Here is a 288,358-nt window from a genome sequence, read left to right as displayed (position 1 = left end):
AGAATAAAGTGCACCTTGAATTGTTGCACCTGTCTCCAGTTCTTCATTTTCCACACATCAAAAGTCGTTACACCACTGTGACAGTTCATATGAGTGGGAGGAGCACAGAAGGACGGCAGGCCAGGACTGAGTTCACAAAAAAATTTATTTAGCTTTTTAGCTTATCTAATTGTCTCCCGGGCACACACACACAGGTCGTCTGGCTGGGGAGAGAGCTCTCCTCCTCTGCTCTCTCTCTCTCTCTCTCTCTCTCTCTTTAAATAGGGTGCAGTCACTGGTGAAGACACACAAACACACATTAATAGACATCAGGTGCAGTGATTCTGCCACTTACCTTCCCTGACTCTGCCCTCCTGTCACAGACCAATGCTTGACCACACCCCCACTGCCACATACCCCCACCGCCCGACTCAGGCCGGGCGGCTGTCCAGCCTGCAGCCGACCCCCCCCCCCCCCCCCGATGGGAGAGGAAGTCCGCCACAACGATCTGCGCCCCTGGCCTGTGGATCACCTTGAAGTTTAAGGGCTGGAGTGCCAGATACCAACGGGTGATCTGCGCATTGGCATCCTTCATGCGGTGGAGCCACTGGAGGGGCGCGTGGTCCGAACAGAGGGTGAAAGGGCATCCCAGCAGGTAGTAGCAGAGGGTGAGGACCACCCACTTGATGGCTAGACACTCCTTCTCTATCGTGCTGTAGCGCCCCTCACGCACTGACAGTTTCCGGCTGATATACAGCACTGGACGGTCCTCCCCCTCCACCTCCTGGGACAAAACAGCCCCCAGCCCTCTGTCCGACGCATGTGTCTGTAATATAAAGGGGAGAGAAAAGTCAGGGGAGTGTAACAGTGGCCTCCCACACAGTGCAGCCTTCACCTCAGAGAAAGCACGCTAGCATTGCTCCGTCCACTGGACCGGATCTGGTGCCCCCTTTTTAGTGAGATCAGTCAGTGGGCTGGTGACGTCCGAATAATTAGGTATAAACCTACGATAGTAGCCAGCCAGCCCCAAGAACTGTCTCACCCCCTTTTTGGTCTTGGGCCTCGGGCAAGCTGCAGTTGCTGCTGTCTTGTTAATTCAGGGACGCACCTGCCCGTTGCCCAAGTGGAAGCCCAGATACCATACTTCCACCCGCCCAATCGCACACTTCTTTGGGTTGGCTGTGAGACCCGCTCGCCTCAGCGACCTAAGGACGGCCCTCAGATGTTGCAGGTGCCTCGGCCAGTCATTACTATAGATAATGATGTCATCAAGGTATGCGGCCGCATAGGTGGCGTGGGGGTGGAGGCCCCTATCCATCAGCCGCTGGAACGTAGCAGGTGCCCCAAACAGCCTAAAAGGAAGTGTGACAAACTGGTGTAAGCCAAACGGTGTGGAAAAGGCCATTTTTTCTCAGGATAATGGAGTCAAGGGGATCTGCCAATAACCCTTTGTCAAATCCAGTGTCTAGTAAAAGCGAGCCGTGCCTAGTCGATCGAACAACTCATCAATACGAGGCATTGGGTACGCGTCGAATTTAGACACCGTGTTGACTTTTCTATAGTCTACACAGAACTGGACCGACCCGTAGGCCTTGGGTACCAAGACCACTGGGCTGCTCCAGTCACTGTGTGACTCCTCGACGATGCCCATTTCGAGCATGGCCTCGAGTTCTTCCCGAACCACTTTTTAGTTGTGTTCGGGTAGCCTGTAAGGGCGGCTGCACACTACCACCCCTGGGGGCATCTTAATGTGGTGCTCTATGAGGTCGGTGCGGCCGGGCAGGGGCGTGAACACGTCCAAAAATTCTGTCTGCAACTGGGCAACCTCCGCGAGTTGGGTCGGGGAGAGGTGGTCTCCACAGGGGACTGGAGAGGCACGCGATGCCAATGTTCCCTTTTGAACCTCCGGCCCCAGCTCCGCCTTCTCCGGAACCACCGACATCAACGCCATAGGGACCTCCTCATTCCAGAGTTTGAGCAGATTGAGGTGGTAAATCTGTAGCGCCCCACCCCTGTCCGTTCGCCTCACCTCGTAGTCAACGTCCCCGATTCACCGTGTGACCTCAAAGGGTCCTTGCCACTTGGCAATCAGTTTGGAGCTCGATGTGGGCAACAGTACGAGTACTTTATCTCCCGGTGCGAACTCCCTAAGGCGCATACCCCTGTCGTACAGGTGGGTTTGCCGTTCTTGGGCCTGCTGCAAATTCTCCTGGGTTAGGTGTGTGAGTGTGTGGAGTTTTGCGTGCAGATCAATAACATATTGAATTTCATTTTTACTTGGTGAAGGTCCCTCCTCCCAATTTTCTCACAGCACATCTAGAATGCCGCGCTGCTTATGCCCATATAACAATTAGAATGGGGAGAACCCCGTGGAGGCTTGTGGGACCTCTTGCACTGCAAATAACAAGGGTTCAAGCCATTTATCCCAATTATGTGCGTCCTCGCTTACGAATTTTTTAATTATATTTTTGAGGGTGTGATTGAACCGTTCAACTAAACCGTCCGTTTGTGGGTGATAAACGCTGGTGCGGATCGGTTTAATTCCTAATAACCCGTACAGTTCGTTCAGTGTGCATGACATAAACGTTGTGCCTTGATCAGTCAGAATCTCTTTGGGGATTCCAACTCGGGAGATGACACGGAAGAGCGCTTCCGCAATACTGCGTGCTGAGATACTGCGAAGAGGCACTGCTTCCGGGTATCGCGTTGCATAGTCCACCAGAACTAAAATAAAGTGATACCCTCGTGTTGACCGATCTAATGGCCCGACGAGGTCCATCCCAATACTTTCGAACGGGGTCTCGATTAATGGGAGAGGACGCAAAGGTGCTTTTGGGAATGGTCGCTGGATTTACTAACTGGCATTCGCGGCACGCCGTACACCACCTACGGACATCACCGCAAATCCCTGGCCAATAGAACCGGGCCATTATTCGGGCTAGTGTCTTATCCTGCCCTAAGTGTCCAGCCATGGGATTAAAGTGAGCCGCCTGGAATACCAATTCCCGGCGGCTCTTTGGAATCAAAAGCTGCATGACTTGCTCTTTATTCTGAGTGTCCTGCATCACTCAGTATAATCTATTCTTCATAATAGAGAAATAGGGGAAGGACAGGGTGGCGTTTGGCTGGAGAGTTTGACCATCGATTACTCTCACTTGGTCAAACGCATGCCGCAGAGACTCGTCTCGTGACTGCTCTAATGGAAAATCCGTGAGGGATTCCCCAATAGAAGGAGGGGCCTGCTGCTCCTCACTCTGATGTGGAGATGACGTAGACGGCTCTGTGACAGCTGCTCCTGCCAATGAGACACCGGGCCCTCCCCCTGCTGAACTACGGCAGGACCCACTCTTCAATAAATGAGTCATTAACTCCCCAAATCCCGGCCAATCAGTCCCCAAAATTATCGAGTGGGTAAGGCGAGGATTAACCGCCGCCTTTACTCTAAATTTTTCCCCTCGAAAAAGAATGTGGACCAACACTAAAGGGTAGTTGTGAACATCCCCGTGCACATACAACACCTTCACCAATTGTGCTCTCCCCAATGCCTCGTCTTGCACCAGGCTTTGGTGAATTGAGGTCTGATTACAGCCAGAGTCCACCAACTCCTGATATGTATCCCCTTGGACACTCACAGGTATGCGATACGCTCCAGCCCGATCGAGGGCGGCTCCTGGCGCGTTGGGGATCCGAACCACCGTGCCCAGCTCCATTGCCGAGCACTGCTGTTGGAGGTGGCCCGGCTCCCCGCAGCGCCAGCAAACCGGCCCGGGCTTCCTCTCTGCACCGGCGCTCTGGGGCTCACTCACCTGAGGGGGGGAAGAGACAGACACAGAAGGGGGAAACGGGAGGGCACCGCGGGTGCGGCAGGTCGGCTGGGGTGGAGCCAGCCCCCGTCTCCACGGTGGGGGAACGGGGCGAGGACGGGACACAGAAGGGGGCAGAGAGAGAGGAGAGGGGAGAAGAGGATGTCCGCTGTCCTGCCTTCGGAACAGCCGCCAAATGGTCCTCCGCCAGCTCAATGGCCTGATCCAGCAACGCCGGGCAGTGGCACTGGACCCACTCTGCAGTCCCTTCAGGTAGACGGGCGATGAACTGCTCCAGTACCATCTGATCGATGATTCCCTCAGTGTCGCGGTTGTTGGCCCTCAACCACCAGCAGCAGGCATCCCAGAGTTGCTGACCAAACTTCCTCCAGGCCGGCCGACTTCCTCCAGGCGCAGAGTGCGGAAGCGTTGTCACTGCTGTTCGGGGGTGCGCCCCACATGCTGGAGGACGGCCCGGTGGAGGTCTGCGTAGACCAGCTGGTGGTCAGTAGGGAGCTGTAGCGCTGCCAGCTGCGCCTTGCCCGTTAGCAGGGGGAGGAGGCGTGCCGCGCGCTGTTCCACCGGCCAGTCCGAGGCCTATGCTGCCTGCTCGAAGAGCGTGAGGAAGGCCTCGGGGTCGTCATGCGGGCCCATCTTAGTTAGGGTGAGGGGGGAAGGGCCCGCGGCGGTGGAGGTGGTGGACCCTGCCGACGCGAGGAGGTGCTGGAATGCCTGTCGATCTTCCTGCTGCGCCAACACCAGGGCCTCGAACCGTTGTTCTTGCTCCTTCCGGAGGGCGACTAGCGCCTGGTGCTGGCTCTGCTGGGCCGTGGCGAGGGCATGGACCAGGTCCGCGAAGGGGGAGGACTCCATGGGGCTGTTTTTTTCTGTGCTCCGGTCCCAGGTTTCAGCACCACTGTGACAGTTTGTATGAGTGGGAGGAGCACAGAAGGACAGCAGGCCAGAACTGAGTTCACAAAAAATATTTATTTAGCTTTTCAGCTTATCTAATTGTCTCCCGGGCACACACACACAGGTCGTCTGGCTGGGGAGAGAGCTCTCCTCCTCTGCTCTCTCTCTCTTTAAATAGGGCGTGGTCACTGGGGAAGACACACAAACACATGTTAATAGACATCAGGTGCAGTGATTCTGCCACTTACCTTCCCTGACTCTGCCCTCCGGTCACAGACCAATGCTTGACCACGCCCCCGCTGCCACAACCACATAGTTCCATATATGTTCCATGTGTTAGTTCATAGTTTTGAAGTCTTCAGTATTGTTCCACAATGTAGAAAATAGTCAAAATACAGAAAAACCTATGAATGAGTTGGTGTGTCCAAATTATTATGTCAAGAACCACTCAACTTAATAGAAACAACAATCCATCATCACTTTAAGACATGAAGTGTCTTTGAATTAATAAAAATAAAGAAAAAACATTGCATTCAAAGGTGTGTCCAAACTTTTAACAGGCACTGTATATATTTTAATATAATTTAATTAATGAACCTATAACAAGTGAGCATTGTTATAAATTAGCACCACACTGCTAAGCCTGCATCTTGAAGATGTTTACATTAAATGGACTCATTATACTTGTTAGATGGCAGCCAAGTTTATTAGATCATCTTGAACTTCATGGCTCTGATATTGTTTTAATGCTAAGGTATACAATTTAAAATGGTTACAAATGAGTGAAAATTACTTGGAAAAACTATGTGATGGTATGCATGTATTTAGTATATGCACACACTTGTATTACCTATACTTTTGTCTACTTCTGTACAGAAATCAGTGAGTGTCTGGTTAATGATCCACATGCCTATAACGGTTAACTATAATGGTTTGAAGCTCACTCATTAAACTTCATTGGCTAAGCACGAATATTTCATTGCGTGGTTGCCATCTTTGTTCTGTGTTATCTATTCTGGTATCTGCATTTTATTACCCTTTATTATTGCCATGTTCAATGTCATAACTGAAATTACTTTTAAAAGAGAGCAGTATGATTGATAACAATTGAACAATGCTTTGGAAGTCTCGTCTCATTATCTCTAGCCGCTTTATCCTTCTACAGGGTCGCAGGCAAGCTGGAGCCTATCCCAGCTGACTACAGGCAAAAGGCGGGGTACATCCTGGACAAGTCGCCAGGTCATCACAGGGCTGACACATAGACAACCATTCACACTCACGGTCAATTTAGAGTCACCAGTTAACCTAACCTGCATGTCTTTGGACTGTGGGGGAAACCGGAGCACCCAGAGGAAACCCACGCGGACACGGGGAGAACATGCAAACTCCACACAGAAAGGCCCTCGCCGGCCACGGGGCTCGAACCCGGACCTTCTTATTGTGAGGCGACAGCGCTAACCACTACACCACCGTGCCGCCTGCTTTGGAAGTATTTGTATGATTTCTAATAAAAATCTAACTGCCCATTAAATCTTGGGAGTTTTTTGCATCTGCTATACTGCATGCCAATGTGACAGCTGTTCTTAATATTGCACAGATATGGATGGAAAAACAACATAGTGTGGAATTAAAAAACATCTTTATACAACCTCCCCCCAAGTCTCAGCATGTGCATTTAATCGAGAAGTAAGTCCTATGGATTGGGTGGAGTATTAAGCAACTCTTATTCAATTACCCGCAAAGCTGTTGCACTACTTACATCATGCAGGCATTTCTCTGTGCGAGAACAACGTTCTCACTAAAAACATCAGAAAGGTTCATATCTATTGTCTATGGTTGTGGAAGTGCTAGGCTGGAACCTGGTGTTAAATTTAAAGGAGAGAAGAGTTTGAGTTAATGAGGCGTTATATCTTTCTTCTGAGCAGGATGGTATTGTGACTTAAATTTTGGGAATGTCTGGTATGGAAATTATTAAAGTTGAATATGTCCGATGATATCATGGACAGAAAACAAATACGCACCCTTTCAAAATGTTTACATATTGTTGTATCAGGTTAAAGCTCCTGAATTTAAATGAGGCTTGTTTTCCCTTATCCAAACAATACAGCAAACCACATGAATGCAGTGAGTTCATTTTAATTTGGGGGAAAACAGAGCATTTAAATGATAGAACTGATTTTTTTTTTCATTTCTTAAGTATACAACCCCCACAGTCAATACGTGGAAGAGGCATCTTTGGTAGCTCTCCACAAGTTTGGCACAACTGGATTGGGAGAGCTTCCCCTTCTCCTCTTGGCAGAACTGTTCAAGCTGGAAAATATTAATTGTTTTTTTTGATTAATAGCAAACATCAAGTCATAACACATTTTAAATTTGATTTAGGTAATGGTTTTGACAAAACCACTCCAGAAATCCACCTTGTTCTGAGCAAGCTACTCCATGGTAGCTTTGATCTTGTGTTTGTCCTGTTGAAATATGAATTTCTGACCCATTTTCAGGCATGTTGCAGATTTCATCAGGTTCTTCCCCAGACTCTATCTGTACTTGGCTCCATCCATCCTACCCTCAATCTTGACATGTTCTCCAGTCACTGCAGATCCTCACAACATTATTTTTCCACTAGGATACTTCACATTTGGATGTTGTTGTTTTGGTGATGAGTCATGTTAGAATTCATGCCAAACAGTTCTACTTTGGTTTCATGTGACCACAAAACCTTTAGCAAATTTGATGCAGGATCCTTCGGTGCCTTTGTGCAAACTTCATACTGCACTCCATCTTGAACTTTTGAAAAATGTATTTCTTCTTGCTATCCTCCCATACAGGCCAGATGTGTGCAACATCTTTTCCTCTGTTGGCCATGAAATCCTGTAGGTTTTTCAATGTTGCCATTTTGAAACCAAAAGTTTTCTTTTTTTTTTTTTTTTGCAGACTGTGGGTGGTGCCTTGCACAATACTCCAGGGTACCTTCAAAGCCTGGGAAATCTTTTTACATCAAGCATCTGATGTGTAACTTTCCACAACATTGTCATAAAGTTGTTTTGTGAGGTCTTTGAAGCCCATGCTGATGTGGTTCTGCACTTGACAACTGAAGGGCCATAGTAAACAGTTGTTTTTATTCAAGCTATGGAGTCACATGCTGTGATTATACATAAGCATTGAAAAGAATGAAGTCACTTTGTGACCTTGAAAGCAGTTGATGCTCCTGACATCTCCTCTCTCTCTCTCTCTCTCTCTCTCTCTCTCTCTCTCTCTCTGTATGTGTTTACATCAGCTACACTTCACTTCTAGTGCCTGGCTGTCAGTGACTTGACATCACATCCTGGATGCCATATTGGTTGCCCATGTGCAATTAAGCTTGGACTTTTAAGCACTTAAAGTTCTTATGATAGCCGATCAGGTGGCTGCACTTGTGTGCATTATATTAATTAGGGCTTGTAATATTGACATTGATCATGTTTAAAAGCTGTATTGGTACCCTTTAAAAGATGTTTAGAGACTGAAGACACCAAGTAATGAAGCATTTCAGGTGTTATGTTGTCCCATTTTTGTTAGGACTGGGACTGTTTTGGCCTCTAGAGGCCGTTATGTTTATCTTGTCATGTTTGTTTTGGCCTCTAGAGGCCGCCACTGTGTTTTGTGTTTGTCTTGATTGCCTGTTTCCTGCCCCGCCCTGTTCCTTAATTGTTTTGTGTATAAATACCCCTCTGTTTGTTCCCTTGTCACGGAGTCTTTATGCTATGCTGTCTTGTGCTAGTTTCCTCTGTCTCACGTATCTTGCCTGTGCCCTTGTGTTTTTTATATTTTTTGCTTTCTTTGGACTTTGTACCTTTTTGATCTTCTGAGCGTTCAGCATTTTGCCTTTCCTTTTGTTTTTGGACATTTAACCTTTGGATATTTTTATTTTGGTTTATCTTCTGAGCTTTTGGATTTTCTTTTTGTTTTTTCCATTGGATTGTATATAGTGTAAATAAACTTTTTTTTTTTATACTCTACTTTCGCCTCACGCCTCTGCACTTGAGTCATCCCCCTGGTGGCCCAGTGGGGTTTGCTGGATTATCACACCAGCGACCTGGGTTCGAATCCCAGCAAAACCCTAACAGAAAGACTCCATCATGACCGACTCAGCAGAGGCGTCTTCAACGGTCTACCCGGCTAACCTTCAGGGAATTATGGCTTCTTTAACACACTTCGGAGCTATCATGGACGAACACTTACGAGCCAACGTGAGGCCCTTGCTCGCCATGAGGTACTGCTTCAGCAAATTGGGAAAACCCTGGCACAGCTGACTCCTCTGCCTGCATCTCCTCATCCTGATCTGGCTCCTGTTCCACCATCTGCTCCCGCTCCAGTGCCTCCCGCCACGCTGTCTCCTTCACCTCGTGAACCCAGCCTTCCTGCACCACAGAGGTATGAGGGCAAGCACGGTGAGTGCCGGGAGTTCCTTACCCAGTGCCAACTCACCTTTGAGCTTCAGCCTACCACCTACACTACGGATCGCCGCAAGATTGCCTTTGTGATAACCTTGTTAGCTGGTAAGGCACGAGCTTGGACAAAGGCCATTTGGCAGAGACAGGGACCCGAGTGCTCTGATTTCAAGTTGTTTATGGAGGAGATGCTTCGTGTCTTCGATCAGGCAGACACCAGTAAAGACGCAGCCAGGAAGCTCGTGTCCATCCGGCAAGAAGGAAGCGTTGCGGACTACGCCATCACGTTCCGGACGCTCGCAGCTGTCAGTGGATGGAACGAAGCAGCCCTGGTTTCATCCTTTCACCATGGTTTGTCTGACCCTATCAAAGACGGCCTGGCCTCTATCGGATGCCCAAGTGACCTCGAAACTCTGATCTCACATTCTACTCGTCTTGACAACAGGATTAGAGAGCGCCGCCGAGTCCTGAGCTTCCCCAGCCTCACTGCCTCGACCTGGAGCCTGTCTACCTCCTCCAGTGACTGTCCAGAGCCCATGCAAGTTGGCCGTACTCATCTCTCCGCAGCTGAGAGGGAGCGCGGAAGGAGGGACAAGTGCTGCATCTACTGTGGCAAGCCTGGCCATTTCCGAACATCATGTCCAGAGCTCTCCAGAAAAGGACCGCCCCGTCTAGCCGAGGGAGGGTTGTGACGGGGCCTACCCTCTCTCCTGAACTCCCTGGCCAAGGAGTCTACATCCCGGTCTCCATCTCCTGGGGTGAGTCTGTCCACTCTTGTCAGGCCTTGTTAGACTCCGGGGCGGCTGGAAACTTTATGGATGTTCACTTCGCCCAAAGTATCAATGTCCCGACTGCACCTCTTGAAGTCCCACTGTCTGTGTCTGCCCTGGATGGCCAAGCCTTAGGTGACGGAAGAGTCACCCAAGTAACTTCTCCAGTCTTCCTCCAGTCTCAAGGTCACAAGGAAGAAATATCCCTGCACCTGATTCCTTCACCAGAGTTCCCAGTGATTCAAGGCCTTCCTTGGCTTACCCGCCACAACCCTCGCATAAACTGGGTAACAAGCCAGGTTGTGGAATGGGGCCCTGCGTGCCATGCCTCTTGTCTGCTCTCTAGCTCTCCTGTGTCTCCTGCTGAGCCTCCTGATCTCACCGAGTTATCTCAAGTTCCCACAGAGTACTGGGATCTCAAGGAAGTTTTCAGCAAGAGCAGGGTCGCCGTTCTTCCTCCGCACCGTGCCTACGACTGTGCCATCGACTTGCTCCCTGGGACTACCCCTCCTTGTGGCAGACTGTTTTTCCTCTCTCAGCCAGAACGCAAGGCCATGGAAGAGTACATCAAGGACGCCTTGGCTTCTGGGTTCATTCAACCATCCACCTCACCCGCTGGTGCTGGCTTCTTCTTTGTCAGCAAGAAGGATGGGGGACTCCAGCCATGTATTGATTACAGGGGTCTGAACAAGATCACTGTACACAACCGCTATCCCCTTCCGCTGATGTCCACAGCATTCGATCTGCTACAAGGTGCCACTGTCTTCACCAAATTGGACTTACGGAACGCATACCACCTCATCCGTATCCGACAGGGAGACAAGTGGAAGACTGCCTTTAACACCCCGTCTGGGCACTACGAGTACCGGGTGATGCCCTTCGGACTCACCAGTGCACCAGCTGTTTTTCAGGCCCTAATCAACGACGTCTTAAAAGACATGATTACCCAGTACATTTTTGTCTACCTCGACGACATCCTAATCTTTTCCAAGACCATGCAGGAGCACCGCCACCATGTCTGCCAGGTTCTCCAGAGGCTGCTACAGAACAATCTGTTCGCTAAGGCCCAGAAATGTGAATTTCATGTTCCTGAGGTCTCCTTTCTGGGTTTTATTGTACGGACGGGCCAACTCCAGATGGATCCAGCCAAGACCCTGGCCGTCCGGGACTGGCCCACCCCCAAGTCTGTCAAAGAGGTTCAGCAGTTCTTAGGATTTGCTAACTTCTACCGCAAGTTTATCAGGAACTTCAGTTCTGTAGCAGCGCCCATATCGGACCTCACCAAAGGGACAGGTGGATCGTATGTCTGGTCTCCTCAGGCGGAAAAGGCGTTCAAAGACCTCAAGCACCGCTTCTGCACGGCACTCATTCTGGTCCTCCCGGACCCTTCGCAACCCTTCATCGTCGAGGTGGACGCCTCGGACAGCGGCGTCGGCGCGGTCCTCTCTCAACGCACGGAAGGAAGGTTGCACCCCTGCGCATACTTCTCCCACCGCCTGAGTTCTGCGGAGTCCCGGTATGATGTGGGGAATCGAGAACTACAAGCAGTTAAACTGGCCCTTGAGGAGTGGAGGCACTGGCTGGAGGGAGCGCAACATCAATTTTTGGTCTGGACGGACCACAAGAACCTGGAGTACCTCCAGCAAGCAAAGAGACTCAATCCACGACAGGCTAGGTGGGCCTTGTTTTTCAGTCGGTTCAACTTTATCCTATCATACCGCCCCGGCTCCAAAAACACCAAACCTGACGCGCTGTCCAGGCTGTTCGCTCCCACCAACAGGGAGAGTGAAGTTGGGCCTATTATCCCTGTGTCCCGGATTGTGGCCCCTGTCCGCTGGGGTATTGAGGAGACCGTCCGACGAGCCCAACGCCAGGACCCCGGTCCTGGGACGGGGCCACCGGGCCTCTTGTATGTCCCACATCAAGCCCGGGCCAAGGTTCTCCAGTGGGGTCACTCGTCCCCTCTCACCGCCCACCCGGGAGCTCGAAGGACCCTGGACTTCCTGAGAAGACGCTTCTGGTGGCCAAGCATGGAGAAGGAAGTGAGGTCATTCGTCTTTTCCTGCGAGGTGTGCACCAGAAGCAAGAACCCACGACAGCATCCCCAGGGCCTCCTGCATCCTCTGACCATTCCCCGGCGTCCCTGGTCCCACGTGGCAGTCGACTTCATCACGGGTCTCCCGGAGTCACAAGGTAAAACTGTCATTTTGGTCATAGTGGACAGATTCTCCAAGGCCTGCCGCTTTATACCACTGTGCAAGCTCCCTTCTGCCCTTGAAACTGCTAAACTAATGTTTAATCACATCTTCCGAGTCTTTGGTCTCCCTCAGGATATCGTCTCAGACCGGGGGTCCCAGTTCTCCTCCCAAGTGTGGCACGGGTTTTGCAAGCTCATCGGAGCCACTGCCAGCCTCTCCTCTGGGTTCCACCCACAGTCCAATGGCCAGACGGAGAGGCTCAACCAGGACCTGGAAACCACCCTGCGAGGCCTGGCTATGGATAACCCAACTTCGTGGAGCACCTGGCTGCCATGGGCAGAGTACGCCCACAACACCCTGCAGTCATCGGCTACCAAGTTGTCGCCGTTCCAGTGCCAATTCGGGTTCCAGCCACCTCTGTTCCCGGACCAGGAGGAGGACGCGGGGGTGCCCTCGGTCAACCAATATGCGAGACGGTGTCGCAAGACCTGGAGCAAGGTCAGGAGGACCCTCATCCAGACCTCCAGAACCAACCAGACTCAGGCCAACCTCCATAGAAGACCTGCCCACACTTTCTGCCCTGGGCAGCGGGTTTGGCTGTCCAACAAGGACCTTCCACTGTGGGTGGAGAAACGCAAGCTTGCTCCTCGCTACATTGGCCCCTTCAATGTGGTGCGCAGGGTGAACCCTGTCGCCTACCGGCTCCAGTTGCCCCGGACTCTGAGGATCAACCCCACATTCCATGTTTCCCTGTTGCAGCCCGTACTGACGTCCACGTATGCCCCTGCCCCTAGGAATCCCCCCCCCGCATCTTCCAGGGTCAGACTGTGTTCACTGTGCATCGCCTGCTTGACTCCCACTGGGTCCGCGGCGGGCTTCAATATCTGGTAGACTGGGAGGGCTATGGCCCTGAGGAACGCTGTTGGGTCCCCGCCTGGGACATTTTAGATAAAGGACTTTGTCGGGACTTCCATTCGGCCCATCTGGATTGCCCTGGGAACATCAGGAGACGCTCCTGGGGGGGGGGTCCTGTTAGGACTGGGACTGTTTTGGCCTCTAGAGGCCACTGTTATGTTTATCTTGTCATGTTTGTTTTGGCCTCTAGAGGCCGCCACTGTGTTTTGTGTTTATCTTGATTGCCTGTTTCCTGCCCCGCCCTGTTCCTTAATTGTTTTGTGTATAAATACCCCTCTGTTTGTTCCCTTGTCACGGAGTCTTTATGCTATGCTGTCTTGTGCTAGTTTCCTCTGTCTCACGTATCTTGCCTGTGCCCTTGTGTTTTTGATATTTTTTGCTTTCTTTGAACTTTGTACCTTTTTGATCTTCTGAGCGTTCAGCATTTTACCTTTCCTTTTGTTTTTGGACATTTAACCTTTGGATATTTTTATTTTGGTTTATCTTCTGAGCTTTTGGATTTTCTTTTTGTTTTTTCCATTGGATTGTATATAGTGTAAATAAACTGTTTTTTTGATACTCTACTTTCGCCTCACGCCTCTGCACTTGAGTCGTCCCCCTGGTGGCCTAGTGGGGTTTGCTGGATTATCCACCAGCGACCTGGATTCGAATCCCAGCAAAACCCTAACAATTTTACCTGTAAACAGGTCTTAAGGTGTGCAATAGTATGGGGTTGTTGTCATACTTTTCATTTAAAAATTCACCACACATTCTCCATTAGGGACAGAGAGGACAGGCACCTTCTCCTTCCACAGCCATGCCTTTTTAATTTAAAAATTTGTTTAAAATATTAAAACATTGTTTTTAAACATTTCAATATTTTTTTCATGCATTTGTTGATACACTGGAGAACCTCAGCCATGTTTACTCCTCAAAGACTAAGCTTTTCCTGGATACTGATTTTGTACCAAATCATGATTTATAGTCTCCTGTTTCAAATCACATCATTTAATCATTTTACCATATTACTTGCCCTAAATTACCCCTGTCCCAAATATTTTTGGGTTGTGTTGCAGGTTTGAAATGTAGGAATAGATGTATATTAACAAAAGAAATGAAGTTGACCAGACAAAACGTTAAAAAGTCCCAACTTTTTCTGATTTCAATGTTTTACAGTAGAAAATGAGGTAAATACAGAAATAGACATAATGGTATTTTATAATTATCTCCAAATGAGAAATATTAGATACCCTTTATTTTAGTCTACATATCTTCAATAAATTTTCAAGATATGAATAAATAAAAATGAGTAAATCACAGAGTGAACAACATAAATTTACAGAACATCTAAAATATATACAAATCAACAAACAAATAAATGCAATTAATGCAACTGAATTAAAGAGGACATTGTTGTTTTTTAAAGCTTGAAACTAAATTTCTTAAGACATTGCAAAGTACAGTGAAGTAACAAGTTTTCTGTGGCCGGCACAGTGGTGTAAGTGGTTAGCATGGTCGCTTCACAGCAAGAAGGTTCTGGGTTCGAGCCCAGTGGCCAGTGGGGGCCTTTCTGTGTGGAGTTTGCATGTTCTCCCTGTGTCTGTGTGGGTTTCCTCTGGGTGCTCCAGTTTCTCCCACAGTTCAAAGACATGTGGTTAAGTTAATATGGGATGGCCTTGGGCTGAGGTGCCCTTGAGCGAGGCACCTAACTCCCAACTGCTCCCTGGGTGCTGTTAGCATGGCTGCCCACTGCTCTGGGGGTGTGTGTGTGTGTGTGCACACTGCTTCAGATGGGTTAAATGCAGAGAGGAATTTTACAAGTGTGTGATGAATAAAGTTCTTCTTCTAAAGCACTCAGTGTTACAGAATACATAAAAATGTTACAATGACTTCTTTTTTTCTAAATTATTACACATTTAATGACAATCACTGGATATTAGATGCTGTTCTATTATTATTTGACTTCTTGCTTTCTATAACTTAAACTTAACAAAACAAATGGTCACCATTATATAAATTTTATAGTTATGACAGTGTCTCATGAAATACATCAGATGCTACTGAGTGCAAATTATATCTGTAATCCTCCAAACTACAAATAAAAAAGGGGGGTTGGCTCTGTTGTGCTGGCTAAGGCATTCTACCGGCATAGTTTGGCTCCACTTTTCCCCTTAGAGAAAATTATCACTGCAAATCAATACAAAGATATTCTGACTAAGCATCTTTTATCCTATGATGAAACATTTATCCTGATGGCAGTGGTCTCTTCTAAAATGACAGTGTCCCTTTCCACAGGACACAGGGGCTCGCTGAAGAGTTTGATGAGGATCAAAATGGTATAAATAATATACTATGACCTTCACAGTAACCAGAACATTTGTGGGAGATTTTGGACCATGTATTCTCCACCATCATCATCAAAATAGTAACTGAAGGAATATCTTTTGGAAGAATGGTGTTCATTCATCCTGTATAATGCCAATCTGTCTACCAAAGCTCATTGAAGCTGTTCCAGAGGTTGGTGGTTGCCTAACGACATAGACACTTTGTCTTGGATTTTCCTGAGATCCATCTGTATTTTTTCCATTTAACCCCAGGTTTCAAAAAATCATATGATAGAATATTCCAGTGTTTGTCTTGGGCACAATGAGACATGTAATCATTACAAAACAGCAACAAACTACTACTGCTCTAGCTCTTGATGAATATTAATCACACCATATCTCTTGAAGAATGGAAAACAGCAGTGTAACTTCTGATAATTCAATGAATCAATTTAATCATGGGTGCTTAATGCCCATTTAAAGTTTCTTTTTTGTTTGTTTGTTTTAACTGACACATGCTAACATGGTACACTATTGCATATTCATTGACCTATTTTTTTGAATCTCACAGCTGATGGTCTTAAGGCATTTGGTTTTATGCAAAACAGGAGATTGCATTAAACAATGCACATGGTCGTGCTGCTGTTAATCCTCAGTTAGTGAATCAGTATCTTGGCCTCCCAGAAGACCTGGAGTGACCTTTTTACTCACAAAATTTTACCACCTGTTAGAATCTAAGCATAATTGGTTGATTCCTTTGTCACTTCTTGATTATTTTGGTGGTTAATGAGACACATATTGCCTTCTACCAACTGCTTAATTCTGAACAGATGGATGAGATCACTTGGTTGTATGTACCAAGACACCAGAGAGAAAGGAAATTGGTTAGCGAATTATTCAACCTTAATTGGTAAACATTTTAACCATTTGTTTCCTGCCAAAATTTAAACAAAGAATGAAAGTAATACCACAATACTTTCTTTCACTCATCTTCATTAACCATTTATCCTGGTCAGGGTTCCAGTGGATCTGGAGCCTATCCTGCAAACACTGGGCAAGAGTGTTCTCCTATCACTTTATTACTACCTATGTCACTTTTCCTGCTATGTTCTTATCAGGTGCACAGCAGCATAAGTTAGTGTTTACACTACAAAAGATATGTGGTCAAATGTGTCCCAGACCACCTCAACAAGTGGTTTGAATTAATGTGTCTTAAATACAACTTGGTGGTTGTTTACACTTGTATTTAGCGCTGTCCACTTGTGATCCAATCTCCCAAGATGCATGTTAAAACCAAGTGTAAATGAGGTTACAGTGGCATGTTTTGGGGAGATGGGAGGTAACAAAGAACCAGAAGGAAACCCAGACAGACACATTGAGAACATGTGAAACTCCACACAGACAGTAACCAAATTCAGGAGAGAACCAGGAACCCTGGAGCTGTGAGGCATCAACGCTACCCACTGCACCACCATGCCACTTGTACTTGTTAGATTTTTATTTCTTATGCCATGTACACACGTAGCCGGGTATTTTTAAAACCGAACATTTTCCCCCCCTCCGTTTATAAAAATGTTTTATCCACACCACCTTGTCTTCGAAAAAAATCCCTTCCACACATAACCGAACATCTGCGTTTTCAATCACATTCATAAGCATTCCCAACCTGTAGATGGTTATTTCCCCAAATCCTACCCCCTAATCACATCGCCTGTGCTCTTGGAGCAGTAGTTGGGCTTCTAAAATTAAACATGTAAATAGCACCTGCACAATAATTAACGCTTTCAAGGCACTACTCCGATCCATTACTCTTTAGCTAGCCGCACACTACGCCGATTTTCAGCGTACCGAGCCAACTGAAGTCGCGAGTCAGGCGTAAAGACTAGTTTTCGATGGTACCGACTCATCTCACAGCCGATTCGAAAAACTAATCGGGAGCCAGACTGATCGGCGAGAGTCGCTAGCAATAGCCAATCATATCTTTCGCATATAACACGTGACATCATTAAACACAATTTCTAGCGCGAGAAATGCGTGTTGGTAGCACCTAATGCAGGTATATACTGTAATTCCATAGACTGAAGCTTTATCCATAGACACAGTGGGCTGGAAAGCCACTCTGCTCAAGTTGTGTGGCTGAATTCCAAATCGCTTTAATTCCCCTATATAAGTGCACTATTTAAGGTTGGGAATAATAGCTCATGCAGCCTAGATAGTGCGCTACATATTCCATGTTGTGTCATTTGTAATTCAGCCTGTAGCATCTTCAAGTGTTGGATTTAACAGTAACTATATCCAATTGCCAATCACAAAGCTATTGTCACGTGTCGCTTCAATCACGACTGCACTCGTCAACAGTCGGGGGATATGTGCGTGCCCTGTCGGGAGTCGGCTCTGAAATGGGTCGGTTCGGTACCGCGTGGATCTCCGTGGTGTGCGGCTAGCTTAAGTCCATGCTTAATCTGGCTTCTGCAGTAAACAAAGGTCGCACGTTTGACGTCAGGGCAGATTTGTTGTCATTTTTTTGGCGCAGATTGTGACGTTCTAAAACGCAAACCTCCGGTTATCTCTGTCTACACGAAAAGGCATACACGGAGTTTTCAAAAATCTTCACTTTGCCCGGAGTTTTTTTAAATATTCGTTTTTGATGTGTTTTCATGTGGATGACAGGCCAAAACGTAGAAAAATATCTTCGATTTAGCAGATACCCGGCTACGTGTGGACGGGGTCTTAGAAACTGTAGAAGGTTAACATATGGTGTAAATGTTTATTGAATACATTCATAGATGTACTGATAAACAAATAATGAGTAAACCATCAACATAAAAATGTACAGTTTGTGCCTTCATAGACCTAAAGAAGACCTAACATTACCAGCTGAATATGAATAAAGCTATGTTTTGTGGAACATATTTTGTAGCCAGGCTATGTAATACATACAGTGTGATGCCACACATGCTCAGAAATACCTTCCTTGACTTCAGCTAATACAAACCATCTGCATGTCACAAGGCACTGGGTTATCATTCAAACACCAGAGAGCAATGATGTGCAATACCAAATGTATTGCCTCATGTTTCTTCTCACTTGATTGATTGATTGTCTGGCTCTCAGTGGTTGCCCTCCTAGGAGGGGTTAGACTCTAAGCCCATTGGTCACAAAGCAGACTAATTAAATTCAATTAAAGGGGGATTTAGGGGTACTGTGTCCTTGCACTTTATGGTGAGTTGAGCCGCCTCCACGCTTCGCTGATCTCAGTCCTTAAAGGCAAATAGCTAAAGTTAATGTCAAAAAGCTTCTGCAACATGCTAACCAAGGTCCAATTTCACGTGATCTGCATCAAGTGTCCTTTATTAACCATGGGTCTTTGTGTTGATTTTGTGTTGAAAACCTGTGGGGTGAGCTGAAGAGGAGAGTGCACAAGAGAAGACTTTGGACCCTAAATGATCTGGAGAGATTCTGGAAAGAGGAATGGCCTTGGATGCATTGCTCTGTATTTGCCAACCTTATAAAATGTTATAGAAGAAGACACAGTGCTGTTTTACTAGCAAAGGCAGGTTGTACAAAGTCTTAAATGTGGATGTGCCAATAATAGCGGCACATGTGCTTTTGTTGAACATAATTTTTTCTTGATGAGTGATTTGCTTTTCTCTGAATAAATGTATTTCAATTAAAGGTTGGATTTTTCTCATTTTTTTAGTGTGAGATGAAGATACTTACTTACTTACTTACTTCAGCAAAAGATAGATTTTTTTTCTGCCCCTTTTTCCTAATATTTACAGGGGGTGCCAATAATCATGGAGGGCATGGGGGTGTGGTCAGTCATACAGTACCATTGTGGGGGCATAGTCATCCAGACAGTACCAGTCAATAGTTTGGACACACCTTCTTCTAATTCAATGGTTTTTCTTTATTTTTATTAATTAAAATACACTTCATGTATTAAAGTAATGATGGATGTTGTTTCTCTTTAGCTGAGTGGTTCTTGACATAATAAGGAGTACTGCAGTTGTAGAATAGGGCTATTTACTGGATTTTTATTATTTACTGTTTACTGTTTGATGGTTTCAAACACATTAAGAAGGCAAGAAATTGCACAAATGAACTTTTGATGAGGCACACCTGTCAACTGGAAAGCATTCCAGGTGACTACCTCATGAAGCTGGTTAAGATTTAAAAAAAAAAAATAGTATGCAAAGCTGTCATCAACATATTTGGTGTTTTTTTGAATACTTATTTCTTTATCCCATAATTCATTATATGTTCCATGTGTTATTTCATAGTTTTGATGTCTTCAGTCAAAATACAGAAAAACCTATGAATGAGTGGGTGTGTTCAAATATTTGTGTGTGTGTACATGTGTGTGTGTGTGTGTGTGCATGCACACACACATATAGTACTGTGCAAAAGTCTTAGGCGCATGTAAAGAAATGCTATAGACCAAAAATGGCTTAAAAATGATGAAATGAAATGTGTCAACATGAAAAAAGATAAACAGCAGTAAGCCATAATAAATTAAACAAATTGTGAATTTTTGGTTTGAGACAACCCTTTGCTTTAAAAAAAAAAAAGTAGTCTCAGGTACAGTGGTGCTTGAAAGTTTGTGAACCCTTTAGAATTTCCTATATTTCTGCATAAATATAACCTAAAACATCATCAGATCTTCACACAAGTCCTAAAAGTAGATAAAGAGAACCCAGTTAAACAAATGAGACAAAAATATTATACTTGGTCATTTATTTATCAAGGAAAATGATCCAATATTACCTATCTGTGAGTGGCAAAAGTATGTGAACCTCTAGGATTAGCAGTTAATTTGAAGGTGAAATTAGAGTCAGGTGTTTCCAATCAATGGGATGACAATCAGGTGTGAGTGGGCACCCTGTTTTATTTAAAGAACAGGGATCTATTAACGTCTGAGCTTCACAACACATGCTTGTGGAAGTGTATCATGGCACAAACAAAGGAGATTTCTGAGGACCTCAGAAAAAGCATTGTTGATGCTCATCAGGCTAGAAAAGGTTACAAAACCATCTCTAAAGAGTTTGAACTCCACCAATCCACAGTCAGACAGATTGTGTACAAATGGAGGAAATTCAAGACCATTATTACCCTCCCCAGCGGTGGTCGACCAACAAAGAGCAAGGCATGTAATAGTCGGCAAGGTCACAAAGGACCCCAGGGTAACTTCTAAGCAACTGAAGGCCTCTCTCACATTGGCCAATGTTAATGTTCATGAGTCCACCATCAGGAGAACACTGAACAGCAATGGTGTGCATGACAGTGTTGCAAGGAGAAAGCCACTGCTCTTCAAAGAGAACATTGCTGCTCATCTGCAGTTTGCTAAAGATCATGTGGACAAGCCAGAAGGCTATTGGAAAAATGTTTTGTGGATGGATGAGACCAGAATAGAACTTTTTGGTTTAAATGAGAAGCGTTATGTTTGGAGAAAGGAAAACACTGCATTCCAGCAGAAGAGCCTTATCCCATCTGTGAAACATGGTGGTGGTAGTATCATGGTTTGTGCCTGTTTTGCTGCATCTGGGCCAGGACGCAATGCTCTCAAGTCTCACACATTGGGCGTGAGACACACGCATTTCAAGCAGTTCACATGCTCGCACCCCACACCTTGTATCTCTCACTCACAGAAATGACTAGGACAACGCCCACCAAGGTGCACCACTATTTTTTAACTATGGAAAAAGAGCAGGCATCAAGCGGTTTCCCGCAGAGTTCAGAAATAGCTTGCCACACACCAGTCAATAAATTGAGAAATGTAGCTACCCAGCAGCTGATCAAAAAATAGCATTGTTGTATCCGGGTAAAATTTACGTGATCCTGCCTATAACTTTCCAAAGAAGACGATGTGGTGAAGTGCAGACCGACACACATTGGACGACACAGGAGCGCCATATTCGATGAGTAGCATACAGTACAGTCAGTCATCTCATCATATAAGTTTGTATTTCCTGAATGAAATTAGTACTTGCATCACAAAAATAATGAGAGCTGATGTTGGGGAATATTGTCTCCAGCTAATAATGTTAACTATCTGTTTGACCAGAGTCTGTGAGCTTGTCTAGCCACTTCAATCTTGAATCCTTTGACACCTGTTTTTTTTAGTCCGAGTGTTGCACACTTGAATGAAAACTCAATGTGATTTTTTTAATCTCTTCCTTTATTGGGTACTTGCCAAACTGCAAAATACACAGATATAGTAGTAGACCGTTACGCGCTTCTGTTTACATGGCCAGCAGTGTTGCACAATTTTATACTCCAGCAGCTTCTGTTGGAGGCATGAGTATACAAGAAGCCAAGATACATAGCACATGAAAACCAAAAGGCTGGTGACAGTGTTTGATGAATTGCATTTTCCTTCAAATTGTAGGTTATATCAATATAAAAACTTATGGAATGGAATGTTTATGATTGAGTTATTTAATCAATTGTTTCTGTCACAGATCAGGAGAGCCGAGGTGAAGGTGGCCGTTGCAATGGTGCAGCACAATGTGCCATTTGCAGTTGCAGACCATTTCAGTCCATTGTACAAGGAGTGTTTTAAAGATTCTCCCATGGATCAGAACTTCAAGAATGCCAGCACCAAGACAACATGCATCATCAACAAAGTAGTGGCACCACATTTTAGAAATGAATTGGTGGCGAAGATGAGGGAGAATCCCTTCACACTTGTCACAGATGGCTCAGATGATACAGGTATGCCTTTGACAGCTACTTTATATGTTTGTTTCCATTTCTACATGCACATGTCACATGCACTCACACAATTTCTGTATAATGTGTAGGATTAGTTATGCACCTTATTGTTGCAGGACTAGAGAAGATGAATCCCCTCACTGTAAGGATATTTGACACCACCAAAGTTGTTCACAGATTTCTGGATATGTGCACCACCAATGGACAAAGCTGTGGCACAGCTTTAGTTATAAAAAAAAAAAATCAATGACGTCTTGCAGGAAAATAACATACCTTGGAGAAATTGTGTTGGTCTCTCAATTGACAATGTACCTGTAAATACAGGTGCCAAAACTTCCATTGCAGCCAGAATGCTGAAGGAAAATGACAGTATTTACTGTTGGGATTCAACCTAGTCTGAAACGGTCAATCGGTCAACTTATTTCTCGGGACCCCTGCCCTCGTACCACCTGCAGAATTCTGGGACGGAACACCGCAAAAAACAGAGAACCAGAGATCGGTTTAACTACTGTTTATTCACAGTATTCTCGCCAAAGATGAAAGATTACAAACACCTTTTATAACAAATCATAATCTCTCCAAACGGCTATTGTGTCTGTCAAATGTGTGTGTGTTTGTATGTGACCTCAGAGAGGGGTGTGTGTGTGTGTGTGTGTGTCTATGGGAGGGTGTGAGTGAGTGACATCATTTTGATATCTGTGTCTATGTGTATGTGTGTGTGTGTGAGCAGGTCACATCTTAATTACATCACTGTTCTGATGGAGTGTTCAGATGTATGTGTGTGTGGTTGACTTGCGAGCAAGTGAGCAGCTTGATCTTGGCAGGTCAAATAATCATAACAAGGTCATTGCTTACGCACATACGAAATCTTTCAACAAAGATATAAGTAAATAAGAACAAATCTAAAAGACAGTCATACGAAAAATAAGAATATGTCTGGAAATGCTACTTCACCAGAGAAAGGTCAAACAGGATTCAGGATTAAACTCATGAAGTCTTAACATTAGAATCATAAGGTCTTAACAACCCTAAATTATATTCTGTAATTATAAAACTAACTTAAAACTATAAAACTAACTTAAATCATTGAATACATCTTAGATCTAACAATTAAATTTAAATCACTGCCATAGTATATGCAATAATCCAAAAATATAAAGTCTTAACTCTTTGTTCAGCAATAAGGCTACCATTACATCCAACATTAAAGTGTGTGGGGGTCGATCTGACATCAAAACAGACCTTGGCGTCGTTCAGACACATCTCTGATCAAAAATACACATTTCATATCAAAATAAACAAAATGTTCCCAAACAATGTCCAGCCGAGACAGAAGGTCATTTTTAACTGAACCTTAAGTTAATCCTTAATTTTGTCACCATTTTAATAAATTACTGCCTTCTTGGTCAAAAGTAATACTTATATAAACCTAACAATCCCCCCCTTTGATAATAGTATCACTATTATCAAATCCTAGGACCATATATTATCACCTCATGATCATATATGTGATTACATCGAGAATTAATCTTGAGTTAATCTTTGCCCTTCTTGACGTACTGTATATTGGTGCTCAGAGGGCGGGCATGCCCGATCAGCCCTCGTCCCACCTCACCGGAGCTTAGAGAAACTCAAAACCTCTTAATTCCCAAATACACGCTACTTCCTTCAGAGTAATTTGTTCTAAAACAGTGAGGAAAAATGAAATTAGAAGGGTACTATAAGGGAATTATAGGGCATATCGACCTATAGTGAGAACAGAGTCCTGTAAGAATACAGAGTTTCAGAGCATAGAGATGTGTAATAATAGTAGAAAACGGCATCAGATGAAAGACATAACACATTCGTGTGGTGTGCGCTTGTGCAGTCCAGTTAGCGAAGTTAGTCCAGAAGATGTTGTCTCAAAGTCCAGCTCGAGCGGGTAATCCTGCTCCGAGCAATGAAGTCCAGCTCGAGCGGGTAACCCTGCCCCGAGCAATGAAGTGGTCCAGAAGGCTCGGGCGGGTAACCCTGCCCCGAGCGAAGATGAAGCAGCCACGAAGGCTCGGGCGGGTAGCCCTGCCCCGAGCAACAATGAAGTCACGAAACCCATGATGAGGACTGTCATGGTTGTAGTGAGGATGATTGGTTCCAAATGGGGCGCAAGATCTCTTCCCCTCTTTGTTCACAACGTCTTGAGGATTCTCAGTCGAACCTGTGTAGAGCTCAGAAATAGAGAGACAGAGAGAGAGAGAACAGAGATTCTCGGGACACAGAGAAAACGTTAGTAGCAAACTTGTCATTGTAACACAACTTTGTTATGGAGCCTTCTTCAATCGCGTGGCATGGATCCACTGTGGAAAAAGATCAGTTAAAACAGCAGTAGAAGTAATGGCGACTATGTCTGCAGGCCCATTATATTGTTTTCCCAATTGTCCAAAGCATTACTTTAAAAAAATCACACCAGCACTTGTCTCCCACGTGAAAGGGGTGTGTGGTGGAGATAATATTGTATTATTGACCTTGGTACAAATTTTATGCAACTTATCTATAAGGGCTGCAGAATACTCATCCATATGCATTTTCAAATCAGAGGTACCCAGAGCCGGAGTTCCCTTCTTCCAGGGGAGAACTTTATTTCCAAAAATAATTTCTTGGTGTCACACAAATTTCAGCCAGAATGAATTATGGATTACAGAACCAAACCTGTGTCCTGCATGACCTTAATTAATTTGTCTTTCAATGTTCGATTAGTACGTTCTACGATACCAGAGGATTGAGGAATGTGAAAACACCAGTTTAGTTTAGAGATACTTACAAAGGTTTTGTGTGACTTTTGAGGTGAAAGGGGTACCCTTGTCTGAGTCTATGGCATTTGAAACCCCATAACTATAATAATAATTCTTATTATTGATTTCTTATTATTTTATTGTTGTTATTTTATTGTTCTGCTTTTATTGTTTGTTTTTCTTATATTTTACTGTCCAGTGTCCTTAGGTACCTTGAAAGGCACTTATAAATAAAATGTATCATTATTATTATTATAACTAGGTATTATTTCTTTTGCCAGAGTATGAGTGAACTACCTTCCCGTTCTCTCGAGAACAGGGAAAAACTTCTACCCATTTAGAGAATTTGTCCACAATCAAGATGACAAAAATCAAATGAGAAAGAGCGTATGTCTCATGCAGAATATCAGGCTGATATTGATTGAACACACAGAATAACCACAGAGGTGTGATAATATTATAAATTATAAAACAAGAACCATCTGAGGGTTTAGAACAAGAACCACCAACAAAGAGTACATCCCCCATCCCTAGAGGGCTGGAGGAGAGACCAGACCTGATACTAGTAGTATGTACGATTTTTAGACAGACAATATCAATGTCATCCCAAGTATCATCCCGAGAATTAAGGAGGCGTGCGAGAGCGCGACCTACATTATCAAAAGAGGATGTGACACGAACTTCGAGATTGTTAGTAAAACAGAGAATAAATAGTCATATGTTAATTTAATTATCTATTAAATTACTGATAAATTAATTTAATGGGTCTGTAAATCTTGCAACACCTGTTTAACTTGATGTGACGAGTGCAAAATCAGTGGGTGAGACAAAATCAATTTTTCCGCATCTAAAACCATCAAAGCACATGCGGAGACAGCCCCCAGACACGCAGGCAAGCCTTGAGCAACAATGTCTAATGTTTTGGTTTGGAAATGATGCATTTCCCCCCCCTCACGCTCCCCAGAGGCTGTGCCCCGGTGTCCACAGGCATAGAGGTGGAAGGGCTTGAAGTGAGCAGGTAACCCGGGGCGGAACAAAGGGTGCTTCTGAGGGAGTGATAAGCGACCATCATACCGTCAGTCCAGGTCAAAGGATGTTGCAGTGGATCGTGATGAGAGATTGCGGAACGGAGAAGCTTGTTATATAAAGAGCAGTCAGGGATCCATTTTCTGACCCAGAAAAGACATCAGTGCATGTTTAGTTGCAGGGCGTTTTGTGTCTAGAATGACAGCCTTGAGAAAGTTCAAAACTTCAAAAGTTCAAATACTTAAGTGTCCATGCAATATTGCAGCTTGGTTCTGGAAACCTTAAAGCCCTTATGCGCCAGATGTTGAAGCAGGCGCAAGTGTCAATGTCTTGGCAGATTTCTGGTGACTCAGCAGATACCAGAACACACAGACCACTGAGTCCTGAGGGAGGGAGAAGGTCACAGAGCGCGTTATGAATTACAGCTGAAAAAAAAAAAAACAGCAGGAGAGTCAAATGAAACCTTGAGTCCAAACGCTATCTCCTCATGTGCGTGAAAAAAAAGGCAGAACAGAGATCATTAATGGCAGAAACCTGTGATATTACAGAAGAAACAATCAATTCATTAATCTTACGTAAATCTTGTGTAAAGTGTCTCACCATGCCTTGCTCGAGAAGAGACTGTAGGATGACATCCAGAGAGAGAGGTACTGCTTATTAAATCATATTCTGTGTAGTTTCATGTCAATTTAAGTGCAACAAAATGCGGAAAGGTTCAAGGACAATGAATACTTATACAAGCCAATGTATCATAATCATGATAATCTTTGAGTTTTTTCTTAATGGTTAAACAAAGATAAACCCAAGTCTCCGATTTATAAACAAAAAGTTATTCAAGTAAACGTTTGTTAACTCTGTTTCTTGCTGAAAAAAATTATGGTTAACTAAATACATTAAAAGCCTATCCATTCCATATCCTCTGTGGTTTTTAAAGGCAAAAGTATGGAGGTTTAAAACTCAGCAAGCAGTTAATCAGAGCATTTCATATCAATAGTTCGAAATTAGGAGGAACATGTTTAAGCTTAGCCTCATAAGTAGCAATAAGTTTAAAGAAAGAAAAGGAGATAAAAAAACGGGGCAAATTGAAATGACAAACAATTTCACTGAATGTAATTTGAATAAAATTGAATAGCTGATAAGCACTCTTTGTTGGATTCGATATGTGACAGTGACTCAAAATACATTTTTAATTCAATTAACAGTATTAATGAGAATTGGTTGTCTGTCTTGGACATTTTGACTTTATGTATATGGAATTTACCTAATAATATAAAGAGATTACTTATTAAATTTATTATTGTGAGAAAGTGCCAAAAATAATGATTTTCTCTGCTCATTGCAAATATCTGTGGCTGTCCTTGCCTGCCATGCTTGCATGAGTTGTTTATATTATAGCTATCTGTAACAGTCTGGGAGCCCTTATCTCAATGCTGACTGAGAAAGAGACAGAGAGACTATAGAGACGGAACAATTATTCAAAATATTATTTATAATAGGACGAGGCGGCACGGTGGTGTAGTGGTTAGCGCTGTCGCCTCACAGCAAGAAGGTCCTGGGTTCGAGCCCCAGGGCCGGCGAGGGCCTTTCTGTGCGGAGTTTGCATGTTCTCCCCGTGTCCGCGTGGGTTTCCTCCGGGTACTCCGGTTTCCCCCACAGTCCAAAGACATGCAGGCTAGGTTAACTGGTGACTCTAAATTGACCGTAGGTGTGAATGTGAGTGTGAATGGTTGTCTGTGTCTATGTGTCAGCCCTGTGATGACCTGGCGACTTGTCCAGGGTGTACCCCGCCTTTCGCCCGTAGTCAGCTGGGATAGGCTCCAGCTTGCCTGCGACCCTGTAGAAGGATAAAGCGGCTAGAGATAATGAGATGAGATAATAGGACGACAATTATTCAAAAAATGTCAAAAATGAAGTAAAAAGCGGGTTAGCTCGCTGTTGAACTAATTGCATGCTTCCCAGACAAGACAAGTCCACATTTTGCTAAAACGCGTTAGAAACAGGAGTATATAGGATATTTAAAGGTTAGAATTACATATGATTAATAAAAATACCACTACACCAGCGGCGGTGAGAGCGCCGAATCCTAACCACTAGACCACTACACGATCAGTTTTAAAATGTTTTAGATCAACATTAAACATTAGGTTAAACAAAACTTTTCGGCATTTCCATTCACACGTAAGGTAAATATATTTGATGCCTCTTATTATGCCTTTAAACAGGAAGTGGTATAATACTCAATATTTTAAAAATGATTCCTGATAAATATCTTCAAATCTGAAAGTGATATTTGATTTGGCTGAATTAATCAAACTCTAAGCCTTAAATATATTTCTTCTGGTTTTTACCATGTCTGTTTAAGTGAATGTTTTAAAAATGTTTTTGTGTTGTATTTGCTTGTACAGTTATTTCATTATTTAAGGTCTGAACGCGGGCGGCACGGTGGTGTAGTGGTTAGCGCTGTCGCCTCACAGCAAGAAGGTCCTGGGTTCGAGCCCCGGGGCCGGCGAGGGCCTTTCTGTGGGGAGTTTGCATGTTCTCCCCGTGTCCGCGTGGGTTTCCTCCGGGTGCTCCGGTTTCCCCCACAGTCCAAAGACATGCAGGTTAGGTTAACTGGTGACTCTAAATTGACTGTAGGTGTGAGTGTGAATGGTTGTCTGTGTCTATGTGTCAGCCCTGTGATGACCTGGCGACTTGTCCAGGGTGTACCCCGCCTTTCGCCCATAGTCAGCTGGGATAGGCTCCAGCTTGCCTGCGACCCTGTAGAAGGATAAAGCGGCTAGAGATAATGAGATGAGGTCTGAACGCATAGAATTACTGCCCAAATCTGATGAGACGAGAGTTTTGCCCTAAAGAGCTGTTTTTTTTTTTCTTTTATCCAGTGCGCATGCCCAGTTCACAAGCATCATGGGAACTGGAGTTCTCATAATTTTGAAAACTTCGTATTCATCATTTATAAGATCTAGACATGAAACTGTATTAATAGCTGCACTATTAATTATTAAAACGCATTAATAGTCTTGTAGAATGCTCGCGGACCACTCGTGACTTTCCTGATAACCTTCCAGTTACAAGTTTCGGACTATCAACACACAATGAATATAAAATAAAATACAGATGATCTACTCACCAAACGCTGAAACTAATTGATTAAGAAGCAGATTTGTCCTCTGATGATGTTAAGGGAAGAGGATCTCTTCTCTTGGATTTCTAACAGTGACTACGTTTACATGCACGTCCAAATCGACCTACTGTTGGTAATCGAGCAAAGGGTCCCAGCAGGGGTGCCAGAGAAATCCAATCCTACATGCACAAGTGAAATTGGGCTATTGTGCAAGGTGCATTATGCACCCGAGCCACACGTGGCGCTACACGCCCCATCGTGTTGGTACACTTCCGGTTGTCGTCATGAAGAAGAGCTATAGTGTTGCCAGATACTCCTGACGTTTCCAGCTCAAAATATGTTCAAATCCGCTAAAATGCACTTAAAACCCCCAATCTGGCAACACTAGTTCCGTGTTCAAGCTGTTAGGCTTGCTCTAACAGACTATGGCTACAAACTGTCCGGCGCAGACCACTGTTTTGTAAGATAACTTATTTTGCACAATAATATTTTTCTAAAGTCCATTTTTTGCTTACAAAAAAATTTTTTTTTTTGCTTACAATTTAACTTATGTCTTAATAAACACACAAAAAGTTCAATTGTTTTGTTTTTATTGACATTCTTCAGATGTTGGACATATATATATATATATATATATATATATATATATATATATATATATATATATATATACACACACACACACACACACACACAAATACAATGACTTGTTTATGTACACAATTCACAGCTATGCAACAGCTGTACAGATGTATTTGGTGATACAGTAAGTGAGCTAAATTTTAACAGTGCAAACAATGCCACAAAAAGAAAAGATTCATGCCGTTGTCATGATTCGTTGTCATGCCGACCGAGGCTGTTGTGTTTCCCGCTTGTGGTCTCGTCACTCGTCACTTCCGGAAGTAGCTCGACAACTAGCTCGATAGGGTATACATGCACAAAGTAGCTCGGCAGAAATCGCATAAACTAGGTCGTGTAGCTCGATTCCGAGAAATCAAGTTCGGTTCAATTTCAGCCGAATTAAGGTGTATACATGGCATTTTGAACTTCGATTTCAGTCGAGCAACGGCAGAAATTCGATTCTCTCTATGTGCATGTAAACGTAGTGAGTGATGAGATTCACAAACGATTCGGATCTTCTTCGGGACGAAACATAAATGACTCGATCGAGCGAATCGATACAGACGCATGGACTGCATTTGTTGAGTTCATGCACACGTAATGGGTTGAGGAAAGTTCATACTTTAATTTCATGCAGCATGAGAGTGTGATTATTGTTTACAATTTGAAAACAGGAATACAAATAAGGTTTCCGTAGTTTCTGAGTCAAGAATCAAGAGTGAATCAAGTAAATTGATTCACACGCATATGAGTTTGTTCTAAAGAATCGATTCAGTGAAGATTTCGTTGAGATAATAATGCATGTCAACTTATACAGAATGTCCGTATTTTATACGGATTTGATTCAATAAACATAGTATACGGGCGTACAAATAAAGTTATACGGATTCTTTTTAACAAAAAAAACCCCTTCAATATTTATTTAGAGCTATAATCAATTCCCACGATGATAAAAGAGCACATAACATTTACACTTTGTGGTTTTTTTGTCAAACATTGAAGCTTTGTATTCATTCTTAAAGTTTATTGAATAAAAAGTACCTGGGATATATCATTGTTAATTATCATTCAAATTTTAGGTAAATCATTTTAATTTGCATCTTATAAGGATTTTATAAAGGAAATAAGGATTTTGGAAGTTGGTTATACAGGTTTGATTGGCCAAAGGTTTGACATTTATGCACACCAGGAACACAGTTCTGACTGGTCATGTCCAGAGTACTGATTTATTGTTTCATTATTTTGTGCATATCCAGTAATGCCTTATATAAATGCTAAAACAATTAAAGATACATTACACAGCTCCTAGAGATTGCAAATACCTAAATGAGAATAAATCAAAACTGAGCCGGCCAAATTGTCTAGAATCTGTGTAGAATGCTAAACCACATCCAATCCCGTGGGTTTTTTCTCGGGGTCCGGGTACCTTAATACAATAATACAATTAATCTAATCTCATCTCATCTCATTATCTCTAGCCGCTTTATCCTTCTACAGGGTCGCAGGCAAGCTGGAGCCTATCCCAGCTGACTACGGGCGAAAGGCGGGGTACACCCTGGACAAGTCGCCAGGTCATCACAGGGCTGACACACAGACACAGACAACCATTCACACTCACATTCACACCTACGGTCAATTTAGAGTCACCAGTTAACCTAACCTGCATGTCTTTGGACTGTGGGGGAAACCGGAGCACCCAGAGGAAACCCACCCGGACACGGGGAGAACATGCAAACTCCGCACAGAAAGGCCCTCGCCGGCCACGGGGCTCGAACCCGGACCTTCTTGCTGTGAGGCGACAGCGCTAACCACTACACCACCGTGCCGCCTAATACAATTAATATAATACAATATTTCCCCCCATGGTGGCACGAAGGAATCAGTCCCGAGATTAATCAGGGTAATTATTATGGGTTTAACATAAAAAGCGCGCTCTTCCCGTGACAGCTCCTTCACGTCACGAGGGTCACCTTAAACAAATTACGAGGATAGCCTTCCCGTGTTTTTACATGAGGTTTAACCAATCTTCCCGTGGCTCTTCCACGAGGGTCACCAAAAAACATCCCGTAAACAAAAGTCTACGATAAAAACGTCCCGTGCCTCTACACGAGGATTACCAATAACATAACCAAAATAATAAACAACTGTGGCGGCACGGTGGTGTAGTGGTTAGCGCTGTCGCCTCACAGCAAGAAGGTCCTGGGTTCGAGCCCCGGGGCTGGCGAGGGCCTTTCTGTGTGGAGTTTGCATGTTCTCCCCGTGTCTGCGTGGGTTTCCTCCGGGTACTCCGGTTTCCCCCACAGTCCAAAGACATGCAGGTTAGGTTAACTGGTGACTCTAAATTGACCGTAGGTGTGAATGTGAGTGTGAATGGTTGTCTGTGTCTATGTGTCAGCCCTGTGATGACCTGGCGACTTGTCCAGGGTGTACCCCGCCTTTCACCCGTAGTCAGCTGGGATAGGCTCCAGCTTGCCTGCGACCCTGTAGAAGGATAAAGCGGCTTGAGATAATGAGATGAGATAAACAACTGTTGTTGGTTTTTTTTTCTGAGACCTCCAACCAGGCGGAAGTCCAACCAATCAAACTAATCAATTAAAAGAGACCCCTTACCTGATTGCACAGCAAATTCCTCAGTGTTGAATTAACACTTTCAGAGTTAATTTGTGTCCAATTGGACCTATATAAACACAGTAGGGTGTTAAATCAATACTCTGGGTGTTAATTCAACACTGGGGATTTTGCTGTGGGAGGTCCCCGTACGGGCCACCAAATTGTTGGGATTCAACCCAGTCTGAAACGGTCAATCGGTCAACTTATTTCTCGGGACCCCCGCCCTCGTACCACCTGCAGAATTCTGGGACGGAACACCGCAAAAAAACAGAGAACCACACAGTAAAAATCATAGTGTCAATTTTTTTCTTTAAGAGTTGAATTTAACTCTCTGTCAGATAACATTTGGTCCCACTCAAAATCAGTGTAAAATTTACTCTATAGCCAGTGTAAGATTTTTAGAGTTAATTTTACTCTATTTTGTGTCAAAATTAACAATGAGGTGTGTAAAAATATTTAACACTATAGATAGTGTAAGATTTTCAGAGTTAATCTGACTCTATATTGTATTTTCGCGGGGAATCATCACCCTGCAGAGTAGATTTTGTCGTTGTGTGCAAGTGGGAATTAACTCTCTCTTTTGACACTACCATTTAGACGATTTTACTCTGCATAGTGTTATAACTACTCTATCCAGAGGAAAATACGTTTACACTGCAATATTGACACTCCATTTTTTACTGTGCAGAGATCGGTTTAACTACTGTTTATTCACAGTATTCTCGCCAAAGATGAAAGATTACAAACACCTTTTATAATAAATCATAATCTCTCCAAACGGCTATTGTGTCTGTCAAATGTGTGTGTGTTTGTATGTGACCTCAGAGAGGGGTGTGCGTGTGTGTCAGTGGGAGGGTGTGAGTGAGTGACATTATTTTGATATCGGTGTCTATGTGTATGTGTGTGAGCAGGTCACATCTTAATTACATCACTGTTCTGATGGAGTGTTCAGATGTATGTGTGTGTGGTTGACTTGCGAGCAAGTGAGCAGCTTGATCTTGGGGCAGGTCAAATAATCATAACAAGGTCATTGCTTACGCACATACGGAATCTTTCAACAAAGATATGTTATAAGTAAATAAGAACAAACCTAAAAGACAGTCATACGAAAAATAAGAATATGTCTGGAAATGCTACTTCACCAGAAAAAGGTCAAACAGGATTCAGGATTAAACTCATGAAGTCTTAACATTAGAATCATAAGGTCTTAACAACCCTAAATTATATTCTGTAATTATAAAACTAACTTAAAACTATAAAACTAACTTAAATCATTGAATACATCTTAGATCTAACAATTAAATTTAAATCACTGCCATAGTATATGCAATAATCCAAAAATATAAAGTCTCAACTCTTTGTTCAGCAATAAGGCTACCATTACATCCAACATTAAAGTGTGTGTGGGTCGATCTGACATCAAAACAGACCTGGCGTCATTCAGACACATCTCTGATCAAAAATACACATTTCATATCAAAATAAACAAAATGTTCCCAAACAATGTCCAGCCGAGACAGAAGGTCATTTTTAACTGAACCTTAAGTTAATCCTTAATTTTGTCACCATTTTAATAAATTACTGCCTTCTTGGTCAAGAATAATACTTATATAAATCTAACATTTATATACATGGATGCCCCTGCCATATCATTCACAATACTGCCAGACAGGCTGGGCAGAGGTTTCTGGAAGTAAGTTCAAACATGTATGCTTTCCATGACCTATCTGTTAAGCCTAACGCCAAGTAAAAAAGTTTGCTGTATAGTGGTGTAATAAATCTTTGAGTTCATGTCATGTATTGCAGATATCTGGATTTGATCCAGAGGATCTGACTGGGGGTGTTGGATACTGGTTTAAGGGAAGCACCAACCGTAAAGGTTACTTGTCAGGTTTGTGATTCAACCAGCTCTAGCGTTATAGTGTTATACAACAAAGTGCAAAAAATGTTTAATTGGTTTACTATTGATGTTATATATATATGTGTATAAATATTTTTTCCAGAATTTTGTGACTTCCATGGAAGCAAGTACATGGAAATGCTGCTGCACATTTCAGTGTGATGGTTAAACCTGGAGACCTGTGTTACACACATTCTGCGGCAGTATGGGCCACTTACCAGCTATTTCAAGTCTTTAAGTAGGTTGCATATTTCATTGACACTAAAACAAGATTGTTATACACTACAAAATATGTACTTTTAAACACAACCTGTTTTTATTTACAGATGAGAAACATTCAAGGTTTAGAAGGCTGGTGGATGCATTTTCCAACCCTTTGACCGAAGTCTACCTCATCTTCTTTCAAGTGACGCTGCCAGTGTTCTCTACATTGAACCTCCTCCTCCAGCAGGGGCGTATCACCCGCGGGGGATGCGTACGTTTCATCCCCCCCACTTTTGTTGAAACACAATTTCATCCCCCGCACTTTTGTCAGATTAAAATGACATCATTATGAAAATTATACAGCTACTATAAAATGTGTAACAAGGAAGTAAACTATTGCCATAACATTAGACAAAAAACAGCCACACAGCGGACTCAAAACAGTTTTTCTCACCCGACCAATCAGCAGTTGCGTGAATATAATAGCCAGTTTGCGTAGCGTGCCGAAAGCGCTCAATAATACAGTATCTGTCTGCAGAGCTGCAGAGCCAACACCAGTTTTACCGCTCCTGATTCACCGTTCCAGGTTTGACGTCGCATGCGGTGCTTACTGTGCCTGGCTCTGCGGCTCTGCACACAGACCCTTCTCAAAGCGCTTGCGATGACTGCGCAACAATTTGTTTCTTATAAGGAGCAAAGAAAAAACACATTTGGTTGTTTCAAACACAAATAGTGTGTCAGGGTAAAGTAAGGTTGTCAGGATTTGTTGACAGTGATGTTAAATAGTAGTAGTTACTAGTTGTAAAGTCAGTTGAGGCAAGTTTTTTATTACGAGTGTGTGTGTTTGTACCAAGTCTACTTTTCATGCATTATAACTGCTTATCACTTTTTAGAAGAGTTTTTCAATTGAGATTTAAAGGCATTTCAAATTGAATGAATGTTCAATAATTGTTGTACAGTAATGTTATTTGGCCATTAAGTGTTTGTTGTATGTGTAGTCTATTGCATCATTTTCAAATTTTATGCATTAAACCTGATGTAATGCATGATGGAAACAAGTTTTGTACACGAGTTTGAATAATTAAAGACATTAAAAGCAGGAACTGCCCCGTCTTATTTGAATGCTATACTAAAGAGGTCCTTCCAGGATGCTGCGCTTCTCCAACATGAACTGATTAGCCATGCCTCCTGCTCACACAAAGCGATCCCAGTCCAAACTGTTATGTATGATGGTGTATGATCTATACACTGTGTATGACTTCTTGGGCTATGTGAAGTTTTTGGTTTTGTTTATATCAGTGTATACCCGTGTAGGCAGCAATACTGACATCTCTGTTATAGAACAGTATCCTGTTACCTAGAATTATCACTCAATACATTTTGCCTTCACTTACTGAATAATTACATAGCCCTGGCAGTAACAACACCAAAACCCAACATGATAGATCTCTGCATGAAATGCAGAACTTGGCTGGAGTCAACTGGATTTATAGGCTTTCTGCTGTCCTCCCTTTCATTTGCATCCATGGACCATGGGTATGAAAAAGTTCCATATCGGTCATTGACAGTACATCACAGTGTACACGCCGGGCGTGTATATAGCCATAAACTGATTTCTAATGATATGGCTTCCCCATTCCAGAATACCCCCACTTTTGGAAAGCTTGATACGCCCCTGTCCTCCAGAGAGAAAAATCATCCATATTCCAGCTCCATGGAGAGGTAAAATGGAAGGGTTGGGCTATCTGTTTGGCTATTTTTTTCGTTAGCTAATATTTCCTTTTTACATGTAATACATGGAAATCTTTTATGAAATACAATTTTGTAGATGACAAAGTTCATCTTGAAGTTGTGTGCAAGGTTCATGAAGCCAGCAGCACTACAGAGCCGACAAGTCCATGACATCCACTACAAGGACCCACTGAACCAACTGCTGGGTAATGCTTTCAAGTCTCACATAAGGAGATAACCCTGTATGCTCACTGACCACAAATATACTGTTTGTGAAAGTTATTCTTATGAGTTGGGTGATATCACTGATGTGATGGAAAATGCATAAAATGGGTATTCAAGTTAGCAATTGTGGTTGTTCCTGATTGTTCATGAATCTGTAAGGAAACCCATATTATTTAAACTACATGTATTTGATTTGCTTTCTCTCTCTCTTTTCTCTCTCCGGTAGGAGAAAAGCTGAATGTTGGCTTTACCACCAGAGCTACCCTCAACAGGCTCCTTGAGGCTGGAGACGTCACACCTCAGGAGGTTCAGAAATTCCAGCAGGCATCACTGGCATTTCTGGTCAGGGCTGTGGAGTATGCAATCGACAAACTCCCCCTGAGAGAGGCCCTTCTTAAGCATGCAAAATTTGTTGATGTGCAGCAGAGGGCTGAGTGTGGGGTGGAAGATGCCCCATACAAAGTATAGATACTTTGTAGACAGGCAAGGGTTTCCATACTTTCTAGGGTTTCAACATATTGAATAGATTGTTAAGTTTGATGATGATGATGGCCACAAAACAAATCTTGTTCTTACTCCCACTGTATCTTAATCAGTTCTTTACACATCTCATCTCATCTCATTATCTCTAGCCGCTTTATCCTTCTACGGGGTCGCAGGCAAGCTGGAGCCTATCCCAGCTGACTACGGGCGAAAGGCGGGGTACACCCTGGACAAGTCGCCAGATCATCACAGGGCTGACACATAGACACAGACAACCATTCACACTCACACCTACAGTCAATTTAGAGTCACCAGTTAACCTAACCTGCATGTCTTTGGACTGTGGGGGAAACCGGAGCACCCGGAGGAAACCCACGCGGACACGGGGAGAACATGCAAACTCCACACAGAAAGGCCCTCGCCGGACCCGGGGTTCGAACCCAGGACCTTCTTGCTGTGAGGCGACAGTGCTAACCACTACACCACCGTGCCGCCCCTTCTTTACACATTATGCTCTTTTTAGATTTCATGAACTACTTCCATTCCATGGGCCACAGGAACATGATAAGGTGAGCAAGGAGTTCCTTGAGTATCAACTCATGGATATCCCCATGCCCGAAGATCCAACCACGTTTGATGTCGAGGAGTTTTGGGGGAGAATGTCCTCAACCAAGAACAAGGTAAGAAATATTTGGCACCACATGACATACACATTTAATTAATTGACATTATGAAAGCAAAACATTTGAGTAATGGAGGAACTCTGTTCCTTTTTTTTCAAAGGTCACTGGTTTGAGCCAGTTTGGGAGGCTATCCAAGATAGCAGAATTAGTTTTAGTGCTTCCTCACTTCAATGCCGATGCAGAGAGGGTTTTCTCCATGGTTAGATTAAATAAGACCAAAACCAGAAACAGCTTGGCCCTTGATGGAACTCTCTCCTCAATCATGGCTGTTAAAATGGCAGGCCTGGAACCACTGTGTTTCAAGTGTGAGACCCCAAACCCCAGACTGAAGGCCTCAAAATCTGCCACTAACACTTACAACACACAACACCAATCATAACCCCCCCCCGGCGTGGCTGACGACACCCCTCACCGTCACCACCCCTGCCCTTCCTGACAAAATCTGACTCTGAACTGACTTCAGAACTTGAGAGCCCTGAGGACAGCTTGTCATCATTGATGGAACAATGAATTCTGAATTATACCAGCAAATTCTAAAGGAAAATGTCAGGACATCTGTCCATGAACTGAATCTCAAGAGAAGGTGGGTCATGCAGCAAGACAACAACCCTAAGCACACAAGTCATTCTACCAAAGAATGGTTAAAGAAGAAAAAGTTAATGTTTTGGAATGGCCAAGTCAAAGTCCTGACCTTAATCCAATCGAAATGTTGTGGAAGGATTTGAAGCGAGCAGTTCATGTGAGGAAACCCACCAACATCCCAGAGTTGAAGCTGTTCTGTATGGAGGAATGGGCTAAAATTCCTCCAAGCCAGTGTGCAGGACTGATCAACAGTTACTGGAAACGTTTAGTTGCAGTTATTGCTGCACAAGGGGGTCACACCAGATACTGAAAGCAAAGGTTCACATACTTTTGCCCCTCACAAATATGTAATATTGGATCATTTTCCTCAATAAATAAATGACCAAGTATAATATTTTTGTCTCATTTGTTTAACTGGGTTTTCTTTATCTACTTTTAGGACTTGTGTGAAAATCTGATGATGTTTTAGGTCATATTTATGCAGAAATATAGAAACTTCTAAAGGGTTCACAAACTACCAAGCACCACTGCACAATTAGTGTGGTTTTATAAGGAAATGAGCTGTAGGTTTAGATAATTGTGCCCGGGTGGTAACAAGGAGAGGGAAGGCAGTCAGAACTGAGGAGGTGGTGCTACCAGATGGCATAATAGGAGACATGGAAGACAGCTACAAGGACCTTGGAATCTTGCAGACAAATGGCAACCATAAAGAAGCTGCTGGGAAAGCAGCAATAGCCAAATACCTATAGAGGGTAAGGCAGGTCCTCAGAAGTCAGCTGAATGGGAAGAACAAGGTCTCAGCCATCAACAACAATGCCCTGCCCGTCATTGAATTGGATTGGATTGGATTAAACTTTATTGATCCCTTTGGGAGGGTTCCCTCAGGGAAATTAAGATTCCAGCAGCATCATTACAGATAAACAGAGAAAAGAAATAGAGAGAAACTTCTAGATAAATTAAAATAAATTAAGTATTTACATATACAAATGTAAAAAGAATAAGATATGGGGAAGAGAGGAAGGGGGAGAGAGAGGAGAAAAAAAGGGAAAAGGGGGGGCAGAAGGAGAGATATTGCACTTTATATTGCACATTGTCCAGTATTGCTTATTGTTAGGCTAGGCTACTGCCCCTTCTGTCCTCTGTCCTCCTGTTACCCCTCCTCCCCCCCAGAGAGGAGTTGTACAGTCTGATGGCATGAGGGACAAAGGAGTTTTTGAGTCTGTTCATCCTGCACTTGGGAAGGAGCATTCTGTCACTGAACAGGCTCCTCTGGTTGCTGATGACGGTGTGCAGAGGGTGACTGGCATCATCCATGATGTTCAATAGTTTGTCCATAGACCTCTGCCACCATCACCAGAGAGTCCAGCTTCATGCCAACCACAAAGCCAGCCGGCCTGATCAGTTTGTCCAGCCTGGATGTGTCCTTCTTGGATGTGCTGCCCCCCAGCACACCACGGTGTAAAACAGGACACTGGCGACCACAAACTGATAGAACATCCACAGGAGTTTCCTGCAGATGTTAAAGGACCGCAGCCTCCTAAGGAAGTATAGCCTGCTCTGTCCCTTCCTGTATAAGTGATTGGTGTTGCAAGTCCAGTCCAACAACCCTGCTGGCATAATAAGCTGACCAAAGGGGGAGACAGAGGCCACTGACATCAGGACAAGAAAACTTCTGACAATTCACAGAGGGCTTCACCCCAAGTCCAGCACCCTGAGGTTGCAGTCCTGCTCACCATTATTGGCACCCCTTCATTTTTTGCATAACCTGTACAATATATTCAGAAATAAATGGAAATGTACCAAATTTATATCATCAGGATCTTTTAATTGGAGGTACAAAGTAATTTAACAAAGAAAATTGTTTGTTCAACTTTCATTTTGTAATTTCAAAGAAGAAACAGAAAAAACACCATGTGCAGCAATAACGGTGTGGCAGCGGGAGTGTGGTCAAGCGTCGGTCTGGGAACGGAGGGCAGAGTCAAGGAAGGTAAGTGGAAGAATCACTGCACCTGATGTCAGTTAACCTGTGTTTGTGTGTCTTCCCAGTGACCGCGCCCAATAAAAGGAGAGAGGGAGCAGAGGAATGGAGCTCTCTCCCCAACCAGACGACTTGTGTGCATGGGTGTCTGTGTGGCTGGGAGATTATAAGTCACTGAAAAGTGCTAAAATAAAGAGTTTTGGAAACTCAGTTCTGGCCTGCCGTACTTCTGTGCTCCACCCACCCACTCGAAGTTCTACAGTGGTGCTGAAACCCGGGATCGGAGCACAGAGGAGAACAGCCCCATGGAGTCCTCCCCCTTCGCGGACCTGATCCACGCCCTCGCCACGGCCCAACAGAGCCAGCACCAGGTGCTGGTCACCCTCCAAAAGGAGCAAGAGCAAAGGTTAGAGGCCCTGGTGCTGGCACAACAGGAACCTCGTCAGGCGTTCCGGCACCTCCTTGCATCAGCGGGGTCCACCACCTCCACTGTTGCGGGCCCTCCCCACCTCACTCTAACGAAGATGGGCCTGCACAACGACCCCGAGGCCTTCCTCGCGCTCTTTGAGCAAGCAGCAGAGGCCTGGGGCTGGCCGGTGGAACAGTGCGCGGCGCGCCTCCTCCCCCTCCTCACGGGCGAGGCGCAGCTGGCCACGCTACAGCTCCTTGCCGAAAGCCGGCTGGTCTATGCAGATCTGTGCTGGGCCGTCCTCCAGTGTGTGGGGCACACCCCAGAACAACAACGCCAGTGCTTCCGCGCTCTGCGCCTAGAGGAGCTAACCGGCCGTTCACTTTTGGCCAGCAACTCCGGGATGCCTGCCAGCGGTGGCTGAGGGCTGACAACCGCAACGCGACACCAAGGGAATTGTCGATCTGGTGGTACTGGAGCAGTTCATTGGCCGACTCCCCGAAGGGATCGCGGAGTGGGTCCAGTGCCATCGCCCGGCATTGCTGGATCAGGCCATCAAGCTGGCGGAGGACCATTTGGCGGCTGCTCCGATGGCAGGACAGCATATCTCCTCTTCTCCCCTCTCCTCTCTCTCCCCCTCCCCTTCTGTTCCTCATCCTCGCCCCATTCCCCCACTGCAAAGGTGGGGGCCGGCTCCACCCCAGCCAGCCCACCGCACCCGCGGTGCCCTCCCGTTTCCCACTTCCGTGTCTGTCTCTCCCTCCCTCAGGTGAGTGAGCCCCAGAACGCCGGTGCAGAGAGAGAGCTCGGGCCGGTTTGCTGGTGCTGCGGGGACCCGGGGCACCTCCAGCATCAGTGCTCGGTAACGGAGGTGGGCACGGTGGTCCAGATCCCCAACACGCCAGGGACCGCCCTCGATTAGGCTGGAGCGTATCGCATACTGGTGAGTATCCAAGGGGATACGTATCAGGCTTTGGTGGACTCCGGCTGTAATCAGACCTCAATCCACCAAAGCTTGGTGCAAGACGAGGCATTGGGGAGAGCACAATTGGTGAAGGTGTTGTGTGTGCACGGGGATGTTCACAACTACCCTTTAGTGTCGGTCCACATTTTATTTCGAGGGGAGAAATTTAGTGTAAAGGCGGCGGTTAATCCTCGCCTTACCCACTCGATAATTTTGGGGACTGATTGGCCGGGATTTCGTGAATTAATGACTCATTTAGTGAAGAGTGGGGCATGCCATAGTTCAGCAGGGGGAGGTCCCGGTGTGGCATTGGCGGAAGCAGCTGTCACAGAGCCGTCTACGTCATCACCGCATCAGAGTGAGGAGCAGCAGGCTCCTCCTCCCTCTCTTGGGGAATCCCTCGCGGATTTTCCATTAGAGCAGTCGCGAGACGAGACTCTGCGGCATGAGTTTGACCAAGTGAGAGTAATCAATGGTCAAACGCCACCCCATCCTTCCCCTATTTTTCCATTATGAAGGATAGATTATACCGAATGATGCAGGACACTCAGACTAAGGAGCAGATCACACAACTTTTGATCCCAAAGAGCCGCCGGGAATTGGTATTCCAGGCGGCTCACTTTAATCCCATGGCTGGACACTTGGGGCAGGATAAGACACTAGCCCAAATAATGGCCCGGTTCTATTGGCCAGGGATTCGTGGCAATGTCCGTAGGTGGTGTACGGCGTGCCGCGAATGCCAGTTAGTAAATTCAGCGGCCATTCCAAAAGCGCCTTTGTGCCCTCTGCCATTAATCGAGACCCCGTTCAAAAGAATTGGGATGGATCTCGTCGGGCCATTAGATCGGTCAACACGAGGGTATTGCTTTATTTTAGTTCTGGTAGACTATGCAATGCGATACCTGGAAGCAGTGCCTCTTCGCAATATCTCAGCACGTAGTATTGCGGAAGCACTCTTCCACGTCATCTCCCGAGTTGGAATCCCCAAAGAGATTCTAACTGATCAAGGCACTACGTTTATGTCACGCACACTGTGCGAACTGTATGGGTTACTGGGAATTAAACCGATCTGCACCAGCGTTTATCACCCACAAATGGACGGTTTAGTCGAATGGTTCAATCGCACCCTCAAGAACATAATTAAAAAGTTTGTACGTGAGGACGCACGCAATTGGGATAAATGGCTTGAACCCCTATTATTCACAGTGCGAGAGTTCCCACAAGCCTCCACGGGGTTCTCCCTGTTCTAATTATTATATGGGCATAAGCCGCGTGGCATTCTAGATGTACTATGAGAAAATTGGGAAGAGGGACCTTCAAAGAGCAAAAATGAAATTCAATACGTTATCGACCTGTGGGCAAAACTCCACACACTCACACACCTAACCCAAGAGAATTTGTGGCAGGCCCAAGAATGGCAAATCCGCCTGTACAACAGGGGTACGCACCTTAGGGAGTTCGCACCAGGAGATAAAGTACTTGTGCTGTTACCCATGTCGAGCTCCAAATTGATCGCCAAGTGGTAAGGACCATTTGAGGTCACACGGCGAGTCGGGGACATTGACTATGAGGTGAGGCAAACGGACAGGGGTGGGGTGCTACAGATTTACCACCTCAATCTGCTCAAACTTTGGAACGAGGAGGTCCCCGTGGTGTTGGTGTCATTGGTTCCGGAGAAGGCGGAGCTGGGGCCAGAGGTTCAAAAGGGAACATTGACATCGCTTACCTCTCCGGTCCTCTGTGGAGACCACCTCTCCCTGATCCAACTCACGGAGATTGCCCAGTTGCAGACCAAATTTTCGGACGTGTTCTCGCCCCTACCCAGCCGCACCTGCCTCATAGAACACCACATTGAGACGCCCCCAGGAGTGGTAGTGCGCAGCCACCCTTACAGGCTGCCCGAACACAAGAAAAAGGTGGTTCGGGAAGAACTCGAGGCCATGCTCGACATGGGCATCATCGAGGAGTCCCACAGTGACTGGAGCAGCCTGGTGGTCTTGGTTCCCAAGGCCGACAGGTCGGTCCAGTTCTGTGTGGACTATAGAAAAGTCAACATGGTGTCTAAATTCGATGCGTACCCAATGCCTCGTATTGACGAGTTGCTGGATCGACTAGGCACGGCTCGCTTTTATTCGACAATGGATTTGCCAAAGGGTTATTGGCAGATCTCCTTGACTCCATTATCCCGAGAAAAAATGGCCTTTTCCACACCGGTTGGCTTACACCAATTTGTCACACTTCCTTTTGGGCTGTTTGGGGCACCCGCTATGTTCCAGCGGCTTATGGAAAGGGTCCTCCGCCCCCACGCCACCTATGCGGCCACTTACTTAGACGATATTATAATCTATAGTAATGACTGACCGCGGCATCTGGAACACCTGAGGGCCATCCTTGGGTCACTGAGGTGAGCGGGTCTCACAGCCAACCCAAAGAAGTGTGTGATTGGGCGGGTGGAAGTACGGTATCTGGGCTTCCACTTGGGCAATGGGCAGGTGCGTCCTCAAATTAATAAGACAGCAGCGATTGCGGCCTGCCTGAGACCCAAGACCAAAAAGGGGGTGAGACAGTTCCTGGGGCTGGCTGGCTACTATCGTAGGTTTATACCTAATTATTCGGACGTCACCAGCCCACTGACTGATCTCACTAAAAAGGGGGCACCAGATCCGGTCCAGTGGACGGAGCAATGCCAGCGGGCTTTCTCTGAGGTGAAGGCTGCACTGTGTGGGGGGCCACTGTTACACTCCCCTGACTTTTCTCTCCCCTTTATGTTGCAGATGGACGTGTCGGACAGAGGGCTGGGGGCTGTTTTGTCCCAGGAGGTGGAGGGGGAGGATCGCCCAGTGCTGTACATCAGCAGAAAGCTGTCAGTGCATGAGGGACGCTACAGCATGATAGAGAAGGAGTGCCTAGCCATCAAGTGGGCGGTCCTCGCCCTGCATTACTACCTGCTGGGACGCCCTTTTCCCCTTTGTTCAGACTACACGCCCCTGCAGTGGCTCCACCGCATGAAGGATGCCAACGTGCAGATCACCCGTTTGTATCTGGCACTCCAGCCCTTTAACTTCAAGGTGGTCCACAGGCCAGGGGCGTAGATGGTCGTGGCGGACTTCCTCTCCCATCAAGGGGGGGGGGGGGGAGTCGGCTGCAGGCCGGATGGCTGCCCGGCCTGAGTCGGGCGGTGGGGGTATGTGGCAGCGGGGGCATGGTCAAGTGTTGGTCTGTGAATGGAGGGTGGAGTCAGGGAAGGTAAGTGGCAGAATCACTGCACCTGATGTCAGTTAACCTGTGTTTGTGTGTCTTCCCAGTGACCGCACCCTATAAAAGGAGAGAGAGAGCAGAGGAAGGGAGCTATCTCCCCAACCAGATGACTTATGTGTGTGTGCGCGTGTCTGTGTGGCTGGGAGATTATAAGTCACTGAAAAGTGCTAAAATAAAGAGTTTTGGAAACTCAATTCTGGCCTGCCGTACTTCTGTGCTCCACCCACCTGCTCGAAGTTCTACAAATGGTACCCCTCTTTAATATTTGGTTGCACACCCTTTGGCAGTGATGACAGCCTCCAAATGTTTCTTGTAGCCATCTATAAGCTTCTTGCACTTCTCAGCTGGTATTTTCTCCCACTCTTCCTTTGCAATTTGTTCAAGCTCTTGAATGTTTGCAGGGTTCTTTTCCCCAGTGGCAGATTTCAGCTCACCCCAAAGATTTTCGATTGGATTGAGATCAGGACTCATTGCTGGCCATTTTAAAACAGTCCATTTTTTCCTTTTCAACCATTCCTGCATGCTTTTGGATGTGTGCTTTGGGTCTTTGCCTTGCTGGAGGACCCATGATCTTTGACTCAAACCAAGTTTTCTTACACTGGGTAGGACATTTTGCTCTAAAAACTCTTGATAATTCTCTGATTTCATGATTCCTGTGATACAGTCAAGGCCTCCAGTACCAGATGCAGCAAAGCAGCCCCACAGCATTATGGATCCTCCACCATGCTTAACTGTTGGTAGGGTGTTCTTTTCCTTGAAGGCTTCATTGTGCCATCTGTAAACAAACTGTTGGTGTGCACTGCCAAAAAGCTCTATTTTTGTTTCATCTGTCCACAGAACATTTTCCCAGAAGGATTGTGGTTTGTCCAGGTACTCTTTGGCAAAAATCAGTCATTCCTTTTTATGTCTTTTCCTCAGCAATGGTGTCTTCCTTGGCCTTCGCCCATAAAGCCCTGTTTGGTTTAGTGTGCGGCGTATGGTACTTGTTGAAATCATGACCCCAGACTGTTCCAGGTTGGTCTTTGGATGTTTGATGATGTGTTTTTTCCACTATTCGCACCAACCTTCGAAGACTTCTCTCATCAATTTTTCTCTTCCCCCCATGTCCAGGGAGGTTCTTGACAGTTCCATGCTTGGCAAACTTCTTAATAACATTACGCACTGTTGAAACAGGGATACAAAGGTCTTTGGAGATGGCCTTATACCCTTTGGAGGTCTTGTGTATGCTAATAATAGCTCTTCTGATGTCCTCAGACACCTCCTTTTGTCTTCACCATTGTGACAAAGGAACAGGGAATAACAGGTGGCTTTTTAAAACACAGAAGTCATCATTCATTGGCTAATTCATGTCACATGCGCACAGACAGTTTATCACAGGTGATTCTCATTTGTGATTTACCACAGGTGAGTCATAATGTGTTTCCATACTGATTTACAGCAAAGGGTGCCAATATCAGTGACACAGCAAGTTTTTTTTTCTATTTTTCCCCCTCATTGTTTGTTTTAAATTGTTGTTTATTATTTGCTCTTTTGTATCAAACACAAGTTCTCTATAGAAAAAAGTTGTTTCACTTGATTCATTTTTTTCAGGAGATATTCCACATTATGTACTTAAACTTCATGGGTGCCAATAATGGTGAGGAATGTAGGAGGCTGAGGACTAGTGAGCATCAGAGCCACTATCCAGAATGAATCAACAAAGATCCATGATTACATCAGGAAAATGGCACTGAATGATGAAGTGCTTAGTGAATACCTCAGGCAGCAGAAACCTGAGAAGGAAGTACAAGAGGAACCATCATGGAAAGACAAACCACTGCATGGGATGTACCACCAGCAGGTAGAAGAAGTGGCTGATATTGAAAAAATCCTACCAGTGGCTGGATAAAGCTGGATTGAAAGACAGCACAGAAGCACTCATCATAGCTGCGCAGGAACAGGCCCAAAGCACAAGATCAATAAAGGCTGGGGTTGACCACATTGAGGCAGGACCCCAAGGTCAGACTGTGCAAAGATGCCCCTGAGACAATCCAGCATATAACAGCAGGGTGTAAGATGCTCGCAGGAAGAGCATACATGGAACACCATAACCAAGTGGCTGGCATAGTGTACAGAAACATCTGTGCCAAGTATGGACTGGAAGTCCCAAGGTCAAAGTGGGACACACCTCTGAAGGTGGTTGAGAATGACCAAGCTAAGATCCTGTGGGACTTCCAGATACAGACAGACAAACTGGTAATGGCTAACCAACCGGACATGGTAGTGGTGGACAAATGGGAGAACAAGACTGTGTTGATGTATGTGGCAATATCAAGTGACAATAACATCAGGAAAAAGGAACTTGAGAAGCTCGAGAAGTATCAAGGGCTGAAAGAAGAGCTAAAAAAGATGTGGAAGATGAAGACAACAGTGGTCCCCATTGTGATAGAAGCCCTCAGTGTAGTTACCTGTACCCCCAAACTGGGAGAGTGGCTCCAACAGATCCCAGGAACAACATCCGAGATCTCTGTCCAGAAAAGCACAGTCCTCGGAACAGCTAAGATACTGCGCAGGCTCTCAAACTCCCTCTGGTAGAGGACCCAAGCTTGAGGGGGTAGGGGAATACCACTCGAAGGAGGGGTGGGTGGGAGTTTATATATATATATATATATATATATATATATATATATATATATATATATATATATATATATAAAATGTATGTGTGTGTGTGAGAATGATGCGTAACTACATATGATACAGAACATGAATATTTACATGGAATGACCAATGACTGGATGTGATATTAGATCCAAGAACTAAACTCTAATATCTATCATTAGCTTGACAAATCAAACTATAAGGGTTGTGCAGGGTCTCAGAGATGGCAAAGTCAGAAAGATGTGAGACAAACTATTACGCACACTCAAAGGCAGATTGGGAGCTGCATTTGTGATTTTTGTTTTCAAGTCTGTTCTAAAATGTTTCACATTTGCAACGCCCCGTTTATTTTGTCTTTTTGTCATTTTCCTTTTTGTATAATTTGTACTATGATTGTACAATATGCACTCAGTCTGTCTAATTTTAGTTTCTCCTCCAATTATTTTTAGGGAAAATCATGATACAGTAAATAATCAGCCATGCCCCTTCTCAGTCATGCTGATGATTGGTTACGGATATGTCAGCAAAGCAGGCTAAAAAACATCAACTCAGATGCACACAAAATGTAGGAGTGTTGCACACTGTGTGATTACCTGACACAACTTGTCAGTGACAGGCTGCATTAATCTATATTATGGGCTCAGATGGCATCAACTGCACTGTCTCATCTTCATTCCATTCTGTGTAATTTTATATTAATCAATGGAGCTGTTGATTATTTGCATAAAAATCTAAAATAATTAATTTTTAGTTATTCAAGAAAAACAAATTGATGAAAGTCGATGTAAAAATGAAACCTTATGTTGATGTCTTGTTATAAACAATAGGCTTTAGACCTACTAGCACATTTAGACCACATGGGGAAGATGTATGCATTTTTTGGATAATAATGTTGCATGTTAATACTGTTGCATATTTGGGACATTCATACCTTTTTAGCCAGTTGCTTAAAACTAAGCCTATATTAAGGATGAATTTGAAAATGGGTAAAGTAACAGAAATTACTCTACCTTGACCTTCAGAAGAGGTTTTACACACACACACACACACACACACACACACACACACACACACACACACACACACTTAATTATTATAAAACTTAAGAAATGCAATTTTCACTTTCTGGACACCTGGAGGATTTGAGGATATTGGACAATCTGTATCTCTGCTTAAGCCATGTCAGTTCAATTAACAGTTATTTCCTCCCTGAAGATTAAACCTGAGTGTGGTGTACACAGTCACTCTTAGTTGCTGTTGTTTGGTTGTTCCTATTTTTATCATTTCACCCTGAAACTTTGGTAGACAAGTGTTGAAATAATTTGTCTTGTATACTCTAAATCCTGAAGTCCATGCAGTGGCAGAATAGAGCTATTTATAATTAAGCTCATAACTGATACTAATACAATAAATCTAGACTTACTGTACAAAGAACTGTCAGTTGAAATTAAACTGAATATTTCCGTATTTGTACACATATTTGTTGAAGGTTTAAGCTTATGGTGTGTTTTGAGGAGAGGAATAATCACTAAGTGACCTGAAAGGGTTCAAGAGCGATCCTCCCACTGCTGGCTCACACTCCCATATACAAATAGAGTTTGAACAGGAATAGGTTACAACACTAGCACTCAGATGACAGAAAGGATCAAAAGTAAAGCACATTTTAATGTAACAGCTCTCAATCATAGATATGATATATCAAAAGTGAACTGTACATGTCTTGATTACAGTGATTCATATGTCAGTTAAACATTTTTTTAGACTGATACTGTAAACAAATATTTGACATTTGAATTTTACGAAGTAGTTTATTTTTAGACACCACAGTTAAATTACCTATTGTTTTGGATGATTATATTTAAAACCACTTAAGGTTATATTACGAAACACTTGGAGTTGGTTAGGAGGAAGGGAAAGGTCTGGAAAGGTTTCATTACAGTTGCAGTTCACGTCACTGACACCAAGGGGCTCTAAAAATTACACACTGCTACTTTAACCTTGTAAGCCCCTGGTTATTATTCTGGAATTCATCTTAAAGCATATTGCGTACACTCACTGCCCACTTTATTAGGAGCACCCATACACCTACAGTGGTGCTTGAAAGTTTGTGAACCCTTTAGAAGGGTTTTAGTTCATAATTATGCAGAAATATAGAAAATATGAAAATATAGAAAAATGAACTAAAACATCATCAGATTTTCACACAAGTCCTAAAAGTAGATAAAGAGAACCCAGTTAAACAAACGAGACAAAAATATTATACTTGGTCATTTATTTATTGAGGAAAATGATCCAATATTACCTATCTGTGAGTGGCAAAAGTATGTGAACCTCTAGGATTAGCAGTTAATTTGAAGGTGAAATTAGAGTCAGGTGTTTTCAATCTATGGGATGACAATCAGGTGTGAGTGGGCACCCTGTTTTATTTAAAGAACAGGGATCTATCAAAGTCTGATCTTCACAACACATGTTTGTGGAAGTGTATCATGGCACGAACAAAGGAGATTTCTGAGGACCTCAGAAAAAGCATTGTTGATGCTCATCAGGCTGGAAAAGGTTACAAAACCATCTGTAAATAATTTGGACTCCACCAATCCACAGTCAGACAGATTGTGTACAAATGGAGGAAATTCAAGACCACTGTTACCCTGCCCAGGAGTGGTCGACCAACAAAGATCACTCCAAGAGCAAGGCGTGTAATAGTTGGCGAGGTCACAAAGGACCCCAGGGTAACTTCCAAGCAACTGAAGGACTCTCTCACATTGGCTAATGTTAATGTTCATGAGTCCACCATCAGGAGAACGCTGAACAACAATGGTGTGCATGGCAGGGCTGCAAAGAGAAAGCCACTGCTCTCCAAAGAGAACATTGCTGCTCATCTGCAGTTTGCTAAAGATCACGTGGACAAGCCAGAAGGCTAATGGAAAAATGTTTTGTGGATGGATGAGACCAAAATAGAACTTTTTGGTTGAAATAAGAAGCGTTATGTTTGGAGAAAGGAAAACACTGTATTCCAGCATATGAACATTATCCCATCTGTGAAACATGGTGGTAGTATCATGGTTTGTGCCTGTTTTGCTGCATCTGAGCCAGGACGGCTTGTCATCATTGATGTAACAATGAATTCTGAATTATACCAGCAAATTCTAAAGGAAAATGTCAGGACATCTGTCCATGAACTGAATCTCAAGAGAAGGTGGGTCATGCAGCAAGACAACGGCCCTAAGAACACAAGTCGTTCTACCAAAGAATAGTTAAAGAAGAATAAAGTGAATATTTTGGAATGGCCAAGTCAAAGTCCTGACCTTAATCCAATCGAAATGTTGTGGAAGGACCTGAAGCGAGCAGTTCATGTGAGGAAAGCCACCAACATCCCAGAGTTGAAGCTGTTCTGTACAGAGGAATGGCCTAAAATTCCTCTAAACGGGTGTGCAGGACTGATCAAAAGTTACCAGAAATGTTTAGTTGCAGTTATTGATGCACAAGTGGGGAGTTAAACTCTCGTGGTTACCAGAGGACTAGCCCCCCGCTGTAACCCTATCTATGTAATAGGCGAGAGGCCGAGGGCTGTGGAAACGGAGATCGGCGCCGCCCGATGCGCCACATGGCGTGGGAAGGACTTTGACTTTGATTGATGCACAAGGGGGTCACACCAGATACTAAAAGCAAAGGTTCACATACTTTTGCCATTCACAGATATGTAATATTGGATCATTTTCCTCAATAAATAAATGACCAAGTATAATATTTTTGTCTCATTTGTTTAACTGGGTTCTCTTTATCTACTTTTAGGGCTTGTGTGAAAATCTGATGATGTTTTAGGTCATATTTATGTAGAAAAATAAAAAATTCTAAAGGGTTCACAAACTTTCAAGCACCACTGTACTTAGACAATCAAACACCGCAGCAATGCAATGCATAAAATCATATAGATACAGGTCAAGAGCTTGAGTTAACAATGACATGATTCATCAGTATGGTGGAAAAAAAATTTAATTTCAGTGACTTTGACCATGGCATGATTGTTTTTGCCAGGAATTTTAATACACAATAGTATGTATGTATGTATGTATGTATGTATGTATTTGCATTTTTTTGTGTTATTAATCTCTGAGGGGAAATTAGGCTCTGTATTTAACCCATCCGAAGTGACGAACACACAAGTGAGCAGTGAGCACACCCACATACAGTGGTGCTTGAAAGTTTGTGAACCCTCTAGAATTTTCTATATTTCTGCATAAATATGACCTAAACATTCAGCAGATTGTCACACAAGTCCTAAAAGTAGATAAAGAGAACCCAGTTAAACAAATGAGACAAAAATATTATACTCATTCAATTATTTATTGAGGAAAATGATCCAATATTACATATCTGTGAGTGGCAAAAGTATGTGAACCTCTAGGATTTGCAGTTAATTTGAAGGTGAAATTAGAGTCAGGTGTTTTCAATCAATGGGATGACAATCAGGTGTGAGTGGGCACCCTGTTTTATTTAAAGAACAGGAATCTATCAAAGTCTGATCTTCACAATACACGTTTGTGGAAGTGTATCATGGCATGAACAAAAGAGATTTCTGAGGACCTCAGAAAAAGTGTTGTTGATGCTCATCAGGCTGGAAAAGGTTACAAAACCATCTCTAAAGAGTTTGGACTCCACCAATCCACAGTCAGACAGATTGTGTACAAATGGAGGAAATTCAAGACCATTATTACCCTCCCCAGGAGTGGTTGACCAACAAAGATCACTCCAAGAGCAAGGCGTGTAATAGTCAGTGAGGTCACAAAGGACCCCAGGATAACTTCTAAGCAACTGAAGGCCTCTCTCACATTGGCTAATGTTAATGTTCAGGAGTCCACCATCAGGAGAACACTGAACAACAATGGTGTGCATGGCAGGGTTTCACGGAGAAAGCCACTGATCTCCAAAAAGAATATTGCTGCTCGTCTGCAGTCTGCTAAAGATCACGTGGACAAGCCAGAAGGCTATTGGAAAAATGTTTTGTGGACGGATGAGACCAAAATAGAACTTTTTGGTTTAAATGAGAAGCGTTATGTTTGGAGAAAGGAAAACACTGCATTCCAGCATAAGAACCTTATCCCATCTGTGAAACATGGTGGTCAGAGTATCATGGTTTGGGCCTGTTTTGCTGCATCTGGGCCAGGACGGCTTGCCATCATTGATGGAACAATGAATTCTGAATTATACCAGCAAATTCTAGAGGAAAATGTCAGGACATCTGTCCATGAACTGAATCTCAAGAGAAGGTGGGTCATGCAGCAAGACAACGACCCTAAGCACACAAGTCATTCTACCAAAGAATGGTTAAAGAAGAATAAAGTTAATGTTTTGGAATGGCCAAGTCAAAGTCCTGACCTTAATCCAATCGAAATGTTGTGGAAGGACCTGAAGCGAGCAGTTCATGTGAAGAAACCCACCAACATCCCAGAGTTGAAGCTGTTCTGTACGGAGGAATGGGCTAATATTCCTCCAAGCCGGTGTGCAGGACTGATCAACAGTTACCAGAAACGTTTAGTTGCAGTTATTGCTGCACAAGGGGGTCACACCAGATACTGAAAGCGAAGGTTCACATATTTTTGCTACTCACAGATATGCAATATTGGATCATTTTCCTCAATAAATAAATGACTGAGTATAATATTTGTGTCTCATTTGTTTAACTGGGTTCTCTTTATCTACTTTTAGGACTTGTGTGAAAATCTGATGATGTTTTAGGTCATATTTATGCAGAAATCTAGAAAATTCTAAAGGGTTCACAAACTTTCAAGCACCACTGTACATCCGGAGCAGTAGGCAACCACTACTTCAGCTAAAGCACTGTTTATTCCTTTCCCCACCCACACATTTTCCTGCCAGTTCAATTCCCTTATTCCCTGATTCCCAGTGACCAGGCCATGGCTGTTCCTGTAAAGTCTAGAGTTTTCGCAGAATGGTGTATAAAACAAAAAACATCCAGTGAGCAGCCATTCTGCAGATAGAAATGCCTTTTTAATGAAAGAGGTAAGAGGAGAATGATCAGATTAGCTCAAACTGAAAGGAAGACTTATGTAAGGCCCTGTCCACACGGCAACGGATTCAGGTGAATCTGATAAAATTGTTTATCGTTTCGGCCTGGCGTCCACACGGCACCGGCGTTTTGGGTGCCCCAAAACGAAATCTTTTGAGAACGGGTTCCAGAGTGAAAAAATCTGGCAATGGAGCCGTTGCGAAGTCATCTGGATGAGTAGAACGGATTTGTTTACGATGACGTCACAACCACATGACTGTCAGTGCTTCACGCCGGGTAGAAGTGTAACGAACTCGATGCGAGTTGTCAACAAATCCTATAACTTGGTTCATGAAACACGCTTACAAAATATTTTCACTGTGAATATTTATTGTGTAATGGTGCAAACTGAGAGAGAGAGTGAGAGAATAGCCCTTAGGGCAGAGTCTTTAGTCCAAACACTGCGGAAACAGTACCAAACCGCACACCGCCCGTGCGCTTTCCAAAAACAAAAACAATCCTGCCAGCAAACATAGGAGAAAAAAAGGAGCGATTTCACCTCTTCAGATGTTGGTTTAAGTCCGACAATACATTCCTCAAAAAGGGTGTAGAAGAACAAAGTAATCCATCAACTTGTAGCATTCAATTTATTCCCGGACCATTAAAGAATTCTGGAGGATATCAGAATGTTGGCGTACCGGCTTCCATCTACCCCCGTTCATTCCTCTTTCTGTGTCTTTCTTTTTACGCTACTGATTAATAATCAAAACTTTATGTGGCTAATGCTACAGAAGAAGGGGTTTATGCGCATGCGTCTACTTCTTCTATTGTTCTGGTGTCTCCGATGGGACCGTCTTACAGCACACGTAGTGGTGTGGCATGTGTATTGCATCGTTTTCAGCAAGCGTTGCGTTGCCATATGAACCTGAAATTTTACTGATCCGTTGCCCACGTGGACGCGATATTTAAAAAAAAAATCTCGTTGCCGTTGTCGTGTGGATGTAGCCTAAGGGTGTTTTCACACCTGGTCCCCTTTAAAGGAACCAGACTCAGTCCTCTTTAAGTGGACCAAAAAGTGGACCAACAGAAAAAGAACTCAGTTCTTTTTGTGTTCACACTGTGAATTTATTACAAAGAGGACTGGGTTCTCTTTCTGGTCCAGTTAAGCTTTGATGGGGCCTCAGTCCTCTTTCTGTTCACTCCAGGTCCTCTAGAGCCCTCAGACCCCCAGTGCACGGAATTCTGGGTAATTTTCTCTTGAATCAAAATGTCTGCTGCCATGCTTGCCCTGCTGTATTCTTTGATCAAAATAGTGCGGATTAAGGAAAATAAATTATATATATATATATATATATATATATATATATATATATATATATATATAAAATATCTCATCTCATTATCTCTAGCCGCTTTATCCTTCTACAGGGTCGCAGGCAAGCTGGAGCCTATCCCAGCTGACTACGGGCGAAAGGTGGGGTACACCCTGGACAAGTCGCCAGGTCATCACAGGGCTGACACATAGACACAGACAACCATTCACACTCACATTCACACCTACGGTCAATTTAGAGTCACCAGTTAAACTAACCTGCATGTCTTTGGACTGTGGGGGAAACCGGAGCACCCGGAGGAAACCCACGCGGACACGGGGAGAACATGCAAACTCCACACAGAAAGGCCCTCGCCGGCCCCGGGGCTCGAACCCAGGACCTTCTTGCTGTGAGGCGACAGCGATAACCACTACACCACCGTGCCGCCCTATATATAATATTAATATATTTATATATCTACATTATATATATATATAGTTATATTATTGTGGTCGACTCGTCAGTCAGTAATTCAGAGAACTGTAAAGTGGCTGTGGTAAGTTTCAAAAGGAAGTTGAGTTTCCCTGCTACAGTCACGTGACCAACTACGGCAAACGAAGAAGGTTAAACTACAGTGAAAAAGGCGAAGTGAACCCGGTGCGCTTTTTGTTCACAGTGCGCAGATTAGGTGAACCATACCGTTGATTTTTAGCGAACCGTACTGAGACCACCTCCTGAGGTGGTCTCAGTTCGGTTCGCTTTAAAGGGGTCTGGGTACGGTTGGAGTGTTCACATATGCGCAAAAAATGCTGAGTCATTGATCTGAGTTCGGTTAGATGGCTGAAAGGGACCAAGTGTGAAAACACCCTAAGTCACAAATGACCCTTTAAGTCTGTGATATGCAAACAAATACCCAGAACACACAACACATTGCTCTACTGTTTGTATTCTCTTAGTTTGACATGTTCTTTTTTGTGCCTGCATGGGTTTCCTCCCACATCACAAAAACATGTTGGTAGAGGTGACAAGTGGCTGGTGAGCCGACCAGAAAAGGGCCACTGTAAATGTTATGGATCAGAGATACAGTGCTCAGCGTAAATAAGTACACCCCCTTTGAAAAGTAACATTTTCAACAATATCTCACTGAACACAATTTCCAAAATGTTGACAAGACAAAGTTTAATATAACATCTGTTTAACTTATAACGTGAAAGTAAGGTTAATAGTATAACTTAGATTACACATTTTTCAGTTTTACTCAAATTAGGGTGGTGCAAAAATGAGTACACCCCACTGAAAGTCTCTGGAGCAAAGCTAAATTGTAGACTACAAATGTCTAACAAGAATACAATCACAGGTGAGTCTAATTAGTCATTACACAGGTGTCCAGCAGACAGTTGACTATAAAAGGGTGTTACTTAAAGAAAACTCCTTCCTATTTTATGCTGTCAGCAATGGCACCACATGGAAGAGAAATGACACAAGACCTGAGAAAGAAAATAATTTCTTTACACCACAAAGGTAAAGGCGACAAAAAGATCAGCAAAGCTTTACTTATCAGTCAGAATACTGTCGCAAAAGTGGTACAAAAATTTAAGAAAGCTGGAACTGCAACCATCTCACAGAGATGTCCAGGTCATCCACGGAAGTTAACACCTCGACAGGAGCATCTTCTGATGAGAAGGGTTGAAGAAAAGCAGCATGCAAGTTCACTGCAGTTATCTAAAGAAGTAGAAAGGCAAACTGGGGTGACTATTTCCCGTGACACAATAGAGCATACACTGCAGAGGAATGGCATGCATGGATGCCGTCCATGAAAGAAGCCTCTCCTAAAGCCCAGGCACAAAAAAGCCCGTCTAGAGTTTGCCAGGGCCCATGCTGACAAAGATGAAGACTACTGGGACTCTATACTCTGGAGTGATGAGACCAAGATAAATGTTTTTGGAACTGATGGCTTCAAAACTGTATGGTGTCGCAAAGGTGAGGAATACAAAGAAAAATGCATGGTGCCTACAGTGAAACACGGTGGTGGCAGTGTCCTTATGTGGGGCTGCATGAGTGCTGCTGGTGTCGGGAGCTGCATTTCATTGATGGCATCATGAATTCACAGATGTATTGCTCTATACTGAAAGAGAAGATGCTACCATCACTTCGTGCCCTTGGTCGTCGTGCATTTTTCCAACATGACAATGATCCTAAACACACATCTAAGGCCACTGTTGGATTTCTGAAGAAGAACAGGGTGAAAGTGATTCAGTGGTCAAGTATGTCTCCTGATCTGAACCAATCGAACACCTATGGGGAATTCTGAAGAGACAAGTTGAGCATCACTCTCCATCCAGCATCCAGTCACTAAAAGAGGTCATTGTTGAAGAATGGAAAAAGATTGATGTTGCAAAATGTCGCCAACTTGTTCATTCCATGCCTAGAAGACTTGGTACTGTCATTAAAAATCATGGAGGCCATAGAAAGTACTAGATGTAGTAGTTTTTGTTGTGGGGTGTACTCATTTTTGCACCACCCTAATTTGAGTAAAACTGAAAAATGTGTAATCTAAGTTATATTATTAATATTACTTTCATGTTATAAGTTAAACAGATGTTATATTAAACTTTGTCTTGTCAACATTCTGGAAATTGTTTGTGTTCATTAAGATATTGTTTAAAATGTTACTTTTCAAAGGGGGTGTACTCATTTACGCTGAGCACTGTATGACTAACACCATAAATACCATGCATATACCATATTTTGTGTGGGCCTCTGTCAGTCAAGGTTGACCATGGAATATATCTTCATTTCTGTCCGTTCTGTCAATTCTTGTCTGTATTTGCCATGTCTTGTCTGTTCCATCTGTATGGGTAGAACAATGCTGCCTGTGACTGTAGAGGAGTGTAGTCCAAAGTCCTTACAGGTCTGGGAGAAGCAGTCCATCAGTGACTGCAGTTCATGCTGAGAGTGGGTTACAACAGCTGCATCATAAGCAAAAAGCATGTCTCTGATGAGGACTTTGCGTATCTTGGTCTTGGCTTTGAGGCGGACAAGATTGAACAGCCTGCTGTCTGATCTAGTCTGCAGGTAGATTCCCTCTGTTGCAGAGCCAAATGTGTGCTATAGGAGTACAGCAAAGAAGATCCCAACGAGTGTAGACAAAAGGACACAACCCTGTTTGATGCCACTGCAGATATCGAAGGGGTCAGAGGCACTGCCGTTGAACTGTACAGTCCCCTTCATGTTGGAGTGGAAAGATACGATCAAGCTCAACAGTTTTGGTGGGCAACCAATCTTTGGAAGCATCTTGAACAAACCATCTCTGCTGACAAGATCGAACGCCTTAGTGAGGTCAATAAAGGTGACATACAGGGGCATCTGCTGCTCTCAACACTTTTCCTGAAGTTGCCGTATGAAGAAGAGCATGTCCACTGTGCACCTCTCAGCTCGGAAGCTAAACTGTGATTCAGGATAGACTCGTTCTGCCAGCTTCTGCAGGCAGATCAAAATGACCCTGGTGAATACTTTGCCGATGATACTAAGAAGGGAGATGCCTCTGTAGTTATTGCAGTTGCTTCTCATTCCTTTGTTTTTATAGAGGGTGGTGATCTTGGCATCTCTCATGTCCTGCGGTACAGCCTTTTCACGCCAGCATTGACATAGGATTTCATGCAGTGAGAGCAGTAGAGTGTCCTTGCAGTTTTTAATCAAGTCAGGGGCCATCCCATCACTGCCTGGGGCCTTGCCAAGCTGTCAATGGCCTTGCTGAGCTCCTCTACTGTCGTCTCTGTGTCTAGGTTGACTATGGTTGGGAGGCATTCAATGGCATCAAGGGCTGTGAGGGACACAGTGTTCTCTCTGGAGTAAAGATCAGAATAGTGTTCTACCCATCTCTCCAACTGCTGGCCTTTGTCAGTGTGAACTTCTCCAGTGGAGGATTTAAGGGGGCTGTCTTGCTCTGGATAGGGCCAAGTGCCTTCTTGATGCCATCATACATTCCTCTGATGTTTCTACTAATGGCAGCTAATTGTATGTTTTCACTGAGCTCTGACCAGTACTCGCTGGCACAACACCATGCAGTCTGCTGAACATTACTTCTAGCAGCCCTAAGAATCTGTAGGTTCTTCTTGCTGGGTGAATGCTTGTATTCTGCAAGGGCAACACACTTGGCTTCAATGATGGGAGACATCATGGTGGACTTTGCCTCAAGCCAGTCACGCGACTTTGGGGTTTGCTTCCCAAAGGTGACAAGGGCTATGCAGTATATAATGTTCCGCAGGGTTTCCCACTTCTCTGTGGCAAAGTCTCCAGACTGTGAGGCACTGAGCTCTTTCTCAAATGCTATTGCAAACTGCTCCATGAAGTCTGGCTGAGACATCTTGCTTGTGTCGATGTGAGGGTTCCCCTGTCTCTGAGTGAGGTGGAACTTCTTTGGTTGCAACCTGATCTTGCAACATACCAGGGAGTGGTCTGTGTCTCAATGAGTGCTGTGGTAAGCATGGGTGTGCAGAACATGCTTGGTGGCTGCATGCATGCCTGATCAGGATCAGATCCAGTTGGTGCCAGTGCTTTGAGCATGGATGTCTCCATGTAATCTTGTGTTGAGACCTGATTTGGAAGAAGGAGTTGGAGATGCACAGCTGATGGTATGTGTACACCTCAAGCAGTCTCTGTCCATTCTCGTTCATTTTGCCTACACCAAACTGACCTAAACAGGAGGGCCATAAGTCGTGATCAGCACCCACTCTGGTGTTGAAATCGCCCAGTAGAACAAGTTGTTCCTTGCTTGGGCTAGTCCTGATGATGAATGCGAGGTTTTCATAAAACTCATCCTTTGTGTTTGGAGTGGAGGACAGTGTCGGGGTGTACAATTTAACAAGAGTAATAGGGCCTTCAGTGGTATTGAGGCAGAGAGTCAGTAGTCTCTAAAGCACTTTTCCACCTGGTTCTACCATACTCAGGAGGCTGTTCCTCACGCCAAAGCCAACTCCATGCACTCTAGGCTCATCAGAGTCTTTTCCTTGCCAGTAGAATGTGTAGTCCTTCTCTTTCAGAGTGCTCGAGCTTGCCAGCTGTGTTTCCTGAAAGGTGGCTATGTCAATGTTCAATGACTGGAGCTTGTTGTTGATAACAGCTGTTTTCCTAGTGTCGCTGATGTGCTGGAGGTTTTCAGAAAGGCTGGTCATCATTGTCCGGACATTCCAGCTACCCAGTTTTAGAACTGGTCTCATATACCATATATACTATGCACACACACACACACACACACACACACACACAAGCTGGAGGATCATTTGTACCAGCAGGATCCCGGGGGCTATGGCAAGGACTACAGATCATCATGGACTATAAATCAGCTCGCGCTCCTCTGACAAACGCCGACAAATCTCTCGCCGATGAACTGAACAACTTTTATGCCCTCTTCGAGACGACCTGAAAACGAACCGACGTAATCACCGGCAGAGAGGAGACAGCGCTCATCGTGACGGAGCACGACGTGAGGATGGCACTCAGGAGAGTGAATCCCAGGAGGGCAGCAGGTCCGGATGGGATCTCAGGTCATGTCCTTAAGGCATGTGCTAACCAGCTAGCAAGTGTCTTCACGGTAATATTCAACCTGTCCCTTTCTCAGTGCATTGTCCCCACCTGCTTTAAGCAGTCTGTTATACAGGTAGCAGCTATTGCATAATATATTACACACACTGTGTGTGCACCAACACTGCGTACAGAAACAATGCTCTGCCCAACCTCTGTCTATTAGGAAACCAAAAGCAGCAGGAGGGAGAAACAAAACCGAAAGCAGACGGCACGTTTACCGGGAATCTTCTGTTTTCTGCGTTTCACGTTCTGTACACACATTCTCCCGAGTGTGTGTGTGTGTCTTATTATATATATATATATATATATATATATACACACACACACAGTGTGTGTGTGTGTGTGTGTGTATAATATATTATGCAATAGCTGCTATAGCACAAATCCTGAATAAGTCCATAGATAACAGAGTGTAGTATTTAGTATCTATGCAGGGCTTGTCATAGATCATTTGCATGTGAGAAGAATGCATTTTCCCATCATTATTTAGTAATGCACTGATTTCCAGCCCATTTAAAAGATGGAGTCATTTATCTCCAATGAATGAATGAGATTTTTATTAAACACATAAAAGAGGTGGAAAGATTATGAGCAAGATGCTATTAGAATAGTTGTTTTTTCTTACTAGGACATTTGATTTGGATGATCAAGGTGTGCCATTCTATTTGTAGCTGAAAGTTTTAAATAATTGCTTACACTATGAACCAAGGCGGCGCGGTGGTGTAGTGGTTAGCGCTGTCACCTCACAGCAAGAAGGTCCAGGTTCGAGCCCCGTGGCCGGCGAGGGCCTTTCTGTGCGGAGTTTGCATGTTCTCCCCGTGTCCGCGTGGGTTTCCTCCGGGTGCTCCGGTTTCCCCCACAGTCCAAAGACATGCAGGTTAGGTTAACTGGTGACTCTAAATTGACCGTAGGTGTGAATGTGAGTGTGAATGGTTGTCTGTGTCTATGTGTCAGCCCTGTGATGACCTGGCGACTTGTCCAGGGTGTACCCCGCCTTTCGCCCGTAGTCAGCTGGCATAGGCTCCAGCTTGCCTGTGACCCTGTAGAAGGATAAAGCGGCTAGAGATAATGAGATGAGATGAGACTATGAACCAAGAGAAAATCGATGATTGCAACTATTAAAATGCAAAACAAAATAATCTAGTAGTGCACCTACATTCAGAGGAAAATGTTTCTTTGGGTATTCATTGTGGAATTAAGGCTGCAAGTTCAACTAGAAACTGATAAGGAAATTCTCTTCTGTAGGATTCTACACAAATAGGCAACCAAAGAACCCTTAAGAGTTTTGACATTTTTAAGAGTATACTATAATGCCAATTGTTAGTGTTTTGGTCACAATCCAGCTGTTGAAATGTAGTGGTACTTTTTTAATGTAAGCATTTATTTTGAGATGTGACTGTGGTGTTTTGATAGTTACAATGTGAATACATGTGGAGAGATAATTAAAAGTGAATTTTGGTATACAATGCTTGGTAGCAATTGTAAAAACTCTGAGGCCATATGCCTTTTGTGTGGCACCTCTGTCAGGCTTTTGCAGCACAACAGACTCTTTTAAAACAGCTGCCAGAGACCTCCCACTCTGTCATGGGTTTAATTTTATGGTTCTGAATAGGTATTACCCAGTGCCCTGCCATGCACAGACCTGTGATCTGTGCCTTGTCATCTATTGGTCATGAACATTTTAACATGAAATATACACTTGAAATATGTGAATTGTTTGTGGTTTTGTTGAATATCTACAACTGTGATACAGACTCCATGATATCTAACATAGGGGACAGTGGGGAGACTTGGGACAAGTTTTCAGCTTTTGTACAGGTACATTGTGTGAAATTCTTGGCAGCTCACGTCACATTCACATTGCATTAGAGAGTATTTACTATACCCTCTTAGCATAACATTAGTTTCTCAGCTTGTCACATCAACTGGCCTTCAGACGTCACTTTTTCTGTCATTATTTTTTGCAGGAAGACACGAGACATTGAAGAGAGATCCATCCATCCGTTATCTGTAGCTGCTTATCCTGTTCTACAGGGTCTGGAGCTGGAGCCTATCCCAGTTGACTATGGGCGAGAGGCAGGGTACACCCTGGACAAGTCGCCAGGTCATCACAGGGCTGACACATAGACAAACAACCATTCACTCACATTCACGGTCAATTTAGAGCCACCAATTAGCCTAACCTGCATGTCTTTGGACTGTGGGGGAAACCGGAGGACCTGGAGGAAACCCACGCAGACATGGGGAGAACATGCAAACTCCACACAGAAAAGCCCTCGCTGGCTGCTGGGCTCGAACCCTGGACCTTCTTGCTGTGAGGCGACAGTACTAACCACTATACCACTGTGCTGCCTAATTGAAGAGAGATCTGGAACAAAAATAAAATGCCTAGGCCTATAGGTTTAACTTTTATTTATTATCCAAACTTATAACATATGAACACACAATGCTGGTACAGCGATAGAAAATTGTCAGTTTGCCCAAAAGCTGATGAGACAAAACAGTTCCACTCTCAAGAAGGCATGAAATAAGTTTAATCCTCATGCAGGTACACTCCCATTTGATTTATTATTAGGTTAAAATGCAGTACATACAAAATACACTATGAACATGGCATAAAAACCAGGATTACACAGAAAAGTTTGCATGTTCTCGTGTCTGTGTGGGTTTCCTCTGGGTGCTCCGGTTTCCCCCACAGTTCAAAGACATGCGGTTAGGTTAATATGGGACGGCCTTGGACTGCAGTGCCCTTGAGCGAGACACCTAACTCCCAACTGCTCCCTGGACGCTGCTATAGCATGGCTGCCCACTGCTCTGGGTATATGTGTGTGCTCATTGCTCAGGGGCGTAGCTGGGGGGGTCCTGGGGTGCCCTTTGTTGGACCATACATTTTTTCATTAGCTGCATAAGAATATTAGAAATGTGCCCACTGTAATTTTTCTAACTTTTTTTTTAAACGAGATTGTCACCTCAGCTTCATTAGGGTTTCTATAACCTTTTATGGACTTCCTGTGGTTTGGGCGCGGAAACCCAGTTCTGTGCAAGGGCAACACGATCACACTGGAAAGCATAGTCAAGCTGCCAGTGTAGCTGCAGTCTTTTTAGTTGTGAATTACGAGTATTTCCTCTTGTGTTAATAATTCGCCATGTCAAAACAAGCAAAACTTTCTTCCTTCTTTCGACGTGAAGAGAGGTGAGCAATTTATTATATATTTTTTCCATCAAAGTTGCATTTTGTGGCTTCGAAGCCAAGTTTTAGTGTGCCATTTCTAGAACAGAACATCAAGAAAACATGGAAGAAACAGCAATAATGAAAGAGCCGATTTCTAAGCTACCTAAAACTAGCAATGGTAATTATTTTTTTGTTACATAATGTACTCAGGCTGCCAGTCAGTGTGTGACCCTGCCTTTGAAAAATCCTAGCTACGCCCCTGTTGCTCACGTGTTTGTTCACTGCTTCAGATGGGTTAAATGCAGAGAGGAATTTCACAAGTGTGTGATGAATAAAGTTGTGCTTTCTTTTTTTAAAAGTGTGAACACTTGTTTCCGTTGTGGTCCCAGAGACTTATCACAGACAGCCACAAGCAATTTTATATTTGTAAACCATAAGAAAAAATTCTGTAACATGAATTATTCAAGGGGTGGCACGGTGGTGTAGTGGTTAGCGCTGTCACCTCACAGCAAGAAGGTCTGGGGTTCGAGCCTAGTGGCTGACGGGGGCCTTTCTGTGTGGAGTTTGCATGTTCTCCGTGTCTGCGTCGGTTTTCCTCCACTGTCCGAAGATTGGCTGCTCTAAATTGCCCACAGGTGTGAATGTGTGTGTGAATGGTTGTTTTCGAAGCCCAGAAATGAGAGGGTTGTGGCAGGAAGGGCATCCAGCATGAAACTATGCTCCAATTAATATGACCTGTGGATCAATAGGGTCCACATGGACCCTGACCTGGCAACGGTTCTGGACAAAGAAGATGGAAATTGAAATGGAAGATTAGAACGAAGAAACAAAGCAGTCAGTTGTCTGTGCTTTGCAAGGAATTATGTGGTTTTTGTTTTTATTTTTGCTGTTCCTTACTTCTTAACTTGGGTGTCATAAGCCCATCATCTAGGAACTCTCATGGCTGTTGTTCATTATTGTTCTTGCTGCTTGTCATGAAGGTGCTCACACTACAAGATTCATCACCAAGAATTACAAGCATACTTGAAAATATCAGAGCACCTGTACCACGCTAGCAGACTAAACAAATCATGCTGGTGAACTGCTCACACTGCACAAGAAGTCACCATGGAAACGTGAAATGACAGCCACAAACAATTTTATATTTGTAAACCATAAGGAAAAATTCTGTAACATGAATTATTCAAGGGGCGGCACGGTAGTGTAGTGGTTAGCACAGTCACCTCACAGCAAGAAGGTCCGGGGTTCAAGCCCAGCGGCTGGCGAGGGCCTTTCTGTATGGAGTTTGCATGTTCTCTCCCCGTGTCTGCGTGGGTTTCCTCCGGGTGCTCCAGTTTCCCCCACAGTCCAAAGACATGCAGGTTAGGCTAATTGGTGGCTCTAAATTGACCGTGAGTGTGAATGGTTGTTTATCCCTGCGATGACCTGGCGACTTGTCCACTATCAGACCCTCCAGGATTTCGCAATGTTGCGATTTGCAATTTCAATGCAAATTCAACCAATCCCCGCGAATTCAGGGCGGTGTTGCAATTATATCCAATCACCGCAAATTTGACCAATCGTTGGCGTCGTCTTGAGGTGACGTCGACAAACTACCTTCCGCCTTATTTCCGTGTATATGTTCAAGAGAAGCAGCATGTGTGCAGTGTTGCCAGATTGGGCGGTTTCCCGCCTTATTGGGCGGTTTTAAGTGCATTTTGGCGGGTTTTGAACATATTTAGGGCTGGAAAACGTCAGCAGTATCTGGCAACATTGCATGATGTGTGAGTCAGTGTTTATATAGGATTAAATTCTGTTACTGAAAATGTGTTATGTTTACAGTGAAGGACTGTGTGCACTTTACATTATTTTTTTACTTAATACAAGAAATTAATGGATGCCAACATTTTTGCCAAAATGGTATTTTATTTTCCATTGTTTAGGCAGCTTCAGCATCATACTGTGAGATCTGTTCAAATTGTTTTTTTTCTTCTATGAAGCCTGAGCCATTTATTTTATTAGTTTATAATTATTGTTTAATTTAGTCTTCAGGAGAGACTGCCTGCACACAGTACTAATGGTTATTTTTTCTTACATGAAAACTGAGGCATTTATATTATATTTTAAGGTAACTTCATGTTGTGCTGTGAGGTTCTATGCACTTTAACTTTTGAACCAACAGGTGCATTTGGATAAGTAAAGCCTATTTTTCTGCATTTTTGTAGTCCTAGTAATCTTTTATATTGGTAAAGTTGTTTATATGATCATTTCTCAGTGTCTTTTGTTTTTTAATCAATAATTTTTCAGTAATAACTTAATATTTAACATATCACTCAATTTTAATCACAAAAAGAGAAAATCGCAACAATTTCTCGCAACTTTCACTTCCTCCTGCAATGTAATCGCAACAAAAACCTAAAAAACACCACAACTTTCATCGCAATTTTTTGGAAACCCACTGCAACATCAGACATTTTAGCCCACAATAATCACAAAAAAGGCCCGCGAAGTCCTGGGGGGACTGCACTATGGGTGTACCCTGTCTCTCGCCCATAGTCAGATGGGATAGGCTCCAGCTTGCCGGTTTCCCTGTAGAACAGGATAAGCAGCTATGGATGGATGGATGGATGGATTATTCATTTTTCTGTTATTCTTACAGCAAGTCTACTTTTCTTATTTATTTACTGGGTGATAATCTGAGAGAGGGTGGCACGGTGGTGTAGTGGTTAGCGCTGTCGCCTCACAGCAAGAAGGTCCGGGTTCGAGCCCCGTGGCCGGCGAGAGCCTTTCTGAGCGGAGTTTGCATGTTCTCCCCGTGTCCGCGTGGGTTTCCTCCGGGTGCTCCGGTTTCCCCCACAGTCCAAAGACATGCAGGTTAGGTTAACTGGTGACTCTAAATTGACCGTGGATGTGAGTGTGAATGGTTGTCTATGTGTCAGCCCTGTGATGACCTGGCGACTTGTCCAGGGTGTACCCTGCCTTTCACCCGTAGTCAGCTGGGATAGGCTCCAGCTTGCCTGCAACCCTGTAGAACAGGATAAGCAGCTATGGATGGATGGATGGATGAATTATTCATTTTTCTGTTATTCTTACAGCAAGTCTACTTTTCTTATTTATTTACTGGGTGATAATCTGAGAGAAGGCGGCACGGTGGTGTAGTGGTTAGCGCTGTCGCCTCACAGCAAGAAGGTCCTGGGTTCGAGCCCCATGGCCGGTGAGGGGCTTTCTGTGTGGAGTTTGCATGTTGTCCGCGTGGGTTTCCTCTGGGTGCTCCGGTTTCCCCCACAATCCAAAGACATGCAAGTTAGGTTAACTGGTGACTCTAAATTGACCGTGGATGTGAGTGTGAATGGTTGTCTATGTGTCAGCCCTGTGATGACCTGGCGACTTGTCCAGGGTGCCTTTCACCCGTAGTCAGCTGGGATAGGCTCCAGCTTGCCTGCAACCCTGTAGAAATTACATGAGATGAGATGAGATAAAATACACAGTCGGCGTAGGACACCAACCAGAGTATTAAAAATGCTCGGCTTGCTTTTACTCTTAGTGAACCGTGTGTGTGTGTGTTGTGAAAGTGAGTGGGTGTCGCTCGAGCACTACACAATGATCACACGAGACGAGGAAGCCTGCGGTTCAGCGGAAACACAATCGATCTATGAAAGTCCCGTTTGCTCTCGTTTGGTTTCAGACGCTCAGGGTTAACGCTTGGATTAGGATTAGGCTCTTGGTGGATAATAATGTGCCAGTGTTTAATCTGTGTGCGCGCGGGCGCCGCGGTTTGCTGAGCCTCTCCGGTCCCGTTGATCTAATGGAGGGCGCGAGAATCGAGCCAAATCCGCTACCCGAGACCCCGCTGTGTGAGACATGGTGACAGATGAACATCACGGGAAGGACCATGGCTGAGCGGGCCAGCAAATTCGTGCTGATCATCGTTGGCTCCGTGTTCTTCATGCTCATTCTGTACCAGTACGTCGCGCCTGGTGCGATAAACTTCGGCTCGCCGGCGCATGGTTACCTCCCCGAGGAGGACATGACCATCTTCCCGACGCCGGATCCGCACTATGTGAAAAAGTACTACTTCCCGGTGAAGGATTTGGAGCGAAGTGTGGACTTCGAGATCAAGGGCGAGGACGTGATCGTGTTCCTGCATATCCAGAAAACAGGCGGCACGACATTCGGACGGCACCTGGTACAAAACGTGCGGCTGGAGGTGCCGTGCGACTGCAGACCGGGCCAGAAAAAGTGCACTTGCTACCGACCGAACCGCAAGGAAACGTGGCTCTTCTCACGCTTTTCTACCGGCTGGAGCTGCGGCTTGCACGCGGACTGGACCGAACTGACCAACTGCGTTCCCGGAGTCCTCAACAGGAAGGAGAGCAAGACAAAGAAACTGAGGTGAGCTGCTGTGCGGAGTGCATTTAAATCCCCTGACACCTTTCAGGACTTCATAAGCGCATTGTAGTGCCTGGTTTTGTTTTGGAAGTCTCGCACTTTTGGCTTTTTTTTTTTTTTACAGGGTTCGTGTCCTGGAGGAAAAGTGCTCATACAACTGAACATACAATATGTCTTCATTCTCCACAAATACTTGTTGTTTCTCTCTACACTATCATACACACAATACAGTAGTACTAAACTGGACCTTTCCTGTCCTGGGAATATGAATACATTGTATCTTTAAAATGAGTTAAAGTGCTAAAGGGCTTGCAGGTGCCACCCCAGCGACAATGGCAGTACAGTTTAGTACCCTTTGTTTCTGATGCCCCTTTTTGACTAACAGGGAACAAGTTCTTGAACCGGTTCCGTTCAGGATTCTTTGAACCTAGTGAACCAGCCCGTTTTTTCACCAGTTTTGAATTGAACCATTGTAATCAAGGATGCATCATGAACATGCACAATTCATCTCATCTCATTATCTCTAGCCGCTTTATCCTTCTACAGGGTCGCAGGCAAGCTGGAGCCTATCCCAGCTGACTACGGGCGAAAGGCGGGGTACGCCCTGGACAAGTCGCCAGGTCATCACAGGGCTGACACATAGACACAGACAACCATTCACACTCACACCTACGGTCAATTTAGAGTCACCAGTTAACCTAACCTGCATGTCTTTGGACTGTGGGGGAAACCGGAGCACCCGGAGGAAACCCACGCGGACACGGGGAGAACATGCAAACTCCGCACAGAAAGGCCCTCGCCGGCCCCGGGGCTCGAACCCAGGACCTTCTTGCTGTGAGGCGACAGCGCTAACCACTACACCACCGTGCCGCCCCTGCACAATTCATAACAGGAATAAACAGGAGTAGCAAGATGGCAGAGTGCACTGATTGATTGATTGATTGATTGATTACCTGCAATCTTTTGTTCTGTTATCGCAGAGATAACATTCCCCCCCCCATTTTTGTGCTCAGCTTCTTCTCCAAACTAGAAGAAACCTGTATTTTTAGAAGAAACCTTTATTCGTCACATGCACACTTCAAGCACAGTGAAATTCATCCTCTGCATTTAACTCATCTGAAGCAGTGAACACACACACACACACACACAGAGCGCCCGGGGAGCAGTCAGGGGTTCGGTACCTTGCTCAAGGGCACCTCAGCCCACGTCAACCTAACTGCATGTTTTTGGATTGTGGGGGAAACCGGAGCACCCGGAGGAAACCCACGCAGACACGGGGAGAACATGCAAACTCCACACAGAAAGGCCCTCGCCAGCCGCTGGGATCGAACCCAGGACCTTCTTGCTGTGAGGCGTCAGTGCTAACCACTACACCACCGTGCCACCCTGCTAGATCATATTTGAAATAATTTCTATAAGAAAAGCCGTCTTTCATCTCATCTCATTATCTGTAGCCGCTTTATCCTGTTCTACAGGGTCGCAGGCAAGCTGGAGCCTATCCCAGCTGACTACAGGCGAAAGGCGGGGTACACCCTGGACAAGTTGCCAGGTCATCGCAGGGCTGACACATATGGGCCTTTTCCACTACCCTTTTTCAGCTCACTTCAGCCCAACACGGCTCGCGTTTCGACTACCTCAGAGCAGCACGACTGAGCTCACTTCAGCCTTACTCAGCACCCAAAACTCGCACGGTTTTGGAGTGGGGCTGAAGTGAGCCCAACCGAGCCGAGTGGGGCTAGGGGCTTGAGGAGACACTCCCCTGTGCACTGATTGGTGAGGAGGAGTGTCCTCACATGCCCACACACGCCCCGCGAGCACGCTGGGATCTGTAAACACCGTAAACCCGGAAGAAGAAGAATTACGACAAAGAAGAAGAAGAAGATCAGAAAACTAGAAGATGGAAGACAACAAGCCACAGCACCAAGACCAGCAACACTAACGACTCCATGTTTATTGTTTACTATCCGGGTCATGAGACTACCGCTTAAAAGGTCACTGATGTCACTGTTTGCGCCACCTAACGACATCACGTGACATCCACCCACTTTCGTTAACTCCACCCAATGTGTCCACCCACTTCCAGCCAGCACGGTTCAGCGCGGTTGTAGTCGAAATGCAACTCCAACAGCCCCACTCAGCTTGACTCAGCTCAACACCGCACGGCTCAGCCCAACTCAGCCGCGTTGGTAGTGGAAAAGCCCCTTTAGACACAGACAACCATTCACACTCACACCTACGGTCAATTTAGAGCCGCCAATTAGCCTAACCTGCATGACTTTGGGGGAAACCGGAGCAAACCCGCACAGACACGGGGAGAGCATGCAAACTGGACGTAGAAAGGCCCTTACTGGCCGCTGGGATCGAACCCAGGACCTTCTTGCTGTGAGGCGACAGTGCTAACCACTACACCACCGTGCCGCCCTGCTAGATTATATTTGAAATAATTTCTATAAGAAAAGCCGTCTTTCATATGCCTGATAAAGTCGTTTGTAAGAGTGACAACGTGAAGAACCCTATAGTCTGCTAGATGTTACCCCACCACCACCACTTTTTTTTCTTTTTTTTTTTTAAAAAATATTGCACCACCAATCTGTCTAACTCTGCTTCCGATTACTGTTCTGAGTAAAGAGGCTCATTGTGGATTAAAAATCTCATGATTGTTGCGCTAATGTTTTAATGTTGTGCAATGTTCTGAGTCATTTCTCCATCTCATTTATACAAAATGACTACATTAATGCAGAAAAAAGAGGGTGTTTTTTGCGTAATGACTCTCTGGAATATGACAAAGCTCTATGGCTACAAGTTTACAGGAAATCTGGCAGCATCATATGAATCCTGGGAAAACAGGAAGATGATGTTAAAATTGCACTCCTTAGCCTGGTTTACTTGTCAGGAAATAAAAATTAAATTCTAAAATGCTTGTTGTAAACAGGCTGAGTCACTTTATGATACAAATATAGGGAACAGAATTGTGTACTTGGGTTCCTGTTTTACACACATACTACTTCTTGCTCCATGCGTTGCACACAATCAGGGTTCTCCAAAGGATATTTGGGTGGTTAATGGTTCCATTCCAAACAATTTATAAAAGGGAAGCCCTCTTTTGTAGGCCTGAATATAGAACTGTAATAATCGAGAATAAAACAAACAAACTGAGGATACCTGTAGATTGCTAAAAGAAACTCATTTTTTCAGGCTCTTATCACAGATCTCTACTTCTTATTTCAGAAAATGCTGACACAATTAAACTCCTTGGAAATGAAAATACTTAGTGGTTTCTGTAATGCTTTTAATTGTGTGTCCTGTTGTGAGTTATTTCTGCAAAAAGTCTGAATTAATGGGAAAAAAATGATTTCTTGTCATAAGCCTCTGGAATATGGCAATGCTCCAAGGCTACAATTTTGCAGGAGGTCCAGTGTATCCTGGAAAAAAAAAAGAAAAACAGGAAGATGATGTTAAAATTCCTGATACTCCTCAGCTTGGTTACTGGGAGGGGAAAAGTGTTCACGTTCACTTTATCTCTCATGAAATGAGCCAAACTTTGGTATTTGCAAACAGAAGAAAGTAATTCCTTGCTCATTAACACCTTTGAGTGCTTGTTCTTGCATATGATGCACATGATGTTTCAAACAGCTGGAGTGATTGGTGAGGGAAATGAGGCTTGCTGTATCACATAAAAAAGAAAACCTGTATTCTTCTGCTTAATTGTCTCCACTAGTATTTTGGTGGAAAAAAGGAAGGATGGAAGGCACACTTTCAGTACAGAAGATAATGCTGACAGAAAGTGGGCATGTCACAGACGGTTATGTTCAATGAGCGGGGTCTAAAACCCAGATCAAGTGGTCTAAAACTATACAACACTGAGTTCATCAGTCGTAAAGCACAAACGCAATCTGGGCTACATTGTAAACTCGAATGAGGGTGAAACTAAGGTCACAAGTGCACTTGTCATGGCCTCCAGATGTGTTTTGTGTATTTTGTACCTACGTATTTGTGTATGGCCTAGAACTTGACATTTCCAGGGTTTGTTATGAAGTGCAATAATTCTGGTTTTGTTCTGTTTAAAAGGATTTTATACATAGCACAAACAGCAGTAAGTTTACTTCTTTCCTTAAAAACTCCAGTTAAATATCTCATTTTAAATAAAAATACTTTAGTGGTTAGCTTATTAATGGTCCTTTTGTTCTGGTGTGAGTGTTGGATTAATCTCCTGCTCTTTAATGGGTTTTATGAGCGCTGCAGAAGCTCATTATGATCATCATGGTGTGTGCAGTAAGGATTACGGGCATGTCCCGGGGGTAATATCGCAGTAATATATATATTACACACACACACACACACACACACACACACACACACACACACACACACACACAGAGTGTGGCTTAACCAGGAGATTGAGAGCTCTTGTTGAAGATTAGTGTCTCAGAATAAGGTGGACATGGTGGCAGATAAATGACAGTGGTGATGGTGGCGGCTATGGATTTTGAGTTATTAAGCTGTACTGTGTATTCATATACCATGTAGATGGTCTAGTATCAGATGAAAACCTGATTGAGCCCATTCAAGATATTTCCACAACATTTATTTTGCTTTGTCAATTTCTCCTGATTTAATTTAATTAGTATTTATATCGTTTTCAAGTAAATGTCACGGTTGGAATGATATATAAATTATATATATATTTGGTTTTGTTCTCTAGTTAGATGAAAACCAAGCATTCATGAGACAGTGGACTGTATGAGGAAGTGAAGGTATCTCTCAAAAGTTTTCACTCTTTGAACCATCAGCCATATAACCAGGGAAGAACCTTGGCATCCTTCCGTCACAATGATCTTATTGTGGCTCTAAAGTCCCCTAACCACATGAATCGTAACATTAGGCGTGCCCCCTGAGTGTTCGCTGTGATTTTACTAGGTGAGTCACTTATTTTCACTTCGAAGCAGCTTTTATTGCTCCCATTAAACACACAGGAGTTGAGTTCTCTAACACTAACACATAGCCACTAGCAGCAGGTTGTGTGCAACATCTGTGTGCTAGGTTAAGCAGCTGCTTGACTAAATAATTACACAGCAAATAGCATTATATTTCTCCCAGCTTTACTGCCTTAAGTATGTTCTGGGTGAGTAGAATGCAACTAGGCTTTTCCCATGTATCTGGTTTCTAAAAGACGTGGTTGTTTGTCAAACATTTGGGTTTTTCCACAGTGGAAAAGTTAGATGAACTAAGTAAAGTAAATTTCATTGGCGCTCTTGAGATGATTTAGCCTTTGAATGCTTTCCAGAAAACATCTAAGCCCCATTCGAGTCCTTATTCCTGATAATGGAGACAGGTAGTTAATGAAGATCATGAAAAAGTACAAAATGTCCCATCGGCACTCGTGTTGGTTTATATCCAGTTTCAATTCAGGGTGTTTCTAGTTTCACTTTATTTCAGTAAATTTCTGATTTAGTCAATTAGCCATAATTGTCTGCACAAATCAGTGCTCTCTAGATTTGTCTCTCATTCATCTCTCAGACAGCAAGCCTATATGCAGTACTCAAGTATCTTCCTGCTGAACCCACATGAGCAACTGTTTTGAGAGGCCTGTGTTTATCAAGTATCTCAGATGAGGAATATTGATTTAGGATCATCTTCCCACATAATATGTGGGAAAGGTTGAAAACAAAACATGCAGCAGCAGAAAAAACGGAGTTAGTTTAGAACATACAACATAGTTGTGGTCTGATAAGTTCCCTGAGCAAAAATGAGTCACGGTATATTATCATGTCTTGCCTAGACTTTATTTAGGACTCCGAGCTGGTAAGAACAGCACTGATAGAGATGCTACAGTACTGTGGAAAATGAGTCAGAAGATTACAAGAGTGGGAAAAGAGTGTTAATAATTTTGTTATATCTAAAGGATACCTGTCATCACCAAATTTGGCACTGTGCCACAATAGGAAGTGTCTCTAAACATTTTGATAAAATTACGGGATTATTTGGAACAGTCGGTGAAACACCTCATAAAATTGAGCTGATGGAGTGTTCGAGGTAGAGTGGGCTAAAACTGACAGATACAGTCTCAAGACAATGGTGGCATGCTTACTTGGCAACATGTACAGTACTTAAGGAGAGGGGAAGCTTAGCAGCTATAAACAGACATTCCTTCATTCGCCAGGCTCATTTGTTTCTCTCTTGAAGTTAAAGAGATAGCTGTTACAGAGAAACCAGAAAGCCCTTTGTCTTGAAGACTATCATATTGAAAAATGGAAAGGAACAACTTTGCCTCTGAATGTTACAATGCCCTCTGGCGACTCCTTCCAAAACAATAATTATACAACAGTTAGTTGTTCAAGGGGAATTTCCAGTGTTCTCAAAGTTTAGGGGAATAAAAGGGTACAAGGCAGAGAATAGGAGGGTACAATTAAAAAGGCTGAAGCCCTTCACCGTGAACCATAGGTGAGAAAAATGGGAAACAGGTTATCTGAGACACAGTTTCAAGGCATGTGGGGAGGAATTTCCAATTTATTGTAAACAGCAAAATAGAGTCTGAAGTGATGGTAATCAATACTAAAAAAATTAATAGAACTGCCATATAGTAATGAATCAAAAAGAAATTTGACAATATAAAACTTTATATATTTTTGATGTTTACAAAATCAAGTAACAGTTACAATAATTTGATTTTGTAAACATCAAAAATGTATGTTTTGTGTAGTCAAATTTCTTTTTGATTCATTATTCAATTTCTGAACAATCTGAGTATTGATCTAATCCTAAAGCTTCTGTAACAGTGTCTGTAGTGATATCAGGTACTGAACTTGATTCAGGTTTTATACATGTTCTGTCTTCCCCTTTATCCTTCTAGTCTTTGAAAGGAACTGCTCTGTTGCTTTTGCACAATGTGCCAAGCAGGCTGAGTGGGTTTGACCCAAAACAGGCTGTATACAATAATGGGATAGCGATCGATATTTATAATTTAATATTTAACCGACCAGAATTTATACATGGACCCATACACAGACATATTTCACTCGGTAATCATAATGATGGCTAAAATTAGATTTACCTGTGGTTCGTGGCCTTTTTGAAAACCAGGCATCTAATGTGCCACTCCGCTTCTTAGTTGCCATTTCTAGCCATGTGGTAGCGTGGCTCAATCACAGTACACGAAACATTGTCAACACCTTGTCAGCCAGTCAGATTATACCTTAGTTACAGCACACAGCAGCATAATTAGATTAGATTAGATTAGATTCACTTTATTCATCCCACACCGGGGAAATTCACGTGTTACAGTAGCAAGAAAATGTCAAACAGATAACAAATAAAACTGAAATAAAAATTAGACAAACGAAGGATTAAATACAGAGGGCTATTTGCATTATCTACCATGAAAAAGTATAGAAAAATTGCCTTATTGAGAAGCTTGGAAAAATTGCATATTACAGGTGGACCCTGTATATGTACACACATGTATACATAAATTATATATATATATATATATATATATTAGTGCGGGCGGCACGGTGGTGTAGTGGTTAGTGCTGTCGCCTCACAGCAAGAAGGTCCTGGGTTCGAGCCCCGGGGCCGGCGAGGGCCCCTCTGTGTGGAGCTTGCATGTTGTCCGCGTGGGTTTCCTCCGGGTGCTCCGGTTTCCCCCACAGTCCAAAGACATGCAGGTTAGGTTAACTGGTGACTCTAAATTGACCGTAGGTGTGAATGGTTGTCTGTGTCTATGTGTCAGCCCTGTGATGACCTGGCGACTTGTCCAGGGTGTACCCCGCCTTTCACCCGTAGTCAACTGGGATAGGCTCCAGCTTGCTTGCGACCCTGTAGAAGGATAAAGTGGCTAGAGATAATGAGATGAGATATATTAGTGCTGTCAAGCGATTAAAATATTTAATCGCGATTAATGTCGCGACTGTCATAGTTAACTCGCAATTTAATCGCACATTTTTGTCACATGAAAAACCATTGTAATTCTCTTATCAGCATAAAAAAGTGAATGGGCTTGCTTTGTACCAATGTTTTCTTTTTTTATTGCAGAGCATAACACGTCTTGTCACAGCCACTGACATCCATAACTTCCATATTAGATGAGAAAACCAAGGGATGAAAAATAAAGTGCATATCACTGTGAAAATAAAAAATGTTTTATTTTACTCTTCATTAGTTTCTTTTGAAGAGAAGTATTTGCCATAAAAGAAGAAAAAAACAGATAACAAAAATAAAAACATTCATCATACGTTCAAAAACGTTCATCATAGTGTGGCACTGTATTATCTAATTCTCACTGCTTATAACTCTACACCTACCCGGTGGAGATGAGCTGGGAAACTGAAGACTGAAGGAAAAGTATTGAAAAGTATTTTTCCAGTCTCACCTGTGAAAGGTAATCCCATGTGATCTCGTTTGGACGGTAAACCTGTTGGTACAGTTAAACGCAGCACATGAATGAGGCATCTTTATTCTCCACTTTGCCCCATCCAATATGGTGGCGAGGATGTTTATATGTCTGTGCCTTTCTCCATCACTCACACGTACTCTTATTGAAGCAGCGCGCGACAAGCCTCAACAGGAACTACGGGTGACTCGCAGGGCCAAATTAGAATTTGCGTTAACGGCACTATTTTTTAAAATCGCGTTAAATTGAGATCACGTTAACGCGTTATTATCGCGTTAACTTTGACAGCACTAATGTATATAAAAGTATGCATAAAAATAGTTTAGGGCCTATATTATTGCACATATTAATGCATCGATGAGAGATGGCAGAGGCTGCCATAATGGCTGCCTCTCTTTCCTACGGACGTGTTAGTGGCTATTTGGCCATTATTTAGTTGAATAAAAATTTCACATCGCATGCTGCTCAGTTTTGTACAGATATGTAAACAAAAATTTTTGTTACTCAGTGAAAAATAGACAGCGGCGGCAAATCCTACTACAGATGGCGATTTGCTGTCGCCGACCAGCTACTTTTGAAACCTCTGAGTTTCAAGAGTGCTGATATTTTGCGATAACAGCAATGGGACTTTTCACTGTTTTTCACTCTGCTTGTCATGTAAAAGTCTTGTTCCTGGTTCTAATTAGTTACTATTTTAGCGTTAGCAATATCATCAGCAGACACAGCAAATGATACTTTTCAGGAATATAACTTTTGACTTAAAATATGAAAGCTCATCAGATGAAGATGAAAAAGACGAAGGGATGCCAATTTTACCTTTCATGGGAATATCCAAATCAATGTGAGGTACAGTAGCAAGCTGACATGCTATAAAGTGAGTATGGCTTCTTTGGGATGTATGTCCACGCACAATGCAAAAATAAATGTAACATTTGGGTATATTGTGTCAAGTGAATATCGGCACAGCTGTGATTATTTTATACAGCAGTTCAGTAAAGAAGAAGTTAATATAGAATAACTGACATTTCGAACACAATATGACCAAATGTTCTGTTTATTTTTGCTCCCATGGTGGGAATAGATCCCAAGGAGCTACACTGACCTTATAGCACATCAGCTAGCTTGTTAACTAGCTTACCTTGGTTTGTACGTTCCCCTTAAGTGTTTCCGGTGAAATTGGCTTCCCTCCTTCCTTTTGATCTCTGTTGAGCTTTCATATTTGAAGTCAACCATTATATTCATGGAAAACATTGCCATGTCCGCTGATGATGTTGCTAACAGCTGTTTTGACCTACTGTAGGATGTGGAATTTTATGTGGCGAGCACAGATGAGTAGAGTGATATACACACACGGTGAAACTTCCCAATGCAGTTATACCAAATATTAGCACTTTTGGAATGCTGCTAGACCAGTCAAATTAGTGGACTGGAACTAATTGAATGATAATGAACTATACATCACATGTTTAAACTGTTTTATAGTTACATTTAATGTTATGGAGTGTCCACAGGACAAGTTAGTTCCTGATATTGCTGACTTTATAGAAGCTATAAACAGTTGTTCCTTCCCTTTTTTCCTTTTCTTTTCTCTTAAAGTTAATGAGACAAACACAGCTTGTCATGCTACTGAGAAAATGGAATGTGCAGAATCCTCTGTCCTGAGGACTTTCCCATGTCAGAAGACTAACTGACAATTACAAAACACTGACACCTTCCAAAGACTCCTTTCGTAAATTATAACAAATATTTACTTACAAAAAACTTCACCATATCAAGGAATAGATGTTTTCCAGATCTGTTTATTATTAGTCTTAAGTTCATGTGGAACACATTAATATAAATCTATTATTGGCACCTCTAGAACCACTCTCAGAGCCATGCTGTTCTGAACATTAATCAACACTTTCTGGTTTGAGAATTCAACTCTACTATTGCCAAAAGGAAGTTAATCTGTGCTTTCCAACCAATCAGAATTGAGAATGCATCAGTGATTGTTGTATAAGTACTATATGAAGGTCAATCAAGCATGAAGGACACTGGAACTTTCAGTTCACCTTCAGTGGAGATGAGGCTGGCAAATGGGGCATGTTCTCATGTACTTTATTAAAACAGGGCAGTATAAAAGCTTGAAGGCTGATTATGAAAGGAAGGTTAAGAGAGCACTGGGATCAGGGGTTATAGATAGCCCCTTGATGGGTTTGAACACTCTTTAGCCCGCTGGTGTAATTTTGGAGAAAGGTGTGTCCTGGTGGTAATAATAGCAGAGCTGGCTCCAGGATGTGATTTAGTATGAAGCCTGAGGACAGGCCAGCCTGAGCTGGCACAGAGCTTGCTAAGCCCTTAACTGCCTGTCTACTGAGACAAATGAGGAGCAAGTTCTCTTTAGCTATACCTCGCTTTTACTTCCCCTCTCTCTCTCTCTCTCTCTCTCTCTTTCCCATCACCTCAACACCTCTAAGGACCATTACATGAATACTCACCTCTATTCAATCTTCAAAAATCATTCAAATGTTTTATTGGAATGAAATCATTGGTACTGCTGTATTTTCAGCGTTCACTCTTTTTACATTTTGTACTCATTGCAAAATGTAACTCGGGAGGGGAATTAATGAGGGGGAGGAATTATTATTTTTAGGAGCAGTTTGCACATTCAACAGATCAGAATATATAAGATTTTTAACATACTACACTGGATTCATTTCAACTTCTTTGGTCATTGTATGACAGTAATTGGGCCATTTTGACCATTACTCCTGCTGATGCTGTCTGGCAACTGAGAATGAAAGGGCTTATACAAGTGACTTACTTGTATCACACCATTAACATGTCCCAGAAAAAGATTCATTTGTTAGGCCAAAGCTCAGAGTTTCATTCCTAATTTATGAAAATTGACAATTTTGCCTGACTTCACAGTGGTGGATAAATCATAAATTTATTAGCCTGCCCACTGGGGTGACTAGGTTAAAAGTGGTGTTCACTAACATAATATAGTGAGGCATTTAATGCTAGTGCATTAATAAAGGGAACTATATGATTATTGTACTCTTCTAACAAAATTTCTAATGTTTCTTTCTTGAAGAAGAAGAAGAAGAAGAAGCTTTTATTTCTCACATGCACACTCAGGCCCACTTTACACGGGGACGGTATAAAACAAAAACGCAAAAGTCCGTTTTCGTGCTCACTTTTTTCCGCGTCTACACGACCGTTTTCAAGGAGGAAATCTGCGTCTATACGGTGACGCATAAATGTCTCCGTTATGTCTGCACGCATGCGCAACGTCTTCTGTCTTGTCTGATCTGCACATCTGCGCTGCTGTTCTGTCAAGTTATCCTACCAAGCCTACTACGCATGCGCGAAATCCAGGAGGGTAGGAAAATTCAACAGTAGTTTTGTCCCACCGATCAGCTGGGCTGATAGAAAATCGGTGAGAATTTCACGCATTTGCTGATTTTTATGTTTTGTGCGTATTGGTCGAGTCTTTGGCCGAGTCAAATAATTTATAATGACTTGTTTTGAATAATAAAACGGTCTGTATGAGAACTTGCTAGGATAACTTTACAGAACACCGGTCCGGCTGAGGTACTGTAGTGCTCGAGGGAGGAGCAGGAGCAAACCGAAACTCTTTTAATCTGCCTTTATTAAGTAACACTCACTCTTGTTTCGGTGAAGAAGAGAAAAGGCAGTGTCCATCTCAGCAAAATAAACCCGTTCGGCTGCTAGTTTTGTTTTCAGTCTCGGGTTTATGGTTTCACGAGCGGCTTGAATAGGCGGCGCGCGCGTGCACGTGTGTAACTTGGCGACACCAAACTGAGGAGCTCCAGCCGGGCGGGTGAGCAGGAAAACACATCTACTGCATTGAAACACAAAGCAGCTTGAAGGTCCGTTAGATCGATGTAATCAGACATGCTCTTACTTTTTTACTTACTTTCTTACTTCCCGGGCTGGCATGTGCAGTATATGACATATGTATGACGTAAACGCGTACCCGACGTGAGCAGATCCGAGCAGAGTTTTGCGTATTGGGTAGTTTAGACGGATATGCAACGGGGGCCGTTTTTAACTTATCCACTCTGGAAGGCGTTTTCAATTTTATCCGTTTTTCAGCCTCGGAAACGCCGTCCTCGTGTAAACGAAAGGCACTTCTGATAAAATATTTAGTCGTTTTTATCCGACAGCGTCCTCGTGTAAACGGGCCCTCAGTCACAGTGAAATTCGTCCTCTGCATTTAACCCATATGAAGCAGTGAACACGCATGCATGCACACAAGTGAGCAGTGAGCACACACACATACCCAGAGCAGTGCACCCTTAATAAAAAAGTCAAGAAGTTGTTGGTCTATGGTTATCAACAACAGGAGGTGGTGGTGTATCTTCACATGTTAAAGATATTATTTCAGTCTAGACAGCATATTTATTATTACTTATGTTAACAGTAAGGTGAATTTAATTTATTTTTCCACCTAATGCATGTGACTTCACCTGAGGCAGAAGTAGCATAGCTCTACTGTCTCTCTCACACACACACAAACAGATCTAAAATGGAAAAGAACTGCCGTGTGATTATCAACAATTGGCAGTACAAATAGATTTTTCATTTTTAATAAAAGGAATATTTTAGTTAATGGTGTATTATATTTTACTACAACCTTTACAAATGTGGGTAAATATTTTTTTATAATAAATAAAATTTAATTTTTATAAATAATTTTTTTTTTAATTTAGTAAAATAAATATTTAAGTTGCTATAGGAATAAGAATAGGAAAATAAATGTTGCTTTTTTTTTTTTTTTTAAATATAATAGGAACAGGCAGCACGGTGGTGTAGTGGTTAGCGCTGTCGCCTCACAGCAAGAAGGTCCGGGTTCAAGCCCCGTGGCCGGCAAGGGCCTTTCTGTGCAGAGTTTGCATGTTCTCCCCATGTCCGCATGGGTTTCCTCCGGGTGCTCCGGTTTCCCCCACAGTCCAAAGACATGCAGGTTAGGTTAACTGGTGACTCTAAATTGACCGTGAATGTGAGTGTAAATGGTTGTCTGTGTCTATGTGTCAGCCCTGTGATGACCTGGCGACTTGTCCAGGGTGTACCCCGCCTTTTGCCCGTAGTCAGCTGGGATAGGCTCCAGCTTGCCTGCGACCCTGTAGAAGGATAAAGCGGCTAGAGATAATGAGATGAGATATAATAGGAACATTTAATCCTGAACCAGCTATCATGAATCAAATCGAATTGTGAATTGGGTGGATCGTGACATGTCAACTTTACACTGGACTTTGCCAAGTTTTATCAGTGTTTTGTCAGTGTTAACATAAACACTGTCACTGTTGCATGCAAATTAATCAAACTAGTAAAACCTGTTCATCCAAATCGTTACTTGTCTGGTGTGTGTAATGCAGCAAGTGGTGAGATTTGAAAGTATCAAGGTTCTGACTGAACTTTTTTTTTTTAGAAAATACAATAAGGGGTTGTGGGTTTTTTTATTTATTTTTTCCCCTTTTATGGATGTTTAACCTACTGAGCAGCTGTATTAAAAAAAAAGAAAAGAAATATTGAAGATACAAAATCTGCTTTTCCCAGACACTGGAGCTAGTAATTTGTTCATCCTTGTTTGCTTCTTGCTTGGTACAGTAACCGCAGCAGACATTGTCAGTTATTTTATTCTTAGTGAGGGCGTTGATGGCGAGGAGCTAAGGAACTACAAAATCATGGAGGTGCACAATTATCTACACAGTAATAAAATTGGCTAAATTAATTGTAAAAGAGAGGGCGAGTTTGTTTGCTTAAAGGCTGAGGTTGAGCCTAGCCAGAGCAAAAAAATGGAAATCTTGCAGTCATGCAGCAGCTATCATCTGGAATGTACACAATGTCAGAGTAGAGTGATTGGATTATTGTATTGGTTTACTAATAATGTAATGTTTATATAATGTAAGTCGCTTTGGACAAAAGCATCTGCCAAATACCACAACTATAACCATATTAATCATAAGCACCAAGCTCTAGTCTAATAGAACTCTACCAGCCTACTGTACCGTGATGTCTCTTGTATAGAGATCTTGCAGTCACGTGACCGGAAACTACACAGCCGCCATCTTGTCGGTCAACAGCACAGCTGAATACTGCTGCACTCGTGTACAGAATGGATCAATTTCAACCGACGGACTACACAGCTCATTTTTCTAGTGAACAGATAACTAGATATATGTCTAAAATAAACGATCTACAGATTATTGACCCTTATGGCTTTCCGGACGGAGTTTTCACGACCGTGTCAGTGGATATGGAACTGCCAGCGGAATACCCAGACGTGTATAATTACCTCATCAACTTTCCCTCGCTGTTCAGTGGTGAAGCACTGCGTGCCTATAAATCTCTGGACAGTTATCTCTACAGAAATTCAGGATTTGTCAGCGACTCAGATGTGGCATCTTGTAAACAAGAAAATGATCCTCACTGGATGGGTAAGTCACTTAAGTATTGAGTATAGCACTGACCAGCCGATGATAGAATAGAATAAGGTAATTCTAAATCGTCCGTCTTGTTTACATGGATCTGGCGTTGGAGAGGTAGAGGCTTAGCAGTGGAGGTTTGAGTGCCTGTTTTCTGAGCTTAGTCAACAGGCCGGCTCTGCAGCCTCGCTTTTGCTCCCGGCGCCGCCTCCTTAGCTTTGCTTCCAATAACAATCCACGGAGACCCCGCTGATCTCACTATCTCGTCCGGAATGTTTTTTTTTTTCTCGTCCAGAATGTTGTGCATGCGATGGAAATCGCTACAAACCGTCATTTTCTGCTGGAAACCAATGTCCAGTAAGTCCATACGGTTGTAGTGGATATTGAAGTCCGGTACAGATGAACAACACGCAAAAATACACACAAAAACCATAAAAAACGTGCACAGGTAGGGAGAGCTTGTAGCCGCAGCCGTTGTAGTAGAATTGTATATAGTAGGTTTTTCCAGAAGAAAAGGTAGAAGTAGAAGCAGAAGTAGAACCAGAAGTAGAAGTAGAAGGCAGAAATATGGCGTTTGACCGACAAGATGGCGTCTGTCACAATCTGGATCGGCTGTGACGTCACATGCAAGTGCTCCATAGGCTCAAGAAGCAAAAGCTAGGAGAGAAGCACAGGCTTTACCATTTTAATGCAGATGCAAATGCTGTCAAACCTTGGAAACAATAAACATACCATACTTAAATAATTCCTTGTCTATGTATTTATCCAAGCTTCTTCAACTTCTTAACTCCCCTGATCATTCCATATATTGGATGGCATTTGTAGGCTATTTGTTTACACTAGTACTTTAGCACTGGTCGCTCTTGGATTCTCTTGGCTGCCAAGGCTACATGCACTTATTGTTAGTCGCTTTGAATAAAAACGTCAGCTAAATGACTGTAATGTAGTTTAATGTTTGAAAAATGTACAATGTCTAAACATCAATTACACGGAATTAATGTTGTTGATTAATCCTGTTTCTGGGGGTATAAATTAAACACAGTGGGGTGTTATTCAAGTAAAAATGGTTTTCAATTTTTTTTGTTTGACTAGAGGAAATTTAAGGGCCACTTTATTTTGGCCTGGGCCACTTTATTTTGGCCTGGGCCACTAAGAATTCAGGGATACTGGCCCAAGTGGTGACCAAGCACTGAAGTTAATTTTTAGCCCTGAGACCATGTTCATAGCCAGGAGTTCTCAGATAATGGGCTAGACTTTCAGCGCGTCATGGTGTTGGTACCAAAGAGCAGAAGATGTGGTAGCTGGAGAATAGTGGCTGTGTGTGTGTGTGTGTGTGTGTGTGTGTGTATTATGTGTGTGTTGGCTATGCACAGGCCTTTGTATGCAAATCCAATCAGATCAGTTAGGATTATAAAACCTCTCAATAGTAAAGCGGAATATGGAGTTTATGCAAATCCCTTTAGTGCTTGGTGCTTCTGCTGTACTGTATGTGTGTACAGAAGCAAGAGAAAGAGCAATGCAGTGGGAGGATTGGATCACACCGATCATATTGATCACACCGGTCATATTGCTGACTGCGAGGGCTCGCTGTCTTGCTTAATAAAATCTGCTATAAAAACAGCATTGATAACTTTGACAATTTCCACAACATATACATTTCAGAATATTACACAAGACCGGACAATGCATTCTTTGTGAGTGTTAATTTGTATCAGTAAAGCTGGTAGTATTTACAAAAAAAACAAGTGTTGCCAGCCAAAACAAACCTCGCCGGGCAGCACTTATTTTATACCTATATGTTGATAATGGTAATATTTCTCAATCATCAGCTGTCAGGTTATAGTGCTGTGAAAATCCATGACCTTGAATTTGATATTTCAAAGTCATTCAAGGTCAAAGGTCATGGCGGCAGAGCCCATATGGGACTTCTTATATGTTGATAATGGTAAACATCTGGCTATCATGAACCATTTAAAAGTTATAGCCCTTGACTTTTAGTTTGACCTTTCAAGGTCAAAGATCATGGTGCCAAATGAAAGCCCATATGGCACTTCCTGTAAGTTGATAATATCTGTCTACCATCAACCGTTTTCAAGTTACAGTCCTCTGAAAATCTGTAACCTTGAGTTTGACCTTTCAAGGTCAAAGATCATGGTGCCAAATGAAAGGCATATGGAAGTTCCTGTAATGCTCATAATAGTAAACATTTGTCTATTGGCAACCGTTTTTGAGTTATAATGGAAAATGTTATTTTGACCGAAAGGTTGACCTTTCTGGTAACCTTGACCCGATTATCCCCAAAATTTAATCAGGTAATCTACGGACTATTGCCCACCTACCCTGAAAATTTAAAGTCAATCGGTACAACCGTCTAGACGCTAGATTGTTTCCAAGATGGTGGCGCGCACACACGCAGTGGCTCCTCTCTGTCCCGACAGAATGGTGTTTTCGTGTTTTTGTGTTTTAAAACAGTGTGTATCTGTTCGTCTTTGTCGCATCCATCAGTCTTAAGGCGCACATACTCCCGTGAGTTCCTGCTCGACATCTGCAGAACTATATTCACGGATATAAATCCAGCGGACACGGAAGTGCTATGTGAATACAGTTTGCTCCGGAGGCCTGCTCAATCACCGACCCCCACTCCTGCATCCAGCCCACAGTGGAAGCGCCACAGGCAGAACATGCGGAAGCAGAAGAGGGGCAAGCGCGGAGGTATCCGGGCTAGGCTAGCGGCTAGCCCTCACCGGCCAGCTATCCCTACCATCATTCTGGCCAACGTACGCTCGCTGGACAACAAGCTGGATTATGTCCGCCTACGCCGCTCATCTGTTAAGTCTGTGAGTGAGTGTTGTGTCCTTGTGTTTGTGGAAACATGGCTTAATGACAGCATCCCGGACTGTGCCATTCAGCTAGCCCGGCTAACATGCTACCGCTCAGACAGAGCGCTAGTCGAGGGAGGGAAGACTCGCGGTGGAGGACTCTGTGGTAACATCAGTGATGCCTGGTGCCGGGATGCTGTTGTGATCTGCAAACACTGCTCACCACTGGTGGAGTTTATAATTATTAAGTGCCGACCATTCTACCTGCTGAGGGAATTTACAGCCATATTGCTGGTAGCATTATACATCCCTCCCGGCTCCAATAACAACAGGAGTGAAGCACTGAATGAACTCTATCAGCACATCAGTGAGTAGCAGACAGTCCACCCAGATGCTTTCCTCATCCTGGCTGGGGATTTCAATCATGCAAACCCCAAGAGCGTGTTTCCAAAACTTTATGGACATATCAACTTTCCCACACGTGGAAACAATACTCTGGACCATGCATAAAGACGCCCCTCCCCCACCTTGGGGCCTCAGATCACTCCACTGTTATGCTAATGCCAGCATACAGGCCGCTGGTTAAAGTCACCAAACCAGCTACAAAGCAGATACGTGTGTGGCCAGAGGGGTCCTCAGACGCACTCCAGGACTGTTTTTCCACCATTGACTGGAGCATGTTCAGACAGGTGGCCACCTACAACAACATCACAGATCTACAGGAGTACACGGAGACCGTCACTGCCTACATGAGGAAGTGCATGGACGATGTTACGGTCACCAGAACCATCTCCATTCAGGCCAATCAGAAGCCATGGCTGGCAGGGGAAGTCCACAGGCTCCTGTGGGCTCAGAACGCCGCCTTCAGAGCTGGGGACGAGGTGGGCCTGAGGACAGGTAGGGCCAACCTGTCACGAGACATCAGGGTGGCCAAGAGACAGTATTCCAGGTACATTTGCATATCAGTTCAACCGTTCGACCGATGACGCCATCTCCACTGCCCTCCACTCAGCCCTCACCCACCTGGAGACAAAAGACTCGTATGTCAGAAAACTGGACCAGCTGGGACTCAACACCTCCCTGTGCAACTGGCTGCTGGACTTCCTGACGGGGAGACCACAGGCTGTACGGGTCGGCAGCAACTCCTCCAGCACCATCACATTGAACACGGGGGCCCCCCAAGGATGTGTGCTAAGCCCCCTCCTCTTCACTCTGCTGACCCACGACTGCACACCAACATCCAGCTCCAATCTCTTCATTAAGTTTACGGATGACACGACTGTGGTGGGTCTCATCAACAATGGCGATGAGACAATCTACAGGAGTGAGGTGAGCCGCTTGGCCATGTGGTGCAAGGATAACAATCTCCGCCTGAACGTGGAGAAGACGAAGGAGATTGTTGTGGACTTCAGGAGAGCGCACACCCAGCATGCTCCACTATCTATCAATGGTGCTGCAGTGGAGAGAGTGAGCAGCATCAAGTTTCTGGGTGTGCACATCTCTGAAGACCTGTCCTGGAGCAACAACACTGCATCACTGGCCAAAAAAGCCCAACAGCGTCTGTACTTCCTCCACAAACTGAGGAGAGCAAGAGTCCCGACCCCCATCATGCACACATTCTACAGAGGCACCATCGAGAACATCCTGACCAGCTGCATCACCGTGTGGTATGGCGCCTGCACCGTGTCCTGCTGCAAGACTCTGCAGCGCATCGTGAGAGCAGCTGAGAGGATCATTGGTGTCTCTCTCCCTTCTCTAATGGATATTTATAACTCCCGCCTCACCCACAAAGCCATCAGGATTGCAGGTGACCCCACCCACCCATCTCACAGCCTCTTCAGTCTGCTGCCGTCGGGGAGGAGACTGCGGAGTCTCCGGGCCAAAACCAGCAGTCTCAAGAACAGTTTCTTTCACCAGGCGGTCAGGAGGCTCAACTCCCTCCCTGTTCTGCCCCTCCTCCCCCCTCTGGCTCCTGCCACAGATTCTGCTCGCACACCCCCCTGCCCCCCCTTCAGCATCTGACATGTCACCCTCACAGTCCCCCCCCAACACACACACACACACACACACACACACACACACACACACACTCTCAACGTTCATTCACACACTGAACTCAGGGACTGCACATTTCACTTTACCTCGCTTATTTGCACTATTCCACACTACCTCATCTTAACAGCCATTAGTTTATTGTTTATACTGCTTATTTCATGTTTACCTGCTATACCTCAAGTGCCCTTGACTGTTTATTTGCACCAATTTACGTGTGTGTGAGTGTTTAGTCTATGTCTAGTTCTTATCTAGAGTGTTTATACTGTTTATTGTTTGCTTTTTCAATTATTCTATTTTTATTTATTGCATTGCGTGTTTGCACCATGGGTCAGAGAGGACTGAAATTTCATCTGTGCTGTATGTCGAGCATGTATAGCATATTTGACAATAAAGTTGACTTGACTTGACTTGACACACAAACAAACAGACAGACAAATAAACAGACAAACAAACTGCACTGATTACAATACCTTGCCCCGCTTACTCCATCGCGGGCGAGGTAATCAAAGCACAAAGATGTCTTTTGGGCAAGAAAGGTACAGTGGTTTGGTTTTGCATGGGGCAGTATGAACACTACCAAACAAACCTGCTAAACAAAGCATTTTCATTTCTGTGACCTCCTGTTGTCTAATTGGTCCACAGTCATTTGTGTCCCTGTGAGTAGTGTCAGTCTACATTCTTTTTTTTTTTCTTTTTTCCCATCCTTATTTGAAAACAGTCATGAAAGCAGCAGACAAACACATGGGAGGGAAAACGCGATTTTACCAGTGTAGTCTGTTTTACTTTGTAACATTCCCCAGCATGACACCCAACTCTTTTCTCTCTCACATTCATACCTCTTTTAGTGCCACCACTGCTGTTCTTTGTTTGTAGTGTCTCGTTGTCCATCCCAGTACTCTAACTAATTCCTTGAGCCTACGTCCTTCACCTCTGACCTGAAAATTCGATCAAAACCCTCCGTGTTTAAAGAAGTTATTCTTAAAATGTGCTCAGAGGAATAGAGAAACAAGGAGAGACAAACATTTTGGATACACAGGTGTGTCCTATATGGATGTTTTTTTTTTTCTTTGTGTGTGTGCACGTGCATGTTCATGCGTGCATATTTTTATATACTACTAGGGACCAAATGTCCGCACAAGGATAGTAAGATCTGACAATTTCGACCTTGTGGGGACATTTGGATGGTCCCCATAAGGAAATTGCTGATGTGTGTTCTATTAATTAATTAAATTAATTAATAGAGTGATATAAAAGTGGGGCGGCACGGTGGTGTAGTGGTTAGCGCTGTCGCCTCACAGCAAAAAGGTCCGGGTTCGAGCCCCGTGGCTGGCGAGGGCCTTTCTGTGTGGTGTTTTCATGTTCTTCCCGTGTCCGCGTGGGTTTCCTCCGGGTGCTCCGGTTTCCCCCACAGTCCAAAGACATGCAGGTTAGGTTAACTGGTGACTCTAAATTGACCGTAGGTGTGAATGTGAGTGTGAATGGTTGTCTGTGTCTATGTGTCAGCCCTGTGATGACCTGGCGACTTGTCCAGGGTGTACCCCGCCTTTCGCCCGTAGTCAGCTGGGATAGGCTCCAGCTTGCCTGCAACCCTGTAGAACAGGATAAAGCAGCTACAGATAACGAGATATAAAAGTGCTTCAACTCCCAAAAGACAATTTTTTTATATATGAACAAATGCAAAATAATAACTTTAATTCAGTAAACAATGGGGACAGTTATGTTCCGTGCTTTGAAATGAAATCAAGTGATAAAGGGATTATTGTTTAGCCTCAGACATCATCAGTTAAGATTTAGCGTGATGTAGGTGTGATAATGATTTACAGAATTGGTAAATACATTCGTTCTTAGTTCCTCTCCTCCTTGTTTCTTTTTCTTGCGTCCTTTCTCCACTTCCGCAGAAGGAGGAGTTACTGTAAGAAGTGAGGAAAGGAAGCAAGGGAAGGGAATGAGGAAACACAACTAAAGAAATAAGAATCACCCTAGAACTCGGTGACAAAATCAGCCCAATGGTCATGCAAAGTCAGGCCAGAAACAGCATAGGTATGAAAAACAGTCATAATTACAAATTACATCTAAAATATAAAGTACAGCTATGGGCACAGACCATGTACTGAAACACTAGTGCATATTAAAACTATGCAGTGGTGCATAATGTCCTAGAAATGTGCAGTTTTTGAGTACATATGCTACCTGATATACTGTATACTCTGGCTAAAAACACCAATTCGCTAGCTTTGCTCTGTGTAGGTGGTTTTTAAGGAATGTTAAGTGGGAAATTTAGAAAACTCTGACTCTTGAACAAATAAGGATATAATTGACAGCTTGGACTCCTCATCATCTGTAATGAGGGACCCACAGCTGTGCATACCGACTTGAAACTTAACCTACTCTTCCTGCTTTCTGGCTGGTCATGGGAAAAATGGCCCATCCAGAGATCAGATTGATTTCTGGAAAGGACAAATTAGAGAGTGATGACTGAATAACCAGAAGACAGGCTTTTATTGAAGCTGCGTGTGTGTGAGCACACGTGTGCACCTGCAGGTTTTTATATCTAGGTGGGAGCTAAATGTCTGCAAAACAGTAAGGAATTTTCCCCAAAGTCCCCAAGAGAAAGGTTTTTTGAATAAAAATGCCATTTTATTAAAAACTAAAAGCTTTGATTTGGGGGGGGGGGGGTGCAGAAGAAGAAGAATTATATAAGCTGACAATTCTCACAAGGCTGGAAATACATGGATGTGATGGACAGTTAGGATTAAACAGTTTGCCAGCCATCAAACTTTCTCAGAAAGAATTACAGTAGTGGTTTCCCGTTGCCTTCTACTGGATTATTTATAGAGGTTTTCTTCTCTCAACCATTCACACCTATGGGCAAATTAGAGTAACCAGTTAACTAACCGCATTGGGGGAAACCAGACAGTGGGGGAAACCAGAGCACCCACAGGAAACCCATACAGACATGGGGAGAACATGCAAACTCCACACAGAAAGGCCCCTGTCAGCTGTAAGGTATGAACCCGGAACCTTCTTGCTGTGAGACGACAGTGCTAATCACTACACCACCGTGCCGCTTGCAGTGAATATAATAATAGATTAGAAGCCTATCACTGTGATCTCAGGCAATCTGTCACCTCCTCCTCCTCCTCTGGCAGGAGGAACCAGCAAGCTTGCTGCACAAAGGCTATCAGTGGCAGGCCTCTAAATAAAAAGTGAGTGGACGGAAACATGGTCAGATTCATGTACGTGACTGGATTGCAATCAGGGTCAACCTGAATGTTTGGCCATTAAATATATTAGTCCATTCGAACACACAACAAGCAGGACTGGTAATTCACTGAATGAGTCATGATGCTAGATATTGTCTGTCTGTTCTGAATGTTGTACTCTGGTTATTGATGACTTGTCCAAATGCAACACCACAGGAATTCTCTATTATGTGGGTGGGCAGCTTCCTAAATAATGGGAGGAGCAACTCAGCTTGTGATATCATGTGCAATATACCAATGTTCTACTGTGCCTACTGCTGATTGACAATAGTATCACCGGTGGCTCTAAGGGGAAAAAGAAAGGAGCATGGTCAGATATATAGTACCAGTCAAAAGTTTGGACACACCTTCTAATTCAGTGTTGTTGTTTTTTTAATTAAATAAGACACTTCATGTCTTCAAGTAATGATGGATGTTATTTCTCTTTACTTAGTCGAGTGGTTTTTGACCTAATATGGATTACTACAGTTGTGGAATAGGGCTATTTACTATTTACTGTTAGATCTCAAACGCATGAAGAATGAAATAAATTGCACTAATTAACTTTTGACGAGGCACACCTGTTAATTGAAAGGCATTTCAGGTGACTACCTCATGAAGCTGGTTAAGATAATGCCAGTAGCGTGCAAAACATCATCAAGGTAAATGGTAGCTACTTTGAAAAATGTAAAATATGAAACATATTTAGTTTTTTTGTTTACCACATAATTCAATTTATTTTTTTCGCGGTCTGGTTTCCATTAAATCCTGCACTCTGATTGACTGGCAAGCGGGTCCGTATCCTATGATACGGACCCCGGTTACGGACCTCTGGCAACTCGCTTGTTCACCACAACAACAACAAACATAGTAGCAATTTTTGTCAACATTTATTTTCGCATTTCTCAGGAGAACAGCATTAATTTTACATCATGGATAGTGATAACGACAGTCTTCACAGCGAAAGCGAGTTTTATTACCCTGAGGAAGAAGAAATAAAAGAAAACATTTCAGGAAAAAGCTAAAAATCTGTAACTGTTGCTAACGCCGAGCAAAAACATGGCTGAATCCTGAATGACTCAATTTTGTACAAACAGAGGACTACATAGGCAGCAAAATTAATTTTTTTTTCCTGCCATGGAAGTGCACTTGTATACCGAGGAGGAAGCCATTTGCATGACAGCTGTGAATGAGGATTCAAAATGGCAGCTCGCCTCGGCTCGGTTTTCCCTTTCGGGCACTCTCATTTTCTGTTAGAATTTGGTAAAGAAAAAATAAATATATTATTTACCAGCTTAAGGTCGGTCCGTATGGTGAAATACCGTGACCTCGACCTTGAATACTGACCTCGGCCCGGAGGCCTCAGTTAGTACTTTCAAGACCTCGTCACGGTATTTCACGATACGGACCTCCCAGCTGGTAAATAATAAATATTTTTTTTTTCACGGGCCAAATCCTGCACTCTGATTGGCTGGCGAGCGGGTCCGTATCCTATGGTACGGACCCCGGTTATGGACCTCTGGCGACTCGCTTGTTCACAACAACAACAAACATAGTAGCATTTTTTTGTCAACATTTATCTTTTTTTTATAAAATTTATTTATAAGATTATCAAAAATCTTATAAATTTTTGCCAGCATTTCTCAGGAGAATAGTATTAATTTTACAGCATGGATAGCGATAACGACAGTGTTCACAGTGAAAGCGAGTTTTACTACCCTGAGGAAGAAGAAATAAAATAAAACACTTCAGGAGAAAGCTAAAACCCTGTAATTTGCTAACACCGAGCAAAAACATGGCTGAATCCTGAATGACTCCTATTTGTATAAATAGGGAACTACATAGGCGGCAAAATGTAGTTGTTTTCCTGCCATGGAAGTGCACTTGTATACCGAGGAGGAAGCAATTTCCATTACAGCCATGAATGAGGATTCAAAATGGCGGCTCGGTTCGGTTTTCCCTTTTGGGCGCTCTCATTTTCTGTTAGAATTTGGTAAAGAAAAAAATATTATTTACCAGCTTCAGGTCGGTCCCTTATGGTGAAATACTGTGAGCTCGGCCTTGAATACTGACCTCAGCCCAGAGGGCCTTGGTCAGTGCTTTCAAGACCTCGGTCATGGCATTTCATGATACGGACCTCCCAGCTGGTAAATAACGTATGTATATATATATATATATATATATATATATATATATATATATATATGTATGTTCCATATGTTACTTCATAGTTTTGATGTTTTGATGTTTGCAGTATTGTTATACAATGTAGAAAATAGTCAAAATACAGGAAAAAAAAAACTATGATTGAGGAGGTGTGTCGAAACTTTTGACTGGTACTGGATGTAATGTGTGTTGTGTACACGTTACATCATTACAGAATATTGAAAGCTGGTTATGAGTTGGCTGTCATTGCAATCGATAACTTCAGTGTTTAGTCAGTGTATTTTGGCTTAACTATTAACAAGGTCAGGAATGCTGCAAACTGAATTTGGTCCTGTAAATAAACATAACTAGGTATTAGCTCACATCCTTTATACAATTTAAATTAAATTATAAACCACACATGCCTGTGCTCTGTGTGGAACAGCAGCGGAGATATTTATTATATTCTTGTATAGTGAAGTCACCCTGATAAACAACACCATGTTTCATTTTCTTAAATTTTGTGAGTGAAGACATTCACAGCTTTATTTGGTCAGCAGCATGGACAAGAGAAGCTAAAATGCATCAAAGAAGGATGTTTGTTGCTCTTTTCCGAAGTTAGATTGCAGGTTATTAAGTTTCATATAGGATGAAAAGTAGGCAAAATGAAAACAATACAAAATACAGCACACTTTATTTTTGTCAATGTTAAGACTGCAGACACCATGTTTTCTGACATTTAAATCTTCTAACTTGATAGCCATCGCTATATTTGTAACCTCTTGCCTATTCCCGACACTATCGTTAATTATCCCAAGCCTAAAACCAACCTTATTGGCACATGTCTAAGTTTGATAGCGCAAAATGCATTTGCTTGTGAAATTTGAGCTGTTTCTGTTTTGTGACCATCTTGTTCATCACAGTACTGAGGTTTGCTTGTTCAAAGTGGAAATCACTGGCAAAAATATGCAGATTTTCCTTTTTTTTTTTCAAGTAATGCTTTTCAGCACAGCAGGCAAAATTATAGCATTTCTTAAAAAAGATTTAGATTAGATTATGTAAATTGACCGTAGGTGTGAATGTGAGTGTGAATGGTTGTTTGTCTCTGTGTCAGCCCTGTGATGACCTGGCGACTTGTCCAGGGTGTACCCCGCCTCTCGCCCATAGTCAGCTGGGATAGGCTCCAGCTTGCCGGTGACACTGTAGAACAGGATAAGCTTCTACAGATAATGGATGGATGGATTAGATTATGACTGGTTTAATTGTCCAGTGTAGAGACTGATTTCACATTGCAAAACGTTTTACTCACTGTACAAGTATTTGAGTAAGTTTATAGGGTTTTTTCTTCTTAACCTGTTTTGCAACTCTGTATCTCCCAAAGCATCAGCAGTTCATGCAATGATACACTATCTCAAATCAGCCATAAAGTTCCCATGCTTAGAATTTGGTGTTTGCTATGTGCTCTTTTGATGTGTTTGCTGAAGTTGCTGGAGTCTGATTTAGGGGAAGTCCAGAGGAAGTGGGTTGCGAGACATGAGATATAATATCCAGTGGGGTAAAGAACGTGATCTATTTAAAAAAAAAATGGGTTGCTGGTAATATACAGAAACGCATTTGAAACTATATGAACATGGAAAAAGTCCATGTCAGTTGTGCTCAGTGCAGATTTGTTTAGCTGACCTTCATTTTCTCTAGTACCCCTGTTAAAACCTTACAAGCTTGCCTTGTTTTCCTGAGGCAAAGAGTGCCTCTACAGTGGTGCTTGAAAGTTTGTGAACCCTTTAGAATTTTCTATATTTCTGCATAAATATAACCTAAAACATCATCAGATTTTCACACAAGTCCTAAAAGTAAATAAAGAGAACCCAGTTAAACAAATGAGACAAAAATATTATACTTGGTCATTTATTTATTGAGGAAAATGATCCAATATTACATGTCTGTGAGTGGCAAAAGTATGTGAACCTCTAGGATTAGCAGTTAATTTGAAGGTGAAATTAGAGTCAGGTGTTTTCAATCAATGGGATGACAATCAGGTGTGAGTGGGCACCCCGTTTTATTTAAAGAACAGGGATCTATCAAAGTCTGATCTTCACAACACATGTTTGTGGAAGTGTATCATGGCACGAACAAAGGACATTTGTGAGGACCTCAGAAAAAGCGTTGTTGATGCTCATCAGGCTGGAAAAGGTTACAAAACCATCTCTAAACAGTTTGGATTCCACCAATCCAGAGTCAGACAGATTGTGTACAAATGGAGGAAATTCAAGACCATTGTTCCCCTCCCCAGGAGTGGTCGACCAACAAGGATCACTCCAAGAGCAAGGCGTGTAATAGTTAGCGAGGTCACGAAGGACCCCAGGGTAACTTCTAAGCAACTGAAGGCCTCTCTCACATTGGCTAATGTTCATGAGTCCACCATCAGGAAAACACTTAACAACAATGGTGTGCATGGCAGGGTTGCAAGGAGAAAGCCACTGCTCTCCAAAAAGAACATTGCTGCTCGACTGCAGTTTGCTAAAGATCACGTGGACTAGAGATCATTCCTCCATACAGAAATGGGCTAAAATTCCTCCAAACCGGTGTGCAGCACTGATCACCAGTTACCAGAAACGTTTAGTTGCAGTTATTGCTGCACAAGGGGGTCACACCAGATACTGAAAGCAAAGGTTCACTTATTTTTGCCACTCACAGATATGTGATATTGGATCATTTTCCTCAATAAATAAATGACCAAGTATAATATTTTTGTCTCATTTGTTTAACTGGGTTCTCTTTATCTACATTTAGGACTTGTGTGAAAATCTGATGATGTTTTAGGTCATATTTATGCAGAAATACAGAAAGTTCTAAAGGGTTCACAAACTTTGAAGCACCACTGTACTTGCTCTATTGCTGGGTTTCAGTCACATGACTTTTCTTAGTGGTTTTACCGGAAGTGAAATGGTTGGTAGTCTAAACGACTGCCGTAGTGCAAACAACTAGCGATAACTTATCAGAGTATGCTCGTAATCTAGAAGCCACTGCTCGCTTTAGATATATTCAGAAGATTGCTATGTGCAATGGAATCGACCCATACAGTCTGGGAAAGAAGGATTTGTCATATGATCTTGAAAACTACCCTTCAGTCGAGTTCCCCGACATCTTGGATTATTTGGTGTTGCAGACATCCTTCTACACCCCAAAACGGATGAAAGCATGGAAGCTTACAACTTTTTTGTATATGGCTGGGTAAAGGACCTCGGTATCAAGTCGCTGCCGAATTAATCCTGTATTGTTTTTGCCTGTGTGTGTGTGTGTGTGTTGTTTTTTTTTTTTTAAGATATTTTTTTGGGCTTTTTGCACCTTTATTGGATAGGACAGTGTAGAGACAGGAAATGAGCGGGAGAGAGACGGGAAGGGATCGGGAAATGACCTCGGGCCGGAATCGAACCCGGGTCGCCCGCATTCATGGTATGGCGCCTTAACCACCTGAGCCACGACGCCCCCATGTGTGTTGTTTTTTAAGCTTTTTTACAATGAAGCGCTGCAAGTTGAAGTGTAAACAAACAACAGTTCACTTGATTCTCACTTATGTTGGCTCTTATCTCTCAGGTAAATCATTCACAAAGATCATCAGAAACCCCTTTAAAGACCTGGATTGTAGTTAAACAAGATGGAAGAGTGATCACGGTGCATTGTAACTGTCTGGCTAGGTAAGAATTTTGTCGCAACCTCCATGCATATGGACGTTGTGAGGAGTAAACAAAGAAACAGCTGGGGACTTTAGCACTTCATGACTAAAAAAAAGTACCTGTAAAATAATGACACATAGCAAGAAAAGTACTTGGAAAACACTAAGAACAGCTGAGAGGGAGATACAAACCTTTCACGAAGTGATCACTGCAAACTCGAGCATGCTTCGACTTGGCTCCCTTCAATTTCAGTGAGAGGTTCAAAAGCCACCTTTCTTAATGTCTTTTTGTGAAATCTTGTGTTCGTTCAGCTTTTTTCTTAGTTCACGGGGAACCCTGAAGAACCTTTTATCAGTTTAATGGTTTGAACAATTCAAACAACCTAAAACAATGCAAGCGTAAGGCATTTTTCAGGCGAGTAATGCACCTTCCTTGTACAAACGCTTTGTCAACTGAGCTTTGGTAGACCACCAGCTAAAGTTTTGAATAACTAATGAGGCGGATGTGACGTCACGTGAAACCCAGCAATAGCCAGTTGGTGGTTGAATTTGTTGAATGCAACCAACCATAGCATTGAATTGTTTTCTGCTTTTATTCAGGGCCATAGGAACAATTTTTATTTTAATCTGATTCATCAAACACAATGTCTAGATTTTCACTGTGGAAGTGAAAAATATGAGGTCTTCTAAAGGCTGATTAATACTTCTGCACCTTTGCTTTGTGATACAGATAGGGGGATCATGGGTAAGCATGACACGCAGAGACTCAGAAATATACTAGCATGCAGTCTTCCCACGAGTAAACTACACATTATGCATATCTTTGCTGCTATGCGTTGGGTGAATGCTGTATGTGGAAACAGTTTGATGAAATGTTGTGACATTTGTTCCACAGGTTTAATCAAATTCAGATCAGATTAACATAATTTAAATTAGAATAATACTGTTCAGAGTATATATGATGTGCAAACAATAAAACATAAATTGTGCAATGGCTTGTACATTCTTAACCACGTTACATAATGTCTCATGCAAGCAAGCTCGATAATTCTGATTCTTAAAACCACAATCATATGGATTTGTTTACTGAGGCACAGACACTTCTTCTAGGAACTGAACCATTCAGCAAGTGGAAGAGGAAACCCAGAGGGTTCAGTATGACCTGCACAGTCCATTTTTTTCAGCCTTTAACTCAAGCTTTCAGTCTCCCTCGTCAATGTCAGGAGTCATGAATACAAGGGCATCTGCTCTAGCATCTCCTGATTTCTTCATCTTTTTGGATGTTCTCTTCACAGAGGCGCCTGAAAGCCCTTTCTCTCCTGCTTCTGCCTCAGTGAGGTCGGCGACACTTCATGTCTCCTCCCTGCAGCTTGGGTCCTTGCACTTGCTTTGGGGTCTAAATGCATAGATCCTATGACAGTGTAAACATTAAAACTTTCCCACATCATGTCCAGTACTTTTCATCTTCGATAGATGAGTTTGTGCTCTGAAACCGCTTTCTGAAAGTGTAGTCCATTCAGAACCTTAAAACAAATCGTAATAGGAACAGATGATTATAACCTCAGTTCAAACCTTCTGTTAGTTTCTTAGGCTGACGTCTTTAATTTTTCCTCTGTGATAAAACTCTCACACTAAACTGTGAGTATAAATGAACATAAGCAAGGCCTCCATGTTCATGTTTCCTTTACACCCAATGACATGATCACATTATTGTATAATTGATTTTATTTACAGAAAACAAAAATCATGATATTGTGTCAGGATAAATATATTATATAAAGTGTGACTGTTGCAAGGATGGACGGCGGTGGAGCAGACAGAGAGCCGGAAAACTTCTTCCTCCAAAAATATATTTTTTATTTTTTCTATTTTCAAAACTTTTATTAAAATAGTGCAAATATTTACAGTGCGCCAACCAAAGGTTCAAATTGCCAAAAAGGAAACTATACAAACAAAATAAGAAAACACAAAAATAAAGAGGCTTCAAGTTTGCTAGACTAAATCAAAAAGACCCTGAACAAAACTATTAGTCAGCCAAACCACAGTACCTTCAAACAAGATGTTCCAACCACAACTGAGGCTCTGGAGCTACTGCAGAGCTTACATACCCGCAGCCCCTCCCACAGTTGAGCCCAAATTGCAAAACTAATCAATCAACTAAATAATGACATCCTAAATACAAAATAACAATTTAAAGAAACAAACACAAAATATACAAACATCCAAAATAATTTTCATTAACCAAAAACCCTTCAGTGCATAGTAAAATACATGTTTCCCCAACACCAGTAAAACACCCCCGTTAAAATAGTCCATTCTACCAAACACCCACGAAACCCCTCCATAACAAGCCAATGGTACAGTCCCTCGGTTTCTCACAACAAACAGGAAGTATGTGGAGTTCGCGTGAGGAGTTACTAAAAACTGTTTTGTGTTATAAAAATACTAGAACTAAATAAACTTGACGTTAGAAATAACTGGTTTGTACGTGTGTTTCCTAGACCATAGACAATGCTTAACAGATGGGAGATGAAAATGCTTAGAAATGTGTGATGCGTTTTACATATGAGTGGAGCCAAACAAATGTTACTAGAATGCCGGTAGGCCTTTCCCTGCACTCGTAACAAATGCTGCTCTCGTTAGAAACTATGGCAAACGGTGGAGTACAAAATGCTTGAAAACCAGTAATACCCATACAGAAAACAGTAATGGAAATGAAGTGCAACTCACAGCGACAGGTCAGCCAAGATGTTTGAACATTGCCGGCAGATTGCTGCCTTTGCGCTTGTGTGAGAGGTGTGTGTGTGTGTAAAGGTGTGTGTGCGCGAACGTCACGGCTCACTCCATGACAGTGACTATATAACACCTCTAGTTCATTATAATGGTCAGTTTAATTCTGCAGGATCAGGCACTTTACTTTTGCTTTCTTCTAATGGATTCTCATTAGAGACACGCTGTGTCTCAATTCATGTATTTCCATTAATACACTTCCATGTAGTACACATTGCACACTATGTACTTACTTGCATGGTGTACGAATTTCAGGGTAATGTTCTCTCAAATCAAACACAGGAAGTTACGCACTTACTGGAAAAGACGACTGCAACATTTGACCATGATTGTTGCATAACCTGTCAAAAAATAATAACAACTTTATTCATCACATGTACACTTGTGAAATTCCTCTCTGCATTTAACCCATCTGAAACAGTGAACACATACACACAGAGCAGTGGGCAGCCATGCTAACAGCGCCTGGGGAGCAGTTGGGGGTTAGGTGCCTCACTCAAGGGCACCTCAGCCTAAGGCCTCCCCATGTTAACCTACCCACGTCTTTGAACTGTGGGGGAAAGCAGAGCACCCAGAGAAAACCCACGCAGGCACGGGGAGAACATGCAAACTCCACACAAAAAGGCCCCTGTTGGCCGCTGGGCTCAAACCCAGAACCTTTTTGCTGTGAGGTGACAGTGCTAACCACTACACTACTGTGCTGCCCCAAACTGCTGTTTTTTTTTTGTTTTGCTCACCTCTTAGCAACATGGAAATTGCATCATCATTGGTGTTAATAACGTGCCTTCCACAAACTGGCTGAAAATAGGTTGGTGGTCACTCCCCTTCCATTACATGGCCAAAATGGCGAACATTGATGGTGAGAAGTGTGCAGTGATGCACACTCAACATTTTGACTGTTTTGAGTACACCATCTGGGTACTCATAATGTACTACATGTTGCCATACTTATCACTGTGAACACATTTATGCACTCAAAATTGCAAAGGTAAATATGGAAGTACACAAACTGAGACACACCAGCAGTGTATGTGATATGGTCCACAGTAATTTAATTAAAATTAAAACTAAAGCATCCTTCAGTCAATGATTGATAGAATTGTGGATTTAAACACTAGTTACACTGAAGTCCTTTGATACAAAAGCTGCTCAGACTGCTGAATCTAGACACTTGCTGAAATGCTTTTAGTTAGTCTGGCTAACGCGACTTCAAAGCTCTGCGAGCATTTGGTCTGGCAAAGATATTAAGCCCAACCGTTTCCCAAAGGTGTGGTTGACCCGCCTCCCTGAAATGCCTCAGTTTGCTACTGGTCGAAGCCAGAAAAGGCTGTGACGAAGCTTAAACCAATCACATCACTCTTTCCTCTGACGTATGTGACGCGACGGAAACTGCTTGAGTAATAGGAAGAAGATAAATACCTCCGGGGCTGCTCTTTGCTCCGTTTTCAATGAGAACTTCCTGTTGAATGCTTTCAATACAGCATCTACTGCTGTGTCAAAGGCTTGCCGCTGCTCCATGTTCGTAATGTTTCTAGTGAATGAAGCACTTCCGGCATAGATTCTGTAAACAATCTATGGCTTCCGGTTGCAGTTCTACTACGTCACTGCCTTGAGCACGCCTCTACCCAGGGCCGTTGGAGATGCTCAAAGTTGATTGGCTCCCGATTTTTCGGGAGCTTGGAAGAGCTGGAGATAGCTTGCCTTGCCAGACTAAGCTCGCAACAGGCCCTCGTGTTGCGTCACACTTAGGATGGGCGGGCCCAGGCTAGCTTTTAGTGAGAATTCACTTGGTTTATAAGTAATCATGCAAGGTTTGCTAAAGCAGAATTATGCCCGTGTTGTCTTTTTCCTACAGTGAAACACAAATCTCGGATTGTTTTTTGGCTTTTCTTTGCTGTGTAATTCAGTAAATTCTGGTCTGGTTCATGTGACAGCGCCTCCTAGAGGACACGCTCACATTGTGTATGCAAGTATGAATACTTCAGCTTGTGTGAGCATCCGTGCACAACGTCCTGAGGTGCTCACAGAGATTTGCACACACAAACATAAATCAGCCCTAATGGGTCTGACAGATGTTTGTGAATGTATAAAAGAAGTAGTGGATCTTGTCTTGTCCCATCTCTGTGGCTATCTGATGCCGTATTTGATGATTGCTTGCTTTTGAAACATGCCTTACTTGAAAGATGTGATGCCACTGCTTTGGATGTCAAAATATTTGATTGAGCTTAGAAATGTCATGCCCACCACTGACCTGGTGCTGGTTTTAAATGTCCCATTCAGGCATGGTTGTTGAGTAGTTGCCCAAACCAGCAGGAACCTGTGTTGTCTACTATTTATTCCATTGCGACTTAGTTGCATGTGACCTTCTTGATGGCAGCTCAATGATTTCAACCTGCCAGTTGGCCTGGTATATAATCAAGGAGGCCAGAAACAAAGAGTATAAGAGGAGAAGATCCAAATAGAGGCAGAAAGGGAAGGAAGGGGGAGGAAACCTCCCCTAAACAGCCAAGCCAAGTTGAAGGTTAGGACATCTGACAGGCATGCAGTATTCTAGATGTCTCCATTCTTCCAGAGATGGATACAAGACATGAGTGGGAGTAGGCAGACACAAGATTGATGCACATTCCGCTGGTGAAATTATTATCCATGTATAGTACTATTTATATCACCACTGCTGCTGTTGTGCACAAAGAAGTACATATGTCAAGCTTGCCAGAGGCTAGTTTACAGTCCAGTGAGTGCAGTTTATTAATGCCTATCATGAGAGTGCACAGAGTTCTGTAGAAATACACTGAGGGACAGTATGACTAGAGCTGCTTGAAGGATGTTGATAGATTCAGTAAGCTCATTATTTTTAACCTGAGATTTGATCAGTAATGCAAGAAAAAAATGTTTTTTAAGGGTTAATTTAATTTAAATCCAGGCAAAGTCAGGGTCAGGGTGATGGAATTTTCATAAGACTTTGCCATTTCAGCTAGATGTAGTTATTTTCTTATCAGGGCACTTTCAGTTCCAGGATCTGTGCATGAACTGTCCATACACTCTCATGTCAGTGATTGATTACCTGTTCAAATTATGCTTTTCTCCCCTTTACATTTTCATCAGGGCAGCACAGTGATGTAGTGGTTAGCATTGTCGCCTCACAGCAAGAAGGTTCTGGGTTTGAGCCCAGTGGCCGACGGGGGCCTTTCTGTGTAGAGTTTGCATGTTCTCCCTGTGTCCACGTGGGTTTCCTCTGGGTGCTCCGGTTTCCCCCAGACAGTGTTGCCAACTTGGCGACTTTCTCGCTAAATCTGGCGACTTTACAAATCCTCTTGGCGACTTTTTTTTGTCAAAAGCGACTAGCGACAAATCTAGCGACTTTTACTGGTGTTATTGGAGACTTTTCTGGTGTTTTGGAGACTCTGACGTGAAAGCATGTATATTTGTGCAGGTGCTGCCGTGAGCCCCTCCGCCGTCCCACAGCACTCACAGGCAGTCAGTGTCACAGCGGCCTCGCGCAGTGCAGCAGCCTCAGCTGCAGTCAGAGCTGAGAGGAGTGGTGGGAGCGGGGCGGGGCTCTCCTCTCCTCTTCTCTCCTCTCCGCTCCAGACTTCTAATGAATCGCGCATGTGCAAAGCCGCCGCTATTCCCGCCCTGGCTTAGAGAGCAGGATGTAAATGTAAATGTTTCTTCATTGTCACACTAAAATAAATCACTGCATTTTACTCACACAGCCTCAGTCACTTACTCACCTCGTCCACTGTGTGTGTGCCTCTGACATAAGCTAAACATCTGGCTAGCTAGCTCATCATGTCTCAGTCTGAACTGTACACTCAGAAATACAGAAAGGAGTGGGAATCAAACCCTGAATTCAGAGGCTGGTTGAAACAGTTTATTGGGGATGATACACGGGCATACTGCCTGTATTGTAAGGCTGATTTCTATGCCAAACTTTGTGACATAAAAAAACACATGGCAACTCAAAAACATACTTCAAAGGCAAAGCCTTATAACAGTTCCACCCAAAGCAAGCTGCCATTAATGTGTAAAAAATTGATCCTGCAAAAAAGGCTGAAGCCACCATGGCATTAGCTATTGCTGAACACTGTTCCCTGCTGGCATGTGATCACATTGGGGAAGCATGTAAAGCTGCTTTCTCAGACTCCACTGCTGTTACTCACTTCAAAATGCACAGGACAAAGTGCACGGAAATGATTAATGGTGTTCTAGCACCATACTTTCTAAAAAAGTTGGTTGCAGATGTGGGTGACCAGCGTTTCAGCCTCCTCCTTGATGAGTCCACAGATGTAAGTGCTTCTAAGTACTTGGGGATTGTGATAAGGTACTTCAGTGACACCAAACACACAATTGTCTCAACATTTCTGGGGCTAGTTGAGTTAGAAGGGGGAGATGCCAGATCTATAGCCTGAGCTGTTGTGGCTTTCCTGGAGAAGCGTTGCCTTAAAAAAGAGAAACTCCTGGGGATAGGGACTGACAATGCCTCCGTTATGACGGGGATTAACAATGGGGTTCATAAAGTGTTGAAGGAGGAGTATGGCCTTAAAGATCTGGTTCTTATTCACTGTGTATGTCACTCCCTGCAGCTTGCTGTGAGCCATGCTTCCAATGATACCAATGCTACCATCCCTTGTAGTGTGGAGTACTTGGTACGGGAGACTTATAACTGATTTTCAGTGTCTCCAAAGCGCAGAGAGGCCTACAAAGCACTATATGAGACCATCAACTGTGGGGAGAAACCCTTACAAATAACCAAAGTGTGTGCTACACGTTGGCTCTCCATTGAACAAGCGGTTTCACACATTTTGGACCAGTGGGAGGCACTTACTGTAAACTGCATTTTGCAGTCACCAAGTCCAGTGAACACTGCTACATGGCTGAGGTTTTATATTCCAGGTACAATGATCCTCAAAACATCTTGTATCTGACTTTTTTGAAGTCAGTGCTGGGTGAGGTACAGTTGGCCATCAAGGCTTTTGAGGGAGAGCAGGTAGATCCTCTTAAACTTCTTGACAGCTTGGTTAGCCTGATAAAGTCTGTGAGTAACAGGGTGCTGAATCCACTGGCAAATATTGATGTACTCAAAGAGCCAATTGATGGATACATCAGTCCCAAACCGTACCTTGGTTACCTTTTTGAGTCAAAGGCAGCTGAGTTCCATCTTGCGCCTGAGGAGAAGGACAATGTCTGAAAGCAGTGCGTAGCCTTCACCATCTCCCTCACTAATGAGTTGAGGGTGAGACTGCCGGACAACATTGAAGCATTGCAGTACATGTCAGTTTTCAATGTAGAGGAAACTTTGAAGCACAATAAGAGCCTGGGAGAAATAGAAAAAATAGCCAAGCTCCTTGGCTACTCTCTTGCACAGATAGACAAGATTGTCTAGCAATGGCATGTCATTCATCTTAGTAAGTGGAATGAAACAAAAAACACAGTGGGCTTCTGGAGTGAGATTTGGAAGTTCAGGGATACAGCTGATATCAACCCATTTCAGGAACTTGCCATGGCTGCTGTGTCTGTGTTGTCTTTGCCACACTCGAATGCTGAAGTCGAGGGATTATTCAGCCAGATGAGTGTGGTAAAAAGCAAACTTAGAAATCGGATGTCCTTGCAGACCCTTAACTCCATCCTGTATGTCCGATTTGGTCTGAAGCTGTCTGGTGAGGCTTGCTATGAGCACAAGCTGCCTGATGATGTTTTGCAGCTCTTTGGCACATCAGCTGCTTACTCATTTTAATCAGCTTCCTCAGTTGCTGAACCTGCCATAGGAAGCCTTGACCATAATGAGGATGACCTACTCTTTCTGTGGGCCAGCACAGCTTGTGTGTGTGTGGAGGGAGGGTCTGAAAAAAAACCCCAATGAATGTGAATTAGGGCCAGACTAGTTAGCATCATTTACTTACATTGCCATTGACAGTTTTTTTTTTCTATTGTCTCTTTTTGGTCCATTAAGATTGTTAATGTTGTCATGTTAAAATAGAAAAAAATGTTAAAATGTTATGTTATGACTTCTTGTAGGCTCTTAAGTGGAGCATAAACTTAAGAAACCCCCCCCCCCCCCCCCCAAAAAAAAAAACCCCTAAAAAACAAACAAAACAAAACAAAAAACCCTAAGTAACTCTGCCAGAGTGTCTCTTTTGGGTCACTTTGCCGGTCCCAAGCTCGGATAAAGGAGGAGGGTTGGATGTAGAGCTAACAATTCCACCCCACAGAACAGTCTTTTGATTCTATTTGATATTCTAACATTTAACAATACAGGACAAAATTGATTTATGTAACGTGGAAAGTGCCTTGAGATAATTGTATTATGATTTGGCGCTATATAAATAAAAAAAATTGACTAAAGTCATTAAGTTATTTTGAGAAGTGATGGCCTATTTCAATGGCAAAATTAAAAAAAAAAGACGAAAGTTCATTTGCAGTTCTAAACATATTTAGGGTGCTAGTTACTCACTTTTTGTCTCTCCCACGATGTTATTCCTCTCTCCTACAGCGTCCATTATAATTACTTGCAAATTGCCGATTATGCTAATTAGGTGATGGCGTCATTTAGCGATTTCTAGCGACTTTAAGGGCAGCCAATAGCGACTTTCCTTATTGAGGAGTTGACAACACTGCCCCCAGAGTCCAAAGACATGCAGGTTAGGCTAATTGGTGGCTCTAAATTGACTGTAGGTGTGAATGTGAATGGTTGTTTGTCTCTATGTGTCAGCCCTGCGATGATCTGGCAACTTGTCCAGGGTGTACCCCGCCTCTTGCCCATAGTCAGCTGGGATAGGCTCCAGCTTGCCCGTAACCCTGCACAGGATAATCGGTTACAGATAATGGATGGATGGACATTCTCATCACTTAGTCCAATTTGGATTGGACTGGTTTTACATGGGAAGGTGGGGCCAATGTAGTTATTACCTGAGTGTCCCTATGACTTTAGTCCTATCTCAATCCGTTATATCAGACTATGCATGTATGAGCATGCTCAGATCTCATCTGAATTAATATGTTGGTAAAGATTATATTCTATTATTGTAAAAATTATGTACTTTTTCTTCAGTATGAAGACATATAGGAAACTCTTTTCTGTCATCTTCAAATCCAAATGCAGACGGAGATTAAAAAGCAGAACAATAAAATATATGTCTCATCTCATCTCATTATCTCTAGCCGCTTTATCCTGTTCTACAGGGTCGCAGGCAAGCTGGAGCCTATCCCAGCTGACTACGGGTGAAAGGCGGGGTACACCCTGGACAAGTCACCAGGTCATCACAGGGCTGACACATAGACACAGACAACCATTCACACTCACATTCGCACCTACGGTCAATTTAGAGTCACCAGTTAACCTAACCTGCATGTCTTTGGACTGTGGGGGAAACCGGAGCACCCGGAGGAAACCCACACGGACACAGGGAGAACATGCAAACGCCGCACAGAAAGGCCCTCGCCGGCCACGGGGCTCAAACCCAGACCTTCTTGCTGTGAGGCGACAGCGCTAACCACTACACCACCATGCCGCCATAAAATATATGTGACATTTAAAATAACTTATTGGAGAAGCAGCACTTCGATTTTTCTTTTCTTTCTTTTTTTAAGGTAAGTATCTGGCATAGGTAAAGCCTACATACATGTCATGTGGTCATGTTACCTACTAACGATCAAATGTAACTATCACAGCCACAAGTGCTTATAAATCAAGGTAATCAAAGCAATAATGTTGTATGAAAATGAGATGCATGTAACTTATCACATGGTAATAAGTCTTGATTTGTCTGTACCGAAGAAAGTTGAATTGACAACGTATGAGTGATCTAGGAATATTAGTCCTCTGCCGCTTTGGAGATTGATCTGGGAGTGATAATCACTAACAGGGAAAAGCCATTCAGAGCTGTTTCTCAGTTTATTGAAGGACAAACATGAGTATATATCCACGTTCAAGAATGTGATGAAGTGATACAATTGGAAAATGTAATTTCAGGAAGCAAAGTTGGCTGAGTGTGATAGGGCAGCTTCAAAGGGTGATGGAAAATTACTGAGCAGGATAGGCTTATGAAAAACAGAGAGCAAATGTGCAAGCAAAGATGAGTTTCAAGGATTTCACTGAAACTAGTCAAAACAAGTTGTAAGCATGCCAAACAAATATCTCTGTCACATGGAAATTTTCCTGTGACAGCAAGGCATACATTGTGAAGGCACTTCCATCTCTGTCATTTATTCAGAGATTTGTTATATTACTACAGACATCTTCCAGCAGAATTACTTATGACACATACTGTATGTCCAGACATATTACTTTAGATTCTATAGGAAGTCTGGGTAGTCTATAGGTTTCTGTTTCTGCACCATGAAATAGACTCATGTTGGACTATCATGGTGACCAAGAGTTACACCACTGCTATAATCTTGTCACAGATTTCTGACATTTTACTGGAAAAATGCATGACATGTTTTTTCTTTGAATAGTGACAGGAAGAGACAGCAATGATGGAAAGAAAACAAGAAAAAGTATTCACAGTACCAAAACGGCAGCGCAATAAATAAACAAACAAATAAATAAATAAGAACGAAAACCTTGTGAAACCCTAACCCCTGGCGTGATGGTTTGATGGCGTGATGGCAAGTCATTTCACGTTCCCATGGTGACTTCTTGTGCAGTGTGAGCAGTTCACCAGCATGATTTGTTTAGTCTGCTAGCGTGGTACAGGTGCTCTGATATTTTCAAGTATGCTTGTAATTCTTGGTGATGAATCTTGTAGTGTGAGCACCTTCATAACAAGCAGCAAGAACAATAATGAACAACAGCCATGAGAGTTCCTAGATGATGGGCATATGATACCCAAGTTAAGAAGTAAGGAACAGCAAAAATAAAAACAAAAACCACATAATTCCTTGCAAAGCACAGACAAAAATGTTTTGTTTCTTTGTTCTAATCTTCCATTTCATTTTCCATCTTCTTTGTACTTCTTCCCACTCCTTTTTCGAACAATGTGCGGTGTATTGTAATGTCTTAGCTCTTTGTTATTTTATTTATTCTTTTTTTTTGTCACTTTCTCGTTTTCTTTCTTTTGTATGTACAAATAGTTACATACATTTTTTTATACATGTTCGAAATAAAATAAATAAATTCAATTCAAAAAAAAAAAATTGTCCAGCACTGTTGCCAGGTCAGGGTCCATGTGGACCCTATTGATCCACAGGTCATATTAATTGGAGCATAGTTTCATGCTGGATGCCCTTCCTGCCGCAACCCTCTCATTTCTGGGCTTCGGAAACAACCATTCACACACACATTCACACCTATGGGCAATTTAAGGCCAATTTATGCTGACAACCCGGTCCTTGCAGACGGCGTCGCAGATAGTGTCTGCGTAGCCCCCCCACCTTCTCAGACGCTCTGCGCGCACCTCCCAAAAATTGTGACCACCGCAGAAGCCTCGCAGACAGTGTCGCAGACAAGAGGGCTCCGATTGGTCCACTCTACATCCTCTGTACATGCACTTCCGCTTCTCTACTTTCCCGGTTTGGTTTGTTTTCACGACCGCCATTTTTAAAAACACGAGCGAAGATGGAGCAGCACGAAGAGCGGTTGATCGAGGAAGTGAGGAAGTACGTACATCTATACGACTCCAGTTCTAGTCATTATAAGTAACCGGAGGATAAACACTCCACTAACCACACCCACCAACTACTCCTAGCGATTTCGCGACTTCGCGCCCCCTTGCGTTGTGGCGGTGAATAACATCGCGCACGCCTATTACTCCCCGCTCAACGATAAATTACAACTGTCTGCGAAAAGCTATCTGCGAAAGCCTTGTCGCAAGAGCATGCAGAGGCCCTTAGAGCAGCCAATCTTCAGACATTGGGGGAAAACCGACGCAGACACAGGGAGAACATGCAAACTCCACACAGAAAGGCCCCCGTCAGCCACTAGGCTTGAACCCAGAACCTTCTTGCTGTGAGGCGACAGTGCTAACCACTACACCACCCACTTCCATTTCATTTTGCATCTCCCCACCAAATCCTTTGCTGATATTTTTCTTATATTTTTTGCTTCTGTACAAAATAGTGTAGAAACAATGACTATATCCATCTTCTTTTGACAAAGTCACATGATAGACAGCCTCTACATTTGTTTCATAAAAAACTGGGGTGTTGGGACCAAGGGTCCTTAGTCTGGGATCTCCAGGTGAAGGATTGTGTACTGTATGTGCCATCCCGTGAGTAGTATGCACACAGCTGCATCCAAGTGCTAAAACTTGTGTAGTGTGAGTAGTTCAGCAATTCAGAGTTCTGGAAGGTCATACAGTGTCCACTACTTTTTCAGCGACACTCACATTGTTAAGATGCCTGCTTTTCATTTGACATCAGAATCAAAGACAACAGTAAAAATTATGAACAGTGCAAATTTATCTGCTGTTATCCCCTCAAAGTCAAACACGCAAGACCTGAAATATGACAAGGAACAGTATGTTCACACTAGTCTAGACTGAAATGTTCCTCTGCATTCTGTATTATTCATTCCTTTTGATTTAAATAACTTTAAACAGCAGACTATGGTGCATGGCCAATGCCCTCTAGAGCTGTGATTTTGATATAGTGCTTTTCTTAATGAAACTTTTCAAATAGAATACCATATGGTATAATTCCCTTCTCTACCCAGCCTCTAAAGAGACTGATGTTTGACTTTAATTAAGCTATCTACTCTATACCAAGGGTGTAAAGACTTGATTCATTAAACCAGTGAGGCAGAATTGAAGCTTTGAGGACATTTTGAGTCTTGTTTATGAAATCTTAGCAGCAGACTCTAAAAACTTAACTTCACAGGTGGGATTTTTAAGTTGTGTTGTGTTTAGTACAGCATAATAGATTGTTTGTTAATTGCTATTAGAAACTGGTTATGCTTAATATTGGTAATTCACACTTTAAAATATAATATATAGAGAAGGACAGTCTCAGAAAACATGCACTGATGCTCAGTTGGTAATTGAATGAAAATAAAAATGGATTAAATGGACTAAATGGAGTAGATTATGGAAATGTTATTTTCTATTCCATAGCCTAGCAGCTCTGAGTCATTTCCATTTTCCCAGAATTTTGTATGGGTTTTCTTCAGAGCCATGTTCTGAGAAGAAAAATTCTACTTCCTTCCAAAACAACATATCAAAGAGCAGAGATGAGATAAACTGCTGCTCTTTAGACAAGGCCAAGATGTTGCTGTAAATAAACAAGTATTGGAATGTGGTGGATGTGGATCAGGAACAGGAAAGAATTTAAATTTCCTTGCTGTTTTTATTAAAAGCCGAAATAGGAAAGGTTGAGCCAGTACCATGACAGAAGCAGGGGATTTACTCTTCCTCTGAATTTACTCAAAGATAATAGAAACATAGGATATGTGTATACTACCATACTATAGACGGCACGGTAGTATGGTATGGTGTATGCTACCATACTGGGTGGCACGGTGGTGTAGTGGTTGGCACTGCCGCGTCACAGCAAGAAGGTTCTGGGTTCCAGCCTGGCGGCTGATGGGGACCTTTCTGTGTGGAGTTTGCATGTTCTCCCTGTGTCTGCATGGGTTTCCTCTGGGTACTCTGGTTTCCCCCACAGTTCAAAGACATGCGGTGAGGTTAACATGGGGTGGCCTTGGGCTGAAGTGCCCTTGAGCAAGGAACCTAACCCCAACTGCTCCCTGGGCACTGTAGCATTCAGAGTATGTGTGCATGCGTGTGTTCACTGCTTCAGATGGGTTAAATGCAGAGGAAAAATTTCACTGTGTGCTTAAGTCTGTACTTGAATGTACGTATAACAAATAACGACTTCCTTCTCTTAGGGAGACATGATATTCAACAGGGAAAAAATTTAATAAAGGTAAAAATTTCCTTGTTAAAAAAAGAGGAAGCTCTTTTCTTGTTTACCATTTTCCAATGAAAGTTCAGTGTCATGTTAATGAAAACATTGAAAGTAAAAGTAGTAGAGACTCAAAGTTCTGGAATGCAGTGTGGATATTTGCCAAAGAGTCGGCTTGGCTAGTTAGCGAGATGACAAGCACAATGGTTTTATATGGAGAGATGAGAAAAATGGGCAGACTGAGGGACTAAAGTGCTGCTGCACCTGTATATTTAGCTAGACATGAAGTGAGGACTAAGGGCCTCTGCATGCTCTTGCGACAAGGTTTTCGCAGACAGCTTTTCACAGACAGTTGTAATTTATCGTTGAGCGGGGAGTAATAGGCGTGCGCGATGTTATTCACCGCCACAACGCAAGGGGGCGCGAAGTCGCGAAATCGCTAGGAGTAGTTGGTGGGTGTGGTTAGTGGAGTGTTTATCCTCCGGTTACTTATAATGACTAGAACTGGAGTCGTATAGATGTACGTACTTCCTCACTTCCTCGATCAACCGCTCTTCGTGCTGCTCCATCTTCGCTCGTGTTTTTAAAAATGGCGGTCGTGAAAACAAACCAAACCGGGAAAGTAGGGAAGCGGAAGTGCATGTACAGCGGATGTAGAGTGGACCAATCAGAGCCCTCTTGTCTGCGACGCTGTCTGCGAGGCTTCTGCGGTGGTCACAATTTTTGAGAGGTGCGCGCAGAGCGTCTGCGGGGGGGGACTACGCAGACGCCATCTGCGACGCCAACTGCGAGGACTGCGTTGTCAGCATAAATTGGCCTTGAATCCCATGGCAGCACTGTCAGGGGGTAGTTAAGCGGCATTGTGGGTAATGTTAGAAACCACTATTCAAAGTGAAAATAGACGAACATGTTGATAAACGTTAACCTTAAAGTCAGAATTGCCATTGAAGCTCACATGTAAATTATAAAGGTCATTCAGAGTGGATTTTTACTTTAAGACAATTACAAGTTCATGTAAATGTTTGAGTAGTTATCAACAGTTATGCTTATGGTAATGAGTTACCTGTCATGCTTTTGCAATCCAGTTAAATCACTGTAGCTGGTTAGAATTGCCACATAATTGGTGGGAGATCAGGTTGGTGGCTCAAAGAAGAAGTGGGTCAGGGTCGAGTAGGGAAAAAAGAGGTTCTCTGTGTATATCACTGCTCAGTTACTCAAGCCCAAGTCACAGTTAGGATAGGGTGGGGTGGTTGGGCTGTGAACCATGCCAACCAGTTGACAAGCGTGATAATTGAATTGTGGAAAATGCAAATGCTGGACGGTTACTATGCCTGCCAAGGGATGTATTCGGGCCACTTCACAGTGGGGTTCAGTGCAGGGATGTTGATTATATATATATATATATATATATATATATATATATATATATATATATATATATATATATATATATATATAATATTTTTTTTTAGTATTATAACTTTTAGTCCACAACAGATACAAGCAAATGAAGTATGAGGAGAGTAGATTTCTGGAAGGTAATTTCCTCCTCTGGGTATTTTGGGCTCTTCAGTATTGATCCTAATTCTGCCTCTACGTCTATATTTCCATTATAGAACTGACTAAGCATTTCAGTGTAATATTTAGTACACTAAACCAAGCAGATACAGTGGGAAAGCATGTATGTTTCGTATCATAATATAGGATGGATGGGCTTTAAGTAACAGACAAAAAGCAAACACTACCTCCTGCTGATTTGGTTCCTCCCCCACTGAATGTGAATCCGCTTAGGCTGACAGGAAGCTAAACGAAGTACCCCAGGCACAGGGGTGTGAAATATGTCCCTCAAAGAAGAAAACCCTGCCGGTTAGCTCTGCCTTTCTAATTACAAGGGAGTATCGGGAGTGGTTTGGGGGACATGTTATTCTTCAGATGATTAATTCACCAGGCCATGGTTCTCTTCTATGCATTCTTTCTTAGGGAAAGATCTGGGACTGCAAAGATATATAGCAGTTGAAGCTCCCGTAGTACAAGTTTTGGAGTTTCAGGAAAATTAAGAAAAAAAATATACTGCGAATGATTTTCCATCTAGTTACAAAGGTTCTGGATATCAGATAGGCAAAAGATTCTGAGATATCAAATGTCATTATCTTGTGTCAAATGCCATTCTAACCCTAAAAACACTGCTCTGAGAGTCAGTGATCTTCACCCTTCCCTCTTCTGAACTATAGAATGATGCAGGCCCTGCACTTCAATCTCCTGTCAGCTTGTTCCCCATGCAGCAGCTGGTGTGTGTGTCAGTGAGGGCCTATGATACAAAGGAACAAGACTGCCTGCTGGGAAACACCCCCGCATATGATTCACCTAGTTCCTCTTAATCAAAGGTCATCGCTCACTCAGGATCCAAACTGGGTCCTGCCCTTCTCGTATTTCTATTAATCTCTTTTCTTTTTCTTCTTTGTCATCATTTTTTACCTGCTTTCTCTCTCTCTCTCTGTGTCTCTTGTCTCTATTTGCTGGTGTTGGATATAATCCCTCAATCTGTTAAGTCCTGAAGAGAATATATGAGCTCTTGTGGTAGGTTGTGAAGCATAACTTCATAATAGAGTGTCATGTTCAAGCTCTCTGTCATTTCGGATTGATGTTGGAGTGTCGGGTTGAATGCCAATGGGGCGCTGAATCCAATTATTCAGCAGGGACAGCAGCAAAATGTGACAGGGATTGTCCCACACGGAACTGAGTATGAATGGAGTGAATTTTTCATCAACAGAATCGGGAATGTGTTTGTATGTATGTAGAGAGCATTGCCATATTACAGATTGTATCAAAATAATCTGTAATAATTAGATAAATACTGTACTCTGTTTGAACTCAAATTTCTGATCACAAATAGGAATTTGTGGAGCTCACAGCAGTGTTCCTCCAACCCAGATGAGGGAGGTACTGTATATACTCAAAAATGGCCAAATTGAATGCTCTTAGGCCTAGAAAAAAAAAAAAATTCTGTGTTTCCGGTCGTCCGCCCGACCCTGCTAAAACCTCGCCAACCCTGTACATATTTTAACTACCGTAAAATACCAAATAATAGCCCGGGCGATTATTTGTCTCAATCACGTAAGAGACCCGGCGCGTATTAGAGACTAGGCGGCTATTTGGAACAGGCGATTAATTCCTTCTTCACAAATACCTTCCCCAAAATCTACCTCAAAACGGGGAAAAAAATCATTCTCAGATAGGCCTACTTTTAACCAGTATAACTTACAGTTTGTTTAGAGTTAGATTACAGATAGCACGGTGCCGACTTCGGGGAATTTTGAAGACGCAGAATGCATCTTCGCATGGCACAGTCGGGGTGGATAAAGGATAAATCACACACCTTTTCCTGTTAATGACTAGTTAAGCGCATGCTTTACAAAATAATCAAGAAACCACACCATTGTCTGTGCGCAGCACTGTGATTTAATTACTCTGCAAAGTTATGGTCACTTGCTATCACCCTCACCCATGCAGCCTCCACCCTTTGCGCTTCGCGATGTCTGTCAATCTGAAATTGTATGGAGGGCGCGACGCTGAAGCAACATAATTAGGGTGCGAAGTGTCAAACCAAAGGGTTTTTTCTTATGCTGAAAAATAAGTGACCTGCAGTGGCTACATACTGTCATCTTGCATCACGTTTCTCTCCAAGACGTCTCCCTATTTGGCCGATATGAGCCTATTCCCCGAGTGAGTTGGTACGGTGGCTCGACCCCGTAGAAAACTTAAAGTTCGGATGAAAGTTAGTTGAATAGGTTACTGACTTGTAGGCCTACATGTTGCCTGCCTGACGCGTGCTTCTGCCCAACTTGCACGACAGATTACTTGTTGAAAAGGCCCCTTGGATTAGATTGGCCGCGAGCAGACTGAAATGCATGTTAGAACGCTCTCACCTTTTTTGTAAAGCGTCTTCCAGATCCGAATGGGTAAGGGCAAGTGAAATGGTATAAGGTCTTTAATAAAACTCAGTGTGTGCTTTGACGCATGCATTCGGCAATTTAGGTCGTTTAACAGAAGCAGCAGTCCAACCTTGGAAACCCGCAGTCCTCAATGTCACCACACACGCTGGCTTTCGTTGGGTATACCCAAAGGGGTGGCTAAGACATCTGTCAAAAGTTACGGAGTTGCATTCCTCAAGAAATATTACGGTAGACCAAGATTATAACATTGAAATGGCATGTTTATTATCACGTAACAAAATGTTGTAAACAGTATTATAGAAATAATTTCATTCATTCATTCATTCATTCATTCATTCATTCATATTGTTTCGGTAGAAAACTATGCAATGCAAAATCGTTTAAACACCAGAAAACCAGAAAAGTGCTGGGCCTCAAGATTCTAGATAGAACGTTCAGACGTTTTTTTTTTTTTAGACCCCGGCGAGTATTCGGAACCGGCCTTTATTTGTCACAACACACGCGTACACCCGGCCGTTAAAGGGAACTCGGCGGTTAATTGGAACTCGGCTATTATTTGGTATTTTACGGTAGTTCATTCAATAAAGAACTCAATTTCTAAACAAAATACATAGAGAAAATGATCAACAACGCGACATGCAGTCTGTGTGGACTCGTTTACTTAAGACTATACACAAAAAAATCCGTTCCAGGCGCTGCCATGTTGATCGGTCACATGACCACGTGTTATCGCGATCATATTATCACTTACGGGAGTTTGTTGAGACAAGAACGAGAACATGGCGACCACCAGTGGCACCATGATTTTTAAAATTAACTTTTTATGTTGTAATTTTTCAATAATTTCGTCCTTTAAATCAAATCTCAATTTAATTCAAATTTATAATTTACACCACCCAACACAAGATATAGCACACAACCTTAAAACATCCACTGTATCAGAAGACATAGGTCACACACGACCATCAACAACGGCCCCACATGGAATAGAAATAGCCGAGGATATAAATCTGGGCGATCTGCTCCATCGGTAAGTATTTTATCAATATTTATTGATTGCAAATTTCACATGCAGTATTGCACAAGATTTAATGCCAGTGCTGTCCCTGCCGTAAGCTGTTTCACAAAAATAGGCCTATCTTGAATGGGTGATAATACAAGTAAATTCTAGGCCTAGAGTCTGACAAATTATATACAATACGCTAATACCGTAGAATCTTGTGTATAAGTTGAAAAATTTAGTCCTAAAATCTATGTTTCAAAGTCAGGGGTCATCTTATACATGCACCTAATGAATTTACAAGCAAAATTGCCCAGCTGGTCGACGAAACACAAGTTTCTGATGATAAAATGCGTACTCTCGTATAACACGAAAATAGGTTACTCTATTATGGAGGATACAGATTTTTATGTCCGGGGGGGGGGGGGTGTCGACTTTTACACGAGATTCTACAGTAGGTCTAAATGTCAACCCGTGAACCCAGCACAGTGGTGGGCCAGGTTTTTTATGGGGGGGGGGGTGTACAATTAAAAAGGCTGAAGCCCTTCACCATGAACCACAGGCAAGAAAAATGGAACGGACAACGAGTGACAGTTCTTGCAACAGCAACTGTACAAAAACAAATACATCAGAAGACTAACATTCTTGCGCAGGGTGCTGACTCCCCTCCAGCCATAAAGTTTAGTCATTATTTAATAATTAAATATTTAAAATAATATGGTTGAAAGTCTAAGAGACTGTCCGTTCTTGTCTTACACTAGTGTGAAGCCGCATAGTCAACATAGAAAATAAAAAAAAAAAATCCGACCGTCCTACCCTACATTTTTTTGAAGGGTTGACAGGAAACACAATTTTTTTTTCTAGGCCTTACCCCTATAGAGATCTTGCAGTCATGTGACCGGAAAGTACACAACTGCCATCTTGTCGGTCAAAAACACCGCTGAATACTGCTGCACTCGTGTACAGAATGGATCAATTTCAACCGACGGACTACACGGCTCATTTTTCTAATGAACAGATAACTAGATATATGTCTAAAATAAACGATCTACAGATTAGTGACCCTTATGGCTTACCGGACGGAGTTTTCACGAACGGATTTTGAACTGCCAGCGGAATACCCGGACGTGTATAATTACCTCATTAACTTTCCCTTGCTGTTCAGTGGTGAAGCACTGCGTGCCTATAAATCTCTGGACAGTTATCTTTACAGAAATTCAGGATTTGTCAGCGACTCAGATGTGGCATCTTGTAAACAAGAATCCTCATTGGATGGGTAAGTCACTTAAGTATTGAGTATAGCACTGACCAGCCGATTATAGAATAGAACTAGACAGGGACACTCTAACGAGTGCAAACCCCGCCTTTTCCCTATTAAAATACATTGGGCGAAAATTTCGAAGTTCTGCCATGACCTTGACCTTTGACCTCCAAAATGTAATGGTTTCCTTCCTGGGTGATTGGCAACACGTACAAAATTTGGTCCAAATCGATCCATTGGTTCTTGAGATATCTTGCAGACACACAGACAGACAGACAGACAGACAGATACACACACACACAGACTGACGCAGGTGAAAATAATAACCCCTCCGACTACTGTCGGCGGGGTTAATAAGGTAATTCCAGCTGTAATTCCAAATCGTCCGTCTTGTTTACATGGATCTGGCGTTGGAGAGGTAGAGGCTTGGCAGTGGAGGTTTGAGTGGCTGTTTTCTGAGCTTAGTCAACAGGCCGGCTCTGCAGCCTCGCTTTTGCTTCCGCTCCCGGCGCCGCCTCCTTCGCTTTGCTTCCGATAACAATCCACGGAGACCCCGCTAGTCTCGCTATCTCGTCCGGAATGTTGTGCATGCGATGGAAATCGCTACAAACCGTCATTTTCTGCTGGAAACCAATGTCCAGTCAGTCCATACGGTTGTAGTGGATATTGAAGTCCGGTACAGACGAACAACACGCAAAAATACACGCAAAAAACATAAAAAACGTGCACAGGTAGGGAGAGCTTGTAGCCGCAGCCGTTGTAGTAGAATTGTATATAGTAGGGTTTTCCAGAAGAAAAGGTAGAAGTAAAAGCAGAAGTAGAACCAGAAGTAGAAGGCGGAATATGGCGTTTGACCGACAAGATGGCATCTGTCACAATCTGGATCAGCTGTGACGTCACATGCAAGTGCTCCATTGAGGCTTTGCACCATCATGTAACTGCATAGCAAGCGTGCTTGGGACCCAGCCATTATAGGAAACGCCTGATGCTGATTTGAGTGCAATCAGCACGCTGTTGTCACAGAGACTTTGTGAAGTATTGTGTCAGGTATGCGGTGGTAGACAGGTCTAAGTGCAGGAAGAATGTTTATTAGCAGACGTGATATTTACAAAAAACAAAACACAAATGAAACCGAAAGCAGAGTCATAAACATGGCTACAAACAAACGTGACAGTGATGATAATACTTCCCAAAGCCTCTGTGTCCTTATATGTGCGTGCTGATTGCGCTCAAATCAGCATCAGGTGTTTTCCATAATGACTGGCTCCTAAGCGCGCGCACAACATGCTCCGAAGGATCCCTGAATGTAAATGCACTTTTTAAGTCTCAGTGAAGGTGAGGCTGTGCCGAGCTGCTGTGTTGACACTCATGTTCACTTCATTGTATAAGAATGAGCATCTTGCTGCAGCTGTGAAATTAATTTTTAAAAAATTCTTACCTTAGTGGAAATTAAATGAGCATACTATGGGGTTTTTGACCTCTCCGTTCAACACCGAGTCCCACTGAATGTTTTTTCCCTTCTACGTTTAGAAATTTCTCTATTTTTCCCCCGATGATGAATTACTTTTGGTAAATTAAAAAATGTGATGTCTTTGTTTCGTTAAAAATGATTTGTACATCTAAAAACGCAGCAAAATCTTCCCATGCTGATCAATAACAATTAACTTGACTGAGTGAACCACAACAAGTGTGCCCCCCTGTGTTAAGGTTTTGCTGGGATTCGAACCTGGTTCGCTAGTGTGATAATCCAGCAAACCCCCACTAGGCCACCAGGGGAATGACTCAAGTGCAGAGGCATGAGGCAGAAGTAGAAAAGTATCAAAAAGTTTATTTACAATATTTACAGTCCCAAAAAAATATAATCCAAAAAACGCTCAGAACAGGAAGGGAAAAATAAAATATCCAAAAGTTCAAAGTCAAATACAAAAGCCAAAAAACTAGAAAAGAAAAGGCAAAAAAAAAAATCCAAAAAACAGTAAATACAAAGTCCAAAAAGTCCAAAAAGAAAAGCAAAGTGCAAAACCAAAAAGACAAAGGCAAGGAACACGGAACAGAGGTAACTGGAGCTAAACATAACAGGACAAAGACTCCGTGACAAGAGGACTGAACTCAGGGGTATAAATACACAAACTAATTAAGGACAGGGCGGGGCAGGAAACAGGCAATAAGACAAAAACAAAACACAGAACACAGTGGTGACCTCTAGAGGCCCAAAACAAACATGACCAGAAAAGGAAATAACAGTGGCCTCTAGAGGCCAAAACAGTCCCAGTCCTAACACCCTGTAATGGCGGCGTAGTGACTTGCTATGGGGTCATTTGACAGTGCAAAGCTTCTATTCCAGACCCACAAATATTCAGCTATATGTAAACTAGAATGGTGCTAGGGCCCACACATAGGTTGGAGCCACATATGAATGACAGAATATTGGTCTTTGAGCTCCTGATTTGTGCCTCAATACAAAAAATTGTTTTAGAAATGACCAGTCTTGAGGGGAGTGATATTTATGGGCAACAGTGGAAAGACATTGATGTCTTTGATTTCCATGCTTATTCATCATTCAGATCATCATTCTGGCTGGCGTCTTCAATCTGTAGTGTGTAGTGTGAAATTATGTTAGTCTACTCTCACTTATGCAGTATTTAGTTTGTGTGAATCAAACCCTGATGTCTTTTCCCCCTTGGTGCAGTGTATTTGGGCAGATAAGAATATGAATAATTCTTCTCAAGTTTGGACCAAAACAAACTGCGTGAAAGCATCTGAGTAAGGTGGTCTCGGACTGGTTCCAACCAAACTTTAGCATGGTTCAATTGCAGTGGGAAGGTGATTTGACCTGCACTGGTGTGAAGTACATGTTGTGTGCCTTGTTTGGGTTGAAGCCAGCATTTCTGGAGATGAGCTGCTAAACTGAGCTAAAGGGCAGAACTGAAGTGCTCCAGGAATACCATATGTTCTGCATATTATTCCAAGGAACAAGAAAGAAAACAAACAGTGAATGCAGTCTCATCTCATTATCTGTAGCTGCTTTATTCTGTTCTACAGGGTCGCAGGCAAGCTGGAGCCTATCCCAGCTGACTACGGGCGAAAGGTGGGGTACACCCTGGACAAGTCGCCAGGTCATCACAGGGCTGATACATAGACAGACAACCATTCACATCTACAGTCAGTTTAGAGTCACCAGTTAACCTAACCTGCATGTCTTTGGACTGTGGGGGAAACCCACGCGGACAACATGCAAACTCTGCATAGAAAGGTCCTCGCCGGCCACGGGGCTCGAACCCGGACCTTCTTGCTGTGAGGCGACAGTGCTAACCACTACACCACCGTGCCGCCCTGAATGCAGTAGATGGAAAAAGTTATTTTTTTAAAATGAGTTATTTAAAACACTTGGTATATATGTTTAAATATACACATAATGCTGTTCATAGTCAATACTGCAACTTTAACTTCCAAATCTTATCACCTGTTGCATTACATACACTGCAGGTTTGGATGGTGCGATATGACCAAAACCTTGTATCCTGATATAGGTTATTTCATATCCAGATAATAATACATATGATATAGCACACTTTCTGTCATGTCAAATAAGTATATAAATACGGAGCCGTAGAGGGGACATGGTGAATAAAAAAATAACAAAGCGTGGGAACGACTTATAAGGCGTGTGCACGAGATATTAATGCGCGCGCACGAGTTATAACCCGTGCGCACGCTTTGCGTTAAGGCGTGCGCTCGGGTAGTTAAAAGTGAGGGGACGAGTTACAAATCGTTCCCTCGCTTTCATTAAGGCGTGTGCACGAGATATTAAATCGTTCCCTCGCTTTCATTAAGGCGTGAGCACGAGATATTAATACGTGCGCTCGAGTTATAAAGGCGTGCGCACGGGTTATTAAAAAGTGAGGGAACGTCTTAAAACGCGTTCCCTCGGTTTATATCCAAGGCGTGGGAATGATATCCTATGTCGTTCCCTCGACTTATTAAAATATTCCCACAATGTCCTTGTTTTCGTTGATCTCGTTGCCTACACACACACACGTACACACAGGCTGTAGGTCACCATGGTAGCTCCGGAAATACTAGACGCTATTTTATTATATTTTAATACTGGACTCAGATACACAGAAATCCTCGATGCACTTGCATCCCAATATGGCTTTATTATAAGTCTGAGACACCTCAAGAGAGTTCTGAGAGAGAATGGGCTTCGCCGTCGTAGTTTTTCTGACCTAGGAACGACTATAGATAGCCCAGGTCGCCTCCACGGGTACCGCTGGATGCACGCAAAGTGCCTGGAACATGGTATTCAGGAAAAAACAGAGGATGTACGGATTATCCTTCAACTACTGGACCCAGAGAGTGTTGCGCTACGCCGTCGTCGTACACTTCAGCGCAGACAGTACTTTTCCAAAGGACCCAATTTCATTTGGCATGTCGATTCTTATGACAAACTAAAACCGTTCGGAATCTGCATAAACGGATGCATAGACGGGTTTTCCCGTAGGATCGTCTGGCTGAAAGCCGCACACACAAGTAGTAACCCGCGAGTGATTGGCAGTTACTATGTGGATGCAGTGGAGAGGTTAGGTGGATGCCCGAGAATCGTGCGAACTGATTTTGGAACTGAGAATGTGACTGTGCGAGACATCCAGAAGTTCTTCAGGCGTGACGGAGAAGACGACAGGGCAGGGGACCGAAGCTACATCTCCGGGGCCAGCACTGCAAATCAGCGTATTGAATCTTGGTGGGGCCAGTTGCGTAAACAAGGGGCTGAATACTGGATCGAGTTCTTCGGAGAGCTGAAGAACTTCTGGATGTCTCGCACAGTCACATTCTCAGTTCCAAAATCAGTTCGTACGATTCTCGGGCATCCACCTAACCTCTCCACTGCATCCACTTAGTAACTGCCAATCACTCGCGGGTTACTACTTGTGTGTGCGGCTTTCAGCCAGACGATCCTACGGGAAAACCCGTCTATGCATCCGTTTATGCAGATTCCGAACGGTTTTAGTTTGTCATAAGAATCGACATGCCAAATGAAATTGGGTCCTTTGGAAAAGTACTGTCTGCGCTGAAGTGTACGACGACGGCGTAGCGCAACACTCTCTGGGTCCAGTAGTTGAAGGATAATCCGTATATCCTCTGTTTTTTCCTGAATGCCATGTTCCAGACACTTTGCGTGCATCCAGCGGTACCCGTGGAGGCGACCTGGGCTATTTAGTTGGCTGATGATGAAATCTATAGTCGTTCCTAGGTCAGAAAAACTACGACGGCGAAGCCCATTCTCTCTCAGAACTCTCTTGAGGTGTCTCAGACTTATAATAAACAGAGGTGTCAAAAGTATTACCATTTATTACTCAAATAGAAGTATAGATACTATGGTTTAGAAATACTTTTCATGAAGTAAAAGTATCAACTGAAGCTTTTTACTCAAGTAAAAGTAAAAAGTATAGTACAAAAGTAAAAGTAATGAAAGAGGAAAAAATGCTATTAAGGACAAAGGCGCAGCCTAGAAGTCCACATACAGTCCATTCTCCTGACCCATTAAAATGTGTTTCATGGAGCACAAGTAATAATGACTTGTTGTCTGTAAGTGTTGTAATGGTGTAAAACTTCATACCTCAGAAGTAAGTTATCAATACATTTTTATTGAAAATGTATATATTAAAACACACACACACACACACACACACACACACACACACACAAACATGTCTCGACCACATCACCCCATGATCCACACAGATGGAAAAAACAACTAAAGTAATACGATTTATTTGAAAAGATTGCAGCATTGTAATGTCCAAAATACTGTATAACGCAATATTTTTGCAGTATGCTGGCAATCATTTTGTGTCCAAAGTTGCATTGCATTCACTGTCTAAACGGCAGTAATAATACAGTATTTGAATGCTATGAATGAATGAATGAATGAATGAATGAATACTACACTAACACTACTGTAAAATTACAGTTTTTTTCTTTTTCATATGGGACGTGCAGTAGAGGCAGCAGGTTCCAGTTAAAATGCAAGAAAAACACTTTCTCATCCCTACTAGTTACTGCTTCACCGAGAGAAGTCAACAGAATGTTTGTGTTCCAGCAATGCGAGGCTGAACACAGGCGAGGAGAGAAAGGGCGGCCGCTAGAATGCCGACACACTACAAGCTAATATAACGTTTACTAAGCTAAGACCTGTCACTTTACTCACTAACACCCACCAAGATACCATAACTGCGTTTGTAAACTTAACCTGACTCAGAAAAGAGAATGCCGCATGGTTCGTGGGGGGGGATTCCACTCCTGACAAACGAACGAGAGCCCGCAATTTACTAACGGTGTTGAAGTCAGAGCTCTGATTGCTGTGTGCTTGGAGCGCCCTGAGTGGCAGTTTATTAGGTGGACAAAGTAATATAAGTAATATAAAGATTGGCGCAATGAAATGCAAGTAACGAGACTATTATAAACGTAACGAAGTAAAAGTAAATGCTTGAAAATGTAACGAGTAGAGATAAAAAGTAGGTTGAAAAATTATTACTCCAGTAAAGTAGAAAGTATCAAAATTTCTACTTAAGTAAAGTAACGAAGTATTTGTACTTCGTTACTTGACACCTCTGATAATAAAGCCATATTGGGATGCAAGTGCATCGAGGATTTCTGTGTATCTGAGTCCAGTATTAAAATATAATAAAATAGCGTCTAGTATTTCCGGAGCTACCATGGTGACCTACAGCCTGTGTGTACGTGTGTGTGTGTGTGTAGGCAACGAGATCAACGAAAACAAGGATATTGTGGGAATATTTTAATAAGTCGAGGGAACGACATAGGATATCATTCCCACGCCTTGGATATAAACCGAGGGAACGCGTTTTAAGACGTTCCCTCACTTTTTAATAACCCGTGCGCACGCCTTTATAACTCGAGCGCACGTATTAATATCTCGTGCTCACGCCTTAATGAAAGCGAGGGAACGATTTAATATCTCGTGCACACGCCTTAATGAAAGCGAGGGAACGATTTGTAACTCGTCCCCTCACTTTTAACTACCCGAGCGCACGCCTTAACGCAAAGCGTGCGCACGGGTTATAACTCGTGCGCGCGCATTAATATCTCGTGCACACGCCTTATAAGTCGTTCCCACGCTTTGTTATTTTTTTATTCACCATGTCCCCTCTACGGCTCCGTATATAAATAAATCAATCAACCAACCTTTTTTTTTATTTATTTAAAACAATCAGGATTGTAGCATTTTCAGAGAACTCAAATTTTCAGATGACTAAAATCAAGTGTAAACCTGGTATAAGTGCATATTTTGATGACATTGTTGATAATAACATTGGTAAAATTGTTAGTGTTAGCTGTCCAGCACACGGTGGTGTAGTGGTTAGCGCTGTCGCCTCACAGCAAGAAGGTCCGGGTTCGAGCCCCGTGGCCGGCGAGGGCCTTTCTGTGTGGAGTTTGCATGTTCTGTCCGTGTGGGTTTCCTCCGGGTGCTCCGGTTTCCCTCACAGTCCAAAGACATGCAGGTTCGGTTAACTGGTGACTCTAAATTGACTGTGAGTGTGAATGGTTGTCTGTGTCTCTGTGTCAGCCCTGTGATGACCTGGCGACTTGTCCAGGGTGTACCCCGCCTCTCGCCCGTAGTCAGCTGGGATAGGCTCCAGCTTGCCTGCGACCCTGTAGAACAGGATAAAGCAGCTAGAGATAATGAGATGAGCTGTCCAGCATTTAAAAAATGACTAGTTACCAAAACAGTACATTTTGATCTAAAATACTAATACTAAAAATGAAAGTGCTTGTTTCACACACACGCATAATGGTCTTAATATTAATTTCTTAATAATCAAACTTCTTTACCTGTAATTTGGCTGGGGGGAAAGTCAGCCTCTAATATGCAGATAACAACCAGGTCTGTGCTAATGAGGCCTTAGCATGACCGAGCAGCCTGTCAGTCTGAACAACAGTGGCGGCTGCATCCCAAATAAACCGTCCCTTGTGATTAACTTGTGACTCTAAATTGACCGTAGGTGTGAATGTGAGTGTGAATGGTTGTCTGTGTCTATGTGTCAGCCCTGTGATGACCTGGCAACTTGTCCAGGGTGTACCCTGCCTTTCGCCCGTAGTCAGCTGGGATAGGCTCCAGCTTGCCTGCAACCCTGTAGAACAGGATAAAGCAGCTAGAGATAATGAGATGAGATGAAACAATAGACGTTTTTCTATCATCACATGATATCATATCTCACATATCTCTCACAGTCCTACTGTAAAGCTGTCATATAACTCTCCTTTTAGTACAACACGCAGTCACCTTGTAATTAACCATGTTGAGAGAAAATAAAGACTCTAGCTTGACTCGAATATCTTTTTACATGCGATGTCAGGATCTAACATTACAACTCATAACTGACTTGTAGACCTACATTAGAAACAGTGTTAGAAGAGGATAGTAACCATATACTCTTGTTTCACTGTATTATTGTACTTGTACAGTAGCTCACCATATGTTATTATATGTATTACATTAGCTCACACTTTTTTGGCTACTGAGGTTCCAGGGAACCCAACATGGGACCGAACAGCATGCCGGAGGTTTTACTTGCCCGGTGGGATAGGTAATAAATTTATGATTTGTCCATGCTTGCCTTTTGAAACATATAAAACTGTCACACCTTTTTGGGCTTAGAGAGAAACAGAGAGCACACATCTCTGCTGTAGTATCACCAGAATTTGAACAAGCACAGGGTAGACACATTACAACATCCCCACTCTGAATCTCATGAACTGCTTTAAAAAACATAAATTTGTTCTAGTTGATGGGTCGCTCGCCTGCCAACATACACATTCAAATTATAACAATTATCTCTATTTTAGAAGCCTATTCTGTATCTTTATAAAAAGTCTTATAACCTGCAATTTCTCTTGCCTTGCCTAATGACAATGTATTTAAAAAAAAAAATTAGTCAACCATTAATGGAGACATATGGTGTTTTGGTTTGGTTTGTGGGTTTGAAGCAGTTCTTGCAGCTGCCGTTCCTCATGGTTTGAAGTTTGTTTTTCACACTTCCTCAGAGCCATCTATCCAGAACTGTTCTCTGTAAAACAGGTGGGCCTTGTCCATAGTTTTCACTCTGTGTAAGTGTGTGTGTGTATGAGTGTGTGTGTGAAAAGCTGCATACTTCACTAGAGGGTGTAGAGGTCAGGGCTTTATGCTAGTGAAACAGCGGAAGCGATTAATGATTTATTGAGGCAGTAATCACCTTATGTGTCAGAGTGCTGCTACCCAGATGGTCCTGCTGTTAAGAGGTGCAAATTACACCTCGGATCCAAAATCTTTCTTTCCCTCTCTTATGTATGCACATGTTTATATCCATGTATGTATTTTAATGTTTTTGGGAATATGTTTCTGTTTAAGCCAGAGCTTTGCTGTGCTTTGCTTTGATTTGCTTTGTGTGTGTGTGTGTGTGTGTGTGCGCGCGTGTTCTGAAAGGAGGCAGCTGTACCTCATCATTATTGGGGTTATCATACCCCACCAGTCTTTGAGTGATGACTTTAACCTTGCTCTGGCGGGTGGTGAATGGAAGCCGCAGAAGCTCCAAAGCCTTCGGCTTCCACTTCTATTAAAAAATCATAAGTATGTAATGCTGGTGTGAATCAAGAGAAAATCACTGTGGAGTGTAGCGTGTTGTCATCATAGTTAGTGGATATTAAAAGAACACTTATTGCCTTTCAAAAGTCTGAGTTTTTCTTTAAAGCTTTTGCAGTTCTATTTTGATTTATGTGGCCAAGCTGTCCATAACTGTAAACTAGAGATAGATAATTACATAAAATGTCTTGCTTATGAAAGTCTAGATTAAAAAAATAAATAAATAATAATAATTATTATTATTATTATCAATGAATGATGAGCAGTCACCTTGTAATGCTCCATTACCATTACCACCATTAGTGATAAGTTCATGACTATAAATCATACAAATTGAAGTTATGTTTTGCTTTGCACTGGCGTTTCACATGAGATGCATACTTCTCTGTCCATTTGTCTTTAAACCTTCTATTTTCATCTTTGGCTTTTTTTTTTAACAAGCCATGTCATTAAAAATACATAATGTCTCTAGCCCTGTAGCTAGTGTCTAATCTAGTGAGCTGCTTTCAGCTAAATATTTTATATAAAAACCTACAGTATGATTGGGTAAACCACTAGGCATGTAGCGATTCACCTAAGGCCACACCAATTCGATTAGATGGTTCTCGGAATCGCCGCTTGAAGAAAATACAAAATGAAAAAAAAAATTCTGAAGACTGCAGGTTGAGGTCACGTGACGTTGAAAACCAATCAAATCGCCCCTTTCACTTTAGATGAAGACTTGTGGAAGAAACATGCCTGTGGAGGGGACTCCTGCAAAGCCTGTGTTTGTGATTGTTAGGATATTCAGCGAACAGAAGCGTAAAATCTTTGACAGGTGTGTCGAAATTCAAGAGGGCACGTTGATGAATATTCATCTCAGTTAAATTGATTGCGGAGTTTTAGGCTACATCCACACCACAACGGCACCGAGATTTTTTTTTTTAAATATCACGTCCACATGGGCAACGGATCAGTAAAATATCAGGTACATATGGCAACGCAACGCTTGCTGAAAACGATGCAATACACATGCCACACCTCTACGTGCGCTGTAAGACGGTCCCATCGGAGACACCAGAACAATAGAAGAAGTAGACGCATGCGCATAAACCCCTTCTTCTGTAGCATCAGCCACATAAAGTTTTGATTATTAATCAGTAGCGTAAAACGAAAGACGTGGAAAGAGGAATGAATGGGGGTAGATGGAAGCCGGTACGCCAACATTCTGATATCCTCCAGAATTCTTTAATGGTCCGGAATAAATTGAATGCTACACTTTGATGGATTACTTTGTTCTTCTACGCCCTTTTTGAGGAATGTATTGTCGGACTTAAACCAACATCTGAAGAGGTGAGATCGCTCCTTTTATTTTTCCTATTTTTGCTGGTGGGATTGGTTTTGTTTTTGGAAAGCGCACAGGCGGTGTGCGGTTTGGTTATACTCAGTACTTCTGCAGTGTTTGGACTAAAGACTCTGCCCTAAGGGCTATTCCCTCTCTCTCTCTCTCTCTCTCTCTCTCTCATTTTGCACCATTACACAATAAATATTCACAGTGAAAATATTTTGTAAGCGCGTTTCATGAACCAAGTTATAGGATTTGTTGACAACTCGCATCGAGTTCGTTACACTTCTACCCGGCGTGAAGCACTGACAGTCATGTGGTTGTGACGTCATCGTAAACAAATCCGTTCTACTCATCCAGACCACTTCGCAACAGGGCCGTTGCCAGATTTTTCCACTCTGGAACCCGTTCTCAAAAGATTTCGTTTTGGGGCACCCAAAACGCCGGTGCCGTGTGGACGCCAGGCCGAAACGATAAACTATTTTATCAGATTCACCTGAATCTGTTGCCGTGTGGACAGGGACTTAGTCACATAGGCTACCGTCTGCATATCTGGTGAAACAGCACGATCTTGTCGTTCTAATGCTATTAGTCACAAGACTGTTGTTTCAGACTTTTATTTTCAATTATCCTTAATGCATATGGGTGGAAATAAGATAAGCTGTTAAAAGAGCCATATGAAATGTGTAACAATAATGTATTGTCTTTGTTTTGTTTCTCTATTATGAAAGCCCTGGCGGCACGGTGGTGTAGTGGTTAGTGCTGTTGCCTCACAGCAAGAAGGTCCTGGGTTCGAGCCCTGGGGCCGGCGAGGGCCTTTCTGTGTGGAGTTTGCATGTTGTCCGCGTGGGTTTCCTCCGGGTGCTCCGGTTTCCCCCACAGTCCAAAGACATGCAGGTTAGGTTAACTGGTGTCTCTAAATTGACCGTGAGTGTGAATGGTTGTCTGTGTCTATGTGTCAGCCCTGTGATGACCTGGCGACTTGTCCAGGGTGTACCCCACCTTTCGCCCATAGTCAGCTGGGATAGGCTCCAGCTTGCCTGCGACCCTGTAGAAGGATAAAGTGGCTAGAGATAATGAGATGAGATGAAAGCCCTCTATTTCCACCGCTAATTTTACCATCAGAGCATTTTTTTATTTTTATTTTTATTTCGCCCGCTCGCTTCATATTTTTCCTGAAAAAATCCGAGAACCAACTAATTAAATTGGTGTGGCCTAATTCACAATTCGATTTTCCCACAATATTTTTGAATATTTTATTTTCTTATTCTTTGTCAACTTAAATTTTGCTTTTGTTAAATAAAAAAGTTGTGTAAATTTCTTGATAACCAACAAGAATTATTCACCAACATTTGTAAAGGCTGGAGTAAGATATAATAGCCTATTCACTAAAATATTCCTTTTATTAAAAATGAAAAAAAGTTAATAACAAATAGACCTTTTCTTAATAAACTTTTATGAACATTTCTACTACCTCCATTTACTTTTCTTCAGCTTTCGGCAGTCTGTAAAAAGAGAGCTCAGATTTCTTGTTAAATCTTTTTGTACAATCAATCACACAACAGCTCTTTCCTTTTTGTGTGTGTTTTTGCAGCATTAGCGCGGTGTTACTTCCACCTAGGGTGAAGTCATGTCCATTGTTACTATTTTACCTTAAATAATGTAATTGTCTAAATAACGCAGTTGCCGCTAGGAAAACCTAAGCAACTACGCAGCCTGATAATAATCGTAATTAACTTTTTATTTCATCTCTTTGAAGCATCATAAATTTGGATTGTGATTTATTGTCGCACAATATATTGTTACACACAACAAACCACAACAGATGATCTAAGACAGAAGATGATCTGGTTCCTGTACAGAAAATTAATATTTTCTCTTATACGTTGATCTTCTCTGCTACAGTTTTAACATTCTCAGCTTGGTTTATAAAATACTTTGCTGGGTCTGCATCCAGATCACGATCCACCAATTGCTGGCCCCTGTTGTGAACAGTTTTTTCTTGACCTTTCTTGAATGAATAAAAACTATATGGAAGACATGCATCTCTCAGCTCATCTTACCTATTTTATGTCTGAAATGTTGAATGCTGACTTTCCCTGCTGTTTCAACAGTCAGTGCGTTTACATGCACATAGAGAAAATCGAATTTCTGCCATTGCTCGACTGAAATCGAAGTTCTAAATGCCATGGAAACACCTTAGCTAGGCTGAAATCGAACCGAACTTGATTTCTCGTAATCGAGCTACACGACCTAGATTATGCGATTTTAGCCGAGCTACTTAGTGCATGTATATCCTATCGAGCTAAGTAGTCGAGCTACTTACTTCAGCACTGCCCCTTCCGGAAGTGACGAGTGACGAGACCACAACCGGGAAACACAACAGCCTTGGTCGGCATGACAACGAATCATGACAACGGCATGAATCTTTTCTTTTTGTGGCATTGTTTGCACTGTTAAAATTTAGCTCACTTACTGTATCACCAAATACATCTGTACAGCTGTTGCATAGCTGTGAATTGTGTACCTAAACAAGTCACTGTATTTGTGTGTGTGTGTGTATATATATATATGTCCAACATCTGAAGAATGTCAATAAAAACAAAACAATTGAACTTTTTTGTGTGTTTATTAAGACATAAGTTAAATTGTAAGCAAAAAATGGACTTTAGAAAAATATACAATTGTGCAAAATAAGTTGTCTTACAAAACAGTCGTCTGCGCAGGACAGTTTGTAGCCATACAGTCTGTTAGAGCAAGCCTAACAGCTTGAGCACGGAACTTGTGAACACGGAACTGCCAGTGTTGCCAGATTGGGCGGTTTTAAGTGCATTTTGGTGGATTTGAACATGTTTTGGGCTGGAAAACGTCAGCAGTATCTGGCAACACTGCTGATAACTTTGTTTATACTCTTGAATAGCTCTTCTTCATGACGACAACCGGAAGTGTACCAACACGATGGGGCGTGTAGCGCCACCTGTGGCTCGGGTGCACAGTGTACCTCACACAATAGCTCGATTTCCTTGTGTGCATGTAGGATTGGATTTCTCTGGCACCCCTGCTGGGACCCTTAGCTCGATTACCGACAGCAGCTCGATTTGGATGTGCATGTAAACGCACTGAGGCTACATCCACACGACAATGGCAACGAGATGTTATTTAAAAATATATCGCGTCCAAATGGGCAACAATCAGTAAAATATCAGGTCCATATGGCAACGCAACGCTTGCTGAAAACGATGCAATACACATGCCACACCTCTAGGGGCGCTGTAAGACGGTCCCTTTGGAGACACCACAACAATAGAAGAAGTAACGACGCATGCGCATAAACTATTATGCGCAAGACTTCATATTAGCCACAAAGTCAGGAAAATCTGTTTGTAAAATTACATTATAATGACCAAATACAATGAAAAGTATTTTTCCAGTCTCACCTGTGAAAGGTAATCCCATGTGATCTCGTTTGGACAGAAAACCTGTTGGTACAGTTAAACGCAGCTAATCTTTATTCTCCGCTTTGACCTTTCCAAAATGGCGGCGAGGATGACGTATGATTCTACGCGGAAGGCGGCGTCTTCAATGGTCCGGAATAAAGTGAATGATACACGTTGATGGAATTAATTTGTTGTTTCTCACCTGTGAAAGGTAATCCCATATGATCTCGTTTGGACGGTAAACCTGTTGGTACAGTTAAACGCAGCTAATCTTTATTCTCCGCTTTGACCTCTCCAATATGGCGGCGAGGATGACGTATGATTCTACGCGGAAGGCGTCTTTAATGGTCCGGAATAAATTGGATTAATTTGCTCCTCTATGCCCTTTTTAAGGAATGTTTTGTCGGACTTAAATCAACATCTGAAGAGGTGAGATCGCTCCTTTTTTCCCCTATTTTTGCTGGCGGGATTGCACCATTACACAATAAATATTCACAGTGAAAATATTTTGTAAGCGCGTTTCATGAACCAAGTTATAGGATTTGTTGACAACTCGCATCGCAATGAGAAGATCATTGGCACTACTGGTGTTAAGAATCAGACCATTTCATAAATGAATATTTTGCTGTAGAGCTGCAGTGTTTGTACAATTGCATGTTTTTGCTTCACTATTACTGTCACTATTCTGCTTCTTGCATTACTACTGTGAACTAACACTGAACATAATAATAATAATAATAATATCCAAGCTCGTGTTTCACTCTCACTAGTGCTCTGTAAGGCTTTTTCCTGGTGATATTCGTTACACTTCTACCCGGCGTGAAGCACTCACAGTCATGTGGTTGTGACGTCATCGTAAACAAATCCGTTCTACTCATCCAGACGACTTCACAACGGCAACGTTGCCAGATCTTTCCACTCTGGAACCCGTTCTCAAAAAGATTGCGTTTTGGGCACCCAAAACGCTGGTGCCGTGTGGACGCCAGGCCTAAACGATAAGCAATTGTATCGGAGTCACCTGAATCCGTTGCCGTGTGGACAGGGCCTGAGTGTGTTATCATGTTATACTGAACACATACACCTCCTTTATTCAGGCTGACACTCCAAGTCATTGTGCACTTCAGGGTAAATAGACTGAGCTTTGCCTCCCCGATCTGCATAGTTGAATTCACAATGGACTGCCCCAGAGCTCACGACCCTACTGTCACTATTCACATGCTAATGTGGTTAAACACAGCCTGGGAGCACATGCTAATTTACTACTCCTCCTTCCATCATCCAGAGAGGATAGTGTCTTGATTGCTAATGACTGATGTACTGTTGTGCGATATAAAGAAATGTAAAGGAGACAGGTTGGCACAGATTAAAAGAGGATTTTATCTCATTGCTGTCAATTCAGATTCTTTGGTGTATTTATGGCAAGAAGTTAAAAGAAATTATGCTATCGCCATTTGCTTGGTGCAGACTGTTTGTCCATTGAACCGAGTTTATAAAAGGAATGTTACAATATCAGAGGCAGGAGCAAAACTGCTGTGCTAATTTGGTGTTTGTGAACAGCAAAGCTACTGTGTGTAAATATATATGTGGGTTCCCTGCTGCACTAGTCAACCCCAGGCCATGCACATGTTTGCCTTTGCATCTGTCCAGGTTGTTTTATCGGCTTATTCAAGACTAGCATTTCCTCCTTTTCCCTCTATTCGGTAGTCTTTTTGGCTCTGTCTCATGGCGGGTTTTTCTAATTATATGGTTGGTCTTCCTCACCTACCAGTGAGGGTGTAATTACACTCGACCAGTTTTGCTCAGCAGCTGTTTGTGGTTTTGTGGCATGGCCTGCCCAGATTAGATGTGTTAACATCAAGCTGGCATAAACTGCAATGCACAAATACGATATAGAGCTGGGGATTTGGTGCCACACCACATTGTGTTGTTAGATTCTTCTGCATGCTTACTGTTCCAGACGCACCATTTGTCTTTGTGTAATTTTCTACTTTGTGACTTGAGTGTCTTAACTGACAAACTGGTTAACTAATTAGGTAATGTACATTTAGCTTGTAAGTTATTTTTTCAAGGCTTTGGATTATATATATATATATATATATATATATATATATATATATATATATGCGGCACGGTGGTGTAGTGGTTAGCGCTGTCGCCTCACAGCAAGAAGGTCCGGGTTTGAGCCCCGTGGCCGGCGAGGGCCTTTCTGTGTGGAGTTTGCATGTTCTCCGCGTGGATTTCCTCCGGGTGCTCTGGTTTCCCCCACAGCCCAAAGACATGCAGGTTAGGTTAACTAGTGACTCTAAATTGACCGTAGGTGTGAGTGTGAATGGTTGTCTGTGTCTATGTGTCAGCCCTGTGACGACCTGGTGACTTGTCCAGGGTGTACCCCACCTTTCACCTGCAGTCAGCTGGGATAGGCTCCAGCTTGCCTGCGACCCTGTAGAACAGGATAAAGCGGCTAGAGATAATGAGATGAGATGAGATCTTCAAACCATCATGTGATTTTCTTTCTATTATATTGACACATTCACAAACAAAAAGTACCCAAATTTATCAAAACAATTCATCGATTTTCTCATGAGTGACATATATATATATGTTATTTACCAGCTGGGAGGTCCGTATTGTGAAATACCGTGACTGAGGTCTTGAAAGTACTGACCAAGGCCCTCTGGGACGAGGTCAGTATTCAAGGCCGAGGTCACGGTATTTCACCATACGGACCGACCTGAAGCTGTTAAATAATATATTTATTTTTTTCTTTACCAAATTCGAACAGAAAATGAGAGCGCCCGAAAGGGAAAACTGAGCCGAGGCGAGACACCATTTTAAATCCTCATTCACGGCTGTAATGCAAATGGCTTCCTCCTCGGTATACAAGTACACTTCCATGGCAGGAAAAAACCCCTACATTTTGCTGCCTATGTAGTTCCCTATTTATACAAAATTGAGTCATTCAGGATTCAGCCATGTTTTTGCTCGGCGTTAGCAACAGTTACAGGTTTTTTGCTTTCTCCTGAAATGTTTTCTTTTATTTCTTCTTCCTCAGGGTAGTAAAACTCGCTTTCGCTGTGAAGACTGTCGTTATCACTATCCATGATGTAAAATTACTACTATTCTCCTGAGAAATGCTGGCAAAAATTTATAAGATTTTTGATAATCTTATAAATAAATCTTATAAAAAAAAGATAAATGTTGAAAAAAATGCTACTATGTTTGTTGTTGTTGTGAATGAGCGAGTTGCCAGAGGTCCGTAACCGGGGTCCGTAACTGGGGTCTGTATCGTAGGATATGGACCCGCTTGCCAACCAATCAGAGCACAGGATTTGATGGAAACCAGACTGCGAAAAAAATAAAGAGAATTATGTCACAGTTTTTGATCTCCATGTACCGGAGATCGAGTAATGTATTTCCCATTAAACACTTATGCCCATTTTATATATATATATATATATATATATATATATATATATATATATATACACACACACACACACATACATACATACATGTATGTATGTATATATATATATATATGTGTATATATATATATATATATATATATATATATATATATATATATGTATGCAGTTAGCAATTATGCTAACATGAGAGAGTAAAACTAATGCAGAAGAGGAAGGAAAGTCTTAAAAGCTGGCTAGCATAACACTGATTCTTTGTTCAACTAGTTATCCTACAAAGAGTAAGTTCTAATGCCCCAGAATGAAAATTTAAGGAGTATGCCTGACTATGGGATGCTCACTTACTCACTCACCCTGACGCCTGTAGGCCAATTGGCCTGTGAGTTGCCAGGCTCTTACGAGGATGTCTGTGTCTATCTTGAGCATGCTTCATTCACTGCTGGCTTGCTAGGCTGTTGCAGATTATGAGATGCTATAGGAAGTATTGTTTTGTATTTTACTGCACTGTGACAAGCAATGTAACATCCCTGTTGACATGCCTAAAATTTGAATCTCTAATTTTTACCCTAAAAGAATTTAAGAATTTAACCCAATTTCTGTGATGAGCCTGAATTTGAAAAGAAATTGCAGCTTGGCCATGAGGCAGCAATTAATTTACTCTGTAAAGTTAACTAGCTACAAATAGGTGAGGGATATTGGCAGATAGAATGGGTGACCAAAGAAAGATTCTGCTTTACTGTATTATTTTGCTTTCTGATTTTTACCCCGTCTTCCAGAATGCCATCTGGCCTTTGTTTATTTGTCTCTTCTCCCTATACCCATGAATACAACCAGACTAATCACCCCAGAGGTCAGTAAAAGCCTTCTCGTGGGCCTGAATGATTGAAGTGGGCCTTGAAGTCAAAGGTCAGCAATAGTCTGCTGTTCCAAAAGGGGTGTAAAATTTTTGATGGAGCAACAAACCCTTTTAGGCTGATTAAATTACCATTCCAGGAGGACTGCATGTTTGTTGGCTTGGTTCTAAGAGTGAGCATCCAGCAGAGCGTGGCAGGTGGGTCCATTAGGGCAAGAGCAGGTCACCTCTTAAACCACCGATGTATCATCATGGGTCTGGTTTCATCTTGTTAATGAGGGTTACTGTTGGGCGTGACACTTCTTCTTGTCTGGGTTTTTTTGCCCTTGTAGAAGTTTGGAGTTTTAGTTGCATTCATTGGTCACTATTCATCTTTGAGTTGTTTTCCCCCAGCATTCAGTGCTCTCTGATGAGCTTTTCTGTTTAAAGACCATTAGGTTGATTGATATGCTTTGGCATTTGGTATTGTTGGATTGGTGCGTTCTTTCATGGACTCATGTTTTTTAATCTAACAGAAAGGTTCATGCAGATAACCATTCCTCATCCTGGAAGTCACATTTGCAGTGGGTGTGCGCTTCATTGGGGGACCATATGGCTTGATGATCCAAGAGACACTGGGTCTTCACCTGTTAAAAGTCCTTGGTTGGAGTCACTAGAGAGGAAAAATATGTTGATGAAATCCAACAGGTGCTCCAAATGTCTCTTTAGACCCTTTAGAACGAATATTTACATTCACCTCGAAGAGCTGTCATTCCAAGCACATATTGCTGATCATAAGAATAACAATGTTGGTGATTTCTCTGATTCACCTTTGAAGTAAAGGTTGTGTGCATCTGATGGCCTGTGGTGTTCAGCTTATCCTCTGCAGAATCCCTTAGCATGAGGTTCAGAAAGGTAATTTGACTGTGGAGAGTACGGTAGAAAGAGCACAGTGATCACCACTCTGCACAGCCACCTGCTCATAACTCCATCCTGATTGGAGTGCAGATACAGAGAGGGGAAAAAGCCAGCAAAAGATTTAGTGTGACCTTATCATCTGTTACCATTTCTGCTACTTAGCTCTTCTATTTCTTTCCCTTCACATTTTTTCTCCGTCTCTTTCATTTTATCTCACCCTGTCCTTCTGACTTTGCCTCACATATCATTATCTGGTCCTATAACTCTGGGAAGTCATAGGAAATAACCCTCTTCCAGGCTGCAACAAATCAACCCTTTTCTACTAGACAAAGGCACAACTAAGCGCCTTTTTCCAAGTTGTACTCATCTTTTTTCTGTACTCACTCAATCTAATAAAGTGGGGTTTTTTTTCATATGCAGAGAGGCATTAATATAGAAGCGTTCACATATGAATAGCTCTGAGACAAACACTTGATGGTGTAAATGTTGAATTGAGCTGTTCCAGTTTGTCAATATGTGTCAAGTAGGATGGCTGGCTTGCATTATGGGTGTGCATTGTACTGTCATTGTTTTATTAACAGAAGAAGAGCCATGCTACTATGGAAATGCTGTTAAATAAAATCATTTATCCATCCATCCATTATCCGTAATCGCTTATCCTGTGCAGGGTCACTGGCAAGCTGGGGCCTATCCCAGCTGACTATGAGTGAGAGGCGGGGTACACCCTGGACAAGTCACCAGATCATCACAGGGCTGACAAATAGAGACAAACAGCCATTCACACTCACATTCACACCTAGAGTCAATTTAGAGCCACCAATTAGCCTAACCTGCATGTCTTTGGACTGTGGAGGAAACCGGAGCACCCGGAGGAAACCCACGCAAACACGGGGAGAACATGCAAACTCCAGAAAGGCCCCCGTTGGCCACTGGGCTCAAACCCAGAACCTTCTTGCTGTGAGGCGACAGTGCTAACCACTACACCACCGTGCCGCCTAAAGTCATTTATTATTATTATTATTATTATTAATTTCTATTTTAATCATTTCCGTTCCTGTGTGAAGCATAAACTCAACAGTGACTCAACATTGAGAAAAAAATATATACTTTTTATAGACTGTACAATTTATTTACTGTATGTTCATAATCTGCAGAAATATTATTATTGTGTAACATGTAAATGCACAGCATAGTGTTTGTACAGTATGAATCTCATTTTAAACAAACATGGGGAAATGAAATAAGGACAAATATATTGGTTGTGATGTTTTTTAAGTAAAGGGTTTTGTAATTACAGCTGGTTTAGTCATCCTATGTATAAAAAGCACTATTAAAAAGCCCCCTTAAGCAAGAATTGGTATTTTTTGCTAATGGGCTCCCCCTACAGTTCTGGTATTCAATTTTACAACACTGTCATAAATATTCATGTTTTGAGCCCCCTGGACAGCTCTACACATGCATCTGTTGACAAACTGATGGACTGACACCAAATTCTTTGACCATCATATTCTGTCGGTGCTGTGGCCACTGGTCAGCTTGAACATATTCACACAGACAAGTTTGTTATGCAAATAATATAAGCTCGTAGACTGTGGTAAAGCTGTTTGTATATTGGACATTTGCTGCACATTTGAGATCTTTTATTTCTCAAGAAATAAACACACGAAAATAACAAAATGTGTATTTATTTACTCTGGAGTGGACAAAGACAGTGTCAGAAGCCAAAGAACCATGTTGATTGAGAAGGTAAAGTAATATTACAGGATTTTACATAGTTTTATTTATTGTGACATGATATTCTTATGATAGTTAATCAGGTGGCTGCACTTGTGTGCATTATTATAATTAGGGCTCGTACTATCAGTATCGATCATTACATTACATTAATGGTATTTAGCAGACACTCTTAACCAGAGCAATGTACAACATACCCAGAGTAGCCTGGGGAGCAGTAGGGGGTTAGGTGCCTTGCTCAAGGGCACTTCAGCCATTCCTGCTGGTCCAGGGAATCAAACCGGCAACCTTTTGGTCCCAAAGCTGCTTCTCTAATCATTAGGCGAATGTCTTCCCTCATGTTTAAATGGGGGATCATGTTTAAATGCTGTATTAGTACCTTTTAACACAGCCAAACATCAAGCAATACAACAGCACAACACATAGCAAGGCAGCTAATGTAATATTACTTACTGGTTCAACAGAAAGAAGCCCAGCTTGCAGCCTTTTATCACTCTTAGCTCTCACCAACAAGTAAAAGCCAGTCCAAGATTTACTCTTTTCCAGTCTCTTGCTTGGTCACTCTCACTTTTGCTATGATGTCCATATTGAGAATACCGATCTAGCTTCTTTTACAGTCATTAGCTAGCTGAACACTTCATAGCTGTTGGTATATTACGTGGTGCCGTAAAGCATTATGCAGTTCTCGCGAAAGATCTCTCTGGGACACTTACCCAGAGTTACATAGTGCTGTAACTGGCGAACAAGGCATGGAGTCAGGATAGAAGACAGGCCTCTGTTTGTTTATTTGCCTGTTCCCAATGTAACTCAAAAAGTAGTGAACGGATTTTGATTAAATTTGGAGGAAAGGTGGGCCATGGGCCAAGGAAAAGTTTATTAGATTTTGTTGCAAATCCAGATATGTCCGCGTAGGTTTCCTCCGGGTGCTCCGGTTTCCCCCACGGTCCAAAGACATGCAGGTTAGGTTAACTGGTGACTCTAAATTGACCGTAGGTGTGAATGTGAGTGTGAATGGTTGTTTGTCTACGTGTCAGCCGTGTGATGACCTGGCGACTTGTCCAGGGTGTACCCCGCCTTTCGCCCGTAGTCAGCTGGGATAGGCTCCAGCTTGCCTGCGACCCTGTAGAACAGAATAAAGTGGCTAGAGATAATGAGATGAGATCCAGATATGTATGTGGATCCAGGATTTATTTATTTATTTTTTGCCTTTTCCCAAGGTAACTCAAAAAGTAGTGAACAGATTTGGATGAAATTTGGTGGACAGCTTTAGGATTATCCTAGGTTCAAATGATTTGATTTTGATGTTGATAATATGTGGCTTGGTGAAGGTATGCACTCTACCATGTGCCCTTCTAGTTATACTCTGTTATACTGGTTGTTCTCCTAAATCAGAAATAGTCCTTTGCAAGCTATGCTCCCTGATTTCTCATAGCTAAATGTTCATAAAAAATGAGGATATTTCCATAAATAGCTTTAAACCTAATGTATTCAGTAACATTAAATTGTATAGTGTACTAATCTGCTTCTATACATTAGAGATTCTCAAGGGTGTAACATAGCACTATAGAAGAAGTCAACATCCTGAAAGAAGAGAAGAAAGACAATATGGAGACAATGACTAGCGTATTAGCAATATGTTGTAACAGTGATATTTGACCCAAGGGTATTGAGGCATACAGAATGTAGCAGTAGTGATCTAAAAACATGTTCAGTTTAGACCAGTTTAATTGAAGGTTCTTGTACATCATTATGGTTACACAGGCTGTAGGCATTATTAGTACATTTCAGAGAACATTGTTGCTCTGGAAGAACACTGCATTGGTCCACATCCTATCCCATGCTGCTGAATTAATTACATTTAAGAGACTAGTCTCTGGATGTCTGGTCAGTGGAGAGTTGGCTCATTCAGAATGACGTCCATAAACAAATAATGGCTCTCATTCATCAGAACTTTAAGTGGTTAAGTCTGTGAGTTATGCAAACAACATGTAAATGAGTGATTAGCAGGAGATCATTTCCACACTCCTGAAGTTGATATAACATATCACTGTGTTTTGGTGTACAACAGGTTAATAAATCAGAGGCAGGTTCGTTCATACTGTCAAATTTTCAACACAACTTTGGTGAATATGATTAAACCTTAAGTGAGAGAGTTGACCTCAGGTCTTGGAATGAGTGCAAACCGCTTACATTATAAATTCATGGCTGCCTCTGGCTGATCCCTCTAAGATGTGGAAGTAAATGCAGTTAGGTTTATTTTCACAGTGACTTGAAGTGAACGAATCCCAACAGAAAATGTAATGGTGAATATCCAGCTAAGCTAATGGATGGAAATTGCTGTGACGCCCATGCTATTTTACATACATCTGCAAAATTCTGTTTATGAAATACACTATTCCAAATGTATTAACACTTCTCTATTTTTTTCTTTTCAATGCTTCCTCTGTCCCTCCACTTTCAACCCAAGGTAAGAAAACATTTTGTTTTTTCCATCTTTCCCCTAATGTGCCCTTCTATAGTTGCTGGCAGAACTTTGCTTTGCTTTGGCCACACTTTGATTCAAGTGAAGCTGAATGTTAGTGTGATTGAAGCATGCTCTTGGGAGGAGGCTAGGGCTCTTTGGCTTGAGTGGCTCAGCCGTGGGATTGTATTGTACCCATCTGATTAAGGCCCAATTTGAACTAAGGCTATTTTGATTCAGGGAGTAGATGAGGGATAACAAACATGCCACATGTGGTTAAACAGAGACAAACAATGCAGTAGTAAAAAGGCTGTACTGTATTCTTACTGTTCGGTGTGTTATGCTGTGGTAGGAGATACCCTTTTATTGACCACAGTAGGATATTGGGACTGCCTCTGTCAGAGTCTGGATATCCTTCTGCATTCAGAGAATACATGACCCCTCTACTTGTTCCTCAGTACTCTGCTATGCCTGGATGACATGCCAAGCAGCTCAATCACTTCCACTTGACCTGCCTCCGCAAACTCTTTCATATCAAGTGGCAGGACAAAATCCCGGACACGGAGGCCCTAAAATGGGCTGGACTTCCCAGCATTAACACTCTTCTACAGAAAGCCCAAGCCAGATGGACTGGCTGTATTGTCAGGATGCCAGACAGTTGACTGCCCAAACAGTTGTTGTATGGAGAATTGTGCCAAGGTAAGCGCTTATCTGGGGGTCAGAAGAAACGCTTCAAGGACAATCTCAAAGTGTCCATCAAAACCCTAGAAATTGATCTCAACTCCTAGGAGTCGCTTGCTCAGGATCGTCCAGCATGGCGAGCAAAGCTCACCAGTGGTGCACGTGCAGTAGAGATGAAACGTAACGCCGTGGCCCAGAAGAAACAAGCTGTGCGGAAGGTTCGAACTATCGCCACCCCTACTACAGCACCTACTCACGCGTGCCCAACATGTGGACATACCTTCAAAACCCGGATTGGCCTCATCGGTCACCTCCGGACCCAAAACCACCACCCACCAAATTGAAGTCATGGTCATCTTTGACCTCAAAGGACAAACATCATGCCTGGATGAGGACTATAAAAACAGGAAGTGGCAACACACCAATGTAGGCTTATTGGGAATTGGTATTATCCATAAAAATTCCAATTAAATGAACAAAGGATACACATTTAGCTGGACTTGGATTAAATAGTAAAAAATATGTTTAAAATAATAGCATATTAAACTATAGTCTAATAATAAAAAACAGCAAAACAAAAAAAAACCAAAGTGAAGCTTCCTTATTGTTTTCCACCATTCTACTGGAACTTCCTCACATAAGTGGCATTTCACAAAGTTCAACTTCAAGCTTCTCCTAGACAATAGTGATGTTGGTGGTCTGCCTTTAGTTTTTTATGTATTTATATCTTCTCCCTAAACCCCATTCTGTGTAAAATCCAGACACTCTTGTGCATGAAAATCCCAGGAGATCAGCAGTTTCTGAAATGCTCAAACAGATGAAGTACCTTAAGAGTGTTGAGCCATGTGAAAACACACAGTACTGTATAGTGCATCAGTAGTAGCACTGCTGCACACTGCTGCACAGTGGCTTTACTATTGTAATATCTTCTCCCCAGAAATAGGTCTATGCTCTTCAGTAATACGATTGTTATGCTGCATTCATGTGCTATGGGAATTATGGTAAATACCAAACGCCGACATGGAAAACACACATGAACGCCCCCTCTTGTGGTATTTTCCACTGGGCAACTCGTAGAAAATTTTGATACACGAGTTGCCGAGATGAGATGAACTTTAACCTTTTCAACATGGCGGCGAGCGGTACAAGACACTTGAATGCTAAGCATTGTACGCTACTAAAGGTTTTTTTTTACTAGTACTAGTGGGTAGTTTTTGGTGTCTATGCAATGTTGCGTCATTAACAAGTGTAATATAATACATTAGAAATCCGTTTCCTTTAAAAATGCGTTGTTATGGTTTGTTTTTACCTATCCAGAGCAGACGCTATTGCTAACGATAGCTAACTAACTATTGCTAACTTGAATCTGGTCCACCATCTTTAATTTGTCAACAACAACAAAAGCATGTGAACACAACACACTGGTAAATACCACTTCCCAACTGGAAAATATCATCTTCCCATAGCACATGAACGCAGCATTATTTAAACGACGTGCTCTAGTTTATTAATATTCCCAAGTAGTATAGCTTAGGAGAACCGTTCCTGTCCAGTTACACAGGTAAACTTACAGCCTAAAGAGGAACTCTGGGAGATTGATCCTTAATCTGAATAATAAGAAAAAGCTGTCATGATGTGTTGGTCTGTGGAACCCTTATTGGAGATGGTAGTCATGTTGTGGTTCCTCTCCTGACATGCTAGACACTTGACAAGGTAGACCAATAGTAACTTGGTCTTGTAAAGGTGACCTATTACAACCCTTTTCCACAAGTTGACAATTGTCTAAAGTCGTAACGAAATGTCAGTGACATGCTTTGGCCAAAATACCACATGGATAAAGCATTACAGCACCCTTTTCACTCTGTCTAAACAGTCCTGTTCAAAATGGCCAATTTGAATGCTTGTTCCTTGAAATAATAATAAGCCGTTGATCACCCCACCCCCTTCTATCCCACCCCCAGCCAGTCAGGTAGCACTTTGCTCATGATTATTCATTTACAAAGGCGGTTCTGAAGCCATGAGTTGAGATTCTCAGATGAGGGGTGGGGTAATTCTAATGAGTTCCCTCCCTCTGTGACATAGAAAGGGGAGCCAAAGTTGAATGGCTTGTTGAAGCAAATGTTTTCTGAAATAGGCAGCCCAAAAGAAACTGGGTTGTCTTATTTTAGAGTCTGTGAGTTGGTAGACTCCAGATACCCAAATGTATATGCACAAGCACTGAAAAAATGAGTTTTTCATCATATGCGTTCTTTAAATTTTCATACTAATATTTGCCCATCATCAAGTGTTTTATCAAGCTACCCCATGAGCCAGCTTACAGGAGAAGAAGAAGACAAGAAGCCTTCATTTATCACACATACACTCAAACATAGACTTAAGCACAGTGAAATTCCTCCTCTGCATTTAACCCATCTGAAACAGTGAGCACACACATACCCAGAACAGTGGGAAGCTATGCTACAGCGCCCAGGGAGCAGTTGGCCTAACTGCATGTCTTTGGACTGTGGGGAAAACCTGAGCACCTGGAAGAAACCCATGCAGACACGGGGAGAACATGCAAACTCCACACAGAAAGGCCCCCGTCGGCCACTGGACTCAAACCCAGAATCTTCTTGCTGTGAGGCGACAGTGCTAAGCATTACACCACAACTTCTCAGTTTAAACTTTGAAACTCCGATCAGATGTCTTGGCCACAAGAGAATAAAGCAAAATGGATACAGAGTGTGCTAGGAGTTTATCTGCTCTTAACAGTCCACCCCATGAGTCTGTGAGTTCCTTTTATTTTCAACCTCTAAGGTAGCATTTTGAAGCTGCTGGGGTGATTTTGGTCTTCTGAGATGTGTATTCCTTGAGGGGGAGTTCTTTGAGTGGCAGCTTTGGGCTCTTTCTGGAGGTCTTTGAGTGGCTCCTGTGTATGAATGATAAAGGCAGTAGTATGTCTAGTGTGAATGAAATATTCATCCCTTTGTGAATGAAATGAGTGCCCTGGTGCACAGGTGCTGAGTAATTTTGAACATCTGTCTTTCTTTTTCATTTCTGTCTCTAAATTTGATTTCCATTTCCCATTTCTTCAGATCCTTTGTTTTCTCTGCTGCTGGCCACCAGTGAGGATGGCAGTCTATTTTCTTTTGCTTTGCTGTTGTACTTCTATCCATGGCATGATTGGTAGCTATAGCCTCTTTTGTGTACTGATCATTATTTTGTTGTATACTCCTGTATTATCAGCCAACCCCCTCTCATGAAAGGAGTCTGATGAAGTGATTTCAGCGTGTGTGTGTGTGTGTTTCTGATTAAAATGTGCTTGGGGCTGACCGGAACAAGGCTCCATGTGTTCTTAATTACAAAACTATGTAATGCAAAGCAGTATGAAATGAAGGTTACCTCATGGTATGTTCATAGCGTTAAAGTTTGTCTCCAACATATTGTTTTCATGAAATAGTTTGCTTAATTAAGAAGTTTTAGTACACAGCACTTTGCTTCATTATTTAACATAAAATTGTCTGAAGCCAAGCCAACCTTCATGTGCATAGTGGTCCTTAAATTTTGGTCAACATTTTACTGCTCACTTAACATGTCATGAGAATGAGGCAGGGTAGCAGAAGCAAAAAAAAAAAAGCCGTTCCAAGGGATCAGGACTAGGGTCATGAACCAGTGATCCACATCACTGCAATATATTCCATTCTCCTCCCAGTAAAGCATTTTGGACCAGTTATTCAGCATTTAGAATAATGAGAGTGATGGGGATTGGTGGAAGTATGTTTGGCATTAAAGCTTGTCTGTTAAAGCATGTGGAGAGGCGGAGGGAGAGAACAGGAAGGATGGAGGCCAAGGGAGTAGGGGAGTGGCAATGCACTCATAAGAAGAGCTTTAATAGTAGATTAGTGAACTCTTACACTGTCCCAGGGTGAGAGGAGGAGGGAAGGAGCCGTAAAAGAGAAGCCATTATACTACAGGGTTCAGGCCCTGGCTAATCTCACAGGAGTGCTCTTCTCTCTGTATGACTGTTCTTATTTCAGTAATGGAGATCATAGCAGTGCAGCCAGGACACTGCAGCCTTCATTTAACATTCATCACTCTATATAGCTTATTTTATTTAAGACTGAGCCATGCACAATGAGTTAGCGTTATTTGATTTTGTTTCATTAAAAAAGCTAACTGGGATACAGATATATATATATATATATATATATATATATATATATATATATATATATATATATGGGTGGCACGGTGGTGTAGTGGTTAGCGCTGTCGCCTCACAGCAAGAAGGTCCGGGTTCGAGCCCCATGGCTGGCGAGGGCCTTTCTGTGCGGAGTTTGCATGTTCTCCCCGTGTCCGCGTGGGTTTCCTCTGGGTGCTCCGGTTTCCCCCACAGTCCAAAGACATGCAGGTTAGGTTAACTGGTGACTCTAAATTGACCGTAGGTGTGAGTGTGAATGGTTGTCTGTGTCTATGTGTCAGCCCTGTGATGACCTGGCGACTTGTCCAGGGTGTACCCCGCCTTTCGCCCGTAGTCAGCTGGGATAGGCTCCAGCTTGCCTGCGACCCTGTAGAACAGGATAAAGCGGCTAGAGATAATGAGATGAGATGAGATGAGATGAGATCATAGCAGTGCAGCCAGGACACTGCAGCCTTCATTTAACATTCATCACTCTATATAGCTTATTTTATTTAAGACTGAGCCATGCACAATGAGTTAGCGTTATTTGATTTTGTTTCATTAAAAAAGCTAACTGGGATATATATATATATATATATATATATATATATATATATATATATATATATGGGTGGCACGGTGGTGTAGTGGTTAGCGCTGTCGCCTCACAGCAAGACGGTCTGGGTTCGAGCCCCGTGGCCGGCGAGGGCCTTTCTGTGCGGAGTTTGCATGTTCTCCCCGTGTCCGCATGGGTTTCCTCTGGGTGCTCCGGTTTCCCCCACAGTCCAAAGACATGCAGGTTAGGTTAACTGGTGACTCTAAATTGACCGTAGGTGTGAATGTGAGTGTGAATGGTTGTCTGTGTCTAGTGGCCCTTTTTCAGCTCACTTCAGCTCGCTTCAGCTCACTTCAGCCCGACACGGCTCGCGTTTCGACTACCTCAGAGCAGCACGACTCAGCTCGCTTCAGCCCTGCTTAGCACCCAAAACTCGCACGGTTTTGGAGTGGGGCTGAAGCGAGCCAAACCGAGCCGAGTGGGGCTAGGGGCGTGAGCAGACACTCCCCTGTGCACTGATTGGTGAGGAGGAGTGTCCTCACATGCCCACACACGCCCCGCGAGCACTCTGGGATCTGTAAACACCGTAAACCCGGAAGAAGAAGAATGAAACCTTATGCGCCTCGCCTCATCTATACGCTCTTGCCAGTATCTGTTGGCGTTGTCGGTGACAACAAGCCACAGCACCAAGACCAGCAACACTAACGACTCCATGTCCTCCATGTTTATTGTTTACTATCCGGGTCGTGAGACTACCGCTTAAAAGATCACTGATGTCACTGTTTGCGCCGCCTAACGACATCACGTGACGTCCACCCACTTTCGCTAACTCCACCCAATGTGTCCACCCACTTCCAGCCAGCACGGTTCAGCGCGGTTGTAGTCGAAATGCAACTCCAACAGCCCCACTCAGCTTGACTCAGCCCAACTCAGCATGGCACGGCTCAGCCCAACTCAGCCGCGTTGGTAGTGGAAAAGCGGCATATGTGTCAGCCCTGTGATGACCTGGCGACTTGTCCAGGGTGTACCCCGCCTTTCGCCCGTAGTCAGCTGAGATAGGCTCCAGCTTGCCTGCGACCCTGTAGGACAGGATAAAGCGGCTAGAGATAATGAGATGAGATGATATATATATATATATATATATATATATATATATATAAGCAGGCGGCGGCACGGTGGTGTAGTGGTTAGCGCTGTCGCCTCACAGCAAGAAGGTCCTGGGTTCGAGCCCCGGGGCCGGCGAGGGCCTTTCTGTGTGGAGTTTGCATGTTCTCCCCGTGTCCGCGTGGGTTTCCTCCGGGTGCTCCGGTTTCCCCCACAGTCCAAAGACATGCAGGTTAGGTTGACTGGTGACTCTAAATTGACCGTAGGTGTGAATGTGAGTGTGAATGGTTGTCTGTGTCTATGTGTCAGCCCTGTGATGACCTGGCGACTTGTCCAGGGTGTACCCCGCCTTTCGCCTGTAGTCAGCTGGGATAGGCTCCAGCTTGCCTGCGACCCTGTAGAAGGATGAAGCGGCTAGAGATAATGAGATAAGATATAAGCAGGCAGTGAATTCAATCCAGCATTTATTCCTTTATTCCCGGTTGTAGTTTTACAGCAAACCTAGATTAAATTTAATCCTATTGCAACATTGTTTTAACCTTTTTCCCCCTAAAAGTGCCCTTAGGGAACAGATTACATGCATCTCAATAGTCCCTTCGGGGGTAATTAATCTTGCATTTTAGTTGGTTTAAATTTCCAAAACTGTAGTAAATGTTAGATTTCATAAGATATTTAAGGTCTTTTTATTCAAAAACAGAGAAGAAAAAAAAACATTGAGTAACCTTGTTAATGTTGTCTTGTTTGGTGGACATAAGGAATTAATCCTGTATTTTAATCAGCAGTGAAGATTTCAATTAAAGATTCTAATTTTAATTGAATGAGCTGTAAAAATCATAAATGGTTGCAGGCCTTGGCTCAAATGAAAGCCAGTACTTGCTCATTGTGTGGTCTCAGCATCTTGGGTCAAAATGCCATGTGAAGTGAAATCAGAGCTAAAAAAAAAAAAAAGGCTAATAAACTATCGCATGAGAATAAACATTTGAGCAACTAGATCCTAAAATCAGCTGTTTATGCTTTTAGTCATATATTCTGCAGAAGCAATGCAGTTCTTCCAGAACAGAAGGCAGAAACATTCTTTAAATAGAAATTTGGAATTTGTGATTATGACCTGTTTGCCCACGCTTTTGCTCAAGCTACAAGTCCCAGTACTTTCCCATGACTGATGAAATGCTTTCATTTTTATTTACATAATTTGTTTTGTTTCTCACACATGGTAATGTAGATTGTAGCAGATTTTAGCATTGGGGAAATTTCACTTCACTGCACTTTTCATCTCATTTTGTTTTGGGAACTTCTAGATTTTAGATTATGCCCTTGAGATTTGGGGGCGGCACGGTGGTGTAGTGGTTAGTGCTGTTGCCTCACAGCAAGAAGGTCCGGGTTCGAGCCCCGTGGCTGGCGAGGGCCTTTCTGTGCGGAGTTTGCATGTTCTCCCCGTGTCCGCGTGGGTTTCCTCCGGGTGCTCCGGTTTCCCCCACAGTCCAAAGACATGCAGGTTAGGTTAACTGGTGACTCTAAATTGACCGTAGGTGTGAATGTGAGTGTGAATGGTTGTCTGTGTCTATGTGTCAGCCCTGTGATGACCTGGCGACTTGTCCAGGGTGTACCCCGCCTTTCACCCGTAGTCAGCTGGGATAGGCTCCAGCTTGCCTGCGACCCTGTAGAAGGATAAAGCGGCTAGAGATAATGAGATGAGATGAGATGAGATTTGGTCAGTTGAACTGCTGTTTTCTGTGCTTATTAATGTTTGCCAGCTTGTGCTTGAATGACACATGGTCATGCTAGCAGTAGAATAACACCTTTACCTGACAAACTTGCCCAGCTACACAGCAAATGCATCCACTGTCTTAAATCCCTTTCACATACGAAATCCATTACTGTATGAGGTAAAAAGGACACGGAAAAGAAAACAAATTTTCAATCCCATTCAGTTTTCCACAATGGAAAAGTTATGCATATCAGAAAAATTATGGCTATCCCCACCTGACTGTGCATTTAACGGAATGCTATGCAACACCAACCATGTGAGATTGGATATGACGTATAATTCATGAGACTGCAACTCCATTGTTGTGAAAAGCCCAAGCTGAGACCTTAGCTAGTTAATAACATGGTACAAATCGAGCTGCATCACATATCTGCTAAGAGAGCTGTTTTCCTGTTTCTGGACATCTGTTTTGTTCAAGTGAAAGGATGTTTATAACATTTTTGCTATTAGAGGGACTGCCATATCCACTGACTTGCTAAAGCATGCAAGCATGACCCTACAATTCCCACACACCCTGCTTATAGACAGCATTAACCATGCACACCTGCTTTCACTTTCACTTATTACTAGACTTATTTAAACCCTGGCTTCTGTTAGTTTGTCTTGCGTCTGTCTTTATTTTCCATGCCAATGCTTGTTGTGTTCTTCACTTCTACTGTCAGCATGTTTTCTTTTCTTGCTCTTTTGAGTTCACTGCCAATTGTTTTACACTGAGGCAGTATAAGTAGTGCCATCACATTATCACTACATCATCTTTTACGTCACCACCAACAAGGTCACGACCAGTCACAACATGTAAATTTGATAGTTCTGATTTCCACTGGACCCATAACAAAAGATGTCCATAAATGTTACTCAATCACTAGGGGGAAGATTAGCGTTTTGACTTTGCTGTTTTGTTCCCATTCCCACATGACACCATTACTGCATAATAATTAACAGTTATTCCACGAAATCAAGCCGTACATCAGCTGATAGCCGATGAGGCATAGCACCGAGTCGGCTATAAGCCATGGATGACAAGGTTGAGTGGAATAACTGTTTTATTCTATCCATATTCACTGGATTTTGAGAAACAGAGAATTTTTATTTTTGGCAAATTCGATAAATAAAAACTTTGTACAAAACGTCCAACAAAATAATTTCCACTTAGAATGTAAACAAACCAGCGAAATGACTAACAATTTGTGAAAAATGCGATAATAATAATTATTGAAAAATAAAAAAAGATATGTTCTTACCATCAAATACTTTTATTCCATATTTTATTGGGGTTTTGGGGGGGGGTTGTTTTCGAGTAGAGTTTTTATTTCATCCTCAGTTGGTTCAGCAACACACTCTGACATTTTGTTTTTCTTTACTCATGGTATATGAGCTGATAGCCTAGTAGTAGAGTAGCCAATCAGAGCACACAATTGCTCATATCCAGTGAATATGGATAGAACAATGGAAAATATACAATTTTCACTGTGAGTGGGAATGGGGTACTTGTCGGACCACTGTAAGCATGTCAGTTTTGTAATGAGTCATGACTTCTGGCAGCTGATTGGTTCAAAATTTGTGAAGTTTCACCTACAACAAAATTCCTTGCTTATAAGGAACTTGGTGACTCCAGATTTAGCAGAAAACGGAAGTAAAGTAAAATTAGCTTGGATCAGATGAGCAATTTGGTCGGTAATATATTTGGATATGATAGTATGAAAAATGCTGTTTCATTTGCATTGTACATGCCAGTAAACAACAGTTTACGCTTCTTTATTCTTCAACAAGACCTTAAAATCATTTCCTCTATCCACTTTTTTGTGCTTTAGTTCCATCTAACTTTATTTTCATGTAGTTCTTTTTAGTTTAGTTTGTTTTATGGCCTGTATAATGCTAATAGAATGAAAACATAATCTTTTAACTGTGTGTGTGCACATATTGTATATGCACATCATGGGAGTGCTAACTTGTTGGAATGTAGCACTCCAACTTCAGGAAGACAACAGTGGCATGGTGCTTTGAAGTCACAGTTAAACTCCGTCTAAACTCCGTGACCTTCTTGTGACAGGAAACAGTCCTGCAATCATCACTCTGAATGTCTGGCACCATGCCTGAGAGTATCTACCATTCATAAATCTTTCAAATGCCATATGTCTTCATCATGTAGCTGCACACGCTGCTGTCTGCCTGCCAGATTGGATGGAATGCGTGTGCATGGGTGCTGATGTTTGATGAACAACCACACAGTAGACTTAAAGTACCAGTCAAAAGTTTGGATACATCTTCTAATTTGATGGTTTTTAAAATTTATTTATTTTATGATTTAAAAGACATGTCATGTCTTCAAGTCATGACGGATGTCGTTTCTCTTTATTTAGTTGAGTGGTTCTTGACATAATATGGATTACTACAGTTGTGGAATAGGACTATTTCCTGAATGTTTATTATTTGTTATTTACTGTTTGATCTCAAACGCATTAAGAAGCAAAGAAATTGCACTAATTAACTTTTAACAAGGCAGACTTGTTAATTGAAAAGCATTCCAGGTGACTACCTCATGAAGTTGGTTAAGATAATGCCAACAGTGTGCAAAGCATCATCGAGGTAAACAGTGGCTACTTTAAAGAATCTAAAATATGAAACATATATTATTTTTAAATACTTTTTTGTGTTCCACATAATTCCATGTATGTCCCATATGTTATTTCATATTTTTGGTATCTTCAGTATTGTTCTACAATTTAGAAAATAGTCAAAATACAGAAAAAAAAACTGTAAATGGGTAGATGTGTCCAAACTTTTGACTGGTACTGTAATTACTTAAATCATCATTTTTAAAACCAACCCCTGAAGCTTTTAAATGCTGCCATGGTTAAATCTGAATGGGTGAAGTGCCAAATGTTGGCTGAACTGTAATGACAGTGTAAGTATTTTCCCAAGCATCAGTATTTCTTCACTGAATATTCTCTTATTGAAAGGTCTGTTTAACTGAACTAACACATGAGCCAAGTGCAAAAAAACCCTGTTGTGTGTGCAGTCTTGGCTTGTAATGTGTCAAAAGGTTACTGGAGTTAAAACAGACCTGTTATTAAAAACTGAAAGATTGGTATTTTTTTAAACAGTTGCACTGTTTGAATATAAAGTATGTACTTGGTAGACTGTAAATAGGCTGATTTATCATTAGTTATAGCATTTGTCCTCCCAGGTAATCCTCATTTTTGATTTTCTGTTGCACATGTTAAACTTCACTGACATTAACGCAATCAAAAGTCTCAGAACAATGATGACATGAAAAAATATACTGATAGTGCCACATTTTGCAAACAAGATTGAACGAAGGACTGTTCAGAAATAGATTAACATATCTAATCTCATGATTTTGATTGGCTGATTTATTTGTACGTACATTTTTATTGCTAGAGCCCCATTTCCAGAAAAGTTGGAATATTTTCCAAAATGCAATAAAAACAAAAATCTGTGATTTGTTAATTCATATGAACCTTTATTTAACTGACAAAAGTACAAAAAAAAAGATTTTCAATAGTTTTACTGACCAACTTAATTGTATTTTGTAAATATAAATGAAGTTAGGATTTGATGCCTGCAATACCCCCCCCCCCCCCCCAAAAAAAAAAAAAAAGTTGGACAGAGGCAAAGTAAGACTGAAAAGTTTATACGATATTCAGGTAACACCATTTTGGAAGATTCCAGAATAAGCAGCTTAACTGGTAACAGGGTATCATGATCGGGTATAATAGGATCATGCACCAAAGTTTGAGTCTTTGCAAGCAAGGATGGGTCGTGGCTCACACCTTTGTGCCAAAATTCATGAGAGAATTGTTAGTCAATTCAAAAATAAAATTTCTCAAGGCAAACTTGAAGAAAATTTAGGTCTTTCAAAATATCCAGTACATAATATTGTGAAAAGATTCAGGGAATTCGGAGACATCTCAGTGTGTAAAGGGTAAGGTTGGAAACCACTGTTGAATGTGCATGACCTTCGAGCCCTCAGGCGGCACTGCCTGTGAAACCATCATGCTCATGTGACAAATATAGCCACATGGGCTCGGGATTACTTCGGAAAACCATTGTCACTTAACACAGTCTGCTTCTGCATCCAGAAATGCAACCTGAAACTGCATTACACAAGGAGAAAGCCATTCATCAATTCTATGCAGAAATACCGCCGATTTCTCTGGGCCCAAACTCATCTCACATGGATGGAAAGACAGTGGAAACATGTGCTGTGGTCAAATGAGTCCACATTTCAACTTATTTTCAAGAAGACCGGAGGTCGAGTTCTCTGTGCCAAAGGTGTACACGACCATCCAGTTTGTTATCAGAGAAAGGTGCAAAAGCCAGTATCTGTGATGGTATGAGGGGCATCAGTGCCCATGGCAGGGGTGAGTTGCATGTGTGTGTGAAGGCACCATTGATGCGTAGGCATACTGTATATTGGGATTTCAGGGAGACATATGTTGCCATCAGTATGATGTCTTTTCCCAGGAAGTTCATGCTTATTTGAGCAGGACAATGCCATGCCTCATTCTACACGGGCTACAACAGTGTGGCTTCATAGACACGATGTGTGTACTTGCCTGGCCTGCTGCCCGTCCAGATCTGTCTCCTGCTGAGAATGTACCGTAAAATACCAAATAATAGCCCGGGCGATTATTTGTCTCAATCACGTAAGAGACCCGGCGCGTATTAGAGACTAGGCGGCTATTTGGAACAGGCGATTAATTCCTTCTTCACAAATACCTTCCCCAAAATCTACCTCAAAACGGGGAAAAAAATCATTCTCAGATAGGCCTACTTTTAACCAGTATAACTTACAGTTTGTTTAGAGTTAGATTACAGATAGCACGGTGCCGACTTCGGGGAATTTTGAAGACGCAGAATGCATCTTCGCATGGCACAGTCGGGGTGGATAAAGGATAAATCACACACCTTTTCCTGTTAATGACTAGTTAAGCGCATGCTTTACAAAATAATCAAGAAACCACACCATTGTCTGTGCGCAGCACTGTGATTTAATTACTCTGCAAAGTTATGGTCACTTGCTATCACCCTCACCCATGCAGCCTCCACCCTTTGCGCTTCGCAATGTCTGTCAATCTGAAATTGCATGGAGGGCGCGACGTTGAAGCAACATAATTAGGGTGCGAAGTGTCAAACCAAAGGGTTTTTTCTTATGCTGAAAAATAAGTGACCTGCAGTGGCTACATACTGTCATCTTGCATCACGTTTCTCTCCAAGACGTCTCCCTATTTGGCCGATATGAGCCTATTCCCCGAGTGAGTTGGTACGGTGGCTCGACCCCGTAGAAAACTTAAAGTTCGGATGAAAGTTAGTTGAATAGGTTACTGACTTGTAGGCCTACATGTTGCCTGCCTGACGCGTGCTTCTGCCCAACTTGCACGACAGATTACTTGTTGAAAAGGCCCCTTGGATTAGATTGGCCACGAGCAGACTGAAATGCATGTTAGAACGCTCTCACCTTTTTTGTAAAGCGTCTTCCAGATCCGAATGGGTAAGGGCAAGTGAAATGGTATAAGGTCTTTAATAAAACTCAGTGTGTGCTTTGACGCATGCATTCGGCAATTTAGGTCGTTTAACAGAAGCAGCAGTCCAACCTTGGAAACCCGCAGTCCTCAATGTCACCACACACGCTGGCTTTCGTTGGGTATACCCAAAGGGGTGGCTAAGACATCTGTCAAAAGTTACGGAGTTGCATTCCTCAAGAAATATTACGGTAGACCAAGATTATAACATTGAAATGGCATGTTTATTATCACGTAACAAAATGTTGTAAACAGTATTATAGAAATAATTTCATTCATTCATTCATTCATTCATTCATTCATTCATTCATATTGTTTCGGTAGAAAACTATGCAATGCAAAATCGTTTAAACACCAGAAAACCAGAAAAGTGCTGGGCCTCAAGATTCTAGACAGAACGTTCGGACGCTTTTTTTTTTTTTTTTTAGACCCCGGCGAGTATTCGGAACCGGCCTTTATTTGTCACAACACACGCGTACACCCGGCCGTTAAAGGGAACTCGGCGGTTAATTGGAACTCGGCTATTATTTGGTATTTTACGGTATGTGGCATCATGAAGAGGAGAGTCAGACAACGATGACCACGGACTGTCGAGCAACTGAAGTCTTGTATCAAGCAAGAATGGACAAAAATTCTAATTGCAAAACTGCAATGATTAGTATCCTCACTTCCCATACAATTAAAGTGTTTTTAAAAGGAAAGGTGATGTAACACAATGGTAATAATGCCTATGTCCAAACTTAAAAAAAAAAAATCTTTTCTTTGTACTTTTGTCAGTTAAATAAAGGTTCATGTTAATTTACAAATCACAGATTTTTGTTTTAATTGCATTTTGGAAAATATCCCAATGTTTCTGGAAATGGGGTTTGTAATTAACTGCCACACTCAGGTTACCCATATGGGACATGTGCATCATCAATTAAATAGCTCTGCTCTTTATAAAGTTCGTGTCACAAATGTTTTTAGAGCTCTTGCTCTTTACTGAATCTTGAATGTTACTAAGCCAAGCATTAGAAAAGCTGTGTGATGAGGACAAAAATAGCATAAATAGTATATTGTGGTTGTATTGCTGCACATGCAATATAAACAAGAAAAGATGGTTAATCCTTAAGTCATAGATATAGAGGACATTACACAGTTGCACAAAGATATGAAGTTTATCTTTAAGTGGTGATTATATTCATGAGTGAGTGATGTGAACGAGTGAAAATATTTTCAATATGAGAAGATCAACTTTCTATCTTTGTGCCACCATGTAATGTTCTCTATATTACATGGACATGTCCACAAAAAAAATATATATATATATGGGTCTGTCTCAGAAACTGGGTACTATGGGGGTACCCCAGTAAATATACTCACAGTCAATAAACTATACGGTTTTGAGTGGTGATGTTGGTTTTAATTTGAAATAAAATGATGAAAGAAATAATACAGATAAAACTAAATCTTTGATGTGAATACTCTATTCAGAATTTGGCAAAAATTCTGCAAATTTGTGGAAAAATGGTGGCTTGATCTGGTACATGATAAACGGTTGACTACATCGCATTCCCTTAAAAAGGTTGTAGTCCACTGAAAAGTCTACAGTTATCACTAATTGTATTTTAAGTTATAACTTTATATACCTAAGGATTGGTGCGCTCACAGAATAATCATAACCGTAATAAAACATCATGCAAATTATTTGATCACCATTGTAACTCCATTTTCCACATACCCAAAACCAATACGATCGTGTGTTTTGATCTAAACGGAAAGCCTCAGGGTCAAGGTCACTACCTCACCAAAAGTAGTAACTTAAAATCACTACGCCATATAAAAATTTAGTTATAAATCTGTGATTTTGTTTTTTTTTAAATGAAAGCTGAAAGTTAGGTATAGAATATGTTTCTGACAGAATATGTTACAATGGTAGCTGGTCTTGTATGAATTTCTGAGCTATAAAATGAGTTGTGGTCTGTTTTTTTACCGTAGTGTGTTATTTGTGTGCGGGGAAGGACACACATTAACAATTTGCATGTGTAGAATGGAATTTTCCACTCCAACAATTAGAAGTTGATCGTGCTTCCATTTGCGGTCTTTCTGTTACGCGGGTGATCTGTTCGGACGTTATCACTGAAAAGGTGAGTTTTGACAGTTTTATTCTTGCAGTATAAGGCAATAGTGTCAGGGACCAGACTGGAGAGGAGATCAAATGCACTCAAACCACAGTTTAATAGTAACAGGGGAAAAGGGAGTTGGGAGAATGTGTGTGAAGTTCAGTGGCAGGAGGACTGAGAGGCAGGGATGGCTGGTGGGAGCGTGGTGGTGACGTCTGAGGTCTCCCATCCAAGTACTGACCAGGCCTGGCTCTGCTTAACAGCTGAGATCCAACAGGATCAGGTATAGTCAGAGAGGTGTGGCTGCAGGCTGACAGCACTTGGGTTTCAGGCAGTCTCCCAGCAGTAGTCCCTCAGCAGGCTGGAGTTAGTGAGCAGGCTGGAACACAGAGTCAGAGATCAGATAGCAAGATAGGGGACAGAAATGCAGGGTCAGGTTACCGGAGCTGAAGAGTAGGGCTCCAGGCAGGGCTGCTCACACCGGGCTGATGGAGAGGCAGGCGAGCAGCAGGGCTGGGCAAGCTGGAGATCAGGCGAAGGTACAGGAGAGGCAGGCAAGAGGCAGAGTCGACAGGACAGAAGGCAGATCAGGTTACCGGGGCTGGAGAGCAGACAGAGTCAAACGGAACAGAATATCGTCAGGAGTCAGAGTAGTAGGACCACAGAGCAGGTTATCACGCTGGAAGTTGCAGACGATCTGACACTGAGGCTTGGGAGAACTGCAGCTTAAATGCACACAGGGGAGAAGCAGGTGATCGGCAACAGCCAATGACAGTCACTGAAAGTTAATAAGAGGAAGTGAGAGTGGGCGTGGCCAGTAATGCTGAGTGGAGATGTTACCTGAAGAGAGAAGCCCACAGGTAGGACCATGACAAATAGAATGTTTCTTTATCATCTTACGTTCATATTTCGTAGTGTTTGCATATTTTTGGCCAATATTTTGCAACCATGGTCAATTTAGATCAAACTTTTGATAGAATCTACAGCCAGTCATTTTGCCCCGCCCCTGCCTCACACTCCGTCTGGTGTGGTAGTGATGTCCCGTTGCCCGCGCGCCACAGCAGAGATCCGTGCGACCTTCAGCCGGTACAGTTGCTGTTCTTTTATCACCGCCATTATTCTCATCTTTCCAGGGTGTTCTTGATTTTTCCATTGTGTCCTGTTGTCCTTGTAGTAAGACCCTGATGTGGGTGGAGCACAGAAGCACGGCAGGCGAGAGCTAATGGTTCCACAAACACTTTATTTTAGCTTTTCAGCTTGCTTTTGCTCACTTTTTCTTTTTACTCACTCACTCACTCACTCACTCACTCACTCACTCACTCACTCACTCACTCACTCACTCACACATGCGTTGTGGTCGGGGAGAGAGCCCCTTTTCTCTCCTCTCTCCTTTTATGCTCCATCCCTGTAACAAACACACACACACACACACACACACACACACACACACATTAATAGACAGCAGGTGGAACAGCTTAGCCACTTACCTTCCCTGACCCCGCCCTCCATTCACAGACTGCTGCTTGGCCACGCCCCTGCTGCCACATACCCCCACCACCCGACTCAGGCCGGGAAGCCGTCCGACCCAAAGTTGACTCCCCCTCTGACGGGACAGGAAGTCCGCCACCACCATCTGTGCCCCCAGCCTGTGGATCACCTCGAACTTAAATGGCTGGAGGGTGAGATACCAACGGGTGATTCGCGCATTGGCATCCTTCATGCAGTGGAGCCGCTGCAGGGGTGCGTGGTCCAAACAGAGAGTGAAAGGGCGCCCCAGCAGGTAGTATCGGAGGGCGAGGACCGCCCACTTGATGGCAAGACACTCCTTCTTGATTGTGCTGTACTTGCTTTTGCGCATCGACAGTTTCCGGCTGATGTACAGCATGGGGCGCTCCTCGCCCTCCACCTCCTGGGACAAAACGGCCCCCAGCCTTCTGTCCGATGCATCAGTCTGCAAAATAAAGGGGAGAGAGAAGTCAGGGGAGTGTAAAAGTGGCCCCCCACACAGTGCAGCTTTTACCTCAGAGAAGGCCTGTTGGCACTGCTCTGTCCACTGGACCGGATCTGGAGCCCCCGTTTTAGTGAGATTGGTGAGCAGGCTGGTGACGTCCAAATAATTAGGTAGAAACCTACGATAATAGCCAGCCAGCCCCAAGAACCGTCTCACCTCCTTTTTGGTCTTGGGCCTCAGGCAGGCCGCAATCGCTGCAGTCTTGTTAATTTGGGGACACACCTGCCCATGGCCCAAGTGGAACCCCAGATATCATACTTCCACCTGCTCAGTCGCACACTTTTTCAGGTTAGCTGTGAGGCCCGCTCGCCTCAGCGACTTTAGAACGGCCCTCAGGTGTTCCAAGTGCCACGGCCAATCATGACTGTAAATTATGATGTCGTCAGATAGGCGGCCGTGTAAGCAGCGTGAGGGCGGAGGACCCTGTCCATAAGCCGCTGGAACGTAGCAGGCACCCCAAACAACCCAAAAGGGAGCGTGACAAATTGGTGTAAACCAAATGGTGTGGAAAAGGCCATTTTCTCTTGGGATAGAGGAGTCAAGGGGATCTACTAATATCCCTTTGTTAGATCCAGTGTCGAATAAAAGCGAGCAGCGCCTAACCGATCAAGCAACTCATCAATGCGAGGCATTGGGTATGCGTCAAATTTAGACACCACGTTGACATTTCTATAGTCCACACACAACCGGACTGACCCGTCGGTCTTGGGAACCAGGACCACTGGGCTGCTCCAGTCACTGTGGGACTCCTCGATTATGCCCATTTCGAGCATGGCCTTGAGTTCATCCCGAACCACCTTTTTCTTGTGTTCGGGCAAGCGGTAAGGGCGGCTACGCACTACCACCCCCGGGGGTGTTTCGATGTGGTGTTCTATGAGGTGGGTACAACCAGGAAGGAGCGAGAACACATCGGAAAATTCCTTCTGCAACTTGGCTACCTCTGTGAGTTGGGTCGGTGAGAGGTGGTCTCCACAAGGGACCGGAGTGGTCCGAAATGTTATCTTTTTCACCTCTGGCCCCAGCTCCGCCTTCTCTGGGACTACCGATGCCAACGCCACGGGGACCCCCTCATTCCAGCATTTTTAAAAGGTTGAGGTGGTAGATTTGCAGTGCCCCGCCCCATCCATTCACCTCACCTCATAGTTGACGTCCCCGACTTGCCATGTGACCTCGAAATGCCCTTGCCACTTGGCGACTAATTTAGAACTCAACGTGGGCAATAATATGAGCACTTTGTCTCCCGGCATGAACTCTCTAAGGCGCGTGCCCCTGTCATACAGCCGGCTTTGACGTTCTTGTGCCTGCTGCAAATTCTCCTGGGTTAGGTGCGTGAGGGTGTGGAGTTTTGCGTGCAGATCAAGAACGTACCGGATTTCGTTTTTACTAGGTGAATGTCCCTCCTCCAAATTTTCCCATAGCACATCCAGAATGCCACACGGCTTATGCCCATATAATAATTCAAAGCGAGAAAACCCCATGGAGGCTTGTGGGACCTCTCGTACTGCGAATAACAGGGGCTCAAGCCACTTATCCCAATTACACGTATCTTCACCTACAAATTTCCGGATTATGTTCTTGAATGTTTGGTTAAATCGCTCTACTAAGCCATGATAGACACTGGTGCGGATAGACTTAATCTCCAGTAACCCATACAGTTCGCTCAGTGTGCATGACATAAACAAAGTGCCTTGGTTTGTCAGGATTTCTTTCGGAATCCCAACCCGGGAGATAAAGCGGAAAAGCGCTTCCGCAATACTGCATGCTGAGATATTGCGGAGAGGCACTGCTTCTGGATATCGCGTTGCATAGTCTACTAGAACTAAAATAAAGCGATATCCCCATGCTGACTGATCTAATGGCCCGACGAGATCCATCCCAGTTCGCTCAAACAGGGTCTCAATTAGAGGAAGAAGGCACAACAGTGCTTTTGGAATGGCTGCGGGATTTACTAATTGGCATTCATGGCATGCCACACACCACCGACGGACATCCCCGCGAATCCCTGGCCAATAAGGATTATTATTCGGGCTAGTATTTTATCTTGCCCTAATGCCGCTTTTCCACTACAAACGCGGCTGAGTCGGGCTGAGCCGTGCCGTGCTGAGTCGGGCTGAGCGGGGCTGTTGGAGTTGCATTTCAACTACAACCGCGCTGAACCGTGCTGGCTGGAAGTGGGTGGACACATTGGGTGGAGTTAGCGAAAGTGGGTGGACATCAGGTGATGTCGTTAAGCAGCGCAAACAGTGACATCAGTGAGCTTTTAAGCGGTAGTCTCACGGCCCGAATAGTAAACAATAAACATGGAGGACATGGAGTCGTTAGTGTTGCTGGTCTTGGTGCTGTGGCTTGTTGTCACCGACAACGCGGACAGATACTGGCAAGAGCATATAGATGAGGCGAGGCGCATAAGGCTTCAGAAATTCTCGTAATTCGTAATTCTTCTCCTTCCGGGTTTGCGGTGTTTACAGATCCCAGCGCGCTCGCGGGGCGTGTGTGGGCATGAGAGGACACTCCTCCTCACCAATCAGTGCACAGGGGAGTGTCTGCTCACGCCCCCAGCCTCACTCGGCTCGCTTTGGCTCGCTTCAGCCCCACTCCAAAACGGTGCGAGTTTTAGGGGCTAAGCAGGGCTGAAGCGAGCTGAGTCGTGCTGGTTTTTGGTAGTTGAAACGCGAGCCGTGTCGGGCTGAAGTGAGCTGAAGCGAGCTGAAGTGAGCTGAAAAAGGGTAGTGGAAAAGGGCCATAAGTGTCCAGCCATGGGATTAAAGTGAGCCGCATGGAATACGAATTCCCTATGGCTCTTTGGGATTAACAACTGGGTTATTCGTTCATTAGTTTGAGTGTCCTGCGTCACTCGGTACAATCTATCTTTAATAATAGCAAAATAGGGGAAGGTTGGTGCCGCGCTTGGCTGAAGAGTTTGACCATTGATTACTCTCACTTGGTCAAACACATGCCGCAGAGTCTCGTCTCGTGATTGCTCTAACGGGAAATCCCCAGGGGAATCCCTGAGAGAGGGAGGAGGAGCGGGTTGCTCCTCGCTCTGACGCAGTGTTGACGTAGACGGCTCTGTGACAGCTTCTCCAGTCAATGCCACACCGGGATCTTCCCGTGACCTACTTGTGCAGGACCCACTATGTGTTAAATATTCTATCAGGTTTTTAAACCCTGGCCAATCAGTACCCAAAATCAACGAGTGGGTGAGACGAGGACTAACCGCCGCCTTTATTCTATGCATTTGGCCCCAGAATAGAATATGGACAGACACTAGAGGGTACTGGTGAACATCCCCATGCACACACAACACTTTCACCGCTTGTGCTCTCCCCAGTGCATCACCTTGCACCAGGCGTTGGTGAATTGAGGTCTGATTACAACCGGAATCCACCAAAGCGGACTTAGCCACTTACCTTCCTTGACCCCACCCTCCATTCACAGACTGCTGCTTGGCCACGTCCCTGCTGCCACAGTCCTATTTTGCCATATCAAATGCCCAAAATGTATCATATTATTCATATTTAAGTGAATAATCAATTCAGTCATCATAACTTGGCATTTTTAACCCAAGCAATCAAAAAGAGGAAATTTATTCAATATTTTCACTCATCTGTAAAGGAGGGGCTTTAATTCTTCATGATGTAGTTATTTTATAGGTAAATCAATTTTACAAAAGCATTTGAATTGTAATAAAAAAAAAATTTCCACAGTGGAGGCCAGATAAAGCAAGATGCTATCTTTATTCTTATTAAACATGGCAAAAGAAACATTGAGTGTTAGGTAAATGCAAAAAAAATAGTAAAATTAGAAAATTTATTTGGGGCGGCACGGTGGTGTAGTGGTTAGCACTGTCGCCTCACAGCAAGAAGGTCTGGGTTCAAGCCCCGTGGCTGGCGAGGGCCTTTCTGTGTGGAGTTTGCATGTTGTCCGTGTGGGTTTCCTCCGGGTGCTCCGGTTTCCCTCACAGTCCAAAGACATGCAGGTTAGGTTAACTGGCGACTCTAAATTGACCGTGAGTGTGAATGGTTGTGAGTGTGAATGGTTGTCTGTGTCTATGTGTCAGCCCTGTGATGACCTGGCGACTTGTCCAGGGTGTACCCCGCCTTTCGCCCGTAGTCAGCTGGGATAGGCTCCAGCTTGCCTGCGACCCTGTAGAACAGGATAAAGTGGCTAGAGATAATGAGATGAGAAAATTTATTTTTTGACCATAATGTCCCAAATGAGAGACCAGTTTCTGAGATGGACCCATATACGCAAGCTAATCAAAAGAGTTTTAATTTTAAAAGTATTTCACTCAAATCTGCAGTGTGTTTCATATGTAAAATGTGAGTTTTTCCAGACAAGAAGATAAACTTCACGTCTTCAAGCCAACACATGATGTTCCTTTTTTTTTTTATTAGACAGACACATTCACAAGCAAAAAGTACCCAAATTTATCAAAACAATTAATCAAATTCCTCCTGAGTGACATATAGAGATTTATGTCACAGTTTTGGATCTGCATGTCCTGGATATAGCACGTATGAAAAATATGAGTGGTGTATTTCCCAGTAAAACACTCGTTTCAATATAATATATCAAGGATATTACACAGTTGCGCAAAGATATGAAGTTTATCTTCGAGTGGTGACCATATTCATGAGTGAGCAAAGCGAACGAGTGAAAATATTTTCAACACAAGAAGATAAACTTCATATATTCGTGCCACCATGGAATGTTCTTTATATTATGTGGATACATCCACACACATAAAAAAACCACAAGTTACTCTAAAGAATTGTACTGTACAACCCCAATTCCAAAAAAGTTGGGACAAAGTACAAATTGTAAATAAAAACGGAATGCAATGATGTGGAAGTTTCAAAATTCCATATTTTATTCAGAATAGAACATAGATGACATATCAAATGTTTAAACTGAGAAAATGTATCATTTAAAGAGAAAAATTAGGTGATTTTAAATTTCATGACAACAACACATCTCAAAAAAGTTGGGACAAGGCCATGTTTACCACTGTGAGACATCCCCTTTTCTCTTTACAACAGTCTGTAAACGTCTGCGGACTGAGGAGACAAGTTGCTCAAGTTTAGGGATAGGAATGTTAACCCATTCTTGTCTAATGTAGGATTCTAGTTGCTCAACTGTCTTAGGTCTTTTTTGTCGTATCTTCCGTTTTATGATGCGCTAAATGTTTTGTATGGGTGAAAGATCTGGACTGCAGGCTGGCCAGTTCAGTACCCAGACCCTTCTTCTATGCAGCCATGATGCTGTAACTGATGCAGTATGTGGTTTGGCATTGTCATGTTGGAAAATGCAAGGTCTTCCCTGAAAGAGATGTCGTCTGGATGGGAGCATATGTTGCTCTAGAACCTGGATATACCTTTCAGCATTGATGGTGTCTTTCCAGATGTGTAAGCTGCCCATGCCACACGCACTAATGCAACCCCATACCATCAGAGATGCAGGCTTCTGAATTGAGCACTGATAACAACTTGGGTCGTCCTTCTCCTCTTTAGTCCGAATGACACGGCGTCCCTGATTTCCATAAAGAACTTCACATTTTGATTCGTCTGACCACAGAACAGTTTTCTGTCATCAGATATTTTCAATATCAGAAAATATTTCACTTAGATCCACGAGGTATTGCATATGAAAAATGCGAGTTTTTCGACACGAGAAGATAAACTTCATAATCTTCAAGCCAACGTGTGATTTTCTTTTTATTATATATACACATTCACAACTAAAAAGTACCCAAATGTATCAAAACAATTCATTGATATCCTCACAAGTGACATACAGAGAAATATGTCCCAGTTGCCGTCCAGATGTAGCTCGTATGAAAAATACAAGTGGCATATTTCCCAATAAAACACTTGTCCATATAATATAAATGCTTTCTTGCATCTTTTTCAGTTTGGCTCTTCACCATGTCAGTGTTGAAACACCTACAGAAAACTTTTTCTGTTTTACAATTAATCAGACAGTCCATAGAATATAATAAATAAAAATGTGGTTTGTTAGAATTTTTTTTTCTTGCATAGTGCAGCCTTCTCCAATATTAGTATTGTGGAGCGCTGCTATAATAATGAACAAACCAGATACTGATACATGTTGGTTATGCTGCACTTTAGAGCTGTTCATTGGGACTGGGATTCTGTGGGACCCAAGAAAAAAAGTCAATTTACCAACATAAAGCTTGCTCAATAAGTAAAGCCTTTTTTTATTACCTCACCTGGGACACAGTCCACCAGGAGGCGAGGTATTGTTTTCAGTTTTTTTTTTTTTGTTGTTGTTGTTGTCGTTGTTGTTTCTTTGTGTTTTTGTTGATGATATCATGGGAAAAAGGCTGGATCAATCTTCATGAAATTTTCAGGATAGATGGGCACTGGTCTCAAGTAGAACCTCCAACATTGAGGGTCATTCAGTCAAGGTCACCAAAAAGGTCAAAATTGCTTTTGTTGTGGCTACTGCCTCATATAGAGGCGCTAGCCACTATGTCATCGTGCTGTAAGAATGTAAGAGTGTAATGATCGCGCACTGCACATGCGCATACACGTGTTCCGATTAACATGACCTGTGAGTGTATACAGTTCGGTTCGCCATTCGAAATAAACGGACTAGACTAAAGAAATCGCTTTCAGACATGTTTATGCTTATTACAGAGGGAAAGTGCGTTCCACTGAGCTCTAACGCCGGGCCATTTCCGGGAAATAAGAGTTTTGGTCATAGCGACAGTGTGTGTGTGTGTGTGTGTGTGTGTGTGTATGTGTGTGTGTGTGTGTGTGTCAGCCTCAGTTCAGAGGTTTCAGTTTCAAAAACTGTAAGAGTAGAATAATATAAAGTACAAACACTTGGTATATTTTACTTCTGTGATTTTTAAATTGTTCATTTTTGGATTACGCTTCATTTTTTGTAGCTACTGCCTCATAGAGTAAATATATATATTTACTGTATATACATGGTATCAGAAAAAAATTTATTTATAAGCAGTAGCCACATGTACCCATAGGGTACCTATTTTTTTTTTTGCGATATCTTCCTTCATATTCATCATAAGTGCTACCGGGTGAGGTTTGTTTTGCCTGGCAACACGAGTTTTGGTGATTCTGTCCAACATGTTCAACACCTTATTTATTAATCTACACTAAATGTTTTGTCTTGGTCATTGCCACCTTGTTTTATTGCACTAATTTGATTATATTTTGGGAAATTAACCAACTAATTGGATACAACCAAATCTGGTAACTGCAAGAAAGGGTGGGGTTGGTCAAATTTTCTGCAGGAGTGGGTGGAATTGGTGAAACATTCTGCAGGAGTGGGTGGGATTGGTCAAACCTTCTGCAGGAGCAGACGGGATTTGTCAAACATTCTGCAGAAGTGGGTGGAATTGGTGAAACATTCTGCAGGAGTGGGTGGAACTGGTGAAACTTTCTGCAGGAGCAATTGTCAGGAAGTGGAAGTAGCCAGGATTGTTCAGATTTTCTGTGGCGCTTGGGATTGATGAAACTTTCTGCAGGTGCGGGTGGGATTGGTCAAACTTTCTGAGGGAGTGGGTGCGATTGATCAGAATTTCTTGAGGATCAGGTGAGCAATGGATAAAAAGCCAATTTTAATTATCAATTATGAACTTGTATTTACTCTCCTCTCCATCTTCAATTCATCTCAGTTCTCTGTCCCTTATGCTCCATTTAATCTTGTCCACCTGTCATATAGGTGCATTTTCTTGGTGCACAATTACTGAGTGGATTGTTTACTAGGTGCCGTCAGCCTCCTTGCACCCCATCCATCAATAGGATCATAGCTGACCAGATGATATTGGGGTGATGGATCATTCTGAGCACAACAGTGACACTGACATTGTAGTGTGTGTAGCCCTGTCAATAACTGCCGGCAGCTGGTGATTTTGCCTCCTATAAACGCTGCATTGCTGGCTATTCACAGTGTTTTTACTATGACAACCACCACTGTTTACTAGTATCTGTGTCAGCACTGTGCATGTGCTCTCTAGCCAAATTAGATTTACACTTCATAAAAGTGAAGTCTGTTGATTTGCGTATTTTGTTGTCAGTAAAAATCACATTGTTTGATTGATTGAGATCTTTATTGTCACAAATGAAATACAAAGATAATATACAAGTAAAACTGGCAATAGGGTCGCACCAGAAAGTTATAAACTTATTCCATGGTGGTCCCATAATTGAGGTATCGAAGTTTGGTTAACAAACGCGACCGCACATGTTCGGCTCACTACAGTCAGTATGTTGAAGCGGCAAGTGAACATTACTGACTTCTTTAACAAATCTCATGTTGCAAAATGATCTAAAATGCAAGGTAATTAACAATGAACAAGCCTTGCAGTGATTGCTATTAGCATCTAACAAATTATGCATGAAAAATGGACCATGTCGTTACGATTTTCTCCAGATCCACGATGAGTTTTAGAGCAATAAGAGGCAAACAAACACTGCTTTGCTATGTAATACATGAGCTCGCGAGTAAAATAAGGGAGAGCAGGGAGATTTAGGATGGGGGAGACTTGGGTCAGTTTGTATTCCCATAAATTAATTTCAATCAAACAGGTTTTAAATTACATCAGAAGTTAGATGGTGCCCCTTAGAGTAACCTACTTCCTTTGGAGCCACGAAGCTGGACACTGCAGTAAGGTCTGTGCAGTTAAATATTTGTGTCAACCAAAACTTGTATTTTCTACTTCGTAATCCACCTCCATTCTATGGTGTAATGTACGCTGGTGAATTTGGGACTTATTAGGAATTAAAGTATGTTGCCCAGAATTACCATGTATAGTATTATTAATTAAACTTAAATTTTGTGGGAAAAAAATATTTTTAATGGTCAGATGGGGAGAGTTGGGACAGTTCATGTTGCATTTTTTTCTTGTGATTTACAAATATAAAATTGTTTAAAAAAAATGTAAATATGGGGGTGTACCTGCATGGACATTAAGCTTATTTCATTCAACATCATGCAACATTTTGCATTAATGCCAAAATTGCAGTATGTTGGACAAAACTACTACTATGACTACAACCCTGATTCCAAAAAAGTTGGGACAAAGTACAAATTGTAAATACAAATGGAATGCAATGATGTGGAAGTTTCAAAATTCCATATTTTATTCAGAATAGAACATAGATGACATATCAAATGTTTAAACTGAGAAAATGTATCATTTAAAGAGAAAAATTAGGTGATTTTAAATTTCATGACAACAACACATCTCAAAAAAGTTGGGACAAGGCCATGTTTACCACTGTGAGACATCCCCTTTTCTCTTTACAACAGTCTGTAAACGTCTGCGGACTGAGGAGACAAGTTGCTCAAGTTTAGGGATAGGAATGTTAACCCATTCTTGTCTAATGTAGGATTCTAGTTGCTCAACTGTCTTAGGTCTTTTTTGTCGTATCTTCCGTTTTATGATGCGCCAAATGTTTCGTATGGGTGAAAGATCTGGACTGCAGGCTGGCCAGTTCAGTACCCAGACCCTTCTTCTATGTAGCCATGATGCTGTAACTGATGCAGTATGTGGTTTGGCATTGTCATGTTGGAAAATGCAAGGTCTTCCCTGAAAGAGACGTCGTCTGGATGGGAGCATATGTTGCTCTAGAACCTGGATATACCTTTCAGCATTGATGGTGTCTTTCCAGATGTGTAAGCTGCCCATGCCACACACACTAATGCAACCCCATACCATCAAAGATGCAGGCTTCTGAACTGAGCGCTGATAACAACTTGGGTCGTCCTTGTTCTCTTTAGTCCGAATGACACGGCGTCCCTGATTTCCATAAAGAACTTCACATTTTGATTCGTCTGATCACAGAACAGTTTTCCACTTTGCCACAGTCCATTTTAAATGAGCCTTGGCCCAGAGAAGACGTCTGCGCTTCTGGATCGTGTTTAGATACGGCTTCTTCTTTGAACTATAGAGTTTTAGCTGGCAATGGCGGATGGCACGGTGAATCGTGCTCACAGATAATGTTCTCTGGAAATATTCCTGAGCCCATTTTGTGATTTCCAATACAGAAGCATGCCTGTATGTGATGCAGTGCCGTCTAAGGGCCCGAAGATCACGGGCACCCAGTATGGTTTTCCGGCCTTGACCCTTACGCACAGAGATTCTTCCAGATTCTCTGAATCTTTTGATGATATTATGCACTGTAGATGGTGATATGGTCAAACTCTTTGCAATTTTACACTGTCGAACTCCTTTCTGATATTGCTCCACTATTTGTCAGCGCAGAATTAGGGGGATTGGTGATCCTCTTCCCATCTTTACTTCTGAGAGCCGCTATCACTCCAAGATGCTCTTTTTATACTCAGTCATGTTAATGACCTATTGCCAATTGACCTAATGAGTTGCAATTTGGTCCTCCAGCTGTTCCTTTTTTGTACCTTTAACTTTTCCAGTCTCTTATTGCCCCTGTCCCAACTTTTTTGAGATGTGTTGCTGTCATGAAATTTCAAATGAGCCAATATTTGGCATGAAATTTCAAAATGTCTCACTTTCGACATTTGATATGTTGTCTGTGTTCTATTGTGAATACAATATCAGTTTTTGAGATTTGTAAAATTGTTGCATTCCGTTTTTATTTACAATTTGTACTTTGTCCCAACTTTTTTGGAATCGGGGTTGTACTAAGTCTTGGAGGTTTCCTGTCTGCATCTGGGCTCATTATTACATTATATTAATTGGCATTACATTCTTTAAGAAGGCCTACTGTGACTGCATTGACCTTTTGTTCAATTTTAGTGTTTCTGACATTAGTGATATTTAGTCCTGTCTTATTGGAGCAGATTAAGCATGGTATGTTCTTGGGATGTTGAAATTAAAATTAAAACTCATCTCATCTCATTATCTCTAGCCGCTTTATCCTGTTCTACAGGGTTGCAGGCAAGCTGGAGCCTATCCCAGTTGACTACGGGCGAAAGGCGGGGTACACCCTGGACAAGTCGCCAGGTCATCATAGGGCTGACACAGAGACACAGACAACAATTCACACTCACATTCACAACTACGGTCAATTTAGAGTCACCAGTTAACCTAACCTGCATGTCTTTGGACTGTGGGGGAAACCGGAGCACCCGGAGGAAACCCACGTGGACATGGGGAGAACATGCAAACTCCACACAGAAAGGCCCTCGTCGGCCACGGAGCTCGAACACAGACCTTCTTGCTGTGAGGCGACAGCGCTAACCACTACACCACTGTGCCGCCCTAAAATTAAAACTGAAATCAATAATTTGAAAATAATCTTTGACCTGTATTGCACTCAAAATAATGCAACAGCACATTTGATGTTTTGCCTCATGAATTTTCTTGTTGTTGTTTTTTTTTTCAAAATAAACACTTCCATTTTGATTCTGGGGCGGCACGGTGGTGTAGTGGTTAGCGCTGTCGCCTCACAGCAAGAAGGTCCTGGGTTCGAGCCCCGGGGCCGGCGAGGGCCTTTCTGTGCGGAGTTTGCATGTTCTCCCCGTGTCCGCGTGGGTTTCCTCCGGGTGCTCCGGTTTCACCCACAGTCCAAAGACATGCAGGTTAGGTTAACTGGTGACTCTAAATTGACCGTAGGTGTGAGTGTGAATGGTTGTCTGTGTCTATGTGTCAGCCCTGTGATGACCTGGCGACTTGTCCAGGGCGTACCCCGCCTTTCGCCCATAGTCAGCTGGGATAGGCTGCAGCTCGCCTGCGACCCTGTAGAAGGATAAAGCGGCTAGAGATAATGAGATGAGATGAGATTTTGATTCTTGCAATGCATTTTTTTAAGTTGGGATGGTAAAGCATTTACCACTTTGTGATATTGTCTTTCCTCCTCCCAACACTTAAAAGATGTTTAGAGACTGAAGACACCAAATGATGAAGCGTTTCCAGTGTTGTTTTGTCCCATTCTTCCTGCAAACAAGTCTTAAGGTGTACAACAGCATGGAGTCGTCATTGTCATATTTTTCATTTCAAAATCCGCCACACATTCTCTGTTGGGGACAGAGGGAACAGGCACCCTCTTCTTCCACAGCCATGCCTTTGTAATGTGTGCAGAATGTGGCTTTGCTTAGCCTTCTGGAATTATTGCTGGAAAAGATGTCCTCTTGAAGGCAACATATGTTGCTCCAGAATTTGTGTACTTTTTTACTTTAATGCTGCCATCACAGAAGTGTAAGTTATGTTTGCCAAGGGCACTAACATAACCCCAAACCATGACAGACACTGGCTTTTGCACTTATTGCTGGTAACAGTCTGGATGGTCCTTTTCGTCTTTGGTCCAGAGCACACGGCATCCATTTCTTCCAAAAAAGACCCAGAATAATGGTTCTTCTGACCACAATACATGCTTCTACTGTGTGATGATCCATCCCAGATACAGCTGAGCCCAGAGAAGTCAATGGCACCTCTGGATACAATTAATATAAGGCTTTCTTTTTGCACAGTAAAGTTTTAATTGTCATTTATTGAGGTCACTCTGTATTGTAGTGCTTGATAGAGGTTTGCAAAAGTAATTCTGAGCCCATGTGGTTATATCAGCTCAGCTATAGATGAATGACAGTTCTTGATGCAGTGCTGTCTGAGGGATCGGAGATCATAGGTGTTGAGCTTAGGCTTTCACCCTTTTTCTTTATGCACCGAAATTCCGAAAGATTCCTTGAATAGTTTAATAATATTATGCACTATAGTTGGTGAAATGTCCAAATCCCTTCCTATCTTTCCTTGAGGGATATTGTTTTTAAATATTTCAATTATTTTCTCATGCATTTGTTGACAAACTGGAGCTCCTCGGCCCATCTTTGCTCCTCAAAGACTAGACCTTTCCTGGATACTGATTTTGTATCAAATCATGATTACAATAACCTGTTGTCATCAACTATTTAAAATCACATCATTATTTCATTGTTTCTCCTCATTACTAGCCCTAAATTGCCCCATCCCAACTTTGTTTTGGAATGTGTTGCAGACCTGAAACCCAGCAATGGATGTATATTAACAAATGAATTAAGTTGAACAGACAAAACATGAAATATCTTGGGTTCATACTTTCTGCAATGAAATACAAGTCAAAGTATAATTAGAAATCACTGCTTTTTTTCCCTCCCATTTTCCATTCTCTCCCAACTTTTTCTGATTTGGGGTTGTGAAAAGGGTAGAAAATAAAACACAATAAAGAAAATAAAGCACAGCTCAGTAGGTTTGGATAATCCATGCTTAAAAAAATACAAAACAGGACAAAACAGGACAAACACCAAGGGGGATGAATACTTTTGCAACGCACTGTATATTAGATAGATAGATAGATAGATAGATAGATAGATAGATAGATAGATTATCTATCTATCTATCTATCTATCTATCTATCTATCTATCTATCTATCTATCTATCTAATATACAGTGCGTTGCAAAAGTATTCATCCCCCTTGGTGTTTGTCCTGTTTTGTTGCATAACAAGCTGGAATTAAAATGGATTTTTGGAGGGTTAGCACCATTCGATTTACACAGCATGCCTACAACTTCAAAGGTGCACTTTTTTTTTTAATTGTGACAAACAATAATTAAGATGAAAAAACAGAAATCTGGAGTGTGTATAAGTATTCACCTCCTTTCATATGAAACCCCTAAATAAGAGCTGGTCCAACCAATTCACTTCATAAGTCCCATAATTAGTTGATTAAGATCCACCTGTGTGCAATCAAAGTGTCACGTGATCTGTCACATGATGTCTGTATAAATCAACCTGTTCTGGAAAGACCCTGACTCTGCACCACTACTGAGCAAGCAACATGAGAACCAAGGAGCACTCCAAACAGGTCAGAGACAAAGTTGTGGAGAAGTCTAGATCAGGGTTTGGTCATAAAACTATCCCAAACTTTGAATATCCCAGGAAGCACCATTAAATCCATTATAGCAAAATGGAAAGAATATGGCACCACTACAAACCTGACAAGAGAAGGTTGCCCACCAAAACTCACAGACCAGGCAAGTAGGGCATTAATCAGAGATGCAACAAAGACACCAACAATAACGCTGAGGGAGCTGCAAAGATCCACAGTGGAGATGGGAGTATCTGTCCATAGGACCACTTTAAGCCATACACTCCACAGAGCTGGGCTTTATGGAAGAGTGGCCAGAAAAGTAATTGCTTAAAAAAATCATGTTTGGAGTTTGCCCAACACCGTGTGGCAGACTCCCCAAACAAATGGAAGAAGATTCTCTGGTCAAATGAGACAAAAATTGAACTTTTTGGCCATCGTGAGAAATGCCATGTGTGGCGCAAACCCAACACCCTGAGAACACCATTCCTACAGTGAAGCATGGTGGTGGCAGCATCATGCTGTGGGGATATTTTTCATCTGCAGGGACAGGAAAGCTGGTCAGAATTGAAGGAAAGATGGATGGCACTAAATACAGAGCAGTTCTGGAGGAAAACCTGTTTGAGTCAGCCAGAGGTTTGAGACTGGGACGAAGGTTCACGGTCTAGCAGGACAATGACCCTAATATACTGCTAAAGCTACACTGGAGCGGTTTAAAGGGAAACATTTAAATGTCTTGGAATGGCCTAGTCAAATTCCAGACCTCAATCCAATTGAGAATCTAAAAGAAAGAAAGAAAGCACAACTTTATTCATCACACACTTGTGAAATTTCCTCTCTGCATTTAACCCATCTGAAGCAGTGAACACACACACGTGAGCAATGAACACACACACATACCCAGAGCAGTGGGCAGCCATGCTAACAGCGCCCGGGGAGCAGTTGGGAGTTAGGTGCCTTGCTCAAAGGCACCTCAGCCCAAGGCTGTCCCATATCAACCTAACCTGCATGTCTTTGAACTGTGGGGGAAACCGGAGCACCCAGACAAAACCCACGCAGACACGGGGAGAACATGCAAACTCCACACAGAAAGGCCCTTGCCGGCCGCTGGGTTCGAACCCAGAACCTTCTTGCTGTGAAGCGACCGTGCTAACCACTTACGGTACACCACCGTGCCACCCATAACTGTGGCATAACTTGAAAATTACTGTACACCAACGCAACCCATCTAACTTGAAGGAGTTGGAGCAGTTTTGCCTTGAGGAATGGGAAAAATCCCAGTGGCTAGATGTGCTAAGCTAATAGAGACATACCCCAAGAGACTTGCAGCTGTAATTGTAGCAAAAGGTGGCTCTATAAAATACTGACTTTTTTGTGTGTGGGGGGGAATACTTATGCACACTCCAGATTTCTTTTTTTTTTCATCTTAATTATTGTTTGTCTCATCTCATCTCATTATCTCTAGCCGCTTTATCCTGTTCTACAGGGTCGCTGGCAAGCTGGAGCCTATCCCAGCTGACTACGGGCGAAAGGCGGGGTACACCCTGGACAATGTGCCAGGTCATCACAGGGCTGACACATAGACACAGACAACCATTCACACTCACATTCACACCTACGGTCAATTTAGAGTCACCAGTTAACCTAACCTGCATGTCTTTGGACTGTGGGGGAAACCGGAGCACCTGGAGGAAACCCACGCGGACACGGGGAGAACATGCAAACTCCGCACAGAAAGGCCCTCGCTGGCCACGGGGCTCGAACCCGGACCTTCTTGCTGTGAGGCGACAGCACTAACCACTACACCACCGTGCCGCCCATTATTGTTTGTATCACAATAAAAAAAAATGTGCACCTTTAAAGTTGTAGGCATGTTGTGTAAATCAAATGGTGCTAACCCCCCAAAAATCCACTTTAATTCCAGCTTGTAATGTAACAAAACAGGACAAACACCAAGGGTATGAATACTTTTGCAAGGCATTGTGTGTGTGTTCATATATTCAATTTGCTTTTTGTTACTTTAGCAAATAATGGAACAACATGTACATGAACACGGCTCCACATTCGAGCCTCTGTCAAAACAGACTACACTCCCATTACCGGGCTGAAGTGACTCATTTGAATCTTTGCCTTGTTGTGACACAGATCTGATGTTTTCATAGCTGTGTGGAAACAGAAACCTGATCTTTTCAAATCAGGTTTGAGTCACTTTCATATGTGGTCACAGATCCGGAACTCAGAAGTCAAATCAGAATTCGCGTGGCTTTTTGCAAATAGACATGTGCTGAAAAATGTGTTCATCAGCCAGCACCAGCAGCATTGCAAAATAACATTGGAGGAGAGCTACAATAGCTGCTAAAACAGCAAAAGCTGGACATCTGGTTTCTTTTTCTTTTTTTTTTTTAAATTAACTGTTTGCTGTCCTCCAGAGCAAAATGTGATGCATGTATTAGCTACTAGCCCATCCATTTAGTTGGTAGCCCATCCATTTAGTTGGTAGTAATACCACAGGTCTCCCAACATCTCACAACGATGACATTTTTTTGTTTTTGGTATCGCAGATGACTCGAGCAAATGTATCAATGTGCACGTGTGTGCCATTTTGGAGGACAGATACATTCACAGTACAGTTACATACAGGTCACTTGTAATTATTAATGTGAACTGTCAAGATAGGCAAACCTGATCTGAGCAAAAATTTGCAATTGAACAATGAAACTTGTGAAAGTAACAATAGTTTTTTTTTGTTTTTTCCAAATAATATACTCTCCTTTCACTATCCATATCTATCTTTGTTCCTTCTTGCCCATTTTTTCCTTGTTTTTCCCCCTTTTTGTTCCACCTTCCACTATCTGTTGCGCTGTCTCTCTCTGTCTCTCTCTCCTTTTTGGTTCGTATCTTTCCCTTCCTTTCTTTGTCCTTTCCACTCAGTCTGTCTCACGCTTTGCTTCTTCTCAGCTCTTGTGTACTTCTATCTCCTTCTGTCACCTCTGCCTCTTTTCTGTATTCTATTTTACAGTACATGAGGCTGCTGTGATTCATGGAGTCCTCTTCCTGGTTGTCTGTTTCCCCTCATACTGTAAATCAGCGCACACACACACACACAGTCAGTCAGAACATAATTAGTTGATTCAAGACCAGTAAGTGTTTCAAGGTTTGTTTTTTTGTTAAATTCATTTGTGAATGTAGGAGTACAAACGTATGCATACATATCGAGTGTTTGGTAAGCTTTATACACACCAGTGGGAGTCTGGTCTCCAACATGCTCACACTTGCACTAACTGCTGTTAATCCCGCTCTTATCTGTATCTGTGTGGGGTGGGGTGGGCGGTGGGGCGTTAATGGGCGGGTGCTGGTGATGAACTAGTTGTCTTAAATCTTTGTTAAAGTGGCAAATCAGTATTGAGCCCCCTTCCTTTCATACTGCAGCCTTATAGCTCCCAATTGTGCCTCATTAAAGCATGAAAACACACACACACATACTCAAGATCACACAAGCAGGAATTTTTCACATTAACACATGAATACATACATGGCACTGAATTGAACATTAGCTGTGGAAGGTAATTGTGTCAAAGCTTCACAGGGAGATAAAGCTGAAAAATGGGAACATTAGCATGCTGGACGGAGGGGGGATGAAGGAAAGGGAGACACAAGAGAATGAGGGATTCTATTTGATATAAAGGACAGGCTCCATCAGTCTCATTAACTCAGTTCAGCAGCGGTGGCGTGTCAGCTTGGGTTCAGTGAATATTCCACCGCACGCTTCATATTCGCTTCCCACAACACTGACTCGCTCACCACAACCGTCTCCACCCCCGAAACCCCATCAACACATCCCCCCCCCCCCCCCCCCCAACCACTTTGATCACTGCATTTCTGTTCATACCTCTGATGGATGAATAGGAGGGAGATCTTGTCCTCCTTCTCCTATTTTATCTTATTTTTCTGGCAATTTGTTAGCAGAAACATCGTGAAAATATCTTCACTTATATGATCAGGGTGAACAAAACATAAATTCATTATCTAGCCAACCAGGGAAGTGAAAGCTACAGTTCCCTCCCCAGCCCCCATGTTATTCTTGCTCTGAGGCCCAATTAACTTGGCTCAAAAGCTACAACTAATGTAATTGAACTCAAAAATATGACAAGCTAATTATGTGTATTAATATAGACCATGGAAAATAAGCGATTATTTGAATCGCTGAGAGGGGACGACTTTATGTAGCCATAATATCTCTCGTCTCCTGATACTGTCTTTTCTAATGAAGCATTATGTGTTTCAGGTTATTTGAGTCTTGTTAGTGTTTTCATTTTCATTCAGTTAAGTGTTTACACGTGAGATGATTGCATGTTGGGCTACCATTAGTGTTACAGACTGGTTTTGTTCAGCACTATACTGGTTTTTGTTCAGTTTGGCCACCATTTCCACATCTTTTCATATTCCTGATTATGGAAAGATTATTTCATTAACATGTCTCGTTTAGCAGGTGGTAGCAATAGGAAATAGAGTTTTCCATTCCCTGGCTGTTGGATGGGGAAGTCAAAAACGTACTGTTTGCTGTTACATCAACAGCATACTGAACCTCCACCGGGCAACTGTGAATGAAAAATGATAGCTAGGATATGAAATCTGCTTCTCCCAGGCACCTGAGCTAGTGATTTTTTTCCTACCTGTGATATTTTTACCAACCCCTAAATTTTCATGATTTTCATGATATGTATCACAATATTTAAATCCATCCATTATCCATAACGGATTATTCTGTACAGGGTCGTGAGCAAGCTGGAGCCTATCCCAGCTGACTATGGGCGAGAGGCGGGGTACACCCTGGACAAGTCGCCAGGTCATCCCAGGGCTGACACATAGAGACAAACAACCATTTACATTCACATTCACACCTACAGTCAATTTAGAGCCACCAATTAGCTTAACCTGCTAATTGGTGGCTCTAAATTGACTGTAGGTGTGAATGTGACTGTGGGGGAAACCGGAGCACCTGGAGGAAACCCACGCAGACACAGGGAGAACATGCAAATTCCACACAGAAAAGCCACTGTTGGCCACTGGACTCGAACCCAGAACCTTCCTACTGTGAGGTGACAGTGCTAACCATCTTGCCGCCCACAATGTTTAATTTTGTTAGCAGAATGCCAACCAAGGTGGATTTATTGCAACATGGATTATCATACATCATATTGTTATCTCATCCATTTCAGTCCCCAATATACAGTGCCTTGAAAAAGTATTCATACCCCTTGAACTTTTTCACATTTTCCACCTTACAACCACGAACTTAAAAGTTTTTTTATTGAGATTTTATGTAATAGACCAACACAGAGTAGCACATAATTGTGAAGTGAAATGAAAATGATAAATGGTCTTCAAAATTTTAAACAACTAAAAGTCTGAAAAATGTGATGTGCATTAGTATTCAGCCTCCCTGCGTCAATACTTTGTAGAGCCACCTTTTGCTGCAATTATAGCTGCAAGTCTTTTGTGGTATGTCTCTACCAGCTTTGCACATCTAGACACTGACATTTTTGCCCATTCTTCTTTGCAAAATAGCTCAAGCTCAGCCAGATTGGATGGAGAACGTCTGTGAACAGCAATTTTCAAGTCTTGCCACAGATGCTCAATGGGATTTAGGTCTGGACTTTGACTAGGCCATTCTAACACATGAATATTCTTTGATCTAAACCATTCCATTGTAACTCTGGCTGTATGTTTAGGGTCATTGTCTTGCTGGAAGGTGAATCTCCTTCCCAGTCTCAAGTCTTTTGCAGCCTCCAACAGGTTTTCTTCCAGGATTGCCCTGTATTTAGCTCCATCCATCTTCCCATCAACTCTGACCAGCTTCCCTGTCCCTGCTGAAGAAAAGCATCCCCATAGCATGATGCTGCCACCACCATGTTTCACAGTGGGGATGGAGTGTGCAGGGTGATGAGCAGTGTTAGTTTTCCGCCACACATAGCGCTTTGCATTTAGGCCAAAAAGTTCAACTCTGGTCTCATCTGACCAAAGCACCTTCTTCCACATGTTTGCTGTGTCCCCTACATGGCTTCTGGCAAACTGCAAATGGGACTTCTTATGCCTGTCTTTCAACAATGTCTTTCTTCTTGCCACTCTTCCAAAAAGGCCAGATTTGTGGAGTGTACGACTTATAGTTTTCCTGTGCACAGATTCTCCCACCTGAGCTGTGGATTTCTGCAGCTCCTCCAGAGTGATCATGGGCCTCTTGGCTGCTTCTCTGACCAGTGCTCTCCTTGCTCGCTCTGTCAGTTTAGGTGGACGGCCATGTCTTGGTAGGTTTGCAGTCGTGCCATACTTTTTCCATTTTTGAATGATGGATTGAACAGTGCTTCTTGAGATGTTCAGAGCTTGGGATATTTTTTTATAACCTAACCCTGCTTTAAACTTCTCCAGAACTTTATCCCTGACCTGTCTGGTGAGTTCTTTGGTCTTCATGATGCTGTTTGTTCTTCAGTGTTCTCTAACAAACCACTGAGGCCTTTACAGAACAAGTGTATTTATGCTGAGAGTAAATTACACACAGTAGGACTCTATTAACTAATTAGATGACTTCTGAAGGCAATTGATTGCACTGGATTATATTTAGAGGTATCAGAGTACAGGGGGCTGAATACTAATGCACACCACATTTTTCAGATTTTCATTTGTTTAAAATTTTGAAGACCATTTATCATTTTCGTTTCACTTCACAATTATGTGCTACTCTGTGTTGGTCTATCACATAAAATCTCAATAAAAAACTTTTAAGTTCGTGGTTGTAAGGTGGAAAAATGTGAAAAAGTTCAAGGAGTATGAATACTTTTTCAAGGCACTGTATCTTATGGACATCTCAGTTATTTATACTTAAAGGTACAGTATTAGCAGAAATGGAATATAATATTTATAAGTACAATCAAAAGTCAAAGTCCCTCTCATGCCAGAATCTGGTCTTCTCAGGCAGTCTCCTGTCCCAGTACTAACCAACTCTTAAGGCGTATGGGTGCAGCGCTGATCTCCGTTTCGACCTCTGGTAACCGCGAGAGTTTGACTCCCCCACTCGCTTCTGTATTGCAGTGTGCCTTGCCAGATGGTAGTAGGCACCATTTTTATGATGGTCTTTGGTATGACCCGACCACAAGTAGAACTCGCAATCTCCTGGTCAAGAGGCGGACACGCTAACCACTAGGCCAACTCGCAGTCCATAAGTACAGTAGCAGTCAAAAATTTAGATACACCTTATAATTCAATATGCTTTCTTTATTTTTATTAAATAAAAGACATTTCTGGTCTTAAAGTAAGGCTGGACTTTTTTTTTTTTTCTTTACTTAGTTGAGCAGTTCTTGACATAAAATGGATTACTACAGTTGTGGAATAGGACTATTTCCTGTTTGATCTCAAACACATTACGAATGCAAGAAAATCCACTAATTAACTTTAGACGAGGCATAGCTGTTCATTGAAAAGCATTCCAGGTGACTACCTCATGAAGCTGGTTGAGATAATGCCAATAGTGTGCAAAGCATCATCAAGGTAAACAGTGACTACTTTGAAGAATCTAAAATATGAAACATTTTTATTTTTTAATACTTTTTTGTATAACATACACTATAGCAGAAACTGCTTAAAAAGTTAATACTGACTCCTTTCTGTTTTAGCCAGCAGTAACTTTTTTAGCAGTTTGTGCTACAGTAGCTCTTCTGTGGGATTGGACCATATGGGCTAGCCTTCATATCCCATGAGAATCAATGAACCTTTGACACTCACGACCCTGTCACTGGTTCACTGATTGTCCTTCCTCGGACCACTTTTGGTAGGTACTAACCACTGCATTCCGAGAACACCCCACAAGATGCACCATTTTGGAGATGCTCAGACCCAGTCATCTGGCCATCACAATTTGGCCCTTGTCAAAGTCGCTCAGATCCTTACACCTACCCATTTTTCCTGCTTCCAACACATCAAGTTCAAGAACTGACTGTTCTCTTGCTGCTTAATACACCCCCCCCCCCGATACGTGCCATAGTAATCAAATAATCAGTGTTATTCACTGTACCTCTCAGTGGTCATAATGTTATGGCTGATCGGTGTATATATTGACAGAAAATCACTTAACATTTTTTTGTTGACCTTCCTGAGAAAGCATGTAATATTTACAGTAGCACTATAACTTTTATCGTGCTGTTCTTATGGCCAAACTGATCTGAATATAGAATCTCTAGAGTGTAAATGTAAATTATGTTACATATTAATTGTTTTATGTGGCAAAATATCATGTTTTAATATAATACCACAACGGGGCTCTTTCAAAAATAAAGCCTTCATTGCTAATAGTGCATTTTGGACGGTGGGGTGATGATGGAGCCCAGCTTTACAGTACCAAGGAGAATCAGAGTAGAAGGGAGAGCACATGTGAGGAAGGGAGAATGTATGAGAGTGAGACAGAAAAGTGTATGTGTGTTGAATTGAATTTGATCAAATTGAATTCACTTGATTTATAGCTCTGAAAGGGTCAGTTTGTTGCTGTCAAAATATTGACAAAAGGGTAGAAAAGACATAACATGCATCAATTTAACATCACGTACAATTGACATACCTTGCATCAAATTAACATCACAATGTATCACAACATCTGTCTTTTTATCTGGTTTTTCTGGCATTTGGCTGTGACTTTGCTTTAGAATGATGGATGGGTGCAGTATAATCTTTGTAATAATTATGATTGGTGTGTGTGTGTGTGTGTGTGTGTGTGTGTGTGTGTGTGTGTGTGTGTTTGTGTGTGTGGTAAAAGTCACATTTATGCAACTATAGATTTCCTTTGGGATTTATTAAATAGAGTATATCGGATATGGCACAGTCCAACAGTTTCTCGAAGCTTCTCCCACTCCTTCTAATCACCGTCTCCCAGTGGGGAAAAACACATTGACAGATGGCATGGCAGTGATGGCTGCAGGTAAATAAATAGATAACAGCTCATTCCAGCTTTCCACCTCTTACAGCATTAATCACTAACAAACACTGATCATTTATTGCGGATGAATGAGGCATACGAGTTTGAAATGAGTGTCTGCTAGATGGGTTTAATAGGAAAATAAGGAGGAGGAGTTTGTTTGTTGTTGTTGTTGTGTTTTTTTTTTTTTTTTTTGTTACCCAGATGATGAATGCTGATGCTGTTTTTATTAGCATCATTAAAGCTTTTATGCCTCTTGTGTTCATGTTCAATAAATATTGCAGAACATAAAGTTTACTGTTTGTTTTGAGATACTGGAAGTGCTTCCTGAACTTTTCTGCAGTTTTGAAATTATCTTTTTGTTTGTCGTTTACTGTTTATTAATATTTCTTGCTTACATGTTCAGTAATTGTCAGGAAGACACAATTTACTGTTTATAATTGTTTCTAGACCTGTGATAATAAATGCATTTTAGAAAATCCATCGGAAACTGTTTTGAAAAATTGTAACAAAATAATTCTTTTTAATTTTGTTTATTAAACAATTCTGTCTCTTGTTGTTGTTTGTTTTTCCTTAAACGTCTAACACATTCCTTTGAAGTAAGGAATAACACACTTCAGGACATGCGGTTACAGATAAAGAATCAATCACTACGTTTACATGCACATAGAGAGAATCGAATTTCTGCCATTGCTCGACTGAAATCGAAGTTCAAAATGCCATGTATACACCTTAATTCGGCTGAAACTGAACCGAACTTGATTTCTCGGAATCGAGCTACACGACCTAGATTATGCGATTTCTGCCGAGCTACTTTGTGCATGTATACCCTATCGAGCTAGTTGTCGAGCTACTTCCGGAAGTGACGAGACCACAAGCGGGAAACACAACAGCCTCGGTCGGCATGACAGCGAATCATGACAACGGCATGAAGCTTTTCTTTTTGTGGCATTGTTTGCACTGTTAAAATTTAGCTCACTTACTGTATCACCAAATACATCTGTACAGCTGTTGCATAGCTGTGAATTGTGTACATAAACAAGTCATTGTATTTGTGTGTGTATATGTCCAACATCTGAAGAATGTCAATAAAAACAAAACAATTGAACTTTTTGTGTGTTTATTAAGACACAAGTTAAATTGTAAGTAAAAAAATATTTTTTTGTAAGCAAAAAATGGACTTTAGAAAAATATTATTGTGCAAAATAAGTTTTCTTACAAAACAGTGGTCTGCGCCGGACAGTTTGTAGCCATACAGTCTGTTAGAGCAAGCCTAACAGCTTGAACATGGCTAGTGTTGCCAGATTGGGGGTTTTAAGTGCATTTTAGCGGATTTGAACATGTTTTGGGCTGGAAAACGTCAGCAGTATCTGGCAACACTATAGCTCTTCTTCATGACGACAACCGGAAGTGTACCAACACGATAGGGCGTGTAGCGCCACGTGTGGCTCGGGTGCACAATGCACCTTGCACAATAGCCCGATTTCACTTGAGCATGTAGGATTGGATTTCTCTGGCACCTCTGCTGGGACCCTTTGCTCGATTACCGACAGCAGCTCGATTTGGACTTGCATGTAAACGTAGTCAATGATGGGGTGATGTGATGGACTTCCACCCCGACGTTGATTATTTTTCAAGAACTGCATGTGCCTCGTTGTTTGATACCACAGCAACTTATCAATGTTTACATCTTTTTATTAATTCAAGATAGACATGGCATACTTTCTGTCCATTTATAGTTGTTTAATTTAGTAGAATATCTATGAAATAAGTTCCATCCAAAAAAAAATCCATTTCCTCAAAGAAAACTTTACTCTATCAGTGTTAATAAATTTTTTTATCTGTTCATATACAGTATACAAGCTGCTGTCTAAGTAGTTCCTGTATAAGTTATAATGCCTAAGAAGAAGAGGAATAATATAAATCTTGAAGTTGCGCTCTTGTCAGAGCTGCTGTTATAGAAAATTAATCAGCAACTTCTGAGATCTGGAATGCTGAAGAAGTATGATGTATTCTGTTTACCAGAGCAAGACAAATGTTGATGTTTTTTTAATTTGTTCACTTCATTATTATTTAAGGGTTAATTTATTATTTAGGACTGTGTGATTGACTATTCTGTGATTCCTGTGTGTACTTGCAAACAGTTGAACCTTTTCTGTCACTATTTTTTTTCTGTCCAGTGAATCAAAGACTTAACATTTATTTCTAGCCCTGAGTCTTCTCACCCCACACTCTTTTCAGCAAATGCTTTATTTTCCTGGTCCACTTTGAAATTGAAATAGAAAACAAACCCAAAGTATCATTATTACTGTGTTTCCAAGTTGGGATACGGACTATGAAGTGAGAACGTTCTCTACATGAGTGATAAAGGGAGACCCTTAAAGCCAGCAGGTCTAAATTCTTTCCTTGCTCTGTATTTAGAGGCAGTCATCAATAACACACTTGGGGACGCTGTTGAAGCCATTGAAGCATGAATGACTAGTGCGTGTGGGTGTGCATGTGTGTGTCTATGCATGTATTAAATACAATCTAGGGACCACCAAGTCCTCATGATGGTGATGATGATTTCAACGTCTCCAGATCTACTGCAACCCTGACCAGGATAAAGCAGTTACTAAAGATGAATGAATGAATTCAATGAACTTTCTCATAATTAAAGGAGAACTGAAGGCAAATTTTTTATTATCAAAATTCTATTTCTCATTTTATTAAATATAGGAATGCATTTTTGATAGCTATAGCAGTGACAAAATAGCTATGTTATGAGTGTTTGAAATATGCTCTGTAATATATCAGTCCATATGTCAAAGCAATGGCTGTAAACGAGATTTGTTGAGACCTGTGCGAGACATCATAGGACGGAAGTAAAACATACAGCGGAAATCAAAGTGACCGACATCTGCCAACATACCCTGTGTCCAAAATCATTCATTTGTTCACTACTCCCTACTCCCTATATGGAGAATTACTATATAGAGGACTATATTGTGAGCTCATTGGTAAAATGAAAAAAAATGCTTTCGGACACTACTCTGTCGCGCTGGTATTTATGTCATTACTGTTGCACAATTAAAATGTGCCAGATCAGTCGGCTGGTGGATTTTCAAAATAATAAATACATGCATGTATTTTTGTGATAAATACATATTATACTGAGTGTATTTCCCACATTAATCAATACAAAGTACCTGCATCTTTCAGTTCTTTTAAATCAAGGCTGAATACTTTCTTCTTTGGCGCTGCCTTTTATTAAATCATATTTGAGACTTTTAATTTGATTTCTTTCAGCGCGACCACAATGCATGATGGGATATATTGCTTGGTTAGTGACCATTGTTGTACACTACTTTTCGTGATGCATTGTGGGATACTTTGAGTGCACTATAAAGGGTGTAAATAATCCTCACTAAGGTTTCGGACAGCACTACAAAATGGCGTCCCCACTATATAGTGCCCTAGGGAGTGATTTCGGACACAGGGAAAAATTCCAGCTTGATTACGTCAGCATTCGAAGGAGGGAACGCGTGTCTTTTGACAACGTTGGCAGATGTTGGTCACTTTGATTTCCGTTGTACATTTTACTTCCATCCTACGATGTCTCGCACAGGTCTCACCGAATCTCTTTTACGGCCATTGCTTTGACATATGGACTGATATATTACATAGCATATTTCAAACACTCATAACTTGCTATAGCAGTGACAAAATAGCTGTCATAAATGCATTCCTACATTTTATAAAATGAGAGAAATAGAATTTTGATAAAAAAAAATTTGCCTTCAGTTCCCTTTTAAAGGCAGTGCTTTTTAGGTCTAGACACAATGTTCTGATACTGGTAAATGAGCCACCCACCCCCTCTCTGTTTCTCTCTTTCTCTCTCAACCACACATTTCTGCCTCCTGGCATGTCCCAATAACTCGCCCTTATCATAGCTTTATATATGTTTTCAGGCTCCGCTTATCGCTGCAGCCAAAGAAGTAACCAGCTTAATACAGCAGGCTCCAATATGTGGGAGGCATCTACTATATGTGTATGTTTGTGTGTGTTTTTCTTTGTACATATCTGTGACAGTCTGTCAGTGTATACCTTTGTCTCTACATGGGATAATTAGTCTGTGCAGCTCTTCATACCCAACATATTTTTATATCCTGGAGCTCTTTTAGAGAATATCACTGCATTGTGTTCTGGGCAGAAGATATCTTGGCTACGTCTTACACCCACGTTATATGTAATTGATGGTTAAAAACGCGCGCACACACAAAAGTTTAAAATCTTATTTTCTGCTTTTAGTCAACTAGTATATCTGTTGAATGCCTTTTTATCAGCTTGTAAAATGACACTCCTGTCAGTTGCTGTAGGAAAAGGTGGTTGACAAAATACGGGTAGGTCACGGACTACGGATTACAGAAATATAATAAAAAAGGACACAAAATATGAAGTGGTTACGGATTTTAATATGGATGCATCACAGATGCTAGTAATTTACGGATTGGTCACGGACATTTCAGTATATTACGGATTGGTTACGGATTTCCTACAGATGATATATCATGGATGGTTAATTTTATAAAGAAAAATCAAAAGAAATCATAAAAAAGAAAAAGAAATAATTTCAGGAGACCGAATATCTTTTGTCCCCAAAATGGGTTGTTTTGTTATATTAGGATCCACCAGATAATTATACACCGTCCAATTATTTCCAAAAAAGACAAAGTTCCTGTTTAATTCCAAACGACTGGTGTCACATTTTGTCCGTGAAAATGTTTTTACGGATGGATGTTCAAGTGTCCGTGCCATCAAAGTCCGTGAATCTTACTGTATTATGGAAAAATGCTCAAGGAAAGAAAAATCCAGGAAGAAAACAATCAAGACCAGGTGATGTTGTGTATGAATAACCTGAAGACAGCGAGGTTAAGAAGGTTAAATTAGATCTCCTTGAAGATGAAACAACAAAAATTGAAATGGAAACAAAGAATGAGGATGAAGCCAATGTTTCCGTGAGTGACGTCCATGAAAGTGTTGATGCCTTTGGAATAGAACTCATAGACGACTTACAGAAAGATCGATGGTACCGTTGACAATGGCTGGCTAGATGATTCAGTGATTAAAATATCCCATTCCAATTTAAAAAGACAGTTTCCCCTCATCAGTGGTTTCCAACCTTGTGTCTATGCCGAGATACCATGTTTCAGTTGTTGACATTTTTGTACAAATTGTAAACACACCTAAGACTGGTGACCAACACTGGACAATAATCACAACTATGAATGTTAACATTTCCTCAGCAAACATTAAGTTAAGAATTTGTGCTTTGACAAATTCCATTTCTTCTTCAGTTCAAATGAGTATCGCCAACATACTGCATTCTCCGGAATCCAAAATAATTGTATATTTCACAAACTCAGATGTACAACCAAATGGCAGTGACTGTGGTGTGTATGCGACAGCAAACGCTGTAGAAATTTGTTTTGGTGGATTGCCATAGACCATACATTATGAGCACCAAGCTTTGAGACAACATCTGAGAAGATGCATTGATAGAGGATTTTTTTCACAATTTCCGTCTAGTGAATGCAAGCGAGATGAAGTTACGGAATTTACTTATGAAATAAAACTTTACTGTACACGTAGGATGCCAGAATATGGATTGATGTTTAATTGTACAAAATGCAGGAAATGATTCGATCCGAGATACCAGAATTGCAAACCCAGTAAAAAAAAATAAATAAATAAGAAGTCTAAAACAATTAAATGTTTGGACAGCCGAAGTTCATAATTAAAATATCTTACCTGCATTTATATGTTTATTTACTATTGATATTTCATGGAAAATATCACATATTTGTGAATAAAAGATCCGTACTTTATATTATATTTTTTATTTTCATGACTCATCCGTATTTTGTAAATGGTGGTAGGAAAATGTTTTAATAAAAGTAAGTCAGTTAAGTAAATTCGGGTGGCATGGTGGTGTAGTGGTTAGCATGGTTACCTCACAGCAAGAAGGTTCTGGGTTCAAACCCAGCAGCTGGCGAGGGCCTTTCTGTGTGGAGTTTGCATGTTCTCCCTGTGTCTGCGTGGGTTTCCTCCCGGTGCTCCGGTTTCCCCCACAGTCTAAAGACATGTGGTTAGGTTAATATGGAACGGCCTTGGGCTGAGGTGCCCTTGAGCGAGGCACCTGGCTCCCCGGGCGCTGTTAGCATGGCTGCCCACTGCTCTGGGTATGTATGTGTGTGTGCTCATTGCTCATGTGTGTGTTCACTGCTTCAGATGGGTTAAATGCAGAGAGGAAATTTCACAAGTGTGTGATGAATAAAGTTGTGCTTTTTTTAAATTTTCATTTCCTAATTTTATTTATTTGTTTGTTTATTTATCATTATTTTCCTACTTATGGGCGGCACGGTGGTGTAGTGGCTTGCACTGCTGCCTCACAGCAAGAAGGTTCTGGGTTCGAGCTCAGCGGCTGGCGAGGATCTTTCTGTATTGAGTTTGCATGTTCTCCCCGTGTCTGCATGGGTTTCCTCTGGGTGCTCCAGTTTCCCCCACAGTCCAAAGACATGCAGGTTAGGCTAATTGGTGGCTCTAAATTGACTGTAGGTGTGAATGGTTGTTTGTCTCTGTGTCAGCCCTGCGATGACTTGGCGATTTGTCCATGATGTACCCTGCCTCTCACCCATAGTGAGAGGCAGGGTCCAGCTTGCCTGCGACCCTGCACAGGATAACCAGTTATGGATAATGGATGCTTAATGCTGTCATACCTGCGCGCCATGGCGTGTGCATCAGCACTTTTGGTAAATTAAAAAATCTGATGTCTTTGTTTTGTTCAGAACGATTTGTACATCCAAAAACACAGCAAAACCTTCTCATGCTGGTCAATAACTAACTCGTCTGAATGAAGCACTACAAGCATGTCCCCTGTCATGGTGGCGTAGTTACTGTTGCTATGGGGTCACATGAAGGTGCAAAGCCTCTATTCATTTTGCAAACACTTATTTGGTTGAAAAAATAGTGTTCATTTTTTAATGGAGGCAGGAAGTTGTACGAGGTTGTGGTTATGTAGCAGGCACGTTTGAGAGTATTTTACCAACATGGGGCCCAGAAGGTGCCATCAAGCGCATCATTCTGTCTTTATGCACTTTTAGAGCTTCTCCATCAGCAGGAGTAAGCAAAAGTCTCTCATTAATCTCTTTGCTGTTCTCTAGCTTACTAAGCTACTATCAGGTATGTTTAGATATGGTGGTGTGGTGTATCTCAAATTCTATTGGCTATTGTGTCAGTCAAGTATTTAACACAGTATCACTCTGACTTCCTGTTTCAGAAGGAAATGCGTCAACTTACGGAATGAAACTACAGCTAAGAAGCTATTTCATGGGATCAGATAGGACTTTATAATTCCAATATCTTGAAATAAAAATGAAGGTGAAACACAGAGGTCTATAATACAGTTGTTTCACTTTCCATGGTTTTAATGATACAAACTTCTTTTTTTTCTGTATGAGGCAGTATTACAGGCTAATTAATATTTGAAGGTTTTTTACAGTCCTAACGTGTATGCACACACAAACACACAAACAAAGGCAAGAGCGACTAGAGAGAAACTTATTCATTAATTCATAAATTCATTAATCATCACTGAGACACTAGAGAAAAATCTGGCATTAATGGCTTCAGATAATATCAAAGAAACACACAGTGACAGACACATGAACACGCGCTCACACACACACATGCACACACACACACTCTGACATGCGCATACCCTGAGGACCATTCCACATTCATCTTTAGTCCAGATCAGCGTCTGTCCCCCACAGTGACATGATTCAAGGCCAGCATGGGTGATTCAGACCTGAACACGAGGCGCGCTAATGAGCTGCATTCAGCTGCCTTGTGGGAGGCTGCTAGAAGCCAAAAGTACGTTCATTTCCTGATTAGCAAAGAACGATCTGAGAACCAGGGAACCCAACAGTAGGGGGGGATGACTGCACTTTCTTTCTTCTTAAGATCGCTGTTACACACCTACCTACCTACCTATGCACAGGAGACAGGAGAGGAGGACAGACATACAATGAAGTTAATGAGTAGTACATTAACATAAAACATCAAGGTCACTTTAAATATTCAGGCTTCCTGCATCATGCTATAAGAGACTGCCTTGGGGTTGTCTGTCATATTTTTGTGACATTTGTCTTTTGACTTTGACCAGACTGAAGGGCAAGTATGCATCAGAACTTGGATGAGATGCAGTAAGGGGCACACAAAAGGAAGCATGAGAAACACAGAGAGACACAGAGTCTATGACAGAGGGTAAGGGCCTCTGGATGCCCTTGCGACAAGGCTTTCGCAGATAGCTTTTCGCAGACAGTTGTAATTTATTGTTGAGCGGGGAGTAATAGGCGTGCGCGATGTTATTCACCGCCACAACGCAAGGGGGCGTGAAGTCACGAAATCGCTAGGAGTAGTTGGTGGGTGTGATTAGTGGAGTGTTTATCCTCCGGTTACTTATAATGACTAGAACTGGAGTCGTATAGATGTACGTACTTCCTCACTTCCTCGATCAACCACTCTTCGTGCTGCTCCGTCTTCACTCGTGTTTTTAAAAATGGCGGTCGTGAAAACAAACCAAACCGGGAAAGTAGGGAAGCGGAAGTGCGTGTACAGCGGATGCAGAGTGGACCAATCAGAGCCCTCTTGTCTGCGACGCTGTCTGCGAGGCTTCTGCGGTGGTCACAATTTTTGGGAGGTGCGCGCAGAGCGTCTGCGAAGGGGGGGCTACGCAGACGCCGTCTGCGAGGACTGCGTTGTCAGCATAAATTGGCCTTAAGAAAACCAAAGAAGAGGGGTGTGGGGGGACTGCTTGGAGATTTGTTTAGACACTTTCAACCAGCAAAGTGCTGGTGCAGGTTCTGGAAACATTCCACACTTTCCATTTTCCACTACAGAGTCAGTTTGTAGCCAAAAAAAAAAAAACAACAACATCAAAATGCTACTGTTGTGTTTCATCACCATGACAGCTTGAGCAACTTAAAATGAAAAATATTAAGTTAATGCCAGAAGGACCGCTTACAAAATCCATTACTATATAGATAGTATTATGGCATACTAGGTTAACATGGGACGGCCTTGGGCTGAAGTGCCCAAGAGTGGCAGCGCACAAGTACGCAGCAGCTTTGTTCTCCTAGGATGAACTAAATTTCGTTGTACATTTGTGCAGTGACAATAAAGGCATTCTATTCTATATAATAAGAAACTCCAATGTTTAATGAGGAATTGTATGGAACACCTTTCATTAAATTCATTAAGTTTGTATATGTATACTGTAAATGTAAATTAAAAACTCAGATAATTATGTTTATAAATTTTATGTGAAATTACACGTTTAGTAAACCCCTTCATAGGGTGCTCGAGGGTTCATGGGAGTTTGCCCAACCAGTCCACATGTGCTTTGTGGATCTGGAGAAGGCATTTGACCGTGTCCCCCGTAGTATTCTGTGGGGGGTGCTTCGGGAGTATGGGGTTCGGGGCTCTTTGCTAAGGGCTGTCCAGTCCCTGTACGAACGGAGCAGGAGTCTGGTTCGCATTGCCGGCAGTAAGTCAGACCTGTTCCCAGTGCATGTTGGACTCCGGCAGGGCTGCCCTTTGTCACCGGTTCTGTTCATAATTTTTATGGACAGAATTTCTAGGCGCAGCCAGGGGCCAGAAGGAATCCTGTTTGGGAACCACAGGATTTCATCTCTGCTTTTTGCGGATGATGTTGTCCTGTTGGCTTCTTCAAACCAGGACCTTCAGCATGCACTGGGGCGGTTTGCAGTCGAGTGTGAAGCGGCTGGGATGAGAATCAGCACCTCCAAGTCCGAGGCCATGGTTCTCGACCGGAAAAGGGTGGCTTGCCCTCTCCAGGTTGGTGGAGAAGTTCTGCCTCAAGTGGAGGAGTTTAAGTATCTCGGGATCTTGTTCACGAGTGAGGGAAGGATGGAGCGTGAGATCGACAGGCGGATCGGTGCAGCCTCCGCAGTGATGCGGTCGCTTTACCGGTCCGTTGTGGTGAAGAAGGAGCTGAGCCAAAAGGCGAAGCTCTCAATTTACCGGTCGATCTACGTTCCGACTCTCACCTATGGTCATGAGCTTTGGGTAATGACCGAAAGGACAAGATCGCGGATACAAGCGGCCGAAATGAGTTTCCTTCGCAGGGTGGCTGGGCGCTCCCTTAGAGATAGGGTGAGAAGCACAGTCACTCGGGAGGAGCTCGGAGTAGAGCCGCTGCTGCTCCACATCGAGAGGAATCAGCTGAGGTGGCTCGGGCATCTTTTTCGGATGCCTCCTGGACGCCTCCCTGGGGAGGTGTTCCAGGCATGTCCCCCCGGGAGGAGGCCCCGGGGAAAACCCAGGACACGCTGGAGGGACTATGTCTCTCGGCTGGCCTGGGAACGCCTCGGTGTTCTTCCCGAGGAGCTGGCCGAGGTGTCTGGGGAAAGGGAAGTTTGGGCTTCCCTGCTTAGACTGCTGCCTCCGCGACCCGGTCCCGGATAAAGCGGAAGAAGACGAGACGAGACAACACCCCTTGGTTACATACTTCAAGTCCCTATTTTTAGTTTATTATTGTATACTTTAAGTATACTGTTATAAACGTTGGTTATTTCACTAGTTTACTTGTTATACTTTAAGTTTGCTTGGCATATTACTTGTAGCTTACTATTTATATACTGGAAATATACTCCTTAATGTATTCTTAAAGTTTACTCATACTGTATGTACACAAGAGTGTGATGCATTTACAAAATCACAAGACAGAATGTTGAAAACAAGTTTGATATATTTTCAAACATTTCAAAAATAAAGACCTATGAAATCAAGTCCTTCCTTACTGGAGAAATTGATCAAGTCAAAAGTTTTTCTGTTTTTGTGTATGATTTTAAGGTACATAAAGATAATGCAATTGAGCACACATACTATATACTGTAAAGTTTTAAACTCCAGCATTATATTATATTAATATATAAATTAAATGTTAAGCATGAGTCAATGACTTGACCTTATTATACACTTGGAGCAAGATATACTAAGTATTAGTACTTTGTGGCAGAAAAACGTGAAAAGTATACTAAAGTATACGTTTTAGTATTAAAGTATAAGTCTTAGTATTAATGTACTTAGTCTTAGACTTTTATTTATACTTTTCAGTATAAGCCAAGTATACTTCACTATACTATTCTTAAGTATATAAAATATAGTTTATAAAAAGTCAACTTCAAGTATACTTCTGCAGTTTTAGTAAAAAATAAGTATACTCATAGTACACTTGAATAAACTTCTTTTTGCTAAGGGGAGGGTGGACTACTATCATGTCTCCACATCTTAAATAAGAGGTAAATATTGCAGTCTATCGTTATTCAAAAACGTCAATTTCAAACACGATATCAGTATATTTGTCCACGTTAATGAGAGGCTCGCGAACATTAAATGACGTTAACCTCTGTTAGCCTATCAATGCATAGGGCCTGACTAGCCTTTGGTAACACACTAAACGAATTATCTTTCATTTTTGGCACTTTTTCTGTTTGTGTAGATGGGAAGACATACTGAGAATCCAAATCGCCAACATTTGAAATAATAATTGTTTTGAATTATTTCTTGTCTTATTTAATGAAGGTTGTAATAGAATTAGCCTACATTTGGCTTAAGCTGGATGAGACAGAGAAATAATTTTATAGCCATTTGTTAAACAGCTGACAGGGAACGTAATTAACCATTCCGGGAACGAAATTTTTTTGTTCTAACCGGTTCGGGAACGTCTATTTAATGGTGGAACCCAAAACCGGAAACGTTAAAATTCCGTTTCTGTTCAGAACGAACCAATAGGAAAAAAATTCTGGTTCAAAGCCCTGTTTTTAAGCCATTTTTGGTCTACAGCATTTCTTTACATGTGCCGAAGACTTTTGCACACTACTGTGTAATTAATATATATGTGTGTGTGTGTGTGTGTGTGTGTGTATTTGAAGATAAATTGTTTTGATAAATCTGGGTACTTTTTGTTTGTGAACGTGTCTGTATCCCCTTTGGACACAAGGAAAAATGCTATGTAACTTCATGTCTACAATTGTACACATTATGTCCGAAGGGGATATAATAAAAAGAACAATCACACTTTGGCTTGAAGATATGAAGTTTATCTTCTCGTGTTGAAAAACTCATATTTTTCAGACAAAATACAGTGGATATAAAAAGTATACACACCCGGTTAAAATGATAGGTTTTTCTGATGTAAAAAATAAGACCACAATAAATAATTTAAAAATTTTTCCCACCTTTAATGTGACCTATAACCTGTACAGTTCAATTGAAAAGCAAACAGATCTGTTAGGGAGAAAAACATAAAACATAAAAAATGTACAATAAGCTGGTTGCATAAGTGTGCACACCCTTAAACTAATACTTTGTTGAAGTGCCTTTTGATTTAATTACACCTGTAGGTGCAATAGGCTTATCAAATCAGTCTCATGTAAAAAGGGATCAGTCTCATAAATTCATTAATCATTAATTCAAGTGTCTAATAGTTTATAGCCAAACTATTAAAATCAATGGAATAACTTAGTGGTGATATTGCTATAGTTTTAGTTAGTATTGTATCATTAATGTAATACATTTACTCTAGATCTATAACATTCATATAATAACCAAATGGACGAAGGCAATTAGAAGTTTGGCAGAGGTTGGCACTCAGTGAATGTTGTAGCAATAGACAGGACACAGTTTATTCCAAAGATACCATTTATTGAAATAGCTGACACGAATTAGCAAACTAATACTGATCAGATATAGCAACAATAGCAGCCAAGGAATAATTCAATATAAATGGTTATACAATGTATACAGGTGATAATCAGTAGTGTATATGATAACTAAGGCACTAATGGTGATCAGAAGTAATAAGCTATATGCAAGTTTACAGTGTGGGGGCAAGTGGATGTTAAAATGTGAGAGGGAAATCACGTGTTTGTGTGTCTGTGTGAGTGCGTGCATGTGTGAGAGGGTGTGTGTAAGGGTGTGCGTTTGTGTGAGAGAGAGTGTGTGTGTGAGTATGTGAGTGGAATGCGCGAGCCCTGTGCTAGGCCTCGCCTAAAGGGGGATGGGCAACAAGGAGAGTGCACGAGGGAGGGAGAGAGAGGGAGACTGTAGCTTAAAACTAGTCCAGCTAAACTTCTACTCAACCCTTAGCTACTCCTGAAATCCCAATGTTGAGGAGTGTAGTGCGATGGAGGGAGTTAAAAAGAGTGAGAGAGAGAACGCATGCACTATCTAACTAAATACAGATAGTAACAAAGTAAATCAAACAACACGCGGTCTAAGACTGACTTTCATGTGAATCAAAATGCGTACATTTAAACCATGAATGAATGCAAATAAACAACACTCTTCACATTAACTAGCCACAACTAAGACTGACAATTGCCCAGATGCCAGCCTTACTTGAGATTGCTCTTGCTTGGCGACTGAAAGTGTGCCGTCTGTTATCCGAAGACAGCGTGGAGTGCAGGTCCAGGGAGAAAACAGTTCTGTTCCTTTTACTTTTACAGCTTGTCAGCTGAAGATCTTCGGTGTCCTGTCGGTCATCCGATGATCTGGAAGGAATCTTGTTTGTAGTTCGTCGACATTGCGAAAGGGAAAAGGGATCCGGTTGCCTTTTCTCTTTAAAATACTGCGTGGGCTGCAGTAACTAACCAGTTCAGTTATTACTGCAACTATGTGAAGATCAAATACATTGAACTTTGACTAAAGGTCCTGTACCAATAGCTCGTTCTTTGTCCTTTGTTCTCCTGTAGCACAGATGCAACGACGTCTCTTTCACGCGTGGAAACCCACCACCAGAGAGAAAGAATTTCGATTCCGACGTGGGTTTAAAGCACAGTCGTGACGTCACTGTATTTGGTATCCGATATCATCTCTGTATCCAATACCATTACAGGGAATCAGAAGAAAGGGCGGAGATAGAACATGGCATCGAGTACAGGGATTGGTGTATTCAATGCTGTACAGTGAAAGGGAGAAGATAGTTCATAAATGATTACTATGGCTACGGCATGGCAATCCATCTCTACACACCATTTAGTATTTTTGGGTAGGAGTATGTCAGCCTGCCACATCTAGACTTGGCAACATTTGCCCACTCTTCCTTGCAAAAGCACTCCAAATCTGTCAGATTGTGAGGGCGTCTCTTGTGCACAGCCATCTTCAGGTCACCCCACAGATTTTCAATTTGATTTAGATCTGGGATCTGGCTGGGCCATTCTAAAACTTTTTTGGGGTCATTGTCGTGCTGAAAGATGAAATTCCTCTTCACCTTCAGCTTTCTAGCAGACACTTGGAGGTTTTGGGCCAAAATTGACTGGTATTTACAGTAAAACTGTTCATAATTCTGTCCACCTTGACTAAAGCCCCTGTTCCAGCTGAAGAAAAACAACCCCAAAACATGATGCTGCCACCACCATGCTTCACCGTGGGTATGGGGTTCTTTTGGTGATGTGCAGTGTTGTTTTGTGCCAAACATACCTTTTGGAATTGTGGTCAAGAAGTGCAACCTTGGTTTCATCAGACCATCACACATTTTCCCACATGCTTTTGGGAGAGTTGATGTATTTTTTTTTTTTTACAAAATTTAGCCGGGCCTGGATGTTTTTCTTTGACCCTACCTCATAGTCCAGAAATATGGAGAATATGGGAGATTGTTGTTACATGTAGTACACAACCAGTACTTACCAGAAATTCCTGCAGCTACTTCAGTGTTGCTGTCGGCCTCTTGGCAGCCTCCCTGACCAGTTTTTGTCTTGTCTTTATCAATTTTGGAGGGACGTCCAGTTCTCGGTAATGTCACTGTTGTCCCATATTTTCTCCACTTCTTGATGACTGTCTTCACTGTGCTCCATGATGTATCTAATGGCGTGGAAATTTTTTTTACCCTTCTCCTGACTGATACCTTTCAACAATGAGATCCCTTTGATGCTTTGTAAGCTCTCTGCGAACCATGGCTTTTGCTGGAGGATGCAACTTAGTAAATGTCTGAACTTTATTTGAGGTTAATCAGAGTCATTTTAACTGATGGCAGGTGTGAACCCAAAAAGAATGAATGCTGTAATTAAATCAAAAGGTGCTTCAACAAAGTATTAATTTAAGGGTGTGCACACTTATGCAACCAGCTTATTGTATGTCTTTTTTTTTATGTGTTTTTCCTCTAACAGATTTTTTATTTTTCAATTGAATTGTACAGGTTATAGGTCACATTAAAGGTGGGAAAAGTTTTGAAATTATTTATCGTGGTCTCATTTATTTTACATCAGAAAACCTATAATTTTAATGGGGTGTGTACACTTTTTATATCCATTGTGTGAGATTTTATATATATATATATATATATATATATATATATATATATATATATATATATATATATATATATAAACACACAGAAAGGTGATTTTTAAAAATTATTATTATTAAACTGTAAAAAGAAAAATAAAGTGTTAAAACAACCCTAATCTTACCTTCCCTAGTTAGTAGCTCTCATGGGGAGAGGTAGACAGGGACCAGAACAAACCAGCATAGATTTATGCAAGCAAGTAAGTTTGATTTGTAAAGCATATTCAAACCTTTGCTCTACATGCTCTCCCATGCTGTATACATACGTTCAGGTCTGTGTCTACATGATATAAAATTTCCAAAAGCAATTGGACTAAAATTGCATTTTTGAGCTGTGTTTTAGAAGTGGATCATGTCTGAAGAGCATATCTTAAATAATGAGACTAGGGCTGTCGGGACAATTCCACTGTTCAAATAATATTCTTTTTTTTCTTAATATTTGTATATTCAAACCCATTCCTACAGGGAAATAAATTGAAGATGGTGGATTTTATGTGGTTTCTGAACAAATGTGAAATAATATTCTAAATGCATTAGAATCTTAAATATTTTAAGAAAGCAAAATGTTTTGAAGTCAGTAATAAAGTGTACATACACTGATTCTTCTGCATCACTACTTTTGCTTATACATACATGCTTCTTTTTTTTTTTAAACTTCAAATGATATGACCAAACCTTCTGCAAAAAGTGTATATAAAATATCAGGCTCGATCCCTTTCCTCTCTCACTCATTCTTGTACTTCTATCTTTGTGGTAACACTCATTGATATAATGTATTCCTTAGCTCCGTATCCTAATTTAAACCATCACAACTAAATGCCTAACCCCAGCCCTTATCCTAACCCTAACTAAAACCTAATTCTAACCTGATCCCGAAAACTAAGTCTTAACCCTCAAACAGTCCTTTGAAGAAGTGACAACCAGCCAAAATGTCCTCACTTCCCAAAGCAAGTCCTCTAAGCAAGAGACTCTGTAACATTTGTCAATGTTTTTAAGTTTTTCATTGTTAAATAACACATTTTTAATTCCTTGATCATGAATTTAAATTGTTTGGAGGGTCTACCATACAAGGCACTACTGTACGTAAATGCTGCTGTTCTAGAAAATTAACAAGCACCTTGTGATGAATCAAATAATGTGCATTATGACAGATATACCATGGTACCTCTGTTGCAGTGATCAGTTCTACTTGTTACATATCTTGTATTCAGTGCTTTATAAAATAAATAAATAAATGATTTTAATGTAATGAAAGGTGTTCCATACAATTCCTGGGCATGTGTCTACTAAATAAGAATCTATCTAACTGTATTTATTAAGGTTAATTTTACACTGACTACACAGGCAGAGCTGCATTTGTTCTGGAGCTGAAGTTCTAAGTGCGTGTTGCTGGAATTAGGGCTCTCATGCAGGAGGAAAAATTTGATAGACAGCCATGTTGACGTCCCTGACGTGCCATCTAATGAATGTCTCTTTAATCTCCCAGATGTATGTAAGATACACAGGTGAGTACATGAGCAAGGCTGTGTCAGCACATACGTGCATGGCAGCCATATGTAAAATCTAAACCAGAATGTTTTGTTTAGAAAGAGCAAGGGGAGAGCAGCATTGCTTTTCACTTCAGTAGGTTTAAAAACGAGAGGGAGGTTTTCAGGGGTGCTGGGTGCAACTGACTGTGAGTACACCTGTCGGCATGTCGCCATAGCAACCTCATTAGTGAGCCAATTCGATCAAGGCAGGGGTTAGAAACGCTAAAGCAAAAGGGACTGACAATTCAGAGAGAAATAACAGCATAATTTCTGAGCGAAAGAAAGAAATAGAAGCCCTGTGATGACCAGGCGACTTGTCCAGGGTGTACCCCGCCTTTCGCCCATAGTCAGCTGGGATAGGCTCCAGCTTGCCTGCGACCCTGTAGAACAGGATAAAGCGGCTACAGATAATGAGATGAGATGAGATGAGATGAGAAAGAAATAGATAGAAATGGAGAGAGAGAATGAATAGGTCTGAAAGATAAGGTAGTATAAACCCTGAACTTTTTAAATAGTAAGAGATTAGTTTCTTAAACATTTGCTGTTAGACATGTAAACCGTACTGTAATCCCTTTTCTCCTTGGGTAAATTGTTCTGATGTAAACACTTTTATGAGGAAGAAAAAAAGTATGAGGTCACATCACATGTAATGTCATGTGGCAGATGAATAATTGTCTGTAAAACAAAGAGCTTTCTGACCAGTGGCATGTCCAGACTAATTACAGAGGGAGGCCAACAGACTGAATGCTAAAATGTCTACTTTCACAGCAGTCATATGAAAATATATATATATATATATATATATATATATATACACACACACAGTATATTATTTACCAGCTGGGAGGTCCGTATTGTGAAATACTGACCGAGGCCTCTGGGCCGAAGTCACGGTATTTCATGATACGGACTGACCTTAAGCTGGTAAATAATATATTAATTTTTTTCTTTACCAAATTCTAACAGAAAATGAGAGCGCCCGAAAAGGAAACCATATTTAGAACAAACCTGATTCAGATAGCGCTGGATACTTCTCTGGAAAGATGTGAGCGAGGATGGCTCATACACATCGCCATTTTTCTTTGTTGTGGACATGAAAAGATTGCACAGCAATATCATTAGGTATGTCTTCCACCTTTCGACAGAACTTCCCAAAGACATTGAGGTCGTAGGTCGTCTTTTTTGTTGTATTTTTTGCCCTTTGCTCCTCAATAAACTGCTGGATTTGCTCGGCGTTAGCAACAGTTACAGGTTTTTGGCTTTCTCCTGAAATGTTTTCTTTTATTTCATCTTCATCAGGGTAGTAAAACTCGCTTTTGCTGTGAACACTGTCGTTATCGCTATCCATGCTGTAAAATTAATGCTATTATACTGAGAAATGCGAAAATAAATGTTGACAAATTGCTACTATGTTTGTTGTTGTGAACGAGCGAGTCGCCAAAGGTCCGTAACCGGGGTCCGTATCGTAGGATTCCGGACCGCTCGTGAGCCAATCAGAGCGCACAATTTGATGGAAACCGGGCCGCGAAAAAAAATAAAACCTAGTATTTCCAGCTACTCATCATTATCCACACTAAACTGGGCAGAGGAAGTGTAAGAGCCTATCAAGCTTAAATGGTCAATTAAATTGTCGTAGCTGCTGTGGATATGGAAAAATGTGCAGCTCTTGGTGAAACCTTGCTATCCGGGTATAATAAGTGCGGTCTCTTTTAATAAAAAGCAAAAAGCTCCGTCATAAATATGCAGGTATGAGCAAAAGAGTGAATAGGTGTATGCATGACTTAGACTGAGGATGTACGTTATATTCCCCTAATATTTCTATTATTTTAATATCAGTTAATTTATCATCAATACATTTATTATTTCACAGAACCGCCGTAATTAAACGAGCAATTACAAATCAAACACTTCATTTCCAGCAGTGCAGGCAGCAGATATTACTGATATTGTTGCCGTTTCTTTCTATTGACAGCTCATTCTCAAGGATCAATAACACATTAATTTCATACATTCTCTGACAGATCTGAAGTTTTGTTCATAGCTGCTACTTCCTGCTGTCTGCAAAAATATTTACCCCTTTACGCCTCCTTCGCCAGTTGTCAGAGCCTATCCGCAGCTGAAGCAAAAGCAGCAAACTGCTTGTTTCATCTGTCATCTGCCAAACCGCACTCTGAATAGCATTAGTGCATGATCTACAATGAAAAAAAATGTTTAAAAAACATTAGCTGTAGCAGTAGCTGCTTTACATTTTTCTTGCTGATTGCACAATTTTATCTCAGCGCCTATTTCACATGCAGTGTCTTGCTATAATTTTAACTGATGCATAATGAGCATGGAGCGACAGCTCGATCCTTCACTCTCTTCACTCCCTTATCTCGCTGCACAAGCTTTAAGTTATTTTATAGTGCTTTCTAAATGCTTTGTGCTAATTTTAGCGCTGCATTTGGAGAAATGCTGGTTTTACAGTCAATTAAAATACTCTCGAGCATAAAAAGAAATGTTTATTATCTGGGCAGTGTAATGGTGCAGTTGTTAACACTGTCGCCTCACAACAAGAAGGTTCTAGGTTCAAATCTGCCAGTCAATTGGGGCCTTTTTATGCAGAGTTTGAATGTTTTCCTCGTGATGGCATAGGTTTCCTCCCACAGTCCAAATACATGTGGATTAGATCAACAGGCTACACCAAATTGATCATCGGTGTGAATGTGAATGGCTGTTGGTCTCTGTGTTAGCCCTGCGATTGATTGGGGACCTGTCCAGGGTGTACCCTCACCTCTCACCCATGACCTGAATAGATAAATCCATCCATCCATTATCCATAACCACTTATCCTGTACAGGGTCGCAGGCAAGCTGGAGCCTATCCCAGCTGACTATGGACGGGAGGCAGGGTACACCCTGGACAAGTCACCAGATCATCGCAGGGCTGACCCATAGAGACAAGCAACCATTCACACACACATTCACACTTACGGTCAATTTAGAGCCACAAATTAGCCTAATCTGCATGTCTTTGGACTGTGGGGGAAACCGGAGCACCCGGAGGAAACCCACACAGACACGAGGAGAACATGCAAACTCCACACAGAAAGGCCCCCGTCTGACACTGGGCTCGAACCCAGAACCTTCTTGCTGTGAGGTGACAGTGCAAACCACGACACCACCGTGCTGCCTGAATGAATAAACCGTATTGAAAATAAATGAATGAATGTTTACCGATTATCTATGCATTATTGCACTGTGGGACTCTCAAATATGTGAAAGACAGCCAGTTTTGAATTCCTTAAGACAATAGTTTTCAAAGTGGGGTAGCCAGAGTGTTTTTGTTTGTTTGTTTTAAATCGAAATCTAAATCCACCATTATCAAGTTGTTATATTTCTTTTGGAGTTCCTATTGTTATTCGCTGGTTTGATTTCACTTCCCACAGGCTGAGTGCCTCAGACCGGTAGCTCTGAACTGTTTCTCAATTACAGCTACTAATCCATCATTATTTATTATGAAGTTATTTTAAGAAAACAACATCTCAACATACATACACAAACAAATCTCAAAAATTTATAGATCAAGAAGAAGTTGGAAAATAACTTATCAGCTGTGAAATACAAAATTTTGGTAGCTGTTCAAATGAAGCTGGATTGTTCAGCATGGTTGAATTGAAAGGGTTTAATTCAGGCCTCCATGACTCAGAAGCAATCACCATTAAGTAATGCCAGCTTTGGTTTTACATATTGTGTTGTTGGGATGTTCAGGAATTAAAACAAGAACTAGGGCACCAGTAAATAGCCAAAATATTACAGTATACATTTAAATAATGAGCCTCATATTTAAATAATTTGATCATCTCATCTCATTATCTCTAGCCGCTTTATCCTGTTCTACAGGGTTGCAGGCAAGCTGGAGCCTATCCCAGCTGACTACGGGCGAAAGGCGGGGTACACCCTGGACAAGTCGCCAGGTCATCACAGGGCTGACACAGAGACACAGACAACCATTCACACCTACGGTCAATTTAGAGTCACCAGTTAACCTAACCTGCATGTCTTTGGACTGTGGGGGAAACCGGAGCACCCGGAGGAAACCCACGCGGACACGGGGAGAACATGCAAACTCCACACAGAAAGGCCCTCGCCGGCCACGGGGCTCGAACCCGGACCTTCTTGCTGTGAGGTGACAGCGCTAACCACTACACCACCGTGCCGCCCTAATTTGATCATGTTTATAAAATAAATTTGCACTGAAGAGGTCTATGAAACAACAAAAAATGTTGTTGTTGTTGTTGTTATTATTCTATTTCTTTGGCTATTTAGCTCTCTGCAGATCTTATACCGAAATTACCCCAAAGGAGTGAGTCATATCCCATGACTAAAAGTCCTTTGGGGGTTGTCCATCTCCCATATCTAGCACCTTCCTCAGGATCCTTGCTGTTCCTAACAAAGCGGTCTTTTGCAATAAGCCTATATTGATCAAAATTCCTATCTTCTTAAGCCACTCATTCAATTTCCTTGTCACCGTACCCAGAGCACCTGCCACTACAGGGACTACTTCTACTTGCCTTATTCCCCACATCCTGGTGATTTCTCTCTTTAGCTCTTGATACTTTTCTTCCTTCTCTAGTTCTTTTTCATGTATACTATGATCTCCTAGTGAAGCAATGTCAGTAATCACACACCTATTTTCTTTCTTTTCAACCACAATGATGTCTGGTCTCCTTACCTCAATCACATGATCAAATTGTACAGTGATGTCCCACAGTATCTTAAACCAATCATTTTCAAGGACCCCCTCAGGTTTGTGCTCGTACCATTTCTCACTTCTTTCCATATTGTATCTCCCACACAGCTTCCAATGCACAAGTTTTGCGATGTTATCATGTCTCCATTTATACTCTCTCTGCACCAGTTTCTTACATTCACTTACAATGTGACCCACACTGTCTCCCTTTTCACCACACATCCTACACGGGGGGAATCATTTGACTTGTCGACCTTGAACTCGATGTAGTTAGTTTGCAATGCTTGTTCCTGTGCTGCAAAAATTAGTGTCTCTGTTTCTACCTTTAAATTGCTTTTCTTCGTCCATTCCCATGCCTTTTGCCCATCCGTGTTGTCTGGCATTTCCCGTGAGAATTGACCATACATTTCTTTATTTTTCCAGTTGCTAATTATCTTATTTCGTGCTTCTCGTTTGTATTCGTTCTTCTCCTTTGTATCTTCCATGCTCATCATCCCTGTCACCCTCACTCCTGCCATCAACCTCTCTTCAGAGTTTCTCAATTATTATTATTGTTGTTGATTTATTTGTTTGTTTGTTTGTACATACATACAATTAAAGGGGAAAAGTTTTGGGAATCTTGTTTAAGGAGTAACAACCCATCTATAGTATCACTAAAACAGGATGATTCAGTTTAATTGTGTAGATATACAGTATAATCATACACAAGGGCAGTGAGATGAAATTGAAAAAAGCAAGAGATGTCAATGCAGTTTGAAACAAATTGCATTCAGGAACAGAAAAGGAAAAGAAAAGTCAGGAAATATGTTTGCATGCCCTTTGAGAACAAGGGTGTATACAGTCCTGTTCAGGCAATCAGCATTAAACTGTGCACAGCACAGTAGCTACATACAAGTCTATTAGAATATCTATTGGGAGATATCTTGACATTTTTTAAATCAGTACTATTTTGTGAGTTCATCAAGAATGGGTCGGTCTGGAACAATTTGTCCTGCATCTTCATCAACACTGCTAGCTAAATTCATTTTCATGCTTCTGTTAATAGGTCTGAATAACCTTCAGTGGAAAATGTGCCACCATTATAGAAATTTCTTATGTCTGAGTTCCTATATGGCTCTATTTTTTTGTCCATCCTTTCTCTTTGAAAAGCAATATAAGGATTGCAGCTCAGATACAGTTAGAAATCAAAGCGAGAGCTTGTGGGAATGGGGTTGTAGCCCTCAGGCAGTCAGAGGGGTGTTTGTGCTGCCACTACTACTAAGCGCGCGCGCACACACACACACACACACACACACACACACACACACTTTCTCTCTCTATATATATATCACTCTGTCACTGTTAGGTGGCAAAAGCTTCTAGACAAGCAATTCCTCCATGACTATAGAGTGGGACTGTACTGATTAATGGATAACTGGTCATCATTTATTTTAGTAAGTTGTAAATTTCTGGTTATTGTGCTTGGTTATGTATTTTATATCTCATTTTATCTGCTTTATATATTCACTTGATCTTTTTCATTTTAATCCATCAAAAAAAAAAAGGCAAATAGCGTTTTATTTTCTGAACATTGCTAGTGATGATATAGCCTGTCTTACTTCACATGTATGAACCAAAAACATGAATCTGTGATGAATTTCTCACAAGGTGACTGTTTCTGGCAGGAATTCGTGTGATACTTTGTTGAAAATGCCCTGGTTGACCTTCAGTATTGCTTTTGTCCTTTTATTTCCTTTCTTCAAAAAATCAAATTCACACTAAGAGACTTTACAGCACAATTTCTTTCTATTGACTTCACTTGACCATCACAGTGGAGGCTACACTTTATGATTTAATGGCTTTTTTTCCCCCCTCACCATTATTGGTTGCACCTTCTGAGATACTGTAATTGTTTTACACTTTACACAGGAACATGACCTTGTTCTTATCTCTTTCTTTTTTTGTTCCTCCATATTATATTCTGCATACGAAATGCTTAGGAGGTACGTAACTGTATCAGCATAAAACTCTACAGGATTTTGATGTATGAAAAATTAAGATAAAATAATAAACCTTCATTGACTGTCCAGTGGGCATGCCCTCTACCTCAGAAAGTCTCTGAAAAATTGGAGGAGAGACGGAATTGTCTCGGTCTCTACTCTATGCCCCTGTGGCCCATCCATGATGAAGAAATCTGCCAAGGTCAGAGGTCGCAAGCGCTTGTCTCAGGGGAGAGAATCTTATTATCTTGTGGATTTATGAAGGGTGTTATTATTCCTGCCTGAGTGTTTCTGCAGGCTTCTCTCTGTGCCCCACTCACCTGGGAGCAGTCAGTCATTAATAAGCATGAAAGAGTTGTTCCTGTCTCTGTGAGCACACATGTGCTGTCTTTATTAAAACAGGCTCCAGCCTCCTCCTGTGGTCTGATCTGCCTGATCCTTGTGGTTGAATGATCTCTCTTTGCTCTATAAAAAAATCTAATTTACTTTAAGAAATTCTGCGGCATTATGGATGATCAGAAGTTTGCTGTATTTACAAACTCTTATCTGACCATTACAGTTGGAGCTGAAGAAATCGTGTAATTTTTTTTTCAGTGTTTACGAGGTTTACATTATTATCTCCCCTCACCACCAACACGGAACTTTGCTTCTATTTGTTCTTTGGGTCTAACATAGGCAAAGCAAAATGTAAGATTTTCCAAACAATGGTGAAAGTAAAACATTCTCAAACCTCTAATCCAGGTATTGTCAACTAAAATTTGTGGCTGTCCAGCTACACAAAAAATCCGGAAAAGCAACTAACAAAGCTTAATGGTGACAATGTGTAGTTGATTAGTTCATTACTATAAATGAGACAACTTGCCATAGTTGTTTTGTTTAACACTAGTGCTTCACAGGACCACTTTTGACTAGAGCCACAGAGTCTGAACAAATGAGATATCTACTTTGAATTGGATTTTGGGAGAATAAAAGCATAGTTCCTTTTCCATTAATTTGTAAACATCTTGTTTTTATCAAAGTCCCACTCTACAAGAAGTTTCCCTTTTCTGACCTAACATCTTTAGCCCTGTAGGATATAATGTGATATGCTGCAATGGAGGATCTGATTTTTAGAATACCTGAGTCACTGAACAATGGGCAATAGTTTTTTATTATTATTATTATTATTATTATTCAATTTTGCTCTCTTGGACTCATGGCCACAGATGGCTGTGGCATCATCAGGATTCAAATTCGTGATCTCCAGGTGAACACGTTTCTGTTGCGGGAGCCTATTATTACCTTTGTTGGAGGAGGTTATGTTTTCATCTCCGTTTGTTTGTTTGTCTGTTCCCAATGTAACTCAAAATGTAATGAAAGGATTTTGATGAAATTTTGAGGAAATGTGGGCCATGGGCTAAGGAACAATTAATTAGGTTTTGATGCAGATCCAAATATGTGGCTTGGCGGAGGTATGCACTCTACCGAGTGCCCTTCTAGTTCATGCTTTTATCTGCTCTGATGCAGTATTTTTTATATAGACTGAATGGTTTATTTACTTCTGTCCATCCGTCCATATCTCCGTATTTCCGTCTGTTCGAAACACCCTTTTTCTCAGCAACCACAAATCATAGCCACTTGGTACTTGGTACCAAACTTCAGCTTGGGGTTCTATACCGTATATACCGTTTTCAGGTCTGTCGCACATCGACTTCCTGTTTACCAACTGAATGCATTTATGAAACATATAGTGTGGATTTACAAAATTTTCAGAACACTTTTCTCAGCAATTACAAATCACAACTGCTTGATATTTGGTACAGAGCTTCAGCTTGGGGTTCTATACCGTGTATACCATTTTCAGGTCTGTCACACATCGACTTCCTGTTTACCAACTGAATGTATTTATGAAACATATAGGATAGATTTTGACGCTATTTCAAGAAGCAAAATGCTATTTCAAAATGACAGTTTGCCAGGATGCTATTTGAAATCCCTGGGGAGAACACTGCTCTTTACTTACTTGTTTCGGGTTAATTATTTGTTGAAGTCAACTTTCATAATATATGTGTCCTGTTCCTTCAGTTGCTTGCATTCTGATATAAGCAAGAGCGGGGGGATACGTAAGTGAGCAGTAGCTCACAGTTTATCTTGTTTTTCAAGTACTCAGTTCAGTCACCTGAACTATTTTGCTTTGTTCATAATTAGAGCTTAACTTTCTCCTAAAATTGTCAATAATGTACTTTTGGCCTTAGTTTGTTTTGTTTTTGTCAATAAGGTTGCTGATCTCCAGCTGACCTGTTCTCACTCCTGCCTGTGAGCAACAGACATTAAACATCAATCATATTAAGTAAAAGCTGCAAATAATGATGGTGCTTTTTCATACAATCCCTTGCTTCTAATGTTCGTGGAATGCCGAGATACTTTGAATAGTTTGGGAACAAATTATTAAATAAAGAAGAGAAAGTAAGGGAATAAGGAGACTTCAGCAAAAGGGTTATAAATGATTACAGCTCTGAATCCCACGATTCCGCTGGTCATTTTCACGCCTGGATTATACAGCAGAGAAGGCAGTAAGTAGCATGTGTGTACGATTTCATTCACCTGCTTTGATTAGATGAGACTTCTCCACTTTGTACAGCTCCAGGGAGCATGCAGAATTCCAGTAGAGTTCTCTGTAGTGGTGCACCTGCCACCACAAAAATGGCATTTTCTCCCTGCAGGTCACCTGCTCAATTATTATCACTGACACCAATGCAGAACACCTGGGTAAATTAAGGATGGTACCCTTCTGCCTCAATTATTTTCATGTGCATTAATTTATTTGCCATGTGGTATGTAAGGAATAAAACATGACAGAGCATGCTGTTACTGGAAAATAATCAATGACATGGTGCTGTGATATGGTTACCACACCAAAGATTATTATTTTCCAATAACATCACACCCTGAAGTATTTTAATCCTCACAGCAATTTGCCAATGATTCCATTTTAAAAATTTATTCATGAATGTCATACCTTATATACATTTGTAGTTACTTTTAATGTTGCTGAACAAATTAGTTCCTGTTATTACATACATTATAGCAGCTGTAAACAGCCATTCCGTCACCAGCCTCTCATTTTTTTGTCTCTTAAAGTTAATAATAAAACACAAAGTCTTCCATCCTGAAGATTTCCCCATGGTGGGAAAACTTAATTACACCTTTACCTCTGACTCTTATGAAGTGCTGACACTGGAGACCCCTTGTAAAAATGTCTCCTCACACGAAAATTCACCATATCAATAATTACGCTGTTGTTGAGTGTCTGCCATGCAAATTTTTGCATAAATTGTTACCATAGAAATAATAACACATTAAAATGAGCACATTAATATACATCTGTGATTTGCCTTGGAGATAATGAATCAACACCTTCTGACAAATCAAATTTGTGAGATATAAAGAATGTTAAGCCTTATTTTGTGTTCTGTAATGTGCAGTGGATGTACCATTGACTCTGATGTCTTTTTGAAGACCATTTATAGAAATTAACTCCAAAAACTTCTGCACTTCTCTTTGTTTACATGTGAGTGCAAATATGAGCTGGGTTTATGTGATAGTAGCCATGTTTCCGTTAACCTGTTTAATGCTGTGGGCAGCATGGTGGTATTGTGGTTAGCACTGTCACCTCACAGCCAGAAGGTTCTGGGTTCGAGCCCAGTGCCCGATGGGGGCCTTTCTGTGTGGAGTTTGCGTGTTCTCCCCGTGTCTGTGTGGGTTTCCTCCGGGTGCTCCGGTTTCCCCCACAGTCCAAAGGCATGCAGGTTAGGCTAACTGGTGGCTCTAAATTGACCGTAGGTGTGAATGTGAATGGTTGTTTGTCTCTGTCAGCCCTGCGATGATCTGGCGACTTCTCCAGGGTGTACCCCGCCTCTCGCCCATAGCTGGGATAGGCTCCAGCTTGCCTGTGACCCTGCACAGGTTAAGCAGTTACGGATAATGGATGGATGGATGGATGCTTGCTTAATGCTGTCATATCTGCGCACTGTGGCTCGTGCATCAGTCGGACTCTCGGGCATGCTCTGGACTGTGCGTGCACCAAGTGGACTCTCGCACGTGTGCCATTAACAATGCACACCTGCACAAGATGAAGGTGCAATCAGTGCACCTATATAAAGACTCTGAAAACACATGCTCACTGCGAAGTATTGTGCTGTGTTACATACACATTACCGAGCCTTATTTCCTGTATTGATCTCCTGGTTTCCTGAATCTCATTCCTGTTCTGTGTTTCCGGGGTTTTTTTTGTCTGTGCCTAGGATAGTCTGTTTGTGCCTCGCCCTATCTATTGCTTGTTCTACGTTTATGATTTCTGCTTGCCTGTTGTATCTTTTATAAAGAAAACTATCTTCTGCGCTTACATCCATCTCCAACCCATCCCTGACAAATGCACAATGTGAAATTGCAAACTAAAAAACAAGTAATGGAAACACGTGAATTTTGAAAAAAAAAGTCGCAAATATCGCACAAGATTTTACGTTCACATGAGGTGTTTTTTTTTTTTCCCAGTTGATTTGAAAAAAATATTTCACAAAATTAAAATGGAAACACATTTTTCACATTTAATTCACAGGACATGACGACAAAACTGAAATGGAGACCTGGTTTGTGATCATAAGTCCCCTTTTATATCATATCTGCAGAGACTAGCTGTTTATAATACATTTATATTGTTTTGTTACTCAGGTGTTTTTTTTTTTTTTAATTATGAACACGTGAAACTCAGACAGTTACCTCAGCTCAAGATCAAACCACAGACCCTGGAATTTTTTCTAATCATTTAAAAATGGTTGACCCAATCAAACGAAAATGGTTATTGTTTTTGGGATTATTTGCCTTTGTTTATGTAGTGTATAATGTAGGTTTCTATTTGGCAGAAAAAAGGGAGGACAAGGAAGGCAAGCAAAGACATGGTGAGAAACAGGAAAGGACAAAGAGGAAGAGGGTGATGCTGGAATAATGAGCAGTCGTCTTTTGGTTTCTCTCTCTCTCTGTGTGGCCCTGTGCTCTCACCTGTGCAGTGTGTGCTCCATCTGCTCCAGAGAGTTGGAAGCCCCTTATCCTGAAAACACTTCTAAGGAGCTGTGATATATTGGAACGAATCGCAGAGCCAAAGTCAAACAGCAGAAAGGATAGAGCCTGCCAATATCTCACCATGGTTTTCCTTCAGCAGGCACCTCATCCCATTTCATGCCTTTCTCTCTTTCTGTCCATTTCTTTATCCTTCTGTGGCGGTCTCATTCCGAACACACATCATTTTCTTTGTTCCATCTCCTCTTCACCTCCTAAGACAAAAAAAGTATCTATCTCTTATAGTCAGCCCCTTCTGGTGTTTGGAAGAGGCACAGCTTTAATTGTTCCCAATAGATGAAACATTCCTGGCATCTTTGTTGGTGTAGTTGCCATAACCAAAATCCCATCCCTTGCTTTTCTGTTCACTTTCCATGGTGCTCCTTGGAAATCAGCTCCACTCCTGTGTAAATTTCATGTCTAGTGCTGTAAAGGAATCCAACCAGCAGAGCCAGAGAGCACAAGGATCAACTGTCGTGTCATTAGAGTTTTAATTACCTCAGACCTCAATGGCATGACTTACTTTTGAGGATAATTTGAACACTTGGCAGCCATTTCTAGTATCATTAACTTTTACTTTCATTAGAGGATGCACTCCACACATAACCCCATCTCTGAATGTGAAGATAGCTTGAAATGGTATGTGAATAATTTATTCTGTTTATTAATGTGATTAATATTGCAAGGGCGAAATCTAAATGATGCTCTTGTATGTACATCATAAAACGTGTGTATAATGTTATTTCCATACTGTATTTGCTTGAACAATGTAGCAAGCAGGGTCTCCTACCTGTACATTTATGAACATTACTCCTTTGCCTCTTTGACCCACAATGCCAAGAGATCTAAAAGACATCCATTTGCATATTTAATAATGGTTTAAATGCTGGTAATTATGATAATTATAATACCAGGGCCATGGATGCACCACTGACTGGGTCACAGTATGTGCTGTCAAGGGCTAGTCAGATGAGATGTGTGTTAGTTTAGCATACTTTTCCACTCAAATGAGTTTAAACAATGTCCATATTCATTTTGCTAACGTGAGAAACAGTGTCAACATAATGCTTATTGAAAACCAGACATTCTCTTGAGTTTAACCAAGTGTAGTGTATGTTTATGGACATACAGTATTTATCACTCTTTCCTAAGCACCATCTTGTGCTACGTTGGTCAAAACTTCAACAGTTTTTATGACAACTTGATGAGATGTAAATGACTGAAGTCTCAAACCAATGGCTGAGATGAAGCCAAACTCATTTGCATTGTGTTTTGATTATTTTATATTTTATTTGCACATTTTATTCTTAACTACTATACTGCATTAATAATGCATTTATGTGCATTATGCAGATTTGGAAAATAGCGTCAACATAAGTAGCAAAGCTATATGGAACCTTCTAAGTAAATGAAACCCTTTTTTTTTAAACCAAGTAGCATTGATAAATGCTGAAATGTTAATTCCACACACTAAAGATAATCTGCCTTGTGCAAACACGGCAAACAAAATCTAGTTGTTTGTTAAAAATAAAACTGTATATTTTGTTTGGCAAAATTGTATAAACCAGGGCTTGAAATGCAGGTAAGACTTGAAATATACAATCCTGATTCCAAAAAAGTTGGGACAAAGGACAAATTGTAAATAAAAACGGAATGCAATAATTTACAAATATCAAAAACTGATATTTTATTCAAAATAGAACATAGACAACATATCAAATGTTGAAAGTGAGACATTTTGAAATTTCATGCCAAATATTGGCTCATTTGAAATTTCATGACAGCAACACATCTCAAAAAAGTTGGGACAGGGGCAATAAGAGACTGGAAAAGTTAAAGGTACAAAAAAGGAACAGCTGGAGGACCAAATTGCAACTCATTAGGTCAATTGGCAATAGGTCATTAACATGACTGGGTATAAAAAGAGCATCTTGGAGTGACAGCGGCTCTCAGAAGTAAAGATGGGAAGAGGATCACCAATCCCCCTAATTCTGCGCCGAGAAATAGTGGAGCAATATCAGAAAGGAGTTCGACAGTGTAAAATTGCAAAGAGTTTGAACATATCATCATCTACAGTGCATAATATCATCAAAAGATTCAGAGAATCTGGAAGAATCTCTGTGCGTAAGGGTCAAGGCCGGAAAACCATACTGGGTGCCCGTGATCTTCGGGCCCTTAGACGGCACTGCATCACATACAGGCATGCTTCTGTATTGTAAATCACAAAATGGGCTCAGGAATATTTCCAGAGAACATTATCTGTGAACACAATTCACCGTGCCATCCGTCGTTGCCAGCTAAAACTCTATAGTTCAAAGAAGAAGCTGTATTTAAACATGATCCAGAAGCGCAGACATCTTCTGTGGGCCAAGGCTCATTTAAAATGGACTGTGACAAAGTGGAAAACTGTTCTGTGGTCAGACGAATCAAAATGTGAAGTTCTTTATGGAAATCAGGGATGCCGTGTCATTCGGACTAAAGAGAAGAAGGACGACCCAAGTTGTTATCAGCGTTCAGTTCAGAAGCCTGCATCTCTGATGGTATGGGGTTGCATTAGTGCGTGTGGCATGGGCAGCTTACACATCTGGAAAGACACCATCAATGCTGAAAGGTATATCCAGGTTCTAGAGCAACATATGCTCCCATCCAGACGACGTCTCTTTCAGGAAAGACCTTGCATTTTCCCACATGACAATGCCAAACCACATACTGCATCAATTACAGCATCATGGCTGCGTAGAAGAAGGGTCCGGGTACTGAACTGGCCAGCCTGCAGTCCAGATCTTTCACCCATAGAAAACATTTGGCGCATCATAAAATGGAAGATATGACAAAAAAGACCTAAGACAGTTGAGCAGCTAGAATCCTACATTAGACAAGAATGGGTTAACATTCCTATCCCTAAACTTGAGCAACTTGTCTCCTCAGTCCCCAGACGTTTACAGACTGTTGTAAAGAGAAAAGCGGATGTCTCACAGTGGTAAACATGGCCTTGTCCCAACTTTTTTGAGATGTGTTGTTGTCATGAAATTTAAAAATCACCTAATTTTTCTCTTTAAATGATACATTTTCTCAGTTTAAACATTTGATATGCCATCTATGTTCTATTCTGAATAAAATATGGAATTTTGAAACTTCCACATCATTGCATTCCGTTTTTATTTACAATTTGTATTTTGTCCCAACTTTTTTGGAATTGGGGTTGTCGATGCAAAAGTGTGTCGGGGGGGGGGGACAGTAAAAAGTTCGCTTGGGTGTTTTTTTGTGTGTGTGTTTGTTTGGGTGGGTGGGGGAGCTACAGTGAAGTTCAAAAGTCTGAGACCACTAATGAAAATGCTTCTCTGTTTGGCATTCTTTTTCAATTTAACCCAAAGCTTTTCATTACAAATGACATTATCAGCAACAACTTGAGTGAAAAGTAGCATCTTAGAAATATTTACATGAATTAAAAAATGTGTTAGCATTTGATATGTCCCCGCCCCCTTATTTATTTATTTATTTATTTATTTATGACTATGTGTACTCGAGTTGAAACAGACTCCATAAGTTTGTGTAAAACCTGATGATCCATGTTAGATGAAATCCATCAGGGTGTTGTCTGAACACATGCTTCAGTGGAAGGGACAATACTCCCAGAAAATCATTAACATGGTCAATATCACAATTTTTGCTTACATTTAAATGGTGACCAAGAAATTGTGCAAAATCTTGCATATCAAATAGTCCAGATGTTGCAGATTTTCTTTTTTAAATGAATTTGAAAATGTTCTGTTTATTTCTAGCTTTAAATAAATAAATAAAAAATAAAATAAAAAAATTTCCGAATTTCCATATGGTCTCAGACTTTTGAACCCCACTGTATGTCACGACAGATAAATGTTAGCAATACTGTATTACAGTTAATGACCAGTTATTTAATTAAGTCTAATTACAATTTATGTATTACCGGTAGTTAAGTGAAATACTCGGAATGAATATGTTTAACTGAATATTCTTGGTATTTAGTGCATTTTTAAAATAACCAAACTATTCATTCAATTAAATAATAATTTGTTGCATCCCTAGTGGCAAGTGTATTCAGAATTTCTTCAGAAAAATATTATTTTTAAATTAGAGGGAGAGTTGCATTCTTTTGCATGTCCTTTCGTGGTTGTGCAGACAAAAAAAGACTCTCAGCATCCTCTCTACTTGAGACTAGGAGTGGATCCGTTGAAGACATTCAAGAAGGTTTTTCTCAGCATCACACACACATTCAGCAGCCCTGAGCAGGAGAGAGCAAGGCTGAAAGATGGTGTCTTTGTGTTCAGTGCTATGCAGAGGAGCAAGCAGCACCGTATTCTTTGTGCACTCGCAAATGTGATTCGGGATGTTCAAAGGCTGTTTGGCAGCGGGAATGCGGGGCCAGGATGCAGTAGACGGCTGAGGGAACCCTGTGGCAGCTGGCTCATTTTCTTTTTTTCTCCCCCTCACATGAATAATGTACCAGTGCTCCACTTCTCCAATTTAAACTCAGCATACGGAAATTAAGCTGAAATTGGGACACAAATGTGCAAACAAATAAAGATGCATGATCTGTACAGTATGTGAGTGAGTGTGTGGGTGGGTGTATATATCTTTTTTTGCTCTTTCATTTTTCAAACTTTTGTCCCATTTTTCCCCCATTTTGAGAAGGTACATGACCAAGCTGAGAAGCAAAATCTGCATTCTTTACAGCTACTTCTCTCCAGCTGTGTCGAAATGGGTGACTTGTTAAAATCCAAATAGTTTTCTTCCTCAGAAAGGCCTGTGTGTTCTGTTGATATCTTGAAGCCACTCGATTTGTATTTATAGCAAATTGTGCTTCATGGTGACCCTTTCTTGGTGTCCCTCAAGCTCACACCCTGTTTCAAGCCCCATCATTGTCATTCCAATTTATATCAGTTAAACAATACACACTGAGTTTGTTTGTTTGTTTGTTTGTTTGTTTTTCCTCAGATCTCCAAAAATGTATTGGACCATCAATAGACATGTCAATAGATACCTATTATACAAACAATATGTGCAAATATGCTGAAAATGCTCCATTAATTTTGTTGTAGCCTAAAAACAGTGGTGCATATGGTGTTATATGTAGAATATGTTCGAATTATACAATTAAGAGCAAAAAGTAGCAAACAAAGGCAAGCACATGGTGCAGTGGTTAGCACTGTCACCTCACAGCAAGAAGGTTCTGGGTTTTGGGTTCAAACCTCGCGGCTGACCGGGGCCTTTCTGTGTGGAGGTTGCACATTCTCCCTGTGCTTACTTGGGTTTCCTCTGAAATCCTACAGTCCAAAGACATTTGGATTAGGTTAACTGACTCCTCTAAATTACCTACAGATGTGAATGTGACTGTGAATGGTTGGTTGTCTCTGTGTTAGCCCTGTGATAGCTTGGCAACCTACCCAGGGTGTACCCCACCTCTTGCCCAAAGTCAGCTTGTATTGGCTCCAGCTTCCCCGCGACCCTGACAGATAAGCGGTATAAATGATGGATGAAGTAGTAAACAGTAATTGGTTGGTTTCCAAGATTTCGAGTTGTTAACCTTATACACACACACCACTATGTGTGGTGTTGTGGGTTTTTTTTCTTTCCCATTGAGACAGCACTCCATACTCATTCACTCTTTAAATCTGGTGTCTGTCTCTATGCTGATATCTTCAGGGCCAAGTTCTAGCTTCACTTCGTTAATTAGCTCAACAGCCATGTGTTATTAGTATTGACTGGTGTATTAGAGAGTAGGCTGACCAGCCATTACCTTTTTATTGGCTAGAAAAAGATCTTCTAATCTTCTGGGGCATGTGCATGAATTTAATCACCTTGGAAATGGGGAGTGGTGTTATTAAAAAGCCAGCTCAGCTGACTTCTGACTGCAACTGCTCCAGTTTACAAATCATAATGGGCTCAGGGCACTGTCCCTGAGCATGGTAAAGATGATTCAGGCTGATAGAGATGGATGGATTGCAGAGGAGGAGAGACATGAAAGAAAAAGGGCTATTGAGAAGTGATAGATTAGACTTGGAAATGTACAAAACTGCATGAAGAATGCAAAGCATGTTTCTCATTGCTTGCACATAATTCTCCTTTAGTATGTGGTATGTGTGTGTACAGGAAGAGGCTGTAATATAATGAGGTGGGCTTCTCTGTGTCAGGTTACTTTTCTGCAACTTATGTCTGTTATGACAGCCATGGATTGTTGCTCTTGGTTTCCTCACTTCCTTCTCTTATTCCCCCCAATGCATATTGTCAAAGTTGTTATTTAGAGCTCTACATCCTTTCACTTGCTCTGACTTTCTCCTCTTATGCACCTAGAATTTCCCTTTTCTTATGCTCTTCTGTCTTTCCCCAAACATCATTTCTCATTCTGCTCCCAGGTTGTGTAAATTGTCAAAGTATGGTGAACATATGCAATTATCATGCTAAACACAGTCAGGTGTTACTTATGTAGCTCAGATGCCACTTATCTTCACTCCTTTGTACAAAACAGTTCATATGTGTATTCTGCCCCCATGTGCCTGCTCAGAGAATTTCATGTGCCATGCCAGGAATTTTCCATTGATGAGGTGCCAGTACTGTTCCCACTATAATAAACCAGCAAGTGTTGCATCCATTACATCCATCCATCTATTACCTATACTGCTTATCAGTCTGGGTTGCAGGTGAGCTGGAGCCAATCCCAGCTGACGTCGGGTGAGAGGTAGGGTACCCTAAACAAGTCACCAATCTATCGCATGGCAAACACAGTGATGAACAACCATTCACACTCACATTCCTATGGGTAATTTTCACCTATGGGCAATTTATAGTAGCCAGTTGAACTAATCCTCATGTCTTTAGACTGTGGGAGGAAACCAGAGCACCCAGAGGAAACTCGAGCAAGCACAGGGAGAACATGCAAACTCCACACAGAAAGGCCCCAGTCAGCCATGAGGTTCAAACCCAGAGCCTTCTTTCTGTGATGTGACAATACTAACCACTACTCCACTGTGCTGACTGCCACATTTTCACCAGTTTAATAATGTGGGAGTTCTAGAAATGATATATATATATTGATTAATATAGCCTTAGGCTCTAAAAGTATAAAGGATAAGACTTCGAAAAGTCTAGGCTCTAAAAGTAGAACAGGCCATTTCTGTCAGGGTGCAGGCACTTATGGATGCAGACGCAGGGAAGAGCGGGGAGAAGCAAACTGCAAACTGAGCCAAAACGAAGAGCAGGAATCATAGTCAGAGTCACGGGCAAGGATCAGTTGATTGGCAAACAGGATAACACAGAGAAAACAATAGAACGAGGTCGGGGACTGACCGTAGATAACGGTCTAAACGCGGGAAGTCAGGCAGAAAGTAAACAGCTCGGTAAAGTTAGGCACAGAAACACTAAACAATACTTCGTGACGCGAGTGTGTGAGAGCTGGGCTTAAGTAGGCGAGGTGATTGCTGAGGAACTAGAGACAGGTGCAATTAGTAATCAGGTGGCAGAGGGCGCTGTGACTCTTGGGTGTTGTAGTCCAGTGCAGCCATGTTTGGAGGCTTTTCCAAGCCTGTGTTTTCAACACTGTTACTGACAGTTTCTAGGAAAAAGAAGGGTTAACAGAAACTATTCAGCTATAGCTGAAGGCTTGGGTCCATCCATTATCCATAACCACTTATTCTGTGCAGGGTCGCAGGCAAGCTGGAGCCTATCCCAGCTGACTATGGGCAAGAGGCGGGTACACACTGGACAAGTTGCCAGATCATCGCAGGACTGACACATAGAGGCAAACAACCATTCACACTCACGGTCAATTTAGAGCCACCAGTTAGCCTAACCTGCATGTCTTTGGACTGTGGGGGAAACCAGAGCACCCAGAGGAAACACATGCAGAGAACATGCAAACTCCACATAGAAAGACCCCCGTCGGCCACTGGGCTCAAACCCAGAACCTTCTTGCTGTGAGGCGACAGTGCTAACCACTACACCACTGTGCTACCCTGAAGGCCTAGGTGCTAATACTTATTAAAATGTTACCACCTAAGCTTAAAGGTTTTTTTAATACATGTTTTTCAAATATAATGCTTAGAAAAACATTTAAGAAGAACTCACACAAGATTATCTCTGCCAAAAGTATGCATCTCCTTAGGTTTCCATCTCTCTTGTCTTTACACTCTGTTAGCTTTTCTATTTTCAACATATGTTAGGTCTCGACACTGGCAGATGTATTTTTCTGGATTTGGAGAGAATCTGTGAATCGCACTTAATGCCAGCATCTAATGTTTCTGAATCGTTTTAAATGTAGGTCTGACTTGCATCAAACACAGCAGATAGGCATTGATTTTAAACACTGTTTCAAGCTCTGTGAGATGTGAGCCTGCACGTGTAGTACAGTAATGCAGGCAGTTAGGTCTAGTGGGGATTCTAGATGTTGAATATTATGTGCGATGGGATATTTTTTGGAAGTTTGTGTGCAGCAAATGAAACAAGGCAGTGGGCTGTGTTTGGCCCTCTGACCTTGAGTTTGGCACACATGTTATAAATAGCAATTACGTGTCCAAAGATTGGTCCTGAAAGATTTATTCTTGCATTGTTCACTTTTTAATGGTTATGTATAGGGCTGTACCTGATTCAGAATTTTGCCAGTCGAATCAGATTCGGCTGTTCAATATGAATATTTGTTTCCCCACTATCTCACAATTAGAAAATCCACTGGCACAAGTTCCAGTGATGAGTTCAACCATGCTCTGCAGCTCTTGGTGCAGCTCACTGTGACTCTTTGTGCAGCCTGTGGTGCTACAGGATGCACCACTTTGTTCTTCATTTTTTTATGTTTTGGATTATTGGAATAATGAGATCGGCAGAACACATGTATTTCTGTTTAGATGAAGCTCTTATAGCCTATTTTTTGATTTGACTTTAAACATTAAAAACAATGTGTAAATGAAACATGTATAGTAAATCAGCCTAGATAATTGCTAATGGCCACCAGTGCAACTTATCTGTTTTAAGTAGTTTGCCATGTTCAGTGTTATTGAATGATAAGCGAATTCTTGTACAGAGTTTAGATTTAACTTTTTTTTGCATTTTCCTCAAAAGCTTGAAATGCCGCCATACTTTAGACTTCTTCTGAGACATGGTTATGTCCCAAACCCATGATGTCACCAGTTCTTGCTTCAAGACCAGTCGCATATGTGCTGGAGCTGAACTACTGGCATGGTGGAAAAGTGTAGAACGTTCTAGGCGCAAACTCACTAACTAGCACTGACACCTTGTCAGTGGAAGGTATGAGTATCTCAGCCTGAGACACTCCATGCTGTGTGAGCTAGTCCCACCTGCAATTCTTCTACACCATTAGATAGCAGCCGTGTGGTGACTTTCTACTGCATACGCCTAATCAATGATTTTTGCAAAGGCTAGGACTTTGGATTTTTTATTTATAAGTTGCTTTTTAAATAAAGTTCCAGTCACTTCATAGCTGTTGGTGTTTTATGACACTCTTTTGATAATATAGTTCTGTTGCTCCTGCTTCAGAAAATTCCCATAACAGTATTTGATTCCTAGTATACCATCATGCTGTATAGTATGGATCCCCATAGCTTTTTGTCATTTCTTGGTTTTTATACACACTGAGATTCCTTGTTAAATGAAACATTGCTGTTCCATAGGTAGTGCATTTCCCCTGCCTCTATCTTATGTTGATAAAAAGCAGGGATGAACTGAGGTTACCTTGCACCCTGCTTGGCCAAAAAAAAAAGCACCATTTAAATAAGCAAATACTTAAGAGCCTTTGATTGGATAATTATTACAGGGATTAATATGTTTCAGTCAGCAAGCATTCTTTTAACCCTAACTGATACAGTGAGTAACTTTTCTCATTTCTTAAAAAAAAAAAAAAATTGTCGGGGGACATATCCAATGGTCGTGGAAAAGATGTTACTGTGTTTCAAAAGTCAAATCATTGGCCTGCATCAAGCAAAGAAAACAACTAAGGAGATTGCTGAAATTACAGGAATTGGATTAAGAACTGTCCAAAAAATAATTAAAACCTGGAAGGATACTGGTGAACTGTCAACTTCAAAGAAGAAATGTGGTCCAAAAAAAAAAATCTTGGCTGACCATAATCGGAGCTCACTTAAATGCTTGCTGAAGTCAGATCATAAAAAATCAACAGTAGAACTCAGGACGATGTTTAGTAGTGAAAGTAAGACCATTTCCATATGCATAATGCAAGGAGAACTCACAGGATTGGGACTAAACAGCTGTAGGGCCATAAGAAAACCACTTGTTAGTGAGGCTAATCAGAAGAAAAGGCTTCAGTTTGTCTGGGAACATAAAGATTGGTCTGTCAGGGTAAGAAGGGAGGTGCATGAAGCAATGCACCCATCATGCATAGTGGCCACGGTATAAGCCTCTGGAGGTAGCGTTATGATCTGGAGTTGCTTCATGTATCAATAAAATGAAGTCATCTGACAACCCGAATGTACTGAATGATGGAACACCTTGCCCAGATCATTGCTTCATTGCCATAAGCTTGCTGAAGCCTTTCCAGGGTCTCCGTTGCTGATTCCCCACATTTAACACAGAATTGGATGTTTGCTCTCTGGTTTATTGTAAAATTGCAAATGTGCATGTTGTCACAGAATTGCATGTAACACAAGTCCCGATGTCAAGAGCATGCAGCATACGGATTCATGAAAGTTAACTGCTTGCTCTGGCTGCACATGCATGACCTTACCATGCTCCCTACGTTCACAACAGGAACAGTCCCGGAACTTTTTGATTGCACCTCATAGGCTTGTAGTACTTGAGTCCGACTCGTGCCCTAATTTTAAGGACTCATGACTTGACTTGGACTTGAGCACTGATGACTCGGACTTGGACTTGGACTCGTGCATTAACTGCATTCGGACTCGTAAATTGGAGACAAGGACTCAGATTTTTTCTTTATTTTTTGTAACATGCCATAATAATTTGGCATAAGATATTTATATCTACATTAATATTTGTACTAATTTCGTGCAAGAGTGTCACACCTGTGTGCCTTGGCGCATGCATCAGATAGACTCGCGGGCACGCTCCGGACAGCGCGCACCAAGCGGACTCTTGTGCCCGCCGTAAACGACTCGCACCTGCACAGGATTAAGGCACAATCAGTGTACCTATATAAAAACTGTGAAAGCATACTTACTTTGTGAAGTATTGAGTTGCGTAGCTGACACATTACCGAGCCTTATTTCCTTGTTTGGTTTTCTGATCCCTGATTTCCTGTTTCTCATCTTTGATTCTGCCGAGTCTGCGATAGCCTTGTGCCTCGTTCGACCTACGTATTGCCTGTTTCACTGTTTTATGATTTTTCCTGCCATTCTGGATTGTTTACCTGTCTTCACTTGTATTAATAAACACACCTTCTGCACTTACATCCGTCTCCCAATCATCTCTAACAGAATACTTCGCGCTCCCTGACAAAGAGAATACACATTCATCTGTTCATAGGCTACATCATGTTCAGGAACAAACTCATGTTAATGGTGCTAAAACAGCCACCGTCAAATGGTGTGGTTGGAGTCTTGTTCTCGGACTCGACTCAGATCAGTAGTGGACTCAACTCTAAATTTTTTTTTAATGACTTGGACTTAATTCGGACTTGAACACTGGGGACTCGAGACTGGACTTGTATTCAAGGTTTAATGACTCGACTACAACACTCATATATTCAGCAAGTATCCCATCCTTGTCATTAGGATAGTGCAATCATGGTCATCTTTTCCAGCCCCCATCCTGGAATACCACTACCCTATGCATTGTTTTCCATGCTCTAGCACATCTCATCCAGCTAACAAGTTAACTATCTGCGTCTTACAAAGTCAACAGTGTATTAGAACGGGGAAGCACTGTTTCATAAGAGCTAAAGCTAAGTGTATGATTGCCTTTTAATTTGGTCTGCCCCAGTGGGCATGTCAGTTTGTTTTTTGAACAAATGAACTGTATGTTTATTCTGTACCTTGGGAGTTGTCACGTCCCTCTGGCAAGTGTATTTTATGCCCGAGTGGGTGTATGTGTGTTTCATTGTGTCAGCAAGGTCAAAATCAGCCTTCCAGCTTCACTGCATTACAGATAACTCTGATTACACTTAGACTCAGGAATGTTCCAGCGTTTTTTTCCTCTCCTGTGATGATGTTTCAAGATGTGGACCTCTGAGAGTGCAGTCGGGACAGACAGGAAGAGAAGTGATGGACAGAATGAAGCTGCCAGGGTCTCTGGGGCTCATGTAGAGGCCGTGACTGCAGGTTTATGGTTTCGATTTATGGGTGATTCCGTGAGTGCAGTGCCATTTAACCCTTGCAATTATAACAGTAACATTTTCCCCAAACATTTTTCAACGTTGAATCTACGAAATCTGGCATTTAACCATTCAAACCCCCCAATATTTTTAAATGTTTATTTTATGGTTATTTATCATCCATGCTAATGGCATGAGGACCTTCTAATGATGTACTTTAAATTATTCATCTCATCTCATTATCTCTAGCCGCTTTATCCTGTTCTACAGGGTCGCAGGCAAGCTGGAGCCTATCCCAGCTGACTACGGGTGAAAGGCGGGGTACACCCTGGACAAGTTGCCAGGTCATCACAGGGCTGACACATAGACACAGACAACCATTCACACTCACACCTACGGTCAATTTAGAGTCACCAGTTAACCTAACCTGCATGTCTTTGGACTGTGGGGGAAACCGGAGCACCCGGAGGAAACCCACGCAGACACGGGGAGAACATGCAAACTCCGCACAGAAAGGTCCTCGCCGGCCACGGGGCTCGAACCCGGACCTTCTTGCTGTGAGGCGACAGCGCTAACCACTACACCACCGTGCCGCCCCTTTAAATTATTGTTATTTTTAAATTACTAATTTACTTTGTCTATAATTTGAGTATAATTTGTGTTGTACAGTCTAAGTAACCTGCTTAGTCAATCACAATACAATTCTATAAATTATCTTGTTGGATAAACTGTAGCCATGAAGGGACAGATTTGACCAGCAGTGATCTCCAGATTTGTCTTGCTGTTCAGAGATTCTTCAGTGAATTATCAAAGTTGATTAATGTGCATCATGAATGCAGTCTGATTCACATCAAATAAGATGGCAAGAGACAACTCTTGCATTAAATTCTGTTCCTTTGATTTGCATGATGCAATAAGAACATGGGTTTGTTCAACCAGGCAAATTTCTCAACAATCCTATTACTTCCTGTCTTCCTGACATCTGGTTCCTGTGTCCAATGAAGATGCCATTCTTATACAGCATTGGCACCCAACATCTTCATTAGTCCTGTTCCGACTTCCTGTTGTTCTAGTGTCCAGCTCCGGTGCCCAGTTAAGATTTTTTTTTTCTTTTCTTGTTCACCACTGACATCCAACATGGTTTTTGTCCATTGTGGGCCACTCAAGGCAAAGCCCAGTAAGTGCTGTTTTCTGAAAATACTTTCTGTGCGCCAATTCCAAATTCACATTTAATTTGAAGGGTTGTGGCCAGGGTACTTGCCTGCATGATTCTCATACGTCTCTACTGTTCAGCTGGTTTAGTCGAATGAACTGTACTACATTTTTTCTTTGTTTTTACACCATTCATTTGAAATGGCTGTGTGTGAAATATTCAGGAGGATTTGTAATTTCCAAAGATATTGTCAAATATTATGCCATGTCAGTCACTAAGGTACTCATTTTTTACCCCAATAGTGTCTAGTTGATCACTAACTGATGCTTGGCTGGTCTTGGTAGTGGATTTTATTGACATTTGGACTCTTGTAATGTAGATTTACAAGCTAGTAATAACAATGGGTATCAATGTAGATTGATATGAGAGATAAAGAGAGAAAATGGGTAAGCTGTCAAATGATTGCTTGAATTATCGTAGATCCCTGCTTGCCATATTTGACCGAAGAGTGCTAGTAATAAGGGATTATAGTTTGGTAGGTTATGTGCAGTCATAGCCTGGAGCACTAAGCTTCTGAGGGAAAGTGTTGCTTCACTTCTTTTATCTAACTCCCCTTCTTATTTTTGTTTTAATTATTTTATTTTCTGTCACACTGCTAACACCATGTTAACGATAATGATGATGATATGAAAGGCTATTAATGCTGTTCTATATTTGAAGTCATTTTCCCTATTGTCCAAAAGGGATGTGGTGTTCCTAGACGACTGGAAAAGTATGTATGTATGTATGTATGTATGTATGTATGACTGCATGTATGTATATAATATAGTTATGTTTCTTTTATTCCTTTTTTTCAGGAAGTTCTACTATATCACACTTCTTCGGGACCCAGTGTCAAGATATCTAAGTGAGTGGCGCCATGTGCAACGAGGCGCCACATGGAAGACGTCACTACACATGTGTGACGGCCGCACACCCACACCTGAGGAGCTTCCTGCCTGCTACGAAGGCGCAGACTGGTCAGGCTGCACTCTCCAGCAGTTCATGGAGTGCCCATACAACCTGGCCAACAACCGTCAGGTGCGCATGTTGGCTGATCTGAGTCTGGTAGGTTGCTACAATGCATCCACGCTGCCTGAGAAGCAGCGTGCCCGTCTCCTACTCGAGTCAGCTAAGAAGAACCTGCGTGACATGGCCTTCTTTGGGCTCACAGAGTTTCAGCGCAAAACGCAGTACCTGTTTGAGCGAACCTTCCGTCTCCGCTTCATCCGGCCATTCGTACAGTACAACAGTACGCGTGCTGCCGGTGTTGACCTGGATGAGAGCACCGTACGACACATTGAGGAGCTTAATGAGCTAGACATGCAACTCTATGACTACGCAAAGGACCTGTTCCTTCAGCGTTACCAGTACACACACATACTGGAGAGGCGTGAACAAAGAATGATGTTCCGAAATAAGGGTTCTTTCCACAGCCTGGCACGGGAGGAGGGGGCTGGGGGAGAGGGCACAGCTCGGCTGCCCACTGAGGACTACATGAACCAGATTGTTAGTGGATGGTAGCCCAGGAGATCTCTCTTTAAAAAGAAAGAGAGACACAAAGACAGCTTATGGGTGGATAACCCATAATTTCTCCAACCTTTGGAGAAATAAAGTGGTTATCATGGACTCTTTTTTTCCCCCCAGAAATCTTTAAAGAATAAGATGCAAAGGAAACCAGAGAAAGATATTGAGCAGAGGACGTGGCCTTTTCCAACAGAAGCGATCATTATGGGCATTCTCTCTCTTTTCCCCAGGAATCTTTAAAGCGAGAGATGCATAATGAGAGCACTAAGAAATGGTTGGCGAAGGAGCCATTTCTATTTCAGCTCTTGCAAAAAGATAGGGATCATTATGGACCCTTTCTCTCGATTCTCCCAGAAATCTTTGAAAAGACAGAAAAATGCAGAGGCAGAGAAACGGCAAAGATCATGGGTAAAGGAGTCATCTCTTCCTCAGCTCATAGACAGAGAGGAATCATTGTAAGCGCTCTGTATTTCCCCCACAAATAAAGTATAGTTTGAGCCAGACCTACAACAGATAGTAGTTCTTGATGCAGCTAGGGTTTTAGAGTGCACTTTTCTGGACGGGTGAGCACCCTTCCATAAAGCCCAGACCTAAATGACTTATTGTAAATGCTTAATACAATTCAACCAGTCAAGCATTGTTTCAGTGAGCTACAACATAATTCTACAAAGCTTAGTTTTGTATAAGAATGAGAAAAAAAAATTTGTGAATAAAATCAATTGTCTTAGGAAAGTCATTCAAATATCGGGGATATTCAGAATGTTTTATATTCTGTGTATAAATCTTAAGTTTCTCTTTTTTTTGGTAAACTGATGTGAAGTGCAGAGACTGAAAATTTCCACGAGATTATTACTAACAGATGCTGTGACTGAGTTTGTTTTAAGAGAGATATATGTTAATATATAATACAGACATGGCCTTGTTTTTCCAGCATATGTTTCTACCATTGTATGTGCTGACTGTAAGTGCTCAGCCTCTCTGGGTACAGCATTTTATCCATCAGTTTCATGGAGACCTTCCTGGGAAGACATGATCACACCATGAAGAAACAAGGTAATGTCGTGGTTCCATCTACAATCTCAACTGCTTATAAGAATAGTACCAGAAAATAGGGCACAAGATAAACAGACACAACACCTTTTTTTTTTTTTTTTGGAAAAGCATGCTTTAAACACGTGTGTGACTGAAAATGTGTCTGACTGACATATGTGTCTATGCGTGTGTGTGCGTGCGTGCGTGCGTGTGTGTGTGTGCACTGATAGCTTTATTTCTTTCTGTTAAATGAAAGTACAACATGAACGATCCAATATCTCAGTCCCTGCAATTTGGCTTTATCTTAAAGACTCTATATTGTATGCCCCTCTCTCATTCCATGCATTCAAACTGAATAACACAAGCAATTACTGAGATGGTTGGATCCTGTGCAGAAACATGAGGTGGCACTTTGTAATTGTCCCTGTCAATCCTCCATGAAAGCATACTTACCTTAAATAATAAGCGAGTGTGGAAATATGTAGCGTGTGTGTATGTGTGTACAGTTCTATATTTGTGTGAGAGAGCATTTTAATATGAGGCATTTTAAATATGTCTCCCCTTTGTTTTCCATTCATAATCTATATTGTTGTACTGTATTAGTACTTCTGTTATGCTAAATTGATCTTAAAATTACCAATAAAGAAATTTTCTTTAAAAAAAAATCATTTAATCATTTTAATCATTTTCTTCTCAAACATCATGATAACATTTTTGTGTTCTTACAGACAATATTGCATTTTGTATTTGATCTGTAGTAAGTGCATTTTTAAACAATTTAATGTAATGCATAATTTTCTTTGACTTGCATTAATTTAAACAGAACAAATACCGAAATGCATATTACATCCTCTGGGAGGGAATTATGTATTTTCAGGGCAGGGGGGGAAAAAAAACAGAATTAATAACAGAATTAATATTGATGTTTTATTCATTATTCTTATTATACTCATTATTTATTTTTTCAATTATCCATCCATTTGATGTCTCTAGATTGTTTGATTGCTGCTTGTTTTTAATGCATCGTGCTCGTTCAGAGTGATCATGGAAACTCCTCCACAGCTCTCACTGTTCATTAAGCCACAGATGTGTTTACTTGATAACTAAAGACTTTGGAGCATTGGGAGCTATCTAAGCGTTCCTGTGTTGGAAAAGAAGAAGGAAAAAGCCATGGAAGATGAAAGAGAGAGGGTAGATGATGTTAGAGATGTCAGGATGATGAGAGGAAAATGACAGAGGCAGGCAGATGGCAATGACTGCAGTGAAGCCTCGGATGAGCACTTCAACAGCCTCGGGTGAACACTCCAGCAGCCTGGAGTGTTATTTTACACACACACACACACACACACACACACACACACACACACACACACACACACATTAAAACTATACTGCAGAGGTATTGTGGGAAATAAAACATACAAAAAAAAGTTGTATAACTTTCCTTTTCACTTCTCTCCATAGGTGTTCACTTTGAGTGGTTTATTAAGAAGTGAAACTAAACCTCACGTATACACAAACACTATACCTGATGTTTGAGTAGCATATATTCAGTACAGTTGTACTACGCCTCTACTTTTCCTCTCTGCAGTTAGAGTTACATTCTTTATTTTGCATTTTTAGTCGTTTTCATTTCAGCATTTTCCTGTATGTACATTTGCATTTATTGTTGCCTAAATCCAGACCGGAAACCAGTTCAAGAAACAATATGAGCTAATACAGTGCTAAAAGGCACAGAAGAAGATAGTTTCATTCCAGTTCACACCCATGACTGAGAAGGGTGTCTTGACAACAGGATTGTTGTCACGCAGACAAATTCCTTCCAAACTGCACAATTTTATGTCACTTAAGCTCTGCATAAAATCACTCATATATGAGTGATTTTGTAATTATATAGATATAATTTACAGAGAGAGAGAGAGAACATACATCCGTACATACAGTGCCCTCCACAATTATTGGCACCCCTTGTAAAGATTATTAAAAAGGGCTGCCTTATCTTACAAGTGGCTAAGCTAAATTACCCTGTGTTTGTGGTGAAAGTAACAAACTGCATATACACTCATTACTATGCTTGAGTACATAGTACTGGTCCTTCTTTTGAGTATAATTATAATATTTAATTCATTTACATGAATTTTTACAAAAAAACCCCACCTTTGTTACGTTTAGTTTTGATCACTATTACAAAGCTGTGACAGCTGGTGATTATTTAAAATAGATTTACCAAAATATTGAATTTCACCAAGAGTGATAATTTAGATGCATTTTATTGCCACATTTTAGTGGAATTTTAGGGGAGTTTAAAAGCAATAATAATAATAATAATAATAATAATAATAATCCATTCAATCACGGAAGACTGTAAACCAATAAGACAGTATATGTGAGTTGTAATTAATTTTAAAGCATTTCTAGACCCACTGAAAATAAAGTAGAAAGTCAACACTTCAGGCAACAAATGCTTACTCAGCAGCAGCAATGTCTGAGACAATGGAGACAGATCAGCATCCCTTGCCCAGTTTATCAGTTATCTTTACTTTTAATGCTTCAAAGGAAATAGCATGATAATCATCTGCAAATTTTTCAAACCAAAACCCGTGGAGATACTGGCATTTCACAGCTGACCAACTAACCTTTGCAAACATACGTAATTGCAAGCAATGTGAAAGAGAGACAAATATACTCACTTACTGTACAGTCAGAAGGAATTCTGGATTATTTCATCACAATACAACAGAGAACATAGCAGCCAGAATTGCTCACTCTTGTGTTAGCAGTAATTTAATCAAGTGGTTGAGGAGAATATTTTTTCTTTCTTCGTTTCCACGTACGCATGCCATATATTACATTTTCTTATCAATGCAATCTTCATTTTTTTTACCAAACAGAAGGAATTTTTACTTGCATTTATTAGCTGTGGCAACATTAGTGTTTGCTTGGTGCCAGATAATTAAACACAAAATTATCTGGCACAAGTGATTTTTAATTTTTTTTTTTTACCTCAGCACAAATCAGCACAAAACAAAAGTAATCTCCAAGTGTACTGACAAGAACTCCAGTTTTTTTTTTCCTTCAAGTTAAAAAAGAAAAATAAACTACTACTACTACTACTACTACTACTACCACTAATAATAATAATAATAATAATAATAACAGGAAAGCAATGGCAATTATTTTCATATCATGTGGGAGAGGGGCAGAGTGTCAGCACCATGAACTAATGACAAAGAAGAACCAGACTGAGCTTGTAAAACATTTCCTGTTCATGTTTGCAAATTAATTAACACATATGGATTGTTGCTAGCTCTTAACATCCAGTGGTTAATAGTCAGCTTGTTGACTTTGATTGAAGTATTCTAGATCAACTGCATGTCCACAAACTGTATGAAATAAGAATTGTATTTATGAATTTTCATGAAGGTACTGTTCCAATGAAAACTTCATTATTAAAAACAAAAATCCATAAGAACAATAGCTAAAAAAAAATGTCTGACTAAGGAAGTAAATTCAGAAGTAGTCAATGTAAAGTAATTTTATACTAAACTACTATTGCAGTCAATAGTGTGTGTTGAGAAAGAGTGTGTGTGTGTGTGTGTGTGTGTGTGTGTGTGTGTGTGTGTGTGTGTGTGTCCGTCCTGGTGCAGGGAATTTCCATTGCTTTTAATCACCTCTTGTCTCCTGAGTGTTAATTATCTCTGTGAATGTGTTGTGTCTTGCTTTATGTAAGGTTTTAAACATATCCTGTGCAACATGCTCCTCATTCTTTGCTAAACCAAACATTTGGCAGATAAAAAGTATGGAATTTGATTGAACACAAAAACTGCTACACCGACGCTCCATCTAACAAGATACCGCCATCTTACCTTGAGACCCTGTTGAGTTTAATAAGTGCATATACGCATTGATTGGGCATTAGTGCTATGAGAAGCGCAACCCCAGAGATGCATTGTGGAAATCTCTCCAGGGACTCTGAAAGGGACTCCTTTGTCTCAGGTCTCCGTCTGTCTCTCCTCAGAATACAGATGGAAAGGCAGTCCTTTTTTTTTTTTTTTAATCTGTTAGCAGCTCCCCTGCATAATCATAATGATGCAGATCGAAAGCTGCCTGGAGACAGGCCTTATGGGAAAGGATGGACATGTTACTCAGGAGGTTTCGTGTTTTTTTCCCTTAATTTAACCGAAGCACTAACAACAACAACTGTTTTATTTTGATCAGGGTTGCAGTGGGTCCAGAGCCTGGATTCCCAGATCCTGGGCAAGGACACACCCTGAATGGGACACCAGTCCATCGCAGGGCAACATCTACACATGCACATGCATACACACAGACACACACACATACATACAGAGCAATTTAGCTTAGCCTTTTTGCCTACTCATATGTTTTTGAGAGGTGGGAGGAACCCAGAGGGGCCAAATGCATTTAACATTTAAATCTGCACACAGAAATAACCGGACCTCAAGACTGAACCAGGGACCCTGGAGCTGTAAGAAAGCAAAGTTATGTACTACACAATTGTATCACCCTCTGCTAACTATGCTGCATATAAATTCCACAGCTGTAATTTTATTCATGTCACCACATTTATGCTATTTTCACTGGCAAAGGACAGCCAACCAATGGCAATAAAGGTCTATCTTTTGTCCCCAATACTTTTTGAAAGTGTCGTCAGATTAAAAAAAAAAAAAAAGGAAAAAGATAAGAGTTCCAGATAAAATAGGTTTCATTATGTCCATGATGTTAGTTTCTTAGGGTGCCATCTAGAATAAATCTCTCACATCCAGACAACTAAATGAACATACAATGAGCAAGATTTTAGAAGGTTCCCTTTCATGTAAACCCAGATGTTTGTGTGACACACAGCAATATGATCATATTGTATCATATATTTATTTATAGAAAACATTATAAATATACATAATAGATGTATAATGAATTATATGATTATATTATTTTCTCAGACTCCGGTTTCCCCCACAGTCCAAAGACATGCAGGTTAGGCTAATTGGTGACTCTAAATTGACCGTAGGTGTGAATGTGAATGGTTGTTTGTCTCTGTGTCAGCTCTGCGATAACCTGGCGACTTGTCCAGGGTGTACCCCGCCTCTCGCCCATAGTCAGCTGGGATAGGCTCCAGTTTGCCTGTGACCCTGTAGAATAGGATAAGTGGCTACAGATAATGGATGGATGGATGGATTATTTTCTCAGCACTTTTTAAACCTGTCTGGCCTTTGGGTCAAATAGACCTGTTTATCATTTTTAAGAAAGGAAAAAAATAGAACAATTCATTTTTCCATCTGAACCTTGGTTACCTTGGCATGTTTTCTGTAAGGAACATGAACAACAACAAATGAACACACATTATAGTTCTCCCCTATATACAGTGCCAATCATAAGTTTGGACACACCTACTCAGTCACAGATTTTTTTTCTGTATTTTGATTATTTTCTACATTGTAGAACAGTACTGAAGACATCAAAACAATAAAATAACATATGAAACACATCTGGAACTACATGGTAAACTATCCATCCATCCATCCATCCATCCATGATCTGTAACCGCTTATCCTGTTCGTCGCAGGCAAGCTGGAGCCTATCCCAGCTGACTATGGGCAAGAGGCAGGGTACACCCTGGGCAAGTCGCCAGGTCTTCACAGGGCTGACACAGAGACAAACAACCATTCACACCTACGGTCAATTTATAGCCACCAGTTAGCCTAACCTGCATGTCTTTGGACTGTGGGGGAAACCAGAGCATCCAGAGGAAACCCACGCAGACATGGGGAGAACATGCAAACTCCACACAGAAAGGCCCTTGCCGGCTGCTGGGCCCGAACCCAGGACTTTCTTGCTGTGAGGCGACAGTGTTAACCACTACACCACCATGCCGCATACAGTATATTTATTTATTTATTTGATTCTTTAAAGTAGCCAGCATTTACCTTGATGACTCTTTGCGCACTGTTAGCATTATCTCAACCAGCTTCATGAGGTAGTCACCTGGAATGCTTTTAAATTAACAGCTGTGCCTCGTCAAAAGTTAATTAGTGGAATTTCTTCCCTTCTATATGCATTTGAGACCATCAAACAGTAAATAATAAATATACAGTAAATATCCCTATTCCACAACTGTAGTAATCCATATTATGTCAAGAACTGCTCAACTAAGTAAAGAGAAATGACAGTCAATCATTACTTTAAGACATTAAGTGTTTTTAATTAATAAAAATAAAGAAAATCCATTGAATTAGAAGGTGTGTCCAAACTTTTCACTATTACTATATTTACATTTCTTATTAGGTCCACAGGTCAATTTGACCCACAAGTAACAAATGGTTGAAAAGAGTACTTGAAAACAGACAGATCAATCCTTATTTAATCAACTAGCCATCATTCAGGGCACAGTACTTCTTGTATTAATGTATTTTTTGTATTAATGTACTTCTGTGGGTTTAACATTTTTTTCTGCAACTAGATTGCTACTGTGTTACAGCTTGCAAGAGGTTAGTTGCAAGAGGTTGCCTTTCGACCTATATATTATTTTAAAAATATATCTTTATTAAGCCTTTTCTAAGGTATGGGCTAAGGGAGAGGGTAGTATACTGGAGACAAAAACTTATTTAAAATGCAGTGTATCAAGACTGGAAAGTAAATGTCTGTTAATGTAAACGTTTTCATGTTCTTTGTGTGAAAAATATATAAAACACAGCATATGGCTCCTTCTCAAAGCTGCCTTACTTTCTTTGTCCATAAACAATTTCCAAATTAGCAGCAGCAGCAGCAGAAAGTTAGGTGCCACTAGTGGATTAATCTTGGTGTAATTTAGCAGTTGTATTTTAAATTCTCCATTTTACTTTTCTGAGACCAAAACCTTTGAAGGATATCGTTGCAAAGTTGCCTTCAAAAATGATACACACTTACTGTCAGCAATCAGAAGCATATAAAGGAATTAGAAATGGGCTCTCTCTAAAATCATTCATTTTAGATACTCATGAATATACAAGACAGGTATTTAAAGAGTTACGTTCAGCACAAGGAGAGCAACACAGTTTGCAGATAATAGATTCTTTGTATGTTTAGTTTATTTTAAATCATGGTGATCTTATTTAACTTGTCATATTACAAGTGTGTCCATTATAAAGGACAAAAAAGATCATATTAGCTCCATGTCTTGATTCTAGTGGCGCCGGTGCAGATTAAATCGAATTACTACAGGGAATGGTGTGTTGCATACACACTGAAAATCAAATCCTTACTTTGTTTCCCAGACTTATGAGAAACACAAGCTATCCCCAGTGATTTTCACTGATTCCTCTCGTTTCCAGTCATTAGTGTAACTGAATTTCACAGTACATGATAGCATGCTGATGCATCTCTGTGTGTTCAAAACTTCCCCTCCTAAACACTACTGGACTCACTTGCTCAAATATAGTGCATCAATGCACCAGCATAGCAATGTCTGGACTTTAACCTTGCACACATACAGTATACACATCTATTTAAAGGGTAATTTGAATTGTTATGTTCCTGTTTTTCTGGAACAGTGAATAGCATTGGTGACTCACAGGTTCAGGATACTGGGTTCAATTCTAAGCTTGGATTACTGCCTGTGTGGAGTTTTTCATTTTCTCCCTGTGTTCGTGTGGGTTTCCTCCAGGTTCTCTGGTTTCCTCCTACTGTTCAAAAATGTGCTGGTAGGCAAATTGGCTATAGTAAAATTGCCCCTCAGTGAGAATGAGTATGTGAACATGTTTAAATATTGCACTATGATGGACTGGTATCCTATCTGGGGTAAATTTTCCTGCCTTGCACCTTCTTCTGCACCAAGAAGACGTACTTTTAATGAAATGTAAAAAAAAAAATTCAATTGCTTTTTTTTTTAGCTTGACAGCTTGATGCAAAATGGTACTGAGTTCCACCATTTTGAAGTTTAGTAACAAAAAGGAACCTCTCCACTTAGCAAATCTCAGATAATGTGTAAGGGGATACATAAAAATAAATTAATTGAGGAACGCTGTGATAAGCCATTTAAAGCTTTAAAATCAGGGAAAAGAATTTAAAAAATATCTCATCTCATCTCATCATCTGTAGCCGCTTTATCCTGTTCTACAGGGTCGCAGGCAAGCTGGAGCCTATCCCAGCTGACTATGGGCAAAAGGTGGGGTACACCCTGGACAAGTCGCCAGGTCATCACAGGGCTGACACATAGACACAGACAACCATTCACACTCACATTCACACCTACGGTCAATTTAGAGTCACCAGTTAACCTAACCTGCATGTCTTTGGACTGTGGGGGAAACCGGAGCACCCGGAGGAAACCCATGCAAACACGGGGAGAACATGCAAACTCCGCACAGAAAGGCCCTCGTCAGCCACGAGGCTCGAACCCAGACCTTCTTGCTGTGAGGCAACAGCGCTAACCACTACACCACTGTGCCGCCTGACATGTAAATTGAATATTTAAATAATCATTCCTCTAACATTTAAATAACCTTTATCCAAGTCTATAGTTGCTGTATTATTCTCTATGTAGCACCAGACTTAATATTTCATGGGTGGGATAATGATAAACCTTCACCTTACTTGACTTGATTATACCAGATATGACTATGGGGATAAAGCAGTGCCCTTACATCAGGAAATATTATCTCCTTGTCAGTTAAATTGCCAGAATAAAGTGCAACTGAGGGCCCGTTTACACGAGGATGCTGTCGGGTAAAAACGACTAAATATTTTATCGGAAGTGCCTTTCGTCTACACAGGGACGGCGTTTCCGAGGCTGAAAAACGGAAAAAATTGAAAACGCCTTCCAGAGTGGATAAGTTAAAAACAGCCCCCATTGCATATCCATCTAAACTACCCAATACGCGAAACTCTGCTCGGATCTGCTCACGTTGGGTACGCGTTTACATCATACATATGTCATATACTGTACAGTGGTGCTTGAAAGTTTGTGAACCCTTTAGAATTTTCTATATTTCTGCATAAATATGACCTAAAACATCATCAGATTTTCTTGAGAAAATAAATTTTCTTATTTATTGAGGAAAATGATCCAATATTACATATCTGTGAGTGGCAAAAGTATGTGAACCTCTCGGATTAGCAGTTAATTTGAAGGTGAAATTAGAGTCAGGTGTTTTCAATCAATGGGATGACAATCAGGTGTGAGTGGGCACCCTGTTTTATTTAAAGAACAGAGATCTATCAAAGTCTGATCTTCACAACACACGTTTATGGAAATGTATCATGGCACGAACAAAGGAGATTTCTGAGGACCTCAGAAAAAGCGTTGTTGATGCTCATCAGGCTGGAAAAGGTTACAAAACCATCTCTAAAGAATTTGGACTCCACCAATCCACAGTCAGACAAATTGTGTACAAATGGAGGAAATTCAAGACCATTGTTACTCTCCCCAGGAGTGGTCGACCAACAAAGATCACTCCAAAAGCAAGGCGTGTAATAGTCGGCAAGGTCACAAAGGACCCCAGGGTAACTTCTAAGCAACTGAAGGCCTCTCTCACATTGGCTAATGTTAATGTTCATGAGTCCACCATGAGGAGAACACTGAACAACAATGGTGTGCATGGAAAGGTTGCAAGGAGAAAGCCACTGCTCTCCAAAAAGAACATTGCTGCTCATCTGTAGTTTGCTAAAGATCACGTGGACAAGCCAGAAGGCTACTGGAAAAATGTTTTGTGGACGGATGAAACCAAAATAGAATTTTTGGTTTAAATGAGAAGCGTTATGTTTGGAGAAAGAAAAACACTGCATTCCAGCATAAGAACCTTATCCCATCTGTGAAACATGGTGGTGGTAGTATCATGGTTTGGGGCTGTTTTGCTGCATCTGGGCCAGGACGGCTTGCCATCATTGATGGAACAATGAATTCTGAATTATACCAGCAAATTCTAAAGGAAAAATGACAGAACATCTGTCCATGAACTGAATCTCAAGAGAAGGTGGGTCATGCAGCAAGACAACAACCCTAAGCACTCAAGTTGTTCCACCAAAGAATGGTTAAAGAAGAATAAAGTTAATGTTTTGGAATGGCCAAGTCAAAGTCCTGATCTTAATCCAATGGAAATGTTGTGGAAGGACCTGAAGCGAGCAGTTCACATACTTTTGCCACTCACAGATATGTAATATTGGATCATTTTCCTCAATAAATACATAACCAAGTATAATATTTTTGTCTCATTTGTTTAACTGGGTTCTCTTTATCTACTTTTAGGACTTGTGTGAAAACCTGATGATGTTTTAGGTCATATTTATGCAGAAATGTAGAAAATTTTAAAGGGTTCACAAACTTTCAAGCACCACTGTACATGCCAGCCCGGGAAGTAAGAAAGTAAGTAAAAAAGTAAGAGCATGTCTGATTACATCAATCCAACGGACCTTCAAGCTGCTCTGGCAGCTTTAATAAACGTCCAGGAGTCCTTCGAACATCTATACCGAATCTGCACATATACCGTTAATGAACAGAGGCGGGTATAGTATGCTCTTACTTTTTTACTTACCATAGCCAGAGTAGTCAAAGTTTTCGCGGCGCAGATGTGCAGATCAGACAAGATGGAAGACGTTGCGCATGCGTGCAGACATAGCGGAGGTCTTTCACAGCACCACCTAGCCGCCTGGCATGCACATCCAATTGAATTCCACACATTTATGCGTCACCGTATAGACGCAGATTTCCTCCTTGAAAACGGTCGTGTAGACGCGGAAAAAAGTGAGAATGAAAACGGACTTTTGCGTTTTTGTTTCAGACCATCCCCGTGTAAAGTGGGCCTGAAACTTAATAGTACTTATTGCTTTAATGGGAGTTTTTGTGATGTTTGGAACACTGAAACACTGTGATGCCTGCTACATTGCTTGAGTCTTATATCTATGTCTATCCTCATCCTCCTTGACCTGTCAGCTGCCTGTCTCACTGTAAATCACAAGATCATCATTTCCACTCTTGCTGATTTGGGGATTGGAAGCTATGCTCTGACCTTGTTCTCATCATACTTACAGGATCGATACAACCACATAGCTTGAAGAAGTTCAGTTTCATCACCTCATAGCCTCACTACTGGATTTCCTTAGTCTTTTAGAGCAGTGGTTCCCAACCTGGGGGTCACGACCCCCTGGGGGGGGTCGCCAAAGATCCACGGGGGGTCGCGAAGCCCTCTTGATTTTAAGGGGATTGATAATTTTAATGCAAGTCGTATATGTTAAATAAATGAGAGAGCATTTAATTCATATACAGTATGTTACAAAACCAACAAAATTCAAGGGCTGCATTAAACATGTATTCAGTATTTAAATACATAAACAAAAAATAAGTTACGATAGGACAGTTATCACGAGAAACAGGGTGTGACGTCACGTCATTGCTTCTCGTGCAGCGCTGCGCAGCCGTTGCTAGCAACGTAAACTGCGCTGGGGAACTGTGAAAGATGGCGAATCGTCAGGTAGAAGAGACTGCGGAATGTGTCAAAAAGAAAAAGAGGGGGTACCAAGAAAGTTATTTAGAGTTTGGTTTCATAGAAGCAATGGATAAAATTAAAGCTGAATGTGTCTTTTGTCATGAGAAACTAGCCAACGAAAGTTTGAAGCCCTGCAAGCTGAAGCGACACCAGACAACTAAACATCCCGAGACGGTGGGTAAACCGAAAGAGTTTTTTCTCAGAAAACGAGAGCTTGTTGTCACTAACAGGCCCCAAAACATCAAGGACCGTTTCTTTAGGGCTGGCAGCGACCAGAGGCAAGCAACGATTGCATCTCTTGAGTGCTCTCTCCTAATTGCCAAAGCCAAAAAGCCGCACAGCATCGGCGAGACACTGATTAAACCTGCTTGCATTAAAATGGCTGATATACTGTGTGGACCACAGGTGGCTAACAAATTTAAGACTGTACCACTGTCTGACAACACAGTGAAAGACAGAATCGACAGAATGGCAGGAAACGTTGAGTGCACACTCGTCGAAAAACTCAAGACCGGCCCGTTTTCAATCCAGCTGGATGAAACCACCACTGTGGCGGAGGAAGCAATCCTCATTCTTTATGTACAGTACACTGAGGAAAGTGAGCTTAAACAAGATACTCTTATGTCTGTCAATCTCACATCCACCACAAGAGGAGAGGATATATTCAGTGTAGTTGACACATACTTCACAAGCCACAACATTCCCTATGAAAATATAGTTGCATGCTGCACAGATGGAGCCCCGTCAATGATGGGGGAAAATAAGGGCTTCAACAGCCGTTTGAAAGAGAAGGCACCGCACTGCTTAGTGTTTCACTGTATGATACACAGACACGCACTGGCAGGCAAACACCTCTGCGAAGACCTGAATGAAACCTTAAAGACTGTGGTCAAAATAGTAAACTTTATAAAAGCTCGTCCGGTCAACAAAAGAATCTTTGCACAGCTGTGTGAGGATGAGATGCATCAGACACTCCTCCTTCATACCGAAGTCTGCTGGCTTTCTCGTGGGAAAGTGTTGATGCGATTCATGGAACTTAAACAACAAATACAGGAATTCTTAGCTGTGCACAACACGAAATTAGCGGACGAAATGACAGTCGAGTTTCTCATCAAGACTGCGTATCTTGCGGAGATATTCAGTCTGTACAATGAGGCAAACAAATGTATGCAGGCCGTGGACGCCACCGTCATGGAGTGCAAAGAGACAGTGGATGCGTTTTTGCGCAAAGTGGAGTACAGACGGAATAAATTGGGAAAGGGGGACCTGCGACAGTTTCCCTTGGTACTACAACAATCAGGGGGGAAGCTACCTGATGCGTTGGCCAGACAATTCACCTGCCACATGGATCAGCTTCAAGAGGAGATGCGCTCGCATTTTTTGGATATTAATGAACATATCTCAAAAGACACATGGGTGATGGACCCATTTCTCGCTAAAGAGGAAGATGTGGAGCACCTCCAGGCTGAGGATGAGCTCGTGGATATAAAGTCCAATTCTCTCTGCAAGCGGTTCTATGATGAGCATGGATACAAGTGGTTTTGGTTGGTAAAGGGAGCAGTAGTCGCTCCCAGGCTTGCTCATCATGCGATCACCAGACTCATCTTGCCTTTTGCCACAACGTACCTGTCAGAGACTGCTTTCAGCACGCTGGTCACCATCAAAACAAAGGCACGCAACAGACTGGATGTGCACAGTGACTTTCATTTGGCTGTTACCAACGTCACTCCAGACATCCCAGCACTGGCTCAGGAAATACAGTGTCAAGGCTCTCATTAAAAGTTAGGTTGCCTGGAGATAAAAAAAAAAATCAACGAAAATGTGTGCCTATTGCAAGTGTGTTAATTTTACACAGGTTTTCCTCATTTTCCGTGTTGTTGCTGTTTTTTTTTTTTAATTTGGTAATATATTGAAATATAATTAAGAAACATGTTTTACAAGTATAGTTTATGTAGCCTAATTTCACACTGGTTTTTGTCATTGGTCTGTGTTGTTTAAGCAGGTAATAGGCCTATATTGAAATATGATTAAGAAAGATATGTTTGTTAAAGTAGGCCACAGGTTCTGAAGTGAAATTGCAGGTAGCCTGAATTATTCCAAAATAATAAAGTACTTCATGTAAAAGAGGTAGGCCTATTATTTCATAATAAATTTCATAAGGGGGGGGGGGGGGGGGGGGGGGGTGTCACCGAAGCTTTCAATGGTAAAAGTATGGGTCCCTTCAGAAAAAGGTTGGGAACCACTGTTTTAGAGGTTAGGAATGTGAGCCAGAGCCAAAAAGGCCACATCATTGAATTGAATTCAATCAGTTATATTTATATTAGTATATTTTTCTATTATGTTCCCATTATGTAACCAATTTCATGACAAACTGTGGCAGCAGGGGCATGGTTAAGGGTCAGCTATGGACTGAGAGGACACAGGTCAACCCAGCAGGTAACATGTGTTTCACCTGTGTCTAATCACTAGTTTAGTTATGTGTGTCCTTTTTGTGCTTGCAGGGAGAAGCTGGTGACCATGAGAGAGAGAGAGAGAGAGAGAGAGAAAACTGAGCAGCACCAGTGTGTGTGTGTGTGTGTGTGTGTGTGTGTGTGTGTGCACGCATGTGTATATGCACGCATGTGCTGATCTGAGAAAAAAAAAATTGCTGAAAAGCACAAAAACTGAAGAAATAAATTTCACATTTGAGTTATCACAAGCCTGCCTCCCTTCTCATTTTCTACAAACCAACATGTGCTATTCTGGTACCAAAACCCAGGAATTAAAGAAGAAGCACTGTCATAGAGTCATCACCCCTTGCCGAGCATGCTTTTGTCATGCTATGCTTGGAGCAGGAGCACTGCTTCCAGACTCTTCCCCAGGCACAGGCAGACGATCAGCAGGTGCTCTGGAGCTTGGTCCAGCAGGGGGGTACTGCAATCACAGCACCAGCAGACACTGCGGCCATGTCACGCTAGCCAAGATGGGTCCACAAGATGACCCAGAAGACTTTGCAGACCTTTATGAGCATGCTGAGGAAACATGAGACTGGCCAACCACACAATGGGTGGTCCATTTACTGCCGCTGCTGTCAAGGGAAGTGCAGCTTGTGGTCCAACAGCTCCCATCACCAACCTGCTGGAGTACCCAGACCTACAACAGGCTATCTTCCAACTGAGTCAGCTGCACCCTGGAACAGCACTGTCAGCACTTCCGTTCACTGACCTTCAGTGAGCTTGGCTACCCATTTCCTTTTGCCTAACAGCTCTGTGATGCCTGTAGAAGGTGGATGCTGGCATAGAAGCACAATGACAATGATGTAATCAACTGAGTGGAGTTGGAGCAGTTTGTCTCTTGGCTGCTGGAAGTGATGGTGGAGTGGGTCCAGCATCGCCGGAAGAGGCAATTCAGATGGCACAAGACCACATGAAGGCATTTCCTAGGCCAGGCAAGCCCCCAGCCCTTTTCCATCTCTCTCTCTCTCTCTCTCTCTCTCTCTCTCTCGCTCATCCTTCTGCTCCTTCTCCCAGACTCCCCCTGTAGTGTCCCTGCACCACTGAAATGGGGGCCAATTCCCCCAAAACCAGTTCCCTTAACCCAGGTTCCTCCTTGTTTTTCCTCACCCCCTTCTTCTTCTTCTTCTTCTCTGTTGTCTCCACTAACTCCCTCTGTCTCTGCACAGGTGAAGTTGTCTGCACCCACAAGGACTGGAGTAAAGCTCTGGCAGGTTTGCAGGTGTGTGCAGGAAAGCCGGGAAGTTCCAGGATCAATGTTCCCTGGAAGCAGAAATACTGACCCGGATTCCTGACATGACTCAGGGCTCCCTTGATTGAACAGGAATGTACCCCATGTCAATGAGTATGCAAAGGAGTAAACATCAGTCCTTGGTGCCCTCAGTCCATCAAATCCTGATTCAGTGCAGAGCACTGGGGAATGCAAGATTGGTGAAAGTGAGGTGTATGTACGGGCATACTCACAAGTATCTGCTAGTGCTGGTCACTATTAAATTCCAGGAATAACAGCAGTGGAAGTGGCAGTTAGTCCTTGCTTCACCTATCCACTAATTCTGGGAACAAATTGGCCATGGTTTCAGGCATTAGTAAATTGCATGCTTGTGGATGGGTCCTGCTGTAGCGAGACACAGTGGAAGTCCAGCTCAACATTGGGCTGGGGAGGTGGTGCCAGCATCATCAATGTCAGCTCTGCATCAGGGGGAATGGGGGTTGTGGAGGGCTCCGCCCCCTCCACACTTTATAGGGATTCCCCTCAGGGATTTCTTGTTGGAGCAGTCACCCTGTAAGACCCTGAGGTATGCTTTTAATTAAGTTTTGCGGTTATTAAGGATAGGTGATATTGAGTGGCACAAAACAGCAGGACAAAACGACCCAACTGTTGGTACCCAAGAGCCATAAGGAACCCATGCTCCATGTAGCTCATCATAATCCCATGACTGGGCATTAGGGGCAGCATAAAGCACTAAACTGTCTCATGGCCCATTTCTATTGCCCAGGCATTCACGGCAACATTAACATGTAGTGTGCAGCAGGTTAACTGATGCAAATGTCAACTGGTGAATCCACTGGCCACCTCAAAAGCATCATCGGACCATCTTCCTTTACTTGGTGTCCCCTTCAAAAGAATTGGTATGGACCTCGTCGGGCCATTAGACCGGACTGCATGAGGGCATTGTTTTGTGTTAGTTTTAGTGGACTATACAACATGATATCCAGAAGTCATGCCTCTGCACAGCATCTCTGCATGCAGTGTTGTGGAGGCAATCTTCCATGTTATATTACAGTTCAGGATTCCAAAAGAAATCCTGACTGATCAAGGTACAACATTCATATCATGTCCACTTTGCAAACTGTACAAATTACTTGGTATTAATTGATTCATACCAGTTTTTACCTTACACAGATGGTTGGACTGGTCAAATGATTTAATCAAACACTGAAAAACATGATTTGTAAGTTTATTCATGATGACACATGAAATTGGGATATGTGACTCAAACTCCTATTATTTACAGTACAAGAAATAAAGAGGTCATATAAGAGGTTATACAGCCTCCACTAGGTTCACCCCCATTTGAATTATTGTATGGACACAAACCTCATGGCGTCATAGACATCATTTGGGAAAACTGGGAGGAGAGTCCTTTTAACAGCAAAAATGAAATTCAGTATATTCTTGACCTGAGAGCAAAACTCACACTGTGGCAATTAACACATGATAATTTGCTACATCCATTAGAATGTCAATCTCAGCTGTATAATGGAGCACTCAGCTATGGGAGTTTGCACCAGGAGAAAGAGTGCTCATTTCATTACCCACATCGAGCTCTAAATTACTCACAAAGTGGCAAGGAACCTTTAATATCACAAGATGAGTCAAAGAATTCAACTATGAGGCCATGGAAATGGGTAGAGGTAATTCACTTCAAATATACCACCTCAGTCTCTTTAAACTGTGCAGACAGGAGGTTCCTGTGACTCTGGCAACAGTGGTTCCCAAGAAGGAGGAGCTGGAACTGGACGTAATTCCAAAAAGTGCAGCCCAATTCACCTGGTCACACAAACCTCATAGAGCACCACATTGAGACTCCTCCAGGTGTGGTTGTACACAGCTGCCCATACTGGTTACCTAAACACAAGAAAAATGTGGTTTGGGATGAATTGAAGGCTATGCTCAACATGGGGATCATCAAGTCATCCCACAGTGAATGGAGCAGCCTGGTGGTCTTGGTGCCCAGGACTGACAGGTCAATCCATTTTTATGTTGACTTTAGAAAAGTCAATGTAGTGTCGAAATTTGAAGCATATCCAGTGGCTGACATTGATGAACTGCTTGTTCAGTTAGGCACAGCTCATATTTATTCAACACTGGATCTAGCCATGGAGGAAGTCAGTGACCAGTGAGAGGGAGCTGAGCAGCATCCGGTGTGTTCTCGCGAATGTGTTGAGCTGAAATAAAAGTGCAAAAACTGAGAAAATAAAATGCACATTTGAGTTGTTGCGAGCCTGTCTCCTGTCCCCTCATTTCCCACAAACCAACACATGCTACATGAACACTGTGGTGATTTCGGGGTGGCACAGTGGTGTAAGTGGTTAGCACGGTCACCTCACAGCAAGAAGGTTCTGGGTTCAAGCCCAGCAGCTGACGGGGGCCTTTCTGTGTGGAGTTTGCATGTTCTCCCCATGTCTGCGTGGGTTTCCTCCGGGTGCTCCGGTTTCCCCCACAGTTCAAAGACATGTGGTTAGGTTAATATGGGACGGCCTTGAGCTGAGGTGCCCTTGAGCGAGGCACCTAACTCCCAACTGCTCCCCAGGCGCAGTTAGCATGGCTGCCCACTGCTCTGGGTATGTGTGTGTGCTCCTTGCTCACGTGCATGTGTGTGTTCACTGCTTCAGATGGGTTAAATGCACAGAGGAATTTCACAAGCATGTGATGAATAAAGTTGTTGTTGTTCTTCTTCTTCTTTCAGTAGTAATGCATACATTAAGGAAATAGCATTACAGGATATAACTTTATGTTTGGCTGTCTTTACCCTCAGCTGCAGGAGGTGAGACATGGAGACATGCACACATAGCAGCATGATCTGTACTGTTTCCCCAGAATGAGACTTCTTTGATGTCTCTGCACAGTAGCAACAAAGACAGTTCATGGATATAAAAGGGAAAGGGATGCAAGGTCTGTGTTCTAGGACAGAGACATTTCTCCCTGTGTAGTGGAAAGATTTCCATCTAACTTGTGTTCTTTTGTGTAGCTTCTAGTGAGACACTTCTTGTCTCATGCACTAGTGGTTGTGATACCATCTGCATTATTTCTAATATGGGCCTATTTCTAAATCATTTCTGTGTAGATCATGTTTTAATTAATTAATTTCAATGATTGAATTCTTCAGTACCTAGTGTTTCTGCTTTATGAAATAGAAATTTAAATCAATATAGCTGAGTATTTATTGACAGACATGTTTTAACTAAACTTCAGACAAGCAATTAGTTACTCCTTGCATATTTAATAGCAGCTGTCAGTAACAACGCTGAAAGTCATAGTTCAGAGTGGCATCCAAACATGGCTGCTCCAGACTACATCTCCCAAATTCCACTGCACCCCGCCTCTCCCGAATATTAGAAGCACCTGTGCCTTTTCATGGTAGTCTACTGCCTAACTTAGTGGTTCTGACTTTTGTTTATGTTTATTCCTGACCTCAACTTCTTGCCTGCTCTTTGACAGTCAGTTTGTACATCAACTGACCCTTGCCCAACCCTGACTATGCATTCAGCCTCTTGATTTGGAATTGGTTTGCAGTTTGCGATGCACCTGCTCTCCCCTGTGCCTGCATCAGTAAGTGCCTGCATCCTGATAGCAGCAGAATAACAGCTTCATATGTGCTAAATGTTAAGAAAAGACCACGTTCAATTGAAAAAGCTAATTTTATAGAACAAAAGATTGAGAGGTGTTAGTGATCTAGTGATGAATGTGCTTTTCTAGTGCATCTCAAAAAATTAGAATATCATGAAAAAGTTTGGTTTTTTTTTGTAATTTAATTCAGAAAGGTAAACTTTCATATGTTCTATTCACTACATGTACCATGAAATATTTCAAGCCTTTTTCTATTTTAATTTTGAGGATCATGGCTTATAGCTCATGAAAATCAGAAATCTAGTATCTCAAATATTAGAATATTTCCAAAGATAAATGAACAAAAGGCTTTACAAAACCAAAATGTCCAACTTCTGAAAAGTATGTTCATTTATACACTTGATACTTGGTTGGGGCTCCTTACCATGAATTACTGCATCAATGTGGCGTGGCATGGAGGTGATCAGCCTGTGGCACTGCTGAGGTGTTATTGAAGCCCAGGTTGCTTTGATAGCAGCCTTCAGCTTGTCTGTATTTTTGGGTCAGGTGTTTCTCATCTTCCTCTTGACAATACTCCATAGATTCTCTATGGGGTTCAGGTCAGGTGAGTTGGCTGGCCAATCAAGCACAGAAATATCATGGTCAGCAAACCATTTGGAAGTAATTCTGTCAGAACCAGTTTTGTCAAGGAACATTTATTTTACATTGTAATATTTGCAACAAGTAGTATTTGGCTGGTGGCTCTGTTCTGGGACCTCCCTGCCCTTCCATGTGAATACGTGGAAAGCCTTGGGGCAGGGAGAGCACACCTCCTTGCACTATTATGGCCTACATGGAAAGGCTAAAGCAGGGAGAGCCACAGGAAAAAAACATATGGTACAGAACAGAGAAGGCATCAATGACAACGGAGATGACATTGATTATGGTCAGAATATGGGACCTCCCTGCCTATGTGGAAAGCCTTGAGGTCAAGAGGGCAGCTCCCTGCCCTTCCATGTGCCTGCATGGAACAGCTAAAGCAGGGAGCTTTCACCTTCACTCCTACTTCACCTCCATTATTCCTTTCTAAAAAGAATCCCACAGAAGAGCTACTGTAGCACAAACTGCTGAAAAAGTTAATGCTGGCTAAAACAGAAAGGTGTCAGTAACTTTTTCAGCAGTTTGTGCTACAGTAGCTCTTCTGTGGGATTGGACCATATGGGCTAGCCTTCATGCCCCATGTAAATCAATGAGCCTTGGCCACCCATGACCCTGTTGCCAGTTCACTGGTTGTCCTTCCTTGGACCAAACCACTGCATACTGGGAACACCCCACAAGATATGCCATGTTGGAGATGCTCAGACTCCATCATCTAGCCATCACAATTTGGCCCTTGTCAAAGTCGCTCAGATCCTTACGCTTGCCCAATTTACCTACTTCCAACACATCAAATTTGAGAACTGACTTTGACTCTTGCTGCCTAATATATCCCACCCCTTGACAGGTGCCATTGTAACAACATAATCAATGTAATTCACTTGATGCATCAGTGTTTTTAATTTTATGGCTGATTGGTGTATATTTCATTAAAATTCTTACATGCTGTTAAATGTGTTTATTGCTGCTTCTGAAATCTATTGATATTTGTCTCAATTAGTACAGTTGGGTTGTTTTCCTACAGATGTGTCAGTAAGAACAAAGCTGTCAAAGATTTAAGCATGATGTAAGTGACTAAAAATGCATTTGGAAAAGTCACTGGACATCATCTGCCAAGTGCATGGCATGTGAGCTGTGTAATCATAGCGCCCCCAATCGCTTACCAGAAGTAGTTCAGGAAAAGACTACACTGGTGTTTCTGCATGTCCAACACTAGAGGGCTGTATAGCATTAATAATACAGAGTTTATTCGATATTCTAACTGAGTTTTACTTTGTTTAAATTTGAGGCTAAAATTGAGTTCCTGTAGGTGAGACGTTTCTAACATGTTAAAAACCTAAAATTTATGCAGTCATGTACACTTACCAATTCACTACCTGTTATTATAGTTATCGTGAGGTGGGGTTTTTTAATTAATTATTGCATGCTCCTTCTGTTTGAGAAATCCTGGGTGCCACTTATGGTACAACACTGATAATACAAATGCATGTTTCTTGAGAGGCATCTTAAACTGTTATAACTACGTAAATGTGGCAGCATAGTCTCTTCCCTACCCACTATGCTAAAGTGAAATCTGAGGACACCAAAGCATACAATTAGCTTAAAGTGCCATTCCACCATTGGATGTATTCTTTGGCATAAAATACAATATATTTTGACAACATATATAAATGGTATCACTAGATAGAGAAATCTTTTAGCTTCAAAATGATATATCAAACATAATTTTTTGACAACGACAAGTATATTAATTTTGCGACCAAAGTCACCTACCCTTTTAATTTCCGCACGTGATGTCATCGGCAGGTTCCCCTTCTTGTGTACCACGTGACGTGTGACGTGGCACATATTATCAGCAATGGCGGATAGAACGCGATAAAAATAATACCAATAAATCTAGCTAATACCAATAAATCTAGCTAACTGAAAGATTAACTCAAAATTTTTCGCAATTTTTTTGGCCCCCATATACGAGGAGAAATGACTCTCTCACTTTGGGGGTTTCCTGGTCTAAAAATAGACCGACACGTGGTACACAAGAAGGGGAACCTGCCGATGACATCACGTTTCACTACCGCATGGAAATTAAAAGGGTAGGTGACTTTGGTCACAAAATTAATATACTTGTCGTTGTCAAAAAATTATGTTTGATATATCATTTTGAAGCTAAAAGATTTCTCTGTCTAGTCATGTTGTCATAAAATATATTGTATTTTATGCCAAAGAATACATCCAATGGTGGAATGGCACTTTAAAGGGACCCTCCAGCTGACTGATTTTCAAACATCTCATCTCATCTCATTATCTCTAGCCGCTTTATCCTTCTACAGGGTCGCAGGCAAGCTGGAGCCTATCCCAGCTGACTACGGGCGAAAGGCGGGGTACACCCTGGACAAGTCGCCAGGTCATCACAGGGCTGACACATAGACACAGACAACCATTCACACTCACATTCACACCTACGGTCAATTTAGAGTCACCAGTTAACCTAACCTGCATGTCTTTGGACTGTGGGGGAAACCGGAGCACCCGGAGGAAACCCACGCGGACACGGGGAGAACATGCAAACTCCACACAGAAAGGCCCTCGCCGGCCCCGGGGCTTGAACCCAGGACCTTCTTGCTGTGAGGCGACAGCGCTAACCACTACACCACCGTGCCACCCCTGTAAAATTAATAGTAGATTAAAAAAAAAAAATCAAACTTTCATTTTTAGAGACCAAATAGTTGTCAAGGTTTTTTTTTTTAATTATTATTATTATTTTTTTTAAAGAATACTGGATGGGCTTTCTCTTTCAATGAGGTCAGTTAATGGTTGCTTGGAGTAACTTGGTGATTTTTTTTTTTAAATATTCTGTTTACAGGGCGGCACGGTGGTGTAGTGGTTAGTGCTGTCGCCTCACAGCAAGAAGGTCCGGGTTCGAGCCCCGTGGCCGACGAGGGCCTTTCTGTGCGGAGTTTGCATGTTGTCCGCGTGGGTTTCCTCCAGGTGCTCCGGTTTCCCCCACAGTCCAAAGACATGCAGGTTAGGTTAACTGGTGACTCTAAATTGACCGTAGGTGTGAATGTGAATGGTTGTCTGTGTCTATGTGTCAGCCCTGTGATGACCTGGCGACTTGTCCAGGGTGTACCCCGCCTTTCGCCCGTAGTCAGCTGGGATAGGCTCCAGCTTGCCTGCGACCCTGTAGAACAGGATAAAGCGGCTATAGATAATGAGATGAGATGAGATTCTGTTTACATCAGTTTTGCTAGTTTTACAAGTATTTTTCTGAATTTATCAGTTTTCAAATAAGTATGCCTCATTGTGTAGCATATAAATGCCACAATGATGCTAAAAAGAGAGCACAAGCTGAAACTAGTCTGCATTTCTGCAGAAAAAAATTATCTACAGAAAGTAACTATGAAGTAAACAGAGAATATAAACAGCTGAGTTGCTCCAAATGACCACTAACTGATGTTATCGCATACATCACTACCAAGAAGAAGCTTTTTTTTTTTTTAATTTATCACACATGCACTTAAGCACAGTGAAATGTCTGTTCTGCATTTAACCCATCTGAAGCAGTGAACACACACATGCCCACACAAGTGAGCAATGAGCACGCACATACTGTATACCCCAGGGCAGTGGGTAGCTGTGCTACAGTGCCTGGGGAGCAGTTGTGGGTTAGGTGCCTTGCTCAAGGGCACTTCAGCCCAACCTTCAGGTCATGGCTGCCCCACGTTAACCTAACCATGTCTTTTGAGGAAAAACCCATGCAGACATGGGGAGAACACGCAAACTCCATACAGAAAGGCCCCCACTGGGCTTGAACCCAGAACCTTCTTGCTGTGAGGTGACCGTGCTAACCACTACACCACCATGCTGCCCACAGGAAGCCTATCCAGTATTCTCCGAAAAAAAAAGCATTTTTCTTAACAGCTATTTGGTCTCTGAAAATGAAATTTATTTTTGAAATCTGTGACTAATTTTACATAAAATAGATTTGAAAAGCAATTTGCTGGAGGATTCCTAGAACAATTTGTGTAAATTCATGCCCATATGTTTGAAGCTGTGTGGAATTTTATAAGTAGTATACATAATTCTATCTCTTACTTGCTTGGAGTGTCTGTAAACATGTTATCGTTAATGCAGCCTCCTAGGGGGTTCCCCCTTATTTTATTTTTATTTTTTGCACCTGCAGTAAAGGAGCAGCAAAAACTCACAAACCAAAATGAGACATAATTCAAAGTCTTATAACAAAAAATTAGTATTTCAGTAAGCTATGCAGGGGCGGCACGGTGGTGTAGTGGTTAGCGCTGTCGCCTTACAGCAAGAAGGTCCTGGGTTCGAGCCCTGGGGCCGGCGAGGGCCTTTCTGTGCGGAGTTTGCATGTTCTCCCCGTGTCCGCGTGGGTTTCCTCCGGGTGCTCCGGTTTCCCCCAAAGACATGCAGGTTAGGCTAACTGGTGACTCTAAATTGACCGTAGGTGTGAATGGTTGTCTGTGTCTATGTGTCAGCCCTGTGATGACCTGGCGACTTGTCCAGGGTGTACCCTGCCTTTCGCCCATAGTCAGCTGGGATAGGCTCCAGCTTGCCTGCGACCCTGTAGAAGGATAAAGTGGCTAGAGAGAATGAGATGAGTAAGATATGCAAGTTGGAAAATGCACTGGTTTGTTTTCAATTTTTCAAGTGGCCACTAGAGTGCTCAATTTGTCAAAAGAAGACAGACCTGTATGGCATTTAAAGCTTTTGGACGACAACACTGCTGTCCAGGCTACCTCTAGATCAGGAAAAGGTGATCAAAAATGAAAGTTTTGAAAGACTTGTTTTTAATGCATCCCAAACATGAACTTTTAAAACATATGGTTCAAACCCTTATGTGGACTGAGATGGTGCCGTTTCCCACATTTCATTTTATGTTGATGGAGCTTATACTGGTACTAACTGCACATAATTTGTGTTGTTTATTTGCAATTTATCATGATACTTCATTGATGTAATTTTATTTCTTGCCAAAACTGCACTTGTTCTCAAAACAATCCCTTAAAGTTTTAAGTCCTTATCACTGTCACTGATATCAGTGATAAGGACTTATAAAATTCCGCACAGCTTCAAGTTTTAAGCATTGATTTGTAGCTTCATCTGAAACTGCCCTACCACTACCAGTCAATGGTTTGGACATATTTGACTGAATATATAGTTTTCTTCATCTTAGACATTTTGATAAAGGCTTATGGTTAAAATTAGCCTCCAAGCTAAATGTGTACAGTGAATGTAATAAAATGTAATTTTAATTTGAAAAATTAACTTGAAGCACAACAAAAATCCCTGATTACAGGCAATCCTTGCAATGACCTTTGAATCCCAGCTGGTAAAGAATTGGAGGATGCAGTCACTCATTAAAATGGTACCAGAGAAAACAAATAGTAGGAAAAACTATACAAACAAAAATTACATTAACACCAACACACAGGATAAATAAAACTGAAGGAAAACACTGTGAAATGAAATAATTAGGTTTATTTGTTAAATATTTTTATTTTGGCTATTTATTAGAGATCTGGACATACATCTCATCTCATTATCTCTAGCCGCTTTATCCTGTTCTACAGGGTCGCAGGCAAGCTGGAGCCTATTCCAGCTGACGACAGGCAAAAGGCGGGGTACACCCTGGACAAGTCGCCAGGTCATCACAGGGCTGACACACAGACAACCACTCACACCTATGGTCAATTTAGAGTCACCAGTTAACCTAACCTGCATGTCTTTGGACTGTGGGGGAAACCAGAGCACCCGGAGGAAACCCACGCGGACATGGGGAGAACATGCAAACTCCACGCGGAAAGGCCCTCACCAGCCACGGGGCTTGAACCTGGACCTTCTTGCTGTGAGGCGACAGCGCTAACCACTACACCACCCCTAGACATACATATAAAGTGGATTGTGATTTTCCACCATTTTAACAAAAGTTTACAAAAAAAGGATACCCCACTTTGAGCTTAAGGCAAAAAGAATAGAGTCACAGATTAATGAGACAAGGTACAAAATCCATGCTTTAGATCAGGGGTTCTCAACCTTTTCTACTTTAAGGCCCACCTATTCATATGGTACTTGTAATGAGTCGGGGTCCATTAAAAAAAGATCCCAAATTATTTTGGCTTATCTATTCTATTAGAATCTAATAATCTATTGTAAAGTGTATTAATGGGATGCAACATCAATCCCTGTTACAGATGGGAGCCCAGAAATTAAATAAACGCAATAAAAGTAAACTGTTTTTAATTGTAGGTATTGTATTAAAACTGTATGGATGTGCCAGAAGCCAAACCATACAGCCAAACCATTCTCAGTCAAAAGGGATTCATGATCCAAAAGTGGAGTCTGGTCCATTAACACAAGAACTTATTGCCATGTTTGTGTACAGTAAACAAGCAGGTTATTAAAACCAAGAAGTACACTCAAAAGAAGTGGATATAGAAACCATTCAATGGGATATATCCTTACATGTTAACAAATTTTCCTATGAAAGAAAAATTTACTAGCTAAATTTGACATTAGTAGAATAAATTTTGATCCTATTATAGCCATAGCTAAATACAAAAACAGTAGTTATGCATACTATCAATTAACTTAATGTGAAGATAATCAACAGATTTTAAGTTTTTTTAAAGATTGTGTATATTTTTAGTCTTTTGTAATTATTTGTATCTGTACATGCACGATCCCACCAACTCTGCTGATCAACTTATCGTGTTTAAATAAAGTTATTCACTTGTTTGTTATGAGTTGGAAAATGATCCATCCGTTGAGTTCTCCAACATCTCAAACTACCTGGTGCTGCAGACATTGTTCTACACCAGCGGTCAGCAACCACCGGTCCGCGGACCGGTACCGGTCCGCAAGACATTCCGAACCGGGTCGTGACATTGGGGGGAAATGCCAAAAAAAGGGGGGGATTTTTTATATATAAAAGAGAGAGAGAGAGAGAGAGAGAGGTGTAAATAAAACATGGGTTCATTTCACGTTAGATAAGTATGCGTGGACGCTGCATAGCCTATTGCATTCGGAGGCCGATAGCACATTTTATTTTTTTCAATCATGATGACTGTCTGACCCGCCCTCAACACGTAGGCTATTTTCCCACAGCGCTGCCTCAGATCAGCTCAGTTCTCACGGTCAGCGACAGTGTATATTAGCTACAATGAGCAAGAAGCAGCAAACGTCCTTAGAAAGTTTCTTTGGTTTGGGTAAGGGTGAAAAGAGGTCCAGCATCGATGACAATAATGATCCCGGAAGCAACCCAAAGAAAAAGAAGGGATCTTTCAATAGGAGATATGATGATTCCTACCTAAAATTCGGCTTTACACAGACCGGTGACTCGCATGCTCCTAATCCGTTGTGTGTGGTGTGCGGGGACAAGCTGTCGAATGAGTCTATGAAGCCATCAAAGCTCATTCGACACCTTGAAACTAAACACCCCACACTTAAAAATAAACCTCTTGAATTCTTTGAGCGCAAAAAGCAAGAGCAAGATTCACAAAAACTCATGCTAAAGACAACTACTTCTGTGAACGTGGCTTTGCTAAGAGCCTCGTACAGAGTGGCGTGTCAAATAGCTAAGTCAAAGAAACCATTCACTATTGGAGAAGAGCTAATTCTGCCTTCTGCCCAAGACATGTGCGACGAAGTGCTTGGGGAGGCAGCAGCCAAAAAGATAGGCTCGGTACCTCTTTCTGCCAGTACTGTGCAGAGGCGCATTAATGATATAGCGGAGGATATTGAGGCGCAGTTGTTGCAGAGGCTAAAAGGGTCGCCGTGGTTTGCAATTCAGGTAGACGAGTCCACTGATGTGGAAAACAGGGCAATACTTCTCGTTTTCATGCGGTACATTTTTGAGGAGGATGTTGAGGAGGATCTGTTGTGTGTGCTCTCCCTTCCAACAAACACCACAGGTGCAGAGTTGTTTCGGGCGTTGGATGGTTACGTGTCAGGGAAATTAGACTGGTCCTTCTGCATCGGTGTATGTACTGATGGGGCTGCGGCGATGACTGGGCGGCTGTCTGGTTTCACTGCGAGGCTGAGCGAGGTTGCACCTGACTGCGAACACACACACTGTGTCATTCACAGAGAAATGCTGGCCAGCCGTAAATTGTCACCGGAGTTGAATGCTGTATTGAACGATGTCGTTAAAATGGTCAACTTCATCAAAGCACACGCACTCAACACCCGGTTGTTTGAGCAGCTCTGCGAAGAAATGAATGCAGAGCACAAACGCCTTCTCTTGCACGCAGAGGTCAGGTGGCTGTCGAGGGGGAAGTCACTGGCCAGAGTGTTCGAGTTGAGAGAGCCTCTGCAGGCATTTCTGGCAGGAAAACAGTCTGATCTGGCTGCGCATTTCAGTGATGAACACTGGGTGTCAAAACTCGCCTACCTCTGTGACATTTTTGCTTTGCTTAATGAGCTCAACCTGACACTTCAGGGGAGAATGACGACTGTCTTTAAAGTAGCAGACAAAGTCGCTGCATTTAAAGCAAAGCTGGATCAGTGGGGGCGTCGCGTAGACAAGGGTGTATTTGACATGTTTCATTTATTAGTGGGGCTATTGGGGGAAACGGAGCCAGCGCCAGCTCTATCACAGTTGGTTCATGACCATCTCGTTGGGCTGTCGAAAGAATTTGACCGCTACTTCCCAGCCTCCCGAGATCCACGTGATAAGAATGAATGGATCCGCAATCCATTTGCAAGAATTCCTGACCACCTGTCCGTTCAGGAGGAAGCGCAGCTGATCGAGCTGGCAAATGACGGTGGTCTTAAGACTAAATTTGACCAAACAAACTCTCTGCCTGCGTTCTGGGTAAACGCCAAACGGGAATATCCGGAAATAGCCGTAAAAGCGCTCAAAACGTTGCTGCCCTTCCCAACTACTTATCTTTGCGAGGCCGGGTTTTCCGCAATGACAGTGACCAAAACAAAACTGAGAAACCGATTGGATATTTCAAATACATTAAGAGTGTCACTGTCCAACATCACCCCCAGATGGGACATTCTAGCTGCAGGGAAACAAGCACAGGGCTCACATTAAAATTTAATCGGCTTATGCCATAATAAAAGTAGGCCTTTAATTTGTTTCAGCACCTATTCCTATTGTGTTGTGCATGTTGTTTTCATGTTCCTAGTTCAATTTTGTCATTCAAGTTTATGTTCCTGATTCAGTTTTACTTACTGTTCATAGCTGAAGTTCGCTACTTTTAACGCATGCACAACACCAGATATGGAACCAAAACGATCACCAAAATTGTCCTCCAATTCAAATAATCAATTATTCTAATTTGTAAAAGCGTCAGCTAAATGCATTCTCCCAGTGTCTGCTAAACGTAGACACCCCGCCCCCCAGCTCGCGCGTGTGAGACCACGCCCCCCCCCCCACACACACACACACTGGGCCGCAGCAAAACAATGCTGAACCAAACCGGTCCCTAGTGCTGAAAAGGTTGGGGACCCCTGTTCTACACGAACACACAGATGAAAACATGGAGTGCAACTTTTTATGTGGCTGGGTTAAAGATCTGGGGATCAGGACACTACAAGATAAATCCTGTATCATTTTTGCCCTGGTAAGGAGGAATTTCTGCGCTTTTGCATGCATCATTGTGATGGTTGCTAGGACTCTACAAGTTTTAGTACACTGCAAAAAAACTGAGAACTGAATTTGAGGAGAAAATTACTTAATTCTAGTGAAATTATCTTGCTGCATAGACAGATAATTTTACTTAAGACCTCTTAGAATAAGTTGATTGCAATCTAGAACTAGGTTTAATAATCTCAGAATTGGTGTCTTGTATTCTTCTAATAGGAAATGCTAGATCACTTCAACTATTTAAGATATTTTCATTTGCTTATATAATTTTTTTTTGCAGTGTATCCTGTGTAAACAAACCACAGCTGCTTGATTTCTCAATCCTCCCTGCTCGTCTCTTTCAGCAGGCATCACAGATCCATATAACTTACTCAAACGTATTTATTTATTCTGCCCACTGTGCGTGTGTGTGTGCATGCATGCATGTGTGGGTTAAATGTAGAGGAGGAATGTGACAAAAATAAAGACTTGTTCTTAATTTACCCACAAATGTACTTATTCTGGGGCGGCACGGTGGTGTAGTGGTTAGCGCTGTCGCCTCACAGCAAGAAGGTCCGGGTTCGAGCCCCGTGGCCGACGAGGGCCTTTCTGTGTGGAGTTTGCATGTTCTCCCTGTGTCCACGTGGGTTTCCTCCGGGTGCTCCGGTTTCCCCCACAGTCCAAAGACATGCAGGTTAGGTTAACTGGTGACTCTAAATTGACCGTAGGTGTGAGTGTGAATGGTTGTCTGTGTCTATGTGTCAGCCCTGTGATGACCTGGCGACTTGTCCAGGGTGTACCCCGCCTTTTGCCCGTAGTCAGCTGGAATAGGCTCCAGCTTGCCTGTGACCCTGTAGAACAGGATAAAGCGGCTGCAGATAATGAGATGAGATGAGATGTACTTATTATACTTGAAGAGTGTTCGGCAAACCAGCTGCTGGATTTGGGAAACTACAACCTCCTGAACTATTTAGTATTTGGCTTCAAACTTGAAAAAATGATTTGCAGCCCACTAGATGGTGCTTCACAGTCCACTAATGGGCCGTGGCTCAGTGGTTGAGAAACACTGATCTAGCCCACAGTTTAGGTAGGAGTCATTTGAGGGTAAATGCTTTAGCTTTTGCAACATTCTGATGTTGGGAAAAATTCTTTATACATTTTTCTTGCTTCTCATCTGTTGTGTGGGTTTTTTTTTAAACTGCTTTTCCATGTTGGGACTCTTTGGGAAAGAGGAGGTATATTCCAACATGTAGGTAACGCTAGGCTGCAAATCTGCATCACTCCAGTTGTTTTAAGAAATTTTGTATGGATCATAATCACTAAAACTCTAATTTCCACGTATATCTATCCTTCACTTTTTTCTGTCTAAGATTATCCAAGTAATCCGGTAGTAGAGCTTTTTAAGCTGTAGTTTTCTTCAGACAACAGCAACAGACGTTGGACATCTTTGCTTGGCTTCAGTATATGAACAGTATGCAAACAAGGTTTGCTTGTCCCCCAGGTCTAGGGTAGCGATGGTTGCTAACATAAATGCGATATCAGTGCAAGGGGTCTATTTAGTGTTTGGCTTCAAATTTGAAAAATTCACGGCCCACTAGATGGCGCGTCAAGGCCCACTAATGGGCCCCGGCCCAGTGGTTGAGAAACACTGATTTAGATAATAAAAGTATGATACTCTGTAATAGTATGCCACTGAATAATAACAGGATTTCCCATGCAATAAAATTTGAAGTCTCCACTATTGCCTTCAACAAACCAGCACTTGGGAAGTGTGAGTGATCCCACTTTTTTATTCAAGGTTCTTCATTATGGCATGTTTGTAGATTTACCATGGTCTGCCACAGAAAAATGCACTGGTTGCAACTCTTTCAGCTGGGAAGTTGGCACTAGGGGAAACAACACTGTTTTTAATCAAAAACATGGACACCAAAAGCTGACCTCAAGGTGAGACTGCTTAAATAATGAGTGATCATTATTTCCATGGTACTGAGTGTTTGTTTTCCTTTTCCCCAAGCCTCCACCTTCAGTCTTGTCTCTGTCACCCTTGCCTCTTTTCCATTGCAGTGACAGTAAAGACTATTCTATTAGTGGTAAAGTGATGCTGTGTTGGACATTACTTACAGTAATAGAATAAATATAATTTTAGATACATCTGGAGGGCGCACTTCCATTAAATTTACAACAGGACTTGCTTTGAAAAAAAAAACCACTTCATTTTTTAGGTAAAGTTTTGAGATATTCAAATAGATAAAGGATTTGTTTTTATCCATGTTTGCTCTATAAAATGCTCTCAGATGCTTAATTTGTCACCATCTGGGAAACTTCTTAAATCATTTCTAAATTACTGCAATGTATGACGTGTATATAAGCTCCAAATACACAAGTCAGTTGAATTTGTGGCATCAAGGTCACTGAAATGTATAAGGAACAGCTATCATGGTGGGTTTGTGCTACATCTTGACCTGTATTGCTAGTTTCTTTTGATTTGTATTCATAAGTCTTTTTGTATTAACTTTTATGATGAGGGCATGCAAAACTTACAAATCTTATGCCTTCCAACTTTCTATATTTTAATAATAGAATGATATAACATTATGTATAACACCTCAGTGTATTTAATTAGAGCAAACTGCTAGAACATTGATGAATACTTTGTTTAAAAGATAGTGTAAGCCCTATGTGCAAACCCCACTTCCAGAAATTTTGGGAAATTTTCCAAAATGCAATAAAAACAAACAAACTGTGGTTTGTTCATTCACATGACCCTTTATTTAACTGACAAGTACAAAAAAGATTTTCAATAGTTTTACTGACCAACTTAACTGTATTTTGTAAATAGAAACAGTTAGAATTTGATGCCTGCAGCACTCATACATCCCAGATGACCAAAGCACTATATGCCTGAGAACCCTCCAGATCTACTCCTTTAGCTAATACAAAGCTATTAACAAAAGGCTTGACTAAAAAAAGACTAAACATTACTTGGAAGGCTATTCCCTAACTGTGGGGCTTTGTAAGGCTCTGCTCCCTGACATAATCTTCACTATATGAGGTACCAACAAATAGCCTGCACCTTTTGATCTAAGTAGGCATCATAAAGGATCAGAAGTTCACTCTGGTATTGTGGTGCGAGACCATTTGATGCTTTTAAAGGTCAATAGTAATATTTTGTAAATGTGAAATTTGATTGGGAGCCAACACAGTGTGGATAAGAGAGGGTGATGTGGTCATAGCTTCTAGATCTAGTACAGACTCTTGCAACTGCATTTTGAACTAACTGGAGCTTGTTTGTTCCAGCACCTACTGGAACATCCAGACAAGTAACAAAAGCATGAACTAGGGTTTTTTTTTCTTCATTGTGTAGTGATGTATTTCTTATCTTAGTAATAATTCTGAAATGAAGGAAGTCTATCCTGGTAATATTATCTACATGAGCTTCAAATAAAAGACCAGAGTCAATAATCACACTAAGGTCTTTTACTGCTGCACATGATTAAACAGAAAGGTCATCTAGAATTACTATGTAAACCGAAAGCTTACTTCTAGCTGTATGTGGTCCCAGTATAAGTACTTCTGTCTTGTCGGAATTAAGTAGAAGGAAGTTAATAAGCATCCAGTGTCTAATGTCCTTTGAACATTCCTCAATTTTATGAAGCTGATGTGTCTCATCTGGCTTTGCTGAAACATACAACTGTGACTCATTGGCATAAGAGTGGAAGCTAATACCGTGGTTATGAATAATATTACCCAGAGGTATCATGTATAAAGGAAAAAAGCAGTGGGCCTAAAACTGAAACGATGTGAACTTTATCTTAGTATGCATCAAGAAGTCAGCATTTACGGTACATCTAAAAACTGATAATCAGTTAAATAAGACCTGAAACAAGAAAATGCCATTCCTTTAACTCCAACATTTTCTAGTCTATCCAGGAGAATACTATGCTCAATTTGTAGACCAGGAGGACTGCAGCATTCTGGATGAGCTGCAGGGGTCTGTTGGCAGATGCTGGAAGGCCAGCAAGGAGAGAGCTGCTGTTGTCCAAGTGGGAGAGGATCAGCACTTGGACTATGAGCTGAGTAGAATAAGTGGTGAAGAAGGGGTAGATCCTTCAGATGTCGTATAAGAGAAATCTACATGTCCGGGTCACTGCAGCAACGTTCACTGAGGAGGAGAGTCTGTTGGCAAACACCATCCCTAGGTTCTTCACACTGGGTGAAGGTGACTTGGAGATGTCCCCCAGAAAGAGGACGGAGTGGGAATGCAGATCACCTCCATCTTGCCTCGGTTGAGCTTCAGATGATGGATGTCTATCCAGCTCTGGCTGTCACGCAGGGAAGCAGAGATGCAAGCAGAGACCTGTGTGTCAGAAGGAGGAAAAGAGAGTGTCATCAGCATAGCAGTGGTAGGATAGACCATGACCAGAGATGATTGAGCTGAGAGACTGGGTGTAGAGGGAGGGTGTAGGGACCTCACTAAAGATGGCGGCGCGTGCGGACACAGCGGCCCCTCTCTGTCCCGATAATGTGGTGTTTACATGTTTGTCTTCGTTGGTGTGCTCGAGTGATTGTATGTTTTCATTGCGTTTGTCCATCCCTAGGCGCACATACAGCTGTGGGACGCTTTTTGACATTGGCAACATTTTTTTTTCTGTAAGTTAAACCCGGCACACGCTAAGGAGCTACATGACCTAGGCCTACTCTGGCGGCCCACTTTGACATCAACCCCCACTACTGCTGCACACCCGCAGAGGAAGTGCCATAGGCGGTGTGAGAGGAGGCAGAAGCGGGGAAAGCGTGGGGGTATCCAGGCCAGGCTAATGGCTAATCCACACAAACCAGCAATACCGTCCATCGTACTCGCCAATGTACGCTCCTTTGATAACAAACTGGACTATATACACCTTTTGAGAGCAACCCAGCAGGCTGTGAGAGAGTGCTGTGTTTTTGTGTTCATGGAAATATGGCTCAACGACAGCATACCAGACTCCGCCATCCAGCTCGACCGGCTAACATGCTACCGAGCAGACAGAGCCCTCATTAAAGGAGGTAAGACCCATGGTGGCAGGGTCTGTGTTTACATCAGGGATGCTTGGTGTCAGGACGCTGTTGTAGTTTGCAGACACTGTTCACCCCTTGTGGAGTTTATGATCAAGTACCGGCCCTTCTATCTACTGAGGGAGTTTTCTGCCATCCTGCTTGTTGCAGTTTACATTCCTCCCAGCTGCAACAACAACGATAGGGACAAGGCACTGAGTGAACTGTACTGCGCCATCAGTGACCAACAGACAGCCCATCCAGAGGGACTTCTCATCGTAGCTGGAGATTTCAACCACGCAAATCTCAACAGTGTTTCCTCAGTTACATCAACACATTGACTTTGCAACACTGGGAAACAACACACTGGACCTGGTTTACACAACACTGAAGAGCATACAAGGCCTCACCCCTCCCCCATCTTGGTGCTTCAGACCACATCACTGTTATGCTAATGCCAGCATACAGGCCGAAGGTCAAAGTCACCAGACCGGTCCAGAAGCAGGTACGGGTGTGGCCAGAGGGTGCTTCCTCAGCACTTCAGGGCTGCTTTAACATTACAGACTGGGACATGTTTAAGCAGGCAGCCACTTACAACCACCAGATCAACATCCAGGAGTATTCAGACACTGTTACAGCCTACATTAGTAAATGCATTGATGTCATGGACATTAAGACCATCACAGTACGGGCCAACCAGAAACCATGGCTGACGGGGGAAGTCTATCGGTTACTGAAAGCCCGGAACGCTGCTTTCAGAGCAGGTGATGAGGCTGGTCTGAGATCAGCAAGAGCCAACTTGTCCCGTGGCATCAGACTGGCAAAGAGGCAGTACAGCAGCAGGATAACCCATCATTCCACTGACAGCAGAGACACAAGGAGCCTGTGGCAGGGGATACAGACCATCACAGACTATAAACCTCAACCACAGACCTGTGACAAGGACATCACTCTGCTGAACAGTCTAAACAACTTCTTTGGATGGTTTGAACCTGACAACAGCATGCCTGCACAGAAGACACCACCCCTTCCATATGACCAGGTGCTGTCCCTGTCTCCAGCCAGTGTGAGGAGATCCCTCTCCAGGATCAACACCCGCAAAGCTGTAGGACCTGACAACATTCCAGGTCGTGTGCTAAAGGACTGTGCAGAGGAGCTCACAGATGTCCTCACAGACATCTTCAACACCTCCCTGAGCCAAGCTGTTGTCCCCACCTGCTTCAAGAGCACCACCATCATCCCTGTTCCAAAGAAGGTCTTTCCATCCTGCTTCAATGACTACCGCCCTGTGGCACTGACCATCATCATTATGAAGTGCTTTGAGCAGTTAGTCATGCAGCACATCAAATCCATCCTTCCTCCCTCCATGGACCCGTACCAATTTGCATATTGGGTCAGTTGGTCTACTTATGATGCAATCTCCACCGCTCTCCACTCAGCTCTCACTCACCTGGACACTAAGGACTCTTACATGCAGATGCAGTTCTTAGACTTTAGTTCAGCATTTAACACAATCATCCCCCAGCAGCTGATACAGAAACTGGACTGTCTAGGACTTAACACCTGCCTCTTCAACTGGTTGCTGGACTTCCTGACCGGAAGACCACAGGCAGTCTGGGTCAGCAGCAACACATCCAGCACCATCATACTGAACATAGGGCCCCCCAAGGATGTGTGCTCAGCCCCCTTCTCTTCACCCTGCTGACCCACGACTGCACACTAGAGGTCTGCGCGGGTCGGATTTTTCAGTCCCGCTCCCGCCCGCGCCTGCATTGTGCAGTCCCGCTTCTGCCCGCGCCCGCAAAGAATTATGATTTTCAGTCCCGCTCCCGCCCACGCCTGCCATATTTTGTCCCGCTCCCGCCTGCAAATCCTGCATGATGCAGACGTTTGCGTTATTTCTCAGGAAAGTTCTTGTCTTGACACAGCGTGATGGTGCCCCGCCCCCTACTTTGAGTGGATTTGAGCATAAATATCTACAGCTCACGTTCACGTTTGTTATTATTTACCTTGTTTCTGAATTCAGCATGTAGTGTCTCTAATAATAATAATAATTAGTGCTGTCAAGCGATTAAAATATTTAATCGCGAATCGCACATTTTTATCACATGAGAAACCATTGTAATTCTCTGATCAGCATAAAAAAGTGAATGGGCTTGCTTTGTACCAATGGTGTTATTTTTTTTTTTAATTGCAAAGCAGAGCTAGTAAGAGAAGTGAATTGATTTACTGCTTGAGTTAGTCTACAACTCTAATCAGAGAGACAGGTTACACAGTGACGGTAGGCTTGACTCAATGCTCATCTCATCTCATCTCATTATCTCTAGCCGCTTTATCCTTCTACAGGGTCGCAGGCAAGCTGGAGCCTATCCCAGCTGACTACGGGCGAAAGGCGGGGTACACCCTGGACAAGTCGCCAGGTCATCACAGGGCTGACACATAGACACAGACAACCATTCACACTCACATTCACACCTACAGTCAATTTAGAGTCACCAGTTAACCTAACCTGCATGTCTTTGGACTGTGGGGGAAACCGGAGCACCCGGAGGAAACCCACGCGGACACGGGGAGAACATGCAAACTCCACACAGAAAGGCCCTCGCCGGCCCCGGGGCTCGAACCCAGGACCTTCTTGCTGTGAGGCGACAGCGCTAACCACTACACCACCGTGCCGCCTGACTCAATGCTATCCCAGAAATCCTTCCTGTAATATGCAAATTTGGACACCTCTGATTGGACAGCCAAATTTGCATATTACAGGAAGGATTTCTGGGATAGCATTGAGTCAAGCCTACCGTCACTGTGTAACCTGTCTCTCTGATTAGAGTTGTAGACTAACGCAAGCAGTAAATCACTTCACTCATGGTTCTCTTGCCAGCTGGGTGTGAACTGCGAGTCATTAGAGTGATCAAAGGATTTCCCGTTAGGGTGATCAATGGCAAATTTAAGATGCCATTCCTCACTCAATCTGGCAATCTGACTCTCTCTGCAAATTTAGGCATCTTAAAATGTTTTTATTAATGCCAAATAAAATATCCAGCACAAATTATATATGATAGACATAAATTAATAATTTATAAATTTTATTTCAAACATGTTTTTAGTTAGCGGGACTGCAGCTTATCATCGCTCCTGCCCACGCCGCATATGTGCACGCCCGCGCGCGCATATGTACACTTCTGGTCCCGCCCGCGCCCGCAATGAGCTTTCAAAATTTGTCCCGCGCCGCACTGCTTTGTGGCGGGTCCTGCGAGTCCCGCGGGACTCCCGCAGGAGTGCAGGGCTCTACTGCACACCAATACACAGCAACCTCTTCATCAAGTTTGTGGATGACACGACTGTGGTGGGACTCATTAACAACAATGATGAGTCATACTACAGGGACGAGGTGAGCCAACTGGCCACTTGGTGCAGAGACAACAATCTCTCTCTTAATGTGGAGAAGATGAAGGAGATGGTTGTCGACTTCCAGAGAGCCTCCACCCAGCATCCTCCACTGACCATCAATGGTGCTGCTGTGGAGAGAGTGAGCAGCACCAAGTTCCTGGGTGTGTACCTCACCGAGGATCTCTCCTGGACCAGCAACACTGCATCGCTGGCCAGGAAAGCTCAGCAGCGCCTCTACTTCCTCCGCAGACTGAAAAGAGCTAGAGCACCAGTCCCTATCATGCACACCTTCTACTGTGGAACCACCGAGAGCATCCTGACCAGCTGCATCACTGTGTGGTACGGCGGCTGTACTACATCCTGCTGGAAGACCCTGCAGCGCATAGTGAGAGCAGCTGAGATCATCATCAGTGTCCCCCTACCCTCCCTTCAGGATATTTACAACACATGCCTGGCCCACAGAGCACTCAGCATTGCGGGCGACTCCATCCATCCCAACCACCACTTCTTCAGCCTCCTGCCTTCTGGGAGGAGAATGAGAAGCCTCCAGGGGAGAACCAGCAGACTGAGAGACAGCTTCATCCACCAAGCCGTCAGGATGCTGAACTCCCTCCCAGGCCAGTACCCCCTTCCCCTAATACACAAACCAAATGTCACCAGCCACTTTAACAAACTTTAATGAAATTCAATTGCACTATGTAAAAACTGTTTACAATACTGTTTACACGTTATATTTTTTACTTAATTGCACTATATAAAAACTGTTTACAACACTGTTTACACTTTATACATCTTTTATCTTTGATAGACTTCACTGTTATACTGTCATATCTGCCATATTTATACTTGCACTGTAAATTCTGCTCATACTGCCATTTATTTATATTTATACTGATAATTCTGTTTATATCGTGCTATATTTATACTGTCAGACTGCTGTTCCCATTTACATTGTCCATTCTGTTTTTATATTGTCATTCATCACATTTAAATTTATACATTTGCCATATTTATACTTTCTGGATAGCTTTTGTGTATGTATATATATATATTTTTTTTCAAAAGTTATATCTTTTACCTATATCTTATATTTCATGTTTATTACTGTTTGCACCACGGATAAGAGGGAAACGCAATTTCAATTCTCTGTATGTCCTGCACATATGGCATTATTGATGATAAAGTTGACTTGAACTTGAGATGTCCCCCAGAAAGAGGATGGAGCAGGAATGCAGATCACCTCCATCTTGCCTCGGTTGAGCTTCAGGTGATGGATGTCTATCCAGCTCTGGCTGTCACGCAGGGAAGCAGAGATGCAAGCAGAGACCTGTGTGTCAGAAGGAGGAAAAGAGAGAAAGTGTGTCATCAGCATAGCAGTGGTAGGATAGACCATGACCAGAGATGATTGGGCTGAGAGACTGGGTGTAGAGGGAGAAGAGAAGCAGACCAAGGACTGAGCCTTGAGGGACACCAGTGATAAGTGGGTGTGGTGCTGATACGGTACAAGACCAGGTAACCTGGAAGGAGCGACTGTAGAGGTAGTACTTGAACCAATCCAGGGCTGTCCCACAGATCCCCAGAGCTGATGCGGATAACAGGAGGTAACAAAAGCATGAACTAGTTATTTTGCATCATATATAGTGACATCATATTTCTTATCTTTGCAATATTTCTGAGATGAAAGAAAGCTATCCTTGTAATGTTATCAATATGAGTTTCAAATGAAAGACTGGAGTCAGTGATCACCCCGAGATCTTTTACTGCTGCATGTGAAGAAACAAAGGCCATCCAGAGTTACTATGTAATCAGAAAACTTACTTTGAGCTGCATGTGGTCCTAGTACAAGTACTTCTCTCTTGTCAGAATTAAGTAGAAGGAAGTTAATAAACATCTAATGTCCTTTATGAATTCCCCAGTTTTATTAAGCTGGTGTCTCTCATCTGGCTTTGCAGAAACGTACAACTCCTTTTCTAGTCTATTCTAGAATGGTACAGTATGATCAATGGTGTCAAAGACTGCACTAAGGTCAAACAACACAAGCAAGGAGACACAGCCCTGATCAGAGGCCAATTGTAGGTAATTTACTGCTTTTACTGGTCTGTGTGCTATGATGAGGTCTAAATCCTGACTGATGCATTGCATGACATTAATGGCATTTCACAGATTCTCTTATCCAGAGCAATGTACAACATACCCAGAGCAGCCAGGGGAGCAGTAGGGGGTTAGGTGCCTTGCTCAAGGGCACTTCAGCCATTCCTGCTGGTCCCAAAGCTGCTGCTTTAACCATTAGTTCATGGCTTCCACATTTCATGGATATTCTTCCTATGTAGATATGAGCATAACTGCTGAGCCACAGCTTTTTTTTAGGACCTTGGAGATAAATGGGAGGTTTGATATTGGCCTATAATTGGACAGCTGACAGGGGTAGAAGTCAGGGGTTTGATAACTGCTAGTTTAAAGGATTTGAACACAAAGCCAATTCTAAGGGAAGAATTGCTTATTTTTAGATGTTCAATTGCTTCTGGTATTATCTGTATGAAGAGTCCTGTAGATAAGAAATCTAGTGCACATGAAGATTTTGATGTGGAAATTAGTTTAGTTAGTTAAATTTCTCTAGGGGGAGTAAAACATTGTAATTGCTGATCTTATACAGTTATGTTAACTAAAGGGTTGCTTAAATTGTCTGGCTTTATAGTAATAGTTTGAATTTTTTTGTCGGATACTCTCAATTTTGTCATTGAAAATTTTCATCGTCATTGCTACTACATATTTCAGTTGTGCATGTGTCTATGGTTGTCTTTTTTTTCTTGGTAATTTTGCTACAGTGTTTAAGGATTATTTTTATTGTCCTTTATTAGGGTGGAGAGATGTCAATCTAGCAACATTTAAGAGCTTTTCTGTATTTCAAAAGACTCTCCTTCCATGCTATCTCCTTCCATGATGTCATACATGTTCTAATTTTCGGGTGGTCTGTTTTAAGGTGCATGTGTAATCATCACCTGGGACCACCTGGTGAAAAAATGGCCCCCAGTCCTCTGCCCAATGTGTCTGTCTGCAAAATAAAAGGGCAAGAGAGAAGTCCAGGGGAGTGTAAGAGTGGCCTACCACCCAGTGCAGCTTTTACCTAGATGAAGGCCATTTGGCATAGCTCCATCCACTGGACTGTATCTGGTGCTCCTTTTTTTTTTTAAGTGAGATCAGTCAGCAGGCTGGTGACGTCCAAATAATTAGGCACAAACCTACAATAGTATCCAGCCACCCCGAGGAATTATCTCACCCCCTTTTTTGGTCTTGGGATTCGAGCAGGTCGCAATTGCTGCTGTCTTGTCAATTTGGAAATGCACTTGCACATAACCCAAGTGGAAGCCCAGGTATTGTATTAACCCAAGTAACTCATAACCCAAGTGGAAGCCCAGATACCCATCCAATCGCACACTTCAGGTTAGCCATGAGTCCCGCAAACCTTAACAACACTAGCACAGCCCTGAGGTGTTTTATGTGCTGTGGCCAATCATTACTGGATATAATGTCATTGAGGTAGGCTGCGGCATAGGCAGCATGTGGGCAGAGGATTTTTTCCATGAGCCACTGAAATGCTGCAGGAGCCCCAAATAACCCAAATGGAAGGGTGCCGAATTGGTGTAAGCTGAATGTGGTGGAAAAGCCCCCCCCCCCCCCCCCCCCCAGGATAGGGGAGTTAAGTGGATTTGACATCCCTTTGTCAGATCCCGTGTCAAATAAAAACAAGCCTCACCTAACCAGTCGAGCAGTTCATCAATGCGTTGATCATCAGTGAGTTCATCAGGCTTTGGATACTCATCAAGTTTAGACACCACATTGACCTTTCAATAGTCTACACAAAACCAGACAGCCCTGTCAGTTTTGGGAACCAAAACTACTGGTCTGCTCCAGTCACTGTGCAACTACTCGATTATTCCCATCTTGAGCATGGCCTTGAGTCTATCCCAAACTATCATTTTTTTGTGTTTGGGTAAGCGGTAGGGGCAGCTGCACCACTCCTGGGAGCATCTCTATGTGGTGTTCTAGGAGGTGAGTGTGACTGGGAAGAGGCAGGAACATGTCAAACTCTGTTTGCAATCTGGCAATGTCCGCGACTTGGGCTAGCAAGAGGTGGTCTCCATACGGGACTAGGGTGGATCATTCAATGGATTTTGTTTTTACCTCTGGCCCCAGCTCCTCCCTCTCAGGAACGACCATTACCAATGCCTTGGGGACCCCCTCATTCCATAGTTTGAGCAGATTGAGGTGGTATATTGGCCACGCCCACCTCTATCCATTTGCTTCACCTCATAGTTGACCTCACCAACTCACTGTGTGACCTCAAAGGGCCCTTGCCACTTGGGGAATAATTTAGAGATCGATTTGGGCAATAATAGGAGAATTATCTGCAAATTTTCCTTGGTTAGGTGATTGTGTGTGGGTGGGTTGAGGATTTATTGAATTTCATTTTTACTATCGGAAGGTCCCTCCTCCCAAATTTCCTGAATGACATCTAGGATGCCCCATGGCTTGCACTGATATAGTAATTCAAATGGGGAAAACCCAGTGGAGGCTTATGGGACCTCTTGTACTGCAAACAACATGGGTTCAATTCATTTATCCCAATTATGAGTGTCTTTGCACACAAACTTACAAATCAAGTTCTTAAGGGTTTGGTTAAATTGCTCAACCAAGTCATCTGTTTGAGGTTGACAAATGCTTGTGGTGATTGATTTAACCCCCTCAACTTCATAGAGTTCACGAAGTGTGTGTGACATAAACATTGTGCCCTGATCAATCAGGATTTCTTTCGGAATTCTGACTTGGGAGATCATTTTAAACAGTGCCTCTGCGACACTGCATGTGGAAATGTTATGTAGTGACACTGCTTCCAGTTAGTGTTTCATCTTCCACCAGGATTAAAATAAAGTGATGCCCTTGTGCAGTCTGATCTAATGGCCTGACAAAATTCATCCCAATTCTTTTGAAGGGGGTCTCAATTAGGGGAAGAGGGCACAATGGCACTCTTGTAGTGGCCACTGGATTTACAACCCTGATTCCAAAAAAGTTGGGACAAAATACAAATTGTAAATAAAAACAGAATGTAATGATGTGGAAGTTTCAAAATTCCATATTTTATTCAGAATAGAACATAGATGACATATCAAATGTTTAAAGTGAGAAAATGTATCATTTAAAGAGAAAAATTAGGTGATTTTAAATTTCATGACAACACCACATCTCAAAAAAGTTGGGACAAGGCCATGTTTACCACTGTGAAACATCCCCTTTTCTCTTTACAACAGTCTGTAAATGTCTGGGGATTGAGGAGACAAGTTGCTCAAGTTTAGGGATAGGAATGTTAACCCATTCTTGTCTAATGTAGGATTCTAGTTGCTCAACTGTCTTGGGTCTTTTTTAGCGTATCTTCCGTTTTATGATGCACTAAATGTTTTGTATGGGTCAAAGATCTGGACTGCAGGCTGGCCAGTTCAGTACCCGGACCCTTCTTCTACGCAGCCATGATGCTGTAATTGATGCAGTATGTGGTTTGGCATTGTCATGTTGGAAAATGCAAGGTCTTCCCTGAAAGAGACGTCGTCTGGATGGGAGCATATGTTGCTCTAGAACCTGGATATACCTTTCAGCATTGATGGTGTCTTTCCAGATGTGTAAGCTGCCCATGCCACACGCACTAATGCAACCCCATACCATCAGAGATGCAGGCTTCTGAACTGAGCACTGATAACAACTTGGGTCGTCCTTCTCCTCTTTAGTCCGAATGACACGGCGTCCCTGATTTCCATAAAGAACTTCAAATTTTGATTCATCTGACCACAGAACAGTTTTCCACTTTGCCACAGTCCATTTTGAATGAGCGTTGGCCCAGAGAAGACGTCTGCACTTCTGGATCATGTTTAGATATGGCTTCTTCTTTGAACTATAGAGTTTTAGCTGGCAACGGTGGATGGCACGGTGAATTGTGTTCATAGATAATGTTCTCTGGAAATATTCCTGAGCCCATTTTGTGATTTTTAATACAGAAGCATGCCTGTATGTGATGCAGTGCTGTCTAAGGGCCTGAAGATCAAGGGCACCCAGTATGGTTTTCCGGCCTTGACCCTTACACACAGAGATTCTTCCAGATTCTCTGAATCTTTTGATGATATTATGCACTGTAGATGATGATATGTTCAAACTCTTTGAAATTTTACACTGTCAAACTCCTTTCTGATATTGCTCCACTATTTGTCGGTGCAGAATTAGGGGGATTGGTGATCCTCTTCCCATCTTTACTTCTGAGAGCCACTGCCACTCAAAGATGCTCTTTTTATACCCAGTCATGTTAATGACCTATTGCCAATTGCAATATGAGTTGCAATTTGGTCCTCCAGCTGTTCCTTTTTTTGTACCTTTAACTTTTCTAGCCTCTTATTGCCCCTGTCCCAACTTTTTTGAGATGTGTTGCTGTCATGAAATTTCAAATGAGCCAATCTTTGGCATGAAATTTCAAAATGTCTCACTTTCGACATTTGATATGTTGTCTACGTTCTATTGTGAATACAATATCAGTTTTTGAGATTTGTAAATTATTGCATTCCATTTTTATTTACAATTTGTACTTTGTCCCAACTTTTTTGGAATTGGGGTTGTACCAGTTGGCACTCGCAGCATGCCACACACCACCTGCGGACATCCCTGCAAATCCCTGGCCAGTAGAACTGGGCCATAAATCAGGTCAGTGTTTTATCTTGCCCCAGGTGACTGGCCATTGGTTTATAATGAGCTGCATGGAAAAAGTTTCCTATGGCTTTTGGGAATCAATTTTGTTACCTGGTCTCCAGTTTGAGTGTCCTGTGTTACATAATACATTAATTATAGAAAAGTATGGGTGTGAGAGTGCAAGGCTTGGCTGGGGGTTCTGACCATCAATTACTCACTTGGTCAAATGCATGATGCAGAGATTTGTTTCACACTTGGTCCAGAGGGAAATCCATTAGGGAATCCCTGAGAGAACGGGGAGGGCCAGTGCACTCCCCGCTCTCCATGTTGCCATGATGTGGAGCTGACATAAATGGCTCTGGGCATGGGCGCTGCCAGGGGGGGAAAGGTTAGAACAATTCTAGGGGCCCAGCACTGCCATGGGGCCCTTTAAGGGGCTGATAATATGCTTTTGATGATTTTAATAAGACTTTTGAAATAACAACAATGCAATATTCCATCTGGTAAAATGAGCTAATTGAACAAGGTTGTCTATTTCTTGAGTTCTTCAACATATTGTCATTTAACCCTCACCCTTTTGCGAAATGGTACGGGTACGGTCCAGTTCTGGTAGAAGCGCGATGTGTTAAATCTGTGTGCTGATCAGTGCAATGCTACTTGCTGCTGTGTTGCGGTGCAGCAGCCAGCCAGCCAGCAGTGGAGTGCGTACAGTCTATGATCGCTAAATATGAAGAGTGGCTGTCAAAAACATAAAGAAAGGCAGTTGAAAGCTGAGAGGGACTGGAGAGGCAGGCAACTGGTCACTCAGTTTTTCCCAAAGAAAGGTAGCTATCGCTCACATGTGTGTTCAAAATATTAGCGAATGGTAAATGAACAGTATGAACGTGGTTGGATTAGCCTATCAAGAGAACACTTTTACAGTTTGTACAGTGATATTTTTTCCATTTTAATAACTGAACTGACTTGTGTGATAAACAAGATGAAATATTACGTTATGCTGGTGCTAATAACTAGTGCTAATAACCAGTTTCATAACTAATGGGATGCCCTAAATATGCACAGATTCAGCCTCAGGGGGACCTCTGCCCTACCAAACCACTGAACCTCACTTTGGAGAAGGAGGTAAGCAGCAATACAGCCCATAAATGCTTTAGGATTGAAGTTTTTAATGAGTGAGCGCCATATACAGTTTGCTAGATTAAAGTGTTGCTAATGTAACAGACATTGCGTTGTGTTGTTCACCAGTCTTTTTATTCTGAAGAAATGAGACACAAATACACTGCTGAGCATGGGCTGCAAACGTCCAGTGGAACTGGCGCTTACATTTCCAAAACGAACTGAAAGAGGCCAGCGCCTCGTTCCCATAACTACCTGTGCTCTTAAAGGGCCAGTGCAGAATTTCCCCACCACTACACACAATGGCAAGTGGAAAAAAATAAACCCTTTACACTAATAACGGACACCAGTCAAGTGTTTGACATGGTTACGTGTGTGGAATGTTCACACATTCTAAACCATTGGTTTCAACCATTGGTTAATACATAAAATGTAATAACAAAGTCACAAACTCAAGGTCCATGGGCTATCAAAAGTCAAATAATGACAATAGTGCAATTGTGACGAGGGTGGGCAAAGTTGGGGGGCCCAAAATTCTAATCTTTCATGGGGCCCAAAATTTCTGGCGGCGCCCCTGGCTCTGGGACAGCTTCCCTGCTTCCCTGACAATGTCACACCGGAGTCCCCCATGGCGCGCTACTGCAGGACCCACCCGCCACCACTCGCTCTATTAGGCTCTTAAACTCTGGCCAATCCATACCCAGAATTGGTGGGTGGGTGAGGTGTGAGTGGTGGTGGCTAACCATTGTCTTGACACTATATTTTGTTCTCCGAAATTGGACTGGTACCTGTGGGTATTCGTGAATATCCCTATGCACACACTGAACCTTCAGCAGACATGCTGTTCCCAGTGCCTTGCCTTGAACCAAGCTTTGATGAATTGATGTTTGATCGCAGCCTGAATCCACCAAATGGATTCAGGCTGCGATCAAACATCACACAGGTGATGTGTACTCCCTTGGATACTCCCCAGTATGTGGTACATTCCAGCTTGATTGGGGGTGGTTTCTGGGGAACTGGACCACTGCCATGGCATGGCACTGGTCCTCAAAGCGCCTGGGCTCCTTGCAGTGCCAGCATGCCAGCCCAGGCCTCATCTCTGCACCACTGGGGTGAGGATTGCTCACCTGAGGGGAAGACACAGAAACAAATAGGAAGAAGGGGAGCCACAAGCTCAGTGAGCTGGCTGTGGGGAAATTGGCCCCTGCTTCTGTGCTACTGGGAGGGGATGAGAAGAACAGGAGGAGGGGGCAGGATGAAACAGAGGGAGAGAGGGAGCACAAGGAGGGGCAGGATGTCCACCCACCATTGGAACTGCTGCCAGATGGTCCTCCACTAGCTCAATTGCTTGATCCAGTGACACTGGGTGGTGACACTGGACCCACTCTGCTGGCCCCTTGGCAGCTGAGAGATGAACTGCTCCAGTGTCACCGCATCAATGGCCCCCTTGACATCATGGTCTTATGCCTCCAACCACTGGTGGCAGGCATCCTGCAGCTGATGGCCGTAGGCTAATGGCCAGCTGACTTCCTCCAGTGTCAGCATGTGGAAGAGCTGACTGTGCTGCTTGGGGGTGTGGCAAACTTGCTGCAGGATAGCATGCTTCAAGTCTGCATATTCCATCCTGTTGTCAGTGGGCAGTTGCTGGGCTATGAGCTGAGCTTTGCCAGTGAGGAGCAGCAGTAGGCGAGATTAGATAAAACTTTATTGATCCCTTTTGGGAGGGTTCCCTCAGGGAAATTAAGAGACACTCATTGCTTGTCTGGCTATCCCCATGCCTCCACAGCTCACTCAAACCGCAAGGTAGGTCTCACCATTTTCACAAGGGTGATGTGGGGGAAGCCTGCTGAATCTGTGACTGGGGCACCTGTAGGCATGATGAGATGCAGGGGCTCCTGGCAGTCCTGCTGGACCTGCAGCAGGGCCTCAAAGTGCTGCCCTTGCTTGTTGCACATAATGACCAGTGCCTGGTGCTGGTTCTGTTAGGTGGTGGCAAGAACATGGACGAGGTCCTTGAATGGGGAGGACTCCCTGATGGCAGTCTGCTTCAGCATTCCTGGGTTTCAGCACCAGTGTAACAGTTCCCTGATTTGTGGAGAACACAGACACACGGTCAGGCAGGTTTGGAACAGTCTCTCTTTAATTTCCACACACACAACTCATTTTTCAGTGGTTGGCACAGACAAACATGTAGCGCGCACACAGTCACAGCCAAGACTCTGGTTCTCTCCTCCTCTCCTCTCCATCTTTTTATCAGCTCCCCACCACTGGGAAAACACCTACAGCACATTTAATTAACCACAGGTGCAATCACTTTGCCACTCACCTTCCCTGGATTTAGTCTCCATTCATAAATGGGTGCTTGACCGTGCCCCTGTTGAGATATATAACAGCCTTACCTACCTACCTCCATAATATTTCATGTACATGTAGTTTAGCATTCAACACAAATTGACACAAAATATATTAAATCACACTTTACTTTTTGCTTCTTATTTAACATGTTCTCATAGTATTTAGAGAACTAGACTAAAATGTGACCTTTGCAATCAGATCCACGATATTGCTGACTGACAATATAATGGCATGATTTCCTGATGAATTGTAATACTATAGGCCTAAATTTAAGGTGACAAAGCAAGTGAGACACAGCCTGACTGTTTTAGAAAAAAAAAATTAAATGTCATTTCTCAACATCATGGAGAAGCCAACTCTGCATGGTGTGCAAAGTGCTCACTAGGTCTGTAAGTGAGGTGTATTTCCAGTTATATACTAGTGCATCTCAAAAAATTAGAATACCATGAAAAAGTTCCTTTTTTCATAATTTAATTCAAAAAGGTAAACTTTCATATATTCTATATTCATTACATGTAAAGTGAAATATTTAAAGCCTTTTTTGTTTTACTTTTGATAATTATGGCTTATAGCTCATGAAAATCAGAAATCCAGTATCTCAAATTATTAGAATATTCCCTAAGATCAATCAAAAAAAGGATTTACAATACAGAAATGTCCAACTTCTGAAAAGTATTTATACACTCAATACTTGGTTGAGGCTCCTTTACCATGAATTACCGTATCAATGCAGTGTGGCATGGAGGTGATCAGTCTGTGGCACTGCTGAGTTGTTAGTGAAGCCCAGGTTGCTTTGATAGTGGCCTTCAGCGTATCTGTATTTTTGGGTCGGGTATTTCTCATCTTCCTCTTGACAATACCCCATAGATTCTCTATGGGGTTCAGGTCAGGCAAGTTGGCTGGCCAATCAAACACAGTAATATCATGGTCAGCAAACCATTTGGTAGTAGTTTTGGCACTGTGGGTAGGTGCTACGTAAGTCCTGCTGGAAAAGGAAATCAGCATCTCCAAAAAGCTCGTCAGCAGATGGAAGCATGAAGTGCTCTAAAATCTCTTGGTAGATGGCTGTGTTGACTTTGGACTTGATAAAATACAGTGGACCAACACCAGCAGATGACATGGCACCCCAAATCATCCCAGACTGTGGAAACTTCACACTGGGCTTCAAACACCTTGGATTCTGTGCCTCTCCACTCTTCCTCCAGACTCTTGAACCGTGATTTCCAAATTAAATGCAAAATGTACTTTCATCTGAAAAGAGGACTTTGGACCACTGAGCAACAGTCCATTTCTTTCTCTCCTTAGCCCAGATAAGACACTTCTGACATTGTCTCTGGCTCAGGAGTAGCTTGATATTAGGAATGCAAAAGTTGTATCCCCTTTCTTGAAGATGTCTGTTCGTGATGGGTCTTGATACACTGACACCAGCCTCAGTCCACTCCTTGTGAAGCTCTCCCAAGTTCTTGAATCAACTTTTCTTGACAATCCTCTCAAGACTGTGGCCATCCCTGTTGCTTGTGCACCTTTTCCAGCCACCCTTTTCAGCAATGACCTTTTGTGGCTTACCCTCCTTGTGGAGGGCATCAGTGATCATCTTCTGGACAACAGTCAAGTCAGCAGTCTTCCCCATGATTGTGGTTGTGTGTACTGAACTAGACCAAGAGATACACTGTGTTCATACTGTTTTACTCAAACTCGAAATGAAATATTCTAATATTTTGAGATGGGTTTTTTTATGTTTTTGTACTGTATGCCATACTGATTAAAATTAAAATAGAAAAATGCTTGAAACAGGCGGCACGGTGGTGTAGTGGTTAGCACTGTCGCCTCACAGCAAGAAGGTCCTGGGTTCGAGCCCCGGGGCCGGTGAGGGCCTTTCTGTGCGGAGTTTGCATGTTCTCCCCGTGTCCGCGTGGGTTTCCTCCGGGTGCTCTGGTTTCCCCCACAGTCCAAAGACATGCAGGTTAGGTTAACTGGTGACTCTAAATTGACCATAGGTGTGAATGTGAGTGTGAATGGTTGTCTATGTGTCAGCCCTGTGATGACCTGGCGACTTGTCCAGAGTGTACCCCGCCTTTCGTCCATAGTCAGCTGGGATAGGCTCCAGCTTGCCTGCGACCCTGTAGAAGGATAAAGCGGCTAGAGATAATGAGATGAGATGAGATGAAATGCTTGAAACATTTTAGTTTGTGTAATGAGTCTATAATATATAACATTTTCACTTTCTTAAATAACTGATGGAGAATATTTAACTTTTTCCACAATATTCTAATTTTTTGAGATGCACTAGTGTGTGTGTGTGTGTGTGTGTGTCATATTTTTTTGTACTAGTTAGTGGTTCAGATTTCAATTTAAATTGGCAGTTATGGGTAGCATGAAATTACTTACCTTTCTGTTTGCCACTGTAACTCATTGTTGCTTCTTCAAATTCACAGGTATGTAATAGGTCGAGGTTTTGTGTTTTTTAATTTATTTTGGCTAATGGGTCCTTCATTTAAAGATGGATGAGCAAATAAAAGGGAAAAACAGCTACCAGTAACAGGCCTTTTGAAAAAAATCTTCCTACCAAAAGTGCACCATGGGCATCAAGAGAGAAAGGGGCGGGTACTTGAGCAACTATAGCATCCCCATAAGTAAGCATGTGTTGTCCTTTACTCTCCAAAATTAGTAGGTGCTGTATGAAAACTAGCAAGTGGTGGCTAGGAACTTTTCAATACTGTGAATTAGGTGGTGGGGGAGACTGCCACGTTACAAAAATTGACATACAACACCGATTTTAATGGCTATTCAGTAGAAATCATCCCATTTCACATACTGTACTACAGGTTAACAGCTGGACTGGGTATGTTAAGCTCTTCAGCACAGAGAACATGATCTACAGCCTTATCTTGCATATTAGTACAAACCAAAGTGAGTTATAGCCAGACACATTAACTTAATAGACACAAGTGTCTAAATTAAATCAATGCCAGTTCAGTTGAAAGACTTAGCTATTGATGTTCAGAGCTTTGTGAGTGTTTCTCAGAAAAATAGAGCATGCATTAGTCTCATTTCCCACAGTACATTTCTCTTGTATCAGTTTATTTGACTAGCAAAATGTATATCCAGCTTGTTCTCAAGAGGTCTGTCCCTGCTCTAAGCACTTTGTTTAATTAAATCAGCTAAATATAAAACTGCGTATTATCAGATGTTTGCCTATTTGGTTCAGTCAGATTCTCTTTTGCTTCACTGCAGCACAGCTGAAGTCATGGATGACTCATGTCAATGAATGCATCTTCATAATGAATGTCATATTGATATAATTTTCATTATGAATGCATTGAATTAAGTTTTCATACAATAGTTGAAAAGTCATTGGTGTGACATGGACCATTCATTTATTCCTGATGTGCCATGTTAACTTTCATCCTAACATTACTTGCATTGTTTGTTTGTTTTTTTTTTCCTATGAGGTTTGTCTATTGAAACAGAAATGATTCATGCACACCATCCCGTTTGGACAAGCTTGAAGATGTGGTGTGATTGAACCAATTTTCTTGTGTAACTGGACTGTTAAGAATATTAACTTGGTTTCTATGTCAGACGTTACGATAATTTTCAAAATATTCCAATCTAATTGATACACGCATTGTGTGTGTGTGTGTGTGTGTTTCCAACAATGATAGGAATATTCTAGTTTTGACCATTGGATGTTCACTACATGCATTTTTTTTTCTCAGAAACTGCAACTCTTATTGTCTCATCTCATCTCATCTCATTATCTCTAGCCGCTTTATCCTTCTACAGGGTCGCAGGCAAGCTGGAGCCTATCCCAGCTGACTACGGGCGAAAGGCGGGGTACACCCTGGACAAGTCGCCAGGTCATCACAGGGCTGACACATAGACACAGACAACCATTCACACTCACACCTACGGTCAATTTAGAGTCACCAGTTAACCTAACCTGCATGTCTTTGGACTGTGGGGGAAACCGGAGCACCCGGAGGAAACCCACGCGGACACGGGGAGAACATGCAAACTCCACACAGAAAGGCCCTCGCCGGCCCCGGGGCTCGAACCCAGGACCTTCTTGCTGTGAGGCGACAGTGCTAACCACTACACCACCGTGCCGCCAACTCTTATTGTGATGGACAAATATTTTATTTTGTGTTGAGATGAATATATCCTGTATTTTGTTAAGGACATTTTTTTTTTTTTTTGATTGTGGTTGCATACATTTATTTTATGTATGTGTATAATTATTTGTGCTAGAATTGACATGTATAATCATAGTGTCATCCCCTCCCGGTTTTTGCATTTAAATTTGAGGGTGAAGTTAGGTTTTGGAACCAAGAGTTCAGGAAAAGTTCATGGGTGTGGCACCACGTGGAGATTCAGGTCCACCGCTGTTATTGAGCCAATGTTAATTGAGAATTCACGTGAACTCCTCATGGAGGAGAGGTGTGCAGGGACGTTACAGTAGCACATGCCTCAGATGCGCTCTACACTGAAAGTTTGCGGTGCCATCGATGCATGGACATTTGTTGGATGCGCTATTCATTCACATTGGATTATTTAAGGACTTCTCTCACAGATGCCACTGGAATGGTTACTGTGACTTCTGTGGACTTTCGTGGAGACTGTCCCAAATGTCCAACTGCCTGTGCAGCAATGATACATACTCGTATGTGCACACGCCTACCACGAGGCATGAAGGACAGTAAGATGACACACCATCCACATTAGCCTGTATTCATTATTGTATTGTATTTTTACTTTGAATGGGTTTTAAAAGGGAAACCTTTTGTGTTGTGGCCTAGGGTAATATGTATGTAACATGATGTGTTTTTTTTTTAATTTTGAACATGTTTTGGTTGTGAGATAAAGATTTAAACTTTTTCTATAACTTTTGTGTTGGGCATTTGCTGCTAACCTCGCACGTAACATTTATTAACAAAAAAAGGGGGGGGGGGGTGTATGTGTAAGCAAACACGTGTGTACACACCTTTTGGCTGTTTCTTTTTTATGCTCATATATCCTAAGCTAGTCACAATACTGCTAAAAGGAGGTGTTTATTGAGCCACTCATTCAAATGATTAGAGATGATGCAAACAGAACTGGAATAATGGCAGTAGAGGAAGAGCACAAAATCTCACTGTATGCAGGCGATGTACTTTCATACTTTATCAAATCCATCATGTTCTATAACTGCTTTAATGGACAATGCAAAACTATTTGGGTATCACTCTGGCTAAAAAATACATGTTAATAAAACAGAGGCATTGGATATTAACAAACTTATTTCAAAACAAATTAAGGAAAACAGTGAATTTCATTGGCCAACTGAGGGTATTAAATACCTTGGTATTGTAATAACACCTGTGTTGGATAAATTATACAATGCAAATTATGATAAAATAATGAATAAAACCAGGCAGGCTCTAGCTCAATGGTTCCTCTTCCCTTGTCCCTGTTGGGCCAAATAGAATTTATTCATATGAATGTTCTTCCAAGATTACTGTACCCATTTCAGATGCTTCCTATACCAAAATCAATATTGTGTGTTGGCTCATTTGATATCCTGATTTATATGGCAGGGTAGGAGGCCCAGAATATCACTCAAAACTCTACAGCTCTCTAAATCTGAAGGGGGGCTTGCTTTACCGTGTTTAAAATTATATTTTTGGGCTGCACAACTAAAGCCCATGGTTGCTTGGATTACTAATGATCCTTCAACTAGGTGGTTAGACATAGAAATGTCACAATGTGAATACATGCTAGAACAGATATATTTGAGAATGATGATATTGAGATCCTCTAGGGTAAATATATGGACAAAAAATACAGCTCAGATTTGGATAGAAGCGCACAAAAAATGCAAACTACCAAACTCCATATCAACCTTCACTACAATCAAATCCACTCCCAATTTTACATCACTACAATTGGATGCAGGCTTCAAATGTTGAGCTAGATATGGTCTTATTTATATTCACCAACTAGTTCAACCAAATGGCATAAAGTGATTTTTCCCAGATTAAAGAAGAGTTTGGACTTCCAAATACTGATTTCTTCAGGTTTCTATGAATTAGAAATTTCCTTAATAAGTATGAAGAAATTAAGAATTCGCTCACCATCTGCAATAGAACAGTATTTCATTGGGGTTCAACTTGGTATTTCTGGAAGAAAGTCTAATTCTAGTCTTTATAATGGTCTCCAGATTATGGAAACGTGATACACTGTACATCAAAACAAAATGGGAAACAGAGCTTAAACAGGATATTTCTCTGGAAACCTGGTAGAAATTTGTTCTGAGGCACAAAAGGTGACTTGCTCCAATAGTTGGAGAGAATTCAATTGGAAAATGATCGTTAGATACTTCAGGACACCGCACATAACAGGAAAGTATGGAACACCAGTAGTTGCTGGAGGAATTGTGGAGAAACTGACCCAAACTTTGTCCATACCTTTTGGTCTTGTGAGAAACTGAAGAAATACTGGGATGATATCTACTCAGCACTGGTCGATATTTTTAGAATAGAGATCCACTGATTACTTTGTTGGGAGTTGCCCCTCAGGGTTTTGAGCGTAGAGATGATCTGTACCTTCTGCAAATCCTCCTGTTGGCAGCCATTAAGGGAATCACTGTGAATTGGCTGAAGCCCACTGTCCCAACATTTCAGTTGTGGAAGGAGTGGGAATGGGAACTTTATAGACTGGAAGACGTAACTCACAAGTTGAGGCTCCAGAGGGAGAAACTCCTGAAGAGATGGGGCCCTGTTTTGTTTATAATATTTTGAGACAAGAGAGCAGTTCCCCATGTCCCCCCCCTCTTGTTTTCCCTTTTGTTTTGTGGTGTTTTGTTGTTTTGTTTTGCTATTGTCTGTATGTGTGCGTATATGTGCTGGGAAGTTTTCATCTTACTGTCATTTTAGTAGGTGTTAATGTACCTTCAATATATTGTTTCTGAATACTTGTGCTGACTGTCTATGATCAATAAACAATAAACACCAAAAAAGGGGGGGGGGTGTGATCTCAGCTATATCTCCCTTTATTTCTTGGTTCTCTAATAACTCATGCTGATAAATGATGATGTAATGACACTTGGAGGGTGATGGGGTTAGACCAGGGTCAGGTGGAGGTCACAGGGTCATAATAAAAAGAGAGAAGAATCTATACTGTATCTACAACCTTAACTGTTTAATATATGGACTGCATATATTGCAGTGAATAGAGAGCAATAATAAAAGTATAATAAAAGAAAATACTGTAATAGAACTATGTATTTGAATTGTGCTTTTCAGTACTTTTGGCTTCAGTGGTCATTAAACCTTTTTTTTTATTTACGTGTACATTTATCTTAACAAATATATGTTGATATGAAATCTGGCTATGCATTGCAGTACTTAGTGTGGAAGAGTGTACATCATGTATACACTGAATGTGTGGTTCACTATGCATAACAATATAGGGTACTTACCAAAGGTTGATAATTTTCCCACTGGAAATTTAGACAGCACTACAAAATGGCACCCAAATAGTTCATTGCATGGTGATGTGAATAAATTCAGAAACTTCACTTGTCTGTGACAGTATGAGGAAGTCTTGGTCGAAAGGTTAGAGAAGCAGCTTTGGGACCAAAAGGTCATCGGTTCAAGTCTTTGGACCAGCAGGAAGGGCTGAAGTGCCCTTGAGCAAGGCACCTAACCCCCAGCTGCTCTCCATGCTGATCCAGGTATGTTGTATGTCACACTGGTTAAATGCTTTTAATGTAACATTTTGTGCTTTAACCAGGTTTTGATGAATGCTATTAACTCATAGAATGATTTCCCTTATTTGCCATATTATACACCTGCTAATAAAAAACGTCATAAAGACACCAAGAAGGTGATGGAGGTCAGCATGAGGTCATACAGAGGTCAAGGCTCACACTATGACAAAGAAGGATCCTGGCATATAACATCATTAGTGATTAAGCCATATCTCACCATGTGTTCAAAATAACACTCTGCTCCCCATTTGCAAATAGTTAAGTGCAGTTTGTACGTAGATACTCTCCAGGGTCAATCATTTGGATACTGGCCCACTGTAGCGCACCATGTAATTTCATGAGGGCACAGGATCTTCTACCCTATGCTTTCTGGCATGGAAACAAAATGGCAAAACATCCAAAATAGTACACTATGTAGTGGACAGTGTGCAGTGCCTTTTTTTATTTAAAAATAAGAGATATTATTAATTTGAATAGCCTATTAGTTTGTAGGCTAATAATAATAATAATAATAATAATAGGTTCCAATTTGCTAAAGAGCATAAAGATTGGACTCTGAGGTGATAGAAAAAGCCACGTGTTCTGATGAGTCCAGATTTACCCTATTCCAGAGCGATGGGTGTGTCAAGGTAAGAAGGGAAGCACATAGAGTGATCATACATAGTGGCTACTGTACAAGCCTCCAGAGGCAAAGTTATGATCTGGGGTTGCTTCAATTGCTCAGATCTAGGTTCAACAATCTTTCTGCCAATAAAATGAAGTCAGCTGACTAACTGAATGTACTGAATGAGAATGCATTTTTTTCTTCCCTCATGGCACAGGCATCCCAAAAGTGTTTGGAATGTGCTGGGGAAGACTTTATGTGGTCGTTTGACTCTCCCATTGTCAAGATAAAACAACTCTGGATGGAAATAAATGTTGTGATGTTGAAGAAAGTTGTTGAAACAATGCCATGGTGAATGCATTTAATAATCAAAACTAAAGATGCTCTAAATATTAGTGTGCGCAAGTATTTTCTGGAAAGGCACCGTATGAAGAGAATACTATTTCTTTTGTTTATGACTTCTTGTGATTTTATTAAACACTGTGATCAGCATCTAGTATTTTGATAATGGGTATGATCTTTTCTTGCACTTCTTCAATTCACATAAAGACCAGATATGAACCACTGATCAAACCATTTTCTTATGAAACCTATCTGCCTTGCTTATTATTATTTCATAAATACTGTTTAAGATTTCAGTAGTGGTGTGATGGTACTTTGCATGTGTTGAGCACTTCTGTAAGCACTTACTATGGAAAACAGGTGTTGTAAAGATATACCTGCTTAACATATACTCCTAGAATTAACTTCTGCTCCTTGTGGTGTTGCTCTAAGAAACTTAATAATAGATTTTCACTCCCAGATTAACTTTTGTTTGTTTGTTTTGTAAGTGTAAAGAAGCTAGTGCAGACAACAGTGTAGGATACAACTCCACTGGATCTTTTATTCACCAAGTGTGTCCATTCGTGGGTAGCAGGCAATATCTAATCAACACCTGGGGTCGCCACCTGGTGGCGTCTTCTAACTGTGGCCTATCTGGTTTAAAGTGATAGTGTCACAACTCTACATCCCCTTTCTTTCAGATCAGCACAACACAAAACACTGCACACAAAATTTTAGAACATGTGTGACAACTACTGGATAAGAAGACTTAATAATGACTCAGTGCCTACTGATAATTAAGGCCTATCAGCATAACATGATAAGGCACTAACAATAACATAGGTTCAGCAATAGCAATTACACAGAATCAGCACACATGAAATCACAATGTTCAGGATATGGGTGGGTTATTCAGTGACATAGTCCTGATATCGCTGGCTGAGTTGGCTGACTCTTCCTGCACGTGTCACTACTGGTTGCCTGCCAGATGAATCACCCGTGGAGACCACCTGAGCAGGGCCGTAACTACCATTGAGGACACCGAGGTCATGTCCTCGGCATTTTTTTCCCACGGTATTTTTTTTTTCACTCAGAAATGTGAAATTAATATGAAAATCGTTCTGACTTTGATCGGTGGAAAATTCTAAATTCAGCTTGCATCCCCCTGTTCTCATTTGTTTGTCTAAAAATAAAGTCCACATAATCATTTTTAAACGAAGCTGAAATATCCGACATTGGAAACATTTCATATTAGGCAGCCTCGCGCTAAGCACCACGGGATATACAAGAGCTGAGAAGTGTTCTCATCAAGGTCCGACTCCGCAGCCAGGCAATTTGTCAATTAGTCGTGGAATCTGAAAATTGACATAAGATGAAGAAGTCTACTACACTAAAACAAACCAAACTCAGCTCTGGAAAGTCAACAAGTGAGAGAAAAAGAAAGAGGGAAGAAGGCGAGTTAATTTTGCCAGTCACTGACAGTTATGTGCCGGAATGCTTATGATCATTAACAGTGCAATTTTAATTAGCATTTCAAGCAACAACAGTGGAAGCCACTTAGCTAGATAGGATTTTCGTTTTCCAGGCGGCACAAACTCTTTTATTCTCTCTCTCGATTTGATTTGGTGCGTTTCAGATCAGAAAAGGCTGGACAGTCGTGACCTGTTGTTTATGAAGTTATTGGGTGCTGACGAGACTTGAGCTATTTTGCTAACTTACCAGACTATAGGCTAACGGGAACACAAGACACTATTGTTTTGATCATTGGTTGTATTTTCGAACGGAAATGAAAACGGGTAGCAAACTTATGTTCACATTTTATTTACAACATGATGTACCACCTCTGACTGCTTTCTGTCAATCATGAACAGCCCAGCCGCGTTCACAGCTCCTCCTCCAATCACCAGCTGGAGATGAGCCTCCTCTCGGGAAGTCTTGTCCCGCCCCTCTTATTGACTCCCATCTCCAGTGAGGCTCAGTCTCCGAATGTAGCGTTTTAGTCGGTTTTGTCCAATAACCGTCTAGTATTTTGCTATTGAAAAGGGCATATATTTTTTAAAAAGCAATTGAAGTCCATTCAGGCTCGGCTAGATTGCGTTGTCACTCTCACTCACTCTCACTCACTCATTCTCACTCACTCACACTAACTCACTCACTCACTCTCTCTCTCACTCATTCTCACTCACTCACACTAACTCACTCACTCACACTCTCTCTCTCTCACTCACTCACACTCTCTCTCTCACACTAACTCACTCACTCATTCTCACTCACTCACTCACACTCTCTCACTCACTCACTCACACACTCACTCACTCACTCACTCACTCACTCACTCACTCACACTCTCTCACTCACTCATTCTCACTCACACTAACTCACTCACTCACACTCTCATTCTCACTCACTCACACTCTCTCTCTCACTCACACTCCATCACTCACTCAAACTCTCACTCACTCACTCACTCACTCACTCACTCACTCACCCACACTCACTCATGCACACACACAAAATACTTTTGTGATCGTGCAGTTTTGAAATTGTTAAAATAAACATGTTCACCTACATGTTCATCTTGTTGGGCTTGTGATTTTGACTCGTTTCCAAAATGTATGAAAAGTCACCATATTAGGACATTTTTTTTTTTTGGCAAATAAGATGTATCGCAATGTTTGACCTCGGTATTTGAAAAATCCTGGTTACGGTCCTGCACCTGAGTGGCACGGGGTGGTGTACAATAGGTGGTGGTGCATCATCGTGGTCAGTGTTGGGGTCAGGTGGTGCTGAAGAGGGCATTAGTGGCATGTCTTCTTCTGTGATGACTTGTGTCGGTTCATCAACACGAAGGAGATGTCTTCTGTTCCTGATGTACGTGGCACCTTGTGATGTTATTATGTAGCTGTCTTGCTACCTGGTCAAAACCACGTGCAGTCTGCACCCTGACTGTTTGACCTGTGTTTAATGCAGGGAGGCGCTGGGCAGTGTGGTCATATGCTTTCCCCTTCATTCTGTGTTTTGTGATGGTGGCAGTGACATTTGTTTGGACGGCTGGCTGCAGCATTGCTTTAGTTACTGGCAAGGAAGTTCTGGTCCTCCTTGATAGTAGACACTGAGCAGGAGATGGAAGTCCAGCATGGGGGATGTTGCGAGCATGCAGGAGGGCTGCTTGAATGTCTGTGCGATTACGATAGCACTTCTCCAGAAAGTGCTTTGCTGATCGGACTGCTCGCTCAGCAAGGCCATTAGATTGAGGGTAATGTGGACTACTACGGATGTGTTTAAAGTCCCAAGCATGTGCAAAATCTACAAAGTCCTTACCCGTGAACTGGGTCCCATTGTCAGTCATGAGCATGTTAGGGACTCCATGTGTTGCGAAGTGTCACTTTAATTTCACAATCACTGTGGTGCTTTTCAAGTTTGGCAGGTAGTCTAGCTCAAATCACCCTGAGTAAGAGTCCACCAGTACTAAGTGCATTTTGTCTTGCCATTCAAATATGTCAGCTGCAGTGAACGACCATGGCAACTCAGGAATGTCGTGGAGGTACAGGGGTTCCTTTGTGTGGTGGGGTGTCAGAGCGTTGCAGGCAGCACAGTGAGATACCACCCTCTCAATGTCTACATACATTGAGGGCCAATACATTGTCTCTCTGGCCCTGCGGTTAGTAGCTTCAACTCCAGGGTGGCCTTGGTGTAGCTGTGTGACATAAAACCTCTGTAACAATGCAGGTATGATGAGTCTTTGTCCATGCAGTATGAGCCCATTGTCAACAGTCAGCTCTTCTTTCACAGAAAAGAAGGGACGCAGTGCATGAGGCACTTCCTTGCATGTCTTTGGCCAACCCTGCATGATGATATCAGAGAGCTGTTGGCAGATGAGATCATTCTTCACAGCATCCCTGAGTTCATCTATGTGACGAGAGGAGAGAACCTGGACAGTCATAACCTCCAAGAGATCATCAGCGAGTGGAGGCTCAGTCACAGACAAGTGTGCACGTGATAAGGCATCCGCTACATACAGTTCTTTCCCACATTTGTATATCACGTCAAGGTTGTAGCAATGTAATTTCAACATCATACCTTGCAGGCAGGGTGACACAGTGTGTAGAAGTTTCCTCAGAATGGTTATTAATGGTTGATGGTCTGTTTCAGCCGTGACAGGGCGGCCATAGATGAAATCATGGGACTTCTTAGTTGCAAACACCAGTGCCAACATCTCTTTTTCAATCTGAGCGTACCTGGACTGTTAAAGCTTGTGATGCGAACGCCACAGACCTCCTTTGTTGAAGGCACACTGCACCTAGCCCATGTTGTGAAGCATCCGCTGATATGACCACTGGCCTTGAAGCATCAAAAAACTGCAGGACCGGTGGGTTTGTTACAGCTTGTTTCAGCTTGTTGAGCTTCATGCCAATTCCATTCAACATCCTGGTGTATCAGCTGTCTCAAGGGGCCAGTGAGTTCACTGTACTGAGGGATGAACTTTGAGAGATAATTTGTCATGCCTAGGAACTGCTGTAGAGTATGCTTATCCTGTGGTTTCGCCATGTCACAGACCGCTTTGGTTTTCTCGGGGTCTGGCTTAACACCATCAGCAGTTAGTAGATGACCCACATATTGGACAGAGCTGACTCTGAATTTACATTTATCCGGGTTTAGTTTCAGGTTAATGGCACGGATTCTGTTCAGGACTTGTTTTAGGCGATCATCATGTTCTTGTAGTGTGCGCCCCCAGATCAGAATGTCATCCACCACAATCTCACAAGGCTGTCCAGGGAATAGTTGTTCCATTACATTTTGAAAGACTTTGCTGCCTGTACAGATGCCATATGGCATTCTGAGGAACCTGTATCGGCCATGGGGTGACATGAACGTTGTGAGTGTTGAGGAGGCATCATCCAGGGGGATTTGCCAAAACCCACATTTTGCATCCAGGATGCTGAAAACCTTAGCACCCGGCATGTCTGCAATGATCTGATCAATTGATTTCAGAGGGTGACGTGGTCTGAGAAGGGCCTTGTTAAGGTGCACTGGGTCAATGCAAATTCGAACAGTTCCGTCTTTTTTTGTGGCTGCAACCATGGCCAACACCCATTCTGTGGCATCATTTACTGGTGTTATGACACCCAGGGCAGTCATCCGATCTAGCTCTGCTTTGACCTTTTCTTTCATGGCAATTGGAACTTTGCGTGGTGCACATACTGTGGGAGCAACAGTGTGATCCAGCCTCATATGATAGAGTACAGGTAGTTTACCTATTGAATTGGTGTCAAAGAGGTCTTGGTATTCACACAGCTCTGATGCATCTTGTTGTAAAGTATGGACATCAGGTCCGAGGTGTATGAGTCCCATGTTAACACTATCTTGTAGCCCCAATAGTGGCTTCACATCTCTGTTAACAACATAAAATTTGAACTGACTCTGCATGCAGTCCAAAATTGCTGTTCCTTCTGTGTTTATTGTTTCACCACCATATGTAACTAGGTTCAC

At 42.2% G+C, this 288,358-nt stretch overlaps 2 protein-coding genes across 2 annotated transcripts; both read left to right on the top strand.

The window, feature by feature from the left end:
• Positions 1-66,861: 66,861 nt before the first annotated feature.
• hs6st1b (heparan sulfate 6-O-sulfotransferase 1b) lies at positions 66,862-227,149 on the top strand. Its single transcript, XM_060900023.1, has 2 exons — positions 66,862-67,676; positions 224,777-227,149. Exons 1-2 carry the CDS (start codon positions 67,156-67,158, stop codon positions 225,480-225,482), a joined length of 1,227 nt encoding a protein of 408 aa, XP_060756006.1. The 5' UTR covers positions 66,862-67,155; the 3' UTR covers positions 225,483-227,149.
• Positions 227,150-237,967: 10,818 nt separating this feature from the next.
• LOC132867606 (SCAN domain-containing protein 3-like) lies at positions 237,968-239,776 on the top strand. Its single transcript, XM_060900589.1, has one exon. The coding sequence runs from the start codon at positions 237,968-237,970 to the stop codon at positions 239,774-239,776; it is 1,809 nt and encodes a 602-aa protein (XP_060756572.1).
• Positions 239,777-288,358: the final 48,582 nt, after the last annotated feature.

Source organism: Neoarius graeffei, chromosome 19, assembly GCF_027579695.1.
Source record: "Neoarius graeffei isolate fNeoGra1 chromosome 19, fNeoGra1.pri, whole genome shotgun sequence".
Taxonomy (NCBI): Eukaryota; Metazoa; Chordata; class Actinopteri; order Siluriformes; family Ariidae; genus Neoarius; species Neoarius graeffei.
Note: the sequence above shows the minus strand (reverse complement) of the source record. Positions and strands in the feature narration are given on the sequence as shown.

Bases quoted from the DNA above. Each gene is read 5' to 3' on its own strand.
- hs6st1b (XM_060900023.1), top strand. From the start codon at position 67,156: ATGAACATCACGGGAAGGACCATGGCTGAGCGGGCCAGCAAATTCGTG. The intron at 67,677-224,776 runs GTGAGCTGCTGT...CCTTTTTTTCAG, and splicing joins AGCAAGACAAAGAAACTGAG to GAAGTTCTACTATATCACAC.
- LOC132867606 (XM_060900589.1), top strand. From the start codon at position 237,968: ATGGCGAATCGTCAGGTAGAAGAGACTGCGGAATGTGTCAAAAAGAAA.